Source organism: Falco cherrug, chromosome 1, assembly GCF_023634085.1.
Source record: "Falco cherrug isolate bFalChe1 chromosome 1, bFalChe1.pri, whole genome shotgun sequence".
NCBI lineage: Eukaryota > Metazoa > Chordata > Aves > Falconiformes > Falconidae > Falco > Falco cherrug.
Window position 1 is genome coordinate 106,319,715 of NC_073697.1, and position 277,102 is coordinate 106,596,816.

At 50.9% G+C, this 277,102-nt stretch overlaps 13 protein-coding genes, 1 long non-coding RNA gene and 1 other non-coding gene across 25 annotated transcripts in view; 6 read left to right on the top strand and 9 right to left on the bottom strand.

Moving 5' to 3' along the window:
* Positions 1 to 251: 251 nt before the first annotated feature.
* On the bottom strand, positions 252 to 29,219 carry SRRM3 (serine/arginine repetitive matrix 3). 2 transcript variants are annotated; one of them, XM_055700928.1, is made up of 15 exons: positions 29,108 to 29,219; positions 20,670 to 20,925; positions 17,446 to 17,547; positions 13,269 to 13,403; positions 13,069 to 13,149; positions 12,647 to 12,676; positions 12,183 to 12,251; positions 11,852 to 11,887; positions 11,049 to 11,099; positions 10,841 to 10,948; positions 10,003 to 10,174; positions 3,997 to 4,325; positions 2,827 to 3,054; positions 2,434 to 2,571; positions 252 to 590 (listed from the first exon to the last, which is right to left on the bottom strand). In XM_055700928.1, the coding sequence occupies exons 2-15, from the start codon at positions 20,891 to 20,893 to the stop codon at positions 374 to 376; spliced, it is 1,920 nt and encodes a 639-aa protein (XP_055556903.1). In that variant the 5' UTR covers positions 20,894 to 20,925; positions 29,108 to 29,219; the 3' UTR covers positions 252 to 373. The 2 variants fall into 2 exon arrangements, with proteins under 2 accessions (XP_055556903.1, XP_055556904.1); XM_055700929.1 differs by having other exon boundaries at positions 10,841 to 10,945; positions 29,108 to 29,218.
* Positions 29,220 to 38,325: 9,106 nt separating this feature from the next.
* Positions 38,326 to 47,354, bottom strand: MDH2 (malate dehydrogenase 2). Its single transcript, XM_055715365.1, has 9 exons — positions 47,211 to 47,354; positions 45,418 to 45,586; positions 44,558 to 44,641; positions 43,476 to 43,585; positions 42,832 to 42,957; positions 42,086 to 42,163; positions 40,230 to 40,329; positions 39,652 to 39,803; positions 38,326 to 38,636 (listed from the first exon to the last, which is right to left on the bottom strand). The coding sequence occupies exons 1-9, from the start codon at positions 47,271 to 47,273 to the stop codon at positions 38,505 to 38,507; spliced, it is 1,014 nt and encodes a 337-aa protein (XP_055571340.1). The 5' UTR covers positions 47,274 to 47,354; the 3' UTR covers positions 38,326 to 38,504.
* Positions 47,355 to 47,423: 69 nt separating this feature from the next.
* On the top strand, positions 47,424 to 58,630 carry STYXL1 (serine/threonine/tyrosine interacting like 1). 3 transcript variants are annotated; one of them, XM_055715398.1, is made up of 9 exons: positions 47,424 to 47,626; positions 48,691 to 48,752; positions 49,224 to 49,350; positions 49,678 to 49,734; positions 50,673 to 50,818; positions 52,196 to 52,344; positions 52,747 to 52,814; positions 53,387 to 53,481; positions 55,519 to 55,628. In XM_055715398.1, the coding sequence occupies exons 1-8, from the start codon at positions 47,524 to 47,526 to the stop codon at positions 53,479 to 53,481; spliced, it is 807 nt and encodes a 268-aa protein (XP_055571373.1). In that variant the 5' UTR covers positions 47,424 to 47,523; the 3' UTR covers positions 55,519 to 55,628. The 3 variants fall into 3 exon arrangements, with proteins under 3 accessions (XP_055571373.1, XP_055571353.1, XP_055571362.1); XM_055715378.1 differs by lacking the exon at positions 52,747 to 52,814 and adding an exon at positions 57,841 to 58,630 and having other exon boundaries at positions 47,432 to 47,626; XM_055715387.1 differs by lacking the exon at positions 52,747 to 52,814 and adding an exon at positions 57,841 to 58,630 and having other exon boundaries at positions 47,433 to 47,626; positions 52,199 to 52,344.
* Positions 58,631 to 58,917: 287 nt separating this feature from the next.
* TMEM120A (transmembrane protein 120A) lies at positions 58,918 to 67,585 on the top strand. Its single transcript, XM_055715357.1, has 12 exons — positions 58,918 to 59,074; positions 61,466 to 61,584; positions 62,101 to 62,217; positions 62,721 to 62,780; positions 63,512 to 63,607; positions 63,912 to 64,001; positions 64,414 to 64,479; positions 64,855 to 64,916; positions 65,175 to 65,267; positions 65,987 to 66,051; positions 66,663 to 66,731; positions 66,819 to 67,585. The coding sequence occupies exons 1-12, from the start codon at positions 59,000 to 59,002 to the stop codon at positions 66,930 to 66,932; spliced, it is 1,026 nt and encodes a 341-aa protein (XP_055571332.1). The 5' UTR covers positions 58,918 to 58,999; the 3' UTR covers positions 66,933 to 67,585.
* A 368-nt stretch (positions 67,586 to 67,953) lies between these two features.
* LOC102057066 (NADPH--cytochrome P450 reductase) lies at positions 67,954 to 99,293 on the bottom strand. Of its 6 annotated transcripts, none has more exons than XM_055715321.1 (17): positions 99,189 to 99,284; positions 96,794 to 96,929; positions 86,053 to 86,245; positions 78,640 to 78,688; positions 77,647 to 77,775; positions 76,875 to 77,024; positions 75,875 to 75,999; positions 74,840 to 74,929; positions 74,265 to 74,363; positions 73,497 to 73,613; positions 72,566 to 72,684; positions 71,230 to 71,411; positions 70,918 to 71,067; positions 70,110 to 70,377; positions 69,541 to 69,686; positions 69,184 to 69,269; positions 67,954 to 68,977 (listed from the first exon to the last, which is right to left on the bottom strand). In XM_055715321.1, the coding sequence occupies exons 3-17, from the start codon at positions 86,229 to 86,231 to the stop codon at positions 68,833 to 68,835; spliced, it is 2,034 nt and encodes a 677-aa protein (XP_055571296.1). In that variant the 5' UTR covers positions 86,232 to 86,245; positions 96,794 to 96,929; positions 99,189 to 99,284; the 3' UTR covers positions 67,954 to 68,832. The 6 variants fall into 6 exon arrangements, with proteins under 6 accessions (XP_055571296.1, XP_055571303.1, XP_055571291.1 ...); XM_055715328.1 differs by having other exon boundaries at positions 96,794 to 96,932; positions 99,189 to 99,207; XM_055715316.1 differs by lacking the exon at positions 96,794 to 96,929 and having other exon boundaries at positions 99,189 to 99,293.
* Positions 99,294 to 102,863: 3,570 nt separating this feature from the next.
* Positions 102,864 to 109,772, bottom strand: RHBDD2 (rhomboid domain containing 2). Its single transcript, XM_055698346.1, has 4 exons — positions 109,605 to 109,772; positions 108,102 to 108,496; positions 107,566 to 107,716; positions 102,864 to 105,360 (listed from the first exon to the last, which is right to left on the bottom strand). The coding sequence occupies exons 1-4, from the start codon at positions 109,739 to 109,741 to the stop codon at positions 104,928 to 104,930; spliced, it is 1,116 nt and encodes a 371-aa protein (XP_055554321.1). The 5' UTR covers positions 109,742 to 109,772; the 3' UTR covers positions 102,864 to 104,927.
* Positions 109,773 to 112,145: 2,373 nt separating this feature from the next.
* On the top strand, positions 112,146 to 134,656 carry TAF15 (TATA-box binding protein associated factor 15). Its single transcript, XM_055715406.1, has 16 exons — positions 112,146 to 112,295; positions 116,308 to 116,344; positions 117,468 to 117,516; positions 117,715 to 117,805; positions 117,884 to 118,001; positions 120,734 to 121,017; positions 121,860 to 121,974; positions 128,793 to 128,827; positions 129,430 to 129,462; positions 130,043 to 130,152; positions 130,698 to 130,827; positions 132,077 to 132,166; positions 133,520 to 133,604; positions 133,694 to 133,779; positions 133,884 to 133,986; positions 134,285 to 134,656. Exons 1-16 carry the CDS (start codon positions 112,286 to 112,288, stop codon positions 134,322 to 134,324), a joined length of 1,416 nt encoding a protein of 471 aa, XP_055571381.1. The 5' UTR covers positions 112,146 to 112,285; the 3' UTR covers positions 134,325 to 134,656.
* Positions 134,657 to 141,982: 7,326 nt separating this feature from the next.
* On the top strand, positions 141,983 to 160,558 carry MMP28 (matrix metallopeptidase 28). The gene is made up of 8 exons (XM_055700775.1): positions 141,983 to 142,154; positions 150,120 to 150,196; positions 150,859 to 151,022; positions 154,842 to 155,063; positions 155,717 to 155,962; positions 156,342 to 156,491; positions 157,020 to 157,187; positions 158,226 to 160,558. The coding sequence occupies exons 1-8, from the start codon at positions 142,053 to 142,055 to the stop codon at positions 158,618 to 158,620; spliced, it is 1,524 nt and encodes a 507-aa protein (XP_055556750.1). The 5' UTR covers positions 141,983 to 142,052; the 3' UTR covers positions 158,621 to 160,558.
* Positions 160,559 to 163,947: 3,389 nt separating this feature from the next.
* GAS2L2 (growth arrest specific 2 like 2) lies at positions 163,948 to 168,989 on the top strand. Its single transcript, XM_055700927.1, has 6 exons — positions 163,948 to 164,314; positions 164,987 to 165,225; positions 165,332 to 165,439; positions 166,013 to 166,109; positions 166,468 to 166,741; positions 166,908 to 168,989. Exons 1-6 carry the CDS (start codon positions 163,957 to 163,959, stop codon positions 168,091 to 168,093), a joined length of 2,262 nt encoding a protein of 753 aa, XP_055556902.1. The 5' UTR covers positions 163,948 to 163,956; the 3' UTR covers positions 168,094 to 168,989.
* A 1,245-nt stretch (positions 168,990 to 170,234) lies between these two features.
* On the bottom strand, positions 170,235 to 179,232 carry RASL10B (RAS like family 10 member B). Of its 2 annotated transcripts, none has more exons than XM_005439798.3 (4): positions 179,002 to 179,232; positions 175,453 to 175,785; positions 172,708 to 172,832; positions 170,235 to 172,318 (listed from the first exon to the last, which is right to left on the bottom strand). In XM_005439798.3, exons 2-4 carry the CDS (start codon positions 175,666 to 175,668, stop codon positions 172,048 to 172,050), a joined length of 612 nt encoding a protein of 203 aa, XP_005439855.1. In that variant the 5' UTR covers positions 175,669 to 175,785; positions 179,002 to 179,232; the 3' UTR covers positions 170,235 to 172,047. The 2 variants fall into 2 exon arrangements, with proteins under 2 accessions (XP_005439855.1, XP_055556901.1); XM_055700926.1 differs by lacking the exon at positions 179,002 to 179,232 and adding an exon at positions 177,960 to 178,624.
* Positions 179,233 to 183,234: 4,002 nt separating this feature from the next.
* On the bottom strand, positions 183,235 to 263,844 carry AP2B1 (adaptor related protein complex 2 subunit beta 1). Of its 2 annotated transcripts, XM_055715596.1 has the most exons (22): positions 263,709 to 263,844; positions 259,456 to 259,513; positions 256,859 to 256,964; positions 254,633 to 254,768; positions 252,642 to 252,887; positions 239,920 to 240,110; positions 237,542 to 237,763; positions 236,531 to 236,651; positions 234,243 to 234,338; positions 229,447 to 229,562; positions 228,173 to 228,338; positions 227,559 to 227,657; positions 224,368 to 224,627; positions 219,737 to 219,929; positions 208,936 to 208,977; positions 206,906 to 207,052; positions 205,494 to 205,639; positions 202,835 to 202,964; positions 194,067 to 194,151; positions 193,254 to 193,340; positions 184,815 to 184,969; positions 183,235 to 183,737 (listed from the first exon to the last, which is right to left on the bottom strand). In XM_055715596.1, the coding sequence occupies exons 2-22, from the start codon at positions 259,490 to 259,492 to the stop codon at positions 183,663 to 183,665; spliced, it is 2,856 nt and encodes a 951-aa protein (XP_055571571.1). In that variant the 5' UTR covers positions 259,493 to 259,513; positions 263,709 to 263,844; the 3' UTR covers positions 183,235 to 183,662. The 2 variants fall into 2 exon arrangements, with proteins under 2 accessions (XP_055571571.1, XP_055571579.1); XM_055715604.1 differs by lacking the exon at positions 208,936 to 208,977.
* A 53-nt stretch (positions 263,845 to 263,897) lies between these two features.
* Positions 263,898 to 267,564, top strand: PEX12 (peroxisomal biogenesis factor 12). The gene is made up of 3 exons (XM_005439928.4): positions 263,898 to 264,094; positions 264,422 to 264,966; positions 265,654 to 267,564. Exons 1-3 carry the CDS (start codon positions 263,969 to 263,971, stop codon positions 266,051 to 266,053), a joined length of 1,071 nt encoding a protein of 356 aa, XP_005439985.3. The 5' UTR covers positions 263,898 to 263,968; the 3' UTR covers positions 266,054 to 267,564.
* A 2,266-nt stretch (positions 267,565 to 269,830) lies between these two features.
* On the bottom strand, positions 269,831 to 270,930 carry LOC106631226 (uncharacterized). Its single transcript, XR_008733095.1, has 2 exons — positions 270,744 to 270,930; positions 269,831 to 270,303 (listed from the first exon to the last, which is right to left on the bottom strand). It is a non-coding gene; the product is annotated as an uncharacterized LOC106631226 (long non-coding RNA).
* Positions 269,836 to 269,933, bottom strand: LOC114016042 (Z30 small nucleolar RNA). The gene has a single exon (XR_003560307.1). It is a non-coding gene; the product is annotated as a Z30 small nucleolar RNA (small nucleolar RNA).
* Positions 270,931 to 273,248: 2,318 nt separating the features above from the next.
* Positions 273,249 to 277,102, bottom strand: part of UNC45B (unc-45 myosin chaperone B) — a 12,036-nt gene continuing 8,182 nt past the window's right edge. Inside the window, exons 12-19 of the mRNA XM_055715617.1 lie at positions 277,062 to 277,102; positions 276,741 to 276,868; positions 276,209 to 276,275; positions 275,722 to 275,835; positions 275,491 to 275,606; positions 275,016 to 275,133; positions 274,741 to 274,896; positions 273,249 to 273,830 (exon numbers count right to left, since the gene is read on the bottom strand). The exon at positions 277,062 to 277,102 is cut by the window's right edge and continues 100 nt beyond it. Of these exons, the coding sequence (XP_055571592.1) occupies positions 273,564 to 273,830; positions 274,741 to 274,896; positions 275,016 to 275,133; positions 275,491 to 275,606; positions 275,722 to 275,835; positions 276,209 to 276,275; positions 276,741 to 276,868; positions 277,062 to 277,102 (1,007 nt within the window). The 3' untranslated portion in view covers positions 273,249 to 273,563. The remainder of the gene's footprint in view (positions 273,831 to 274,740; positions 274,897 to 275,015; positions 275,134 to 275,490; positions 275,607 to 275,721; positions 275,836 to 276,208; positions 276,276 to 276,740; positions 276,869 to 277,061) is intronic.

A 277,102-nucleotide genomic window follows, 5' to 3' on the forward strand; every position in this document is an offset into this window, starting at 1 on the left:
GGGTGTTCCTCGGGGGTCCCCAGCCACCCCCGCCTGCTCACCTCAAGGTCTCTGCTGAGCTATTTGTTCCCTCGCTCTGTGCTCGCCCACCCCACCCCACCCCAGCGCTGGCAGAAATAAGAAGATATCCTTCCCCTCCCCCACCCCGACCCCCCTAACCCCCCGGGCAGAGGGGGGGATCACCCCCTCCCAGGGCGATGCAAGGACCCATTTGCGTTTTAGGCCCCTGCTTTCCCCTGCTGCCAGGTCCATCCTTAGCAGCCCCCGGCTCTTTTCCACCTCCCCGGTGGTCCCCATCTCTGGGGGCACAGGTGGCATTGGCGGGGGGTGCACAGCCGGGATGGTGAGGGGCTGCGGCCGGGTGCTGGGGGGCTCAGAAGCCGGCACTCTCCGAGCTGCTGTGGCTGTTGTAGCTGGGGCTGCGGCTGGGGCTGCGGGAGCGGCTGGGGGGGCTGCGAGTCCGGCTGCGGCTGCGGCTGGTGCTGTAGCTGTCGTAGCTGCGGCTGCGGCTGCGGCTGTAGGAGTAGGTGCTCAGTGAGCTGGAGGACGAGGGGCTGGGGCGGTAGTAGGGGATGGGACGCTTGCGAGCGCTGCAAATGGAAAAGGGAAACTGAGTCAGGCCCCCGGCAGCAGCTCGGGGAGGGGATCGGCACTGGGACCCCCGGCACGGCTGAGCATCCCTGCAGGGTGGTCAGGCTCAGACTGGCTGCGGGGTGTCAGGATGCGGCCATCCAGCATCACTCCCCCCTCCATCCCCTTCCTCCTCCCCAGCCCCCCCGGGGTGTTAGTCCTGGATTAGGCAGCGGCGAGGGCAGAAAGTGAGCAGGTTAATGTGGCCTTTGTGTTTCCCAGACACCAAAGACTGAAAGCTGCTGAAAAAGAGACGTTCAGGATTAGCGAGAGGCGAGCTGTGGCCCGCTGGCGCCTGAGGATGAGGAGGGACGTGGGGAACAGGGGGGCAATGGGGATGAGGGGACATGGGGGGACATGGGGGCCAGTGACATCTGGAGCCGGTAACAGGAGCCGGCCTCCTGCCCCCTTCTCCCGGCCCGGTGTTAGTGGGACCAAGGAGAGACCCGGAGGCGGCTGGGGGCCGAGGGCATCCTATGGTATGAGGAGACACAGAAGAGGAAGAGGAGGAGGAAGAGGAGGAGGAGGAAGCGGAGAGGTTACCCTGGGAGCCAGGCTGGCGGCGATGCTCTCCAAGAGGGACCTTGGGATGAAATGGAAAAGGAGAAGTTGGTATCACTGAGGCAGGACCACACGGTGCTGGACCCTGGGGTGGTGGGGAGTGACAGGGACCAGGAACAGGGCAGGAGGGCAAGGAAAAGCCCTGGGGCTTCTGGCTGGGCTAAAGGGCAGGTGAGGGGGGCTAGGGGTGTCCCCCTGGCTGCCCCCTCCCCACAGCATCCTCCCAGCCTCACAGGCTCTGCTCCTCCTGAACCACAAACAGAGCTGGGTCTGCCATCCCCATCCGTCCCAAGGATGGGTGACAGGACTGGGGGGATGGTCCCTGCAGGGACCGTGGGCTGTGTCCTCCGGCCAAGCCCTGCGGCCTTCCTGGGGACGCCCCAGCAAATCCCAGCTCGGGGATGGAGCAGGAGGGATGCAAAACCAGTGGTACCCAGGCTGAAAAACCTTCATCTGGACTGGGAGCAGCTTTCCCAGCCTGTGTCCTTTAAGGGCATCCATCAGGGAGGGCTGTGGGGAGCTCGAATCCACCAGCTGAGCAGTATTTCTCCTGTCCTCCCTCCTTACAACTTCAATCCAGCCCAGGCAAAATAAAAACCCTCCCACAGCGAGGCAGAGCTGATTTCTGAAAATCCAGCCCCTCCACCCCACGGTCCCGATCTCCCAGCTGATAGCAGGAGAGACAAATAGGTCAGGAACGAGGTAATCTCAGCTCGCCACCAGTACCGCCGCCAGCGCTGCATGTTAACGAGGTACTATATATGCACACAGTGTTTCGTCTGGCACTAAATATTGCCTGTCTTACAGCCTGGGCTCCTGAGTCAATAGGATCTCAAGGAGGAGAAACCAGCTTTTGGAGGGCAGGGGAGAGACACGCTTGAGGCCATAGGTCTTGCAGGAATATGCGCATGCAGATTAAGGTGAATTCCTATTTGCATGTCTCGAAATGGGGAGACATCAGAAAGGTGTAATATTGGAGGCAGCCTGCTTATCCATCTGGCTGGGCCAGCTGATTCACCCAGCTGGTCGTCCTCAGGGTTATCGATCCATCCAGAGAGCTGTTCACCCATTTGGCTGTCCATCCACCCCTCCATCCATTCATCCATCTATCTGTCCGTCTATCCATCCGTCTGCCCACCCACCCACCCACCCACACGTCCTTCGGGGCTGGCTGGTGGCAGAGCTCAGCCCTGGGCCATGCCAGAGGCTGTGGTAGAGGCTTCACCGTGTGCCCAGACCCACCTGGTGATCCTCCTGGGCTCCATGAAGCTGGGGGAGTCACGTCTCCTCTTCCTGATGGGGGAGTAGCTCCTGGAGCGGCGCCGGGCGCGGGTGGGATCGGGGTCACCGTGACGTGTTCGGGGCTCGTTGTCCTTCTCTCTACACCACGAGGAGGATGAGGGGCATCAGGGGTGTGGGCTGGGATCCAGGTGGGATGCAGGGACAGCCCACCCCCAGCAGCTCCCCACAGGGGTGACACCCCACCTGGGGCTGGCGCTTCCAGTGCCACCAGGGCCAGCAATGGCCTGTAGCCCCCTCACTGAGCCCCGGGCTGGCTGGGTCCACCCTGAGCCAGGGATGCTTTCTGAGCCCGTTGCTGGTACCCCCCATGCCCAAGTCTCCCCGGGGGCTGACCTGCTGGCAGGTTTTTTTGGTGAGGGTGAGCGGGAGCGGCTGCGTCCTGCTCTTTTCTCCCGGGAGCGGGAGCGGGATTTGGAGAGGGAGCCGCTGGAGCTCCAGGAGCTGCTGCGCTGGCCAGGGCTGGGCGATGGGCTCTTCCGCCGCTCCGAGGCGTGCCGGGAGTGCTTGGCTGATGACTCCGAGCTGCTGTTGGGCCGGCCCCGGTGGTGCCTCTCCTTCACCCTGCGAAGGCAGACCCCAGCCGCTACTCGTATCTCTCCCGCTGTGGCCTGCAGGCTGTCCCCATGGGAGCCGGGGACCCCCAGTTCCCATGGGGGAGCAGCGGGAGCACCTACATGGCCCCAGCTTTTGGCTGGGCTGCACCCCTGATTATAAAGCATGGGGTGCTGGCTTGCTTGGGATCCTGCACCCTGTGGGATGCTGTAATGCCATGCAGCCATCCAGCCACTGCCCTTTGTGCTGGAACAATCCCTTGTGGGTATGACCTTTCCTGTGATGTGCTGGCATTGACCCACTGTGGCTCTTCCCTGTCCCTATCCCCACCCTCATCCTCATCCTCATCCCCATCCCCATCCTCATCCCTATCCCCATCCCTGTCCTCATCCCCATCCTCATCCTCATCCCCGTTGCCACCCATCCTTGTCCCCATCCCCATCACCATCCTCATCCGCATCCTCATCCCCATCCCCATCGCCACCCATCCTTGTCCCCATCCCCACCCCATCCCCATCCTCATCCCCAACCTCATCCTCATCTCCATCCCCATCCCCACCCCATCCCCATCCTCATCCCCAACCTCATCCTCATCTCCATCCCCATCTCCATCCCTGTCCCCATCCCCATCCCTCCCTCAATCTCCATCCCCATCCCCATCCTCATCCCCATTCCCATCCCTGTCCCCATCCTCTTCTTCATCCCCATCCCCATCCCTGTCACCATTCTCATCCCAGTCCCCATCCCTATCTCCATCCTCATCCCTGTCCCCATTCCCATCCCTGTCCCCATCCCTTGAGCATCCCAGCCCTGCCCTGGTCCCCAGCTTGGCCCCCAGAGCTCTGCCCAGACAGAACCGGGATGCCCGCATGGGGCTGCACCCCAAATACCAGAGAGCAGCTCCCATGTCCCGGCAGGAATAGCATGACCCCATCCCAGAGCCCCCCTTACTTCTTGGCATGGGCGCCGTGGTTCCTGTCGGGGCCGAGCGGTGGGTCGTAGGGGTGGGAGCCTGCCGAGCCCTCTGAGTCGCTGCTGTAGCCGGCAGGGCTGAGCGGCGGCGGCGGGGGGTCCCGGGGGGCCGGTGGCCGTCCCTTGCTCTGGCCGCGGTGGCGGGGCGGCGGCGAGGCGCTGCGGGAGCGATGCCGGTGGCCATGCTTGGCTCGCTCCGGTGTGGGCGACCGGGGGCTACGGACACCGTGTCGTCCCCCCCGGGCATGGGGGGATGGCGGCTCCGTCCTGCCATGAGCCCGTGGAGAGGGGGACGCCGAGGCCGGCCTCTGCCAAGGGGGGAGAGAGAGAGAGAAGGGAGGAAAGGCAGGGAGGGGAGGAAGAAGAGAAGAAAGAAGGAGAAAGGGGATTTTAATGGGGGGTGCCGGGCTGGGGGCGCGGTTCACAACGTCAACGCACATCGCATAAGGCAGGCTACACAGACGCTACTCTGCACCTTCCTCTCGCCCTCAACAACGTGGGTCATGCAAACCTCCGCATGCAAAACGCCAAAAAAAATAATTCAAATAAAATTTTTTTAAAACCCAAAGGAAGGGGTGGGATGGGAGAAAAAAAAAAAGAAAATAAAAAAAAAGAAAATCCAAGAAACCCCCAAGTCGTCAGGGAGGGAGAGCTCGAAGGGAAAGAAATACCCCCCACCCCCCAAAAAACACCTGGAGCGGGGATAAAGCAAACCCTGGTGCCCACCCACCCCAACCAAGAAAGGGGAAGGGAAAAGGGGGGTAAAACCCAAACGAAGGGAGGAAAACGGGGGGAGAAAAGAAAAGATGAGAGAAGGGAAGGTGGGGAGGTGGGGTAGAGTAAATCAGACTGAGCCGAGGGGAAGGGGTCGAACCAAAGAGGGCTGGAGGTGATGGGGGGTCTGCTCACACAGAGGCATGCACATATATAGAGAGATATATGTTCAGATATGTGTCGTTTCTATATAGTACGGCTTTCAGCTTAAAACAAATCAAGAAACGAGGAGGACGGCACAGAGCGACAATGGAGGGCAAGGCAGGGGGGCGGGGGGCCAGGGGCAAGAAGGCAAAAAGAAACCAAAAAAAAAAAAAAAGAAAGAAGAAAAAAACCATCCAAATCAAATCAAATCAAATTAAAAGAACAAAGCAAAACTTCACAAATGTCCTCGTTACTGAGATAAACGAATGTCTCTGAGCTCTTCCTGGGACACGCATTGAGCTGTTAGCTGTGACTCTGCAGGGAACTGCTAAGTTCTCATCAGCACTCAACACAGACTTTGCTTTCTGCTTCCTTTTTTTTTTTTTTTTTCCATTATATGCTTTTTTTTTTTTTTAAGTCCCTCTTGGTTAACATCCACTTACCAAAAAAGTGGCATTTCCTCCTTTAGTAGGTAAGGTATGAAGAGAAGGGAAAAGCGGGGCAATATAAGTGCATCATTAGATTCACAAAAATGCAAGAGAGAAAGAAAGAGCGAGAGGAGAGACAGAGACAGAGCCAGAGAGAGGAGAAATAAAACAAACCAACTCACTTCTCCTACGGGAAGGGGGGGGAATCCTGGGCCACCACCGCGGCCAAGCCCCGTGCCGGGCTCTTGAGGGGTTTTGCCCAGCCCCAGGATCCAGCACGCAGCAATTCCCACATCTCTGAGCTCCCCCCGAGCGCAGCCGCTGCCTGGGGGGGGGGGGGGGGGGCGGGATTCCCCATCTTTGCAACACCACCAGACCAAAAAGATGGGTGGAAACAGCTCCTGCACTGCCGGCCCCAACCGAGGCGGCAAACCCCAGCATGGGGGGCTTTGGGGGTCTCCTCCTCCCCAGCTGCAGCCCGGCTTAGGGTCCCTGAGCATCCCTGGAGGGGTCAATCCTGCGCGGGGTGGTGCTGAGCGCAGTCAAGGGTATCTAACAGGGTTCAGGAGATTGGAGTATAGCCAGGATTGTGTCACCGTGCCCGGGGCTGAGCTGGGGACAGGGACCCCAATTCCCCACTGGTCCCTTGTCCCAGACATGCCTGGTCAGTCAATCCTTAAGGACAAGGTTCTCTCCACCCACCCTGCCATGTCCTAAATGCCGCTTTTCTCCCCCAAAATGCTGGGTGGAAGCCTGGGGACCACTGCAAAGATGCTGCAGAAGGGAGATGAGGCCACCACGTCCCCCAGCATCCTAGGGTTGGGGGGGTCACACAAGCCACTCCGTGTCCTGCATCACCTCCCTGTCCCCACGAATAAGCCAACACCTCCAGCCGCAGGCCAGCAAGCTGGAGCCAAAATGTGGGGATTTGGGGGGGGGCTGTTTGGTTTGCTTGGTTGGGTTTTTTTCAAAAATCTTGTTGCTGTTGCAAAGGCCCCACAAACCACAAACTGCCCCGCAAGCGAGGGGACACGGACCCCATCCAAAGGGGTGCAGCAGCCCTGGGAGTGGGGATTCGGCTGAGCCCATGCCCAGCCCCGCATCTGGGCAGGGAAAAATAAAAGCAGAGAAGATGAAGATGAAGAGAAGGATGAAGAGAGAAAGAGAGAAGGGGTTCCTCTTTCCCAGGGCGGCGTTTCGGTGCTGGCTGGCCACGCCGTGGGCTGGGGCTGCAGGGCGAGGGGTTCCCACCTGAACCCTGGAGTGGGAGTGGAGGGGGTCTCCTGCCCGGGCGTGCGGGAAGGCAACGAAGGTAAAAGCATCCCAAATAAATCCAAATCGGCAAAAGGGAAAACGCACACTGGGGCTTGTGGGGATGGGGTGGCCAGGGCTGGGACACTGTCCCCTGCCCTTGGGGACCTGTCTCTCTCCACGGAGCGAGATTTCAACCTTTCCCCATTTCAGCCCCCCGATATTTTCCCTGGGTTGGGGTGGTTTATTCCGTCATGGCCCGAGGAGGGGCTAAACCCACACATCTCCCCCAGTTTCTCATTTCTTGCCCCATCCATCCACCCCAAAACCCCCTGTGCCCAGGACGTGCTGCGGCTCCCACCCCTGGGCTCTGGCTGCTGCCCTTATTCCTCACTAATTATATTTGCCTTCGTTACCCAGCCCCTAAGGGGGGACTCAAATGGAGTAGCCGTGCTCGGCCCCTGGATGGAAACGAACACAAATTCGGAGGGCTGAAAGACACAGAAATGCATTCTACCGACAGCACGAGGAGACGGGGAAGAGAAAAGGGGGGAAGAAAGAAAAAAATGTTACGTGGACAGGGCGAAAAATATAAATAAAGAACGTAAGAGAAGAGCATGGCTTTGCAGCTAACTGGGGAAAACCATACAAATAATAATAATAAAAAAAATTATATATAGCCACCAAAAAGAGACAAAATGAAAGAGAGACAGAGAAGGAGAGCGAGAAAGAAAGAGAAAGTCAGAAAGAAAGAGAAAATAACATTAAATCAAGCTACGGTGCTTTTCAACAGGCTCATCTGCAGAAGTGAACGTGCAGAGGTGGACAAAATACCTACCTTTGCAATTGGCAGTGACAGGAATGCGATAATAAAAAAAGAAAACAATAATCTCCACATTTGGAGGGCAGAATGGGAAAAAGACAAGGACTCTTTAGTACGGCGATCCAGACCCCTCGGCTAATCCCGTTTGCTTTGCTTAGAATATTTGAAATTATTTTTTAAATTGGTCTCATTAGCTTTTTGGTTTGGTTTGTTTTGTTTTGTTTTGTTTTGTTTTGTTTTAGCGGGGTGGCCGCAGGGGGTTTGCTGGCTGGTGTCTGTAACCCGGCTGCGTTTCAGTCTTTAAAAGTCGCTATATCACATGGCAAAGTCCCAGATAACATGCAGGGAAGGCGACGGATGGAGGTGGGACATGGCAAGGGTTGTTGGGTTGTGTTGGCCCAAAGAAAACTGGAGAGAAAGAGGGGCCGGAGGGTGCGTGTGGGTGAGGAGGAGGAGGAGAGACCCGGGAGGAAGGCTGGGGAAGGCAGCAGGGATGGATGGAGACGGGACTGGGTATTTAAAAGGGAAGGCAACACCATGCAGCACCCCAGGGCAGCCCTTCCTCCGGCGGCTCTGGGGGTGCTGGGGGGGCACGGCTGAGTCCAGAGTTTTGGGGGGGTCTGCAGGAGGCTGGAGGAGGGAAGGTACCAAGGATGCTCAGCACCCGTCCTGCCAGGATACAGGATGTGGATGCCCAGGTGTGGGATGGCCGCAGGGTGCTTTGCTCGGGGCGGGGGTGGATAACCCAGCACCCAACAGCCTCATCCTGCAACTGTGGAGGAAAACCAGCCCCGTGGCAGCAGGATCTGGCCACCAGTAGCCAATTCAAGGAGGCAAAGGGCAATTTGCTCCACGATATTGAAGCCAGCCCGCTACCTTTGAGGTGAAGAGCTGCTCGGTTCTCTTCCCTTTTAAATTCCTTGTTCAAAATATAGAAAATGAAATACAATGTTCAGCGGTCGTAAATATTTAGAAAACACATCTGCTTTTTTTTTTTTCTTCTCCACATTAACACACACAAAAGCAAAAAGTTCTAGAACAACATGACGACGACAAGGGTGGGAGAAAAATAAGAGAGATATATATCGTTTGCATTTCTGTACATCACAAGGGAAAAGAAAAGAAACCATGAGAAAGGAAACTAAAACAAGGGGAGGGAAAAAAGCACGTTTCATTGCCCTTCCCTCCCCCTCGTCCCTGCTTCTGCTGAGCAAGAAATGGAAGTGTATATTACCGTTTGGGTTTTTTTCAAATGGGAGGCTAAAGAAAAACACAGATGGGATTAAAAAGAAAAAAAAAATAAAAAATAGAAACCAGAGAGAAAGAAGAGAGAGAGAGAGAGAGAAAGAGAGAGAAAGTTGTCGGAGAGAAGTCCCGCTGGTGCCGGGGAGCCAAGGGAGCTCGGCGGCCTGGGCGATGCTGGGTGCTGGGGGTGGTGGGCAGGGGGAGAGCGGGTGAGCCGGGCGCCTGGGTGGGCACCCAAACCCCCTCCATGCCCCAGCTGAAACCACAGGAAAGAAGAAAGCAGAGAGGTGCCCCAAGAGGTGGGCAAGGTGCTGGGTGCTGCTGGGGGGTGCTGGGCTGGGGCTGGGGAGGCCGCAGGGGACATGAACATGGGGTGGGGGGCTCCTGGCCCCATTTTCCAGGGTCCCCCTGGCCCCACAGGTGTTGGGGTGTCAGCGTTGGGTGCTGCCAGCCTGGGAGCATCCCTGCAGAACCTCACCTATGGGAATAAAGTGTCCCGGGGTGAGCGGGGACCTGTGTGCCCCCCATTAGTGGGGTCCCCCAGCACGCTGCCTTTGTGCAGCCCTGCCTCCAGCCCCCCACTAGCCAAAGCAAGCTCCTCACCAGCCCAGCACTGATTAAACTGGGGCTGGCCCCCCAGATCCTGCCGGGTTAGGGCTTTGCCCCACTCAGTGCAGAAGCAGCCCCCACAGGCTTCATCAGGACCCCCGGGGAGCTGAAGCAGAGCTGGGGGGCACTTGGCTCCAAAGTCACCTGGCACGGGGAGCCTGAGTTCCTAAAATCTGAGCACCCAGCACCAAACCCCCTCCAAATCCTACCCTGGCCTAACGCCCATCCCCAGATCGGATGCGGGGGTCCTCAGTGCTGGTGCTGGCGCCTTGGCTCTGGGGAGTGGTGGGGCTAGTGGGGAAATAAGAATTTTCCAGCTTTACCCATTCCTTGGCTCTCTGGGCTCAATCCCCTCCCAGGGAGGTGCTGAGCCTGGTGGTGACCCTGGCAGGTGACACTGGCCTGCCAAGCCATCGTCCCTGGGGGGTGACATCCACAGAGTGATGCGTGGCTTTGGGGAAGGGGTTGGCTGCCCCGATACCTGCCCTGAGGTGATGGGCTGGCTCCTCCAGGGAGACTGCGCACCCAGCGGAAGGTCGATGGGTGCCGGGTGGGTACATCCTGCACCCCGCAGCTCCCCCGCGTGCCCTGGGCTGGGCGAGGGGGGAGCCGAGTGAGCAGGGAAGGAAGGGAGAGGAGAGCTGGGGTGGGGGGTCCTGCGGAGGGAGGAGGGGAGGGAAGAGAACGGTGATCCAAGAAAAGCCTACGTACATCCGAGGGCTCCGGCAGCGGGGCACCGTGGCTGTGGCGGCCGTTCTGGGCGCTGCCCTTGTGCCCGTTCTGGTGTGGCGAGGCCGAGCGGCGGGGCGAGGGGGAGGATGGGCTGCGGCTGGAGCGGGCGCTGCTGCCCTTGGGGCCGTCCTGCCGGCGCTTGGGGCTCAGCCTGCGGGGCACCGCACCGTCAGCCGCTGGCATCCCTCCTGCCCCGAGCCCAGCGCGCCATCGCCCTTCGCCTGGCTCCGGCAGAGCTGCCGGCTGCGTGCTGGGGCTGAGATGGTGGGGCAGGCTTTGCCAAAGCAAGAAACAAGGTGAAAATCGGTGTTTTGTGTTTTTTCGAGTTCAAAATTGAAACCCCCATCTGGGCACCGTGGTCCCAACACACACCCCCCTCAAGGTGCTGCAGCACCATCCCACTCCCCTCCATCACACCAAGGGTCCCCATCCCGGGGACACCTCTGCCATCTGCCTCCTTGCCCTCCATCCCGAAGGGTGCCCATCCCAGGGACACCTCTGCCACCTGCCTCCCTGCCCTCCATCCCGAAGGGTCCCCATCACAGGGACACCTCTGCCACCTGCCTCCCTGCCCTCCATCCCAAAGGGTCCCCATCACAGGGACCTCTCTGCCACCTGCCTCCCTGCCCTCCATCCCAAAGGGTCCCCATCACAGGGACACCTCTGCCACCTGCCTCCCTGCCCTCCATCACATGAGGGTCCCCATCACAGGGACCTCTCTGCCACCTGCCTCCCTGCCCTCTACCCCAGAAGCGATCCCGTCACAGAGGCTGGGGGGGCTGCTGGTGATGGGGCAGGGGTCCCGGGCTGCCCCTACCTGCTGGGGGATTTGGAGCCGCTGTCGTCGGAGGAGAGCGAGGCGCTGTGGGAGCTGCAGGAGCTGCGCCGGTGTGAGCGCCAAGCTGAGGACTCGCTGCGGGACCTGCTGAGAGGGAGGCCGGGGGGCCAAGGGGCAGGCTGAGCCGCTGTGGGGGGTACACAGGGGGACACAGCACCCCGCTCTCCCCACTGTCCCGGCCCCTCACCTCTTGCGCTCTTTGTTTTTCTCCTTCCGTTTGTTCTTGGGGCTTCGGGACCTGCGGGAAGAACCAAAAGCTGCAGAGACAGGAGCGGGGGCAGCACCCAGAGGGGCTTCCCTGGCCCCCCCAGAGCCACCGAGGCTGCGGGAGGAGTGATGGAGGGGACCTGCCCGGTCTGGAGTTGGGCTCCACCAAGCTTCAAGCTGCAGTGGGGATCCCAGCTGGCTTTGGGGGACTGAGGGGGCCACATGCTGGTTGGCAAGGCTGGCTAGGAGGGGGTGGTAGTGGCAAGGGGGAACCAGCTCTGCTCAGCATCCACAGGGCTCAGGCCCGTTGTCACCCCCCTGCTTGCTTTGCCCTGTGCCAGCCCACTCTGAGCCCCTCTGCCCACCCAGGCACCCTTTGCCTGTTTTTTAATTTTTCACCCTAAAATAACGGTGCCTGCAGAGGGCATCGGGGTTTGCCCTGACCACAGCTGCCCTGCATCACCTCTTCTCCCCTGGGGGACATTCAGGGCCGTGTGGGACCCTGCAGTCACCCAGAGTGGCCCAGTGCCACCTCCAAGGGTGGGGGATGCTCAGCGGTGTCTGGATGTGGGGTGAGGGGGACACTCACCAGGCGAGGGACAGGTGGACAGACGGCGGGTGATGACAGCCCACGTTCACCCCACACCGCGCCCGATGGGTCCATCCCCATGGGCAAAGGGGATGGGGACAGCGGGAGGGCAGGGGAGGGGGAACCCCCGATGGGGGAAGCTGGCAGCCAGCGCTGGTGGCAGCAGGGTGGCTCCCAGCAGCCGTCACTCTCACCTGTGTCTTCTCTTCTTCCGTGACCCCGACTCAGACCTGAGGGATGAAGAGGAGGCAGAGATGAAGGAGACACACTGAGCCAGGCAGCATGGAGTGAAGGCTGGGTGGCCTCAGGGGATGGGGACAAGGACAGGGGGGTGGCCCTGTGGTGGGCTACTGGATGGGCCAGGTGATAGCTGCTGTGGGGTGATGGTCCCATGAAAAGCCATCAGTACTCATCCCTGTCCATGCCTTCATCCCGCCCCAGCCCAAGGGCCTGGGCAGCCACCGACCAGCCCCGCTTTCCCCAGCCAGCCCCGTCATCCCCAAGGTGACATAGTGTCCATCCTACCTGTCACGTCTGTGTTTCTTTCCAGTCTTCTTTTTCTTTTCCTTGCGGATGGGTGAAGAGCTGTCACAGCTGGGGGAGGGGGGGAAAGTGGGTGCCCTTGAGGGAGGATCAAGGGACTCCCCAGCCCTCATGGCCCAGAGGAGTCCCATCCCACTGCCCCCCGCTTGCCCTGGACCACCCACGGGATGCAGGAACATCACATGGAAGTTATTTCCTCAGGGTATTTGGGGTGGGGGATAGAGAAGGGCTTTTGGCAGGGCTCTGGCTGCTTTTAGTGCCGGAGCGCCTGAATCCCACTGTGTCCCATTGCCACCTTGTGGGCCCCGTAGCCTCCAGCAGGAGGCTGGCCCAGTTCCCACTGGGATTTCAGAGGGGGACAGTGGATGGTGGAGGCCAGCCCATGCCCAGTGGCCTTGCACACCCAGCAGGGACCCTGCAGCTCACCCAGCCCAGCGGGCACTCACCTGCGCTCCGAGCCAGGTTTCCTCTTTTTGCTGCCATGGGGAAGGCAGAGAAGAAAGGGACATTAGGGACAGCATCCTGCCCAGGTGGCCACCACTAACCAGGGAGGGACCAGCAGGTAAACAGAGCCAGACCCTTCAGGCAGTCAAATCCTGCCTGGTGCTGTGCCCTGTGGCAGCTGGCTCCTTCCCAGCATGGACCAGGCAAGGTGCCACCAGTGCATGCAGCTGGGTGGGCTCGCGGTGCGTCCCACAGTGCTGTGCCTGCGTGCACGTGCGTGTGCGTGTTGCACCATCGATGCATGAGGATGCATTGCACCTCCAACGTGGGGGGACTTGCTCCACCAGAGCCTGGGGAAGGGCTGTGCTGGCAGGAGAGATGCCCTCCAGGAGAGGGGACAGCACAGGGACAGCTGGGGACTCACCGGCTCCGGCGGTGACCCGATTTCTTTTTCTTTTTCTTCTTGGGTGGAGGAGAGGTGGAGCTGCTTGAGCGTCTTTTCAGCCTGCGGGAAAAAGCAGACAGTGTTGGGGGAAAAAGGGAGGGCCCCTTGGCCTCTGTGTCCCCCAACGGGGACCCCCTGCACACCCACTCCTCAAAATCCCACTGTGGGTCTGGCTGGACCTGTACTCGCGGTGGCTGCTGTCCTCACGGTAGCACTCAGCCGAGCAGTCGCACTGCAGCAGGCAGCCCTCGCCATAGTCGGGGTACTCCACCGTGTACTCCTCCCCATCCATCCCGTGGTGGTTTTCTATCACGCTGCCAAAGGAGGAAGCACAGGATTAATTAGGGGCTCCCCACTCCCTATCTCCCACTGGACAGGCTGGGAGGAAACCCAGAGCAGCCCCAGTGCAGCTACAGGAGCTGGGGGACATCCCCTCTGCCACAACACCCCCAGGGGACCTTGGTCACATCCCTAGAGGTCCACATGCAGCAAAGACCCATGGTGGTGGTGTTCTTGGGGTCTTCCTGGGGCTTTTGTCCCTGCAGGAATCCCTGCTGGGCTGGCACAGGGACACCGCGGGGCTCAGGCCACCATCCCCCTGCAGGGTCCGGCTTTGGCATCATTTGGAGCCCCTTTGGGCATTGCCCAAGTGCTGGAGCTGAGCAGGAGGCTGGGGTCAGTCCAGGTAGACGGCAGGGCCAGATTAGGGTGAGAGGAGCCAGCAGGAGGGTCAGGGGATTCGGGCGATTATCCGCCTGCTGGCGGGAGCTGCCCAGGATGATCCGGGCTTTGAGGCCAGCACCCCTGTGTGCCGCTGGCTTGGCACCCTAGCTTCAGGCAGGTGATGGGTGATGTGCCCCCTGGGTCAGGTGTGAGAGGGTGGGTGACCATCAGGCCTGGAGCCATCAGGGACTCCTCTCTCTCCTGAGTGACTTCGTCAGCATTAATTTTTTCCTGCTGCCATGGAAACCAGTGGGAGGTTGCCACTGACTACCGGGGCTGCAGGCAGGGCTTGACAGAGGTCTGGCAGCTGGACCAGGCAGGCAGGAGGGACCCAGGAGTTCCTGCCCAGGCTCTCCCTGCCACCCCCCACCTCCCCAGCCCTCCTCTGCCATCAGCCCCAGAAGCAGCATCAAATCCTGCTGGGAGTTTGCTCTTGGGGAATGTAGGACATCTTGCCCTGGAGGGATATGGCCATATAGGTGCTCTGGAGGGAACTGTAGCAGATGGGTCCACACCTGGAGGATGCCCAGCATCACACCAGCCCAGGCGCTTGCTTCCTAAGGGAAATTTGCCCTCAGAAACTGGATGTGGGCTCCTCCGCCCTTCCCAGCCCACAGCTGTGCAGCCAGGGATGCTGGTGGAGAAGCGCAGCCCCCATGGCACCAGTCCCTTGGCAGCCCAGCCAGCACCTCCGGCTGAATGAAGGGATGCTCCCAGCCTCAGATGGCAGATCCGAGAGTAGCACGTGTTGGCGTTCCTGGCCACAGGCAGGCTCTGGGCTGTTTAACCCAATTAAAAAAGGTTTGGACCAAAACTACAAGCGAGGCAGCCTCCTCCTGATCATGGACAATCGCTCAAGCGGGTCTCGGACTCCCTTCTGCACCGCAGCCATGGTTTTCTGGGTCCTCTCCAAGTGATTCCCGCTTTGGCCATGCCCCAAGGGCAGGAACGGCCTTTCAACCACCCACCCGAGCGTGGGAAGGGGAGTAAAGAGGAAAAGAGAGGAGAGAGAGGGGATAATTCCCTGTTGGACTGTCTGCTCCGTGAGCGGGCAGTGCTCCATGCCAGAGCCTGCTGCCAGCATCTCACCCATTAGCTGTGCTCAGTGGCTCAAGACGGGCTTGTGCTGCCCCAATTATCCCTCCCTGCCCGGCACACTCTCACGTTTGTTTTCAGTCCCACCAGCCTGTCCATCAAGCAGTTACTCCTTGGGGAGCGGGCTGTATCGCCAGGCTGTGCACACATAGAGACAGGAGCTGGAGGAGCGCAGAGAGCAAGCCAGGGACTCAGGTGGTCACGGCTCTGCTCAGTGCCTCAGTTTCCCCTGGGGAGTATTGCAGATGATGCTGAGCTTTTCGCATTTGCTTTGAAATGAGACCAGCTGGTTCAGACTCATAGTCCCAGCAGCCAAAAACCCAGCTGTAAAAGTCCAGAGAGGTGCTGGAGCAGGACCGGCCCATGAGGTGCTTTGTTGAGTTCTCTCCCAGCCACTGCAAGGGCTGGGGCTCTTTATTTGAAGTTTAACTCCCTTGTCCAGCCTCTTCAACCAGCATAGCCCTTTTGCACCCAGGACATCCTTTGGTAGTGACTTCAGCAGCTCAGGTCCCCACTGCCTGAAGAGCCACCTCCTTTGGACCTGGCTCATGCCAGCCTCCTCCAAGCGCCTCAGGCTCGGCTCTGCTCTCCTCCGAGCAATCCTTTGCTTTGAGACGGCTCCTTCCAGCTCAGCACTATTATTTATAGCCCCTGGGCTAATCTTTAATGATTACCCTTTGTTTCGCAAATGCAAGCCCTCAAAGGTGACAGCTAGGGCTGCCTGGACAACCTTAAGGCACCTTTGGCTTCCCTACGGGCTCGTTAAGGTGCCAGCCCTAACGAGCCTGCCCCCGAAAGATGCCCTGGAGATGACTCATGCCCCCATGGGCAAAGGCCACTTGTTAACAAGTCAGGTTTGATGCTCTATGACCTGCGCAGGTTGGTTTTCCCTGTGGCTTGTTTTTTTCCTGCCTGGAGGAGGACCCTTTGTGCTGCCCCAGGGCCATGCGCCCCATCCCAGGCTGTGCACAGCCGAGTGTCCCTCCTGGAGCGGTGTCCCTCCCTGCCTGGGTGCTGGCAGAGCAATGGGAGGAAGGCTCTCCCCTCCCCGCCACGGCTTCCCTGCCTCCCCCCTTGCCCTGATTTCCTGACCCTAATGAAGCATTAATATTCAGTGAACCTGCAGCATCTATTCCTGTCCCAAGTGACCTGGTTTCCAGGCTGATGGATGGTGCGCGCCGGGCCAGCCACGCTGCCTGGGCCATTAAGTATTGCACAGATAAATCATCATCGAGCCAGGATGGATCCTCACGAGGCTGGGGACAGTCCTGTGCAGGGCAGGAGGAGCAAGCACCACATTCCCAGCAGGAGCTAGGCTGCTTTGGATACCTAACCTGAGCCGCAAGCTCCCTGGGGCATAAGTAGCCCCCAGGGACCAGGCATCATAAGGAGTGATTAGGAGGCAGAGGCACAGGGCAGGAAATCCTTGGAGAAGCTCCATCCATGGGGCTCCTTGAGGTCACAGCAGCCTCACGGAGACACAGGCTCTGGTCTACCCAGACGAGAAGCAGGCTCAAGTCCTGCCTATCCAGCCTGCACTCCTTGCAACAGAAATTATTATTACTGTTATTAATAATTATTATTGCTAACACTAATATTTCTAGGGTTACAGAACAGCAACCAGCCTGCCGAACCATCACCAGCCTAGCTGAGTTGCCCCAGCTTCACACCTGGAGGCAGGCAGACTATCCTGTTATGGAATTAAGAGCAAGGACTGGAAACCAGTGCCCTTGCCTGGCTGGAGGCAGAGGCTGAGATTTCAGCCCTGGGGAGAGCAGAGAAGTGACCCAAAGAGGCAGGAGCAGGCAGCGGTGAGGCACAGCAAACCTGCAGCTTGGTCTCTGCCACTGCCTGGTGGGCTGAGCCAAGCATCAAGACCTTCTGCACTTTGGTTTCATCATCTGGGACAGCAGTATTGCAGTGCTGGCCTCTCTGTACAGCACCCTGAGGTCTCCAAAAGAACCAGTGCAGGAGAAACTCTAACCTCTCCAGAGGTAGGATACTGCCTCAGAGAGGCAATCCCTGCCTCCAGCCAACTGACCATCCATCCATCCATCCATCCATCCATCCATCCAACCATCCATCCATCCATCCATTCAACCACCCACCCATCCATCCATCCATCCATCCAACCCTATATACCCTCTCTATATCCATCCATCTATCCATCCATCCATCCAACCCTATATACCCTCTCTATATCCATCCATCTATCCAACCATCCATCTATCCCTATATCCATCCATCCATCCATCCATCCATCCATCCCTATATCATCCATCCATCCATCCAACCATCCATCCATCCCTATATCCATCCATCCATCCAAAACCAACCCTATATATCCTCTATATCCATCTATCCAACCCTATATACCCTCTCTATATCCATCCATCTACCCAACCATCCCTATAGATACCCTCTCCCTATCAATCCATCCACCCACCCACTGATACTTGAAGGCAATCTGGGATGTGCCTCTCTGGGATGAGAGGTGAGCAGGACACAGACAGGCCAACTCGGAGATGCCTCACTTACATTTGGCGCCCATGCTGATCCTCCCTGGTGAGCACACCTTCCTTCTCCATCAGCATTTGCCGAAAGGTCCCCACTTTCTGCCGGATCTCCTCTTCGGAGTACCTGGATGGGCAAAGATGCAGTCAGAGCTGCTGTGGCCGGAGCGTGGGCTCCCCAGGGACCTGCTGAGGACCCCATAACTTCTGGAGTGACATGTGGCCCAAGGGCCTGGTCAGAAGGAGAAGTGGCATGGTGACAGTCACCAGGGCTTGAAGGAGAGCTTGGTCCCCTACCACCACCCTCCATGTCCTCCTCTCTCCTGCCTGCCCCTCCCAGCAGTGCTTGGCAGAGGAAGGGATATCAGGGAAGGGGTAAAAGAAGAGGATGACCATGAGGTTGCCATTCCCTGCCATTGCCCCGGGTTTTGGCACTGCCAAACGCCCCCAGCAGTGCCAGCATCATAGCTGGTGACGCTGGGGTTTGAGCCTGGCACCTCCGTCCCACGGTGAGCCTCCCTCCCTCATCCCCATGCTGTGCCAGGGCCCCGGCAGCCAAGCCAGCTCTGCGCTAATGCCAAACGCTGACTCAGGCCACTGCAGGGTTATTAACGAGAGACACTAATCACTTTGTCCCTGGCATCTGAGAACAGCCGCAGCAAACCACAGCGCTCCAGCAGTCCCTGAGGTGTCCCCGAGGAGGGACAGGTGACAGCCCTGGGCAGGCAGTTTTGTGCCGCATCCCTCAGCTGCACAAGAGCACCCGAGCATCCCCCTCGACCAAAACATCCAAATGAAGGGATGTGGTGGAGGGACCTGCAGTGCTCTCAGCATTGTCCCTGGGGACAGGGCAAAGGGACAGGGACCCCATGTCACCACCATGCTGCCACCCTGAGAGGGAAGAGGTCAGGTGTGTCCCCCTGTCCTCACCCACATTGTCTATAGAGCCTGCTTGCATCCCATCCTCGCTGTCACACCCCATCAGCATCACCACTAAGGAGCCCAGAAAACTGGGTGTCACAGCCTGGCCAAGCCCTGCGGTCCCCAAGGCTGGCACCTCGCAGAGCCTGTGCTGGGGACAGTGATACCACTCAGAGTGGGTGCCCCTGGGTGCAGAGGGGCACGTGGCAGCACCCACCCCCACCCACTGTGGTGCCGATGAAGGGGAACAGGAAGGAGAGGGGAATTAATATTAACAAGCTCATTTGCCCTGAAAGGCTCTCATTAATTCCCCAGCTGGCCAGGACTCCCGCAGGAGGACACAGGAAGGCAACCCAGCTGCTTCGCCTCGCCTTGCACCCTGCCTGGGTGCAGGGGGCCCCAACACCAGGGCCAAACCCATCCCCCGATGCTGCTTTGCTCGGTACCCTCGGTGGCGGTGCACCCAGCACAAGGATGGAGCTGCCAGCCCCGGCCATCCACGGCCAGCCGCCAGCCGGCAGCAGCAGGAAGATGTCCGCCCGAGAAGATGAGCATTTGCTGCAGCATATTATGAACGCGGCTGATGTTCTCAGAGAGGGGACATGAGGCCAAACAAGAGGTGACAGATGGGCCACCGCGGCTGGGCTGTTAGCAAATCTGCAGGGGGCAAGGCCAGGCCGAGGAACCCCCCCGCCCTGCATCCAGGGATCCTGTGATGGAGGCAGGAGCACCTCACCAGGCCCTTTCCCTCCTCCACCCGTCGGCGCTGCTTATAACCCCATTGGAGGGATTTGGGGTTTTGCACTTAACACATAGAATGGATTTGAGAAAGACAGAAAAATTGCTGACACTTCTTTTCCAGACAAGAAATCCAGCCTGCAGGCTGGGAATAACGGCGCAGGCAGCCCAGAGCAAGCAGCAGCCAGATCCAGCGCAGGCAGGAGGAGCCATCCGCGTTTCAGGAAACAAGGGAGAGCTTAAATCCCCACAAAACCTCTTCTGCTGTCACACCTGCTCATCCTGGGGGCCCTGCCCTTGCCAATATCTCGCCCGAGGCCATGGCCAGGCTGCGGTCCCCGGCCCAGGCAGAAACCTCAGGGGTGCAAAGCGGTTCCCATATAACCCCCCCAGAGAGCCCCTGCGAGGAGGGAAACAGCAGGCGGAGGATTAACCAGGTTGACCAAGATTATTACTGTAATTATATTATCATTTCAGTGTATCACCGTCATCATCGTTATTAATAGCCTTAATAATAGCAGAGGCAATTACAGCAATAACAACAATACCGGTTGCAATATTGCTATTACCCATCGCAATAATGATACTACTAGTAGTAAGATCCCTAGTAGGGCGCGGGAACCCGACAGGAGTCTCTGGGCTCCCCAAAGCACCAGGTCAGCCTTATTTATTTCCATAACGACAAATTAGGCACAATCATTATTCCAGTCTGTGTGAGACAATTTAATTCTAGGTCACGCTTGCACTCTTAATGAAAGCCTTGGCGAAGCCTTCCCTCAATCCATTTTCCTTCTCCCCAGCTGATACCAGTCCCCGTCTACCCATGTGTGCTGAAGAATTTGCTCCATCCATCAGGTTTTAGTGAGCTGTCAGTGGGATCAGGCTGTTCCACGGCTGCCGGAGCTATGGGGTAGCTGGCAAGATGACCATGGATCTGGTGGGAATGGGGGTCTCCTTGCTGGCCCCCCAGCCCCTCCTGCCCACCCGGGCAGGGATGCTCTCCAGTCCCTCAGGTTTTTCCCCAGCCCTTTGCTTCCCAAGGGGAGAGCAGAGGCTGGGGAGCAGCTCACGGTGCCCAGCCAGGGTCACAGGATGGAGGGGCTCCTTCCACTCCAAAACCAGGGGGAGAGAAGGAAGGCAGGACAAACTGAAGCACCAGAACAGCCTCACCTGGGACTAAACCCCAGCTGTCCTTCATCTCCCGGGCATGCGGGGCACGGGCTGGGTGGCATTGATGGCTTGCATGACCATGAGCAACTCATTCCTCCTTCCTGTCTCGGCTTTCCCAGCACTATGAGCTGGGAGCCCAGCTTTCCAACCGGAGGGGCCAGGGCAAGCCTCCAACATGTGTGTGGATGCAGTCCTCTGTCTGTGTTTCTTGGAGGCATTTAGCTTTGCAAACCAACCCACCAGTCTACCCCAAAGCTGTCTGATTCATCCTAAAGTGGATTTACTTCCAACTGGGGACGTTTGCCACATCAAGGTGTTTTTTTAGAGAGGAAAAAGGGGGAGAACAAGGTGCAAACCGGTCAAAAGGATCCCAAGCCATGGGGTCCATCTCCATCCCAGCCCTGATGCCCCACTACTCACCCCTGCTCCTCCATCATCTCCTGCAGCTCCATGCACTTCAACTCCACCCGCCGCTTGCGCTCGTGGTCCAGGATTTCCCGGTGAGCCTTCTTCACCAAGCTGGGCTCCACCAGACGCACCTCCTCCTCGCCCTTGTGCCACGTACCTGAGGCGCTGGGCTGTGAGAAGCCATTGGAGGCTTCCTGAGGGGAAGGCACATCGGCCCCGTTGTTGTAGAGAGCCATGCTGGCATGGGCAGCCTCGCTGCTAGCAGCACCTGGGAGGGAGAGGAAGACTTGGGGGTCAGTCCCTGCCCTGGTTTCACTCTCACCGTGCGATGGTCACGGGAACCTGCCAGGACCTGCCGGGAAAATTTGTCTCAAGAGAGATGCAGGCACAGCAGGTTGATGGGGACGGTGACTGAGAGATCTGGGTCTTCTGCCAGCACCCTTCCTGCCCCTTGCCTCAGTTTCTCCATCTGCAAAGCGAGGCTGGGGCTCTTCCCATCACCAGGCCATGAGGGCTGGCTCATGGGAGAGAGAGGAGGATGTTCTGCACCAGCCTCTTACCAGGGAAAGCCTGGCAAAGCCTGCATCTGTGTCACCTGGAGCCATACGGTAGCAGTGGGACAGGTGGCCAGGCATCCCTCTGAACCCCACAGGCCCCGCTGCCAGCTGCTTCTTGTTTGGAACAGGGAAGGGCATCCATCCTCACACCCTCTGGGGACAGTCCCAGGCACTGTCCCCATCCAGCAAGGGGATGCCCTAAAGACCTCAGGTATCCCCCTTGCATCCCCCAGCTGCACTGGCCAGCGAGGATGCAGCCATGGGACATCCTGATGTCTGGCACAGTCCGGCAATGGCCTGGTGCTGGCCAGGAGAGGAGGTGAGGCTCCCCACCAGCTGCTGCCTGCCTGCCTTCTCCCTGCTCTTTCACCTTCACGTGTCCCTGCCTCCTTCTTCCGCCACCACAGTCAACGTGTCCTCACTTGGCTCCAAAAATAACCCCTTGGAAGAGGACAACTGCTCCCGAGCAGCACTGCTGCACTGAGGCTCTGGCTGATGCTCCCTGAGCCTGGGGGAGGAGATGCTCCCAAATCTCCTGAATCAACCCGACAGACACAACCCTGTCTCAGCAACCTCGGGCCATCGGCACATGGCTGAGCACCCATTCCTCAGTCTCGCTGTCCTGCGATGCCCCAGCTCCCCCACCCAAAGCACCGGCCCTCTTCCCAGCATGGGATGCTCCCACTGGAGATCCTCTGCCTCCATTACCAGCAGCAGCCAGGCTGCAGAGGCACCGCCTGGACTTTACTGGGGGCTGTTCCCACAAACGCTTCTCCTGGAAGGTCCTGCACAAAGAGAAATGGTCAAGGACAAAGGCAGAGCACCCTCCCTCACTCTCCAAGCTGGCTTTGGGCTCGGAGACACAGCTTTTGACAGCAGCTACTTCTCTGGGGTGTTTCTACCTGCTGCAGAGGCTCTTCAGAGAACATCATTGCCTACGTGGGAAGCAGCCAGCCCTTGCCTGTGATGCCCGTGGTGTCTGACACATGCCGTCCAAGGAGGATGGGGCCAAACACTGTCCTGGGAAAGGAGGGAACCCTCAGCCCAGCGTGGGTGTGAAGGCAGGATAGACAGATCACGGACTGATCCACACTGTTCTGAGCCCAGGGAGGGCTTGCTGTTCCCGCTGTGCTGTTCCAGTGGGATGCCAGGTTGTTCGGAGCTTTCCATGGCCATGCCAGGTGGGACAGAGCCAGGGTGGGAACACAGATTGCCCCTGAGAAGCTTCAAGGACATTTCTCTGCTGTCTGAGGAGAGGAAAAGCCTCAGAGCTCTCCCCAGGGTGGTGGGGGTCCCAGCCCAGCAGGAAGGCATCTCCCACCCTGCGGCATCCCCAGAGGACATCCCTGGCTTTCCCGCTGCCACTGGCTGCCCCACGCACTCATTTATCTCCTGACAAGCCTGCCCGGGGAGGATGGCAGCTGACTGCTTAATTACAAAGCTTTTTTTTCCCCCTCCATTTTTCCCCATTATTACCACACAGAGAGGAGCCAGCAGCCTTTATTGCCGCAGAGGCGTGGAGGAGCAGGCAGCAGGAGATGCTGCCAGAGAAGCTGGAGCCGGACAGGGCTCTGCACCCTCTGGATGCTTGGCCCTGTCAGAGAAACTGGAGTGTCCCTTCATCCCCTCTTGCCTGCAGCAGGCAGGGCAGCACCCACATTTCAAGCCCCATGACACCCCACAGCAAGGATCTACCCCCCCCAGCTCTCCCTGCCCAGGAGGGACCCCTGACCCCAGCCCCCTCCATGTCCCAGGGTGGCCCCAGGCCAGAGATGGGAGAGCTGCTGCAGAAAAACCTGGCCTGGGGGCTCCTCTTCCTCTTTCTCCCATCAAGGCGTGAAGCCAAAAACCGGGAAGGAAATTTGGGAATGGGGGAAGCTCCTTGCTGGGAAACCTTCCCCCACTGAGGCACTCAAGGAAAGAGAGGGGGAAGGAGAGGATGCTTTCCACAGCAGCCTCTGCTTTTTTTTCCCCAGCGGGAATTAATTTTATCCTGAGCCTGGCAGTGGGTGAATTCATTGCTGTGAAACCTTGAAAGCGTGTGGGATATACAGCCGGGCAGGTAGATGAAGGAGCATGTGAGATAAACCAGCAGCTGGATGGGTACCTGCGGGAAAGGGCTGCACAGTGGGGGAGGCATGCAGATCCCACCAGGAAACTTTCCCCATCTCCGTAAAAAGAATGCAGCTAGAGATATGATAAGGGGAAATTTTATCATTCTACAATTCTGTATCACTCCTGCACCAGGGGCCAGGTGGAGCCAGCCTGGGGATGGACACTGCGCTGCATCCCGGTGTCCCCTCAGCCGTGAGCCATAGCTACCCTGAGAGGTGACACCAGCCACCCTGCCTCAGCCACAGCACCGGCAGGAAAACAAAGGAAGAGAAAAACCACTCGCAACCCCCCTCCAGCTGTCAATAGCAAAGCCAGGCCACAGGCAAAAGCCCTGGGTGGAAAACAGAGCCAGTCCTACACCTCTGGTGACAATGGGGACAAGTCACCAGGGCAGAAGAAGCCCACATCCCCCAGGCTGGGCCTGTGCCCTCCCTGTCCCCAAAGGAGACCCCCCATTGACACCCTGCACCCGCAGGGGACGACAGCTCAGGTACACAGGGTGGCCGTCACCACCACAACCTCCATCCATCGGCCACCACGTGGGGACCACCCGACTCCACCAGCTCACGCTGGCACCAAACCTGTCTGTGAAGGCAGCACAGCCCTGCCCAAGTGGCAGCGGCTTCCCGCCTGGCTCAGCGCTACCCCCGATAATAAAGACGATGGTTAAATATTTCATTATCTGCAGTAATTACCCACAAATCATCAAGCTCTGGCAGCCTGCTGCCCGGCCGCCTTGCCGAGAGGGAGAGGAGGCGTCATGGGGCAAGCGCTGCGCCGTGTCCCCATGGACTCTTAAAGGCTGCAGGGTGCGGCTGGGGACAGCCGCTGGCATCCGTCCCCACCACCCAAATCCCCTGAGTGCCACCCAGGAGGGCTCAACCCCCTGGCACCACAGGCTGGAGCTGCTGGGGAATCTCCAGAGCAAATCTCTCTCTTCCCATTTTGCTGAGCCATTCGCCCACGTTTCAGGGTCCCGATCTCTCCCCCGGCACTCCCCATGCCACCCTGGGACCTGGGGAGGTCAAAACAGCTTTTCATCTTGCAGGTGCTTTCTGCTGCCTGGATTAGAGCTTTTGGAAATGTTCAGAGCTCATCCTCATCCTTCATCCTCATCTTCATTCTCATCCCCATCCTCCATATCCATCCTTCATCTGTATACGCACCCTCCTTCTCCAGCTTCCATACTCATCTCCATCCTCATCCCTGTCCTCCATCCTCCTCATCATCCTCCATCTCCATCCCACGCCTTACTCCAAGCACAGGGACCAGCCCAGCACACCGGTTCTCTCCCTCCCTTCCCAGCCACGCTGAGTGGCACCCATGGTGGGGAGGACCCAGCACCCGTGCTGCCAGCCCAGTGGAGGTGGGGACAGCCAGACGGCCAGACACACTGCGCTGTGCCCCTGACACACAGCCAGCATGGGGGTGCCAGGACCATCCTGCCACGCTTTGGAGCTACTGGTTTCCAGCCGAGCTCTAAACTGAGCTCCCTCCCTGTGGGCTGGGACCCCTGGGCATCTGGTGGGGTGGCCCCAGGATGTGGCCATCCCTGTGTCCCAGCCCTGGGGGCTGTCCAGCCTGGGCTTTGAAGGGAGACTCAGGGATTCAGGAGCTCCAGCCCGAAGCAAAAGAAGAAAACAAGGGAAATGAGCAAAAGAAAGTGTTATTTCACCAAACTGCTTTTGCCCTTTTATTTTCCAGCCCAGAAAAACAAATCCCTTCCCAGCTGATTCTGCCCAAATCCCCCCGCCCCCCCGGGTGCTGCTCTGCTCCCTGGCCATGCCCACGGCACCCCGGGCATGGGGCTGTGCTGGAGGCAGCTGCCCGTCACTCCTGGCCGCTGCCGTTGCAGGGCCCTGCCGCGCCGTAATGCGGATGAAACCGCTTTCCCAGTGGGAGCGGGGATGGCAGCGAGGTGTTGGCAATGCCTGGATGCTCTCCCGGCATCTCCCCCTCGGCAGGGAAAGGCAGCAGCGGTGCCTGGGCATCCTCCCCCTCCCCGCTTCGGTGCTAATTAAAGCCGCCTCTGGCCGGTGCTCGATTAATTCTCGCCACATCCAGCTGCACCAGCCAGGGTGATGGCGAGCGCCCGTGTGCCAGGGATGCAGGCACGGGATGCAGGCAGCGAGCCTGGGACGGCGGCTCCCTGGATCACTGGTGCACTGAGCGTGCCAGAGCTCAGTCCCAACACGCAGGGGACAACCCAGCCGAGGCGAGGACCCTCCAGCCCCATCAGAGAGGGTGACAGGAGCAGCCCCCATGGTTGCCCTGCCCTCTGTGGTCTCATCAGGGCACACCAGCACCTACCGAAGTCACCGCCTTGTGTCTGAAGCATTTACAGCCCCACGCTAGGCTGCTCCCTGGCCGTGCTGTGGGGACAGCTGGCAGAAGGGGGCTTCTTTTTGTCACTCACAAAATGCCAGAATATCACGGGAAGGCAGCCGGCCTCCTTTAAACACCTGGTCAGAATTACCAGGAGGAAAAGTCTGGGGTTGCTGCCATTAATTGGGCTGACCTTCTCCAGAGCTGCCTTCCGCTAGCCCCCGAGTGCCAAAAACCATGAGTCAGACCTCCCAGAATGAGAAAAAAGAAAGACAAATCTGGCTTTAAACGTAGCCGGTCTGGGGTTCGTTAGCTCTGCCTCCCAGCCCCAAGCCGGCAGAGATCCTGCCCGTCGGAAGGGATAGCAGGAGAGGGTTGGTTATAGCCATCCCAGCCCCTTCATCCTTATTTTCCCCAGCCAGAGCATCCTTTCCCTAACCAAAATTTGATGCCTCACAGACTTTAATGCAATTAATAAAGAATATATGGATGCTGGCTGGGGGGGGGGGGGGGGGTCACGAGCTGGGCGAGGGCTTGCTGCTGCTTGTGCATACCTACGTCTGTGCATATATATATAATTTTTTTTTTTAAAATAGATGAGGAGGCTGGTGGAGAAGCTAAACAGTTGCTAAGCAACCGGGCTTCTTCCTGACTTGGGGATGTAGGGATGGGGGAACCAGGGGTGGGGACCAGTCCTCCCCACTGGACGGGCACCACACAAGGGTGTGGGCAGAGGAGACCCATCAGCTCCCCTGGGAGATGTTCCAGAGAAAAGGGCCTGATGGAGGGCAAGGAGCCAGGCTTTGCTCCTGTCCCCAAAATGCTGCAGCTGAAGCTCCCCCAGCCTGAACCCCTTGGGCTGCGGGGGCAGGCTCTGTGAGCCCTGCTCTCAGCATGGGCTGGGGGAGAGCTGGTGGAAAGGGGGTCACACCACGATGGGGACCAGCCCCAGGGGACCCTGGGACTCCCACAGTGATCCCATTCCTGAGCCAGGGATGAGGGACAAGAGGAGAAACACATCCAAATGACAGCAGCAAACCCCTCTGTGCTGAGCGGAGAGGCAGCAGGTCCAGGTGATGGGTATCCCCTATAGGACCCTGCAGCCCTGTGTCCCCCCGGCCACATTCTACTCAGCCCCCTGGGGCCACCACAGCCACCAGCAGCTGCTCACTGGTGGCCAAGAGACCAGCAGGCAGCCCCAGCAGGCAGGGCTCAGGTGCTCGCTGCCCTGCCAGACCTTCTACAACCAGGAGGTGCTTAAATAATGGGTAAGGACAGAGTGGGGGAATACCCAGCCCCCCTGGTATTGCACTGCTGGGGCCATTTGCTTTGCTGGGCAAGGAGTCAGGAAGCAGAGGTAGCCCCATGGCCCATCACCACTTCGGAGGATGGGGGGAATAACAACAATAAAAGCAATTATTGAGCTCCCAGAGGAGCAGGGGGATGACTGTCACAACGGGGTCACCTTTCCTGATGGGGACACAATCCCAGAAAATGACCCCCAGGGCTGAGCACTGTGGCATGGGGGGGTGGGGGGGTGGGTCATGGCCAGTGCAGGGGGATCGTCCAGCCGGGGATCCCCCCCACCCCCACCCCCCCGACTGGCTGGGTGGTTGTGTAACGGGAGGAGCTATTCCAGGGTTTGAGCACATTATATAAGCCACAGGCCACCTGGCCGGGGAAAACGGGAGCTGGGAGACAGTCGGGAAGAGGAGGAGGAAGGGATTTGGGGATCAGGGCCCCCCACAGCCAGCAGGCCCCCAGCAGCCAGCACTAAACCCATGGGGTGACGACCCACACCCCACAGACACCCCCTGCCTAGAGATGTGGGGTGGGCACACTCTGCCCCCCCTCCAGCAACACCCAGGACCCACGGTCACACATCCACCCACAGCCAGATCTGGCCCCCAGGGCAGGAGACCCTCTGCCTGGGGGGAAAGCACCATTTCCTTGGCACCGGGGACAAAACCAGCCAAGTGCCCTGCACCCCTCCGCCTGCCTGGCAAAACCCCCGCTCACCATCCCCAGCAGCAACCAAGGACAGAAAGCTCCCCTAAAAGCTAAAAGCTGCCCAGCTTCTGGCTCCAAAAGCCCCTGCCTCTCCCTGCACGTGTTGCCAGGATGAGTCCCTGGGGCAGGGGGAGCCAGGTGGGAGGCAGGGGGTGGCATCGCACAAGGCCATGCTGGCAGAGGGGGATGGAGCAAGGATGTTGTGTGTTGGGACATAAGCACCACGCGCTCCTGTCCCCAAAATCTCCCCCAGTGGGAGATTTTGTCCCCTGCCAGGACAAACCCACATGCCAGGGCAGGGAGAGCAGACAGGACACGAGCACCTGCACCCTGTGAGATGGTCCTCAGCCTTTACCACCAACCTGAGACACCCCCAAATGCCAGCAGCCCCCACACGAGCCCCTGCAGCAGCAGAAGCGCAGGCAAGCCAAGAAACATCCACAGGCTGAAATTTCGGCTCCGGAGAGAATGAATGAACGCACTTCCCCCGAAAGCCACCTGCTCCCCCCGAGCTGGGCCCGACCCCTCGCCACCAGCCCCCCGCATGGCACAGCCTGGCCATCCCTGGGGCCAAACCTGGGAAGGAGAAGCAAAAACGCTCCCAAATGACGAGCCATTGAGCCGCCACTCAGCTCCCCGGCTGCCAAGCCTTGCCCCTCTCCTTCCCCCGCGCAACACCCGCAGGGTTTGAAATCTCACCAGCCAGACCCAGCGCTGCAGGGCCCCCTCCCCAGCACAGCCAGGGGGTCGGCACAGCAGAGAGAGGGGCTTCAGGGCCGTTATCCCGGCCTTGTCTCCCACTGGCACCCCACAACGTGCTGGAACCTCGGGGGGGCTCAGCACCATCCCGTCCTTCCCAGCCCGCGGTGCAGACAAAATCCCGGTGCCGGGGGGTCAGCGCTGCCGCCGGCCCGCCAGGCCCCCCTGCAGCACGGGGAGGGATGTGGGGTGCCCCCCGCCAGGCCCCCCTGCACCGCGGAGCCCTTGGCACATCCACGTCCCTTTGGGGTCCCCCTGCGCCCCAGGGGGGCATCGCACCCCCAGGCTCCTCGCCCCATCCCGTACCCCCAAAAGCATCAAACCCCAGGGACCTCCCCCACCGCCCGCCTGCCCGCGGGGTCCCCAGCCGCCCCAGCACCCACGGAACGCTGCACCCCTTGCCCAGCCCTTCCGCCCGCGCCCCTCCGGGGACCCCAACACCCGGCCCCCCGAGAGGCAGCGCGACCCCCCCATCCCATCCCCACCGGCTCCTCAGCCCCCCCCCGCCCCTATCCCTCGGGGGTCCCCAGCCCCCCGCACCTCTCAGCCCCCCGCCCCGTGCCGGTGGGGTCCCGCTGCTCCCCCGCCCCGCTCTCCCCTCCCGCCCCGGGCCCTACCCGCCCCCCCCCCCGGCCCGGTGCCGGCCCGCCAGCCAGGCCCGGGCCCGGCCGCGCCGCGCCTCACCTCACCCCGCCGCCCCGCCGGGCCCGGCCCGGCCCGGAGCCGCCGCCGCCGCCTGCGCCGCCCCGCTGGGCCCGGCCCCGCTCGGCCCGGCCCGGCCCGGCCCGGCCCCTCCCGGCTCCGGCTCCGGCTCTCGGCTCCCGGCGCGGCGAGCGCGGCCCCTCCTGAAGTGCTGGACAGCTCCGCGCCACAGAGCCGCCCGCCGCGCCAGCGCGCCGCCGCTACCGCACAGCGCCGCCTGCCGGACGGAGGGCGCGCAGCACCCGCGCACCCACCCGCACACCCCAGAGCTCCCCCCTTCCCCAGTCCCCCCTTCCCCACAGCACCCATCTTTCCCCAGAGACCTCGTCCTTCCCCAGACCACCCCTTCCCCATAGACCACATCCTTCCCCAGAGACCCCATCCTTCCCTAGACCATCCCTTCTCCAGACACCTCATCCTTTCCCAGGGACCCCATCCTTCCCCAGAGCACCCATCCTTCCCCAGACTCCCCTTCCCCAGACTCCCCTTCTTCCCCACAGACTCCGTCCTTCCCCAGAGCACCCATCCCACCCCAGAGACCCCGTCCTTCCCCAGAGATCTCATGCTTCCCCAGAGCATTCATCCCCAGAGACCCCATCCTTTCCCAGACCATCCCTTCCCAGATACCTCATCCCTTCCCAGAGACCCCATCCTTCCCCAGAGACCCTCTTCCCTAGAGCCCCATCCTTCACTACAGTCCCCCTTCCCCTGAGCCCCCCCATCCTTCCACAGAGCACTCCCCTTCCACAAACCCACCATCCTTCACCAGAGTGCCCCCTTCCCCTAAGCCCCCCATTCTTCCACAGAGCCTCTATCCTTCACCAGAGTGCCCCCTTCCACAGAGCCCCCCATCCTTCACCAGAGCCCCTCTTCCACAGAACCCCCCAACATCCCCCCAGGGCACAATAGCCACCTACACCCCCCCACTTATCATACAGCCCTCTGCCCTGCATCCCCCTGCACCTCACAACTCTCCCCAGTGCTCTCCCCCACCTTCGTCCCCACATCTTACCTCCCACCTGCACCCCCAAATCCCCCCAGAAGCCCACCCCACCCCACCACAGTCCCCAAAGCTGCACCCTGGGGTATAGCACCAAACACCAGCCACCGCAGCACCTGCCCCTGCCAAGCTGCTTGTGCCTGAGGGGTGCAATGGCCAGAACCCCCCCCCTCCCGTACCCCACCCTGTATGCCATCCCATCCCACCCCAAATCCCATCTCTTCCCATCCCATATCCCACCCTGAATCACATCCCATCTTGTAACCTGTCTTGTCCCAGCCTGTATCCCACCCTGTATCCTAGCCCATTCCATCTCAGCCCATCCCATCCCATGTCCCACCCTGTATCTCACTCCACCCTGTATCCTACCCCATTGCATATCCTCTGCTGTATCCCACCTCACCCCATATCCTATCCCATGCCCTACCCTCTTGCCCTGATGCCCCACCTCACCCCAGTGCCAGCCCAGCCCTGCCCACCCTCTCCCAGCTGCTGGCACTGACTGGGACCAACTGGGGCACCCCCACCCTGGTGGCTGCGGGTGGATTCAGGCTGGCAGGGGGGCCAGGGTGACATGGGACATGCCAGGTCCCCTCCGGAGATGTTGCCCAGCGCTGCAGCACAAGTGATGAGTCCGTAATTAATTCTCATTTCTTTCAGTGATGCTGAGCACTTGCCCTCCTTATGGGCCAGGAAGCGGTGAAACTTTGAGGGGGAGAAGCTCCCAGTACAAACCAGTGCCACCAGTCTGGTCCAATTAGCCTTGTAGTGAGCAGCAGTGTGGCAGGACCCAGCCAGAGGAGGAGGGCTCAGGGTGCAGCAAGGAGGGAGTGGGGTGGCTGCAAAAAGAGAAGGTGCCTTGAAAATCCCCCAAAAGGACCAAAAAGAGAGGCAGCCCCTGCAGCAGTGCTGAACCAGCCTTGTGCTGCTTGGGGCCACCCTCAGCCCCCCCAAATCTCCCTGTACTGTGGCATCCTGGTAGGGGACAGGGTACTCAGACCTCCCCCAAACCACCCTGAAACCTCCCACCATGCTCATGGCAAAGGACGGGGTACCCAAACCACCCCAAAACTGCCCAGTGTGGTCATGGCGAGGGTTTAGCTGCCCAACCCACCCTGAAACCACCCTGGCTGCTCTGCCAGGGCCCCAGGCAGGGACACCGCGTGCACCTGGCTGGGGATGCCTGTCCCCCAATGCCCCCCACCCTGTGCCTCAGTTTCCCCTGCACCGCACAGGCAGGGCACCCCCTGCAGATGAAGCCCCCTCCTTAATCTGGCTGCTCCTTCCCAAGCAGGGAGCTAAGGGCACCCGGGTGTCCCTCCATTGTGGATTTGGCCTCAGGGGAGGGGATCTGGGGAGGGAGCTTCAGCAGGGACAGCAATGGGGAGCCAGAGCTGGGGTCTAAGGGGAGCTCTTGGGGGTTAGCCCAGGCTGGAGAGCCCTGTCTGGGGGGGGATGTCCCCACAGCTGGGTGATGCTTTTCCCTCCCAAGATGCTCTGGGGAGAACTGGACCAGGGACCAAGCTGGTCCCAGCAGCACTGCTCACCAGCACCAGCCCAAATCCATCACCACAGCCAGAGCCACTGACCTCACCTACCTCCCCATCTCTGTGCACAGGGATCCCTGTGGGTCCAGGTGGCAGCAGGCCATGGGGAGGGGTCCAGCTGTGGGGGGACAGTGCTCACCTGCAAACAGGGTGGAGGGCACAAACATCCTCATCCCACGAGGATTAACCACTCTTTTGGGGTTGTCTCCTACCAGCTGCTCTGCAAAACCTGCATCCCACATCCGTTATCCACCACCCTCTCCCGTAGCTAAACTCATCGGTACGAGGGTAGGCAAACTCCCCATCTGCTGCATGAGGAGGGGCTGGCCCAGACCCCCCCAAACGCAGTGGGGACAGGGAGCGGGTACAGGTGCCCAGAGATCCTGCAACTCCCCAGCATCCCTCCCCTGACCCGCGCAGCCTGCCCAGAGGGGCATGAGTGGATCAAAGCAGCAGGTGGGTCAAAGCCATGGGTGGGAGCCTGGCTGAGGGTGGGCAGTTGCAAAGCCACAGCAGTGTGGGAGAGTGGGGACACCCACGAGCAGCCCGGGGGACATGGAACCTTCCCAGAGAGCTGTGCCATGCCAACGCCAGCTGTGCACCGCCTGCAGCCACCCATGGGGTGCAAGGTGTCGGTGTCCTCCCGTGCCAGGGCTGCCTGGGTGCTCACACATGCACACGCACGCACATGCACACAGACACACACTATTGCAGCCCCCACACGCTGTTCCCCCCCTGCTCCAGGGCAGCCTGCCCCAGCCCTACCTAAAACAGCCACAGGAGCTGGGAAGGGTCGTTTGGGGTGGGAGAGGGGCTGAGAATGGGCTGCAGCCTTGCCAGGCTGTTATTGTAGGGACTACATAAACAAGGGGCTTTGGCCACGTGTTGGACCAGTTCTATTAAACTCTAGCCAAGCAGCAGGGCTGCTTGTGGGAGCTGCAGTGCAGCCCCCTGAGCATCCCCAGGGCTGCTGCTGCCTCCCCCTGCTCCTGCCTTTGCCCCTGCCATGTGCCTTTGGGGCAAGAATAGATGCCACCTCCTAGGAGAAATCTCCTGTGTGGTCACAGCCTCTCCTGGTTTAATGCTGGAGGGAGAAAACAGCCCATGATGGGAAAATCCAGCATCCTCCGGGTGAGCCTGCGCCCTTTGCAGCACTGCTGTCTTTCCAACACCCACAGAGTCCACAGCACTGAATAATGCATCAGGCCCTGGGAAACAAAGAAGATGGGGGGGATGTGGCCAGGCTCCCCCGCGGCACCAAAAGCAGCTTGGGGAGACCCTGGCATGGGGGGGCCGCAGCCCCATGGGACTCCCTGGGTGCTGCCAGGAGCCAGGGCTTCGCAGCGGGGCCGCATGGGGCTTTGGCCAGTAGCCTGGGAGAATGGCAGTGGGAGATCTAGTGTAGCCCAGGGTGCAGGATCCCAGCCGGAGAGCTGGCACTGGCAGTAAATACAGCCAGAATCATGCCTAGAATGGAATGGAGAAAGGCAATAGGTATCCGGGTGAGAAAAAGGGAGAAAAGCGGCAAGAAAAAGCTGTCAGGCAGGCAGAGAGCTGGGGGGTGCAACCGGGAGAGCAGCACGAAGGGATGATCTGGTGGAGAACAAAAGGGGAGAGATGGCAGGACCCGGAGAATGGACGGTAATTGCAAGCAAACAGGCAGAGCCACCCGCAGCTGGGGGGACAGGAAGAAAATAATCACTTGAAAGAAAGCGAGGCTTCAGGAAGGAGGGGGGGGTGTGGGGGCTGTGGGGGTGGGAAAGGCGATAAATAATTAAAGGAGATCAAACGAGGCAGGCAGCAGAACAGGCCTAATTGCAAGGCTTCGTACTGAGGTTCAACATCTCCACCAGCCGCCTCCTGATGCAGAAGAAAGGGCGGCCGGGAGCGGCTGCGGCACAGGGAGCGTCCGTGCTGCCAGCACAGCACAGGCAGTAGCCCCTGATCAAAGCCCAGCGCTGACTTTCTTGATGCTCAGCAACCCCGCGTGAGGCAGCAAGGAAGCGGGGAGGAAGGAAATGCCTGCAAATAGGGGGAGCAAAGCAAAGGCACGAAGGGAAAGGGGCTGGGGGGCACCACTCTCCCCTGAGAGCCCAGGGTGTGACAGGGACCAGGCGTCTGAACAGCCCCGTGTGCGCCCAGGGTGACCTTGGCCCATTCGATCGTGGCCCAGCGGCTGGAGGCTCCCATTGATTTGGGCTCGACCCTGTGGCCACGTGGCCCTGCTTGCTGGTGGGGTGGGTTGGCTGGGTCTCCGGTTCCCCCAGGGCTCCCCTAAGCCTCCTAGCCCATGGCAGGGATTTTTCTTCCCTGGGGATTTGTCCAGCCACCCTCCGAAGCCCTGGGAAACATTTTGCATCCACGTTCTGCTGCAGAGAGGTGGGCACAGGGGTCTCCTCCCTTGGCTCATGCAGGAGCTGCCACTTGCTGCTTTCCTTTGGTACCTCCCGACTCAGAGAAACAAGTACGGGAGGAAAAAAATGAGCCACCGCTCCCCTTCCAGCCTGAAAAGGCCTTCAAGCAGTCATCCATTACCGGAGACAGCCTTTGCTTTTACAAACCCAAAGGGCAGCTCACCCAGAGCATCACCCAGCGCACGTAGAAGCAGAGACCCGCTACTGGCCACGACTCTCCTGCTGCATCTTTCCCCATGACCAGCTCCTGCAGCTACTATGACACCATCCGATCCATCCCAGAGTCCCCAGGGACCCCCTGCAGGCAGCAGGTGCCAGGGACAGGCAGAGCAGTGGCAGAGCGCAGCTCGAGCGTGCTAACCTCTCCTAACAGGCAATCAAATCCTCACCCCGGCAGGAGTCCCTGCATATTAATTGCACTGCGTTATCCAGCCATCTGTTCCCGCAGCCAGGAAAAGAGCAGTCCCTTTGGTCTCCTTTATTAACAGGTTTCCCTGCAAATGCAAACAAACCCTCCCGTCTCGGCGCCACGCTCCAGAGCTGCTTTGAGGCACCCACGAAGGAATCGAGAGCTCGTGGGCATTTTAGTAAATCAAGAGCAGCAAACGCAAAGGTGGTGATTTTATGCTGCCTGTGGCCAGGCAGGAGAGCCAGGGGAAGGGAAAGACTGCTGCAAAGCCAAACCCGCAGATCAGAGGGTTTCTGATCCTCCTGCCCACATTAAAGCCTCTCATTATTGCCCTGTGAGAGAGAGGGGAAGCTGAGCTGGCTGCAGGGGAGATCTGCCTGCGCCCCAGCTGTGCTCAACCCACCTCGGGGTGTACTTCCCCCTCTCCTCTCCCAGTCCACCACCTACCTCCCTGGGCAGGGGATGCTGCGTGCAAAGCACAGAGTCCAGCCCAGGCTGCTTCACCACAGGGGGGTTCTACCCCCTACCCCTTAAGTGCCTGGTGCACCGGAGTGGACCTGCCCCGGCGAAACCAGGTGGGACCTGGCTCTGGCAGCCGGTGAGGAGCTCGCTGTGGCCGCTGAGCAAAGCATGAAGCCTCCAAAAGGGGATCAGCCATACAAAGCCTGCCATGAACCACCAGCCCCAGTAAATTGAGGCTGAGCAGCAGTGACAGGGGGACAACCAGCATCTTTGCTAGGTACCTCCACATCCCCTCCAGTTTTGCTCCTTTCCCGGAGCTGGGAAGACAGCCAGCTTTGCCAAGGCAGATGCTGCACCCAACTGTCTTCCTGTTGTTGTTTCCTCTGCTTCTTCTCCTAAATATCACCGAAATGCCAGCAATCGTCCCCAGGCCCCAACAGGCCTGCTGCAGGCTTACTAGCCTTACCCAAAGGCAAGCTGCTGCTGCCATCTCCCGGCTCCCACCACCTGGAGCCCTCCCGGGGTGAGATGGGGCTCAGGGGTGACAGCTCTGTACCACATCCCAAAGCACCAGCTCTTAGAGCCAGGAAGGGAAGAGTCTTCCCAGGAATGAGGGACACCGGGCTGCCAGCCTGCACCTTGCTCCTGCAGTCATCCCACCTGAAGCCCTCCGGGACACCAGGGTCAATCAGGATGAAAGACTCAAGCCATAACATTCACCATTTGCTTTTCTCCTTGTTCTATCCTTTCCTGCACTTCATCACGTTGCCCCAGCAGCACAGGAGTGGCAGGTGGGATCAAGTGACCTGACATCTGGCCATCTGGAGTGTATTTATTACTCTTAATACACATCTACTCTGTATCTTGACATCTGGGCTCCAGCACGGAGCTGGTCTCTGCCTGAGGTGGCGACAGCTCTGTGCACATAAATGATGCTGCAATGGAAGATGTCAGATGCTCCAAGACCATCAAGAAAAAAGCCTGCCCAGTAAACAGGATGAAACCCAAGAGCTCTGAGCAGGGCTGGTTTTTCACCTCCTCCAGCCCCAGTCACTCACCTCCACAGGAGGTAAGAACCAAAGGCTGCCAGCTTGTGACTCAGCAAGGCGGCCACCCTGCGCCAGCTTACAGGACAGAGGATGAAGGTCGCGTGCCTCAGCATCAGGAAACAGCTTCCAGGGCGCAGCACTGGCTTATCTAGGTACACCCAGTTAATTCCTGCTTCTCCAGGAGGGGTACACCCTGGTTCCTTTCCTCCTCTGGGGAATCCGTTTAGAGAGAAGGGGTGGGATGTCCCTCTGCAAACCATCTTCAGTCTTCGTAGATTAAGTTACCCACCACAGCAGTGTTCAGCTGGGGGGACAGCACATTTGACCAAGCAGAGAAGAGCTCAACAGGTTCATTTCTCACCTTCACCCAACGCCCTTCTGGTCTCTGCCTTCACTGCAGAAACCCACAAGCGTGCCTCATTTTCCTTCCCAAAAGGAGAGCTGATTTCCAGGCACGGGGAATAGCTGCAACTCCAAGCACGAGGCATGGGATTTGGGGAGGGGGGACAGACCACAGACCCAAAAACTAAACAGTGCAGAAAGGGAAGGGACATTATTAACATTAAGGGGATTTTGAAGGAGACCCTGAAGAATCCACAAGTCAGCAGGTGCTGGGAAATAATCCTCCTCCACCAGCTCCACTTAACCCAGGCTGTCCCCGAGTCCCTGCTGGTATAAGAGAAGCTTTCTGCTTGTCCACGCAGCTCCCCAGGCTGCACTGGATTTGGACTGCTGACACAAGAAAAAGACAGAATAACCTAAGCCACACTATGAACCTCTGGTTCTGAAAAACCTCCAAGCCTCAGAAATCTGCTCTATCTGCTGTAATAAAACCAGCAGGACTAGAACAAGCGTATGTTATCTTCCTCTGGGTTGCAAGGCAAGGAAAGCTTCCCCTGCAGCCATTAGCTCAGCAGCTTTATGTCACAGCTCCCCAGGACCACCTGGACATACACGCTGGCGTGCAGACCACCAGCTCTGGCAGAGGGACACACTCTTTCTAAACAACCTGTGCTGCCTATTTCTAGATGCAAAGTTGCTGACAGGCTGCAAGACCCCTAACTCCAGCGACCTGCTTTAGAGCAGTCTGCCCCGCACCCTCCGCTTACTGCTTTGAACACATCATATTTACTAGGTCTGGCCAGTCACTCCTCCTCTCAGCATCCTCCGTTTCTGCCATCCTCCCTGGGCCCCTCCAACATGATCTTTGTTTCCTTAATCTTCAAGTCTATTAATAACACCTAATAATTATTTTGTTCCAAGCCTGCTGAGTAATGACTGCTGACACTTCTATTACATTACTATTCCTGTAAAGAAAGCAAGCTTTAATACACTGAATATCTGCGGAGAGGAGTGACAAGAACAGTGCTTGCCATCCTCTCTTCCTACATGTTCCACAGGGCAGGGAAAGAGCCAAGCACTTTATTCTCAACGTATCTTCAACAGTGCCACAACTATGCAACCTGGTTCAGAATGATGAACTAAAAAAATAAACGATGAAAAAAAATATGTTTAAAGTTCACATAGAAGAGAGTTCAAATACAAGAAGCAGGAGGAAGAAAAAACACAGTGACAAACAGCACCTACGATCTTTAGGTACCTTCCTTATGAGAAGCTTCTACACCGGGTTCTCTTGCTCAACCCAACACTCCCCGCAGATCCTCCGGAGGTGCTGGGCTTTGGCATTTCCTTCATCTAATCAAAATAAAATCTGCTCAGCTTAAGAATTCAACCCACATGGATTACAGAAATTCAAAGCGATAGTGCAAGAAGCGCACAGAGCACGGAGGAAGAGTGAATTAATAGCTTCCTTCATTAAAGCTTACCTTCAAAGAAGTCAGCAACAGAACTCGTCACATCACCATTTTCTCGCAGACATTTATTTTTATATTCACAAGAGGATGAATGTAAAAGAAATTTATGTAGATGCTAAATCAAGGCTTTTGTTCCTAACTAGAAAGAAGTCACTCTCTGCATTTTAATTATCTTCTTTAGAGCAGGACTGATGTTTCAACCACTGCGCTCTTGTACTAACTCTTTTGAAAAGAGATTACGTAAGAGATTAAATGCAACACAAGGTAACACCACCTCCTGCAAAAACCCCTCTTGGATCACTTCATCTTGATCTAATTTGATCATGGCTGGTTTCCCAGCTGCTGCACCGAACAAGTAGCCCAAGCCAAGACCCAAACAGCAGCAGAGCTGAGAGTAATCGGTTCGCCCACTTTTAAGAGGCGCTTTCAGCCCTACAGAAACAGACAACCGTTCAGAGACCTACGGCATCTACCTTCAAAAGACAAGCACATCAGGACAATTCCAGATGGTACACTGAAAAAATGAGGTCATTTTATTAATGATTAGACTCTGCGCTGGCAACAATCATTAAGCTAGTACAGACAGACTTCAATCAAAGCATGAGCTCTGAATCAGAAGTCATAAAGTGACATGATGCCTTAATAAATTAAGGAAGTTGTTAATTCCTCTCAGTCATCAACTCTTCACTTGAAGTTCTTCGCAAATTCCTCTCCTTTCTTAATAGAAGCCTTCAGCTCAGACATGGCCTCAGCAACCATCTTCTCTTCAAAGGGGGAGATCTTGCCAATACCTAGGTTCTTCTCAATTCCATTTTTCTGAGGGAAAGAGGATTTAAGGATTAACCATTCATTGAACGACCTGGAGAGTAACTTAACAGCTCTGATTAAGTATTATCCAGCTGAGATGGAGACCCTGCCTGGCACCTCTGTCATCTCTAGCCTGCTAACCCTGCGCTGTGCTTCCCAGCAAGGCTAAAGAGCCTCATTATTACCTGCAGCAACTTCTACAGCCTTCACAAACTTCTCATTCACTGTTCACAAGTGTGAAACCCGAAGCTAGCCCATCGGCTCCTTCAAGAGGAGATTGATATCAACTGCTTCTTCATGCCTCTCCCTATCTTCAAACCCACCATTTGGCAAGAGAATCTCTCCCCCGGCGTAAACCCTTGGCTTGCAATCTGAAACTGCTTCAGATTGCACTCCTAGGTTTTCAAGACCTCGTGCCTACATCTAAACTGCTCCCCCTTCATACCCCCTCTCCTTCCATTCCCTCACCAACCAGCACCTCAGACAGCATACACCACCCTTCGCACCCCAGCAGCTACAACAGGGCTGCAGCATCCTTGTTTTTCACTCCACCCGCAGGGGAAGGGTGACAAAAGGAACACTTCTTTCAAAGTTCAATAGAGGTCTTGAAAGCAATCTATTAATCCTAATCCATGCTACAGTTCCCGATGTGCCTCAATTTCTGAGGGATTTACTTGCAGCAGATCAAGCCGAGGGGACAGGATTGCCGACTCTGGTTAATCATATGAAAGCCCTTCATAAACAGGCACCGACTTGAGGCAAGCGTGATCTCTTAAGCCAAGCCTGAATCTCTGGTTACTCAGTGACCCACAGGCTAAGAGCAGATAAAAGCAGCAGCATCCCTGTCAAGCATGAGGTATATGCTGAAGTACCATACCCAAAAACATTCAAGAAGTCTAAGAGGTACGCTCAGCTGTTACCTTCAGTGATTCCTAGCATCAGACTAAATTGAAATCACCGAGTACAAACCACAAAACTAAATCAGTAGCTGCTGTTTATAAGCCCCATCATTTAAAGTACATACTCCCAGTAGCAGAGGCGTAGAGAAGTACGGGCTCTCGGTCTCTTCCGATCGAACAAAGGCACATTCAATAACCCCTTCCTTTCCATTCATCGCATCCACCAGAGAGAACACAAATCGAGCACCAGCATAGGCCATAGACAAGGTGGCAGATCCTGTAAAAGTTACATCACTTTTAGAACAGATCACGTTGAAATTTGGTACATACTTTAGCATCAAAGGCTTCCATACTGATACGTTTACAGAGCTGCAGTGTCATTGACTTCAAGCTCACAGCCAGTCGGATAAAGCAGCAGCTTCTGGCCAGATACATGCTATTTGGTTGACCATTTATAGGAAGAAACAGCTTAATTTGACAGAAAAGGATTCTTTTTAAAGCCAGACATGGCATGGGATCAGTTAACGTTTAGTCTTACCTACATACTGAGCTGCTTCTGGTATCACAGTTCAGGCAGCTGCTGGCATGGCAAAGCAGCTAGATTTGTAATCAGCAGTTCATAATTCTGCACTGCAGTTTAAGTAAGATTAAACTGAAGAGGACTGCACCCATTCAGCCAGCCAAACTGCAGTCAAGAACCAACCTGCTCCTGCTTTAGCTTTAACAACTTCAGTGCCAGCCTCCTGAATTCTCCCTGTAAGCTTCTCCAGTTGATCCTGAGGAAAGTCCACTTTTGGTGTGCACTAGATTAGAAAAAAGAAGTTACTATCAAATACCAGGACCTCTCCAGATTTAGCATAAAGCCACCCAGACGACGCTTTGTGAGCCATTACAGTTGTTACAGCTCTCAACTGGGAAAATCAGTTAACCCCAGCTCACAGATTGTGACACTGACCAGCTGCAAACATCCACCAAGGCTGCTGGCTACTGCGTGGACTGTAACAGGAGCATAGCTAGGCCTGGCTTGGCCAAGAACAAACTGCAGCTTGATAGCAAAACCAGGGCTTGCCATGGTTACACGCTACTGTGTAGTCTTCTGCACTAGCCGGATGCCCTCCAAGCACATAACAGGCCTTAGGCATTTCAAAGAGCCACCTTATAAATATCTGGGTCACTGTGGCATTATGGAAGTGGAGAGTATTATGAAGGACCCAGTCTGCCAGCAGTATTTAGGAAGTTACAGAACCTTCAGCTACAGCTACGCACATACATTAAGCACAGCTATGTGTGTCCTGACCGACTGCTTAACAAAAGCACCTTCTCAGCATTCAGCTGCTCCAAAGTCCTTGCTCTTATTCCCTAAGACCTTCAGAGAAGGACACTTTACTCCCCACTTAAAGGAAAGCCTTCTCCCCCTCCTTTCTCGCAGATCACTCCTCGGCCATATCTTAGCCATATCCCTCATGAGTCATAGAATCACTGAGGTTGGAAAAGACCTTTAAGATCATCAAGTCCAACCGTTAACCCAGGACTGCCAAGTCTATCACCAAACCATGTCGCTAAGCTCCGCTTCTACATGTTTTTTAAATGCCTCCAGGGACAGCGATTCCACCACGTCCCTAGGCAGCCTGTTCCAATGCTTGGCCACCCTTTCAGTGAAGAAATTTTTCCTAATATCCAACCTAAATTTCCCCTGGCACAACTTGAGGCCATTTCCTCTTGTCCCATCTCTTGTTATCTGGGAGAAGGGACCGACACCCACCTGTCTGCAACCTCCTTTCAAGTAGTTGTAGAGGGTGATATGGTCCCCCTGGGCCTCCTTTTCTCCAGGCTAAACATCCCCAGTTTCCCCAGCCGCTCCTCAAAGACTGGTGCTCCAGACCCTTCACCAGCTCGGTTGCCCATCTCTGGACACGCTCCAGCACCTCAATGTTTTTCTTGTAGCGAGGGGCCCAAAACCAAACATAGTATTCAAGGTGTGGCCTCACCAGTGCCGAGCACAGGGGGAAGCTGCAGCCTGCTTTAGAAGTGCATTTCATTCTGGCTTAGCCGCATGAAGGGAGCCTCTCCCTGACTACCAGCCATTACTGAAGCAGGCCGCCCCACACAGCTTGAGTTATGCCTCTTCATTTCAATGCTGCATGTTGAAGTGGTGTTTCTAGTCCACCACAGCAAAAATCAAATCCAATTTCCTGTTGAAGCAAGGTATTCATATCATGAAATACCTGCCATAGAAAAAAAAAAAAAAACAAACCACAAACAAACCCAAAAACACAGTGTTCAAGACATCTGAAAACCCACACCACACTACAAAGTTCCGATCCCAAACTCCTTTAGAGGAGAAAGGCTGGAACTATTTAAATCACCCAGAGGAGTTCAGATTTAGCTCATTGCCTTCCAGTACTCTGTACCTCATCTCAGGATGAAAGCAGCCACAAGAGCAGGGGAGACTGTCTCTGCTGTATCTTAGCACATTACACACCATCATAAAGGCATTCTACGTCAACTCTAAGGCACTGTTGAGTGTTATGGCCACAGACAGCAGTAACTATGACTTACCTGAGAGATCAGAGGGATGATAGTCTTCCCAGCATGGCCACCAACAACCGGAACACTTACTCGAGCTGGATCTAAGCCCTAAGAGAAACATGAAACTTTCCAGCTTCTGAAGCACATGGACAAGAAAAACATTTAAAAACAACACGCTTCATTTCCTGCCCTGGGTATCTGGCCAAATCTATAACCCAGTGCTCCACAGAGCAGGAGTTTCAGAGACAGCTATACTCCAGGGACAAAGCCAGATCTAAACAGTTAAACGCCAGGTTACTCTGATAACTTTAGCCAGTCACAAGGTATTATTAATGCAAGTTCAGATAAATAACAGCACAAGGACAAAATCCACCAGGGCTACTACGAGCAGTGGCCTGTTACACTTCCTGATACATTGCAGAACATCCTGTAATATGCAGCACAGACAGTTTGACTTGCAAATACATACTACAATTCAACCCTCTGCTTGCACCAGCAGGGTTGAAAGTGCCAACAGAACTAAGGCAAACATGTAGCTTGCTCACAGGGGACAGCTGTGAAAAGGAAAGGTCAGAGTCTCTTGAACCACATTTTGCAAGAAACCCTATCCCCAGGCTCCTCTAGAGAATGGAAACAGGGAATCGTTGCCTTCGCCTCTAGCTCCACAGAAACCTGAGCTCCTTTGGCGCTCTGCAGCGATTTTAAAAGCATTTTTGACAGATCTGATGACTGAAGCAGGCAGTATTCCTCCCCCAGCATCTGTTACTATGACCTACCTTTAGTTCAGCCACAAAAGTATTTGCTCTGACAATGTCCAGCGTTGTAACACCAAAGATTCTGTTTGGATTATACACACCATGCTTCTTGAAGACTTCTGAAGTTATTGGGATGGTTGAATTTACCTATAAGCAAGAACAGGCAAGCATTCATTAAAATCGGTATAATAATGAAGCCAATGCATGAACTGAACAGGCCAGTAAACAACACAAAGTATATTTATTTCCAGCTTCAAGTCAACTGCAGCCAATTACTTTAATTCCTAAACTGAAGAGCAATTTACAGTCAGGCTGGAATAAAACCCACACATTTTAAATAACCATTAAGATAATAAATTTGTTGATTCAAGTTACAAAGGTTCCTCCTCCCTTAGTGATTTCTATTCCAGCTAACACACCAGCATGTATTATAACCATAGTCACAGAGGTGTGTGATATTAAGCACTTACATCCAAGTTTTCTGACTTAAATATAGCCAAGAAAAATGGATTAGTAGAACCAGGCTTACAGTTCATTTCTGCGAATACACTGCAGATCTTAAAGATACTGGTCAAAACTAACAGGAACTGAGTTTACTCTGGTATTCTCAGCATTGATGTTGGTTTTTCCCCTCTACATTTTCAAGGTCTCCAGAAAATGCTTACCGGGTTAGAAATAATACAGATCATGGCTTCCGGACAGTGCTTTGCACAGGCCGTTGTCAAAGTAGCAACAATGCTAGCATTGGTGTTGAACAGGTCATCACGGGTCATACCTAAACCACATCAAGTAAAATATTTTAAGTTACCCAGAGTATACTCGTTAATGGGCAAGCAACCCAACCAAAACCAATATTCTGCTCTGGACAGATACACATCAGCTTCTGGTTTCATGTATCAAGAGAAAACACTCCAGTTGCAGTACTAAATTAACTCCTTTCACTAACAAATTATTATTGCCCTTCTAGATAGATCTGCCCTTTCCAGGAGCAACCAGCCCAGCTATCAGCTGTCAGAACGTTTTTTACCTAGGCAGCCTGACCATAGGGACCCACACCAGTATACCAGTGGTGCTCGGAGCAGCATAATTGTTCCTAAGACGAATTCTCTTCCCCCTCTGAAATATTCTCCACAGCTACAGTCTGAACACCAACTGCTGTGTTAACTACTGCTAGTTGTGTATAGTGCCACCTCATTTCTGATGCAGCAACTACTTTAACCATGAAAAATTAAGAATTAGGAAGAGCTAAGTATTGAAGTCTAGAATTTTTTACATTGCTAACAGAATACTGAAAAGCAGAGTAGAAATGGAGCACGTCACAGACATTCTAGGAAGGCTTAACAGCATTCATTCAAAGACACCCTGAGAAGTTATCATACAATTAATGCAAAACAAATGGATTAATTCTATTCTGCTGAGAAATGAAACAAAGAACTATTTTGCTTTTTTTACTAGAGCATTGCTCTGGGCAAGGAACACTAAGGGAGAGTCAGGATCACCTGCATGAAAAGTCTTTGCACCTCACCCCTACACTGGGCCTCCTCCAGAAATCAGTTCTTCCCATTTTACAAGTGACAATCTAAGAGGCTGAATGAGTTGCCTGATACTACAACAAGCTCTAGGTCAGTGTCATTAACATCCCAAGCCAACAATACCACGAAGCACCAGATACAGCTCCATTTGAGTAACGGTACTGCACAGACACGTTTCAATGAAGCTGTGGGGCTTTTTAACAAAAAGAACACACCTGGTTTTCTAGGGACTCCTGCAGGAATAACTACAACATTACAGCCCTTGAGACATTCTGGCAACTGCTCAGGTCCCAGGAAGCCTGAAATAGAAGACACACAGAAAACATGTTTTTGCCAGTTACGTATTTGACACTTCAAACTACAAAATTACACCCATAGGCACCAATTCCTTTTGTCATTTAGCTTTCGACTCAGACTTATGCAGAAAAGCAAAGAAATACCTTATGGATGGATCCTATTTTATATTTTATCCTTGTTTCAAAACCTACAGAACAAGAATGGTGAGAGTCTCACATTCACCTGTTTCAAAACCCAACAGTTTCTCCTGCTATGTGGATTGACTCTCCAAAAACCCTAGATTGGCACTACAGTCAGTACCCCCAAAGAACTGCAGATAGGCAAATTCAGGTAAAACGCAGCCTCTTGGTGATCTTCAGATAAAACAAAGTTCAGCAGATTTAAGTTTTGATTTGATCAAAACTTGACAGCTGTCCCTTTAAAAAAGCAGCACACAGAATTCAGGTAGACACCCAGACAGTGTTAAGTCTATTTGTAGTCAAACTTTCAAAGTCAATGCTCAGGCTTTTTTCCAAGACTGTTCTACTGAACACTTCCTGCCAGTTATTAGGAAATCCCCTTCAACAGTGCAACCACAGACCATTTTCATCTCCATACATATCAATCTAATCAGATCAATCTTAATTAGTCATACATCACTTGACAAAAAGCTACTTAAAACTGATACTAGGCTTCAGGATGATGTAAAGATTCCCTTTCACAAGCAATGAGCATCGCCAGGTGCCAGAGACACCCAAGAGGATCCCTTCAGAACACAATTTCCAGCAGCTCACAGTACCTTTAACATTTGCTCTTGTCTCAATGTGGCTGAGGTCAGCTGCAACGCCTGGAGTGTGAGCGATATCATAAAGGCTGAGCCTGCTCACCAGTGGGCTGTTCTTCAGGAGAAGGGAGAGAGGCTGGCCAATGCCTCCCGAGGCCCCCAGCACTGCTACCTTGGCATTGTTCTGAGGGAAAAAAGGAAAAAGAAGAAGAAAAGACACGTTATAGAGATGTGCTGGTAGTTAGTGCAGCAGTGACCTTGGGAATTTCACCACACTTTCTTTACTTTTAGCTCTATTTCTCAATTTTTTTATCAAGCACTATGCAAACTTGATTGCCTAAGCCCACAGAAAGCGATCATCACAACAGCCTCCCAAAGATCCTTCAGGTTTATTACTGTATTGTAAGTTAGAGGAAAATGTTATTTTGTGATCTGAAGCTCAAATAGAAATGTCTGCAGGACACTAATACCTGCTACCCTGGGGACCTAGGTCTGAGCTAAAGCAAAATCCGGTTTGCATTTTTTTTAGTTTTCATTGCCAGTATCAAAAAACATGCCTTCCCATTTGAAATCAATACATTTAATGGACTACAATAAACATAATAGCCATTGTACGTATGTGAAGAAAATGCGTATGCCTGAAATAAATTCAAAATAGTGCCTGCAGCTGACTCCAGACTGAGGCCTGAGAACATTAAGTGACTGTAATTTCCAGCTTTGATCAAAAGGGGCTGAGAAGCAAGCAAAATCAACTCTGTTGCCCTGGTGAACCAATTTAACATGCTCAGTGGAATTAAGCTATTTCTCTTGAAAATGCCCGTGCTCCTGTTTAGGCAAGTGTCACTAGGTGAGAGGAAAGCTAATCTCAGAGTCCAGAACAATCTTAAAATGCAATGTTTTGCCAAAGTGATGGAGAACCAGAGGCTACTGCAGAGATGTAATGAGGCAATACAATTACTGCTGATGAGGGCATTCTCTATCACACTGTCTTACCAGATAAAGCCATAATAGCCCCAAGTCCCCACATGAACAGCTTAATTATTATGCTATGACAACAAATAATCTACCCAGGAGCTAGATCAGCCTAACCTCAGCTCAGTTTTCTTGCTATTGCAAGAAACGTAATTTAGCATAAAATTCTCCAAGGGGACGCGAAGTCTACCATTCAAATCACTGCTATGCCCTGTATTTATGACTGAGTCTGATACCATGAGGTCAAAACCTCACTGCTAATAAATACAATTCCTATCAAAATAATTACAGAAGCCTGTCTTGTAGAGCATACCTTTGTAGATATAACTGTTCTCTCATATGCCACTGGGTGCTGTTTAGGTTAGAAGAGAGGCTGGTCTCTACATACCACACAGCAGCAGTCCTCTCCTGGTATCAAGAATCACACGCAATGGATTTCAGCATATTAAGGATTAGCGTTAAACCCCCAGGTGCCAGATTGAATTCTTAATGTATTTTGAAAGCAGGGATACATTTTTGTCAGAGGAAAGGAGCAACAAATTTGCGCATCACCTATTACATACCACCAGAAAGCCAGATTTGTCTAGGACCAACAAACCTGGCCAGCCAGGTCAGGCCTGGTCTGGAGGAAGGCAGGAGGAAGGCTGAAGCCCGCACCGGCCACCACGGCGCCTGGGCCCCCCCTCACAGCTGGCCCCCCCCCCTCACAGCTGGGCCCCCCCCCCCTCACAGCTCCCCGCCGCACGCCGCGGGGCCGAGGCCGCCCCCTCACAGCGGAGGGCCTGGGCTCGACCCCGGCCCCGAGGGGGTGCGGGCCCTGCGCCGGCGGGGTGTACCTGGGCGGTGGTGGCGAGGCCCCGGCGGAGGGCCGCGGCGGGACGGGCGAGGCGGGACAGCATGGCGCGGCAGCTCCGGTGACTCCAACGACCTCCACGGCGCGGCGCTTGCGCGGGACCGCCCGCCGCTCTCGCGAGACTTCTTGCGGCGGGGGGGGGGGGGGAAGTCTCGCGAGATCTGGGGATAACGTCACCCGCAGCGGCGTCGCTCCCTAGCAACCGGGCGGGCCGCGCGCTGCCGTCGCCAAGGTGACGGGGTGAGGCGGCTGAAACGACAGTCGGCGACAGTCACCCGGTCGCGTGTTGGTGCGAGATGGCGGGAATCGCTCTCTGCGAGCCCCACTGCCTCTACAACATCGTCAGCCAGAAGCGGCGGGTGTCCCGGCTGGCGGAGGCCAACTACCTGTGCCTGCTGGGTGAGCCCGTAGCGGGAGGCCTGCTGCCGGGCCTGGGCTTGCCTGCTGCCTGCTGCCTGCTGCCTGCTGCCAGGCCCGGGCCTGCCTGCTGCCGGGCCCGGGCCCTGCCTGCTGCTAGGCCCTGCCTGCTACCTGCCTCTGGCCCTCCCTGCTGCTAGGCCCTGCCTGCTTGCCTGGCTCTGGCCCTCCCTGCTGCTAGGCCCTGCTTTCTTGCCTGGCCCTGGCTCTGCCTGCTGCCTGGCCCTGGCCCTGCCTGCTGCCTGGCCCTGCCTGCTACCAGGCCCAGCCTACTACCTGGCTCTGGCCTTGCGTGCTGCCTGGCCCTGCCTGCAGCTAGGCACCATGCTCTGGCCTGGGCAGGCTTCCTGAGGAAATAGGGTTTGTGGTCTCTGGTGAATGGGGAAGAGCACACATTGCTTCTTGTAATTACTGGGGCCTTGCCACTGGGGCATTTTTCCCATCCTATTCTAGGTGCCATGACCCAGGACTGTCATCATGTCCACCTCTTCCTGCTCTGATCCATCCCAGGGATACACACTCTACCCTGCTGCTCCCAAAGGATTTATAGGTGGACAAGATTTCTTGATGATCGCACAAAGATTGCTGATAAGCATTTGCATCTTGCATAGTGCAAATACCCCCCAACAGGGTGCCTGATACTGCAATATTATTAAATGTTTTGGCAAGGGAGTCAGCCAGTTTGGGAGTGGGATTGGGGTCTCTCTGGTGCTCCTTTCTCTGTCTCTGGGGCAGCACAGAGGCAGAGGTGCTGGATACTGGGAGGTCAGAGAAGGCGCAGTGCATGGGGGCCAGGATACACCACAGGGCAGAGCAGAACAGAGCATGGGACTGGCGCTGTGAACACTGCAGTACCACACTTGGTAGTACTGTACGCAGGACTGAAGCTGCTGGCATCACTTGGTGTTACACACAGACTCATATCAGTAGTGGCATTCATTACATCTGCATCAGAAAGTCTCATCTGAAAAACCAGAATCTCTTTGTCTGGTTGATGTCAGTGCCTTTAAATAAGCCAGTTGCTCTGTCTTGGTTGGTTTTTTCAGATGCCCGTACTCAGCATGAATACAACGAGAGCCATATTATTACAGCACGCAGGATTGAACAGGTGAGGGGATTACTGTTTGTGTAAACAATCTCGGGATTTAGCGATTAGCAGGAAGCCAAAATTGGTCTATAACCCGCGGGAACTGTCTCAGCCTCTCCCCTGTCTGTGTCAGCCACATTCCATTTCTGCCACTGGGGGGATGTAAAAGCAAAGGTGGCTTCAGTAGCCCAAAGGACTGGCAAATAGGAGCTGTGTATCAGGAAAAATATTGCACAAGAACTAACATATTATAGCCTTGTCTCACAAAGGACAGTGCTGGCGTTTTTACCGCCGCAGCTGATGAAGCAATCCGGCGTAGTTTGCATCATTTCTGAATTCTAACTGCGTCTTTCAGTGTCAAGTGCAGACGTAGCCCCAAACCCATCCCATAGCTGTGCAATAGTGACTTGCAAGATGCTGGTGGTAGCGTTGATGCCACATGAAAAGGGTGGAGCTGTGCTTTTGATAGAATTCCTCTGCGATTTCTGATAGAGTCCCACGGGGGAGTATCTGGTACCGGATTCAGAGGAGCTGCGGTGTGTCAGATATTGCGTGGTGTATGACTGTGAGACCAGCTCTTTGGATTGCTGTGACTGTGAGGAAGAGGAGAAAGAAAAAGGTATATATGACCCATGGCAGTCAAGACCTCACTGCCAGATATTCATTCTTCCCCTTCCTCATTTAATTTTATGAGCTTATTGGGAGAGATGCAAATTTACCCAGTTGTATTTGAAAAATGAACATCTGTGCTACGCCTCTGGTTTTTCACTCTCTTGCATATGTTCTTAGGCTTCAAAAATCTACATATTATTTCAAAGTGTCCTGGCAGACTTGGTTTCCTATCTGTGAACTGATCCCTTTGAAGCTCCTTGTCTTCTGTGAGGAATGGGTTCTTTTTTTTCCCGCATTTCACTGAGATTTGGCTTGTCCAACAATTGCTTTGTAGGGAGCAGTCCTTCTTTGGAGACTGAAAACACTGACTCAAGTTCCGTATGTTCCCAGAGTGAGTACTTCCTTCTTTGAGGGTTATAAAAGGCTTTCACAATATCATATTTAAAAAGACTTAGCTTTAATGGGGGTGGTGATTTGATGGAGTTCACCAAGAAATGTGAAGAGCTGGAAACTTTTCCATGTAATTGTTCAGCGTTCCTTGAACCATGGAAATTTTTAGCTTTCACGCATCCTTTGGCAAGGAGTTCTGCTGTGTGCAGAACCACTTCAGTGTATTTGCTCAGCTTGTATTACCTTTATAAAGGCTACTATAGTTTTAGGAAAGATTTACATAATTTTATTAAAAAAATATCTGGGAATATAAGGGGAATGAATAAAGCCAGCACGTTTGTAAATGCTCCGTGATGAGACAGTAGCAAGGGAAGGTATGAAGAATCAGAAGTGAGTTTCTATTGTGCTGATCTGTTTCTAAAACAGACAGAGCTAGAGGCGAGCAGGCTGGATCCCTTGGCAGAAGGAGGGGGAGCAGCCACCTCAGGTAATTTACTTCACTGAGGGGAGTGTTTAAAACACTTGTGAAAATTTATTCAAGATACCTCCTTCTTTCCCCCTTTGCCTAAAGCAGACTAACTAAAAAAAGCCTCCATAAAATTAAGGTTATTAGATTTAAATTAATAATACTTCTCTATTATGGGAACTTGTTACAAGCATTTCCCAAAGAATAATTGGGGGAGGGGGGGGAACTTTATCTAGACCTACAAAAGAAACCAGGAGAGAAATAAAAGATCAGGACAAGAGGTGAAAAGCAGCATGCCCTGTTACTGACCTGCAGCAAGAGTTAAAAGAGTAAATAGCTTTTAACAAGGCTTTCTACAGACCATTAGATGAAATGAAAAGGAATTTGCTGTCGGTGTCAGTGGGACAAATGTAATCCCCAGTGCTGATGCAGGCACTCTAAACCTGCCCTGGCAAATCGCTTTTTCATCTCAGATGCTGAGGAAGGAAGTGCCATCCAGCATGCCAGAGCCTTAGAGCAGTTCACCCGCCATCCTGTGCTCATCCTGAGGGGAGGATACAAGCGTTTTTCAGCTTGCTATCATTTTCTGAGGACTCAGAAGATACTGTGGATGCCTCAGGTGAGATGAGACTACTTTGCAAGTAGAAGACATTAGCATTCATGTTCAACTGATGATGGCTAATGAATTCAAGTTAAATGGTGTTGTAAAGCTGATACCATAGTAATTTCAAACAAAGGAATTAAATGTAATTTGAGTTACTGTGCATGCCCTGAGCCTCACCGCTAATTCTTTTACAGCCACACTCGGCCTTTTTTTCCTCTTCTATTGCGTGAAAGAAAGCTCATGAAAACAACCTGGGAAGGTTTCTCCAATAACCCTGAAACTGGCCTACTGGAGAGTAGAGATAACTAAACAAACAATAGCAAATGACGAAAAGAAGCAGGTTCCTCTCTCACACGTGGTTATCTGGGATGGTACACAGTAAATGTTTTCAGACAGAAGTACAATTCCTATCAAGCGCTGTGTTCCGTGTCTATAAAGCTTTTCATCCGGAAGGGTCACAAAGCAAGTGCTGGCGCGTTTTTTCCACAGACCCATAAAAAACTAGAGCACTGGTATCCTAATTGTTTGGTTTCACATGCAAACGTTGATCTATTTAGCTCATGAGAAATAATTACCTTTTTTTGACATCTAGGACCTGAGGCAGGGCAGACTTAGAGGGTGCTGGACAGCAGAGAGCATGTCATTGCAACCTGTCTTTTGTTTCCATTGTTCCTATTCACTTCTGGTTCACATGAAATAGCCCACGACAAGGTGCTAACCTGTGGGATGCTACAGCACAGGAGAAACAATCAGATCACTTTGTGCTTCTTCATGAAGGGTGGCAAACTGCTGAACTTCCCCATCAAATTCAGTTGGACACAGAGTAGCTCCTTGCCTCTAAGTTTAAGCTGTTGTTCTCTGTTGCTTTAAATTGTTAGGCTGTTGCTTTGTTCTGCTGTAACGTTAGCCAAATCTCAGCCAGTAATGTAGAGGCACTGTCGGTTACCTGTATATTTTTATTTTCAACCTTCACGCTGCAGACACCGGAAGCAGCTGTGGATTTATGTTGTGCCACTTACATGGCACCTGCAGCCCAGCAAGTGACACATGATTTCATTTAGCCTTGCAAACAGTAACCGGAGAAAACATCAAATGAATCAGTTATGCTGCAGTCCCTCCAGACAATGAAAATAATACATGCCGCCTCCTGTTTAGTTAGGATTTGTTTCAAGTAATGCTACAATGATGGCAATGCTGTTAATTATTCTCAGTAAATCTAGCGAACTTCAATATACAGAAAGTCCAGGTGATTGAATGAATCATTACGCTAGAATGTGTCATGAGCTGTTGACTAAGTGTGTGTTAAATTCTTCACATGACTTTTGTTTAAGAACTTGCCAAGTTAACAGGAGTAAACATACACTCTAAACTGAGCCTATGGTTTCTCTCCAGCAGGAACTAGACAATTTCCAGCCATACCCTGTAGAAATACTGCCTGAAAAGTTATATATGGGCAATTTCAAGCAGGCCTGTGACCAACAAATTCAGAGAAATCTGAAGATCAAAGCACAAGTCAACATCTCTGAACAGCCTGCGACACTGTAAGTTAAATAGTTCAAGGTTTACCCTCACTGGTGTTTGTGTCTTTGAAAAAAGTGAGCTGGCACAGCACCAGAGCCCATGTGCAGAGTGCCTGTGAACTTCCAAGGAAACCTCTGTGTTTCACTGCGGATTTGGGTGCTATTCCATGCTCGTTTTTCCGATCTCTACTCCAGAGTTAGCACAGCAGCCATGCGGTCCTGCAGCCCTTGACCATGCCATGGGTGGATTGGGTGAGGGGAGGATTGAGATGCTTTTGGAATTTTGAGTTGATTGCATACCACCATCCTTTGGGAAGAGCCAAAATCTCTGAATAGCTTTCAGAGCAAAATCTTACAAACACATCAATGTAAAAGCTAAATCATGGATGGTTCACATTGTTGGTCTTCCTTCCTTACCTACAGCCATGACCATTCAGCTCAATCTGGAAATGCCATTGCACACAGTGAGAAATCCAGTGGCATTTCTCAAGGTAATGACCAAAACAAAGTAACAAATGCAGTTAGCTACCCCAGGACGTGTATCAGCAGACATTTCTCATGCCTTTGGCTCCAGAGGAAAACATCAAAGGTCTCTGCACCGTGGGTAATCTTCCAATGCCCTCTAAATGACATGCTTTCACATTTTGGAAATTCCTCACCAGTGTTTTGCTCCATTAGTTCTCTGACTGTGGAAGGAGGAGGGTGCCGTCATAGAAAACCACATGAAGTGAACTGGGGGGCTATGTCCACAAAACTGCTGACATGCACGCCATGAAGGCACCTTTGCTTTCAGTTCATCTGTCTTCATCTAGTTCTCAGATAAAGGAAGCTGTAGGTTAAGACAAGACCATCAGTGCTGATACCATGTGGAATGGAAAAATCAGTAATGAAACTGGTTCTGCATTACAAGCATCTCGGTGTCTTACCATAACAAATCCCTTATCATAATGTTAATGATGATGATGATGAAAAACTCACACATGCAACAGCAAACAAAGTTATCAGCTTGCCTCCAACAAACACATGCTTCTCTGGTCCATGTCACAGTGTGCTCTTTTTCCAGGTTTGCAGAAGGCGGCAAATACCTCCATATACCTGTTCCAGATTCGCTCGAAGCAGATCTTTTTTCTTCCTTTGCCACCATTTGTCATTTCATAGGTGAGTTGTTCCTGATCTGGAATTCCTGAGACCTTGCTCACTCTAGAATATTAGATGGGAGTGACTGCAATTCACGTGAACAGGAAGCTTAGACAGGAGGGTCGTATCTTTCAAAATCAGTATACTCCCAAGAAAGCCCACACCCTAATGGATACCACAGCTGTCTTACTAGCCAGCCTGTTGGACAGAGAGGAGATTTTACAGGGCATCTGACTCTGATGTTCCTACTTACCGTAAGGAATATCTCACTCTGATAATAGTGAGCTTTCTACACGATCTGAAAAGGCTTTGCTGCAGGATGTCTGCTAGGGCCTCATAGGATTCCCTCCTATTCCTTTGTTCTTAAATACAACCCTTTGACTCTTACCAGCCCAAATCTTCCACCACCAGAGCTTTATTTGAACAAGAGTGTGACACATTAGAGAACTCACCACAAGATGCTGCTAATCTTTGTGATTTGCAGTGCAGACCCACCGTAGGGCCTAGGAAGACTTTCAGGTTGGACAGCATAAACCTGCCTTCAGCTGATTACATCAGAGAGGACAAGAAAAAACATAGTCTTCAGCTCCGTGCCTGCAGCAGCATAGCAGACATAGCTCCCGCAGCTCCATCCTGTGATGGTGTCCAACTGTGTCGTTATCTTTTATTACACTTAGGAACTAACACCTGCCACAGACTAAGGCCCTGCTGAGTGTTGTACAAATGCAGAAGCGAAAGACCACCCTGTCCCCACAGACCTTATAATCCAAGTACAATATAAGAAATGACAACTGGACACAAAGAAAGAAAGAAAGAAGGAAACAATATTTGAGGAGATAATTTTGTAGTCCTGAACTGAATTTCATGATCTGCATGCATTGAAACTCAAATACTGAACTCCACTTACTGGCCTTTCATTTTGCCCCAGGTTTTTTTCCCAGTAGTATTTCAGAAGAAAGTTTCTTTCTCACCTCAGTTTGTGGAATTCTCCAAAATGAACTGTAAAAGTTTATTGGCTGTAGCAGTTGTGGAAGTGCATACTGTTTACTTGACAGTCTAGAGTAGATTACTTAAACTGGAATGGTTATGGGTGAACACTAGACTAAAGCTCTCCACGTACTTTGAGAGGAGTGTGGATATCCTCATGCCAGGTATGTATTTGAGTGAGGTTATTTCTGTTCAGGTCTTAGAACAGAACTAGTATCTCACGATAGAAATAAGTTAGAAAACGCTGTTTTAGTGCTTAAAAAAAAATCAAAACCCAACAAACCCCACAACCTCTCAACAACAGTAAAAGAAGGAGCTTTGCCCTATGAATTTGAGCGTTTGGTTGCTGATATTCTAAAAACATGTCATGCTGTCTGCTCTGGAGAGGGAGGGAAAGAATTCAAAAGGTTATTAATAAAATATGGAACCTTCTAGGCATAGATAACGGGCTTAATGTGGTTAGGAGCAACTGACAGCATCTTTGGGCTTAGCTTTTGTAGGGAACGAGTTTGCTCATCTTGGCAATTGTCACTGCCAAGTATCCATCATAAAACCATCATAAAATCAGCGCCCTAGCTGGCATGTACATGCTTTCTGCTGTTGATCCCCCCAGAGAGGTAAGGGATTTGAAGTCTTAAGTTCCCTCCAGTCTGAGAGCTGATTCCTCCAGCTTGAGTGGAGAACACGTAGACCTGAGTTCATCAGAAATTTCAATACCTTTAAACCTTTCTGGAGAGTTTGAGTAGATGATGTGATGCTGATTACAGCTGATTGGTCATGGTAGACCAGTTATCTGATGTAAAGGTGACACTGATCTGTAATAAAACATTGATTGCTCATTGTCATTTGGTTCTGGTCTTCATAGTCACGTTTTAACTCTGGATTTTTAAGAAAGGCAAATGCTTACAGAAATGGGAGCTGGCAGTGCCCATCTGCTGCTGTCAGGGTTCACGAGGGTTCCTGTCGCTCAGGCTGCTAGCTTGTCAGCTATCACTGAATTAGTGCTTGACTGTACAACTGGAAGCTTGATTTCCCAGACCACTAATTTGTGATTGGCATTTCTTTACTCAGATGCTCAGCTGGATCATGGAGCAGTGCTGGTGTTCTCCAGCCTGGGGATAAGCCGGAGCAGCACAGCAACCATGGCCTATCTTATGAATTCCTGCCAGTTTTCCCTGAAGGTATGTCACTGTCATATTTCCCAAAGATACTGGCTGGGTCTGCAGTTTATTTCTGTTCCTGAAACCTCATTACTATAGTAATGAAAAAGACATCTGGGCTTTCATACAGACTATCCACTTGATAATGTAACAGATTATATTATATGAGATTGCACCTTCTTTATACTGTTAAAGGAGGTGGCTTAGGTGAGATTTTGGATCAGTGAGTCCTTACTCTGGCACTCATGCCATTCTTGCATTTCCCTCCTTAACTACAGGGCTATAAAAATAAAGCTGTGGTTACAGGACTTAGTATTTCTGTTCTGCTGGATGTGAGAGAGTATTTGGAAGCTACTGAAGTAAATCCCATCCCTTAATACCATGGGGTTACAGGGAAATTTGGAACCCAGTGCTTGCAGGGCTCTGATTCACCACTGACTTCATCAGCAACACCGACTTCTTCCAAAATCCTATTTTATTTCCCCAGAAGCAATCCCCTCCCACAGGTACTACTGTAGAGATATCTGGAAAGGGATAATACTAGCCCAGGAGGGATGTACAGGTTAGATGGCCATACATGCTGTTCCATAGCTCTGAATAATGTGTGAAAAATAATGAATGACAGCTGAGAATGACCTGGCTGAGCAGTAGCCCGGTGGCCTCTCCCCTGGTGCCAGGCCCCTTTTTCCTTTGCATACAACACATGGGCATCATGCTGCTGTAGGCAGTGTCTCATGGTGCCTGCTTAACACAGAGCAGGCTAGCTCCCATGGGGACTGAAAGGATCCTCCTTAAAAATCTTGTCCTTGTTGGGAAAGTGTGTCTTCGTTTGAGAGCTTGAAAGGATTGATCCAAGCTTCACTGAAGCTGGGCTTGTATCTAATCATTTAATTGATTTTGTGCAAACATTTGCAACATAAGAGGAAATCTCTTACTGTCGCTGTGTGCCAATGGGTAATTTCAGGTTGAGCGTGCCAACAGGGCTGCAGATACTATTTTGTCTCTTCTACTAATGCTGGGTGTGATTGCTCCTGCACACTGATAATCATTCACTTGCACACTACATTACTGGAGGTGCTTGCAGTGGCAGTGCAAAAGTCAAAGGCTGATCCTTGCAGTTTCTCTCAGTTGGTCTCAACAGTTTGGTCTCAGCATTTTATGAAGTGCCCAAAAAAAAACCCAGGAGAAAAGGTTGACACAGCAGTGGTGTGCTGTGGCTGGCCTGGGTGGTGCTTGCCCACTGTTGGCTGGGCAAAGCTTTCCCAGAGGATTACCCTGGCAGACAAGTTTGTTTCTTGCAGACCAAAGCAATGCAACAGATTCCCATGTGATCCTTCAGCCAATCTAGGCAAAGATTTTTGAAAGCTTCCAAAGACGCGGATATTGCAAAAGAAAGGCAGATTTGGGATGGGAGCCCCCCTATCCTATTAGTAATCAATATGTGAGTAGATTTGTGGAGTTCAGGGAAACTACAGACACTCACGCTGTGGGCCCAGAGGAATAAATATTGGAAGATCAGCCTCGGAACATGCAGAATCACTGAGATTAGAAAAACAAACCCATGGAGCACTATCTTCTAACCTTTGGTCTCATTATGCTTAAGCAATCCTCCAAGTGTGGGGCGCAGTCTATTTTAAAAGCAGGACGATGAGCACGACTGGATAAACCTAAGGATGCAGCTGGAGTAAAGCACTGTAGTGCTAGCAGAGCTGCCCTGTGTGTAGCAGAGTTCCTAGCTGATTCCTTGAAACTACGAAATAATTAAGGTGGCCGTCGTTAATGCAGTGGGATAACTGGAGTGTCATAGCTGCTCTGCCATATCAGGTCACACCAATCCAGAGACACGATAACCTTTGTTGCGTACCTGTGAATAGCTGATCTTCACTGCTTTGCTTATCATCCATAGGAGAAATAGCATTTTAGGGTAGAAAATCCGGGACTGCATTGCTCCGTCAGTGTAAAATAACGCAAGATACCTGCCAGGTAGTGAAAGCAGCCTGAGCTGGCCTTGTATCCCTCAGAGCAGAGTGTAAAGGTGACAGTCTTCTCTGAGATTCACATCTGGATCCAGTCGGTCTCAGCTTTGGTAGCCAAGGTCTTATCTCCAGGTTCTTGCTGTCCAACACAGGGAGTAAATACAAAGCTGTGTCATCTACAAGTGTAGCTGCTTTGTGTAAATACCTGAGATTCAGTTCAAGTTCCTAACATTTATTTGCTTTCTTGCTGTTTACAGAGAGCTTGGGACTACGTTCTGCAATGCAAAACGAACATGAGACCACACCGGGGCTTTGTGAAACAGCTCTCAGACTGGGAGACCCAAATCTATGGGACCACCATCACAGACATCTCTGAACCAAATTACTGACAGGTAGCAAAGAGAACACCCAGCAGGGAGAGGGGCTTCCCTGTCCATACCACTGTGACGGTAGAAAGTTACTTGAACGCTGTTTGAAAAAAAGAACTTAGCGTAATGGACAGGTTTTCCTCTTTAGCTCCATGTTATTTCAGGTTAAGTTTTGGAGTCATTTGGGGAACTCATCTGTGCTGTAGAAGGTGGAAGTTTGAGGAAAGCAAGTCCTGCAGGATGTGACCCATTACACACTGCTTGTCTCTTTTGTAAGCAGAGGGGATCGTAACCACATTATTGAGCTTTTTACCCCAGGTACGGGGCAGTCATTAGGGTTATCTCTGAAAAGGTTCGTTGATCCATAGCCTGGGACAGTCAATTTAGAGTTTGACCGTGCCCGCTTCCAGCACAGCGAGGTGATGACAGTTTCCCCATTGCAAATGTCCCTCCACCCTGCATGTGCCTTTCTCAGCGACCTTCAGGCACGGCCACGGATCTAGCAAGACCTCGCCTGGCACTCACCACCTTCTGATACAACAAGCAGACCTCTTGGCGTGGCTGGGCATTTTGAAGCATCGATCCGTTACGTGACAGCTCAATTCAGTGCTGTCTGCTCTCTTACCACGCTGTGAACTCTTCGCATTGACGTCAGAAAATGAAATGTTACAGAAAATGCTCCCGGGCTTTCCTTGCCCTCTGTGCTAGGGATTGACTGGGGGGGGTGTTCATTTTCCATCGTCCCCTATGGGTCAGGGACGGGGCCAGCCAGCCCCCCACGTGCTGCTGGTGGCTTCCCACCGTGAACCGCCTGTGCTGGCGGTGGGCCGGCCCCTCCAGCTCCCAATTCCCGGGAAAAATCTGCCAGTTCTTCATTTATTTACCTATTCCTCCTTATTGCGCGCTGCTGTTTACGAGGCTCCAGGAGCGCGGCGATGCCCCGCCCCCGCCCCGCCCCCTGGGCGTGCCCGGAAGCGGCGGGGGGCGCGGCCGCCCAGCGCAGCCCAGCGCCGCGGGCCGGGGCCGCTCGCCCGCCGCCATCGCCGCCATGGCCTGCGGCGCCTCGGCCGCCGAGTGCCTGCGGGAGTGGGAGGAGCTGCAGGACGGCTACCAGCGCATCCAGGTACCGCACCCCGCCGGCTGCCCGCACCCCGCCGGCTGCCGGCCCCGGCACCGCCCGCTGCCCCCCGGAGACCCCGGCCCGGCGGGCGGTGGCCTCAGCCGGCGGGTGGGCGAGCACCGGTGGCGGCTGGGTGGCGTCTGCGGTGGTGTCAGGGCTCGCTTCGACCCCGGGGTACCGCGGGGCGGTTCGTTACCCTTTGCCGGGGCAACGGCGGGGCGAGGGACCCCCTCGTCCCGGGGTTACCGGCACCGCGGGGGAGGGCTCCTCCGTGGGGGTGGGGGGTGCCCCCACAGCATCCCTAACGGGTGCCGGCGTCTCCATCCTCGGATTGCGGTCCCTTGTTACCCCTGTGGCCCTGCCGCGACCCTCGGTCGTGAGTCCTTGTGCTTCTGGGAAAGGGTTTTGGAGCAGGGCAGGGGGTGCAGGGCTGGGCCGGGTCCCCACCACGGAGCCTTGCCCGGGCACCGGCCTTTGGCCAGAGCCGTGGCCTTCCAGGGCTGGCCGGTCTCCTTGTCCAGCCTGCCATGGACGTGGCGTCAAGACGCAAGATCTCCGGATTTTTAAAGGCCAGGAGCGGGGAGCGGCGCTGCCTGGCACGGCACGGCCGGGAAGAAGGTGCGCAGTTGCCGCTCCACGCTCCTTATGGCTCCTCTCGTCCTGGCTCTGGCAAGCCCAAAGCCGGCCTCGCAGGGGAGCAGAGGTAGCCAGGAATGGTCACACCACAGCCAGGCACCTGGAACAGATAGCCTGCCTCCCTCAAACCCGGGCACCCACCCTTGGGTGCCCCGGTACCCACCAGGGCTCTGTGCCAAGAAGGTGACTGGTATCAGAGCTGTTTCCACCTGCTTTGTGTAATCCCCAGGGTGCTTGTTGCCTGGGGAAGGAGTGGGCAGGGTTCAGCTCAGACAGGGGTCACCCAAGGAAAAGGTTGGTTAACCATCTTCTGCTGTGCTTCAGATCTGCAGCTGCACCAGTTCCCTTTCCCCCTCCTTCCCCCCTGGGAGCGGGGTGAAGCGGATGTTGTTTCGGGCACGTCGCAGCTGTGCCCAGATCTGGGGCAAGGGAGGCTTTGAGAAACCTCCTCTTGCTCCATAGGGGTTGCGTGGATGTCCTGGGTTGCCCGCTTTGAACCCTGCATGCAGCCGTGCTGTGGCAGCCCTTTCCTTTGGAAACCTTCTCCTGGGGTGGCTCCTGGTCCAGGCTGTCTCCAGACATTGTGCTGGGATGCTGGCACGACTAAGGGAGTTGTCACAAAAGCTGCTTTTTCTCAGTTGACTCCAGAGCAAGAGAAGGAGGTGACTCCAGATGGGAGCAGGAAAGCTTGATAGCCGAGCAGCAAATGTCTCGTGAGAGATCAGGAACATAAATCACTGCAGGGGGAGCCAGCACTATCTGGGATCCGTTCCCACCCTGCCACTGCTTGTCACCAGAGGGAGAACAAGTTGTTTCCCTCTCTGTTTCACCTTTCTCCTTGCAGCTTTGAGATCTGCTGATAAAGTGCTTGATAAGAGCTACAGAGGCTAAAACTTGTGCATCAAGGTCTAGTCCAAGGGTTGTTACGAGCAGCATTTAATTCCCTAGTGGAGGTGGCATTCAGGCTGCCCGTGGTCGAAGTGAGGCTGTTTTCCAGCTGACCTGGACAAGAAGCAGCATAGATCCAGCCATGCTCTCTCCTTTCCTTTCTAAATATAGCAAAGAATGGCATCTAGCCTTACCCAGGTGTGGTTGGGTTACCGCCGCACGAGGAGCCAGGCGCTTGGCTGCAGCCCTGCTGCCACTCTGTCCTTTGTCTGGCTCGTTGACGGGCTCCTTCCAGCTTCCTGGGGGTGCATGGGATGGAGCCCCAGAGCCATGAGTCAGGTGCTGCACGAACCTCCAGGCAGAGAGAGCCGCTTGTCCTGCCCCAGCAGCCAAAGCCACCACTGCTGGGTGGCTGCTGCCCTCAGCCGTAGCCCTGGCCCCAGCAGCATTTTTTTCCTCCCCCGAGTCTTTCCCATCCCCGGTGCAGCAGTCAATGGTTTCCCAACTATGGGAGCATCCCCAGAGCAGGATTGCTGGCTGGACTTGCACAGGCCGCAGCTGGAGCCGGGTCGGACACAAGCCACGTGCGAGGGCCGGAGCAGGCTGTACCATGCGGATGTGCCTGCACCTGTAGATAACTTCCTTGGGATTGGGGGTGGGCATCCCCAGCAGCTGCTCCTGCCCCCACAGGAGTCAGGATGGCTGCAGGCTGGCCCCAAACGTGCCTGGCCTCTACAACCACCTCTTGTCTTACCCAGCTGCTCTGCAGGTGAAGTTAAAGACGGCTTTTAACAGATGCCCCCACAGAAGGTCCGAGGACAGGGATGGCTGGGCAGGCAGCTGTAACGCATGCTGGTCTCTCTTTCCCAGGATAATCACAAGCTGTACAAGCAGAAACTTGAGGAGCTAACCAAGCTCCAGGACGGGATCTCCAGCTCCATCGCACGACAAAAGAAGCGACTGAAGGAGCTGTCGTTCTCCCTCAAAAAGTAAGTTGGCATCCTGGGACGGGGTGGGACAGGATGGGAAAGCAGCAAGGACGGGGCTGTTGAACTCAGCTCATGGCCCTGTGTCCAATTCAGACCTCGCTGCAGCTTCCCTGGTAGCAACGTGCTGTGGAGGTCTGGACTCACCCAGGCAGACCTTCCTTCCTCAGCTTCCCTTTTCTCTGCCCCGGTTTGTGCCTTGTTTGCAACTTGGGGCTTGCAAGGGCTTTGCAGGTAACTTGAACTGCCCTCTCCTGCACAAAGCTCGCTCTCTCCATCCTTCCTCGAGGGTGAGAAGATCACCTGGCCTCACTCACTCTCATTCCTGCTTCCTTTCCTTTAGCAACATCCCAGCTAGCCAGAGCAGCTTGCCCTGCCAATAGTCATGGACTTGCCTCTAGTCCATCTTCCCTGTCCTTGGGTTGTCCTTGTCTGAGACAGTCATGTATCAAGTGCCAGCACGTGCTGCTTGTGTTACAGAGGCTATCCTGATGCCAGCACCTGTGTTTCCCCCCCCAGATGCAAAGCCCACGTGAGTCCCGAACAGGAGGAGTCCATCCAGGAGACCCAGAGCCTAATAAAAGAGAGGCAGAATGTTTTCTTTGAGATGGAGGCCTATCTACCAAAGAAGAACGGGTAAGAGGCCTCTCGTCCCTGGGTGAAACACCAATTCCTCCCTCCACGTCCCTGTGGCTGGAATGCTGCAAGGCACAAAGCTGCTGTCACCCTGCTCCCAGCAGTGTCCCAGCTGGGCTGCTCCGCTTCGGCTCCCCGGAGGACACCTGGGCAGGAGCCAGCCTGAGCCTCTGCAGCGCTGCCCTCGTCCCCCTCACTCCTCTGCCTGCTCGTGGCCTTCACCTGCCCTTGAACGGCAGCCGTGCGCGGGGGTGAGCCCCGGCAAGCACCCCAGTGCCCACAGGAGGTGGGGGGTGTGCTCAGCCACCCGTCCCCCTGCCCTTGGGAGGAGATGCCAGAGTGTTTGTGCCAGTCACGCTGCTTGGCAGCTCCGAGTGGAAAACAGCTGGGGGTTCTCAGCCCCGCGGCCGCACGAGAGGGGACAGCTCTGCCTCACCCCCGCGGCAGCGCTGCCAGCTCCCGGGCAGGCACCCGTCCTAACTCCCCGTCTGCTCTCTCCCCAGGTTGTACCTGAGTCTGGTGCTCGGGAACGTGAACGTCACGCTGCTCAGCAAGCAGGCCAAGTACGGCTCTCGCGTCACTGCTGCCGTGTGCTTTGCCTGCCTTGGGATCCCCTTGTCACTGGGAAACAGCAGCTCCCGGGCTGAGCTGCCGCATGTGCAGCAGACACGTGGCTGGCTTGGCTCACCCGGTGCAGATTCCCGTCCCGGGCTGTCCCCTGCTTCCTTTCCTGGAATCAGCCGGGTCCTCGACTCCCCCTGACGCTTCTGCCACTGGGCTGGGACAGACCGTTAGCTCTGACACGCTCAATAGGATCCTTCACTGAACCCCTCTCCAGGTTTCCCCTGTGTTAAGGGCTTCCAGGAGAGTCAGACTTGTGCAGCTACTGGCAAGCCACCACCTCTCCCCTTGGGGAAACGCCAACGGCCAGTTTTGGCCCATGAGAGCCCCCCTCCATGCTGGGACACTAATGCCAGAGGTGCCCAGCCAGGAGCCCGTGTCCTCCTCCCCCTGTTCCCCAGGCCTCCCCTTGGAGAGCTGCACGGACCCCAGTCTGCCCAGCTTCCCAAGTTGTCCTGGCCACCCACCAGGCTGGCATGGTTTGGAGGGTCTGGAAGGTGCCTCACCCGTGTGAAAGCAGCCTGGTGTGCTCTCCTCTCAGAAATACGCAGGAGACAGGGCTTTTCCTGAGCATGCCCCAGAGGTTCCCAGCAGAACACTTTTGTCCGCCCAGGTGAGGACACAGACTTCCAGCAGCCACCTTGCTCCAAGCCTTCCTTATGCTTCCCTGCAGGTTTGCATATAAAGATGAGTACGAGAAGTTCAAGCTCTACCTCACCATCATCTTACTCATAGTCTCTTTCTCCTGTCGCTTCCTCCTCAACTCCAGGTGAGTCTGGCTTGGATGCTGGGCAGAGATCTCCTCCCAGGGCCCCGTGTCCTCCTCTCCCATCCTAAAAGCCCCAGAGCTGAACAGGAGACCCTGAAAAAGTATCTGGCCGCTGCCCTGGAAGTGGGGTGGCTCTTGTGGCTGCTGTGATCGCACAGTGGCCATGGTGGGTGGTGGAGAAGCGGGTCTCCCTGGCCGCAGGGTAGGTGGGCATCCCACAGGGTGGCTGCCTCTGTGCCCATGCCCCCAGCGTGTGGGTGCTGCCACTTCTGCCACCTTTACACCTTGCTTTGTTTGACACCAGGGTGACAGATGCTGTCTTTAACTTCCTCCTGGTGTGGTACTACTGCACCCTCACCATTCGGGAGAGCATCTTGATCAACAACGGATCCAAGTGAGTCCCTTGGGTTCCGGGAGGGGGACGTGTGGCGAGTTGGTCCTTCTCTGCAAGGCTGAGATGTTGGGACCCATTGCATAGCTCTGTGCTTCCCAAGGGAGCAGCTCCCTCCTACTTGGGGTGTGTAGCAAACCCCAGTAATGAGCTGTGTGAGCAGGGCGGGAGGAACTCCCCGTGCAGAGGCGTGCGGGAGGGTGGAGCAGCGGTTGAAAGAGACCCAGTCCCCAGGTGCTGCCTAAACTGGAGGCGCTGGGTCCTGCTCCGTGCACAGCTGTTTCATAACCTGCTCCTTGCCTTGCCCTGGGAGCTGGGGGGTGGCGCTGGGCTGGCTTCACTGTCCCGGGGTGCGTTTGGGTCCCGCTTCATGCTCCAGACCTGACACCACTGCTTCTCTGTGTCTGCCTTCCAGAATCAAAGGCTGGTGGGTTTTCCATCACTATGTCTCCACCTTCCTCTCAGGTGTCATGCTAACGTGGTAAGTGTGCATCCCCCCGGCCCGTGAGGAGCCGGCTAGGGCTGTGGCCAGCTCAGGTGAAGGGGCCTTTGCTGCCTTAACCCATGGCCATAGTCCTGCTCCGTGCACGTTGTGGTCCAACAGTTGACTCCACACGTTCCTTGCTGGGCCCAAGCGCCCTAAATGAAGCAGCCATCGGCACCTCTGTGTGGCAGGCAGGGTCCCTGGGCTGGGGCACATGAGGTGCTGTGACGCTGTGCCTGAGCTGGGGTGTCCCCCAGTTTCGGTGGGAGCCGGGGCGAGGCAGTGGTGCCCTTACCCTGGCTGTGGGGCAGGCAGGGGTGGCTGCGTCCCCTCTCGGCCCCACGTCCCCCAGCCAGCACCGTCTCTCCGCAGGCCAGACGGGCTCATGTACCAGATGTTCAGGAACCAGTTTCTTTCCTTCTCCATGTACCAGAGTAAGTGCTGCCATGTGGGCAGGGGGCTGGCCTGGGGTGCTGAGCATGCCTGCCTGGCCCTGCGACACACAGAGACCCAGCTGTGGCTGCTCACAGCTCCCCCCTCCCCTGGGTTTTCCCTGGGCCTCTCTCCTGCCTGCCACTGCCCTGGCGCCGGGGATGGTCTTTGTGTACAGGGTCAGCGCGGAGCCCGGCTGCTGCTGGGGCTGAGAGCTGGTGCCTGGGCACCTGCTGACCGCAGCCACGCTCTCCTTGCAGGCTTCGTGCAGTTCCTCCAGTACTACTATCAGAGTGGGTGCTTGTACCGGCTGCGAGCGCTGGGCGAGAGGCACAACATGGATCTGACTGTGGGTAAGCAGGGATTTTTCCTCACTGGTTGTCCCAGTTCAACTGGACCTGCTGTTGCCACAGGGCCTGTGGCTGCTAGCAGCCTCCCTCCCACCACCGGACTGGTGCTTGGCTAACTGGGAGCTGTGGTTTCCATTGAAGGTGATGGGTGACAGTTATTTTTGTTTTGAGGCTAGTTGGACTGCGGTTTACCAGGGGCAGAAATGGTAAAAGCTACAAGTAAAGCCAAAGCTGTGAGAGCAGCATCTCCTGGGGCTGGCAGCATCCTGTAGGCTGGATGTCATCCTCCTCCTCCTCTCCTGGGGCCACCAGCCCAGGGCTGGCTCCCTCAGGAGGTGAGGTAGCAGTGGCTGTGGCTCCTGGCATCCGAGCTTTCCCCAGGAACCACCTACAGATGTGAAACGTCCCTCCAGCAACCCACGTACTTGTGGGCTGCCACCTGCCTGGCCCCTGTGACACCGAGTGCTCAGGCTGAGGGACAGCAGCCACAGGGAGGGCAGCTCTACCGGAGCAGCTTCCTCCAGAGCCCCCGTTGGATTAGCACTAGGAATCCCTGCAAGTACAAGTGCCCACGGTGAGGCTGCGTTAGCCTGGCAGGACCTTCTCAGCCAGGCATGGGGTGGCCACTGAACCTCCCGGCCCATGGCCCCAGGAGCTGGGCTCCATCCGTTCCCCCGTGCAGCGTGTTCTGGGGTCCTCATGCAACCCTCCATCCTTTGCAGAGGGCTTCCAGTCCTGGATGTGGAGAGGCCTCACGTTCCTGCTTCCCTTCCTCTTCTTCGGGCAGGTGAGTGTGCACTGTTCCTTGCAGGGACCTCAAGAGGCCGGAGCCTCAGGGGGGAATGGATCGTGCCGTATCGCACTTGGCAGCCTGGACACCACACGGGTCCCCGCAGGCTGCTGCAGCCACGTGATACTGATGCCAGGGAAATACTTTCCACAAATACTGAGCTTTTTGTTTTCTTCCAAGGCACCCACCACCTCCGTGACTCAGCTGGTGAGGTGGGGAGGACCTGGGGAAGTTTTGCCAAGTTCTTAAGTGATGTGCAAAGTACAGCAGAGGGGCTGGTGCAGAGAGCCCTTCCAAAACCCCTCTGAGCTGCTGCGGCTGACGGGCCAGTTCTTCCTTGGTCAGTCAGGCTGCTGGCTGAAAGCAGCAGGCTGGTGTGAGGGTTCCTCCCGACCGCTGGGCTCTAGAGGGTGGCAAGGAAGGGGGAGATGTCCGAACTGGGGTCCTCTGCCCCCAAACTGGGATGGGGTCTCACTGCGCGCTGGGGCAGGCTGGCCTCACATGAGGTCTGCGGGGGGGTTGTGCCCAGAGGAAGCAGCTGGATGAGCATCTGCGTGGGCTTGAGTGTCTGAAAGCAGAAACTCCTCTAAATCTCCTCTCTCCTGCAGTTCTGGCAGCTCTACAACGCCATCACCCTCTTCCGCATGCTCCAGCACCCCGAGTGCAAGGAGTGGCAGGTAAGGGGGCTCCCAGGCAGCTGCCCTGGGGAGGGGGATGCCCCAGGCAATCCCTCCTGCTGACTTGTGCCTCTGTGGCTCCTGCAGGTCCTCATGTGCGGCCTCCCCTTCTTCATCCTTTTCCTGGGGAACTTCTTCACCACCCTCCGTGTGGTCCACCAGAAGTTTCAGAACAAGAACAAAGACACAAAGCGGAATTGAAGGGGGGCAGCGTGGGGGCCAGGACTGTTTCTCCCCACCAGCTCCAGCTCCCATCCCCTCGATGCCGTCCGGACTCTGGTGTCTGACCCCATCCCTTGGAAGCCTGGGCGTGGGACAGAGCTTGGCACCTGCTCACAAATGGACCGCGCGTTCACCACGGTGCTGGATCCGGGAACGTCCTGCCTGCCTTCCTCCTCCAGGAGAGCAGGGTACCCGAGAGAGCTGCTCCCTTCCCTCTGCCCTGAAGACATTTGCTGGGATGGTTCCCAGGGATCAAGCCCAGCTCCTCTGGCTGTGGGCAGGGGCAGTGCAGGGTGCCCAGCGTGGGCAAGGCAGGGTGCAGGACTGCCAGCTGCCTCTTACCCAGCTCCCTGGGGTGGTTGGGGCTCTCCCCCTTCTCACATCGCCTGCAGCCACTGCCCCGCACCCTCTCTGCTTCCAGAGGCAGCTGGAGGCTGTGCACAGTGCTGGCTCCCAGGCTCTGTGGGACCCCGCTCCTCTACCGTCGCACCGGTGGTGTGGGAGCACCCTGAGCCGGATCCAGGCTGCACGCCAGAGCTGTGCAAACAGCACGCTGGTCTCGCATCTCTGGAGGATGCACGTGTAAAAATAAAGGGAAGGTGCTGCCTCGGGTTGCCGGGGCGGTCTCTGAACAGCTTGCATACTCTGCTCTGGTCACCTCCCCGTGCCCCCACCCCAGCCCAGGGTGCAGCACTGTGAGCTGTGGCCACCCAACAAGCCCCGCAGGACATCAGCATCCCTACAGACTGGGGGAAGCCCTGTACTACCCCTGGGACCCCCTGGAGTGGTGGGAAGGAAAGAGCAGGTCTAGCACAGCTGTACCTTGGGCTGAAGCCCCCCAGTCCATCCCCACCGCCAGACCAGGGCTCAGCACCCCCAGGCAGGGGCTGGCCCCAGCTCCAGAGCGGCCACCCAGTCCCCAGGTTTCCTGCTGGTTATCAGCCATTGCTCCTGCCTCCCTCTTCCCTCTGGTGGAGCAGAGAGAGGGCAGGAAGCAAACTACAGAAACAGTATTTTTATTCCAAGGGCAAATGTATTTAAATAATTTACAGTCATTGGACAGCCTGAAAGTTGGTTTTGGTTGGTTTTTTTTTTTTTTCTTTTTTTCCCCATGATTTAAATCACAAAGATGTTAAAATAAAGACAGTATCTAAAAAATGACCATACACAGCATGAGGGAGGGGCTGAGCACAGGGGAGTTGCTGGACCCCAGGAAGGAAGCAGCCGCCCCCCCCCCCCCCCCCCAAAAAAAAGCATGTCTCTTCCAGAAGGGAGAGGAGCACCCCCCTCCCCGCTGTGTGCTGGAGGGGAGGGGGGAGCAGGGGTAAGGAGCAGGGGCCTGTGGGGTCTCTGTGCCCAAAGCTGGCCCGAGAGGGTGGGAGGGGGGCGAGGGCAGATCGCCGCCCCAGGCCATGCCCTCACACCAAACCCACAGCGCAGGGGGCTGCAAGCTCCTCCACCTCTGTCCTCCCCAGGGTGGTCTCCAGCCCCAGGGGATAAGGCAACACCTCGCGTTCAGGGAAGGACCCCAGAGCTCCCCCCGCACCGCCCGTCCCTCCTGCCCCATGTCAGCCATGTCCCTCACCTCAAGACGAACGCTGGTGCTGTGAGGTGCTCCCTGGGGTGCTGGGGGGACCACGGCTCCTGGACAGCAGCCTGAGCTACCCCCCTGCCCCTCTCAACCCCTGCCACCCCCGGGGTACACAGCCTGCCCCGAGGGGCTGCTGTGGGCCCGGAGGGGTTGGGAGTGACACTGGGGTAGCTGTGGGCTGCGGCCAACGCTGTCACCCACAGCAGCAGTGGGTCAGCAGGCACTTTGCACCTCCTGTGGGCCCACACCTGGGGACCTGTTCTATCCCCGGCCCCACCAACCCCGCTCTTAGCTCCAGACATCCAGAGAGTACCGGCCCTTCGTCATCAGTTTCTTTACATAGTCCACGGCCTGGGGCTGGCCCATGTTCCCGAACTCGGCCACGATCTCATAGAAGGTGTTCTGCACATCCCGGGCCATGTTGCGAGCATCGCTGGAAACAAGGGGACCATGAGCGAGGCAGTAACACAGCAAAGCAGCAGAGCCCTGGTGGCCTCTCAACACCCAAACGCGGACAGTTTGCTCACCCCAGCCCACCTGCCGCTCGCCCTCCCCCGGGACAAGGACAGCGTAACCCCCCCAGGGCTTGTAACACACAAGGTGAGGAACCGCATCACCCTTCCCGGCCACGGGACCTACCCGCACACGTAGATATGAGCATTCCCCTCATTAATCAGCTTCCAGATGTTTTCCTTGTTCTTCTTCAGTAAGTGCTGAACATAAACCTGGCAGGGAACAAGGTGGATGTGAGAAGAGAAGAGCCCAGCCGAGCCCCCAGCCCGTGGGCCATGGTGGGGGCGGGGAAGCCAAGCCTGTGCTCGTGGCTCCACAAGAGAGTGGAGCTGCTGGGTGCTCCTCAGATGCCACCAGCCCTCCCCAGCCGCCAGGCTCGAGGCTGGGAGGCTCCAGCCCTCAGGGCCTTTTCGTCCCTCGCTGCCACAGCCGGGGCATGATGAGGGGCAGCAGGGACGAGCAGCTGGGGGACCACAGCAGTACCTTCTCAGCCTGGTCCCTGGAAAAGGCCACGTTGAGTTGGGTGAGGACTCCCTCCTGATGGAAGCGGGCCAGCTCCTCGCGGTACAGGTAGTCCTCCCGCTCACGGCGGCAGCCGTAGTAAAGCACCGTCTCGCCCACCTCTTTGCCTGCGGGGTCACACAGCAGCCATCAGCTGCCCCCCCTGCAGCCCCCAACCCTGGCCTCCCCACCCCCCCTCATCCTGCCAGCCCGGGGGAGGCAGAGCTGCACCACTGCTTCTGTTCGTCAGGGGAAGCTCCAAGTACCCACGTGCTTTGGAATGAGTCTAAGTGACTTGACTGTGGTTATTTGGAGACACGGTGGCAGCGGTCAGAGAACTGACTCGGGTCTCTCCACCCCCCCCAAACATCCTCTGCGGCCAAGAGGAGGACAAAGCATCCTCACGCTGGGCAAAACCACTTTGCTGTTCACCCTGCTCCACCACCTCTGCTCTTCGCTAGAGCCATCAGCAGTGTGAGCAGCACAAGCTGCACCTCAGAGGCACCATCCTGCAGCAGCTCCAGTCCCCAGGGCTGGTTCTGGGCACTCACCTTGCTGCTTCAGCCAGGCCCGCTCCTGAATGAAGCCGATGAAGGGGGCTATGCCAGTTCCCGGTCCGATCATGATGACGGGCGTGCTGGGTTTGAAGGGCAGGCGGAACTGTGACTTCCTGACGTACATGGGCACCAGGGAGTTGCTCCCATTCTCGTTGGGCACCTTGTTCTTGAGCCAGTTGGTGGCCACCCCTTTGTTCAAGCGTCCCGTCTTGGTCTCGTACTCCACCGTCACGGCACAGATGTGGATGGCGTTGGGGTGAACCTGCAGGGAAGGGATGTCAGCACCAGGCCGAGAGGGAGCCCCAGCGACCCCACAGCTCAGTCCCTTGTGCTCAGGGATGGGGGGAAGTTTAACCTAATGTTAATGTTGGGACAACTCTTCCTCCCCCGACAGATCAAGGCTCCCAGTATGCCCCACATGGGTCTTCTGTCTTGTGCCTGACTCATCACAGGACCGCTGAGCTCCCTTCAGTATTGCCAACAACCTCACAGCTTCAGGCACAAAATGAGGAGTGAATTTTGACCACCCCCTAAAACGCCACCTTGCTTCCAAAGCCCTGGAAGCACGAAGAGGAGCAGGGCTGCGGGGAGGGTGGTGGTATTGGGGCGCAGCTGGCTGCGGCACAGGACCCCCTGCAGACCCTGTGGAGGCTGGAATAATCCCCTTTTCTCATGCACAGAGATAACAAAAGCTGCCCCTCTCACAGAAAGGGTCACCTGGGCAGGTTCCCCATGTCCAGGCCCCAGCTGAGAAGGGGCAGCAGTCCCTCACAGCCTCCGTCCCCGCTGGAAGTACACTCACCTTGGACGAGGAGGCAATGGAGTAGTAGCGGGCCTGCAGGCGGGGCAGGAGCTCGCACAAGTGATCAATGGGGGGGCGCAGCGAGGGCATGTCCTGCAGGATGGCAAGGATGTTCCTCCGGGCCTCCACCACCCAGCTGAGGTAGAGAGCCTGCGGGCAAAGAGGGCACACGTGTGACAACTTCCCTACACAGCTGGCTAACACTCCCTCAAGCTCTCCGCACACGGTGCCCACCAGTCCTGGATCCCTTTCAGGGATCCCCCAGCACCCAGTTCAACCCAGCGGCTTTGCTGGGAAGGCCACAGCTCCCACCTTCCCCTCGGCAGCAGACGATGCCATTTTGCGGAGGCGCTCCTGCTCGCCGGCGTCCGTGGCGTACTGTGCCAGCTCGTAGAGGACGTTGGTGCGGGGCGGGTTGGTGATGTCCAGGTAGTACATCAGGGCTGTACGGTAGGACGTGGGGCAGGGGAAGGGATGTTTCTTATTGGATTCCTCTGGGGAAGAGGAAAAAAAAAAATATTAAAAAATCAGCAACTGCATGCCGTTATGCCAGATTTCGTTCCAGCAGCTACATCAGTGTATGGGAGCTTGAGACAAGGCAGGGGAAGGGGCTTGAGGGAGGAGAGCAGCCCTGGGGCTGAATCAGCCTGTTGGCCAAAGCCCCAAGCCCACACTGAAGCAGCTCCAGCGCAGGGCTGCTCCCTTCCCAGGCAGCTCCCTCTCCCAGAAGCCCATTTTGTGTTGCACAGATGCTGCCTGAGAGCTTATTAGCAAAAAAAAAAACCCCCCTGCTTCCCAATGGGGCCCTCTGCCCCGAGATATCCATGCACACAAGCACCCTGCAGATTCCCAGACCAAGCAGAAGGGCTGCTCTCCATGGCTAATCTGGCTTCACATCTCCTTCAGAGCTGGCCTCAAAAGCGTCCTTAGTCTCCTTCAGCCACGGACAGCTGTGCTCAGACCCCCCTTGGGAAAGGTAAGCACCAGCAATCACAGCTGGAGCCATTCAGTTCGGCAAATTAAGAGGTCTGAAAGGGACAGGAATGACAGCATGAGGCCAGACAACACAGGACGTCACACTAGGGGGCTGCAGACTCCGGCAGTACGTTAAAGCCACTTGCATCTGATGCCCCAGGTCAGGCTGCACTGCTTCAGGGTTAAGACAGGCAGCAGCTGCCACCTTCCTCCTGCCAGAGGCCAGCTCTGCTGGGAACGCTGCCCCAGAAGAGCTCTTTGTATCAGCACAAGTGCTCCCTCCTGGCAGTTCGGTCCCCCAGCCTGTGCCTCCTCCAAGGGCTGAACAACAGCATCTCAGACACTAAGACCCCTGCTGAGCTCCGGGGCTGCTGCGGCAGAAGGATGCTCTGGCGAGCTGATGCTCCCTAATTAGGAGTGTGCTGTTACATAATTTGTTGTTGAATGGGCACACTAAGTACATTTCGCAACTGACCCACTTCAACTGGCTCTCAGCAAGCAGGCTCCATGCCACTGCTAAAACGGCATGGCATTTGGAGTGGCCACGGGACATCTCCGTTTGCCTGGAGGTACCCTATGGGACCCGAAGGTGATCCGACTCCTGCTCTGGTGGGAAGGACAGAGACCATAGCTGAAGGAGAACTGATGATGCTCAGGAGTGATTCATACTCACCATCCAAATTGTTCAGGGACATGATCGTGTCCAGATCCGTGCCCAGGATCTCACCGATCTGATTCACCAGAGAAGAGTCGTTGGCTGGATACACCGCCACATGGTCCCCAGACTCATACCTGGCACGAGAGCAAGAGGAGAGCAGATAAAACACCAGCACTGCTCCTTGTCCACCCCAAGCCTGAGCTGCTCAGTGGGCTGGTGCAAGGACAACACTGAGATCTGAGCTGCTACACAGTGCCTGCACAACCAGGGATGCCAAACAGCTGGCAGTAACAGCAGAACATTATTCCACAACGGTCCTTTAAGAACCAGTTGGTTTTTTTACAAGGGCCTTCCGAGATAATAGCAGTTTTGCCAAGACTTTGACAAAGCCAGACTTCCAGCAAGGAAAGATGGGACAACTCCCTGGCAGACAAGGAGCAAAGCTGCTCAAAACCTCTGCCGATTTTTGTTATATGTTAAACCACCTAGACTCATGGCTTTCTCACAAGCAGACATAGAGGAATGTGAGCCAGCAAGAAGGTTTTTAAGAACAGGGTTTTATTCCCCCCATGCTTGCACAACTAAGCCAGGCAAACCCAGGCACGAGTCATCCCCAGCTCTCCCCTCTCTCCAGTTTGTCTGCCCCCTCGTTTTTTGAATGCCTCCTAGAGAATTCTTGCAGCTGGGACTGCTCAGGTAGGATGGGTGCGTGCAGCCAGCTCTGGAGTGACCCAAAGCAGCCAGCTGGCATGGCCAGGCACAGCACAAGAGCTGGGAGAAAGTCCTGGTATGTGGTACAGAAGTCCAGAGGGGCAGTATTAAGTAATTATGAGAACAAGGTCCCCTTCTGAAGGGTGGGATGAGGCCAGTGCCACATCCTTGTTCTTTGCTCCTGATGCAGACTGCTCCTGTGAAAACAGAGAAGCAGTCTCCCATGGCAAGCTACCTGATTTTGGAATTAGAGATATCCAGCTCCAGGTGCATAAGGTGTCGCTCTCCACCCTCATTCAGCTTGCGGTTCTCTGTAACCTGGGCCAGGAAGGGGTTCTTGGCATCAAATGGTCTGGAAGGAAAGACAAGGACCCTCTGGGTTACTCTCCTGCAGGCTCACAGCTGTATCCAGGTGTGCTCCCTCTGTCTCCAGAGCCAGTTCCCAGGATTTGAGCAGAGGGCTGTCCTCTTTCTCTTTCAAAGCACACTACAGCAGGAACCAAATTATGATTATGCTGCTGCCACATTGGCACAGAAAACAAATCTCCTTCTAAGCAGAGCTCAGCAGTCAACAGCTTCTGTCCCATTAAGAATACATGACTCAAAAGTAGATCGGAGGGACTATCACATCCCAGCGAAATATTTCAGGTTGGAATTAATTTATACAGCTAATCATCCCACAGCAATACTGCAAGTGACCATCATGCATTAGCTACCCCACCCCGGGCAAGGAAAGGCTTTGAGTGACCTCAGGACAGCTGCTGCAAATGTACCCGCCAAAGGGCACACACAAACACAGCCATCTCCTCGCTGCTTCAGTAACCGGGGAATCTCAGAGAGTCCCAATGGGGACTGGAGCCCGTCTCTCTTGGGCAGAGGCCGGCCACATGGCTGCACTGCAGAAATGACACTGCCTGCATAGCCGGGGGCGTTAGAAACATCCAGGATCCATCAGCCAAAGCCTGGCCCACGTGTACCCTGCCCAGGGTGGTTCGGCACTTACGGCTTCTGGTTCTCATAGCTCTTGAGGCGGCCCATCTCACCGGTGTAGACTTTGTTCATGTTAACATCGGTGTGCACCACCAGCTCATACTGGCGGATGCTGGGGGAGGAGAGGGGAAAAAAAAAAAAAAAAAAAGATAAAGTCAAACTGGAAATCACACGGTACACCTGGAACCATCATCTGCTTTGCTGGACTTGCTGCAGTTCAAGAACAAATGCATCTTCCATCCATTTGCCCCTCTGGAGACACGAGGGATCAGGCAGACCGTGCAGGAAGCCCAAATGAAAAGGAAACCTCAGCTTCACGGGGAGCATCGCAACCCAGCAAAGCCACCCACGAAGGAACCAAACCCATCACATCCCCACTCAGAACAGAAATCCAGAGCTAGGTCCAAACCCGCACCAGGATGGGCTCAGTCCGAACAGCCCGGCTCACTGCTCTACTTCACACACGCCCTCCCAGGTCCGGAAGGGGAGGCAGCACACGGGACAGGGGACAGCAGCTCAGGGCTGATGGCACAGCCACCAGAGGTGGGCAGCCTCTCTGGCACCTAAAGAATTTGCTGCCGTACTCACCTGGACTCTTCTCCTGTAGCCTCCACCCCGAAGTGCTCACACACTGCTGGCCAGAACTGCTCCCTCCAGGTGATGAAGTCTTCTTCCAGGCTAACCAGGGCAACAGAAAGATTCAATAACCTGGCCCCAGCTGGGAACAAAGGGGCATTCCCTGAGGAGCCACCTGAGATCCCTACAGACTCCTCCCTTCACGGTGGGAAAAGGCATCTGCCTTTGGACCCAGGTGGTCTGGGTACCTCCACATCCCCACAGATCATGAGAGCATCTTCAGAGCACTAAGTGGGTGGGAGGGAACTGTTGCTATACCAGCCACTCCTTCCTTCACCAGGTCTGCCAAGGAAGGCTTTGTTATTCAGGCTCTGTCTTTAACCAACCCACTTGCCCCTTGCCCACTCCTGGCTTCAGGTCACCTTCCTAAAAGGCAGATTCCACCACGGCAATGCTTATTTTTCTGGGCTCAGAGCCTCCCACATACAGCACATCCCTCTCATCAGATCTTGCAGCCCTTTAGAAGCAAAGCCACAGGCCGATGTAATTTCCCACGTGCTAAACGTGCTACCCACAGGGTGCTCAGGTGAGCAAAGGTCCAAAAAAAACCCCATAAAAAACCAACCAAACATCGTCCAAGTCGGAAAATTGCTGCCTTCCACCATAAAACCAACAGTTCACAAGGAGACAGAGTTTGCCCCCTCCACAAGGATGGGTGGGTTTATCCATGCAGGTTAGGTTAACAACAGAGCTCCAGCAGCAGGAGTAAAGGCAGAGGAGGCTGCAAAACTTCCTCAAGTAATAACTATGGTCATTTAAAACTAACGTGGGATTTCCCAGACACAAGATCCCCTAGGATAGTCTTAGGTGTACAGGGATCCGATTGTGGGTGAGAGCAGACAGACACACACACTTGAAGACATGTCAGATCCCACAGCCAGCCTGTGGGGTTTATTTCTGTCCTAGTAGTAGAGCCAACTCCATGCCCAGTTCCTTTGCACAATGCTTTAGCCTGCTCTGACCAGCCCTTCAAGCCAAGCCACTTACTTGCCATCGTCATCTCCCAGCCCGAGTTCAAAGATGCGCTGGGCTCCAAGTTCCTCCAGCCTCTTGTCCACATACTTCCCCATGGCATTGAAGTGCTCATAAGTCTTGTTCCCCAGCCCGAAGACCTGGAAGGGAACACCAATGAGCATGGAGAAGCAGAGGCTGGACTTTTCCCATCCAGTTGGCACTCTCTGGCCAGTATCACCCAGCAAAGGATGCTGAAGACAGACAGCAAGACCTAGCCCAGCTCCTCACCAGCTCTTTGTGGACCTTGAGTAAGTATCTACCACTGGAGAACGCCTGGTCAGCAGGCACCACCAACTCCGCCGAGCCATCCCGGGCACATCACGAGGATGCACACACAAGAGCTGCCCACACCATCCCCTCCAGGGACCAGTAAAAGCCTGGGCTGCCTGCAGACCAGTTGCTGTCCCTTGCCTCCCACAAACCACTCGGCAAATGTTTGCTCACTGCTTTTATACAGAGCAGCTTAACATCTCCAGCAGTGGATTTTCTCCTCATTTGCAATTATTATGCTGCCTAAGGAATTTGGCCGGCGTTTAGGTGAGGTGGCTGTATCTCAGCCAATTATTCAGCTCAGCACAGGAAAAGAGCTATACGCTCCTCCAAGTGATTTAATTTGCGGGAGTAGATCTGGCCCAGGGCTGCTCAATTAGCTTCTGAACAGCAGCAGCCGCCTGTAACTCATTTACAGACCTCACATTCAATGCCTGCTGGGCTGTTTGTGGCAAGACATTACCAGCAAACCCTTGTGATTTAGAGAGTGGAGAGAGTACTCAGACATTCGCATTTAAAGCCCCCAGATATGCGTTTGCAAGTGTCCATGAAGCCCGGGGAGGAAGACAATAGGGACCACATCTGACACAGGCGCACAAGGCATAGGCATCACGTTGTGCCTTTACCCAAGCCCTGTGCAGGAACACTGGAGGGCTTGTGACTTTCCTGCTCAAATGCAGCAGACTGGAATTGAGGCACTTACTGCAAATCGGAGACCTGACAGGTCAGCATCAGCCTCCTGCAGCCAGTCATAGAAGTCTTGGGCGTTGTCTGTGGGGTCACCCTCGCCGTAAGTGGCCATGCAGAACACAGCTAAGGACTTGTCGATCTCAGAGAGGCGACTCAGGTCCGACTGCAACCAAAGGAAAGAATAAACCGTCAAGGATCCCACAACGTAGTTATAGAGCAAACCTGTTTCTACAATGCTGCTACCTCTGGTGGGCAGAACAGAGCACACGCAATGTCAAACAGCTGATTACAAAAGGGGTTGGGAAAGGCCAAACCCACCCGAAATGGCAGGGGAAATATAGCTAACCACCCTCACTGGACTGCAATTCAATGTTTCTACCCCACCTGAAAAGTGGTAAGATTTTCTGTACAAGGCTTTGAGGGACCAGGATCGTTGTTCACTCTGGAGAACACAATGCCAGTGCCTCTGTCCAAGACCACAGCAGTATGGGACCAATGCTGACTTCAGAAGGAATATGGAGCAAGCTTCATGCTGCCTGTGGATGACTCGCAACTCCCAAGACTCCAGACTACCCTCCTCTTTCAGTCATGTTGCAGTGTTTGCTCCATATCTGTAGAATGGCAAGGACCAAGCCTGTCTCTGCATCTTTCAAGCTGATCTTTTCTCCACTAACTGACGCTACTAAAAGGGCAACTGTTCCTTCTCCAGCATCTTTCTTTCTGGGTTTTTTTAGGGGACGTTAAAAGGATGTTATCTATCCTGCAGCCGTTCATGGATAAATTACCAAGTCATACTCCTCTGGATCCGCTGCCATGCCCCTGAGGCCATAGCGATGAGCATCTTTGGCGAGACGATTGGCAAACTCCTCTGCTGTACCTGTCTGGGAACCGTAGAAAACCACTATGTTTCGCCCCTGGGGAGAAAGAGAAATCCCTGTTAAATGGTGATTACTTCTTTGGTAAACGCACAGACAAAGCACATCTTGTCAGAGACAAAGGAAACGCCTCGGATCAGGAGCCCTGGCCTGCAACCTAAAGGCAACTAGGAGTCTGCACTTGTACGGGGCTCCACGCTGGATGCGTGGCAGAAAACTCGAGGCTAAGCTGTTAATAAGAACATGACTCTTGTCAGTCTCAAGAGGGGTGACTCAGGTCAGACAAAAACCCAAAGCAAGGAATAAAGCCTCAAGATTTATTCTCAACCTTAAGGCTGCATTGTGACTCCTGGGAACAGGGAACTCCCTGGATGAGAAAGCAAACTTGCCTAAGCTTTGGGAAAGTGCCTAAGCACTGCAGCTCCCACTCCGCCACCAGCCAGCTACTTTGAAGTAAACCAGAAAATATAGCCAGCCCTTGCTTCTTCCTCTGCTTCCTCTTGAGTTCAGTCCAGCAGAGTCAAAAGCTGCTAGTTCTGCGTACGACAATTCCCACTTCAGAGCGAGTCAGTTTGGGAATCAACCACGCAGATAAACAACTGCCAGCCAATGACTTTAAAGCCTCTGCCATTTCCCCCCCTGACTTTGATCTCATATTATTTTTTTCTTTTTGCACAAATTTTCACTTCAATTTTTTCTCTTAAGAACAACTCTGAGGCATAGACTGAAAGAGCTATTCCTGCCTGCCCACGCAGCCTTCCTCTTGATGCTCTTCGCAGCAGACGTGTCTGTATCCAAACCAGTCCCCCCTGCTGACAGCTAGACAGTCACCAGAGGAAACTGGGAAGGACGGGAGCTCCCCCACCTTCCCAGCACCCCGCACAGCCAAAGCGAGGAGCTTACCGTCTTCTTCATCTTCTCAATGAAGCTGCTGTCTCTCACTGGAGCTGCTCTGAAAGACAGGAGGAACCTCCTTTCAGATGAGCACGTTCGTTCTTTAAGGTCAGGAATAAGCAAGTGGGGGGGGGAAGTGGCTCCCAGATCTCAGGGAGGCTGCCCAAAGCGGTGAGAGTGCCCATCGACCACCCTTATCGACCCTGTGCCAGGGATGCCGGTCGCTCAGCTGCAGGGCTTCTCTGCACACCACCACAGAGCAGAGGGAAAAAGATCTACCTCCCTCAGTAAATCCTCCCCCAGGCAAAGCCCAGGCACTCAGCCCCAGGTGTCAGGAAACCTTTATCAACTGCTCTGAGAGGTTTCACAGCTGAGCACGTTACAAGGATCTCACAGAGCTACGATCCAAGAGCAGGTCTCAGGATAAATGGCAGGGGCCAAGCAGGGTGGGAGAGAAGGGAACTAAGAGCTCCCTGCTTCCCCCACCACAGCGGACAGGCAGAGGATCAGATTCCCCAGGGCAGATTCCCCAAGCCTGAAATCAGATGGGGCTAAAAACCAGCTCTTTTGACCTCAAAACAGCGTGCTAGACACAAGTCCCAGAGCTAGAGAGCCCTGCAGAGCAGACAGACGCAGCTGATCAGACCCACAGAGCCTCCAGCGAGACAACCGCTGCCTGCCGAGCTCCCACCGGGCTCCTTCCCACACCAGGGTTTCCATCTCCAGCACAAAAAGCGCTTGCATTATTGCACGGAGGATTTCTCTAGCTCAGAAGAGCAGCAAACCACAGCAGCGTCAGAACATCAAGGCGGAGATGCACGCTATAGCTATATAGGATAACAGCCAGAAGAGCTCTGCTATCCTAAGCACACCTAAGGCTTTTGGTGTCACTGCGTGAAAGCCACCCAGCCCTGGGGACCCTGGGAGCCTCACAAGCAGAGGCGGCTCTAGCTACAGTCAGATTAGGTGCTGGGGCTTCTGAAGGCAGGAGGACAAGTGCCAGGAGCTCACTCGCTGTCTTCCCCACTGGGGCTTTGGTAGCAGGGAGGAGGGACGTGGGACCCGTTCCCATTTCTCTTTCACAATGGAAGAATGCAAGGCTGGGTCTCCTGTGGGAAGACAGAAGCCTCCAGGCAACAAAAAAAAAAAAAAAAAAAAAAATGGTTTTGGCTCCAGCCCACATGAGAATGTGCAGAGCTCACTAACAGTTTCCTAAACTCTGCAGCCCAGAGGGAGGGATCTCTGTGGATGTGCTGGAGCCTTTGCAGAGCACACACGGAGAGCAGGGTGGGGGACATGCCGTAAAGCATGTTTTTAAGCACGCCTTTCTACCCAAAAGTATCAAGATGCTCCGTAACGGTGCCTGACAGCTCCAAGCACCAACAGTTTCATACAGCACGCAGGGAAGATGAGCAAACCCTACCCAAGGCAGCTGTGCTCCCAGGAGAGACTTGCTTCACACCCCTGACCTTGCTCTCTCAGCAGCTAACAGTCTCCCCATGTTGTCATTTGTCCCCTGTTGGGACCAGGGATATCGCAAGCATCTTAAGAGAGCCGCCCCAGGCTTGCCCACGCTACTGCCAGGACAGGGGCTCAGGAGAGCTGCCCCCCCAGCCTGCTCACAAGGCTCAGCTCTCACTTCGCTTTTGGCTCCCTGGTGAACCTCTTTGGTTTACTGCCCTCTGTAAATGAGATCCAATTAAAATAACTGTTGGGTCAAGCGCTAAACAAAACGCTTCTTTTAAAAGGAGGAAGAAAAAAAATTTAGATCCTTTCAGCAAGCTCCCTTTGGAAGAGAAAAGGGTGCAGCACATGGAGCTCATCCATTTTCAAAGGAGGCAACCCTGCACTGAAGTGTTGTGGCAGAGAACAGTCTGTGGCTCAGACACAGAAGAAATAATGAGTCTGGCTTTTGAAAAAAGGCTACACAACTCCCCAAAATTGCTTCATCAGGGTGGCTTGAGAATCCAAGCCGCAAAAATGCACAGATGTCAAAGACAGAAACGACACTCATTTTCACTGCTCCACCAAAAAAACTCAGAAAAGAAAGTGCGTTTTCAGCAACGACTGCTCTTACACCTTCAATAGCTCAGGGTAGCGACTAAGAGAGTTAGAAGAAGCGATGTCTGGAGGAAAGGGGATTAGCTCCCTTGTTGGAGTAAGTCTTTAGCTCATACAGATTGCCCACCCTTGGTAAGAGCCTGCAGCCCAAGCAACTCCCAGGGCTCTCTGTCACTTTGACTTCAGGAGAAAGGAGAGGGAAGGGATTTCCCAACAGCTCAGCAACAATGTCAAAGTCCCCATCTCAGCTGAACACCTCTCCTTCAGAAAGCTCCCATGCCCGTGGCTTTCCTTCCAAAAGTACAGGTACATCCAGGACTGAGAACGTAGCCTGGAGGCTGCAGAGAAACCGAGCGCCGCCGGCAGGATCTCCTCTGGAGCAGCCTGCCTCCAAGGAGAGCATCTCCCTTTCCTTCTCCTCCTGCCCCAGAAGGGAGAGGCGCCCCATTTCACCCAGCTTTGGGGCAGCAGGAGAGCCCCTCTGAGTCAGAGCAACCCCACCTGCCCACCGGGCAGATTAACTCACCTCGCCGCAGCCGCCTCTTCTGCGGGGGCCGAGTACACGCAGCCCATGGCCGGGGCAGGGAAGAGGCAGACAAAGAATTGCAGGGCAGCCGTGTCTGTCGGCGAGGGGAGGTGTGGGGGGGACGGATCTAACTTAGCTCTGGAGCAACACACACACTGCCCTTTCCATTCTGCTCCTCCTGGGCATTAAAGCCAAGCGTCAGCCTTTTGTTAAAGAGAAGGGAGCCAGCACAAAAGGTCCCGGCGCAGGTCATAGCAGGAATGGTCCTGTTCGCTCGGATCCTGGTGGCGGGGCTTTGGAAGTTACCAAGTGGATCCGCACAGTCCTGAGAAACTGCAACATCTGGCAGCAGTGGCAGAAAGGAATTAGGAGTGGAGAATGAAACCTCCCAGGATCCTCCGCAGCACACGTCCCTCTCCCATCCGTGATGGGACACAAAACCCTCCCCCAGCCTTGTTACCTTGGAAACTGTTTATATCACAGCTGCTTTTATATATATTCTTTTTTAAAAAACAAAAACAAAACAAAAAAACACAACAGTCAATGCTGTAGCTGAATGAAATGATTCCAGACACTGCGTGAGCAACGCTACGGGTAACTATGGCAGTGCCATTACGCAGGCAGCTCAAAGGAGTTTGTTCTCTTCAGGATCCTATTAAATTAAATTAGAGATGGTCTCTCTGTCTCTAACACACACGCAGGCAGCAAAGAGCTAATCAGCCTAAGGAGCTGGAGCAATTCCTGCCACAGGAAGCCCTACAAGCACCAGGGAACGGATTTCTCTATAGCTGAAGAACAGAGATAAGCCAATTTCTGCCCCAGACAATGTTAAAGACGGGGGGACAAGGGAGGGGGTGACACCCAGCATACCAATTGCCGTCTCGCCTGCATCTCCCCGGGGCAACATTCTGCACAACTCTGGAGCGGGTACATGAGAAAGGAAAGAAATCTGTGATTGAGCAACAGGCAGAGGAGGTACAGGTGAAGAATAAAAATAAATTAGTGCCTTCCCCAGCAACACCCCTGCGAGGAAGCGTGGTGGCCACGGCTGCATGGCAATCGAGAGCCATTCTCCCTAATGACATCTGCAGGGCAGGCTGCGGGAAGGCTGGTCTGGTGGTTTCAATTAAGTCTAAAAATGGTCAAAATGCAGGCGACCCTCAGTCGGCGGTATCCTGGCCTGCCCCACGCACGCATGTGTTACACAACACAGGTACAGGACATCTTGTACGTGGGCAACCTCTGCATGTGCTGGACTCTGCTCCTTCTCTGGGGGCTTCAGGCAGGAAACCAGCTCCACTTGGCTGTAAGGGTGAGGGGTCAGCAAGCGCCTGAACCATGTCTGAACCCAGAGATGCATCGTCAGGGCAAGATCGTGACGTTTCCCGAGCCATGCAGACTGGTGGAGCCACGTAGGGTGAACCCAGCCCAGGTGCCATCCAGAACAAGGTACCTGGACCATGCAACTGTTCTTCCACAACCACGGGCAGCTGCAGCAGCAGCATTTCCTTTGCAGACCCTGCTGTGCCGATGTGGTTTGATCAAGACGTGCTGCTCAGCAGCAGCTCCCGAAAACCCCAGGAGGGTCACCAAGGTGCTGGACGCTGCATTCAGGTCAGCGACGCTGCTTGCACTCTGCCACGTTGCAAGCAAACCCATTAAAGCAGCAGCCATCGTGATGTCTGAATTGCTGTTCAGCATTTCCCCCCTCCAGTCTTCCAAGGCTGAAGTTGGGGGCCAAAGTGACACAACAGAAATCATCACCCAACACCATCCGATAAAGCAGTTCAGGACAGTTTGGCAAGTCAAGGCAGAGCTGCGAAGAGCATACTGAAGAAAAAAAGTGATGCCTCTGAAGGTCAAGGCTCTCCACTTCAGCTGCAGACAGCCCTGCCGAGGGCTCTCTGCCTTTATGGGTCTGGGACAGCTTCCCTGCCTGCAGACAGGCTTGCCCACGGGCCACCTTGCTATATCCAGCTAGCCACAGGCAGTGGCTGACAGCACGATCCTGTATCTTACAGATTTGCTTGTTTATCACAAAGGAAATTCCACCCCAGACTCAAGGATGACAGGAGGGAAAGGAAATCCGAGGCTGAACAAGCTTGTTTTCCCCACCCATTTCCCTCCTGGTGCCAAGTATCCCAGAAAACAACAAAAGCTGCAGGAAGTTGCCGTCTCTGTCCCGGAGGATGGATGTGCCACCAACCACAGCCTTGGCTTATGGGTCCACACTGCATCCACACCGCACCACACATCCACAACGCCGGGTGCAGATCTCAGCTCCTGGACATCCTTAGAATTCATTGCTGACTTTGAAAACTGAAAATCTCACTGGCTACAGAAGAAAAACATCTGATGTTGTTAAGTGTTGGTAACAGCTACATCTTGGGAAGGATACAGGAAATCTTTTCCGGTACGGCACCTGAATTTTGTGGCAAGACCAGCTTGCCACAACGACCACAGCAGGGCTGCAACAGGGTCAGGCTAAACGTATGGGGAAAAATTCTCACTCTTCACCTGCCTGGCTGTCACTTTTCCAAAATGCAGTTGTGTCAGACAAGGTCTGGAGCAACCTTGTCCCTCTGCCCTGGTTATCAGTGACAGGAGGTGCTGCTCTACCACAGCTCTGGCAGGGAGCAGTTGCACAGTGCTCCTCGCCAGCAGTCTCCCACGCAGGTGGAGAAGGCAGCACAGACCCCACAGGCAGAATGTCTGTGAGTCAGCTCAAAGCCAAAACCTCCAGCCACGCTCAGAGGGAAGCGCACATGCTGAGGTCCTGCAGCAGGACACGGTGGGAACACACACCCGGGGGGAGTCTGAAAGCTTCTCCGCAGCGTGGCTTCTCCGCAAGGTCACGACAGCCTCTGGAAGAGCTGCACGTGATGGGTGGAAACAGTCACAAGGACAGCGAGCACGGGAGCTCTCTGAGTCAGTCTGTGCCATGTTGGGATCTAATTTCAGATTGATAGTGCCATTTCTCCAGCTGGCTTAGCTCTCAGCGCAGCGCAGCCGTTCTCGTTACGATTTCCAGACGCAACTGCAGGCACTGATACGCACAGCATCCTGCAGGCACAAGGGGGAAAGTATCCGACTGATCCAATAAAAAAAATTCCCAAGGTAAAGCCAAGGAGGCACAGAAAGCCAGGCTGTACCAGCCACATGTGCACCCGTCTGCACAAGGTACCACAGCCAGGGACACTTCTTCCTTTTGAAACTCTCCCAGCCAGGAAACGTACTTTCCACCCTCCCGCAACACCAGTGCATGCAGCCTGCCTGCGAGTTTGCTCTCAGCTGTGTGCTACTCCTCCCATTACCCAGGGATTTCACAACAGACCTGGCATCCCAGGCTTGCCTTCAAGCAGAGGGCTCTGCCACCAGAGGAGAGGGTCATGATCTGACCAAAGCAGCAATGATGAGGCTGAACCTGCTCCTTTTCAGTTATGACCTGAATTACACCACAAACACTGGATGACAAGCCCTGAAAACTGGAAGCAGCGTTACCCACAAAGGTAGAAATAACAGACCTACAACGGCTTGCTGCGTTTGATTTAGCTTTCACACACAGGGTAACAGAAGCATCAATTCCCTGCTGATATGCCTTGGCTTATCACCAAACATCCTCATCTGAGCAGCCTACAGACAGGTCCTGCCACAGCTTCTTTCCACAATGGGCTGTAACACTTGAAATGAAGGACTGAGACGTATCTCCTGCCAGAGCAGCACCCACTAAGTGCCACAGGGAGAGACCCACCTCACAGGACACCGTGCTGGTGCAACTGTATGCATTAAATCTGGAACCTACCGCAAGCAGCCAGACATTGCTTTCCCCATCCTCATGGCATGGCCTCAAGAACCATCCGCTCAGGACTGGGGGGCTCTACAGTGAATTTGCAGCCAGCATTAAATCCCAGAGGGCTGACCTTTGTTGTGTGGTTACCTTCTGCAAAGGAACGGAAAACACAGAGCTGGGCTAAGGCTGGCTTTCTCCCAAGGGCAAACCGTACCCACACAGGGATCAGATCCCAGGAGACTGAAGGGAAAGGTGCTGCACAACACCAATTCCCACCAGTTCTCTGCTGCAGTGGGTTTCAGACCTCTGTTTAGTGTTCTTACCAATGCCCCAGAGGAAACAAAGAATGAGCTAAAAAGTCCAGCAGAAAACTGACGTTAAGTTTGGTATGTGACAGAGATAAGGAACTAAATGCACACAGATCTCCACCAACAGGGCTCGCTCCTGGCCCTAAACCCTCTGCAGAAGACAGGGTGGAAGAAGGACTTCTCCCTCTCCAAACCTAGTCTGCTGCTGCTGCAGTAACCTGGCATCAAAGCCAAGCAAGTCTCACAAGAGCTGCCACGCAGCTCATGCCCAGGAACTACCTCCCAGCTCCCCAAAACTATTTCTTTTCTTCATAGCTAAAAGTAGGTAAGATTTGTGATAAGAAATCTGCTTAGAAGCAAGTCCACCTTTCCTCAGATTTATCTAAATATGACTTTTATCAGAAAACACATAGAACAGCCAAAGCAATCCTTAAGAGTTTTGAAGTACAGCCAGAGGCTTTTCTGCCTCGCTTGGGAAACTCCAAATTGCTGATTTGGGCCACACCGTGGGATAAGGCAGAACTGCAGCCTGGATCTTCCATGGGGATTTCTGCATTGTGAAGTGAACACACAGCTCACGAGAAACGTGAGGGGAGGGAAATGCACTTTGGGACCAAGTCCCCTCGCCTGCGGACCTCCTACAATCCAACTGAGCCTCCTGCAAAACCTCCAAGGACCTACCGTAAGCAAGACACAAAGCTACACTCACCCCGTGCTGCCTGAGAGTTGTTACTTACACTGATTGCATTTTGGGGAGGTCTGGGACTTCCTCTTTTTTCTTGCGGAAGAAGAACCAGTACGTAAAAAGCCCGGTGATGAGCGAGATGAGAAACACGTCCATCATGCTGAAGAGCGAGTCTTGCTGCGCAGGGCTGTTGGCAGGGGAGATGTTTTGTTCCATGGCAGCACCCCCCATGATGGTCAGAGGCACTGTAAGCAAAGAAAAATGAACACCAGCAGTCACACAGTGCCACAGAAGACCAAAGAGCATTAAGAGCCGTCCAGACTATGCTTTTTCACTATGCATTTAGTCTTACAAGCACAAGGCAGCCCAACAACTCTTTGGAAACAGAGGCTTTGCATCACAATAATGTGAGATCCTTTTGCATCCTGAGGTATCTCACTGGCCCACCAAGCTTTTCCATTCCCATTGCATCCACGCTGATCCATCATCAGCGGTGATTTCTGCTCTCCCTCTGCCAGCACTATTGGAGCAGCCCCACGTTCCAGCCAGGGAGCCCAACCTGGCTCCTACTAACAGCCCAGAGAAATTCACCAGGGACTCATGGCCAGCCTTTACTAAAGCCCTTACTCACCACACAGCCATTAGTGGGGAAAGACCTCACTCTCTCAATCACCCCACACATCTGGGGCTTTCTCCCTCCTTTCCACAGGATGATACAATGCCCCAGACCTACTGCTGTGCTTATAAACCACAGGGCAGGACTGTGGCATGGTACTTCCGTGAGCATCCCTCAGGTCGTTACAACACAAATGCTGAATGCTCTGATTTACTGCCCACCTCCACGTGCAGATTGGATTTACTATTCACCCCTTTTCAGGCCTCTAGCTTCCCAGTCCCCTCCGCTATCCTCCCTGGTTTAACTTCCACCTTCTTGAATTACTCCTTTCCACTTGCCAAGGCAGAGTTTAAGTGACTTGTGACTTGCCCACGGCCATACCCACAGTCCACGGTAGCTCAAGGATGAGCACCCAGTCTTCAAGCACCCGACTAGCCGTACGTCCCCTGTCCTTCCCCTGGGGAGCCACCCATCACTCCCTCCCTCCTGCTGCTCTGCCAAAGCTCCGAACTCCTCTGACCCTAGTCCACATCACAAGATTATCTTCCCAACACACAAGGACACGCTCCATCCAAGTAAACAGATAATTAACTGAAAACTTGATTTGTAAGGGCAAAGTGACTCTCTTCTTGTACTTGGGCATCCTGCCAAACCAAGAGGCCAGGAACATTTGAACTTGCACACAGAAAAGTGACTCAGAGCCGTGAGGGTGCCACCGGAGAGAAAGGACATGTCCCATGGCTGAGCTGTGAGGGGAGAGTTAATCTGTTCAGCAAACCTGTGCCTGCCAGAGAAAAGCCCCCAGACAGCTTTCCAGGGGGCTGGAAGAGAAGCTGCAAACTCCAGGCTGCACCTGGGCTGAGAAATAAAACTGACTAAAGTTTAAGGTTATGCTAACACATTCAGGAGCTGGGAAGAAAAGGGGAGGTGATGGTCAGGGAGCACTAACAAGGGTGACCAGGTAAGGTCTTCAGCAAAGAACTCCTTGTCGTTACCCCTACAAAGGAAAAGCACAGCTTGGGAGAACATGAAGTACTCTGCCAGAGACCACCAGCTACAAAAGGCAGCCCTGCAGAGCATAGGGAGAAGTCCACAGCCACCTGGCAGCAATCATGGGTGAGCTCCTGGGTACTTTTGCAACCCAGCAGGTTCTCAACCCCACAAAAAGTTTAATTCGGTGGAGAACTTGGCAAGTGACTGTACTGCAAAGCTTCCCACAAGGTTCCCCGAGATGACACTAAGTGAGGAGCTGGAAGAAAAACATGAGTGGTGTGACTGCAGGCAAGCAACCTGCCCATTCCTTTCCATCAGGCAGGTCACCCTGTCCTCACTCCTTGCAGACAGGCTTTCCATCACTAGATCTCAGAGCCAAGCAAGAGCTGGGTGTTATTTCTGTCTAACTGTAGACTAAACTGTTAGTTAAAGCTTCCACAACTGGAGCTTATTTGACAACAAGGCAAAGCTGCTGGCAGGGGCTCTCTCCTCCTCCTTACTGGGTTCCAGTAAATCACCGAGGAGGTGGTCTGGCAGCTGAGCCCAAGGGCAGGCACTGGTGGGAGGAAAAATGCTGCTGGTTTATTGTCTTCATTCCTGATGAAACCCCAGAAGTTTTAATTGCAAGCTCTTCCCCTCACAGCCAATGCACCTCATCTGTAGGAAGATCCCAGTCAGAAACTGCCAGGCAACCCATTCCCTCACGCAGTTTTGGTTCTCGTAGTCTTGCTCATCATTTGAATTGCTCGTTACGTGGCAGGGCAAAGAACCCGAGGGCTGCTGCGCAATGCTTCCCCTCACGCACAGCACAGCCCCAACTCTTCTGCAAAGAGATGGAGGCAGCAGTGCCCAAACACAGGCAATAGGTGGCCGGGATCAACACCTCCAACACTGCAAGGTGCTGGTTTGTTGGGTTTGTTTTTTGTTTTTTTTTCAGTGCCAGCTTCCATTGCCCAAATTACATGAAGGTAGCCAGGGAATGGTCACATCACTAAGTTTATCCTCAGCTTGTCTTTCACTCACTTTCCTTGACAAGCACTTTCCTATGGCACATAAGGCTATGACAAACCATGGGGAAGAAAAAAAACAAACGCCAAAATCCAAGGCTCATAGAGACCATGCTAAGCTGATTTTTGGGCAGGAGCTGCACCCTTTCCCATCCGAGCACCAAATCCAGCACTTGCAGCAGCTGAGCCCTAAGAAAGCCTCCTTGCACAGAGCACAGCAGCATCCCTTGTAACAAAGCGCACAGGGAGAGGAGTTTCAAAGCCAGGCACGTCTCTGGTGAGCGGCCACCAGCCTGGGGTGGAATGCGTACAAGCTGCATGCACCTGGCCCCACAGCAATTCCCCTCCCAGCTCCAGATAGCTCAGACAGGGATATCAGCCAGCTGCCCTTACACAAGGCAAGAGAATGAGTTCATGAGCTCATCAGCAAGGCGAGGGCCAGCAGAAATCCATCGCTGTGCCCAAAACAGCACAGCTTCTGGCCACACAGAGCGGAGGGGACAAGCAGCAGCCACGATGGGTTTTGCTTTTTCAAGCCTCCCGAGGCGGTCTGCTCTCGCAGGTAGCAATGCCTTGGAGAGAGGCACCCTCAGGAAGGAAGCTCCCAGGAACGCCGCGTGGACAGACACGGGGGAGGAAGCCATACCATCTCCTGGCCTTCACCACACTGCAGCTCTCCAGCACTTCAAAGGGGAACCTACAGCTGCTGCCAGACCACCCGCTCACTCCCCACAGCCAGAGGGAAGAGTTATTTCTGGAGGCTTACGCATCTGGTGCATGGACCAGAATCCTGGTTTGGTCTCCTCTCTTCATTCACAACTCTCCATAGCATAAAGGCTATATACTGACCTCTAATCCTGGAAGGAAACAGTCATTCTCTAGCAATGGAACCTACGACTCAAGAACTGCTTTAATTTTGATGTTGGGCTCTATCTGGTCCTGGACATTTAGACTCAAGTCCTATATCCTAGCTACAGGGCTTTCTTTTTGCTTTCCCTTCACCATCCCCACCCTCAGGAAAAGGTTTGCTTAGGTGTAGCAAGAGAAAGGCAAAGATGTGGAATTAGACCTCACGCTTCTTTACATAAAGGGCTGTCATAACTCAGAAACTTTATTTAACTCCACCTAGCACAGGAAGATTGTTCCTCAATCTCACTCTTTGGTCATAACTATTATTTCCCAGAAGTTTACAGCAATTCATTTTCAAATACATGTCCTGTCCTAACATCCAGTGAAAATAAACCTGACTCTTACTTGGAACTTAGTTATCCTGGAAATCCTGCGGTCTCTGGAAGGACACCAATAGAATCAGGCCAGACTTTTAAAGGGGAAAAGAAATTGGATGCAGAATTTCCCCCGACACCAGTTTCAAGGTTAGTTATTTTATCCCAAATGTTTATTATATCTTCAAATCAAGGTAAGACAGACTTCCATTTCCACACACACACCTTTTTTTCTTTTTAATCATGGCTCCAGTTCCTAGATCCTTGCTTATGCACACTGTATCTGGTGTAAAGCATTCAGTCTCAGCTGAGATGTGAGGCATCTACGTCACACAGAAAAGTCACAACAATTTGAAAGATTGCAATCAAGCAATGCTGTACTTTAGCACAGCTTTCCAGCCTCTGAATGCAGCTTCTAAACAGGTGAATTTATTTGATACATGGCAGCTCACAATCAGTCAGTCACCGGGGATCCTCGCTGCACATCTCCATGCTACCCAACAGATGCACTTCCTTCTTAGAGTAAAAAAAAGAAAAATTGTATTCCTAATTTTCATGCCCATCTTTGAAGCAAAGAACTGGGAGCTAGTACCAGGCATCCTCAAATCCCCCATGATTTCCATATAGCCTAAAAGTGCTATCAGGTCACACGGTTACAAATACTAAAATATAAATAAAAATAGTATTAGAACAGACATGACAGCACAGGGAGTGCCCTAAAAGCCATGTAGTCAGCACGAGACCCAAAAGATCTATTCCTCCCCCTCTCTTGCACACAGCTGACCGCATCAACAGATGATGCAGCAGATGCCCCTGAAAGCAGGCTGGAACACAACACCACGGTCATGAAATGTGGCTGGGAGGTCTCCCTTTCTGCAAATATAGGGATGTTTCTGCAAGTCACATTGTACTATCTTCTAGTATGACCAAAAAGCCTTGGCTCTGAAGCCAAGTTGGTGATTTGGGCAGGAATTTGGCTCTTTGTGAGCTTGAAGGAGGTGGATTTTTTTTGTGTAACGTCTGTGATGTGTTTCAAGTGTCTCAGGACAATTTGACTTCCCGGTCCCAGACCAGGACTGCAGCCTGCAACTCTTGCCCCAAAAACAAGTGACCAAGCTCTGTGCTTGACTCTCCTCTGGCCTGTGCCATCACAAGCATGCCGTGACCCACAGCATCAGCCCTGCTCACGTGAAAGGGAAAGGAGAAGGAAGGCTGCTGACCAAGCGCAGCTCGGGGCTGCTCACTGCTCCCACCTCCAGTAACCGATCCCCGGGCTCCAGCCGGCCAGCTGATCACAGCCAGTAGTACCAAGAAGCCCCCGTGTTCAACTGAAGACAGCAGAGAGGGCTCCCCACAATCCCTGCACACCCGTGTGGTGATAGGCACGAGTCCTGCTGTGCCCTACGTGCGCTGCGTGCCCTGGCACGGGGCAGCACAGAGGCTGCACCCCCATCTCCTGTGCCCCAGAGATTACTGAAACAGTTTTCCCAATGGGAACTGAGCAGCATCAGCACCCTTTGGACACCTGCAGATAAACTCGGGAGCTGCCAGCAGCAGCTCTATTTTGCAGTACGTGCAAAATAAATCTGTGACGACCAGAGTCAAAGGAGGAACTGAGTGACATAAATGCACACAGTGCCATTAGTCACCCTCTGCCCAGCACCCACACCAGTGCCAGGCACCATTCAAAGAGAGCTCAGCAGGGCGCAGGCAGCCAAGCCTTCCCCAGCCCGCAGCAAGGTCCAGGCTGTCTCAGCGGAATGCTAGCAGGGACGTCAGGTGGCTGAAGTCAAACCGTGCCCGCAGCAAGAGCTTGCCTTGTGCCTCGGCCGTACCCTCCCACTGCCAGCACAAGCCCTGCAGTGCCCAGCCCCTCTCCACTAACCGATCTCCACTAACAACACTCACCAAAGGACGGCTTTCCAGTTTCTTGTCAACAGGAATCCACACAAGTCACCACCGCATCTAAACGCGACGCACACTCAAAAAGCCACCGGTTCTTTCAGACTGGATCACTCCAGACTCCCAGTAAAAGCCCCACTGGGGAAGGGGACAGGACTGGTAGAGCTGACTTGGCAGAGCACTCTTCTTGCTCTCGGCAGCCACATGATGATGACCCTCATGCCACTGACTCAGCACATGCATTGCATTAGTGAACAAAGCGGAACCACAGCTGTCACGATTTCTAGTGCTGGAAGCCCTGCGTGGCTGGGGACGTCAGCGTTACCACGAGGTGTGCCAGAGCCGGAGTCCCTAGGTGCAGGTGGGTGCGCATGACTAGACCACCCTTCCCACCACATGCCTTGCCTGCCCTAGGCATCCCCCTTTCCTGTGCTGACCATTCTTGCACAGGACCACGGCACAGCACAAATCAGGGGCATGACTGGCTTCCAGAAGAAGCCTTCAAAAAGCCCGGTTTTAAAGCTGAGATCAATTATTTCCACTGGCATCATGGCACAGCCCCAGAAGACAGCTTCAGGATAGAGGGGAGACACACAACAGAGATGAGCAGCCAGAGCAAAGGGAAGCTCCTTCTCTTTGTACAGCACCAAGCTGCAGCCTGAGCTTTAGAAACAACAGCAAAATGGGAAGACTGAATAGAAGCTAACTTAACTGAAACACCTAGGAGGAACAAAAAAAAAAAAAAAAACCACAAAAAACCACTCAGCAACCTTCTCGCAGGACCCTATTCCCATGGCATCTGCAAAGCTGGTCGAGAGCTCACACAGACGGCAGCACCAGAAGGAAGCTGAAGCGAGCCCCTGTTGCTCCACACAGCAGTGGCAGTGCAGGAGAAGGAAAAGACTTGCTTACAAAGAGGAATGCAGTCTTGTGACCAGCAAAGGGTTTCCTTCTTTCACCCACTAAAGATACAAGACAGGAGGGTTACCAGCATGTGTCAGGAAGAGAAGCCCCACAGACAGAAGCCCACAAGGAAGGAGGAGAGGCAACTGCAGAAGGAAAGCAGGGCTGTGGTGGAGATGACATTTCTGCCCGGTCTCTTACGAATCCCACCGCAGAATCCCACCGCAGCGAGGGCTTTCTGATGTGCTAGTGTGTGGTATTAGGCCAGGAGACCCTTGGGGCAAAACCAGATGGCCTCTCATTCCTCTTTGGGTATGAATGCAACCGATTAGAATAAGAAATTCTGTTTACATCAGCCTGTGCCAGTCTCAGCAAGCCTCAAATTAGCTTTTTCCTTTCCTTTATAGTAAAAGGAGACCTGGCAAGAAAAGTGGTCCTTTCCAAAACAAAAGCAGACCATCAACACAGGCACTCAGATCCAGGTTATTTAACATTACCCCTTCAGCAGCCCTCGGATTAGCCTTTTCTCTGCACAGATTGCATTTCCCATCAACAAGAAGCTTTTGATCCAACCAGACACCAGACAAGTGGCCATGCCTGGGCTCCCTGCTCCGGGGGGGGGGGGGGGGGGGGGCTCATCCTGCAGGTGGGCTCCTGGGGAAGGAAAGTGTGGGGGGAAGCCTCATGGCTTCCTCGCCCCATCAGCCTTGTTTTAACCCCCCAAGTTGGTGCTTGCTGTGAAACAGGGCAGCGACTGCACCCAGCGAGGGCCAAAGGCGTGCTTTCCTCGCCAGGGCAACAGTGAGCAGTGATCCAGGACTGACTTCCACCAGTACCTGCAACAGCGAGGTTCAGCTTTCACTACACATGACAGCTCACCATGCCTAGCACTTCTGCATCACTTTCTTCCCACATATTTAAAAAACAAGTATTCCCACCACAACTTCCCATTAACCACCACCCCCAGCTCAATGAAGAAGGGTGGAAAGCAGCAGTCTCTCTTGAACACTAGAAAAGTTGCCTCTCCATGGGCCTCCAATGCTTCCACCAGCTCAGAAATCCCCACGTGAACACAGAACTCGGCTGCAGCAGCACCTCAAGCAGGGGTAAGAAACACAGAAGCTGTTTTTTTTGTGAAACAGAACAAATTACTCTTGCAAGGTCTCTTCTAACCAGGCCTTGACACACCAGCTCAGACATTGGCAGAACATCTATTTTAGGCACGAGGCAGATGCTGAGCATGCATCAGTCAGTCTGAAGCTTGAAATACTGCATATTTGAACTTTCACTGTCACACTTGGATTTTTTTCCTGGTCAGTGGGTCTTATTCAAGGCCAGCAGCGCAGTTGTAAAAGCAAGGAAGAGAACCGAGGAACAGTTTTACTGAAGCAGAAAGCAACTCTACCCTATGGATATACCAAGGGGGGGGGGGGGGGCAGGGGGAGCTGTGCAGGGAGCCCAGTACACTAAATCAAAAGGACTTAAGGAGTTATCCAACACAAAAATGAATTCAAACTTGCCGAGCTGTCTGAAAAGAAAGCAACCCAGAATAACTACATTTGCACATTTCCTTTCACCAGATAAAAGCCCATCTCTCAAACTTTAAACAAGGATGTGTGGCATCTCACCAGCTTAGGCACCCGAACACCTTCCTTCACGCAGATTAACCTGAGCCAGTACAGGAAAAAAAAAAGCACTTCAGGATTAACAGGATAAATAAAACCTGAGAACAATGGGTAAACCGAACCCCCTTGCTAACTAATACTGTTCCTCCCTGGGACTGGGAGGAACAAATTCAGAGCGTCGTTTGAATGGAGGAACAGGGGTCTCAACACCACCCATATGCAGGAGCCAGGACAAATCTGTATGGGTTGTAGACCACCCCATCGCTAATTATCACAGGCACTATGCAGTCACATCAACTGCTCAGAGGGCAATGCTGCAAAATCTTAGGAGCAACCCATTCAGGCATGCATTTTGCATGGTTCAGGTCCTGCTGAAAATGGGGTTTTTTTAACATCAAGAGGGGAATATGGTATTTTTTTCAGCAGCCTCTTCTGCAAGTGTTGTTCTGCAAGTGTTGCACCCAACGCTGCCACAGCTGAAAGTTCAGTTCCTCCAAACAGGCTGTTTGCTTACCCCCGCCTGCTTTTGTTGAGGGTTGGTGTGACAAGCTGTGATTTTGCCTGCAGCACTACAGGGAGGGGAGCCCTGCGGACAGGGTTGGTAGCCACGGATTTTGACCTCTTCCACAAGGAGGAGTTTGGAGAGAAAAACCCACTCACGGCTGTTCTCATTTGGGAGGTTTCCTTTGAAACCAACAGCTGGAAGAGCATCAGAGGGACACGATTAAATAGATCTTGCAAAGGTTTAAGAACTGTAAAGGCCTCCAGTCAAAATAGTGTTTGGGGGATTTTTTTAAGGAAAACCAAGCACTGTTTGGATGGAACCAGGACATTTTGTATTTATAAGGTAGCTTTCCTCTGAGGATGCAAGAGCTTTTCAGACATGACTTCAGCGTGTCTCCTATGTTGCTGTACAGGAAGGAGGTGTTACTGCATGATCCTTACATCCCGTGGGAACTCAGCCAGGGATCTGTCCTCCTGGTCCCAGATCCAGGTTTCACATCTGGCTGCCCTGTTAGGAGTGTGTGAAGTCACCCTACAAACCTCCCAGGCTGTTACAGGTAAGATTATCTGAGCTCTATTTCATGTTACCGAACGTTTGTGAAATACAGGCAACTACCCAGCCCAGCCCCCTGCAACCACACACAGTCACGTGCACCAGCACACCTCAGAAATCAATCCCATACCCAAAGCAGGTGTCCCCATGTCAAAAAGGGCCACGGGCCACAGGACAACAGACAAGTCAGGCAGGGAATAAGCAAGGTCACAGGCTGAAAGGCTGATCCCCAGTTGCAAAAACAGCACTCCCACCCCACTACGGTCAACATAAACAGAAGGTACTTGACACGGGATATTTTTTTTTTCCCCTTCAGAGCACAAGCTGCTCCTCTTACCTCCAGCAGTTATGCATACAGCCCTGTTTCACAACCAGGGCTTGCACAATCCTTGCAGGCTTTTTACCAGCTTGCTCCTCCAATGCTTGGAGTTAGCTAGAACAGAGAGATGCTAGCAATGACCCGTGAAAGCAAGTCAATAGATGCATTTCACAAGCAACCATGCAGCAAGATCCAGCATACTTGCCAGTGCCACAAAGACAGACCTACCAACTCCCTACAGAATTGCCCATGCACTGCTGAGCCAGATTTTCCAAGGAGAAAAATCCAACCCCATCTTTAACTCCAGCCTCCCCATCTCCTACTCCTTACAGGGAGAATGGAAAGTTAGTCAATAACTCTACCTCATTCCTCGCAAAAGAATAACTAGAGGCCCAGAAGTGGCTGATAACTAACCAAGAACACTACAATAATCTGCCACCGCAGATCAAACTTGGCCACTCTTGGGACTTGTGGCCCTAAAGAAGCCACTAGAGATACAAGCACTCCTCTTCCGCTCTTTCTGGATTCCATAAATGATCAGCAGCACACAATTGACTGGAATGTTTACTTCGGGAGAAGCAGCAAGAGATTACAAGCAGCCTGTAATTATTTGTTCTGATATATGAAACTTCAAACTCTATAAAAAACCAATCTTGGCAGAGGTGCACCTGTCACTGCAGGGCTTGTGACTCACTCTCAACAATAGTATAAAGTAATCTCACCACTCGGATCAAATGATCACATTGGGAAAGCAACTTATGCAAGTTCTACAGGTTGTGTTTTTAGAGGTAGGAGAGCCCATGTCACGAAACAGAACAAAGTTCAGTGTCAGCAAAGGTAACGGCTGGGTGGCTTTCTTTTATACCAGAGCAGAGGGATGGGGAGGAGATAGCAGGATCAAAGACGTGAGCAGGGAACCCTTTTCCCTAGTCCTCCAGGATCGAGAGAACATGGTATTTTGGCTGTGTTGCAACAGCCAAAGGAGAGAGTAAAGATCAAATGGAATTTCACTCCAGACACAGTTCCACATGCCGCTTTCAATGTGGGTGAACTGGGTAAAGAAACCATTGCTCCCAGCTCCCAGCCACCCTCCCCAAACCCAGCTGCCCCCACAGATGCTCCACAACCTGCGATGCTCAAGAGGTTACCTTGCACCTACAGTTCTGCAAACAAGCACTGATGGGGCCTGTGAGCTCCAGCACAAAGGGTGGCGAGCCACGGGGAGAGCCTCCCTCAAAACAAGACAAGGAGTTTTGGTCGTATGGCCCCGTCAAACTCCTCCAGCTGCTTTGGAAGAAACAAAATAAAAGTTGCTGAAGGCACTTACTTGCTCAACCATGGCTACCCAGAAGGCACCACCCGATAGATTATGGACTGAACAGGAGGCGCCTACAAAGCGATGACAAAGCAAGAGATTTTACTCCGTCACAATTAGATCAGGACTAATTAACAGAGGGTTAGTGGTGTGACACTCCTCCTTCCTGCCCACACTTCATCTTACTCTCCTTGTTAGAAGATGAAGAGAAAGTGTTCAGTTGCGTCAGTTGGGTTTTTTTGCCCTGTAGCACCAGTAACCTCCCTGTTTCTGTCCTGCTTTACAGAAAAGTGTTTTGCAAATACAGTTCTCGTGCACCATCGCATCCACGTGCAACACAGAGGACTCTCTCAACCCACACACTGTGCCATGCACAGCCCGTTTCAGGGCAATCAACCAGCACAAGATGCATCCAAAGGAAAACCAAGAGCTGTACTGGGACAACATCAGGTTTTCCAGGAGGGATCTGGTTCACCAGCCCTTCTGTGACAAAACACCAGTCTCCTCACCTGCAGCAGATTAATCTGCAAGTTTGCTTTGCATGTGCACAACAGAAATCAGGATTTCTCACAGAGCTACAAAAACATTGGAAGAAAGCACATTCCCCTTCATCTAGCAAAAGGGATGTGTGCATCAACGCACCCCACTAAGCGCAGCTCTGCCAGCTGGCAAAAAAAAAAATATTAAATCATGCAGCCGCTCACTACAGTCCACACAAAGGATAAAGCAGTATGGAAGAAAGGATGCCCCCACCAACACTAGCACTGGTTCACTTTCAGGATTTAAAAACAGAGACCTGATCCTTCCCTGTGCTTCTCAACTGGATATCATGTTTCTGCTTTTTAAAAAAGCTGTAGAAGTATAAACTCATTCCAGTTTTCCAGACTTGCTCAGATCAGGCAGAAAACCTCTGCAATCCTTCTGCTCTATATGCATTCCACTAAGCACTACTATTCCTTCTCACGCTCTGAGAGCTAACCCATGGTCTAAACACTGGCAGACCAAAGCACACCCCAAGGTGCACCAGCTGTGCTTACTCCTGCAAGTCAGTCAACTTCCTAAGAATCAATTCCACACCGATGACTAACTCCCAGCATCATGATCCAGGTATATTCACCCCCTCTCCAGCTTTAATATTCCAAGAGAGGGGGTTTTCCATTATTTCCTTCAACAGGGACATTCCCTAAGGCAATGATTTCACTTTGCAAAGCAATACCATCAGGAAAAGACAGGGGCAAACAGTCTTTCAACATCCCAGAGGTTTATAAAGAGCAAGAGGCAGAACAACAGCAAACCAGCCCAGCGTGCAGCAAAGGCATCAGTCAGATGCCGTGAAAAACGTTCTGCAGAGAAGTGCCAGAAAAAGAAGTTAATTGAAAGGTTTTAACCAGCAGCAGCCTGGGATGGGGTAAGCACAAGCAGCCCCTGAGTGCAGTGGAAGCGAGGCAGGGGGGGCAGCACCCTGGAGCACCCCCTTCCCCAGCTGCCCACCCTGCCTCACACCCCCTCCTCTGCCCCAAGGCAGGGGACCCTGCCGCCTGGGTGCTGGCTAGCCCCCTGCCCCACAGACCCAGGGAGCCAGGCATTAGAGGGGCACCCCCACCCCCCAAATAACAGGGGGCCCACCCATGCCAGCCCCCCATAAAGGGGACTCTAGTCACACCAGTCCCCCCAATAACAGGGGGCCCACCCATGCCAGCCCCCCATAAAGGGGACTCTAGTCACGCCAGCCCCCCAATAAGGAGGAGCCCACCCATGCCAGCCCCCCATACAGGAAACCCTAGACACACCAGTCTCCCCAGGAAACCCTAGCCACACCAGTTCCCCCAGTAAGGGGGGGGGGGCCAGCCCCCCCATGCAGGTGACCCTAGTCACACCAGTCCCCCCCAGTTAAAGAGGCCCACTCACGCCATCCCCCATACAAGAGACCCTAACCATCCCAATCTCCCCCACCACAGGACCCCAGTCACACCAGCCCCCCCCATAACAGAGGCCCAGTCACACCAGCCCCCCCCATAACAGAGGCCCAGTCACACCAGCCCCCCCCATAACGGGGGCCCACCATCCAGCCCCGCTCCGAGGGATGCCGGCCCTCTCCGCTCCGCCAGAAAGGGCCCCGCTGTCCCGGCCCGGCCGCCCCCGCCACAGGGGACCCGCCACAGGGGACCCACCCCGGGCCCCGCTGCCCCGACGGCCCCAGCCCAGGGAGCCCCGGCCCCGTCACCCACCGGCCCGGCCCGTTCGACCCCGGCAACGGCGCCCCGCAGCCCCGGCGCGGCCGGCACGTAGGGAGGACCGCACCACGCGGGCACAGGAGCGGGGGGAGAAACGCTCCGCCCCCGCCCGCCCGCCAATGGGCTGCGGGCGCGCCAGCCGGTAGGGATCCCCCCCTTCGCGGCGGCGCGGTTGGTACGGCCCCACGGCGGCAGGTGTAGGGGGGTCTTAAAGGGACAGGGAGCAGCGGGGAGGGAGAGGGGTCGGGGTTAGGGTCAGGGCGGGGTGCTGGGGTCAAAGGTCAAGGTGGGTGTCAGGGATCGGGCTCAGGGAGCTGTCAGGGGTCGGAACGCAGGGTAGGGTGGGGGTGCGGGGGCGGTTAGCATTAGGGTGCAGTGTGGTCAAGGGTAGGGGTCAGTGCTCAGAGGGCTAGGGGTCAGAGGTCACAGTGGGGCAGGGGTCAAGGTGTGGGGTCAGGGTTAGGGCCGGCATTGTAGCTGGGGGGGGGGGGTGGTGAGGATTGGGGCCAGCATTGGGTCAAGGTGGCATCTGGGTTTGGGGTCAGGACTGGGGTCAGGTTTGGGGTTATAGCAAGGGCAAGGCTGGGGTCAGTTTTGGGGTCAGGTTAGGGGTCACAGCAGGGTCAGGGTGCGAAGCAGCCTTAGGCACAGGCCCTGTCTGGGCCAGGCCCCCCAGGCCCCCCAGCTGCAGCTGTGCCCAGTGCCTGGGTGCCCTCAGCAGCACCGCAGGACCCCAGCCCCCTGCTGCCCGGAGCAGGGCCCACGGGGGTCCCTGTGCAGAGGCTGGCACCCATCGGTGGGTCACCACCAGCCCTCCTGGGGGGCTGAGGGGCTGCTCTGCCTGGCCAGCCTGCAGCCAGGGCAAGCAAATGCTCCTGATTTACCCACAGCAAGGGGGTTCGGATGCTTTGGGGTGCCTTTCTCTAAACACTCACCCTGCTGCCACCCCCGCGTTGCACAGGCAGCTCCAGAAACATCCCCAGTGATGCTGGTGGAGAGCGTTTCACACCCCGGCTCCCGGTGGCACGGAGGGAGCGGTGCCTTCCCCTCACCTTTCTTTCTGAACCTGGGTCATGACTCTGCTGAGCCCAGCTTGGCCACAGCTTGCCCTGACCCCACCGAGCAGCCCCACTGCCAGGGCCCAGCCCCCGGCATCGTGCTGGGGTCACCCAGGGGCTGGTTCCCTCCCTCGGCCTGAGCATATGCTGGCACAACCGAGGTCACAGTCCTGCCACTATCGCCGTATTGACGCTGGCTTCAGAGTCAATAAAACCCTTGGGGAAGGTGCAAAGTCTGCGCCAGCTGAGGGGCAGGCACCCAAGGGTCCAAGAGGGGGCACGGACCCCAGAAGCACCCACTGTGGGGCAGCAATGCCCAGGGCTGCGGGGACACCCCCTTTTACAACGGCATCTGAGCAAAGGGCTCAGGGGTGCGTGGCCACCCAGGCACCACTGTCACCCACATTGGCTCCGGGACCAGCCCTGCAGGGGCTCCCCAGGGTAGAGGCTCCTCAGGGTGACTCCAGTCCGTGACCATCCCCCGCAGGGTGAATGGCCACAGGTTAAACATTGCAGTGGCCGGGATGCACCCACACCAGCCCCAAGGGGACGGCAGAACAGAGCTGGCTGATGGCTTGGGGTCATCCTCAACCCATCAGGTGCCTGGAGCAGGGATAGGCATTGTGGCACAGCCCATCCCGTGCTGTTCCCGTTAGGGAAGGGGGTGGCATCTCATCACATGCAACCTGAACACCCCAGGGGGATGGGGAAGCAGAGCCTGGCCAGCCTGCAGGGTCCCATCCAGTCAGTGCTCTGTTTCTACACATCTCTCTCCCACCTGCCACCAGGCATGTTGGGCTCACCCCTGGCCAGTCTCCTCCATCCCCAGGGCCGAGCTTTTGGCCGTGGAGCCTCCACAGTGCCAGCAAACAATCTGGGACCCAGTGGGACCTGGAGGTGATGTTTGGCCGCACCCTGGCCCTGGTGCAGGTAACCCAGCCCCCAGCGCAGGGTACCCGGCTGCAAGCGCATGCTTTGCCACAAATGAGTGACAGGAAAGCAAAGAAACACAGACCTGGTTTTCTTCCAGCATCAATGCCTCCTGCCAGGTCTCCCCGTGCTGCAGGACCCTGTTGCTCCCAGATGGAGCAGTGATGCAGATTCAAGCCAGTTCTGCTTTCCTCACACACCCCCGACTCTTTTTCCCTTGCACCATGGGGGGTGCACAAGAGGGGACGGAGCTGGGTTCTCCCAAATCATCCTTCCCGTAGCACGACCGCTACCCCGAGCATGGGGGAACAGCCGGCTCAGCTCCCAGTGCTTGTCCCCAGACACTTGTCACTCTGCAGTGACCCCTGAGGATACGGGACAACCCAAGGGGCTTTCCTGTCTCGTTGCCTCCAGAGCAGATGCAATCCTGATGCTGAAAGAAGTGGCAGTTTTACTGGGAATGCGCCAGAGGCACAGAATAGCAAACCTTCAGGGGCAGCACGGTCCCCAGGAGCAAGCCATCCCAGCCTGAAGTGGGGGTTTATTGGTTAAGGATTTTTTTCTTTGTTATTTTTTCCCCTCCTACCCGCTTTAGGAACTTTAATTCTCTATCTCCCCTCCAAGGAAATGATCTGGTACTGCAACGGGTGATCAGTGATGTTGCTGTGAGCTTAGTTAGGCAAATGCCAAAGCCCAATGAGCTGGTGATTTTTACCTCACTCTCTTACAAATGTAATTCCTCTTTTCAGCCTTGGACACAACGTTTGCAAATGCCTCATCCCAACTTCTTCCCTCCCTCCCTCCCAGCAACTTCCCTTCCCTGGGCAAGGAGTTCCCAGTTTGCCACAAACCCTGGGGAACGGGAACTTGCTTGGACTCCACAGAAGGACCTCAGCTGGTTTATACAAAAGCATTTCACTGTGAAACAGCTGCCTACAGGAAAGGCAGGGAACAGATTTCACTAGGAAAAAAAAATCTTTGCAAACGCCTGTCTGAAGGCCACTGAAGACTGGTACAACACGCTGCAAGTGACAGGCAGGTGCCGAGGCAGTCATGCAGCTGGGATTGGAACAGCCCTGGCGACACGGTGGAAGCTGTAGAGGTCAGAGAGACCCACTGACCTGCCAAGGTCACCAATAAACTCACCAAAGAGTTGGGAGCAGAAGGAAAAAAAACCCAAACTGTGAGTTTGTACCCATCCTGCCACATCCCATCCCCAGGGCTCACCTGGAAAGCTGTGGCGGTTGCCTTGTCCCAGCGTGGAAAGGTTAGTGGCTGGTACCTGCTCCTTGCACAGGGGCATGTCCCTCACTGCCAAAACAGCCCCTCCTGGAAAGAGGTGGGCTGTCTGCCCCCCACACCAGGCAGGCTTGGGGCTGGTCTCGCTGCCAGCAGCCACACTACAATGACTCTTACAGCCCAGGGCTTCCTTTATCACTGTAAAGCCATGAAACTACTCACTGGAAACACGCCATCCCTTTAGAGGCTCTGCAGGGAGAGTAGTTCTCTTACTAGATCAACCGATAAATTCAGAAAGGAAAATAACCAGATTCCAGCCCCACAAGCATTTTCCAGTGTGCAGTACCACTCATCCCCGGTGCACATCCTTTGTCAACAACCTGCCCCACAGCTAGTGCCTAACCCACCATCCCAAGGAGCACACTCCAGCTTGAAAGCAAACCTGGAGACTTAGTACTTTGTCTTTCACGCTTAAAATTTGGAGGTATACAACATCTGCAATTGCTACTAGTCTTCATCACCATTCTGCACATTTCTGGAGAAAACAGTGAACAAATTCCTAGGTTTACAGGTGAGGCTCTCACAAGGAGGAAAATCAAGGCACAAATGAGAGTAGAGTATCAACATTTCAATGTCATCTCTTGCATTTCTTTCTTGGTATTAAAATCACACTTTTAAGTTTTTACTTTTTATAAACAAGCACCTTATTCTGTTCTTGCTCCACACTAACCACCTAACAACGCAATTGCTTTCAGCAGGAAAAAAAGGACCATGAAGTCAAGTCCTTTTGGGATCCCATGGAGGAGCAAAACACTCAGGGATGAGACAGAGCGGGCCACCAACTCCAGGCTGGTTTTCCCAAACTGCTGCATCCTCCCGCAGAAAGCCCCTGCCCAGGTGTGCCGACCTTTGCAAGCAGAGCTTCTTACCAATGTGCATCTGAGGTCCAAGTCCTCAGCATTCACTTTGGTCTTCCCCCAAAGCAAGCCCCTGCGAGGCCACACGTAACTGTGGCAGCCATCCCAGAAGGGCTGCTGGAGAAGGAAGTGGCTATAGGGCAACACGGGGCTTCTTCAGACACTGAAGAGGGAAAAAAAGAAAGAGGCAAGTACATGCTTTGGTGCATGCAGCTCTGAACGGTGCCTATGACCTCCACTCACTGATAGCATCAAAGAGCCCTGAGGATATCGCGGTTTCTGGGGGACAGGTTAGGCGCTGTAAGAACATCTCTGTGAGCAGTAAATGGCACTTTCTGCTTCATGTAGCACTACTTTTTTGGAGCACAACAAAACTCTAAGCAAAGAGTCAAAGGTGATAGTTGAGATCCTGGCTGATTTACAGACACAGAGACAGCAGATTCCTCCGGGGCATGGCACAGTAAAGCAGCTACACAGCTGGAAATAAAGCTCAAGTCCCAGCGACTTAACCAAACTCCTTTGTTACTGCCACAGGCACCAAACACTGCATCCTGCTCTAAATCCCTTGCTGAAAACTCCCCTCTCCCACACACCTTTCCACCAGCTCTGCAGACAACAGAGAGAGATTGTGCTAACATTGGTGGGTGAGACATCTAAAGCTGAGCAGTGCGAACACCCCCAATGGCATTGCTACATTCCAGTTATTTCTTCTAACCCACTGTTAAGGTCCCTCCCAGCTCCTTGGGTCTCTATACATTCGCTCCACAAATGGCCAAAATCCCTTACTGAAGCATCTCCCACTACTTCACATGCATCTGAGGTTGCCTTATCGACAAGCACTGGCAACACAGGCTGAGCTAGCACCGTGCTAGCAGAAAACGAAGGCAACATGTTGATGCATGCACAGACTACAGCTAAGAAGGACCTTCAGCGTTTTAGAGCTGCGTTTTGGCGGGCAGAAAAGGGTGTTCTGTATTCTGTCCTCTTGCCCCAGCCCTGGTTTAACAAGCCCCCTTCAAGGCACACTCTTAGTGGAGAGGTCACTAGTAGAAGATATCTGTCCTCCTCCACTCAAATATTAAGTTATAAACTAAGGCTTCCACAATTTCTGCCTATTTGGTGTCCTAGCTACATCACACCTGTAAACAAGATAGGAGCTAAGAGCCTCAGTGCAGCTGGGACATGTCCTTACTGCTGCACCCTAGTTAAACCCCAGATCAGTCCAGTGTTTTGATAATTAGGTTCCTAGCTTGAGTTGGGGAGCTGATGCGCTGTAACTCCAGTGACAGTGTGGAAAAAGGCAGCTGCTAAATACAGCAATGAAAAAAGACCCCAAAAAGACAAGAAGCACACAAGTGATACAGTCCCCATCCCCCAGCAATATCAAAAAGTAAAAAAATATATAAAAATTATAAATGAAATACAGTTAAAGCAGCCTGTAGCAGGGAACAGTGGAATGGCTTCACTGGAGCTACCAACCCATTCCTCTAGTCACCCCAGATACAACAAAGATGCCAGCAATGCACTGACGAGTAAGCGTCACGCAGTGATCCTGCCACAATGTGAGAGTCCTGCTGCTTTCTGGAGGATCAGTACACCTGCACTCTTGAAAATTCAGCTGAAACAGGAGGCGCTGTGGCTGCTGGATACCCTGATGCTTGCTGAATGCCAGCCAGGGGGCCCACGCCTGCAGGCGTCTGTGGATCAGTGGGGCACACATGCTGCGGGGGAGAGAACATGCCCAGCTGGCAGCACTGTCCGGGCGAGGTTCCAGCATGGGTCTGCACATAATGCTCTCCGAAGGCACCTCCGGCTTGGTGGGGGGAAGAAGTGAGGCTGTGTCCTGCACTATGGCCATGCTGAGATCCCTTGTGCCCCAGAACATGGCCATATCCTGGAGGGCAGATATGTTGAAACCCCTGGCTCTGCACATTGGGGTGCTGCATCTGGGAAGTAGGAAGAGTCGGAGGCGAAGAGCAGTAGTAGCTTTGAGTGGGGTAGGCGCCTGGTGTGGGGTTAATCCTGGGCAGGAAGAGAACAGAAGGTTACACTGTGTTCAGAACTGGCATCCTCTAATGAGGGCTGGAAGTGCCCTGGGGGTAGATTTCCTCCTGACCAGTGCTCAGAAAGGTCACTGCAATCCATCAGAGAGATTCACTACAGCAGGAGAAGCTCTTAATATAAGCAGCACTTGAGTAAAAATAGGTTTACTGGCCTCCCAGGACAGATGTTCCCACTCTTCCAACCCACACCAATTCCCCACCAACTGAACAAACGCGGTTCTTGGCCCCGGTCTCTTTGTGCAAGGAATACGCAAGCCAAGCGACAATGTGCTTTTTGATTTCCATACGCATCCTCCCTGCCTTCCCCTGAATGACACATCTGTTAAGTTATTCATCAGGAGAAGTCATAGCTGCCAAGTGTCATTTGTTAAGAAGCCATAAAGGCCTTTGGTGTAAGTAAGAGCCCAGGTTGTAGAGTGAAAAGGGAAAGGAGGGAAGTTACAAGTAAAATTAAACATGCAGAAGCAAGGTCTAGAAACAGCCTTTGCCAACAGAAGGCATGACTCATCCCACCGAAACACATCAAGAGAGAGGCAATCTGCCTAGAAGCCAAAGCCTCTGGGACTTCAGGAGTACTGCTCAGCCCACGCACAACCCTAAGATGAGCGCTGAGAACCAAGACAATATTCATGAAGACCATAACTGCCAGGTCCCCAGCAAGAATAAGAAACTGGCTCATGCTGGGGTTTTTGGGCTTGGATTTTTTCTTTTATTCAGGGTGTGGGTCTGTTGTTTGGTTTGATTTTTGTTTTGGTTTGGATTTTTTTTTATTTTATTTGTGGGCACAAACATGATACCAAAGCCTGGATGTTCTAGAAATGTCTCCTGTCCGGTAGCAAGTTGACGCCTTATGTTATGAAAATTTTATGAAAATTTGAAAAAAATAAATAAAGAAAACCCAAACCATCAAGAGCTCTTGGTTGGGAATAAGAATCAAAACAATAAAAATTAAGCCCCAGCAGCACATACAGAACTTGTGTGTAAGACACAGAGACATGCAAATTTAACTGCAGAAATGGAAACATCCTAGAAACACCTTCCCACACCCTGATTGATAGTCAAATGTTTATGTAAATACCTTTGAGCCAGAACAGTCTATTTACGTCACCTCACCTAAAGAAAGCAGGTTTAGACACAGAGCTGAGACGCTGTGTGCAACAGTCATCAGCAGAAGCATTAGACTGATGCAGACACAGGTTCAGCATGCAGCGAGACAGTCCCTACTCCCAAAAGCAGCACTTGCACAGAAGGGAGAGAGTAAAAGCACAAATGCTGCTGGATCTGCCTGGCCTCCCTGGCAAGCACTCACATGTTTGAGTGCCCTAATGGGTCTGGGGCACACTCCTGCTGCAGGCAAGGGTTTGTTTTATGGTTTCCTCATGGGTGAGGGCAGATGCAAACACTTGGGAATGCTTCCACTTCAAAGAACGCTTTACAGTGAGCTGATGGCTTAAACAATACATAGGGTTTAACCCTTAAGAGAAAATTATCCTTCCTCTGTGAAACTGAAATGAATAGGGAAAAATTTGACCTACATTCCCAAGCTTTTTAGAATACAAGTGAGTTCTCACGGCTTGTGATACACACAAACTTAAAACTATTCCTGAACGTCAGCCAAGGGCCCCAAGGCTTCTTTTTGGTAAAGCAATCTTGCCTTTACTGAAAACATGTATTGAAGGGTCTACATTGAACTTTGTGACATCTTTAATTTATAATGCTCTGCTCCTACATAGATTTGGACACAACTCACTTCACAGCATTCCTGGGAGGTGAGGTGGGGCAAAGAAAGATAAAGATCATGCCCCAGGGAGCCACACAGCCAGAAACAAATGCCCTAAGTCCTAATGTTAGAGCAGAATTGCACAAAACTAACTTTCATGTCAGCTAAGCTGTCATACTTCGCATGTGTACACACTGCCATTGCAGCAAATGAGAGGTCTTTCACCTCAATTTAGCTTTCACTGGAAGACCTGGTTGAGTTAATGTGTGATAAAGTATTAGTCACAGTAATGTCACTAGCGTAACATCAACGGGTCAGTATGTTCCCCCTGACACCCAGGATATGAAGCCACAAGCACAATATAGCTTTTACATGTGATGTAATGCCTTCACTTACACCTCAAAATTCCCCTACAAGATCTTTCACACGAACTCCTGTACTTACTTGCTGCTTTTGAAGACTCTTCTCTCTGCTAGGGACCCTGGGATATATTTCAGCCCTGGTATCCTCTTTAGTAGACTGAAAGGGAATACTTGGTCCAGCTTAGCACCCACTGACTCTGGAAAATCCAAGCAGACACAGTAGCCAAGACCATCTGAAGTCAGCAGCATGTTAAGGAGAACTGCAGTCAAAACACATTCATTTCATGCAGCCACACACAACCCCGCTCCAGTCAAATCATTTTCCCTGGAGAATTCTCCCAGTTCTAACCAGCACCACCTTTACAGACCACCACCCTCCTCAGCTCTGTGTTCTCTATGCACACTAAAGCCACAGGGTAAGTAGAAGTCTGAGGTAAAAAACAAACGCAGAACTGGTGTGATGAGGACCAGCAAAGCCAGTGAGAGTTTAAAGGAGAGCAAGGGCCCAGGAAACACCATAAAGCCACTGCATCTTGGCAATGACAACCACAGCATACCCTCCCCATTGCGGGCCAGCAATCCCACTCTGGTTCAGGGCTTTGCACTTGGAAAGGATACAGGCTTCCCCAGCTAGGAGCCCACACAGGTTACTCAAGAGAGAAGAGTGGGGTATAAACCATGCTACAGAGAGCATAACCCACGGCACCAGCACCACTGGAACTCTAACCCCCAAAAAGAGAGTCCTCTTCATCCGTGAGCGAGTGGTGGACACACCCAATGTAGCAAAAGCTACAGGCATGAATCCTTTGGCATCTTCTACCTCTGACACCCTCGAGGCAACAGTCTCGAGTAAGAGATACAGGAGGCCAGAGAGGACAGCAAATGCAATGGTGAGGAAGCAGTGCTTCACAGTGCCAACATTCTTCTCAAAGCTGCCAGCAAAATACCAGATGAGAACGGCACCACAGGTCAAGGATATCAGGTCTTCATAGACAAAGATGTAGGTAACTAACCTGTGAACTGAGCACACCAGCACATCAGAAAGGTGGAAGGCAGCAATGAATTTGTTTTAAACCACTACAGTGACCTGCTTGAGCACAGAAAGAGTAAGCCTACAGGATTAATTAATAGCTTTCATTTCTACCCTGGTGTAGGAGAGAAGGAACTTGAGGCCTCTAAAACTAGGCGTAAATAACCAGAGTTAAAACAAGCGCTATCCTGGGTATCGCAGACATATGGACTGACTTGCTGCTTCCTGGAAAGCTGCCTAGAAAAAGCAACAGTATCTGTAGTAAATCACAGTCTCATCAAAAGAGAAGGCAAGAGACGCAAAAATTAACTGTTATGGTAACTATGATTTTGCTTAAGAGAAACACTTCTTGAACTGCTAGAAAGCTGACTTTTCTCACAAAAAAATGCCTGGAGGTTCTCAGACCTCAGAGGTGCTCCCAGGCCCTCTGGTGAGCTGTTCTCCTGGGCACTTGGTGAGGCCTGAGGCAAAATGATCCACCTTCCTCCCACCACCCTCAGTCCTCAGCCAGAAAAATAGCAGTTGAGAGCACAACCCGGTGCAGCCTGACTGCCCCGCTTAGAGCATCTGCCTGCTAAAAGAAATCACTGCACAGGGCAAAAGCAGAAAAATGGGAATTAGAAGCGTGATAAAAATCGTTCTGGGAATACCAGAAGGACTGAGGAAAGCAAATCCCTCAAGCTCCCAGCAGTGTACACCCACTCTGCATGGTGTCGAGGGCTAGAGATGGGTGCCAAGGCAGGAGCAGCCTGGTAGAGGGGTGCTGAGGTGGACGCCCAGCAGGCTCAGCGCAAGCCGGGGGAAGTGCCAAGGGAGTGGGAGCAGAGCACACAGTGCGGGTCGCGGGGAAGGCCTGCAGAGGAGGGCCACGGACCAAGCAGCAGGCTCTGTGAGGGACTTGAGGAAGCGCCCAGACCTGGGGGCAGAGCAGGGGGTCCAAGGGGTTCAGGGCAGGCCAAGGGGGAGGCCGGGAGAGGCAGCCACCAAGGCTCGGTGAGGCCTGGGCTGCGGGACCGACGGCGGCACCAGGGGCCGGGGAGGCGGAAGGGCCGAGGAGGCCGCAGCTGCTCCCCCCGGCCGCGCCCGCTCACCTTCCCCCGCACGCAGAGCGGCAGGCCGCAGCGGGCCGGCGGGGCGGCCGGCAGGCGCTCCCCGCAGCAGCCCGGGCGCAGAGGCGCCGAGCGAGAGCAGCAGCGTGAGAGCGGTGGCAGCCGGCGGGCGCCCCCATCCCGCCGCCATGCTGCCGCGCGCAGCCCCACTTCCGGCCGCCGGCGGAAGGCCTGGACCGTTGCCGTGGCAACGCGAGGCGCTGCGGCGCCCCCGGTACCATGGAGACGGGCGGGCGGGGTTTGGGGGTTTATTCCGCTCCTTTTTAAATTTTTTTTTAAATTATTCTTATTGTTTCCCTTTCCAGAAGGGAAATCTATCCCCGGTGAGAGATGTGAGCTATTGCTGGGAGCCTGCCCCAGGCTGGGTTACCGCCGTCCCACCGCCATGCACAGCCTCCCCAGGGCACGGGAGGCCCTGCCGAGCTGTACCCCCCGTCCTCTCCCTGCTGCCATGTCACGGTGTTAGGCTGCTTGGAAGGGCCGAGAATTTCCCTTCAAGTGTGGCAGATGAAGGTGGGGAGGAGCACCCGTGCCAGAGCTGTGTCTGCCCACCCACGCTGGTGCAGATGGAGGGGTTGCCCGAAGACAGGCCTCCTCCATGTCAGTGTGTTACAAACCAGGCTAAACCGGCTGAAATGGCATCAACTGCTGTTTGTCTACGGTGTCATGCATGCACTGGCTGAACGAACCACTGCCTGAAGGGAAGTGGCAGATGGAGGAGTGCTCTGCTATGGAAACACCTTACCCTGAGAAACCCCTGTGTGAGGAAAGGGACATACAGATAAGCAGCGAGAAGCAGGGAGAAAAGAGGCTTTGCTCCAAGGGCAGTGGGATTTTGGGAGGCCCCCAGCAGCGAGTGGAACAGCAACATGGCAGAAAAGCTACCCTGCCACCAGCTCCTCCTCCAGACAAGACCCCAGTTGCTGGCCACTGGTTCACATCTAATGAGAGAACCATGAGGTCTCATCTGCACAGGAAGAACCAGAAGCAGCACACCTTCCCACACTCCCTCTGATTTTACAAAGTGGGGAAAGACTTTGAAGCAGCTGGGATCTCTTCCAGCTGAGGGGGCTGAGCACAGGGTTTAGGAGCTGACATCTTTTTCCCATCCCAGCTTCAAAGTTTTTGATTGGGACCAATGGGAGAGCACAGCACAGATCTATCAGAGGGCAAAGAGACATGTGAGCTTGTTTCTTTATGTCAATTCATGCCTTTTTACATTTATGAGGATCCTTCAACCCCTGAGGAATGTAAAGGCACTGAGAGGCTCTATGCACAGCAAAAGATACCCCTACCTTGCTTGCCCTGGCCTACAGAGCATTGTTTGGGATCCGCCCTAATCCTGACTGCGCATTGCAAAGGCAGCCTTTGTCAGAGGTCCCAGTTTGCTGCAGACATGGGAAGGCTAATGGTGCGGGAGAAGATGTTGCAGCTGGAAGAGTTGACATTTTTCAAGCAGAAATGGGAAGATGGGCAGAGAGCTCAATCCCTTTTTTTAAACTATTTTAGTCACTGTTTGTTTCACAGAAACTTATCTTAGGCTGTGACAGTAGGATTTGCCTCCCGCTCCTACGCCCAGGGGGGAAGGAAGCAGCCCAACTTATTTGCAAATCTGCTCAATCTGTTCAGTTGAAACCAGAGAATACTCTTCAGTGCTTTTTAAAATTAAAACAACAACAAACCACAGGGTAAAACCTTGCAGTACTTGCTGTTTCCCCAGCTGATGCATGTGCAGACTGTCACTAGATGGAAAGTGTGCAACTGTTAACTTTCGCCCTCCAACTCTCACAAGAAGGCATCTTGATCTTAAGCAAGAAATATGACTGCTAAAACCCAATCAATTGAAATAATCAATATTGGTTTTGCTGTCGTTTCGGTTCATTCGTCGTTAATCCTCCTTTCTGAGGCAATGTCTAGTTTCATAGAAGTGGCTCCTAAGAGCCCTTTTCTTAGAAAGCCATTCTCCAAGTCAATATTTGGCTTTTAAAGATAGTCAGAAACCCTGGCAATCCTGTTCTGCTATGGGTTGGTTTGTTTTTGGTTTTTTTTTTACTTTAGCACCCAGATTTTGGATGTTTTCTTAAACTCCATCTCAGCACCTCACTTCTTTTCCTGGCTGCGCACACCCCAAGTGTGGTGAGGACATTCCCCCTCCAGGCTGCTGTGAAGTTTGGCATGGTGAATTCTGTTTTGGAAAGCCTGAAACCCTCTCCACCCCAAACGGTGATGCACAAGGGGGGTGCTGACAGGGAACTGGGGACCCGCCCGCCTTTCCGCACTAGCGGCCCCCCCAGTTCCCTCTCAGCACCGTGACCGTGCTCTGTGTATTTATTAATTAAAATAATCTATTCCCCGCCTCCCTACACAGCCTTATCCAACCCAACCCGCCCTTACAGCGCCGAGCACCCGCCACACGCCCCCCTCCCTCTGGTACAATCCATCTTCCCCCCCTCCGACCGCGGTAACTTGGTACGGTCCTTCTCCTCCCCCCTCACTTCCCCAGGCGAGTGGTAGGCGCCGCGCACGCTGATTGGCTGCCGGGCCCCGCAGTCCGCGCGAGCTGCGGGTGCCTCAGTGTGCGCGCGGCTGGCGCGGCGCTCGGGTCTCTCGTTCTTTCTCTCTCTTCCCCGCTTCTTCCCTTAGCCCGGCCAGCGGCCGCCGCCATGGCTTCGGGTAGGTAATTCCAAACCCGGGAGGCTGAGGGAGGCGTCGGTGGAGGCTACCGCTTCCTATCGTCAAGCGCGGGTGGTGGGCGCGGGAAGGTGGGCGAGCGCCATGTGGCGCAGGGGGAAAAGGCCGCGGCCATGTTACGGGGGAGGCGCGGCCCTTCCCCCCCTCACGCCGCTCCCCCCCTCCCTTTTCTCTCCGGTTACCGGCCACTCCGCGCTCCCTGCCGGCGGAGAGGGGGAGGGGAGCCACGCCCCCACCGATGGGCCCCTGTGGGGCACGCCCCCTTTCTCTTGAGCCCACGCCCCCTCCCCGGGGAGTGCCGGGCCTCTCGGTCCCGCCCCTTTCGGGCGGGGGCGTGGTCAGCTAGGACACGCCCCGTGTGTCGCAGTGGGCTGGGGGGCGTGGGGGCAGAATCCCATCGGGGTCGCCCGCTTGGATCCTGCATGGGGTGTAGGCCCCCCCACTCCGTGTGTGGGTTCCCCCCTTTGAGTTGGTGGGAGACGTGGACCCCATTTTGGTTCGTGCTCCCCTTCTTGGGTCACGGTCGTTCCCCCGTGTGGGCCCTGCCTTTGGGTTGTGTGTGCCCCCCTGGTGTGAGGTGCGGACCCACCTTTCAGTCATGCTGCTCCCCAGCGCGTGGTGTGTGTGCTCCTCCTTTGGGTCAACACCCCTGTGGAATGCAAACACCCCCTCCCTTGGGCTGTACCCTCCCTGCCCCCAACATGGGACCCACCTTTGTGTCCCAGTATCTTCTGCATCTGCTCTGCATTGTGTTCTAGCAGCCCCCCTCCCCTGCCGAGGGCCCCAGCACAGTGGAGGGAGTAGCTTCGTAAGCCCCTGCTGTGGGCTAAGAAATGCACTGGCTGTAATTCTTTCCCAATGGAAGCCTTTAGGAGAGCATGGAGACAGTATGTTTGCTGTCCCAGGTGACTTAACGCTGCCCAGATTCTCCTGGGGCTTCTGGGAGCATGTTGTGTTGCTGCTTCTTCATCCTATTTGAGCTGAAAATGTTTTGGTCCCACCTGCACTGATGCCCTGGGAAGCTGTGGGGTAGGTGTTGTACCCCAGAATGGGAGATGGAATTCCAGGGCTCTAAGTGCTACGTGGAGCAAGCCATGTTTAGTTAGGGCTGAGCCATTTTAGTATTGTCTTATGTTACATGTATGAATGATAGAGAATAAAAACAAAATAAAGCAAGATATATTAAAGGAACCCCTTAATGCAAGGCATAGTTCTTTACTGTGAGAAGAAAACATGTACTGTTTCTTTGTACAGTACCAAAAGTACTGTAAAATGAGTTCAGACCATGAATTCTTCTAAATATTATTAATAAAGTTTGGCAGTAAAACTAAAACCACTTTTGTCCCAGACCTCAAGTAAGTACTAGTCAAGCACCTGTCTCCTCTGTTTTTAACTCTGTGGTGATGCTCAAACAGGAGATTGTTTTTCTGTTGAGAATATTACGGAAGCAATACTGCTTCTTTATATGAATTAACTTTGTATGAGATGTACGCAGCAGATTCTTCTATCTTAAGGGGAATACGCTTCCTGAGCAGTGCACGCAGTGACTAGTCTTCCATGCCACACTGCATCCACAGGAAATTTTTCCATAAGCTTTTTAAACATTTGGAAAAAATGTCTGCGTATCCAGGAATTTCCAGAATAGGCTCTCTGTCGTTTCCAAAAATATTTAGACTCTTCTCCCTATTAAGCCCACCAAGGTAAGTTGATCAGAAGTCTGTAGGCTAAGAGGTCCAATAAAGAATGTAGAAAAACGCGTAAGTAAAGGAAACTCAGTTCTGAGTCTGCATATTCATATTTTACAGACTCCTTATCTCATTGCTTTCAACTTTTTCCAAAATTTTGTGGTTTGGCAGAAGTTCGTAAGGGAGAAGCTAAAGACTTTAAAAGCAGTCCTTCAATTTATAGCTAATTACATCCTTACTCAAGAACTCTTTCTGATACAACCGTTGATATTCTTTGCTTTAATTAGCAGCATTAATGACTTAGAAACTTTGGAGTTAAACTGTAGTTTAAAAATGTGGTTACCTATTTAGTAGTAATCTTTGAGATCATTTCAATGAAAATAATGTAAAAATTTGACCTTTGTCTCATTAAAAACAATAAAGACGCTTGAGTTGAGCTTTTTATGTTTTTTTTAATTGCTTTTTATTATGAAAAGGCAATGGAATATTTATGTAGCGGTGCAAAAGGAGGAGAATGTTTCACATGAGTGGAACTGCTTTACGGGATGTGTGAAACAAAATATTTTATCTCATCTTAGCTTTTGCTAAAGATTGCTCTTGCAGAGTATGAAATTTGATGCTTTGTGTTGCTTTGAGGAGATACTTTACCATTAAAAATGCTGCTTTGTGTCTGAATAGCTTAGATGGTATGCTCATCTTGGAAGCATATACGCATGTGTTTAAGTATATGTGTAAGTACTGGCAGGATTGGATTTAAAACCAGATGAAGGAAATATAGTGAACAGACTTTCAGCAATTTGATGAGTGTTTTGATTGGAAAATGGTTATAGTTGTTCATAGTTTATGACATTTACCCTGCATGGTGATTAATTCTTGGTTTCATTTTTTTAGTCAGCTCTAGGTATAGAGGTGAGAGAGAGAGCGTGGGGGAAAGACTGAAATCAGGGATGAAAACAGGGAAGTTCCTGATAGTTTTTATTAGACCACAGCACCACAATATTTTTACAGATTCTTGACATGATTTGAAAGGAACAGAGAAATTGCAGGGCTGTTACTCAGAGTGACAGTACTGGTGAGGCTGGGAGAGAAAGGAAAGTGTTTGGGTTTTGACAAGAAGGTGGGAATTCAAAGCAAAAATGTCAAGAGGAATTGGGACTCGTGCGTAGAAGGTGAGATCGTCAGAGTCCATGCAGTTACGGAGTTGGTAGGGTGTAGAGCAGCTGGTGGTGTGTGGGTATCTCTGAAGAGCTGAAGCCTGCTGATGACAATCTGGATTCTGAAGGGCCTGAGGTTGGTGGAGCAACGCGCGTGTTGTGTTCTGTGGGTCTGCATCCCTTACCTGCAGCAGGCTGGGGAAGTTAAAGCGGTAGGAATGTGTTTTCCCCTGCATAGTAAGAGCTTTTAACATGTCAAAATTAGCAGTAGACAAGGAAATCCATCATTGCGCAATTAGCAAGATAAAATAAAAACTAAATCAGTAAAGACAAAGCCACCTTATTTAAGAACTGAATTCCAGCCAGCAGGTAGTGTTTTTCTTAACGTTGATAGCTTTTACAAATTAGGTGCTGTACTTTAAATAAAAGTCAAACTATTACAGTGAAATATTTTTCTTTCAACTTGAGGTCATACTTTGAAATCTGTATTCTTCCAATGTGTTTCAAGAATAAATTTCCTTGATAACTGATGGTTACATTAAATGGAAATAATATTCATAATACCTGCCTGGATGACTTGTGTAAATTAATTTATTCTTGCATGGTTTGAGCTATCTGTAATGTTCCTCCTTTTCCAGTATGAGAGAAGGGAAGTGTTGTGGTTCCTCCATCTGTGATTTTACATCTAATTCTGCCTTGTCTGTGCCCTTTTACGGGGCACAGCTTTCTTATGGCATCTTAAAAAGGGGTTCAGTAGGACTGACCTACTTAGCTTTGCCTGATTAATTAAGCTGCTGCATTCTGTTCATTGATGGTGGTGCTGTATTCGATAGCCATTAAAGGGGTTGTACAGTTCTGAATATTTGAAGAGGTGCCTTGAAAATGGAATGCAGGGCCTTCAAAAAAGGAAATTCAAAGTGGCTATACCTGTGTTGTGTCCCCTGTGCCCCGCATGTCTGTGCTCCGGTTCTCCCAGTCTTAGCATTTTCGGTATTGTTAATAAGGAGGAAGCTGTCTCATTCCACAGGGAAAATAGTTGTGTTATCCAGTGTACTTGAACCTTTCTCCCTTTCCCCAAATTTCTTCCTCTTGTAGTAAGCAGAGGAATAAATTGTGAATTGGAAGTTCTCAATATGACTCTACTTCTTTTTCTAGATTCTGGAAGCTACAGTCAGTCCGGGGGCCAGCAGAGGTATGTGTGGGTTTTCTTGCTGTTAGCGGTTGTATCTGCAAAATAAAAGGCCATTTAGTATTCCCAGCATGATGTTAGAATCTTTGGGCATGATAAGAGTGTTTATGTTGAGTTGTGGGTGCAGAAAGCTTGCTGCCCTGGGCCTTTATTAAACTATCTTACAAAACAGGAAAAAAAATTTATATTCCTGAAGAGAAGACAATAAGCAGGTTTAAATTGGAGTGACATCTTTTAAAATAGTAAGAACTTTTGAAATGTCGTGAATATAGAGAAATATTTTTCATGTGACTGCCTTAAGCTTGTTGCTAAGATTTTAGTCAAAGGTTATACAAAGGTAAAGATGACAGTCCATATAGATGTAAAATTTTATTTTTCCATTTTATTTTCCTGTTGGAGGGAAGATTTTATTAAAACCCTCTGATAACTGTTCATAATTGTGAAATTTAAGAGCCAGTTCATAAAATGCTGTGAGTTTTAGGGAGGGTGTTTTGTTAAATCAGTGAAATAAAAGTTTTTTTATGGATGTATGAAAATCACAGCTAGTACTGACTCTGCTGCTGAAAGTTATGAGGTTCTATGCATATAGCACTGCATGAGCTTGAGTTTATATCTGAGTCTGATGTGAGTTTCAGCACATGGCTCTTCTGTCAGTTCACGAAGTTTTAAAGTGGCAGAGTAACGAGTAAGTATAACCTAAAGCTGGTGCAGTATTTGATGGTGATGTTATTGTTGAATAGTCCAACAAATACCAAATTGACAGTAATAGATTAAAATTAACTTTGTAAAAATATGCTGAAAAACTTCAGATGCCTTGGTTTCACATGATAGCATTTTCTGTGATTCTGAAGAATCTGTCAAACTACAGTGAGCCCAACTTTCATGTACTTTAAATTATTACTTGAAACGACAGAACTTAAAATAAGCTTTTTCTGGCTTCTGACAGTCAGCTATAGTAACCATTAATTTATTGCTGCAGTTCTGATATGCCTGCAGCTGCAGTACTCGGATTAAACACCTATTCTGGATTGAAAAGAAACTTAAAATAACACAAAAAATACCTTTAACTTCCCAATCCATGTGGTGGGCATTGTAAGCATTTACTAAATGCATTTTTCTCTTACAGCTATTCTTCCTATGGCAATCAGAGCAGTCAAAATTATGGACAAACACAGGTAAGCTGGAAAAAAACGTTGTGTCTTTCAAAACGGATGTTCTTGAGTGAAAATAATTGTTCCTGGTTGACTGTATCTGGGCCAGGAGGAAGTCCATTCTCAGCTGCGCTTGACATTTGCAGTCATGTCTGGCGAAGGAAAGCTGCAATTACCTGCTGTGGAAGTTACACTTATTTGAGTACGTTTTTGAAATTACAGGGATATTCTGGTTATGGGCAGAGTGGAGACAGTTCCTCCTACGGACAGAACTATGGAAGCTATCATGGGAACTATGGACAAAATCAAACAGGTTTGGCTAGCTTGTTATATTCATTGGCAGTAATTAAAAGGTGAATATTTACTAAAAATTTTCTTCCTCAATTTCCAGGTTATGGACAAGATTCCCAGGGATACGATGATGAATCCAGTTATGAAAATCAGAATCAGAGCTCATACAACCAGCAATCTTATGGCAGTCAGGGGCAGCAGAAAGGGTCATCTAGAGGGTAAGGAAGCAGAGATTAACGGTATCTGTTTAAAGTACTGCCTAGTAGCTGTACGTTCTTAACTAATAGCTAAACAAATTTCCTGCTATCATTGCTAAAAAAGGACCAACGTAAGAAAATCCATGTTCTTCAGACATTTTTAATGCCTGAAAGAACAGGAGGTAAAGGAGGAATAATATTTCTTTATATGATAGATGCAGTTTTGAAGTCAGGCTGTGCGAGGAGATAAACTTTAGAAAGTCTTTGGATAGTGACTACAGTAATGAAGGGTGCACTTAGTAGAGAATATTTTGATGAGGGAAAAGATGTATTGAGTACTCCAATCACATTCTTTTGTATAAACTTACACTACTCTTTTATTAACTTCAAATAAGCTGTTAGCAAGGAAGTTCTTAGCTGTCCTTAGACTTGCAGACTTATCTGAGAGTGCCTTTATTTGGTGAAAGAAGAAGAAAGAACTGAGAAATGTCTTAAGAAATTTTTTTTTTTCCTAACTAAGTAGGGTTCTCAAAACATTGTATTTTTGTATCCTTATCAATAACTTAAATGCACGTATGCATACTGCACTCTGGTTTGGTACTTCATGCTGTTGCAAATGTATTTTACTTGTTAAGTGATCTACTCAAATTGGTTTCAGGAGGATTAATCATGCAACTTTGAAAGTATGTTGGAAAATGCAACCCAACTTCCCATAACAACTTAGAAGGCCACTTGGTGCTAGAATACCTTCATTATCTAGTTTACAAGCTTTGTGCGTACACCCCAAGGTTACTGCTGACATTAGATCTTCATCGAGGATCCTGTGACCTCTTCAAAATACACTGTCCTGTACTAAACATCTTTCTGTGTCCAAGGTCCAAATATTGTTGTATTTTTTTGCAAGCTGATAAAATATTCTGGATTTCAGCAAGCCTGTACTTGGTTTCTCTTTTCGTAGCCATTACTACAAAACATCTTAATATAAACAAGCAAAGTCTTTTATCTGTCAGCAGTAGGTGCCGTGACTCAGAGTGTCCTTTTCACATCCCTTATGAAGGCCAGTACATGGTTAAGTTTTGCTTTGCTTTGTTTTCTGAGCATTTTTAAGAGCTGTACAAAGGAACAGGACTAGGCAGTAATGTAGTTCTTAACTCTGTAGACATCCAGTGGGAAAAAAAAAATGCAGTAGAGCATAGATTGTCCAACAAGCTGGTTTTGATTTAGACAATGTAAAAAAAGACATTGGAGGGAAACTTCTCCATGTGTGATTGTAACGAGTAAGGGGAGACAGACATTAAATGATAGCAGCTTTGAAGAGGATGGCCACAAAATTGTAGCTCTTGCATCTTAGGGGGAGGCAGGAAGGAAAACGAGCAAACAGTGGATGTTCTCAATGATGCTGTCTTCATTGATGATGATGCAAAGGCTAAAGTGGAGCTTATTTTTTTTAAGTGAAGATATTAACAAAAAATCTTTGCAAGCTCTTTGTCTCTTGGATTAATTACCTTCAAGCTAAGGTCTAGGTTAGAACTGAGAGCGAGCAGATCAGATGGTATTTACACTATTGGGATATTTTGAGATTGGTTGGACCCAAGTGACTTTACATCTTAGAGTGCTTTGAAAAGCTGGTGGAAACTTTCTGTAGGCTCTTAGATTTGTTTGTTTTTCTGAGACATTTTGGCTAGCAAGTCAGACTGCCAAAGACTGGAGCCTGGCAAATGTTAGTGCCTCATCTTTTGAAAAACGGTGGAAGCAGGGAGGAGGAAGAGAAGAGAGAGGGTGGCAGAGGTCAGTGATTAATTTCAGTTACTGAAAATACAATACAGTTGAGTCACAGTTAAGTACCTGGGGGAAAACAAAGGTATGAGTAACAGCCAGTGTTTCCTGGATGCAATTTCTTTCTCATAAATCTGTATAATGTCTTGCTGTGAAAGAGTAACCCAACTGGAACTAGTCTCTGGTGTATCTAGATTTCCAAAATACTGTTGTTTCTACCTTGGATACTGATGTAGCCTAGGGAAATACAGCTTAGGTGAGATTTTCTTGTGGTTGTTACAAAGTTGTTATTAGCCAGAGAAGAGTTAAAACTCCCTCTTCAAATGTATCGCTACATTATGTTGGGAGTATCTTAGATGCCATATTGGTCGATGTTTCTGATGAAAGTGGGTGGGATAGTATATGTAGATGGCACTAAAGTGAGAAGAACTGCAAGTATGTTAGAGGACATCACAAGAGTTAGAAAAGTTCTTGGCCAGATGGTAGAACCCAGGAAAATATAGGTTGCAATTCAGTGGAAGGAAAAGTTTTGGGAATTTTTTTTTTTTGTAGGGGGCAAATATCAGCAGCACAATACAACACGAGCAGCAGGTATCTTCCCTGCAATTCTGTAGAGAAGGGTTTGCCATTTAGCAGGACACGGACTAGCCATCAGCTGATGTCATGCTCCTGGGGAGAAGGGGGAAGGCAGGCGTACTGAGATACGTAAAGGGAGTGATGCTCTTAAATCACATTTACAGTGGAAACTGAGGGTATCTTGAAAGCAATGGTAACTTACAGTTTTCTGCCTTGCTTTTATAGGAAGCCATATATATCCCAACAGAGATGAAACAGAGTATTTTCATATCTGTATAACAGAAATGATTGGGAGGTAACTGTGACTAGGAAATTTTAGCAATGTCGTGAATTTTCAGCCATTATTTTGCTCTCTATTTTGTGAACATTTGGCTATTAATACAAATTCTGTTTATTTTAAGTGGAAGAGGCTCTTATGAACAAAAATCAAACTATGGTCAGCACCAAAGCTCTTATGACCAGCAGTCAAGCTATGGACAAAACCAAGACTCTTATGACCAGCAGTCAAGCTCATATGACCAGCAGTCGGGCTATGGCCACCAGGGCTCATATGACCAGCAGTCGGGCTATGGCCACCAGAGCTCGTATGACCAAAAGTCAGGCTATAACCAGCACCAAAGCTCATATGGCCATTCTCAGCAATCCTACCAGTCTCAGAAGGGAAGCTATAGCCACAACAGCCAAGGTAAAATTCACAGGTTGAATTGAATATTGGCTAATAAGATTGAGCAGAAGCACTGTGAAATGGTTGGATTGTCTTTCACAGACAGTTGATTTGATGAATAGTTAAAGCTTTTTTTCCATGTTTATATTCTTGGGGAATGTTTTATTTGTTAAGACTTATCAAAACATTATGCCAAGATGAAAAAGTTTGGGGCCCCAAAACTGTTGCATTTGCGTTTGTTGGAGACAGCCTTGCAGAGTCCATGTCCCTGAATTCTGCAAATTCTGGATGGAATTTTCTTCGTAAGCTATTTTGAATACTCTTCCTGCATGAGGGCGACACATCTTGATCAGTCATGAAGAGCTTTTGCACTTCACATTCCAGCTTTACGCTGTGTAGGTGAATTCTGAGATAGAAGGGAATGAGAAGTTTAAGATCAACCCTTTTTTGCAGTAACTTCACACCAGTGGCACAACCCACTCTCTTTATCCTTGTTCTGTCTTCAGTGATGTCTCTTGCAAACTGGGAAGGCTATGTGGAAGTAGGATGAAAAGTGTATTTTAGATAATGTGTTTAATGTTTGGAAAATTGAGTGTAATTAAAGTACAGAGTGTTTACATTCTGAGATACCTCGTGGCCCTGGAAGCCAAGTGAGATAACTGGAACAAAATCAAACTTTGCTCACTGTCTTTGTGGCATAGATAATGTAAGAGAGATTTAGGAGTTGATGCTTTCCAGATTTAAATGGCAGGCTTGGGGGGAGGAGGGGGGACACATAAAAATTGTATGGTGGGAATTTTCACTGCACTGCAGTTTGAACTACAACTTCCTCATGTTTTATTTTGCTTTACTCGTTCCTCCAGATGATCGTCGTGAAAAGAGTAGGTATGGAGAAGATAATAGAGGATATGGCGGGTCACAGGGAGGAGGTAGAGGGGGATATGACATGGATGGAAGAGGTCATATGTCTGGATATAGGTAAGTGATCTCATTCCAGTGCCTGCAGTTCCTTACCCTGGTTTCTTATTATTTAGCTGTTTTAAATTTTTGTTTACTATATGTCTATTCCTAATGTGGTTCAGATTTAGATTTCCAATAATGGAAATTTTCTAAAATTAAACCTTTCTGCACTGCACAGAAATGCATTCTGCCTAGGAAAAGCTTTTAGGTTCAGTTAGATTGAGACCAAGCATTTGATTGCTGTGACACACAGCTGCATTTTATTTACACGAGTTGCAATACAAAATGTGCCTGAGCCCATCCCTTGAAATAAGATATTTTAAAACCTGTAAAAAATTGTTTTCAGTGACAAAGAAACCAACAGCCAGGGATTGAGAAAGTTTTAAAAATTCATAGTTAAGGTATTTAGCAGGGAAGTATTTTGACTTTACAGTGACAGATCATCACACTAAGGTTGGCTAATTATCTTTCTGCTTCCTAAATAATTTGGGAATAATTTAGTAATAACAGTACTTGTTCTTTACTGGTTTTTGCCATTTTAAACTTCTAGTAAAATACTGGTTTTATTATTGGTTCAGCTGTCAGTCTAAACACACTTATTTTAGGTAGATTTTAAATACTAACAATACTGTTACCCCTTCTGCCATTGCCTTAGGCCCTGTTCCTGTTAAGACAAATTATGCACGTATTGAATTTTGCAGGTGATTTCATGCATAGGTCTGAGAGATTGGGACTTTTGCTTTAAATCCTATTGAGTTAGGCCTGATGACATTATTTATTAATAAGCTATCACAGCTGGCTACCTTGGATATAGTTCTGTGAAATGGTTGGGGGTGTAGGGTGCTCATTGGTGCAGGGTAAGAACGTTGAAGCTTCCAGTGAGTTTTGAGGTGCTGCTTGTCAGCAGCGCTTGCCCTTTAACAGGCTGAACGTTCTGGGGTACTGCTAGAACTCCAGATGAAAAACTCTATAATTATACAATGCTGTTTGTTTGAACTGATTTAAATTAAATAAAATGATCTAACGATATGTTAATACTGTTATCTTTTAAAACATTTCTTTCTAAACTGTATTTAAAATTTGCCTGTTTCTAAGGTCATCCCAAATTATACCTTATGGCTTGCTGTTTTGATGACGTAGGTGGACCCTATCTCTCTTAATTAGGTGTGGTTAGTTATTTTATATTAGTTTGCTGGGGTTTTATATAATAGAAACCTAACTAGCAAAGTCACTTCTAAGTTAATTTTGAGTTAAAACTGAACAATTTTTTTTAAAACCAGCTTTGCTGTGTGGATGAGGGTTTTCCATATTCCTGTGGTAAAATCTGGGGTTTTAAAAACATTTGTTTATAGATGAGCCCTTTCCAATAAGAGGAATGAATGTGAGCTTCAAAAAACTGACTTTTGGTTGATCTTATCACTTTGAAACAAACTTCTGTCTTTGCAAGATAAAGCAAGATAAATTAATGTCTGTGAAAATAAAGCCTCTTCCCATATTTTTCCAAAATGTAAGAAAAATTCTGTTCTCACATCCATGTAGATAATAGTACTTCAGTGGACTCAAAAGCCAAGACAAGGAAAAAAGTGCAGGTGACTGGAGAAGTGGGAGAAAAGACAGCAAAGTGGGAAGGCATTGATTAGGAAGTCTGCTTTTATTAAGTGATGCAGTCTTTAATGCCGTTTGCAGTGAAATTTTTCTGGAACTACAGTGTCATGTATGTTTGTTCAGTCTGTTTGCATAATTGTGATGGAGGATGCTGCTTCTGACATACCTATTTTACCAAAGTCATGCTTATTAGAAAGGTGTAAAAAGATAAATTAAATAACAAACTGTATAGTCAAGGGGAAAATAACTTCTAGTAATGTAATAAATTGTGTTTAGTCCTGTAAAAATGTGGGGGTTTAGGGTAGTGTTTTGGGTTTATTTCCTTGGGTTTCTCTTTCTGTTATTATTTTCTTCCCTTCCCTAAAAGCAGCTTTTGTAGGAATGTCAAGTCTATCTCCAGTCACTAGTTACCATTTTGTTTTTTACTTCGATCACATTTTAATGTTTAACATTAAATGATGGAGATTCCATAGCCATCAGGAAATAATCTTACCTATGCAGATACTTGTACTGCTGTAATAATGTAGGCTTTGACTTTTATAGTGGTTAGAAAATGTGTAAATTATCAACACCCAAAAAAAATTGTTCCTTGACATTACAAAAAAAGTTAATAGCTAACTTGAGATCATAGCGAATGAATCTCTTGTGTTAGCTGGTAATAAAAATGTCGTCTCGACTGGCATTTGAATGCAGAGAGAACTTGTTGCAGCTTATTGTTTGTGGGCAAGAGCTTTACCAGTCATTAGTGTTCTTACAGCTGTATCCTAACCTACTCTGTAGTGCTGGGCCATCAGCGCATCCTCTTTACAAGCATCATCACTGACTCGCTGCTGTCCTTGCGATACAGTCACTTTGGCTGCAACATCAGTTCTGTCTCAAGATTCTCGGAGTTGCATTGGCCTGTGTAAACCTTATCCTGCACCTAAGACCTCTCGGAGCAGACTGCAAGTGCAAAAAATTATTCCGGAATACTTGGGGCAAAATCAAATGAGCTTTTTTTTTAATTTTGAGAGCTTTCATTTCTTTGAATAACCTATTACAAAAGTACTTCAAAACATAGTTGGTAATGCTCAGGGATAAATTGTTATTCTGAAAACCAGAATGACTTGAATACATACTGGAATGAATGCTTTCAGCACTCATTTTTCTTTTGTGCCTGTGCAAAGTCACGCAGCTCTGAGAAGAAAATATCTTTAGAAATTACGGTTCAGGTTCCCTAGCTGATGTTATTATGGTAGAGAACAATTATTTTTATATGCATCAGATGTTCATTTTTTAATCTTAGTAATTTAGGGTTTCAAATTTGTTCTTCAGATACATTTTTAATGGTCTTGAATTCCATCTTTTGGGATTTTAGTAGAATTTTTCCCTCCTTTCATATTGAAACCTCAAAAATTGATGATTTCACTAATTTGTGTGCTGGCTCAGAAGCAATTTTTTTTTTTTTTTTTTTTTTTTTATTTTAAGCCCATAGTGGAATAGTCTCATGTTTGAGCTCTTTTGATTAGAAAGCAGGTACACCAGGTCTTGAGAATCCAGAGTTTTACTCTTAAGTTACTCTTCCAAGTTTCCTTGTAGAATTAGTCCTTTTGTTAAGAGTCCTCATCTGAAAAAGAAGGAATTAATTGCTTAATATGATTGTGGAGCCATATTGTTTTGGTTAAACACGTGAATGGGAAATACCGTAGGAACACAAAGCAGGTTTGTTTTCTTTCACCTTGGGGAAGGCCATTCAGCAGTCGGGTGGGCATACCTGTGACACTGCCCTTCTTGTAGTGTCTGGAGATGAAGTGGGAGCAGTTTTGCCTTTGAATCTGCTTGTGCATTCTGTGTTGGTGGAACTATATAGGTGCAGTTTAGAAAAGGATTTACCATTGCGTTAGGATTTGTCATAAAAATCCTAACTTTGCTCAGCACAGGTGGTTACCCCCCGCCTTGTGCCGATTTGATGCTGATGTAAATCAAAGTTACCTCTGCAGCTTAATTGCTATTACAAGTGGGAATTAGCTCATTGTGATATAAAGGAACTACAGCTTGGTGCAAATGTGTTTTACAACAGTGCCACAGTTTGTGTTCAGAGTTAATATTTTAACTTGTAATATATATATGCTAGAGCTTAACCTTATATAGACTTTGGAAAAACATGAACAGAGGTGATAAATATAGGCAGAAAAAAGCGCCATCTGTCAGTGACTTTATCGGTGCACTAAGCATTCCTTTCTCGTTTGTAAAAATACATTCTTATGTATAACTCCCACACGCTTGGTGAGACAGATACATGTTGGAGGCTGAAATTTGGTTCCTGGATTCTTAGTGCTGCTTCTGCCAACGTTGGATAGCTTTTTAAAAATACCTTTCTTGTATCTGTAGTGGTGAGCTCTTCCTGTAGCTGTGGTTTAAATTAAAGCTGAAGTAAGCAATGTTCAGGTGGACTCCATTTACAGTCAAGTAGGTGATGTTTAAATATATGACTTGAGTATAGGAGAAAAGAACATCTGATGACGTTTCTTTCATAGCAGTAAGTTTTTGTCACTATGAATGGTGCCTCGGATCCATTCTGGCTGCTTGCAGTTCAGTCTCTATTTTATTGGTTTTGTGGGTGGCATTGCTGGATTTTAGGTACCTGTTCATGATTCTAACATAGGAAGCTAATACTCCAAACTCCATCTGGTCACCCATCTATTTGGTCTGCATGCAAGACTGGTAAAGGAGTAGAATGTGAAAACACTGTGGGAATTAATTCAGTTATTGAAATTGAGACTTGAATTTTGGGTGTCAGTGAGGGGTAGACCTGAGACTGTGGCATCAGCTGCTTGCAACCAGTTTTTGGTTTTGACTTGCTGCCGCATGTCTGCACGCCTCCTGGGGATCTTGGGTAGCTTTGCCCAGCAATCTCAGGAAGGTAATACATTGCAGCTTTATAAATCACGTATGAAATGTGACTTAAAAATGGAGGAATTCATCTATCGTCGACGTATCTGTCACTGAATTGATGCAGATTTTTGTTGGGTTGATCATGTGAGACTGGGCGGAAGGTAACATGCTGAAGTGTAGTTGGGCAGAAACACATTTCTACAGACATTCATTAAAAATCATGGATTGTACTTGCTAGTATGGGGCACAGAATTACTATATCACAGACTTAGGCATTTGACTATGACTTCCTTTACATTTTATATATCCAGCTCTATCACTTCTCAGAATTGTGGTGCGCACGATTTTTTTACCCCAGTATCTTAGCGAAGTCCTCACTCACTTTCTGTAAAATCCTAGCGGTGTTGATCACAAAATTACTTTTTGTATGTTTTTTGATTGTTGGGTTTTTCTGATTTGTCTTTGCTACTATATACTTTGAAATTGGAAAACATAGATGTTCTGGATAATGCTGTCCTGATGAATTGGGACCATTACCTAGGGTCAGGAAACTTCGATAATGTTTCCATGTCTGATGTATTCAATCTTATCCTAGAAGAGCAGGCATCCTGCTGGAAACTATTGTGTCATAATGAAGGGTGGTTTCTTTTTTTTTAGCTGAAGTGAATTGGAGGTGGCAGAAAGGTATTTACACTAAATCTTATGATCACCATTGCACTTGTGTCATCAGTCCTTGAAAATAGCCAGCCTTGAATAAAGACCAGCTCTGGTGCATGTAACATTCATTCATTTTACCTCTTTAATGAGCAGAATGTATTGCTTGTGAGTAAATGCCACTGCAATTTAGCATTTGGATTTTTTTTCTGTGGAGAAGCAGTTTAAAATCTGCAGCAAAAATTTATTCTAAGAAAAAGTCCCAGTAGAAGTGATAGTCTCTCATGACAAATATCTAATGCTCCTTATGCATACTGTGATGAAATGTCACTCTCCCTTCAAAGAATGTCTCTCAATCCAGTTTTGGTAATGCTTATTGAAACCTTATCTTGTTTTTTTGTTTGTCCCTCACTTATGGCAGATTTTCTCTCATAAATATTAAGGAAGTACCTTCCATTCATGACTTTGCATTTGCTGTAGCAGAAGACAGATATACAGAGTGCAGAAGAAGTTGCTCCCTGATTTAATTTCATTGCCTTTTTCTGGGGTGCTTCTGTCCCGTGTTTGGACTCTGATGTGTTGATAGATAGGTTGAACTAAATCCTGGAGTGACTTCTGGTTGTAAAGCGCATTGGTGAAGGGTCTACTCATGCACAACAGTTCCAGAGTCTGGAGGTAGCCCTCTCTATCAGGGTTTGAACTTACACTGCCTTTATCTTAGCTGCTGAGTGTGAAAGCTGTCAGGATTAGGTGAACCTGCTTAATTTTCAGGTGGCAGCTGCATCCCCCGCGCAGAGGGCAAGCAGGCAGTTGTACGTGGCAGTATGGGACACTCCTTGTGACATGTGGTTATTGACTGTCTAAAAAAATCCAGTGGTTGTGTTTTTCCTGAAGGCTTTGAACATTGATTATATTGTGTTCATAACATGGATGCAATTAAAAATGCTGATGTGAAAAATCCTACAAGTACGAACATTTACGTTGAAAAGAGCGAGGGTTTATTTTCATGCACATAATTGGCAGCGTAACATCCTGTTTAAAATCCCCTTCTAACCTTTGAAAGTTGATGTGTGTCATCTCTTAACTTGGTCTACATTTTGTGCCACAGGTTTCAGAATGAATGAAATAAAACTTCACGGCCTCTGCTTTTGAAGCTCACATACACACACCTTCTCTGTAATGTCAAGTGCTAATAGTACAGTAGGTCCCCACAGGCCCTTTCTCAGAGAATGGCTGATAATGCTAATTTGTCCCCAGTATATAAATGCTTAACAATGGAGGTTAATTAACTTCAGCTCTCCTTCCTTCTAGGAAAGTAGCAATTATTCCAAAGGAGCAATTAAATCTACAATTAAAGCCCATTAACCTTCATTAAAATAATGCTTCTATTTTAAAACCCAGTTTTTAGTAGCAGTCATTTTGGCTTATGGGATGGGAGAAAGTATTGAAATAACAACATGTGTATGGGTTAGTTTAAAATACTCTTCAGGGCTTCTCTTCTCCAGTGCAGCACCCTGTGAGATTATTCACTTTCATGTAATTTAATCTTTGAACGTGAATGAGTAGTGAGGAGAACGTAGAGATGGTGCTTTAGCTGCCAGACAGTAACTCTCAACTTGTGATCAGTTAACTGTAGATTGAGCCTTGGGCTCAGCACATAGAGACTTAAGGAAGAAATCATTTCTTCAATTTTTCCTCTGCAGTGGTGGTGACCGTGGTGGCTTCAAAAATTACGGTGGTAAGTGCCGAGTATCCAAAAATGTTTCAGTGGAAATTCTTTATAAATCTAAAAGCCACCAATATCTTGTTACTATCTAGTAGAAACGTTATAGAGTTTTGGTGAGGCTGGTGTGTTCATGAGTTTTTAATAGCCAAACTTTTAGCAATAAACTGGATTTCTACTTTGTCAAATTGCATGAAAGAATTTGTGGAGACAGTGACGTTCACCGGATATTTTTTTCTTTTCTGTTTTTAATTTTTATTACAAATACTACTTAGGTACTAGAGGTAAAAAAAAAAAAAAAAAAAAAGGAAATGGTAAACTGCTTGGTGATCTGACAACCAGCATTTTCAAGATAACACCAGCATAGCATCAGTGTGGCAACTGCCACATGCTGCAAGTTAAAGAACACGTTAACGTCCTACAGACATCTTCTGTTGAACGTTTTAATCTAAATATTCTCTAAATCTCTGTTAATGTTTTAGATCTTAGATGCCTTGCATACATACTTTAAATATTTTCTTGTCTCTAAAAAAGTCACTTGAAAATGTTTTGCTAAAAATAGTCTTTTTTTCTTTTTTTTTTCTTTTTTTTTTTTTAAAAAAAAACTTGTTTCATAGGTCAGAGGGATTATGGACCGAGATCAGATGCTGGTAAGAAGACAAGCAGTGGGTGGGAGTGTATTGTAGCTTTTAGGTCATGGCTTTTAAAATGCATTTTTTGAAAGATGGATGTGGCTGCAATTCCCATGGCTCAAAATAAATTTAGCTAAAGCTTGTCTTTCTTGAAAGAAATATTTTTTATTAAAGTGCATGCAAATTTGTGGATGTTTTTTTCATGCAGCAAATAAGAATTTGCTGATAAACTTTGAACCTGCTTGAGCAAAGCAACTGCTTTCACTGCTGTAACACTTCTGAGAAACTCGTGTTATTTAAAACATACGCTGCTTTGGTGGGTTTGGATGTCTGAGCTGCATGGACAAGTTGAGTGTGTGGTAGACGGCTGGTCAGCTGTTGAATGTATTCCATCTCTAATGTACCGCAGCATCTGAAGGTGCTGTGCATGCTTTTTTGAAGTTGATGGTGTTAATTTCAAAATTATGGTCTGTGCTCAACTTTTTGTTTTATGCAAGATGTCTTTGGGATTTACGGGTCTGCTCCTGGGCTTGAGCTTAAAATGTGCCTCCTGTTGTTACCACAAAACGCATGGTAAATGTAGCTTACTCTTCCATAGATTCAGAGTCTGACAACTCTGATAACAACACTATCTTTGTGCAAGGACTTGGAGAGGATGTTTCAACAGATCAAGTGGCAGACTATTTCAAACAAATTGGCATTATAAAGGTATGTGAAATGAGGAATCATTGGTAAGACGGAAGAGAACTTGCCGAGCTAGTGTATTGGAAGTGTACTGGTATCATTCAAGGCAGATGCTTGCTCTGACTCCCCAGCATTTGTAGATAATATTTTTATCTGGGTTCCCAGATGACAGATCATTTGTAATCTGGCAGCGCTAGCACCTTTTTTCTAGTGATATCTAGATTGCTTCATATCTCTTCTTTAGTCTTTATAACCCTTAACACTGACACTCTATCTGTTGTACCACCCTCATACTTCAGCAAGTATGCTTCTGTGTTCTATGGCTTTTTTTCTGTTTCTGCAATTCTAAATTAGGGCTTCTGCACCTGACCTCATTTTTTGTTAAAACTGGGCCCATCATTACCTCATGGAGTAGAGCCAGGCATTATCCTTCGGTCAAAAGCATCTGTTTCTGCAGGCTAGCTCTGAGAGAATCTTCTTTCTGATGATACTTAGCCGTTAACAGTTTATGCTTTGAATTGACTTTACCGGTATTTCCCCTATGCCAAGCGTACAACCTTTCTTTTCAGACCAACAAAAAGACTGGCAAACCTATGATAAATCTTTATACAGATAAGGATACTGGCAAACCAAAGGGAGAAGCAACGGTATCTTTTGATGACCCTCCTTCTGCTAAAGCAGCGATTGACTGGTTTGACGGTGGGTGCAAGTACCTGTTCTTTTGGTTATTTATGAATTTTAACAAGCAGTGGAAAAGGCAAATTAATAACCTTACGGGGAAGCCCATGCTGCTTTTTGTATGGCTTTTGTTTTTTGGTTTGTCTTTTTTCACACACACCCCCACACCATGGTATCTTGTATGTGTCTACTGGTTTTCTGTCATTTGACCAAAATGTCATTGAGACCAAAAATGTGTAATCAAACTGTGTTAGGGTTTGCTGCTGTACCTCGGTCATCCCTACACAAAGTGTAAGAGGTGGGGTTCATGTCTTGAACATAACTTCTTGTTCAGACCCATATTGCCGTAATCTGTGTTAGCAGCCAGAGGGATTTCCTACAGTGTTAGTATTGATATTATTGGTGTTGTAGTAACATTTTTAGGGTTTGGCAGTGGTTGTGGCAATCTTGTGCCAGGTGCTTTCTTCTTCACTGCGTATATACAAGGTTTATAAATCAGTGGGTTCAGTGGAGAAAGAAAGCAGATCCTAGAAATACATTGATCTAAAAGTTTTTGAACTTGCTGCAGCAAACAGTGATACTCTTGCAGCAGTAAACTTGAGCTGGAGCAGAAAGTGCCTGCTCCTGTGACCTTGTATATTTGCAGAACTTTGGTAATATTGGGCAGAAACAAAAGGACGCACTCTGCATCTGCTATGAAATGGTAGTGTGTAAAAAATCTGGCATGGCGTGCTATTTGGTTTGTATTTTGCTAATAAAATACAAGTGACTTGTTGAGGAGCAACATGCAAATATGACTCCATTAGGCACACATGCGGTCCTGTTTGTTCTGTGATGAACCTTGTAGCTATGAAGAACTGAGACTTTATACGTAAAAAGTTCATGTTTTTCACTTGAGAGTATTTGATTTTTTTGCTGGCTGTTGAATTGTACCAAAGCCTTGTTGCCTGGCTTGGGGGTAGAACAGAGTTCTAACATCTGAACTATTTATCCATTAGTGTGGCCAAAAATCTTTTAAATGTTTTTATGTGTCTAGTTTAATTGCAATTTTCAGATTGCATTTAAACTAAGAGAAATATCTGTGGGTTTATGGAGAACCGAGCAAACAGATCAGCATTTGCTATGTCACATTTGGACCAGTGCTTTCAAAAATAAGAGGCTTACTGCAGCCTCCCTGTGTCTTAAGAGCTTTTTGTTCAGTCTGTTCTTCTGAACTTGCTGGTGTGTTGTTGGGAGCTGTATAGATCTTTCTCTTACTCTTTTTCCACAGGAAAAGAATTCAATGGCAATGTTATCAAAGTCTCTTTTGCAACTAGGCGGCCTGAATTCATGAGAGGAGGTGGAGGTGGCGGACGTCGAGGTGGGACTAAAATCTGTAGAATCCTTGTTTTTGCGTAGTTAGATGTTTTTTAACAGTTACCAGTTTATAAAAGAGAAGTTGACTTTGAAGCAGTGATTCGTCAAAGTATATGGGCCTTTGGAATTCTGCCATGAAAGAGAGTAATAAGGATTGAACCAAGTTAAGTAAACTGAAATCTGTAATCTCCTTTGCACAGCACAGAATTTATGCTTTCCTTTTGAACTGGAAAGTTTCCAGATCGTGTCTGAGCATTGTGTTTAAAGAGGTAGCATAACAATGATGTTGAGGCTGTACAGGTTCCACATGGATAGGTGTGAATTCTCAGTATTTGTTTATTACCTCAAAGCCTCAAGATACTCTGATATTTCCAGATGGTATCAAGCAGGGTAAATTATTCAACAGCTACTGAGTTAGAGCAGCAGTTGGATGTCTGACTCCTTTAATTAAAAAGATGTTAAATGTCCCTGATTCTTTGCATAATACAGTTTTGTCCGTAATCTGCTGGATATTAATTACCGTTTTACAGGAAGCATGCTTTGTGCCGTGACTGTCAACAAATTCTAGTTCTTAAACCAGGCAGTTTTGTAGGCTGATAAAGTGTTTCTTCAAAAACTTTAAACTTCAATTGGTATAAAAGTTCTTAATCTTTGAAGTAGAAAGCAAGAACTGCATTGTCCCTGTGCTTGTCAGATGTATTCTGGCATTAATCCAGACATTATTTTTTTTTTTGTTAAATTTTTGTTCTGTGACATAAGTCTGGCCATATGTGATATCGTTAAATCTGTATGAAATTTTATTAATTGCACATACTGGGTTTATATTTATCCATTGGCAATTCAAGCAGATCAAGTTTCCTTTTACTGCTCAAAAAGAATTTCTAAAAAACATATGGTGGAGCAAATTTTTCTGGCCACCATGTGCTATCCTTGCTTCTTACTTTCCCCCATCTGCCCAAGTTATAAATCTGTCCGTACAAACATGTGTATTTCAGCTATGCAGATACATTAACTTCAAGATATCAAATGCTGTTGAGATTTGGCGGTGGCTGAACCTTCTGTTGTCATTTGCCCAAGTCTTCTAGCTAGCAGTTAATCAGCTAGGAAATGCTGAATTCTGTGGTGGTATGATTTTATTTATTTATTTTTTTTGTCATTGGCACTACCTGCTTCTTTCAGGGTTCCTAATACGGTTTCAGAGGCTTGCCTAGTGGGGATATATTTACATTAAACACTTCATCCTTCCACCTGAAAAGTCTGTCTGTCACTTGGGTTCTGAAGCTGGTGACACTCCTTTAATAATTGTTTCTCTTAAACACTTCCCCACCTTTTATTCTTATTCTAATTTTGTCTACAGGTTCACGAGGTGGATATGGAAGAGGTGGGGGCTTCCAGGGTAGAAGTGGGGAACCCAAAAATGGTGATTGGGTTTGTCCTAACCCGTAAGTGTCATCTTAATCGGGCAGTGGGGTTTCATGTATGCTCTCTGAGTTTCTTAGCAGCTTAGTCTGGGAATCCTTGTCTCTTCTAGGGCCTGTGGTAATATGAACTTCGCTCGCAGGAATTCCTGCAACCAGTGTGGTGAGCCCAGACCAGAAGATTCACGTCCATCAGGAGGTGTGTAAAAACACCTGCATCTCTTCTGAAGTGTTACAATTGTTAATGTCATTTGCAGCTTTTTGAAAAACCTGGCTGACGTATCGGTTTATGTTTTCCTCCAGATTTTCGTGGGAGAGGTGGCTATGGAGGAGAAAGAGGCTATCGAGGACGTGGTGGCAGAGGTGGAGATCGGGGAGGTGGCTATGGTGGTAAAATGGGAGGAAGGTAAGCAATTGCTTTGTCCTTGCTTGATTGTGGAGCATACGGACTGTGGAATTGATAGGAATTGTGGGAAAGGCGGTGTTTATCTGTGCACACACAACTGTGCTGTGAAAATATTAACTACTGATAGCTCGTTCCGGAGAAAATAAGTCAGTTTGCTTGTTGAGTGTGGTTTGTGAGCATTTTTGGATAAGGCTATGTAAACATAGAATACGCAGAAGTTGGCGTAGGGATGTTTGACTGAAGGGACTGTTTATTATTTGCTTAAGGGATTCCTTATAACTTCTTGTTTCTCTTTCAGAAACGATTTCAGAAATGATCAACGCAACAGACCATACTGAAGACCACTGTGAATGTTTTGTTTGTCTTCTTGATACGTTTGATAGTGAAATTGCCAGAGTTTTGCCTGCCGCTTCACCCATGGCCTCTTTGGATAGTGGGATTGAGTGAAACTAGATTTTTATTTTGGTGGGAGGGACTGGGGTGGTTTGGGAGGATTTTTTTTAAGCAAGACATTGAAATTTAATCTTGATTTCAACATTCTCCTCTTTTCTTCCCCCACCCGTACCTTTTCAACAGGCCCTAAGGAGGAAAAGGACAAACTGTAAAATATTGCCAAAAGATGAAGTGTTTTGTAATACAACAATAAATGCTGATTGTTTTATTTGTGAAATCTTGCTGTTTCACAATTACTTCAGTTGCGTGCATTTCCTTACATAGATCATACCACATGAAGACAGGAAATGAGTAGTAAATTAACTAAAAAGTTTGAAATTGCACTGCTGCTTTGACCCTAGCTATGTGCATTTGCTAAAACCTGCAGTTAAGTCAGTGGTAAGCCTACTTGCTATCTGTGCCCTCTGTCCCAGACTTGCAGACTTGTCCCCTGCTCCTTTCTTACTTCCTTCAGAGACCGAAGTCCTGTGTTGCCTGCACTTCTTGCTACACATGCTTTGGTGTGCCCAGCAACCTTCCTGAGGAGCAGGCAGATGGCAGTGTGTTCTCGTGCTGCCGAGGATCATATTGTGGCCAGGCCAGGCCAGCTCAAAAACCAAGGTGGGATGGCTTTAAAAAAAAAAGTAATTTGCTATAGATTGCTGTACCTTTTAATTGCTGCTTTTGACATGTGAGTGATGGTGAACAGGCGGTGTGTGCACCTGTTTAATCTTTGCGATAAGGTGCAGGTGAGGTTCAGTAGACACATTGTAAGTATTTGGGATTCAGCACTGCAGCCAAGGTTTGAAGGCTTGGGGTTAATTAGCGTTTGGGGTTGATTATCACTCCTTGGACTAGGTCACTGCACACTGCGGAGGTCAGTTGGGAATCCGTGAGAAGCCACAGTCAGCTTGTGTATGGTGCTACCTCTTTATCACAAGCTTTTAAGAGAGAACATCTGTTTTTCCAGTACTCCAGAGGGCAAAATACTATAAATGCAAGTTCTCAGGGTCTGTAGTTACAATCTTGATAAATGGGTGTACAGCTGCGCTATATCAATGGTCTCTCACAAAAAAAATGAACAGAAATAGCAGAAATAGCTTTTGTTAATGTTTGCATGCCAGCTCCCTAGCTTGGTGTACATGCGTGGTCATGGCAGGTTCAAATCAGCAACTACCCATAGCTTGTAAGTTTTTGGTTTGTTGTTATTACAACTACACTGTACCTTTTGAAGGTTTCTCCTGGAAGGCGTGGAAACTGGCACTGCACTGTCAAAAAAGGCATTTGTCGCAAATTGCAGACAGCTTGTTCCTCTTAAAACAGTGGAATTTGTGTATATGTGTATTAGTGACACTATAAAATTTAATGTATGGGTGAGGCTTTAAAAAGGCAACTTGTAGACAAGCAAACCAACAGATTCTGAATTTATTTAAGGTTTAATATGTGAGGCCTGATACTGCTAAGCTGATTCTGTCAAAAATGAGCCAGGCTGGAAGAGTCAGAGTGATTATTGTGTTTAAGCTAGTGTGACGATTTTTAGCAAAGCAGGCTAGAGGGTGCTCTTGCATGTGGCTGTGTGGCAGCTCGGAGGGAGTGGTGGCTGCTGGATGGGGTGACAGGAAAGCAGCGATAAACAGCTCAGAACAGAAGGGGATGTGTCACTGCCTGAGGTTTCTTCCCCCACACAGCTGCGCTGGCATGTCGCACTGTGAAATGCCTCCTTGGGCTGCACCTTGAGCCCCCAAAGCTGTGCAGGGCGAGTTAGGGGCGGCCGAGCTGAGCAAAGCCCGGCTGCGCCAAGGTGGGTGCGATGTCACCTCCCCTGGTCCCACGAGTTCCCTGGTGGGGCTCCCGCTTTTTCCCCCCTGGGGAAAGGAGTGGTGGTTGGGAAAGCTGGTACTTTCCATGTTGAGAGCAACAGTTCTTGTTCCCTTTAATGCTGACTCAACTTCCAACCCTGCTTTCTCCCCCAGGCTATAAGAGCATTATATCTTTAAACAGTCACTACCCAGCTGGATTACTAAGTACACCAGTATTCAAGTAAGCCAGGAAACTGCTGGAGCTGTCACCACCTTCATGGCTTTTCCAGCCTGGCAACGATGCCAAACGTTTGTTTTGGTTTATGTTCCATTCTGCGTTGGGGCAAAACAGAACCTGTGTCCTTACATGTTTAAGACATAAAGAAATCTTCTTCACCAGCTGTTTTTTGCAGAAAACTGGCAGACCAGACAGAGGCAAGGTGGTACTAGTTTGATGACGCGTGTGGTTTGTAGTTGCTTTTGGCACAGAGAGTGAAATTAATTTAGAGAGGCCTGGGAAGTGATGTTTTGTAAAAGATACAAGCCCAGGTGACAGTTTTAACTACATCATTGCCCTGCAACTGTTTCTTCTAAGTCCTTAAGCACTGCGGGTTCTCTCCACAGCTGCCTGAAGTTCTGCAGGATAAGGCTTAATGAGGTTAAAAGTGAAAAGTGTCAAGGTGAGAAAAAAATTTGCTAACTAGCATATTAAGTATTGAATTAATTTTAGCTCTTCCTGACATGGTAACACGTGCTGTTGACTTCTTGCGCTCTGGTTAAGCAGGCTGCCCATTTAAATACAGGGCCTGACAGCCATGCTAGGAATGTTACTGCATTTAGTTAGGTTAAACTTACTGCATTTAGTTAGATTAAACAGAGTAGGTTGCATATTGAAGTGAGCACTGCTGGTACTGTGACTTGCTGCTCCTGTTTCTAGGGTTTTACTGGTGCTACTATGCAAATAAAATGCTTTACTAATGGTCAGCACTCCTCATAAGAAGACTCGGGGTTTTACACGTACTAGAATTGCTGTGTTTTGTGTGTGTTATTTTTTAAGCAGGTGAGGAAGGTGGCTGTTGACAATCTTTCACTTTTAATGGACCAACAGCTGAATCAAAAATAAAAGGTGCATTACACAAAGTCTACTTCAGTAGGCACTCTGTGAGAGTTTGGTGGGACTTCATACACAAAATTGCAAACTAAGGAGAGAGAGGACTGCAGATATATTGGGAGGTGGAAAACCGAGAGAGACTGTCCCAGCAGAAGGAGCAGTTTGGGTTGTCTGAGCTGAGAACAGCTATCCTCTGCTTCCTGCGTGTCTCTATGATCTATCCTTCAATATGTTTTCTAAGTGGCTAGATTTTAGTTTTGGAAATGAGTCCTGCATGGAATGCTGGTGGTTTATTTATAAAAACACATCTAGCACTTGCCAAGCTCCACAATGACTTTATGGAGAAAAGGGTAACAGAGGGATGCTGGTGTAGAAGTGGCGTGTGATCCTTACAGGGCTGAAATGCGACGATAATAGCTAAACAAATTAAGAGACGGCTAAATAGTTTCCGTGCTGGCTCTATGCAGCCAAACCCACCTCACCCCAAGAAGTAATGCAACTTAATAAGTTGCTCAAATACCACAGTCCTAGAGGGAGATAGGGAAGTAGTGACTGAAGCCAACAGCTCGAGTCTTTGGGCTTTGAGGCCAGGATTCAGCCACTGGTGCTTTGCCTCATCTAGAAATGATCATTCCCATTTCCAAGGTAACAAAGAGCTCGCGTGACCTTGTCCCCATAGATGATGTTGCTAATGCCACTGTAATAAAACAGCTTTACAAGCAATTTCTACAATGCAGCTGTCAGAAAGTTGCAAAAGGGCTTAAAATCCCACTTTGCGTACTGCTGTGATGATGTGTGCTGGAACTCGGGACACCCTGATCCTAGAAAGAGAGATGCTTGGGTTTAGCCGTCCTCCAAGCAAACAAGCAGTGAGATTCAAACTGCTCCAGCAAACGCAGCACAACTCGAGCTGATGTATTTGTAGGAGGGTCTGTCAGCTGGGTGCAGCCTCTCGTGACCTCCGACCTCCCAGGAACGGCACAGAATAAGTAAAACCAAGGAAAGCACGTACGGATTTTGTTTTCTTTTTTTCCCTGAGTACCCTTTCTGGTAAATGTCTTTTTCTGGCTCTGTTTCCAACAGGATGCTGGGCTAGGCAGGCTTGCCTAACGCATTAAGGACGTGGGGAAGTCCTTTGATTTGTGAGGACTTGGTACACAGGGACAAAGTACCCAAGGAAACGGTGTCCAAGCAGAAAAGCTTTACCTTTGTGACAGCTAAAGCCAGGGGAATATAAGCTTCTTCTGCCTTTGTGGAGGAATTTGACTCTTGCAGGCTGGGGCTGCTGCCTGGGCAGGAGGGGAAGCCGTGACTGTGCCCGTCTGCTCTGAGCCGAGGTGGTCCCAGGTCTGGCCACCTTGCAGCAGTGGGATGTTTTCCAGCTTGCCCAACACTGCACCGGGTGAGCCCTCCTGCCGCTCCCCAGCTGCTGCAGCTGCTGTTGAACAGCAAACCTGTGAAGAACGGCTGTTCTCCAGAGGCAGGGTCTCAAGTGGATGAAATGGAACAACTTGAACGTGTCCTTAGTGCAAAGCATTAAAGATTTTTAACCAGCAGTTCTTGTGCATCGCATCCACCCTGGGCAGGAACCGCCACCGAGGAGTAATGGGTGTTGCTATTTGCTTATCAGTTGAAGTAAACATTAAAGCTCCTCCAAGAAAATTCACGTCACTAAAGTGCGTTTTCATAATAGTGGTTTATAAACTCCTTGTGGAGCTCTCTTCTGCTGGGTGCAGGCGGTGGTTCACCGGCCGTTCGACTGTTTGTGGTGCTCAGCTCCTCCGTGCTGCTCCTCTATCAACAGACCTGTGGCTGGGCTAACAGCGTTTCATTCTCCCTGGTCATTCCAAATGAATATGCTGATGGTATTAAATTAGGAACCCTCTGGATCCCCAAGTTCAAGCTCTGGAGGCATCTTAGGGAAGGGGTTTGAAATGGAGCGAGCTGGCTGCACTGAGACCTTCTGCATTAAATGTGAGGGAGATGGGATTTGGGCTAGAAAGCCCAGAAACGGGGAATGTTCAGGCAACCAGAGCTTGTATGGATCTGTTTATTGTGCTCTTCCAAGAAAGTTTTCTAGTAAAATTTTGTTTGCCACAGGCTTAACTTCTCAGTTTTCAGTTTTGGGGTAGAAGTTACAAGGATTCAAACTCTTCTGCCCCACTTCTGAGCTTTTACCTAATGCTGAAAGAGGCGGGAAGTTCACCTTCCCACAAGACAGCCTTTCTGTTCCTGATACCATTCCGATTGCAGCAGCTGGATAAACAGCTTTATACTCCGAGCCAAAAGTCTGCAGAGAACTATGATTTGGCATCTCCAAGGCTGGGCTGAATTCTTCTCCGTCTGAATGCCAAAGCCCCTGAGGACTAACGCAGCAGCCCGGGGAAATGCCAGCTCGGGAAGCTGGCTGCTCCAGGGCTGCAGGTGCCCTCCCAGGCGCTTCCCCACATCACAATGAGCAGAGGACGGAGTTTCCTGCTCCTGCTGGAGCCCAGCCAGTCACTTTCTCATCGTCCCTACTCTTAAGTGGAAGAGCAGATGGGTCAGTCGCTTCCTAGATACGAACCAAACACGGATACGTTTGCAGACGGAGCTGCTCCTGTTTGGAAAGGAAGTGTTGGGCTGACCCGGGTGAGGAGCTGCTGGCCCTGGGGTCTCTTGTAGCTGCACCAAGCGTTGCCCTTGCACCAGCCCCTCGCATGGGGCTGCCTGGAGAACACAGCACTTATGGGCCCAGCTGCAACCTTCAGCATTTCTTCCATCTCTGTTTTTATCCCTCGTGGCTTAGCAACTTCCTTCTTTTGCCACATTATGCTCATCCCTTTCTCTTTCCTTCAAATCCCACTTGCCTTCCCCATGTGCTAACCCCCGTCCAGCTGAAAAGCAACGTGTTGCAGGATCCCTGCGGATCTCTTCAAGCTGCATTCGACAGATGCTCCTGTAACTCCAGATTTTGGCGTGATTAAAAAGAAGAGGAAGAGGCCTGGGAGCTTTAAAATAGGTGTGTGGTTGAAGCTGGCATGAAAACAAAAGCAGCTCTATGTCACATCCTCTTTTGTTCCCCCAAAACCAAAGCAGAATCAAAACATCCTTTTGCTTTAGTCAAATTAAAACAAAATAGTCAAACAAAACAGTCAAACAAAATAGTGCAGCAAGTAAACAGAGCCGTAAACTTGTCACTGGGACCTGCAGCACTTGTCAGCTGCGTAGGAGTTGCAGGGGAGCTGCAATGCTGGCAGGGGTGCATTGTGGCGCCTTGGGGGGCGACCAGCCCTGCGATGGCTGTGGGTGCCCGAGTCCCAGCCTAGGAGGGAAATTTAAGCATAAAAAGTGCAAATTTACAACCCTGAGCAGGTGCTTGTCTCGTACAGGGTGCGAGCGTGCCTCTGATGTGCGCTGCGGCTCCTGCCAGGCCCCTGATGAGGGGCAGCTTTGCTTGGCCGGCCTGGTCGGACCCCCGTGCCCAAGCCCTCACGCCCTCTCCATCGGGGAGGTCCGGGGCACCCATGAGCACAGGTTTAGGAAAAGCTGGGCTCGCTGTCTCCTTTCTCCTCTCTCCCCCAGCTTCAAACTGGGCAAAGCCCGAGCCCGGCTGCCGCAGCCAGCGGGAGGTTTGCCCCAGCACCCTGACCCGTGCTCTGCTCCCCACTCAGCCCTGAGAGGCAGCACCCACAGCGGGACACATCCTGCCACGGCCGCTCGCGTGTCCACTCTGCAGGCGGTGGGGTGAGTCCGGGGTGCCCAGCGGGAGCGGGGCAGAGAGGCTGTGCAGGGGGGGCTGGGTGCTCTGCTGGAGGGAGGTGGGCGCAGGGGGTCCCTGGGGCTGGAGACCCCAGGGGGGATTTGCCCCAGTGTCCCTTGCCCTGAGCTGAGCTCTCCCCGTGGTCACGCACTGGGTGTAGGAGAGGGATGTGGAGGGAAGAGAGAGGGGGCTGGGAGATACGGTGGGGGTCCAGCTCCTCCTAGCAAGACAGGGAGGGAGGCGGGGTGTGAGTGGGTGTCTAGGGGGGGCTGACTGTGCCGGGGGGACTCACAGAGGGGTGCTTGCTGGGGGGGGGGCTTATTGTGTGGGGGGCTTGCTGTGCAGGGGGGCTTGCAGTGCATGGAGTGCTCACTGTGCGGGGGGGGGGGGGCTTGCTGTGCAAGGGGGCTTACTGTGTGCAGGGGGGGGCTCACTGGGGGGGGGTTGCTGTGTGTGTGACTCGCTGTGCGGGGGGAGCTCGCTCTATGCAGGGCTCGCTGTGCAGGGGGTCTCACTGTATGCGGGGTTGCTGTGTGGGGGTTCTCCCAGTGTGCGGGGGGGTCTCGCTGTGCACGGGTCTCCCTGTGTGCGGGACACTCGCTGTGCGCGGGGGGGTCTCGCTGTGCGCGGGGGGGTCTCACTGTGCGCGGGGGGGTCTCGCTGTGCGGGGAGGTCTCACAGTGCGCGGGGCACTGGCCGCGCGGGGTGTCTCGCTGTGCGGGGGGGGTCTCGCTGTGCGGGGGGGTCTCACAGTGCGCGGGGCACTGGCCGCGCGGGGTGTCTCGCTGTGCGGGGGGCGCCCCCGCCGCCCGCTGCTGCCGGCGGAGCCCAGCCCTCGGCCGGGGCCGGGGCGGGCCGGGGCCGCCCCCGGGGCCGGGGCGGGGAGAGGCGAGCCGGGGCCGGGGCCGCGGGGGCCGGTGCCGGCGGTGCGGGGCCGGGGCCGGGGCCGGGGCCGGTGCGAGCGGAGCGGCGCGCAGCCGGGATGGGGGCGCGGGCGGGCGGGGCGCTGCGGGCTGCCCTGGCGCTGGGGCTGCTGGCGGCCGCGCAGCCCGGCCCGGCCGCTCGCCACCGGCAGGAGGCGGAGGTAGGAGCGGCGGCGGGGGCGGGGGGGGCGCTGCCAGCGCCGGCGGGGGCTGTGCGCGTCCCCGACGGGCGCTGTGCGCGTCCCCGACGCGCGTTCGCACCGCAGGTGGATGTCCCTGGGTGCCCGCGGCGTGTGGGTGCCTGCTGTGTGTGTCCACACGTGTGCCATGGGTGCTCTGTGCACCCACGTACGTGTGCTGTGGGTGCCCGATGTGTGGGTGCCTAATGTGCGTGCATCCGTGTCATGTGTGTGCTGTGCGTGCCCGTGGCGTGTGCATCCACGTGGGCACCTCCATGTGTGTGTCTTGGGTGCCTGTTGTATGTGTCCACACGTGTGCTGTGGGTGCCTGCAGCACGTGAATCCATGTATGTGTGCTGTGGGTGCCTAATGTACGTGCATCCACGTCATGTGTGTGCTGTGGGTGCTCATGGTGTGTGCACCCATGTGGATGCCTCCATGTGTGTCATGGGTGCCTGCTGTGTGTGTCCACACATGTGCTGTGGGTGCCTGCAGCATGCGCATCCATGTATGTGTGCTGTGGGTGCCCAACGTGTGGGTGCCTAATGTGTGCTTATCCATGTCATGTGTGTGCCGTGGGTGCCCGTGGCATGTGCATCCATGTGTGTGTGCTGTGGGTGCCTCCATGTGTGTGCCTCCATGCATCTGTGCACCGTGGGTGCCTGCTGTGTGTGTCTACACGTGTGCCGTGGGTGCCTGTGGCATGTGCACCCATGTATGTGTGCTGTGGGTGCCTGATGTATGTGTCCACATCCGTACCGTGGGTGCCTGTGGTGTGTGCATCCCCACCCGTGCTATGGGTGCTTGCCATATGTACATCCGCACACGTGCCGTGTGTGCCCGCAGCGTGCACATGGCACAGGCGTGTGCTGGTGGGCGGCGAGGGTGAGCCCAGCGTGCCAGCCGCGGCTTTGGGCCTGTGTACGCTGGTGCTGCACTGGTGCCAGCAGTGCATGTGTGGCACAGGCGTGCGGCCGTGCCTGCTGGAGATGGGCCCATGCCATAGGATTGCATTTGGAACGCTGAGGTGTGTCCCCGCGTGTGCTGTATGGGGAGCTGGGTCCCCACGGGTGACATACACCTGCAAACCCAGCCTTCCCTATTGCTCTGGTGACAGAAGCCTTGCACTGGGAAATCTTCCCATCTCCTGGCACATCAGGAGGGGACAAAAGCCAGTCCTTCCCCTCCCCTGCCTCTCGCCAGGGCTGTCTGCATCCCCTCTGTTTGCATTTCTTCTGTTTGTCCCCCTATCAGTGTCACACCATGCCACCATCCATTCCTGTTGGCTTTGGGAGGATGAGGTACGAGATTTGGCTTGTGCACAAAGGTTCGTGTTGTTTTTTTTTTTTCTTGTTTAGGCATCGATCCAGTGTATGTTTGCACAGATGCTTGATTTTTAAATCCCAGCGAGTCCTGGTGGATTAATTGGAATTTTTTATATGCTCTAAGATGAAAAGTGCATGTAAATGCTCAGAGGCTTGTTTTAATGTGCAGGCTTTTTGTGCCGGGAGGTGCTGTTTCGCAGAGGTGAGTTACACGTGTGCTTGTCCCAGTGTGCACAAACCTCACCCCCTCAGGTCACCTGGAGAAAAGTAAATCCGCAAGGATCTTAGTGCTCAGAAAATCAGTGATTTAAGATTCACTTGAAAAAAACCCCCTCAGCTCACTGGGGGCGAGAGCTTTAAAAGGTCTAGCCTGCCTTTTGATTCCTCAGTGGTGATTTCTGTGAACTTTTCCCTTGAAGCCTCAGAGCAAATCCCAGGATCGTGGCAGATCCCAGGCGAGGGGTGCTGGGCAAGCAACTTGCTTGTCTCCCTGCCTCAGTTTCCCCAGTGTGACATACTGTGTTGGCCAGGGACTTTGGGACAATATATACGATGGAAACGTGTAGAGACTGGGCTAAGAAACTTTGTCTAAATAAACTGAGCAGTTAATTTTGCTTTTAAGAGGAAGCTGAAATTCTCACATAACATCAGATAATTCTAGTTACTTGTGGCTTTCAGACCGCTGCCAGGCTTTGCTTCTAAAGCTTTTTTTTATTGCTTTTAAAATAGCCAAAGTTAGCAACAACGGGTTCTGTAAACTTAGATGCAAAAGTCTGAGAAAATGTACAGTTGTGTTATTTTCCTGCCTTGTGCCCTTGTTTTCACTGCATTTATATCAACTGCAGCTCAAAAAAAAAGGAGAAGGAAAGTTTAGAAATTTAATTTGAAACATTTGTGTGTTAAATCATCTTGTTATCTGCAGGTTCCAGATAGGAGAAGGTCTGATGCTAGATAGCACGTAGTTGGCAGAGCTGCTTTCTGGCTGTGCTGTGCTCAGGACAGCGGTTGGGGGTGTGTGGCAATGCCTGATCCTGGGGGGACGGTGTAAATATGTGGCACGTGAGACCTCACCCGTGCTGAGGTGGAGAGCGTGGCAGAGTGCTGGTGGTGCCGAGGAGAGAGGACGATGAAGTCCCTGCAGTGATGCATGTGAGAAGCTCCAAGTCTGTTGCAATGGGAAGAAAAATTGGGTAGAAATTTGAGAAAAGTAGGGAATGGAAATGGAGAGCGAGACTAAGGGACCAAGACATTCTGATTTTCGATTTTTCCCCCTCTGCTATCCTGCCCTCCTCCCTCCCTCTCTTGCAGCAGCACATGGCCTCTAATTTTTTCCCCTCGGCAACCCAAGGGCTCACATTTAGCACAGGCTCTGAGCTCTGTCTGTGCTGGGAAATGCTCCAGTGTCCAGGTGAGCTCCTTTATGGATGGGCAGTCAGCTGGGATGCTGGATGCTGAGCGCAGCCTGGCTAGAGCGAGGGTCTCTGGGTACCACCCAGCATGTGCTGGGGCTCAGGGGTCAGCTGGGACCCCTGCTTGCTCCTGGGGCACCCCCACATTTGTCCTCTGATTGAAATAAGAGGAAAAAAAAACACTTTCTGGGAAACATTCTTGCTGTTTAGCCTCAGCACGGCAGTGGAAGAAGTGGGGGAGAGGAGGAGGAATTACTCAGGTGCTGTCACCCCTGCGAGGCACTGCCGGGCTCGGTGTGGCCAAGGGGGAGCGTGGAAAAGCGAGTGGTTCCAAGGCAGCTGGTGGTCCCCTAGTGTGATTAACAACCCCGTGAGTCACCGCGGCGTGACCAGCCCTGCTTTCTTCACAGCTCTCCCCCAAACAATCCCCACTTGTTAACAGTGAAGCTGGCAGCGGGCACGTCGCCTTCCCCCCTGCTGCTCCGCATCCCGACGGAGGGTGAAGACCAAGTTTCCTTTCTCTCCTTAAACATGAAAGCCCAGCCAGTCTGCGTGACCGGACTGGTTTGTCAGCTGCTCTGGTATTCGCAGGGGAAGGTTTGGCCAAGCCCAGTGTTTTTCCCAAGTGCTTTGGGTGGCATTTGGGTGGCGCTGGCACTGCCGGAGCTGTGGCTGGGTGGTGCAGCCCATCAATGCCCAGGGCATGGGGTGCCGGGGCGAAGCGGTGGGCTGGTTGCAAATGCAGGAGTGAATTGCCACGATGGTTGATGCAATATTCCTCTATTTAATGCACAAGTGAGCAGAGCGACCTGCAGGCAGACAGCACCGAGCCCAACATGTTTCATGGCCTTCATTTCCTTTCAAGTGATGCGGTAGTTATTGTTGCTGTCCCATAGCATCCCTCTGATCCAGGGAGGCAGGGGGCTAGCTCCCATTCAGCATCTTGAAGATCTGGGTTACTGAAACCAGAAGGGGTTTTAGTTAGACTTGCTGCAGTCCTGGCTTGCTGCCCCTGCTTCTCCAGAAGGTCAAGTGTAAAAACTAAAGGAACCTGAAAGACGCTGGGCACAGCTCCACATCTTCGATGGCAAGTAGATAATTTGCTGCTAAAGTAGCTTTTTGGGAGGGTTAGGTGGGAGAGGAGATTCCTTCAGGACAGGATTAGGCACAGCGGGGGAGCGTCACAGCAACCAGACTGGGCTCAGGGTTTTAATCAGCCTCCGTCATTAACATGCAGAATTAGCTGACATTTTGCTGCCTTTTCAGCGGGAGGATAACCAAGCCCTGTGGTTGCTAATCTCCCTTCTTGTGTGTCTATATATATAATATTTATATAGATACTTATACACACACTTAAACAAAAGAGACATAAGGACTCTGCCTAAGGGTTTGCAACTGCAGGCAGGGATGCAGCTTAGGAAAGTGGGAACAAATGAACGTTTTTCAATGCCTTAACGTCTTCTGAAGGCAGCTCCAAGGCAGGCAGCGACCCGGTGGGCAGGAGGAGCTGCTACTTCTTCTGCGGCTGTGCCAAAATGTGCTCACGGGCCAGCTCTCCTTGTGTCTGTGCCGTGGGGGGCAACTGGCTGGAAAGTGGGAGTAGCTTCCCCCATGTCCATCTTGGTGGTGAAATGACGTAGGATGGAACCTGGGGCTGCTGGACACCAGGGCTGGGGACCTGCCTGCACTGGCTCACCAGGCTGCTGTCATTTCATGATTAAAAACAAAAGACCTTGGAGATGCAGCTTGCAGTTGGCATCCTCTGTAACCACAGCACAAAATGCCTGCCCACCCTTCGGCAGGATGGGATTGCTTCCTTCCACGGCCAGGGGATCGGGGGGAGAGATGGAGTTTGTATCCAGGCGGAGAAGAAGGGACCACAGTTGATGGGAGCCCAGTGCGAGGTTTCTCTGATGCTTAACTGGTGGAAGGATGCCAAAGCTGGGAGTTTGGAGGGAAGGGCAGGCGGAACCAGAGCCTGCTGTCTGCGCTGTTGTTATCCCAGTTTCCAGGGAGGGAGGTCTAATTGTGTTTGCTATTGGCTCTCTTCCACTCGAGATGCCTGTGGTCGAGGGCAAGGTGTTTCCTTGGCTTTAGCTCTCAAGCAGAGATGATTTCCAAGGTTGTAACCAGCTCCACATCAGAGCCCTGAGATGGGAAGGGCCCCTCCATCTCCCCCAGACTATCCTCCCGCTGTCCCTGCTGCAGCCCCAAAGGCTTTTCTCCCCCAACACCAGCTCCTGGGCAGCTAGATCTTTCCTCTTCTCCCTCCTGCATGCAGAGGGGGAGCTGGGCATATTTCATATTAATGTTCAGCTCTTGGTTTCCTGCTGTTTTTCGTTTCCCATTGTATAGAAAAGAGCATTTCCCCATCTGGGGCAGGAGGGAGGGAGTTTTCCCAGCACGGCCAGGCTTTGCATTGTAGCCTCTGGAGAGGTTTAAGGGGTTGATGCCAGTGTCCACCCTGCTCTGCCAGAGCCTGGCTGCTCTCTGGGGGTCGTGCAGGGCATGGGCAGTGCTGGAGTGGGTCCTGAGTGCTGCTTTGGGCACAAGGCACCATGGCATGGGGCTCTTGGGTTCCCTGTCACCCTGAAAATTCTCTGGTGCAGGGAACTCGGTATGCTCTGCAGTCTGATAAATGCCTCGCAGGGTGGAGGATCAGCACATCCCTCTCCTGTAGCTCTGTGTTCCCAAGGCTACTGTTACCTGGAGCTCACAATAACCATCTCTAGAAAATGTAATAAGATTTCTCCTGGTGGTTTTGCAGCCTGAGAGCTGGTGTCTGTGTGCAAGAACCTCAACGTGACACGGACCAGAAACTACAGGGGAACTGCCGCTTTGGCTGGACTTGCAAAGCTGTATGGGATCCGGATGGGAATGATAAAGCCAGTGGCCTGCATACGTTTTGTTGCTGCTCAAGAGCAGCTGCTGAGGTGGTGGTTGCCATTCTGCCATGCACCCTGGCTTGTCCGGATGGAGTTTCAAGCCTTTGTGAGATCATGGTGCGGGAAAAAACATTTTCATGCTTTAAGGATGGGTTTGTGTTAGGTTACAGGAGAGAAAACGGCTTCAAGCTGAAACAGTTTAGAGGCTGAGTGAAAGGAAAATTGTGGTAGAAAAGGTTTAGACTGTGCCATGATTTGAGACCTAGGACTTTCCGTCTGGGTGCGTTGTAGCTCACATTTATCTGCGATGATGTAACCGCTGGGGATTATCACCCTGCGTCTATATATGTAGCTGGCGATATTCTTATTCTGGAGGAAAACATTATAAAAACACAACCACAGAGAAGGAGGGCCAGATACCTTCTCCTCCCCAGATTCCTCTCTCAGGGCTACCAAACCTCCCTGCCACTTCATCCCCATGTGGCTCCCCCATCCCCACGTGGCTCCCCCATCCCTGTATCCTCCTTCCCCGCAGGCACATCCCGAGTTGCTGCTGTATTTTGCCTCCTGGTACTCGTGTAAAGGGGGGAGTTACCCCCGTGTGGCTGTGCAGGTGGCATGTCCCGGCTATACGTGTGGCTGTGCAGATGGCATATCCAGGCTATACGGTCCATGCTCGGGCAGAGCTGGTGTGGCTTTGCCTGGTGAACAAGCCGATGCTCCTGCTTACTGGCACGGCACTTACTCACGCCCAGTTTATCCTGACTCACTGGGTGTGCGGTGTCTGGGTGACTCTGGCCACGCTCAGGCTTCTACTGCTACAAGATGCTGCTACCTCCAGCCGAGGCAGGCAGCTGGTAGATGTGTTCGGTGAGAAACACAGCCACATTTTTTGGCTGGGGCTGGGTGAAGAGAGTGTCCTGACATGAAGCCGTGCTGGTCCTCGCTGTGCTGCAGCTGGAGGGGGACCCTCTGGGTAGAAGGGGTGTAAAGCAGGAGGTCAAACTCAGTGGCTGGAGGAGATGAGTTGTGGGAGGGGGACAGGGAAGGCTTGCGAAGCGGTAAGCAACAGGCAGGGAGCATGTGGAAGGTGCCAGCCCTGCCTGCAGGGAGGTACTGGGTGCAGAGGGTGATGTGGGTGGGGGATGACGTGAAAATGACTCTTAACGGTGACAGGAGGAGGAGAGGGAGAGGCCCTGGCTCTCTCCAGGGCTGCCATATCCAGAAACTATTCCCTCTTCCCACCAGGCAACTGGGAGAGTGTGGCCGGCTCACTGTCGCCGTGCCCAGGGAGGGATGCTGCCACCAGCGCGGGGACATGGTGGGGGACCGAACTGCCACCAAAGGTGGGCACTCAGGAGTGGCATTGGGTGCAGGTTAACACCAGCCCCCCATCTTTTCCCCACCCCGAGATGAGCAGGGAGGGAAGTGGCTTTAAAAACACACGTTTTTGCAGCAGGCAGCAGCGTGCTGTCCTGGGGCAGCCCGTGGCATCCCTGATGCTCAGCCCACCTCTCCTCTGGGATGTGGGAAATGAAGCAGACGCTTTCACTTTTTATTCCTCATTACTTTAAGTCCTATTCTGTTGCTCTAACAGGATGCTGGGCGGCTTGTTTGTCTCCTGCAGACATCCCCGGCGGCGGGGAAGGCGGGTGTGGAGCATTCCTGCGACCGTGGCTATTAACTTCTCCGAAAGCTGGGGGCACAGGCTGAGCAGAGGGAAGCCGTTTATTTTCTTTAACGTGCAATTTTATGTGTTGGAGCAAGTTCAGAGCGACAGTCTCCGTCCATGTAAATGGCTGATAAGAAGAAGAATGGTTTGGCAGAGCAGATTGCCCCTGGAGTGTCTCCGCTTTGCGGCAGCACATCCTGTGTGGGGATGGGGGGAGGCTGCAGCCTGACCCCATCTCACCCCACCCTACTTGTGTCCACAGCGCTTTAGCCTTTATTTTAATCCTGGTGTTGAGCTGAGTTGATTGGAGCTGCGGGTTTGGTAGCCTGTGGCTGCAGACGACATGGCAGCGGGTTTTTTTTGATCTGTTGACAGCAATGTTTCCCCCTCTGCCTCCATCGTGTCATGGCCAGAAACCCAAGAGCCATCGAAAACGATGGGGAGGACACTCAGAGAAACCTCTATGAGTGCAGGAGGTGCAGCTGCTTGAGCTCCAGAAGTCTCAGGAAAAAAAATAACTGGCCATTTCTGCACAGCCCCAGCTTTGCAGCACCATTTCCCATCACATCTCCTTTTTCTCTGCCCCCTCCCAAGCCAACACGTGCAAATGCCTGCCCGTGCTCTGAGCTGTGCCTCTCCTCTGTCTCTTCTTGCAGCTTTTCCTGGAGAAATACGGCTACTTCGGCGAGCCAGGGACCGAACACAGCCCCACCGAGTTCATGGAGGCGGTGAGGTATGAGCCTTTTATTTAAAACTGCAACAGAAATGCAGCAACTCCAGCTGCGTGGATGCTGCCAGCTCTTGGAGGGTCCTTTTGCAGCCGGGAGGTCTTTCTGCAGCCAGGGGCTCCCTCTCACACGGTCTGATGATAAAGCACAACCAGTCCTTTTTGGAAGCACCAGTCCATACCCTGCTCCCGCAGCTGGATGCTGGCAGCTGGTGCCTCGCTGCGCTGCTTTATTTGCCTTTTATGGCCCGGTGCTCCCTTACAATAATATCTGCGTCGAGGCCGAGGTTGGGGGTGGCTGGGAGATGCGAGGGGGCCGAGCTGACAGCCCCTGCTCGGACATCGCCTGGCGGGATCACATTGGCTCTGGGAGCATCCCTGACCCTATGCAAAGTCAAATGTAAAGTCAAACAACTGGGGTTAAAAACTGGAAAAGGCATTTTTTAGGCTCCCCTGTCTGCTTTTGCCCTGCTAGGAGATGGCTCACTGGCCAGATGTGGTTGCAGAGCCAAATCCTGCTTGTTTTCCCACCTGAATGCATTCCGGTTGGGGGGCATGAAGCTCGCTGGGTGAAAACCCTGGCTCAGGTCAAACACCCAGCACTAACCTAACCATCCCCCCCCGGGGGGGTCCAGGTGTGGGTGCTGATGTCTCCCTTCCTTTCGCAGGGATTTCCAGCGGGTGACCCACCTCCCGCTCAGCGGGGTCCTGGATGCCCCCACGCTCCATCAGATGGCTCTGCCGCGGTGCGGCACGGGCGACAGGGAGAGCCGCGCTGCCTGGGCACACCGGGCATCTGCCGCCCGGCGCCGCAGGCGCACCACGCAGCACGGTGAGCACTGGCACTGGGGGGGTCCCGGTGGGCTTTGGGCTTCTGGGGTGCTGACAGTCCAACTCTTCCATCCTGTAATGGGACTCGTGGAGATGCTGCTGTGGAAGGGAGGGGCATCCCCACTGACACAGCATCCATCCCGGGACCCGCCTGGGCTTTGCACTGCTTTATTTTTAAACCTTTTTATTTTTAGTTGTTCTGTATGGCTTGATGTCAGTAATGATTAGAGAGATGCAACTCCACTGGTAGGGAAATTCAGCTCTCCGGGGTGGTTTTACTGTTGTTGAGGGAGCCAGGACATCTCCCAGGGAGCTATCAAGTCACCGTGGCCCCAGACACAGCTGTGGTGGCATGATCCGAAGGGCAGGGGCTGGCACACAGTGAAGTTATCTTCAGGCTCTGCTGGGCTTGAAGACTTCTAATGGGTGTTAGTCACCCAGCAGTTACCCCAAAACCTGTTGGTGCTGGGCTTCCTGGCCACAGGGAATTGTTTCACCCATGTTAAGGGGTTTAACTGTGCTCCGAGCAACCTCTCTTGCTCCTGTGTGTCCAGGATTGGGCCTCTTGTCTCTCATGAGCTGCCTCCTGGGCTTGCGGATGAGTAACTGGATTCCTAGAGAGCAAGAGGGCTGGGGCCAGCTGTGCTTAGGACATGGGAAAAATGAAGGCGAGATTAAGAAAGGGCTCTGTGCCTTGTCAGGCTGTCTCTACATCTGGCAGGGCTGGCGATGGATGGCCCCAGGAGACAGCCCCCTCATCCTCGTCCTGCCTCTGGCTTTCCTTCCAAAACCCTGACAGGCATCGCCCCTGCATCGCCCTCCCAGGCAGGGGGTCTGCCGTGCCCGGGACAGGAGGGCAATGTGGCAGAGCCGGGCAGGGCATACAGCAGGCGATGGGCAAGCAGCCTGCGCCCTGGGGCTCCTTTCTGGGAATCACAGTCCGTGGGTGGGTGGCAAGAGATGGGAAGGGCTCTGTGTGGCACCGGTTATTGCTCCGGTGTTCTGGTGCCAGCAGATCCCCCACGGCGGCAGGCTGGGGTGCAGCTGGCTGCAGCCCCAGCAGGCAGCAGGGATGGGAGCAACGCCGAATGGGTGCCCGCAGGCTGGAGGGGAGGCAGTGGGTGCCCACACAGCTGGCAGCACCAGCCAGGAAGGCTGGAGGCTCTGTACGAAGTTGGCTGTTTATCCTGCTTGAAGCAGGAAGCCGCTGCAGCTGAGCCAGCAAAGCGTGCTGCCATCCACCCCTCTCCCAGCAGGATCCTCACCGGGCACCCACTGTGTCCATCATCCCGCCAGCACGTGGGCAAACCCAGCCCGGGGTGAGCTTTGGCTCCCAGCTGGGTCAGCCCGGTGGTGGTGGCCAGCGGGGCTGAGGAGGGGGTCCGTCTGTGTGAGACGGGGTCCTGCGTGTCTGCCCCACTCTGCGCCTCCAAACAAAGCCCTCTGCAGGGGAAAAAACCCTAGGCTTTCTGCTCTCCGGGAAGCTCTGGGGACAGGTCCTGTTTGGAAATCGAGGTTTGCAGTGGAGGGTGCCGGGAAGAGGACTTTCTTCTAGCTGCCTTGCTGGGCTTTACCAGGCACTGGAGCTGGCTGGGAGCTCTGCTGACCAGCAGGTCCTCAGCCAGATGGCATGTCAGGCAGCCGGCATCCTGGATTCCCGTGGGGAGCTCCCTGCCTGTGATTGTCCTGGGCTCAATGGCTGCGTGTGGCACCCAGCCCTCCTCTCCCCAAGAGCCAGCCACATGAGCCTCACCCAGCCTTGCCTGCCAGTGCCATCCCTCCCTCTCCGGTGCGAGATGCTCTGGCCGGAGCCTTCTGCCCTGGTCTGCTGGTGCCATCCCTCCCTCTCCGGTGGGAGATGGTCTGTCCTTGCGGAGGGAAGGATAGGATGCCAGGGCTTTATCATAGGGCTGCAGCCATCCAGGCAGGTATTTAGCGTTTGCCACGCAGGGTTTGTCCTGGCTGGTGGAAAGCGCAGCCGTGTCCCTTTTTAGTTGGAGGCTGCCGTTGCGCTGATGAGCAGAAGGAACTGAATCTGCCCCCAGGATTAGGGACCAGCTGGCCCAGAGCCTTCCCTGCCATGGGCTGCTCGGAAACTGGGGGAAGGACACAGAGCTGGGATGGGATGTCCACCAGGCTTGGCAAGCAGCTTGGCTCAGACCCACAGCAGCAAGCCCCAGCGTGCTACCAGCTCTGTTCCCCCTGTTTCCCCGCACATCTGGAGCCGGTGCAGGTGATCGAGGTCTGTTGCTCCCACGCCTTGGCACTGGCTCTGACACCCTCATCTCCCCAGCATGGCCCCTTGGCTTCTTCCCCACTCCTGGATGCCCCTGGCTAGATGTAATTGCGGCACTCCAGGGTCCCTGCAGCTGCGAGGGGTGCTGGAGGAGGAGGAGGGGGCTGTGATGCTGTGCACCAGCTGCAGGAACACACAGCTTTGCGCTCCCGCTTGGTGGGAGGAGGGTGGGGAGCTTAGTGGGATCTCTCAGGCTTGTCCCCTTCATCACTGTCACCATCTTCCCTGTTGGCAGTGGGGCTTTGTTTCCCTTGAAAAAGCTTTTGAAGAAGCTATGGGCAGTGGGATTCTCAGTGCTGGTAAAATGATACTTTTAAATTGAACAGTGAGCGATGGTTTGTCCCCTCTGGGATATCCTTCCCTGGCTAGGCTTCCAGGCAACAACTTCTGCAGGTCGAAGAGGTCAGGATGCCTTTAAAAAGGGTGAAAAGACAGGCCTGCCACTGGGGAGCTGGCCTCTTCTTCCTTGCCTTGGCTTAGTATCTGCTGTGTCCAAATTACACGTACAGGGGGGAAAAGGGAAAGGATCCCTTATAAACCCAGGACAGGCTGGGACTCAGGGAGGGAGATCGGGGGAGACAGGGAGGAGCCCCCTCTCGCCAGGGGAGCTTTAGGTGCTGGGGAGCCGCAGCCCTGCACTCACGGCTGCCGTGGCCCCCTGGGTTTGGTGTCCCTGCAGCATCTGGGCATGTTGCAGAAGGTGCAGAGGCGCCGCAGGGCTTGGCTGCAGCTCCTCCTGGTAGAAGCAGGCACTTTCCCTCCCTGCCTGTGCTTGCTGGCCAGCTGGATGAAGCCCTGGCTGTCTCTGGGCCTGTGATGGAGATCAGCATCTGCTGCTATGGCACTCGGTACCATTCCTTCCTGGAGATGCATTTCAAACCCGACTGCTCTCTCCTTGAGGATCGGTTCTTTTTTCCCTGTGGCTGGTGCCCAGCTCTTGGCAGATCTGCCTTAACCGGGCTGCAATCCTGCATCCCCCATCCCTGCAGTGCTTCAGTGCCCCCAGGGTGCTGCCCAGAGCCTTTCCCACTCCTTTTGCCTTTAGGCCACTTGTTTTCAGAGGTGGCTTTGCTTTGTTTCCAAGTGAGCGGGTCCTTGGGCTGCATCTTCTTCTGGGCATGAAGCTGGCATCAGGCAGGAGACCTGCAGGTCAGGGACCCATGCTGGATTTGGCCCTGGAAAGCATGAGGCGAGCCAGAGGGTTCGAACTGGGTGCCCCAGCTTCTTCTCTCCTCAGACAGGTTTTGGCCCTCCCGGTAGGGTTTGATTGCAGCTCCAGCCTTGGGAAATAGTGGGATCTAGTGGTGGCACCTTCAGAGGGATTTCATGGGTCAGATCCTGCTGCTGGTGCAGGGTGCCGAGGCTGCTGGTGGGACAGGTGGGTTGACTTTCAGCTTCAACTTGGGAAAGCCATGACGTTTCCCAGCACCAGGAAGCTTTCTTCTACCCAGGCAGCCCCTGGTGGAAGGACAAGTCCAAGTCCCCATCGCCATGCTGAGCTTGCCTCTCTTGCCTCTCTTGCAGGTGGGAGGTGGTACAAGCGGCACCTGATGTACCGAGTGGTGAACTGGCCGTCCTACCTGCCACAGCACGAGGTGCGCCTGGCCGTGAAAGCTGCCTTCGAGCTCTGGAGCAACGTGTCCTCGCTGGTGTTCTGGGAGGCGCGGGATGGCCCGGCTGACATCCGCCTGACCTTCTTCCATGGGGACCACAATGATGGACTCAACAATGCCTTCGATGGACCAGGTGCTGGTCGCTTGCCCCTCGTAAGCTTCTCTTTTACAACGTGGGCTCTTCCCTGGCAGGGAGGAGGGCTGGGGCAGTGATGGGCTAGGGGGTGGTGGAGGCAAGGCTCTGCCCCAGCAGTCCCTCTAACCCAGTTTGCACCAGTTTGCTTTCTGATTTGGGGTCCTTACTCCCAACTTAGCAATGGAGGTCTGCTGGTGAGGCAGCTGAGATCTCCACTCATTTGGGATCATGCTGGTGGCCTTCAAGGAGCCCTCCTCACCCTGGTGGCATCCACCAGCCCTGAGCTTATTCCTTCCAGCTGAGCCTTTCTGCTTATCCGCTGTCAGATGAGCCCATGTTTTCTTGCTTCTTGAGCCTTTGCCTGGCATGGGTCACTGCGGTGGCTTCAGTCCCTGGCCCGAGCTCAGCAAGAAAACAAATGCATGAACCACAGTGCAACCCCGTGTGCTCAGGAGCAGGAGGCAGAACTGGTTTGGGTTGTACCTGCTGCAGGAAATGGTTGTGGGGAGCTGCTGTTCTTTCTCAGGAGGCCTCCCAAATTGCTAACGTTGATGCGTATTTAAGCAAACCAGAGCTGCATGTGGCCCCCTGCTCCTTGTGGCTGAGGTCTTCTCCTGTCCCGTGGTCCCTGATGGCTCTCATGTCCCCAGGAGGTGCCTTGGCTCATGCCTTCTTCCCCCGGCGTGGAGAAGCCCACTTCGACAGTGCCGAGCGCTGGTCCCTCCGCAGCGGCAAAGGGCGCAACCTCTTCATCGTGGTGGCCCACGAGGTCGGCCACACGTTGGGGCTGGAGCACTCCCCCGTGAAGAGTGCCCTGATGTCTCCCTACTACAAGAAGCTTAGCAAGGATTTTGTCCTCAGTTGGGATGACATCTTGGCTGTCCAGAACTTGTACGGTGAGCCTGGCTTCTCTGAGCATCCCTCAGTTCCTCCAGGGTTGTTCCCTCTCCTGCAAGGGGAGAGGTCTACGTGGAAGGGGCACGGTGGGGATGAGCCCCATCCCTTTGTGGCAGGGGAGGGAGGTGTGGTAGGGCATGTGGGATGGGTACCAGGTCCTGCAGGGCCGGGAAGGCTGGACTTGCTGCCTGCTTGTTTGCAACCAGGGAAACACTGGTGCATGTTTTCTGGGGGGGGGTATCAAAGCATCTTTGCCACCACCATATAGAGGGGGACAGGAATCAGAGAGTGGGACAAGGAGCGTTTGGAGCCCTGGGATGGCTCCACAGCCATTTCCCTGCCCCTTCTCCATGTCTTACCACCCCTTGCTCCATCCAGGGAAGCCCTCCAAGGGCTCGGCCATCCAGCTTCCGGGAAGGGTCTTCACTCACTTCCAGGACTGGAGCACAGACCTTTACAGCAGGGAGCGGCAGCAGAGGAGCCTCAGCACCTACTACTGCCACTCCTTCTTCGACGCCATAACCACTGGTGGGTGTTGGCAGGTGCAGCCCTCTCCCAAAACACACCCCCCTACCCCTTGCCCCAGCGCTGCAGCCTGTTTCTGCTCTGATAAACTCCGGTGGTGGGAAAGGGGGGTTTGGCTGGTCCACAGCCCCCATCCGTGCTCCTGGGACTGGTGGCATCATTGATGCACATCGCTGCCACAGAGCAGAGTGCATCTTGAGGACACAGGGACGGCTTGGTGAGTTAGGAGTGGGGAAAACATCCTAAAATTTGGGCCAGGGCGAGGCTTATTTGCTGCAGGAGCTCAACCGTGGAAGACAAGCCTTGAGCAGGAGCTGTGGTCAGCTCATATCCTCTCCAGGCTGGAGTGGAGGCAATGAATTACGAAAGCTGAGGGGTGGCTGGAAAGGCAGAAGGGAGCATCCAGATCCCCAGCATCCCCAAAGCACCGCAGAGCTGCACGGGGAGGAGCGGGCGACCAGGGAGCGGCGGCTGGGAGGTGGGATGAGGTTTCTCACCCAGGATCCCCTCACCCCTCCCTCTGCCTCGCAGATGCGGATCACAACCTCTACATCTTCAAGGGCAGCCACTACTGGGTGGTGCCAGCGAGCGGCAATGCCAGCCACCCCCAGCCCCTGCAGACACGCTGGTCTGGCCTCCCCGCCGGCATCGACGCCTGTGCCTGGTCCCAGCTCAGCGGCAAGTTTTACTTCTTCAAAGGTAGGTGAGGCAGGGGCAGGAGAGCTGCCCCCGGGGCTGCCGCTGCTCCTGCCTGCCCATCTGGCTGTCTGGGTCTGGCTGGACACCTTCTTCTGCCCAAGTCCCCTGTCCCCTCCCGCTGGTCCCCTCCCAGTGCAGAACTGGGGCACCACTGGGTGCTCCCTTCGTGCCTCAGTTTCCCCATTAGTCCATTCAGCAGCGTTCACCTCTGTTTAAAAACAAAACCAGATGCACCAAACCCTTTGGGATCTGGGGGAGAAAACGCTCCACAAAGACGCGTGGCCACAGGGGAGCTGAGTGCAGCATTTTCAGGGTACGCACGGTTCCCTGTGCCGTGCCGGCGGCCAAGCTGCCACGGGGAGCTGAGATGCCACCCCCAAGCTGCCCGTGCCGCAGCTGGCCGGGGAGAGGAAGGTCAAACCAGGCAGCCCGGCTGCCAAGGTCAGCCCCAGTTTTGAATGGAACCCAGTTGCTGGCTCTTCAGAAAGGGGGCTTTGTTGCTGGGGCTGGGTGACAGCCAAAAGCCCCTCTCCCTCGTCCGCTCCCTCCCTCCCTGGGGCTGGGTCAGGCTGCGGCTGGTGAGCAGAAAGGAGCTTTTGTCTGCCTGCTTTGTGGGGACAGGGTGGCTGCGGGGACAGCCGAGTGCTCGCCCCCCATAGCGATTTCTGCTGCTGTGGTCTGGCTTGTCCGGGTCCACATGGGGTCTGGGTCCGTCGGTCCCGCTCACTGTGCAGGAGCAGGGGGAAGGTTTGCAAGGCAGCAGCATGAGCCTAGTGGCTGTCACCTTGCTCTGTCCCTGCCAGTCCCTTTCAATGCCTTCAAGCCCTTGAACTACTGTGCCTCAGTTTCCCCCCCAAGCCCAGTCCATGGGGCAGCCCCGCAGTGGTGCTGGTTGGGTCACCAACGAGACGGATGTCAGGGATGCGTATCAAGCTGCAAGACTGGCCCTGTGGCTGACTCCTTCCACGTCTCCTGGAGCTGGTCCTGCGATGGACCCCGTGGGGGTGGGCTCTAACCCCTCTCCCCGGCTCTCCCCAGGTGGCCGATGCTGGTGCTACAGGGGCTCCACCCTGGAGGCAGGGTTCCCCCAGAAATGCAGCGCCCGTGGCCTCCCACGACACCCCGACACCGCGCTCTACTTCCAGCAGCTCCGGCGCCTGGTCCTCTTCAAAGGACCCAAGTACTTCGTGGCGGGCGAGGAGACCCTTGGCGTGGAGCCCTACTACCCTCGCAGCCTGCGGGACTGGCAGGGCTTGCCCCCCGGCACAGCCGGCGCTCTCACCCACCGTGACGGCTTCGTCTACTTCTTCAGGGATGACCAGTACTGGCAATTTGACCAGATCAAACTGCGAGTGGTGGCCACCGGCAAATGGGCCACCCAGCTACCCTGGATGGGCTGCTGGGATGCCAATGATGGGCAGATCCTCTTATGAGCGAGCGTGCCGGGACAAAACGGGGGTCTGACCCCCATCGTGCCTGACGCTGCCCAGATCCCTCTTTATTTGACTCTTGATTCCCACCTGGGGACGGTTTGGCAGGGACCAGCAGGTCGGGGCTGCCTGCTGGCGGCTGGAGCAGTGGGATGCTGGAGCGGTGCCCCGACGCAGCAGGGATGCAGCTGGGATGGGGCAGCCAGCAGCAGGTCCGCCACGGCCAGGCAGGCTGGAGGCTTCAGGAGACAATATTTTTAAAAAAAAAAGACCACGAAAAAAGGAATAAGCCATGGAGACTGCAAACACACCTGTTTCTGTTAACGTTCAGGATATTGTTACGCGTTCTTTTTTCAAAAAATGGGATTTGTTGATACTTCAGCTGCCATCTTCCTGCGATCAGGCAGAGAAGTGCCACACCATTGCTTGGTTTGGGGCTTGGGTGGTTTTAAATAAGAGACTGAGAATGTTTCCTGGTTAAAACAAAAGAGACATTTGAACAAAAATACGGGTTCGTGCTGAGCTTTGCTACTGCTGTGTGTGCAGAGCCCCAGCTCCTGCCTCGTCTCCTCCTGTGCTCCACGGATGGAGGGTGGGCACCTGGACCACGAGCCCATCCCTGCGGGTTCTTCGCTGGGCTGTGTCCGCATCCCAGCTCTCTGGTGGGGCACCCGCTGGAGACACCACACCGTGGGGTTCCTGGGGAGAAAGCAGAGCGTTTTGGTGTAGGAGCCTTTTTGGGGTGAAGGCAGCGAGAATTGCAGCTGAGGTGCTGGCCCTGGCACCATGCAGCGCGCAGGCAGCAGGCGCATTGCAGCTTGGCTTGGGTTTGGGATGGCTGGGTGGGTTCTCTGATGTCTGATAAGGGTTGTGCTCACCTGGCAGCCTTTCTTGTGTGCAGAGAAAGTGTCTGTGTCCCTCTGCTCTGTCTCTGCAAGAGGTGGGATCAATATATTTTTGAGTCCCGTGCCCCTCTGCCGCAGTTGCATGAGCAGGGTTGGCAGATTGGTGGGGGAGGAGGGGAAGAGGCGAGGGTGTGCAGGACAGACGGACATGTCCATGCATGCAGGCTCACGAGGACAGCTCGGCTGCATATTCCTCATTCCTTTCCCAAAGCGGACTCCCCACCTGGAAATGCCGCTGGCTCCTGTGCACTGAGTCACCGGTCACGTCTGCAAAGGGCCATCATCCCCACAGCCGGTGGGGGAGTGTTGGGTCCCCAGGGCTTGAATTCAGTGGCAGCAAATGCAACCAGGGCAACCAACTTACTTAAAATGTCCTTTGATGTGAGAGACTTGGGGGTTTTCAGCGTGCTGGGGTTGTACACAGGTCGGGGGCTGCTTTGCTGATGGTTCTCCCAGGACTCAGACCCCAGCACTGGGTGTTGGGTTGGTGGCTTTGGCACCGGGCTGTGGCCGGTCCTGCTGTGCCAGGGTGCCGTGTTGGGATGCCCTGTTGGGGTGCTGGGCAGGGTGCTGTGTTGGGATGCCAAGTTGGTGTGCCCTCCCGATGCCAGCAGCTCCAAGGACTCTTTTTCTTCAGCGCCGCATCCTCCACTTGCCATCGCCCACCCTAGATCTTCCCTGCAGAAGCAGCAGGAGCTGGGCTTGCCCAGGCAGGGTGTCAGGGTTGTTCTTCCCGAGGACTTTAGGTGCTGCCAGATGTCAGCTGAGATGTGGATTTGGCAGGACAGAGAGCTAACACAAGCAGTTCTGTTCATTCTCTGTGATGTTTGTGAGAGAATCCTTCCTGCGCAGACACAGACGTGGGCACTTCATCTGCTCATGGCTTAAATCTCAGGGGACCTTCAGTGTTGCCAGAGAGACGGGACCACACCATTTTTATTTGGAATTGAGTGATAAGAAAGCGACATCACTTGCAGGGAGTCCCAAGGGCTTGGAGACTTGATGGCAAATAAAATTTACCTCTGGATAAGCAGCACTGGGATTTCTGCTTCTTTGCACGTCACACTTTGGTATAATTTTTAAATTTTTAAAGCCAGTCTCCTGTTCCCTGAAAGGGCTTTGTTTAAGATGCATTTCTGTGTTTGGGGCTGGAGTGGGCATTGCTGTATTTGGCCTCAGCTTTTATGCTTGCTGGATCAAATGGAGGGAATGGATCCCACTGAAAGCTCACTGATGGGTGATGAAAACATGGAAACTCTTCCCTGCTTCATCCCAAATTACTGAGGATTTCTCCATACCTTGGGATGTGTTAATAGCTGGGTTTTTTCCAGGGTGAATTCATGCTGATGGGAGCCCTCCAGGTCTCCCCCGTCGCCCCAGTCCATCGTGATGTGTGTGATGGTGTGTCCTTACCTCCCGTGGACAGGCAGCACCCTGAAACTTTCCCTGCTGCTCCTGTTGGCTTTGCTTCATGTTGTGACATGCCAGGGCGTCCTGCCTGTGCTGCCTGTCAGGCAGGCAGCGTTCTGCCTGCAGGGAGGATTTGCTGGCCAGTGCAGGCAGTGTCAGTGTCTGCAGAGACGCTCCTGCCTCTGCCCTCGCTCACGTCTCCTGCCTGGAGCTGCATCTCTCCAGCTCCCTTGGCTGCCTCTGGGCATGGGATCTGCAGCGTGATGGCGAGACTGGTGTGATGGGTGTGATTGGGGGGGTTGGTGGGAAAGGCTGGCACTGGACAAGGTCTTGCTGTCAAGGTGTGCGCTCGGGGTGTTGGACAGGGTCAGAAGAGCAGCGTGGCTTCTCCATCTACTGCTTTTTGGGGACAGGAGGATTTATGGGTCTGCCTGGGGTACAGGGGTCCTGCGCACCTGCAGCTCTGCTGAGAAGCAGCAGGTCGTTATCCCCTTTTGTGTCTGCTTAGGAGAGAGCCAGGGATCCCTTCTGCCGTGGGGCTGGAGGCTGAGGATGGGACAACCTCAAATCCTCTCCCGGTTTTGGATTTTCTTTCTCCTCCCTTGCTGGCCGTGTGTTTCCTGGAGCTGCATGCAGTTGCGACGCCTTGGGGGTCACGGGTGATGCTGCCAGGGCTGGGGGTGAGCATGGTGTTGCTGGCAGAGATGGGGTGACTCTGCTGCATCACCTGCACCCCACAAACGTGGGAGAACCTGGGGGAAGTCGACTCACACCCTGAGCCGTGTGATCGGTCCCACTGGATGCTCTGGCTGAAAATCCTGCTTCACAAGGGTCCTTTTCTCCTGCTGTGCTCCCTGGCAGGGCATGCCAGGCACGGACTCCTCCAGCCAGCCTGCCGCACATTCCCCAGCCCGGGGGAATAGCTGGGATTCTTGCATTTCCTCCCCCAGAATGACACCGGCTGGACAGTGATCTATAGTGAGCATCAGCAGCTGGCTCCAGGAGGAGGGCAGGGTCCCCTGACACAGCAAGAAGCCCCCCATGCCCACAGAAGACTCTGTTTCAGTCCCAAGGTGCAAGCACGTCCCTGGTAGATTTGCTTTGTGCAGCAGTACCTGGGTGCTGGGGCAGCTCTGCAAGCCCTGGGTTAGGGAGGGAGCCTCCAACATTCCCAGCAGTGCCCACTCGACCATGTAGTTGTTTTCTTAAAGCCCCAGCTCCTGGAGTCACACCATCCCTGGAGGAGCTCAGCTTTTGCCAAAGACCTTGCTGTCAGGGGCAATTGGGAAGAAGTTTGCAAGGGAGCACAGTGCAGAGAAACCCCAAAGGTGGGCATGCAAATAACCCCCCTCGTGCTTATTTTATTTTTTTTTTTCAGAACAGGGTTTGAGGAAGAGGACTGGTGGAGTTGGACTGCGATTTGCAGGTAGAGCCACTGCATTTCCTTGGAGCTTGGGCTGAGCCCCGACACACCGCAGGGCTTCCCAGCTCCCACTGAGGGGTGGGACAAGCCCTGGAGCAAAGGGGGGTCCCAGAGAGCTGGGTCGTTGCGGGGACCTGCTCTGACCCCCAGCCTTTGGAGGTGACAAAGACCCACCTGTCCCCTGCAGCAGGATCAAGGGATGAGACTGGGTTCAAGTGTAGGGATTTATGCCCCGACATGAGCAACCACCAGCATTTTTACGAGGAGGTGAAATGATGAGTAAGTGAAGATGCTTGTGATCAGCATGGGGGTGTTTCCTTGGGAGTGCTGCCCCAGGGGCTGGAGTGGGAGAGGCTGGTGGAAGGGGAGCTGGGGGACAGAGCGTGGGGGTCTGGGACTCCCTGGGGCTGCTGGGCTCTCAGACCACCCCCTGGCTCCATATCTTGGTGGAAAGCACAGAGCAAGCCATGGCAGTGGTGTCTCTCGTGCTACCCTCTACCTCTTGCAGCTCTTTAGCCTCTTCCTCCTCGTCGTCCTCCTCCAGCTTTCTCTGCTGGGACACTTCCAGGTTGCACAGAAACGCTGCCGGACAGCTGAGCCAAGGAGTCTGGGAGTCTGACCACCATCAGGACCTGCCCTCTCCAAGGGATCTCTGCCCTGATCCCTACAGCTTTGGGAAGCCCTCACCTTGGGGTTTGGCTTTCCAGCTCCTGGTGCTGCTGTGCCCCAGGCTGTGCATAGGGAGGGCAGGAGGGATGCAGAGACACTGGTCTGAGCATCATCCCCGTAATGTGTTTAGAGGTCCTTACACTGGCCTTGCACGGAGCTCAGCCTCTCTCCATCCCTCTGGACACCCCACCCAGGGAGGAGGGAGCCCTGCTCAGGGTCACCCATGCTCGGGCTCCCCTGCTCGGGGGGGCTCCCTGCCACAGTGTGTTTGGGCTCGCACAGCACATGGCAGCATCTCAGCAGGGTGTCTGAGCCTGTAAAATGGGTGCAAAAATGTGACTACCTCAGGGCTGTCAGTTCAGGGGTACCGAGTCCTGGAGATGCATCTTGCAGGGTCATCAAGTCACCCCAGCTGTGGTCGAGGTGGGTGCAGGGGTGGCAGGGAGGGACAAGCCCCCCATCTTCTGTGGTTGTGAGCAACTTGGGATGCTGACAAGCTGCTGCCTAGCTCCCCAGAGCCATGGATCTCAGGGGAAAACCCACCCTGGGCTGGCTGGGGAAGAAGGAGCAGGGCTGCCAGCAGAGGAGCAGGTGCTGAAGGGTTAATGGGGAGTGTTTGCAGCCAGTCCCTTGTCACCAAGGAGAAGGGAACAGCACTTGGGAAAGAAACAAAACACCCACTGCTCTGGAGGGTAATTTCCTTTCCCCAGCTGCATCACAGCCCTCCGACCCCAGAAGGGCTACCAACACCGGGAGGACGTGTCACTGTCCCGGGGTGGCAGCGAGTGAGTGGCACCAGGTGAGTGTGGCTGTTGGGGAGGTGGGCTGGCGACATGGCCTGGGGCAGCTCCCCATGTCCTCATCACCCGTGACCCCATCATCCGTGTCCCCATCACCCCTTTCCCTTGATCTCCTCCCAGTCTTATGGCATAATGTGGGGGCCACCGGGCACGGCGGTGCGGAGCATCCGTCCCTACCGGTCCAGTGAGCAGTACCTCTATGCCATGAAGGAGGACTTGGCGGAGTGGCTGAAGGAGCTGTACGACCTAGACATCGAGGTGGGCACCTTTGTGGAGGTGCTGGAGACAGGGGCTGTGCTCTGCTCCCACGCCAACAACATCAAAGACGTGGCCGAGGAGTTTGCCCGTACCTGCCCCGGCGTGGCCTGCCACCTCCGCCTGCCCACCACTGGCGTTGCCTGCAACCTGGCGGCACAGCCGGGCACCTTCCAGGCCAGGGACAACATCTCCAACTTCATCCAGTGGTGCAGGAAGGAGATGGATATTAAAGGTAAGATGCAAACCTCCAGCTACCCCATGTCCCTATGTGAAATTCCCTTCCAGCAGCTCCTGGCACCACTGCGGTTGTTTTCCCATGTGTCCCCAAAGCCAGTGCCACCTCAGCAGCTGGCAGCACCATGCGCATGTGTCCCTGAGCTGGCATTTCTTGCCTAAGCTCTTCTGGGCTTGGCAGCAGCTTTGCGGGGTGCTGGCACGCCGCGGGTGTGTTTTCTTGAGTGCAAATATGCACTGGAGGGGTGGAAATGGAAAGGGGGTATGCCACAGCGCGGCCACGCCATGCACAGCATGATCCTGGCTGTAAGGCCATCAGGAGCGGTCCTGGCTCTGGGAAAAGGGTCTGTCACGCTGTCCCCACCATCAGTGGATGCCCAGGAAGAGCACGGGCATGGAGTGACCATGACCAGCGCACCCAGCCACAGGTTTTTGTGGCTTTGGGATGCCATGAAACAGCCGCGGTGCCTTTGCATATAGATGCCCAAGGGGAAGACTCTTCCTCTGTTAATTTATCCCGACCTTTGTTGGACCCGCCATACTCCCAGTGGGATGACCCCAGGGAATAACATCCCTTTGGGCGGGTTTTGACTCCGCCTGTGCCCCCCATCCCCTTTGTCCTCATCCCCACGCACCTGCCCTGGCTCAGCCTAGCCCTGCCCTGCCCCAGACGTCCTGATGTTCGAGACAGAGGACTTGGTGCTGAGGAAGAACGAGAAGAACTTTGTGCTGTGCCTGCTGGAGCTGGCACGCCGTGCTGCCCGCTTCGGCATGCGCGCCCCGACCCTCGTACAGATGGAGGAGGAGATCGAGGAAGAGCTCCGCCAGGAGCTGGACCTGCCACCCACAGAATCCCCTCTGCCCCGGACCCCCAGGAAACCACGGGACCTCCACAACCTTGACCAGATGGTATGGAGGGGCATGTAACGGGATGGGGATGGAGATGGGGATGGGGATGGACACCCCAGGACCTTTCCCAGGAGCCCTGGTGAGGACCCATTCCTGCTGCCCACAGGTCCAGCACCTGGTGAGTCGCTGTACCTGCCCCGTCCAGTTCCCCATGATCAAGATATCTGAAGGGAAATACCGTGTGGGTGACTCTGACACCCTCATCTTTGTCCGGGTGAGTCCGCTTCACCCTGTGCTTTTGGGGTGCAGGCACCAGGAATCCTGCTCTGGAGCCTCTTCCATAATCCATGGCCCAAATGGGGCCAATGTGGGGATTTTGGCCATTATCCCCAAAGCAGGGCAGCTTGGCTCTGTGGTACATGTTTGCATGGATGTAACCATCAATGTGTACGGGACCTGCCATCCCACCCCAAGCCAGAGCCAGGTCTTACCCAGCAACGGGAACACAGGGATGCTCTGCCCCTGCCTGGATCTGTCCATAAGCCTGACCTTCCCAAAGGGATCAGCATACGGCAGTGGAGAGGTGTTTTCCAAAAAGCTCCCCACTCTCCTCGTGGTGGTGAAATGTGCCTGTCAGGATAGCACTGGGACCTGAGACCCTCCCCACCTCAGTGGCGGTGAGCCAGGGATGAAGCCATCCTTTGGGACAGCTGGTGGCACTTTGGGCAAGCTCCCAGAGCCCGGCTGAGCGTGCCACCCCCCGGCTGCTTAAAAAGAGGTGGGGGGGGTCCTATGGGTGCATCGCATGCACCTCTCGGGGCCTCACAGCGCAGGGCATCCCGTGCAGATCCTGCGGGAGCACGTCATGGTGCGGGTCGGTGGCGGCTGGGACACGCTGGAGCACTACCTGGACAAGCACGACCCGTGCCGCTGCACCTCGCTCTGTGAGTCCCTGCGCCCCCAGACCCCTGGCTCTGCCCCATGGCTGGGGTGAGGGAGGGTCTGGCATGGGTGTCGCTGCTTCTGGGGCTGTTTGCAGGAGTGGGAGGTTTTGTTACCCCAGTGCCTCGTTGCTGGGCTGGGGAATGTCTGGGTTTGGGGACTCTCTTTGGTTTTGGTGGCCACTAGAGGTCACGGCAGACTTTTGGATGGAGCTGGACCCCCAAAGCCCCTTTGTAAGGGAGCACAAGTTCACACCAGCATCCCTGGGGGGGATGGATGCTGAGCAATGGCTGGGTGGGCTGCACCCGGCGGTGGGTGCAATGGACAAGGGTGCTGAGCCTCCCCCCATTTTCCCCACAGCTCACAAACAAGCCTGGAAAACCAGGAACCCCCAGCAGCAAGTGCAGCATGAGATCTGGCTGTGCCCAGCCTCGAAGGCAGCCCCCCGCGGCCAGCCCCCTCCTGCGCTGCTGGTCAGCCGCTCGCAGAGTCCCCTGCCCCCTGTCACCTGGGGACCCCGTGCCCCCCCCAGCCCCCGGCCCCCTGCCACCCCCTCACCGGAGGGTTCAGGTCGCCCACCGGGTGCCAGCCCTCGCCGGGAGCCAGCAGAGCCCCAGAGGGTCCCTTCGAGCAGGTAAGTGGTGCAGAGATGCTTCGTGCCCCAAACTGCCTGGTTTCAGAGCAGGTTTTCTCATATCCCTAGTTATTTTTCCCCCTCCTTTCTGGTGGTTCCCAGCTCCAGGCTGGATGGAGGAGGGATGCAGCAGCTCCCAGCCCCTCTCTGCTCTCTCTTCTTGCAGGGTGCCTTCGGGGAGGCAGCCGCCACCATCCAGGTCACCCATTCGACCCAGCTCTCCTGGCCACAGGGCGACGTGCCGGGCACCCACCCCTTCCCGGGTGACCCCCAGAATGCAGGACAGCGTGGGGGTCCCCAAGGCGTTGTGTGGGAGCACCCCAGGGAAACCCCCGCCGGCACTGGTACGAGGCAGGTCCGCAGCACCCACCACCCGGCTGACACCAGCATCTCCAAAAAGTGCCCAGCAAGGAGGCAAATCCTCTGTGGCAGCTGCCAGACCACAAGAAGGGGGGGTCCCTGCTGTGGTGACTGCCCGTGCCCCCAGCCCCAGCAAGAGCTGTGCCCCCTCCCCACACCGGGATGCCCGAGGAGACTCACAGAGCCAGAAAATCCTGCGGGAAAGGAACCGGGGAGCCCTCAGCCGGGGCCAACCGCCCTCACCCCAAAATTCCTCCAGCCAGCCTCTGAAACAGGACGGCAGCATTAAGCCCCCCACCAAAGCCAGCCCATCCACCTGCCGGCCCCCCACCCCTCCGGCCCATTTTGCAGATGGGTGTAAGGTCTGTGCTGCTGGGGGGGGTCCGCAGGGGACCCAGCAGTGCCACCCAGCCCAGAACCCAAGGGCTGGGGGTGCCGAGGGACCCGGGGCGCTGGCAGCCTGTGGCGGTGGCGGGGGCAGTGAGGGGCTCCGGGGGTGCTGTGGGCACGTGCAGCCCCCCGGCTATGGCAGGGTGGTACAGGAGCTCTCCCGCGGGTGGCAGCCCCTGCGCCCTGTGGGGTTGGGGAGCTGGGCCCCTAAAACGCCCCCACGAGCTGCCCCGCAGCCCACCCCCCTCCCGGATGGAGACGAGGTGGAGGGGCCAGGGGTGGTGGTCCAGACCCCCCGGGGATCCAGGACCAGCAATGTGCCCAAGCCCCGGCGGTGCCTGAAGAAACCCGAGCGTGTGCCCTCCATCTACAAGCTGAAGCTTCGACCCAAGGTGCATCCCCGGCGGGACCACAGGCCAGGCAAGCGCCCCTCGCGTATCCCCACCCCGCTGGGGCATCGCCCACTGCCCCCCCGGGGCCAGCATCACCCCTCAGGCCCCCCCCGGCCACCCCAGCCTGCTGGCACACATCCCAGGGCCAAGCCCTCGCCAGCTGACAGCAACGCCTGGCTGACCGAGGATGACGAGGAGGCATGGGTCTGACCCCCCCCCCCCCCCGAGTTTCGGTGGGGATGGACCCCTCGGTCACCCAAAGGTGGGGGCAGTGGTGAAGCCGGAGCGGTGGTGCCTGGGGTCAGTGTGGGCAGCATGATGGATTTGCTTCCAGGCAAGCTGGGGGGACCCCCATTGCTCTTCGGAGCTGCACCCCCTCCTTCCCCAGGTTGGGGTTTTTTTTTCAGACTTGGGAATTCTCCTCCTACACAGGCATCCTTGTACTCTTTTGTGTGGAAAAATCCAGCCCCAGATTGAGAGAACGGGGCACTTTCTGCAGGGAAGAGGGGTGTAGCTGGCCCCCACAGTGCCCCCCTAGAGCGGGGACACCCCACACTTGGCATCCAAGCGCGCAAACCATCTTGTACCTCAGTCTCCCCTGTCTGTACAATGGGACTAACGATCCTTATGTCTTACAGCACCAACAGGCTTAATGAGTGTTCGAGCTGCTCAGGTCGGGGGGGTCACAGGAGGTGACCCTGGCTGAATCCCGTGGGCTTCCTTCTGGGCGAAGGTGGGAGACCCACAGGGTGGGTGGTCACCTCGGCAGCGATGGTCAGGGTGGCAGCTGTCACCAAGGCTCACGGCAGCCGCGGCCCCGGCGGTGGTGTCTGTGCAATAGAGATATACCAAAGCTCTTCTGTTTCAGCCTATTTTCCGTGTGGGTGGGGAGGGAGAGAAGATAATCCTGGTGTGGGGGTCACGGCTGGGGAAGGGAATCCCCGCTGCCAGGCTGCTGCCTGTGTGCACAGCCAGCGCCCCTCCGGGAGCCCCACGGGGGCCAGAAGAACCCCATCTTCCAAGAGAGGATGAAGCCAGACCCACACCCCTGCAGAGTTGCAGCAAGGGCAAGCGCTGGGGCCTTGTGGATGCAAAACCTGCTTGCAAAAATAATCCTTTTGCAGGGGAGAAACCAGTTCCCCCAGCCTGGACCACTGCCTCCCACAGAAGGGCTGTGAGAGCGGCAGCAGGGCGCTGAGCACTCTGGCACCACGGGCAAAGAGCAGCAAGGCAGGAACAGAACCAAGGGGGACAGACCTGATTTTTAATTTGATTTCAAGGAAGGGGGTGCAGGGTATTACAGGCGGTGTAGACACCTTGGGAATCTCCAACAAGAAGTCCGGGGGAGGGGGGAGGAAAGTCCAGGCAACCAGGATGCTTACCGGGGCAGGAGGAGGAGGAGGAGAGGGAAGCATCCTTGCCGGGGCTGGACCAAACCCAGGCATCACCTCCTGCGGCACCACATGCATGGGGTCTGAAACCCAGCACTGCCCTGGGGACAGCGGTGGGGACACCCTCGGCCTCTCCCAGGCTCGGGAGCAGGTGATTTTTAGCAGGACCAGGGTGGCGTTGGGCGAGCGGTAACGCTTCATATGAAGGGCGTGAGTAGGGGGCAAGGCGCAGGTCACTTGTAGCTGCTGCTGTGCTCCTGGCTGCTCTGATCCCCATCAGCCTGGCCACACGCCGGACATCCCTGCCCTGCTTTCCCTGCCTGCACCCAGTGGGTGCCACCACCCTGTTTCCCTGCCTGCACCCAGTGGGTGCCACCACCTCCTGGGCTCCTGGGAAAGTAGCTCTTTGTAGCCCTCGTTTTCTCGGGAGCTGGGAAATGCTGTCAAAGCAGTGAGAGTTATTATTACTAATATAACTTTCTCTGTCTATAAAGTACAATAGAAGATAACAATTATATTTATAACTTTTTTTTTTTCCAAAATACTAAATAGATGCTATAAAAACCTGTAACTAATTGTGCTATAAACTGCAGGCTACAGGGTTATAACAAACAATGTATTGGCTTAATCGTTGATATGTGTACATCGGAGCACTTTATAAATGCTTTATTAGTAGCATTTACCGAGGAGTTTCCTTCTCAAACGATTTGGAGGGATAAAGCTAGCCAGAGACCGACAACGTGGACTTACATGTGTTAATAAATCCGGATGGGATGAGGCTGGGGGGTACACACGGGTGGGAAGCCCAGTGGGTTTGCCATGAAGGCAAGGGATGGTGATGAGTGCCACTGCCCTTCCCCGGCCAGGGCTCTTACAGCCACCTGAGATGGATCCATGTCCCCCCATCGCCTTTTCTCTTTTTTTCCTTTTATTTTTTTTTTTTTTTGAGCAAGGGGAATGGAGTTTGGTTCCCGAAGCGGCTGCTGGAGGGGGAAGGGAGGAGTGGGGTGACCCCAACCCTGCGGCACTGGGGCTGCGGGGCAGCACAGGGTCCCAGTGCAGGGATGGGGTGGTGGGATGCACGGTGCCGGAGCTCAGCTGGACCTACTCTAAATAAGAAGTGTTCCCAAGAGCACAGCAGTGCTTCTGGGAGATGGGAACCGGGAGATGAACCTGGCGGCGGGGGAAGAGATGGGGCCAGTGTCCTTTTGCTTTACTGCCCGGAGCAGCGCTCGATACCTGCATCTCCTGGTTACACCAGAAATCACTGAGATGGTTTTGTTGGAGGATGAACCAGCCTCAGATCCCACCTCAGAAGCCGAGGACGGCGTTTCCCCGAGCAGCTAAGAAAGAGGAACCACAACCCCCTCGGCCTCTTGCTCCCCCCTCGCCAACACACCGCCCCAACAGCATTTCCTAACAAGGGCTGCACTTTGGCCCCTGTACCGCAGGACAAGACGAAGGTGAGCTGCAAGTCTGGTGTAAAGACAAGATGAAAGATTTTTAAAAAAATAAAAAAATAACAAAAATATGTGGGGGCTCACTTTCCTATCAGGGATACAGAGAGAGAAAAAAAAAAAGGAATGCAACTCCAGCTCCCTATTGCTTTGGAGGCTGCCTTCCCACCGCTGCCGTCTCACATGGATGGAGTATCGTGGTGGGAAAGTCTCACGTGGATGGAGCATCGTGGTGGGAAAGGCCGGTGGGGGTCGGCCCTGCCTGGTGGCACCGCTGGCAGGATGTGATGGCATGGGGGGGCTGCCTGCCAGCCCGGGAGCTGCCGGGGGGTTGGCTCGAAGCCGTGCAAAGCCGGTCGCCCGCTGAGCCTGGGACACAAGGTAGCGGAGGGGTGACCTGCCTGGCAAGGAGCGTTTTGAGATTATTTGGTGTTTAACAGGCTGGTGGGGAGGAGAAGCCTTCCTTGGCTGAACCGGGGCAGAACGGGGACTCAGAGCCCTGGGGAAGCAGCACTCAGCACCCCAGGGGGATGTAGGGGGCAGGATGGGGGCTTTCCGGTGGGTTTTTTTTTCCCTTTCTTGCTTTCATCCAGAAATTCCACCTGGAAATCTGACCCAACCAAGCCAAAAGAGAGCCCGTGTCACCTGGGGACACCTCTGGCTGGAGGCTGCTCTGCCCTCTGAGGGGAGAAACCCCAGCTCCACAGGAGGAAAACGGGACTCCCATCTCCACCGTGCCCCAGGAATGGAGCCAGCCCCAGCGCATCGGGACACAGGCACTGGGCAATACCCTTCCAGGGGGCAGGCGATGGCAGGCAGCAGCAAGTGTTGCCCCTGCGATGCTGGGGCAGGAGCCAGCGAGGACGGACTCAAGAGCCAACCTCTGGGCACCACCTGAGGCATCTCCTCCCCCTCTCCAGTGCCACGCAGCATTTCAGGCACAGCAGAGATGCAGACCCCCCGGGACGGCTTTGGCCCGGAGCACCAGAGGCTCAGAGAGGGCTTGGGGGTTTAGCTGAGGTCCTCCCTCACCCTTCACCACCTCCAGGCAGCCCGGCCACCCACCCGCTCCAACCTGCCGGTGGCCACTGCATCACCCTGCCCAGCACCACCCAAGGTGCACTGTCCCCAAATGCCACCACAGGGTGCCAGTGCCGGTGGGGAAGAAACCCCCCCCAGGTGCCTCTGTCACAGTTCCCACCGTGGCATCACCCCACAGGGAGCGGTGACACCAGCGCTCGCCAGGGAGCCGTGGTCCCAGAGGATGGGTGGCCACAGGGGCATGGCCAGGGGGGTCCATGGGGGCAGGGGGGTGCTCACATGATGGTGCATCGGTTCCTGCGGAGGGCACCCTGGAAGCGGATGGTGGTGTGGACGTGCTTGCAGCGGGCACAGCCCACGCTCTTCAGGAGCTCGCTGAAGAGCAGCAGGATGTGCCAGTTGTACTTGGCCGAGCACTCGATGTAGCCACACTTCCATGTCTTCTTCACCAGGTTGGAGACGTTCCAGCGCGGGATCACCCGGCCCCGCTGCAGGTCCCGCTTGTTGCCCACTATGATGATGGGTGTCTCTGAAGTGCCGATGACTCTGGGGAGGGCGGGTGGTGAGGGAGGGCAGAGGGAGGACCCACCAGCCCGCAGACCCCGACCTGTCCCAAACCAGCTCTTGGCTTTGGCTTGCCGAGATGTGACTCCTCTTGCCCTGTCCCCTTGTCCCTCTTTCACTGCCAGTCCTGCCCCCGCCAGCCCCAGTTGCTTTCCCAGGGATGACTGTCCTCACCCAGAGGGGATACCTGGCCGGGGTCCTGCTCCTTCTCCTGCCCTCAGGTCCAGTTATGTTTTTGGGCTCCCAGCCCCGCAAACGGGCTTTGTCCCAGTCTGTAATATGTGATCTCCAATATCGAGATCAGGGGAGCGCTGGGAGAAGCCCTGCCAGGAGCCGCGGGGGGGATGCATCCTCTGGGAAGTGGTCCCTACCTGGTTTCCAGGATCTGCTGGCGGATGGTTTTGATGTACTCGAAGCTGTCAAAGCAACAGATGTCATAGACCAGGATGTAGGCATGGACGCTCCGGAGCCCCCTGCAACACACGTCCGCCCACTCCTGCAAGGTGCAGAGAGGGATCAATCCTGGCTCAGCCCTGTCGCCGTGCCCGGGGGGTGCCCCACACTGCTTCGGGGCTGGGCATGTCAAGGGGGCTGCTACACCAGCAGGTAGCAAGGGGGCTGCATGCTCTCCAGCCCCGACACCCAGCAGCACCCATCTCACCTCTGCTCTGCCCTGCTCCGTCCCTGCGATGGCTGCGCTTGCCCCCTGCAGCCCATCAGCCACCCCCTCCATCTCCAGAGAGCCCTTATCCCCCTCATTAATCCAGAGGAGAGATAATGGGATTTGTCAGCTCCCATTCCTCTCCTGAGCGAGGATTACAGCCTGTCTAATGCACAGCGGCCCAGAGGCGAGCTGGGAGCAGGGCTGAATGAGGCCCCCTGCCCTGGATTTAAAAGCTTCAACCTCCAGAGCTGCTAATTAGGTGTGTCAATTAGTGATGCACCCTGGCTTTTGGGTAGGGCAGGTGAGGAGGATGCTCAGCCCATCCCTGTCACTGTGGGGCTGGGCGTGATGGACCAAGGGTCAGAGGAGAAGGTGATGGCAGGGCTGTTTGGAGGGGACACAGGGACAGGAGAGGAGGGGCAGCTGCTCGGGAGCGGGGTCTGTGAGAGCGAGATCAGGAGCCAGGGCAGAAGCAAGCAGGGGCGGCCTCTCCACAGCCAAATTTTGGAGCTGTAAGAAATACATGTTATTAGGAAAGCTTTGGGTTTCCATGAATAACAGGACTTTTTATCCATGCTGTAGGAGTGAAAATCTGCCCCTTCCAGAGGCACTTCCCAGGCACTTTCCCAGCCCAGCAGCGGTACTGGGAATGGCAGCCTGCGCAGGCAGCACCGCAAACCCTCCTGAGTGCCACAGGAGAGAAGAAAGATGCACCAAGGAGGAAAGGCATCGCTTCTCCCTGAGCAAACCTCTTCAGTACCATGATTCATCCCTTTCTGAGTTTATCACTGGAACGAGGCAAAACAAGACCTAGGACCGAAGGGACCTGGGAAAAGGAAAGTTTTGGGGTACGGGTTGGTCTCCATCGCAGACTGCAGCAGGGAAAGGAGCTGGAAGCGAGCAGCATGACACAGCCCCTCTCCTGTCCACCGAGGGGAGGAGACGGCATGTAGCTCCTTGGTATCAGAGGCAGGTGGATGAAGTGGCAGTGCCTCAGGTTACTCTGAGTCCTGATAACACCTGGGAGATTAATAAATTACAGCTATTTCACCACGCTGGGGTGCAACTTGCTCCGGCGCCGTGCTGTCAGGACGGTTTTCCCCATGCAGGGCAGGTTTCCTGGGATGCTTAGGGCTGGAGGATGGTTGCACTGTGCATCCCGCCTGGCCCTGTGCGGGAGCAGGATGTCAGGGAGCCACCGGTGCTTGCTCCTCTCCCAGAACGCTGCCGCAGGGATGCTGCTCCAGGGCATGGAGCAGAGCCCAGCAATGCTTCCCAGCTGACAAAGCCATATCCCCCGCCATGGTCCTCTCCTTCCTCCTCGGAGCCATCCCGCTGACCACCCTCTCTCCCCTGGAAACCTCCATCTGTTCCCACCGGCTGCCTCCTCTTGAGCACAGCAAGGCAGGGAGTTAATCGACTATGTTGGCATCGGCTGTCTTGTCAATAAATTACCCTTTGCTATTTCAGGCTCTCTCGCGCACTGACCTTTTGTTCTCTGCACACACCAATTAATTTTTAAACCTCCTCCTCACCCCTAGAGTGCTCACTTCACCTCCTGTCCGATGGCACAGGGGAAGCTTGGAGCACTATGAGGCCTCTGCAACCCCATCCTCATGGGGCACGGGAGCAATATCATTATATTGATTAAAAATACAAGAGAGCCCAGCTCCTGCGGAGGTGCCCCCGCTGGTGGCATTGCCCCCCGACGTGGCTTCGGCCATGGTTGGGCACCTCCAGCTCCTTTCCCCACAACAGTGGCACAACTTGTACCATTGGGATGGGGCTACGGCACGAGCTTAAAATCCTTTTTCCCATTAAACCCCCCTAAGTGGTCAGCAGTGGTGACAACGCTTCCTGGCCCCACTTTTGGGGCTGTTTTGGGAGCATCTGAGAGTGCTGGGGGGTTGAGGAGGAGCTGGTGGGCTCAGCACCCCAGGGACAAGCCCAGGCAATGCTGGGGGGGCAACGACCACCCTGGGAGGGGATGAGCAGCCGTGCTCTGCCTGGCTTGGGCAGGGGGTGTGCCAGTGGGCTCCCCAGGAACCCCTGGGTTTCACCTGAATGCTCTGGCTACAGTCCACAAGCCCTTGGCTGGTACCATCTCTGACAGCCATGGAAGCGGATCCCAGTGCTCCAGGATCCACTGCCCAGCTGGACGGGGCTGTGGGCATTGCCAGAGCCATGGTCCTTGGAGTGGGATGCCACCCTGCCAGCATTTGCCATCATTTTAGGTGAAAAAGCTTTAGAAGACGGTTTGTCCCGGGCCCATTCAGCCAGTAGCCATGAGGATGTGATCCTTTTAGCAAGCAAACCCTGACGTGGAGGAAGATGCATCCCCCGAAGTGGAGGAACTGGGACACCCCAGGGTTGCACAGCAAAACCCTATGGAGGTCACCAGAGACCCCCCCAGCGTGGAGGTGCCATTGCACCGAGCCAGGTGCACCCCTACCTGCAGGGTGTTGACGGGGAAGGCAGTGATGGGGGGGAAGTCCATGATCTGCAGGTCGTGGACGTGGCCGTTCATGACGACGGCAGGCAGGTAGACGCGGCGGGCCGTGGTGGGCACGCAGACCTCGCTGAACTCGTTGTAGAGGAACTGCCGGACTATGGCACTCTTGCCCACACCCTGGGCTCCCAGCACGGCGATCTTGAACGTTGCCACCATGCCGCTGCGTGCCAGCCGCTGCCCTGGTGCTGCCCCTGCGGTGCCGAGGCTGCATATTCCCGCGCAGGGGGCCTCAGCCCCATTCAGGATGCATTTCCCCTCCGGGACAGCCCGTCACTGCAAGGCCAAGGAGAAGCTGGTCAGATCCTAGAGACACCCTAGCAGACTCCACTATTGCTTCAGGTAACGTTTTCCCATGCAAGAACCTATGGAAAAGGGTTATATCTGTCCTTGGGGGGCAGGAGCATCTCCCAGGGCTGGGCAATGTCTCCAGCAGGCCCTCGCACTGGGAGATCTCAGGGTCCACCCCCCACCAGAGGGTCCCACCCACCAGAGCAAAGGAGAGGCAGGATTTGAGCAAACTTTATCCCAGGAAGGTTCTCACAGGCACATTCAACCCTTTTGGTACCAGAGCAAGGAAACCACCGGGGAAGAGATTGTCTGTGGCTCAGGGTTTGCCCAGCCCTGGCAGCAGAGGGGTCCTGGGTTGTGCTGGGGGCTTGTCCCATAGCATCCGTGGGGACCATCACTGGCTGCTCCATCCCGGTGCTCCCCTGAGCAGGGGAATCCATCTTCCCTCCGCTTGGACAGCCAGAATTGCCTTTTGCTGGGATGGGGGAGAGATTGCTCTGCGCCTGCGAGCGACAGCTTTAACATTTAATTTCAGGCTTTGAGTGGTTTGGCAATTAACTTGATGGAGGCTAATTTCCCAGCCAGCTGACGGGGTGAGCCCACAAGCCGCTGGCACACGTGCTGAGGCTGGAGGGGCCCTGGGGCAGGGCCACACGTTGGGGGATACGGGGTAATAACCCACACACAAGGATGCCGGAGCCAAGTCTGAGGAACCCAAAGGTCCGTTGGCACTGGGTTCCCAACCAGGGGCTGGGATGGAAAGAGCAAGGGTGAGGGCCTGGGTCCCACTTGCACTCACTCCCATCACTAGGAAGCGGCTTGTGCTTTATCCACTTCGCAGATGCTTTTACCAATTTGTGATGCTCTGCTCTGGTGTGTTTTCCCTGAAAACCATCCCCAGAGCCCAGGGCAGCGGTCCCTGAGCTAGCCGAAAGCGGCAGGTTCAAATCATCCTGTCCTGCCTGTTTGAGGGGGGTTATTTGCCCCAGGGATAGCCCAGCCATGGAGGTTCCCGCTGCTGGGTGCCGGGAAGGCCAGGATCCCCACGGTCCCCCAAGCTGGACCGTGGCTCACACCATCCTCACTGTGGGGCTGGGGGCTGGCAGGGTCCGATCCTGCCCCAGGGCAGCAGAGTGGGCTTATGCCCGGGGCTGGGGACACCATGGCACTGCAGGGACCATCCTCTGGGGTGCTGACAGCCCTCAGGGACCCGCTCGCCCCAGCCCCGGCAGCGGGAGCATTTCTGTGCCACATGCAGGGAAATGGGGGATGCAGGAGCCCCCGTACCCAGCCTCGCCGGGGCCTTTGTCCACCAGCAGCAAGCACTGTCACCGCAAACCCCGGGGGCCACTGCTGCAGGGACAGCACTGCCCCCACAAACCCTTCCTCCTTGCAGAAGCGACCCCAGCTCCTCCGTGGGGCCGAGGGGTGATGGAGCAACACAGCTGGGGACCCAGCACCGCGCGGCTGCCCTGACTGGGGGAGCAGGCTGAGCCTTGCCCTGTCACCCCAAAGCCCCCGTCCCCCTCCAGCTAGCACAGGGGGGCCATGCCTGGGGAGAGCCAGCTCATGGGCCCCAGGAAGCGCGTTTGCACCCCGAAGCATCAGAGGCTGACCAGATGGCTCCCAGCCCCATGAGCATCTCAGGGCAGCGTGCCACCGAGGGAAACTGAGGCACAGCGGGGGGACCAGCAGTGGCCCCGCTTGGGGATGGCAGAGCGGGGGGGCGGTCGGCGGCCCCGGTGCTCAGCGCCAGGCCGAGCTCGGAGGTTGCAGGGCCGGCGGGAGGTTCCTACCGGGAAGGATGCTCCGGCCCCCGGCGCGACCTTGGGCACCCGCCGCCCCCCCGGGGGCAGCCGGGGGAGCCGAGCCCCGACCCCCCCGCACCCCGCAGCCCACCCCGACCCTCCTGGGGGATGCTCCGGCCGCGGCGGCCAGCGCGGCATCCCCGGCACCGGCCCGGGGGAGGGAGGGGGGCTGGCGGGGGGTGCCGGGGGGACACACGCACCCCCAGGCCGGCGCGGCAGGGGGTGAGGGTGGGGGAGCGGGAAGCAGCGGCGCTCAACTTTCGCTGGGGACCCCCCCCACCCCCCGGCCCTGGCCAGCGGCAACTTTGCCCCCCGTGCCCCCCCCGCCCCGCTCCCGGCGGGCCCCCCTACCTTGCAGCGGCGGCCCGGGCCGGCGGCGCCCCGGCGGGCGGCGGAGCCATGCGGCGAGCCCGGTGCGGGGCGGGCGGCCCCGCTGCAGAGCCCCGGCCCGGCCCGGCCCGGCCCCCGCCCGGCGCGGCGCTACCGAGGGGCCGGGCGGCGGCGGGGGGCGCCGGGCGGGGGGCGCTGGGTCGCAAAGCCCGGCCCGTGGCACGGGGGCAAGCGGCGGCCGGCGAGGGGGGGGATGCAGGGATGCCCGGGCGGGAGGCAGGCACTGCTCGGGCGGGGATGCAGGCGGTGGTGCCCGGGAGTGATGCAGAGATGCCCGGGAAGGCAAGGATGCTCTGCCCGGGCGGGGATGCAGGGATGCCTGGGGAGGGATGCAGGCAGTGCCCGGGGCGGGAAGGATGCTCTGCCCGGGCGGGGATGCAGGGATGCCCAGGGAAGGATGTAGGCAGTGCCCGCGGAGGGAAGGATGCTCTGCTCGGGCGGGGATGCAGGGATGCCTGGGGAGGGAAGGATGCTCTGCCCGAGCGGGGATGCAAGGATGCCCGGGAAGGGATGCAGGCAGTCCCCGGGGAGGGAAGGAGGCAGCGCTCGGGAAAGGAGGCAGGGAATGCCCAGACCGAGTCGCAGGAAGCCAGGAGGGACACAGGCTTCTCCCAGGGCTCCGGGGAGGCGCCGATGGGAAAGGACCCTCCCATGTCCCCCCTGCAGTGTGCTGGGTGCGACACTGTCACCCTTTCCCTCCCCGGTGCCCAGCAGCATCTGTGCCCTCGTGCCCCCATCCCGTGGGAGCCCCCTGAGGCCAGACTCCTTTGAGGGAGGAGGGTAGGACCCCTCCCAGGGAGCCTTTCCTCCCTCCGACACTTCTGCTCAGAATGATCTTGGGCACATCACTTCACCTCCTTACTGTGGGTCCAGCTGGCAGGGCTGGGGGTTTCTCTGTGCCCGCTGTCACCGGGGGGTACTTTCAGTCCAGGGTGGTCCCAGGCCCCACCAAGGGAGAGACATATCTCTTGCATTTTTGGGATACCCCACACCAAGCATTTACCTGTGTGTCGGATAGCGAGGAAGAAGCTGGTCACACCTCCGGGGAGCGTGGTCCAGGCCCCCACCGCACGCTGCCGATGGATTCCCCGCACCTCCCTGCTCCTCCAAGGAGACCTTGAACCCCGCTCCAGCTCACCGTGACACCAGCGAGCACTGGGGTGTCTCCATGGGTCTGGCTGCGATCATGCAGGCTTGGCTGAGCCTGAGCACCAGCCACAGCATCGCTGGGCTCCCCCCAGCCTCGTCAGCACCTTTGGCCGGGAAAAAAAATCATCTCCAGGGGCTCTTCTCCAGGGTGAGGAGGGGGTACAAGTGGAAACACATTGCAGTATCCTTCCTGGGGGAAAAGGGGATGGCAGACACAGCCCCACAGCTCGGGGCGGGGGATGGAGGCAAGGGCAGGTGGCAAAATGCCGAACAGCCTTTGTGCTACTCTGCACCAAGGCTGGGGCTGAGCTCAGCGCCAGGTGAAGGGAGTCAGAGCCCCTTTTCCGTCTCTCATGTTACACTCAGGCTTTCAGAGATTTGGGGCTTATTTCCCTGCAGAGCTGCCTGATGCTTGCAGCGGGGGAAATATTTACGTGTCTCTGGGGGTTATTACCAGCCCTAGATGCTGCTCTTCTTCACCGGTTCCTCAGCTCCCCTTCCCTGCAGCGCCATAAAGCAGCCCTGAGCCTGGGAATATTTCTGGGAGAGGGCAGGGATCGTGGCTGCACATGAACTCTCCTGCACAATTCAGGCTCCAGCCTCGGGGCTATTTTTAGCAGTTCCCTCCGAGATGCTCTTCACTCGCTGTTTTATTTGTGAAATTTAATATATGAGAGAGGGGGGAAGGGAGTGGGGCTGGATCCTGGCACGTCCCCACTGGCTGGGAGGCTTATCCCAGCCTCAGCAATAGGAGAGTGACACAAACCTAAAATCATCTGTCAAAGAGCTCCGTGCCCGGGCACGAAGGCAGCAGCAGGGGACAGGCGCAGCTGACGGCTTGGGGGGCTGCAGGTAGGCCCTGCTTCTGCCACAGCCTCCAAAATCCTTGGGTGAGCCCCTGCCTCTCCCCATACAGCATCATGGGCTTGGGGACCTGCTGTCACCTGATGCTGGCCCTCAGCACCTGCACTGGCATGGAGCAGGATACAGCGGCAGGGATTCTGGGGAGCCCACCCAGCGCAGCAGGGCTGGCCCCACCTCCAGCCAGAATAGCAAGGAGCAACCTGGGATGTCCCTGCCCCACAGCGTGGGCCTCAGGAGTGGGGAAGGCCGAGGGGACCACCCACCCCTGTGGCAGCTCCCAACCAGGATCACCCGTGTCCCCTGAGCTCCAGCACTGGAGGCTAACGATGCTAATGAAGCAAATCCCATTTGCAAGGTACAGCATGGCCCAGGGTTGGCCTGTGCCCGTTTATGGGGCATGAGCGTGCCTGCAAATCCAGAGCAGCAGGAAAGACCAATTTCTCCCCGAGGAGCCCCTAGCAGAACAGGGAGGGAGGGAAAAACCTCTTTCCCTTTGCCACAGGCTACGAAAGGGGACAGCGGCCAACATGGCAGAGCTTTGACCATCTCACAGCATCTTTTTTCCTGTTGGGCCAAATGCTGCCCCAAGCTCAGCCCCAGCACCACAGCCGGTGCAGATCCACCGTGGGGAATGGTGATCCCATCCCATGCCCAACAGCTAGGCGTGCAGCCCACCCCAGGCACACCAGGGACACAACAGCATCAGTGACCGCAAACCAGCCTGTCACTGTTGCTACTAGCCACATACACCAGCTTCTAACACAAACACATCCCAGTGCAGAGCACCACGGGCTGACACGGTACCTGCCAACCCAGGTCCCCAGAGGGTGGAAGCCACCTAAGCTCCAAGGCTGGCCAGGGGCTGGGGGAAGAGCTGCTCTGCTCAAGAACAGCACCTCCCAAACCTACTTCTTGCGTCGTTGCATTTCTGGCCACTTCAAGGGCTAACTTTGAAGCTGCCCAAGCTTGGCTCTGGCCCAGCACGGAGTTTTTGCAGCCCGCCTCATCCTGCCCAAGACAGGACCAGCGACAGCAAAGCCCTCTGGAAAATACCAGCCCCAGTCCACAGCAATCCCGATGCATCACAGACACTCACGACCTTATCATTTCTCTGCAGGGAAAGCAGGTCACATGACACGCAGCCCACCTGGGGCCCAGAAAGGCCTAAATGAGTACATCCATCTTCCACTCCTCATCAGAAGCTGTTCGTGACAGTGCCCCCTGCAAGCTTTCCCTGCTGCCCTTCGAGACGAGGAGAGCAGCAGTGGGTGGCAGAAGGACCAAGGATGCAACTTGCTACCTCCTCACCCTGCAAGCCCCTATTTTGGAGGGTCTCCACTGCAGAAGTGGCTAGTGAATGAAGAACAAAAGGCGCCCAGTGAGCAAACAGCCTCCTTCCCACCAAATCCAGCCTCAGCCCTGCCTGCTCCCATGGGCAGGGTCAAAAGCGGGGGAATCTGATTCTCTCCCCAGCCCACAGAGGCACACACAGCCACAGCAACGGGGAAATGAATTTATTGACACGGATGGCAGGTAAAGCCTGAAGAGCAACACAACTACGCGGCGAACACTCCAACGAGCGATGCAGCAGGAGAAGAGGGCGAAACGCCACTGACCGAGCCCCAGCTCTGCCCTGCAGCGCAGAGACACCCACACACCCAAAAAGCTGGGAAGAAATTTGGTAAAAGAAGGGGGTGCTCAGCAACCCCTCCCCATGTCGCAGTTATACCCTCCTCCCTGACCCAACGCAGCATCACCACACTTAGTGCCACTGGTGCTTCCTTAATTGCTCTATTAATGATTTTTGCAGTGCACCCGCAGGGCTTGGAGCAAATCACCTCCCAGCACACGTGGGCAGGGCTCAAGGGCTGGATTGCTCCAGCTCTGCTCCACTTTTTCCCCAGCCAGAGCACAGGGGTTCCTACACTGGGACATCACCTTCCTCAGGGTCCTACAGCTCCTGGGCCCTGCTAGAGTCTCTTCCAAGGGCATCGTGACCTTTTCCCAGCACTGGCTTCTTGGTTGCAGACAGTGCCAAAGCCCTGATGAACTATCTCCCACCGTAAAACATTTATTGATTTTTGAACGGGGCATCTAAAAAGACAACATGGGGGTTCTCACTGGGGAGACGGCGTCAAAGCATGCTGGGGAGGGTGAATCCATTCTGATTAGTGGCTTGGTTTAAGCAGGAGAAGCTATGGATGGCGCAAGGACATGCAAGAGGCTTTGCTTTCACTGCTGTTGCCGCAGCACTTCATGGTTGCAATGCAGTGAGTCCACAGCCACGGACTGGAAAGGGACACAGCCCTGGCCCTAAGGACAGAGCGGGAAAGAGGGGCCAGGGCCTGGGGCTGCTTGGGACAGGGGGTGAGGGCAGGAACCTGATGGGCCCTTGTTACCATGCACCTCTGGGCACAAACAGCCAAGCAGCAACCAGCAGAAACGCTTCCACAATCTGCTCCAGACCCAGCCCAGCCAGGACCTGAAGGCCCCAGGCAGGCAGGATGCAAACATTCCCAAACCGTCTCCCCTCATGCCACAGCCTGGGTTTTGAGGGACAGCAGGGGACCAGGGAGGGCCACTCCGCTCCCCGTGACACCCCAGGACACTGCCAGTAGCAGCCCCTCTTCCCTAGGGGCACAGCTGATGCCGGCAGCCCTGGCAGGGAAGCAGTTTAGATTTACCACCATGAGCCTGGGGGATGGCCAGGGGTTAGCGCAGTGCTGGGTGAAGGTGGCACAGCTCAGGGGACGGCCGAGAAGGCAGTTTGGCCAGAGCAGGCATGGAAAGAACAAGAAGAGGGGCTGTGGATGGGTGAGGATGCAGAGACCATACCTGGAGCTCTGGCAAGAGCCTTTTGCTCTAGGAGTGGGCTCATTCCCTTTGTTTCATCCACCGCTGTCCTGTTATCAAAAGCGGCCTCACTTCTCAAATCAGCAGCTAATGAGCCAGGGAGATGGCTGGAGTGAAAACACACCATCAAAAGCAGAGCTGAGTCTGCCAGCACAAGTGTAATAAAAAACTCCCTCTCTTTAGGGCTCCATCCTCCTCCACGGACCGAACTGATGGCTCTGCTCCTAGTCCCCCAAGGCCATGCTCACTCTGCTAGAGCCCAATGTCCCTGCAGGGCTCCCAATACTTCCTTGGAATCGCCTTCCCTTTAAGCCAATTACAATAGAAAAACTCAAAAAAAATGTATAAAAATATAAAATAAAGTGCAGTGTTACGTTTTCGACACTTTTGCCTTGTTTTAATGAGCCAACATGTGGTTTTCGCTTTTTTTTTTCCCAATGAGCAGTATTATACAAAATCGTAACTACGCCTAAAGCCATTTAGAAAACACTGAACATTGGCACAAAATGGAGAAGCCCACAAGAATTGACAACGAGTGAGGGGGACGTGGAAGTAGTCGAAGCAGTGGTTACAAACTCCATGGATGCTAAAAATATCAAAGGGGTTTGTTCCCTATCATCATTAGCACGTGGATACTAATTGCTACCTTGTTTAATCAGTGCCTTTGACTGAAATCCTAGACATGAATACAGCTGCTTCCAGTTAAGAGTGCTTTTCCCCACGCTAGTGGTGAAGGAGGGTCTGGGGACCCCTTTCTCCCCCCTCCTTCTGCAGGGTGAGGCACAGGCTGATCTCCTGTTAGTTTTTCAAGATGGCATCGTAGGCCTGGTAGATGTACTGGGACACTTCGGGAGCTCGGCATTTCAGGGAGAGCTGCAGAGAGGAGAGGAGAGGTTAGCGCTGGTGCAAAGGCAGGCAGGAGCTTTCTACCCTCTCCACGAAGGCAACTGGAAACGCCTGACCTACAGCATGGCTTGGACAGGTCACGGACATGGCTGATGACAGTCACCCAGAATATTTCTGCTGGGTACTGCACTCTTCATCACCAAACTGCCTTTTCAGAGCTTGCTACAAGCAGGAGGAGGTACATCAAAGCAAGCTCCCACTGTGGGGTTCTCAAATTCCTTAACAAAAGTAGGTGCCTTGCAAGCACGAAGGAAAGGGACATGCCCCAGATGCTGGGACAAGGGACTGACTTGCCCTCGTGTTGTAAAACCACAGCATAAACCTGGGATCTTTAATGATTTTTCTGCTCAATCCTAATGGACACAAATTTGGCTGTCACCTCTCTCTAAAGCGAGGATCAGGCTGAGACCAGGCTTGTGGCATCAACCCTTATGCAAACACTTTAAATCCCTTTCCAGCGTTCACTTTCACCCCGCAGGTCCCCAGACCATGGATTTTTCTTGAAACTCCTGGAACAGCTTCCAACAGGAGATAAATCCTCCACTACCGGGGCTGCTCAGACACGCAGGTCCGCAGAAGGGGAGCAAAGTCAAAGAGAATAGCTACAGGAGCCCATGATGCAGAACAGAGCGCACCTTCCCACCAGCCATAGCCTGATGCCAGCACAAGGCCAGAGAGCCTCTGACATCCAGACAGCCGGTCTCCGCTGCAGGAACGCGGCAGGGCATAAATTTCTCCTTGTTTATAAGAGGGGGAAGGGCATCCTGGCAATGTTTTCTCGCTAATGTCTCTTGGCTTTATCTCTGGGTAACCTTGGCAAGTAACTGCTCGTTGCTGAGCGGGCATTATCCCAGCTCACTGGTAACAGAGCAGCGTAATTCTGTTGTTTCTCACTTTTTTTTCTAGTTCAGTGGGCATTCCTAACCCCTCAGTCAAATTAACGGATCTCCCTCAAAACAAGCATATTAGGCAAAGTGGGGAATGCAAGGAGAGTTAGAAGGATCCCGACCTGCACCATGTGCCCTGCACAGCCTGACACCTCACCGTGTAGTTCGGGTTCCCCGGCTGAATGCGAAGCTCGGCCAAGATCCAGATGCCATTGGTGAGTTTCAGAGACTGGTAGAGCATGTCCTGGCCCTCCACGTTCCTCTTGGCAATGGTGTAGACGTTGTTGTTCTGCAGTTTGCTGGAGACTGTGTCTTCAGAGAGAGAAGACAAACACATCTGTTAATTCACATTCATCATCTGCAGAGACAGAAGAGCCCAGAGGAGCGTTCCCAAGATGCAAGTGCACAAGGAAACGCTGACTTCTGTCCCAGAGCTTTCCCTGGCGACAGGAGCAGACATGACACAAGGAAAAATACCCAATTTGCTTCATGGACCCACCCCATTCCTTTCAGGCTGTGATCCCTTCTGAAGTACCTGCCCATCTTGCAGGGCTTTCACTTACTGCTCCCTGCTCTGGGTTGTACAGGACTTATTGCCTTTACCATGGCGAAAGTCTGCAGCTCAGAGGGTAAGAGGACTCTGCTTTATCTACAACCCCCAACAAGCCCCAGGCAGGTTAACGGGTAGGCAGGTGAAAGATGAAGGTAGTGAAGAACACAGATCAGTGCCTGAGGCTCGTTTGGGTCCCTGGTTCTGAGGTCCCATCCCAACCATGACAGCTCCCGCCTGCTTCTCCCACCTCTCACGCACAGACACTACTGGCTAAACTAATGTCCTACAAACAAGTAAAAATACTTTCCTTTTTTTTTTTTTTAAAAAAAATAGCAATCACTTGAAAGGGTAAAAAGCCACCGATATCTGTCTGTAGACATCATAGGGCTGTGATACAGTTTTAACACACTGTACGACCTCAACACTTGCAGAAGATGTGCGATTTCACCTGGAGACCTGTACAGATATAACCATGACACGGGTTATTTCTAAAGGACCTTTCAAAGAAACAAGAACAGAGGCAAATAGGCAGAACACAAAGACCCACACCAGCAGCCTCTGGATGCCAAGGGGTTTCTCAGCACAGTACAGAGCAGAGCAAACCTCAGTCTGTGGATGCCAGTAAAAGGGGCACGTTCACACACTGGGTGGAAGGCTCAGGGAGGAGGACTGCACACCTGATAAGCATCAATGGCAAATCCCATTCCTGGCGCCCAACAGGAGAAATACAATTTGTTCAAGCTCTGCCAAGGGCGGGGTGGAACACCCTGTCTGCGCTGAGCCATCAGCAGCAGGTTGGACGCTTCTGACAGAAAGCAAGGGAGAGAAGTGGCCTTAAAGCAATTTGCACCCAAAGCCAAGAGACTGGTAACATGGTAGCCATTTCAAGGAGGGTGAGGAGCAGGGCAGCAGCAGAGAAGCAGCACAAAGCAACCATGCAGCTCTAATCCATCCCTGCAGCTCCAAACACCAGGATCTGCTGGCGTCAGTGCTAGATTTGAGAACGGATGCAAGCCTGTGCTGGTGCACAGGGATGAGAGAGGGGACAGCAGAGTCTGTTCACGCACCAGGGAATGGTAGAAGCAGGAAAGAAAGGGCCCCACAAATCCACACACGGATGCAGAGACTTGCACCCGCTGCCTCTCCCCGGGGCAGCGTTGATAGTCCGAGCAGCGGAGCAGCTCTAAGGGCAGCACAGACCCTTCGCCCGCTGCTGGGCTGAGCCCCTTTGCTTCCCAGGCTCCAGAGCGGCTGTGTGCAGGTCGAGGAGGGTTCAGGCATCCAGATACCCAGACACACTCAGATTTAGGTTTCCTCTCTTCCCCAGTTACTATGGAAACTGGCAGATATAAGTAACTAATGAGATCCTTCGCTTAAAAACCCTCATTCCCTCTGTCTCCTCCTCCCACCTCTACTCCTCCTCTCTACAACAAACTCACCCAGATTATAGGGAAACAGGCAATGCCGAGCAGTCCCCTGCTCGCAGGGAGCGTGGCTGGGAGAGACATCACCCACTAGGGATGGAGCCCAAACTCCCATCTCCTTGTGCCCCCCCGGCCAGCATGAGCAGCCTGTGGGGCTTTGCGAAGGCACGGTGTTCAACACAAGCAGTGGCTCATGGAGCGCATCCTTCTTCGCAAGGGACATTGATTTTGCTGGCTGTGGTCTGAAGCCCCTTTTGGACGTGTATCCTAGAAGTGGAACTGCTGGCAAGACTTGCTCCAGCAAGACCCCCTCCACTGGGGGATGCTGTCAGAGCAAAGGCATTCCCCGGGGAGCGTGGGTGCAGGGTCAGAAGCAAGGCTGCAGGTGGGAAGCTGTGATTCTGGCAGCTGGGGGGGCTGCTATCCCCTCACGGTGTGAGGGCAGAGGAGGGGAGCACTCCTGCTGCCCGGGGAGCTGTGCTTTGGGGCCACAGAGGGTAAGACGGGGCTGCAGAGCAGCTGCTCTTACGCCAAAGCCTGCAACTGTGCAATGGTACCTCTTGCAATTTCAACAGCCACTGCCTCTGCTGGGGGGCAGGATTTCCAAGCTGAACCTGCGTGTAGGGGGATACAGGGAGGGAAACAGGCAGGCAACTCCTAGGAACACCTGTTTTCTGCCCCCCTGCCTGACCTCAGTTACCCTCTAAAGAGTGCAAGAAACCAGACCAACACGCACCCTGTCTCAGCCTAACACCCAGAGCCATCGTGAGCAGGCTGGAGTGCTGATGCTTGGCTTGCCTGACTCCTCCTGGCCCCTCTCCTGGCCCAGATTTGGGGACTGTTGAAAGCCTACCCACTCTCCCACCCAGCAGCAGCTCCCATCCCTCCTGTGCTCCGGAATGTCAAGATTTTGGATTTTGGAGATCGAGCAGAGTTGCTAAGCAACAGTGCCAGGCTGTGTCTGGCTGAAGGCAGGACCGCTAATGCCATGTGACAGCACAGCCTTTTAAAAAAATTTTAAAAAATATTTTAAAAGTCACATATTTGCTGGTAGCAGAGAACTGAGCTCAGCTCTGAACGGAGCTGCTGGTTTCTGAGTGAGAGCTCAGCACGCACCGAAGCCCTGGTTAGTGCTCAGCACAGGCAGGAGGGCAGAGCTGTGCTGCCTGGGCGCAACGTCTCCCTGCACATGGGGTCTGGCGACTCTGCAAACCGGAGCCACACAAGTCCTTCTACAAGACGGCACGGTCTACATCTGACCTTACTAAGCAACTTTCCGCAGGGCTTTTTCTTTTGGCTCAGTGCTTATTCTCAAAACTCTCCTCAAGCACAATGTAAGGATACATCACCAAGGGCAGGGAAGCTGCTGACATCAGTTCATCTTTCAGGGTTGTTTCGGTTTTTTGTCTGTTTTCCCGGTTTTGGGGTTTTTTTTCTTTTTAAACAGAATTCTTTACCCTACCTCAGTCCAACAACTAAATAGGACTCATGGAAACACAGGCATGCAGGGAAGAACAGCCGGACAAGGTTTTCTGCCTTGCACTGAAGTAGCCTAATTCTTCAACAGCACTCTCCTTCTGGGTAAAGCAAAGGACATGATTAAATCTACCTGTCCAGCTTAAGACCTTCACTTCCAAACTCAACCAGCCAAGACGACAACAGGAGTTTCCACAAAGTTCATTAGCAACTCAGAATCAACATTGACTATACATAGTTTTTGAACTTGGGCCTTCGTGGCATTTTGCAACAAGCATTAGATATCAGGAAGTAAAATTTAAATGACTATATTTTATACTGTAGTAGCCAAAAACATCCCCATGCCATTGCTAGCAACACCTGAACGGCTCTGAGCACCCAGCCAAGAACTGCATTCAAATACCAAACACATCTGCAGATTCTGATCCAGTGGGAAGGCACTTTGGCCAATATTATGACAGTACATTCATTTCCATGACATGTCATATGCACGAGTTCTATAATTTATTAAATGATCAGGTTACCAGATTTGCACATACAGAAAAAAACACACCTGGGAAGCTTGCGTATGATTGTCCCTTGGGTTGTTCCAGCAAGAAAATCCAATTTCCCTTTGTTCCAGCATTAGCAATTTACTCAGGGGAGGAAAACCGAAGTGACCACTGCATACCAATAAAGCCACATTCAACTCCAAACACTACGGCTGCTGTTTCACACCAAACTGCAGACCAGTAATTCACAAGCAAAACCAAAGTTCCTAGAGCTGCTGAACAGCACAGCAACTAATTGCCTCCAGTTTAAAGGCATTCGATCTCTGCGTGCACATCAGCTTGTCTTCTTTCACTCTGTGGGTTTGGCTAAGCAGAACTTAAAAACAGAAAAACACTTAGCTACTCTGATTTGCATCTTAGCTTAACGTAGTGGTCCTTTAAAATTTAATCAAACTTCACATGTGGAAAAAACAGTGTAAACAAGGCAAACAGCTTTAGCAATTGCTCAGTTGCAAGGGAAACCTCAAGTCGGTATAGTTGCACCAACAGCACCCAGATCACTTGAGATATAACAGTCTAGGAATCTATTTTCATGCACTAGATTTTTATGTTTTCATTAAAGAAACCCAAACTCAGTCAAGCACTGGATTCATAAGAGATGAGAATGCTGGGGTATAACCATGACCTTGTGTTTTCCTTAGCAGTTTTATTTCTGACTATGGTTTTCTCTATGGAACAATCCTCACCCCTGCCTTAGAGGGAGATGCATGAAAACAGCTCTAATGAATTTAGGATGTGCAGCACACTGAGCACACCTTGGCCCCATGACACAACTCCAGAGAGACTCGCTCCCTCACAGCCACACAGCTCCAGCCCTGAAGGACAGCTTCAGGCCAGTGCCAGCTCTCACTGCTGGAAACCTGAACCCCACATCCCTCATCCAGAATTAAGCACTCATCTCTGAGTCACTGGGAACTGTGGGAATACCTTCGAAGGGTCCAGGACTTGCTTTTTTTTGGAAACAAAGATGCTGGAGACAGGGACGAGAGTGGCAGTGCTGACTGTTTTAAGGGTACCTGCTCCTCATCCCACAGCCTGGCACCTCATCCTAGGTTCAGCTTGCAGTGCTGTGGGCTACCTGCAGCAGCCAAGATTTTCTGGTTCTTCCATGCCCTATTATGGGGTGAGCTGCCAGGGACAGGAGATTTTTCTGCCATCTCCATCACAAAACATCAAAGCTCGAGTCAATCCTATTTGGCTTGTCTTGTGGGCACAAGATGGATCTTTTACCTACAAAAGCCTGGGCGCACAGATTCGCACAGAAGCATCTCCACTGATGGACTGCGTTTATCTCCTTTTTGTTTGAAGGAACAAAAGAAAAAACTTGGGGAAAAGCCTGCAGTATTCACAGGAGGTGCCATAAGGTGACTGTTGCATGGTGACAGCCAGCCAGCCCTGGATGTACAAGAAATGCGCAAGCTGCTTTCTTGACAGATAAAATCCCAGCCCCCTAAAAACCTCTGTTCCAAGCCCATTTCACTTTGGTTTAAAGCAAAAGAAATTCAATTTTCAGTTTCTTCACTGAAGAAAATCAGCATGCCCTGTTTAGCTGCTTGGTAGGGCCTCCTGCATCTTCACACGTAACTTCAGCCCCACTTCTCACCCGGCGCAGCAACAGCCCAGATCTGAGCGCTCAGGAAAGTGAAGCCTCTTTGCAGCTAGGAGCAGAAAAGCCAGGCACAGAGGGTGCAGGGACCACACTTCTGACCAGCCCTCTGCCCAGCAGCAGCCACGCACCATTGGGCACGCTCTGCTCCAGCTGTCCGACGCCTGCTGCAGCCGCGCAGCTCCGTTTAAGTGGCTGGTGGTGCTGCGATTAGGGTACATCAGCTGGGAGCAGAGGTATTTTTAGCTCACAGCTAAATTCACGTCACTGGGCCGGAATCGGTTAGAGCAAAGCATGAATGGTGTGGTGCGTCCCCAAGCCTCAACGGCAGCTCGCCACCAAGTGGGTGGGCTCACGCTAGGTGTGAATTACTTATCCGAGGGGATGCAAGAGGAAGGATAACAATTTTTGTGGCAGCTGCACACCTCTGGGGAGCTAGCAGTGCTTAGAAGCTTTTCGCCTGTGCTGAAGGGTCGCAAAAACCCAGCGTCTCCTAAGATTTAGTTAGGAGCGGTGGAAATCTGCAGACTTTGTTCTGCACAGCTCTGCCACGGCAGCTGTTGCATACCTTATTTTATGCAGTGATAGGAGAGCTGCACGCAGTGGTATTTCATTGGTGAACAATAGAACCACTGACAGCCCAAGTCACGAGCTTTATTCTGGTTAGGCATCTCCTACAAGAAAGTCTTTTGAATATGCACCATCAAGTTCCTAAAGATAATATACCCAGAGCTGCTATTCTTGGAAGAAAGGAGGTGTCTTAAAACAAGGCTTTTTTCACTAGATTTAAATGATCAAGATTGGAAATCCTGAGAAACTATTGCCCTACTGCGGCACATGGCTAGACACCCAGCCTTGCTCTGGTATAAACCAGTAGCAAGATGGATTCAGCTGTCACAGAGCTCACCCAGCTTATTTCTCCTCTGCCCTGGTGTGCATCACCAGCTACTTGCCATGCTGTGAGAAGTCTCCATCCCTGAGGAAGCCCAACTCTCCCACATGGTCTGGAGTATGGCTGACCCTTCTACAGGTAAAACTTGATGCTCTTAGGATGGTCTGTACTGGAGTAGGTTACTAGTTAGATGAATTCAAGGTGAGCAGCAGACTGAGTCAGGGTTGTATTGGTAGTTAAAATACAAGAGACTAAGATGAGCACGCAAGATTTCCCTAGTTTTCCCTTCTGCAAGCTATTGGCCTGCTCTGTGCCGAAGCCCAGGTGGTCAGGGAAGGAAACGGCCGATATAGTTGCAAGAGGGAGGAGGTGTCGGCAGCAGAAATACAAACGCAGAAGCTTCAAGCGGATGGAAGTGTTTGAAATCTGTTTATGAGACATGACCCACTTTCTCCCGTACATAAGCCAAAGAGCCTGACAGATCCTGCACGCCCCCGAGCATCCCGAGTGATGGACAGTGCCTGGGAGAGGCACTGTGTCCAGGGCTCTTGCTGAAGTGCTGAGACAAGCCTCTTCCCACCTGAGCCCTGGCAATGGCTGTGGATACCACTGCAGAGAAACCGCCCAGCATCCCCCATGCTCCCCCTGTGAGTTGTAATGTCTTCTCTACTGAGTACCACCAACTGCGGCAGGTCTGGGCAAGCAGCCGGGTCCTGAGCTGGTAAACCCTCCTGGAATAGGGAGTAATGCCCATCACTCCACATTTTCTAACATTTTCTTGCAGAGGGAGAAGGCAACACAGGCCAGGCTGCAACACTGCTGGTGCTCATCTTCCCAGCCACGCACCCCCAAACTCTCCCTCCCAGCTACACCCCCTGCTAGCCAGCACCACAGCACCCCAGCACCACACGTGAGGCGTTACCAGCATTTCTGATTTGAGACCCAAAGAGCCCTGGATGGCGCGGTTAGGGCACGGCCGGGGCAGGCAGCATTCCCGGCAGCAGCACTGCAGTGCAGGGGGAGAGGCTATGCCAAGCTCGGCCGGGAGCAAAGGGAGGACAAGGGGAGGCGCAGAGGTTGTTCTCACTTGAAACCCCACAGTGAAATCAAGTCATAAGGTCCAAGAGCTGCTATTTTTTTCCCTCTTGTGTGCTCCATCTTTTATATTCCAAAATAGTAATAATTATGAGCACAAAGAGAGACACGGTTTCTGTCTGCAATTGAAGCAAGAGGGTGTTCATTGTGTAATAGCAGACATGGGAGAATAAAAAAGGTTAGAGGCTTTGTAATCAATAGACACACTTTTTTTCCTCAGTGAAACATAGCAGCTTTTGGTAGAATCACTTGGCTCCTGTCCAGAACCTCTTGAACAGGAGCAAAGCTGCTATGCTGGCCCCATTCCACTTTTATACACTCCCTCATCCTTCAGCAGTAGTAAGGTCATACATACAAGTAGGATGCTCGCAGAGACAACTAGACAGCTAAACCACAGAGCTGAACGGGACAGAGTATGATCAAAATGCATCAGTATATTAGCTAACAGCAGCGGATCAAAACTCTCCTCAAATGATTTGGCCTCCATAGATGTCAAAACACTTTCTAGCGTGTGTAGGGTTACTCTTTCACAACAGAAAGAAGAAAGCAGGTGCTGAAAGGTGAAGTGACTGGCCCAGGTTTATGCAGGAGGTTAAAGTCAGGGCTGGAACACCTTGCCTGAAACACACAGTAGCAGGACAGGATTGCTGAACGGCCCCAGCACTGTATTCGGCCCTATTTAAAAGAGAGCAGCTTTGCAGGGAAGCAAAGCATAAAAAAAGAAAACAAAAATGCAAGGTCCAGAATAAGAGGAAGAAACAGACAGGTAAAATCTACGATCTGGGATTTTAAATGTGCTTTTATGGGGACCCAGCTAAAGTTTTTGACTGAAACAAGCCCTAGGATCCAAGGCGATTCTATTCATAAGCCAAGGCTGTTCTGTTCCAACGCCCATCTATCCACTAGCCATAGACAACGCTGTTAATAAGGTGATGTCTAGTGACCATACACCAAAACTGCTCTCAGCGTGGTAGAATTCAGCTAAATTAAGCTACTCACCAGCATTCAGGTGACAGTCTTTAATCTGGAACTGAAGCTCATTTTCATTTGGAATATCCTTCCATGTTGCAAGGAAGACCTGGCGCTCTAGAAACGAGAAAGACAATCAGCACTCCTGGATCCTCAAAGGACTGTACCATTAATTCATTGCAGAACATTACAAGACAGACACACAGAAGAGCTTTTGGTCATATTTTTCCCTGTCGTGGACAGATCCAGGATTTGCTCCTATAACACACTCAGCCTCACCATAAAAGCAGCAAAGCTTTGATGGATTTTTGGAACCCCCAAACCAGAGACAGCTTTTACCATATAAAGTGTTTACAAATCAAGAACAGGCAGGATTTGACAAGAAGGAATGAGATCCACGCATTTAGGATTATATTAGTGAAAGCTGCTTTTCAAGCAACTTCCCAGCCAATTCAAACAACAATTTAATAAAGGTGACCAGGAATACATGAATTACAGCAAAAGCTGTATGGGGGTAAATCCTAGACCCATTTGAGTGAATGAGACCCTCAAAAAAAGCCATCAAACCCCAAACCAAAACCAAACCCCCAAAAAATCAGCTTCAAAACAAACAGATCCATCCCTTTTCTGGCAGGGAGAATTAGAGCAGAGGACTTGGGTTCTGGTAACTACTGGAGCTGCAGGACAACGAGGACAGGCTACCAAACCAGATCAGCTGAGGCTGCTGAGATGCAGTGGCATGAAGGTCATGGCCAAGCACACGTGGATCACAGCTGTGGGACAACTGCACCCAGCAGCACAGTCTGGCTGAAGGAGGCTGACCACAGACCGAAAAGCACTCACCCATTTTGCCATCCTCTACGAAAAGCACGTTGAGAGGAATTAGGCAGCTGAAGTAAAAGACATCAATGTTGTTTTTCACAGCCACCTGTTACAGAAGAAACAGGGGGAGTTAAAGCATCTCTGTCAGCTGAAAGTCCAAAGGGATCCCAAGATTTCGCACAGTCTCATCGCTGGAGCGCTCTCTCCAAGCAGAGGCCAGCCCTGAATGTGAAACTACCGGGAAAGATGTTATCGAGCTTCTGGGTAATTTCAGGCAAGGATCAGTCCCACCCCTCTGTGCTCACTCCATTTTCACTAAAAGCTGCTCAGTCTTCTGTGAGCATCTCACCACTTCAGAGCCATCTGCACTGATGGGGTCACAGCCAGCATCCTTGCTTTTTTCTGCTCTTGTTCAGCCTCTCCCTCCCCTCGCTTCTTCTACCTCTGAGGTATGTTCATACCCCTTGGCTGCACACAGCTACTATCACGTCTGTCATACTGCACGTGAGCTTCTTTATCACCCACCTCTGCCATCTCTTGTAATTCCCCAGCTCCAGACCCCTGTGTACTCTTTATTTTCACCCCCATTTCTTTATTTTTTGCCTCCTTGATTAGTCCTGTCTCAGCCCAGACATTTTCCAGAAAGCCTGAAGCAGGTCTGCTGCCTGCACCTTCCTCGCAGCATCTCCCAACTCTCCTCCCTTTACCTTAGTGAAAGTTAGATAGTGAAAACGTGCTGGGGGCCAATCTCTGGAAGAAGAATGCCCTGCTACAGGGCAATCAGGGCTGGTAAAAAAAAAAAAAAATAAAAATCACTTGACAAAAGACTTAATTCTCAGTGTCATTAAACTCCACCAGCCAAGGAGATGCACTGGACTGCCTGCCTTTTATCACACATGCTTGCCACATTACCGACTAATCTCTGCTAACACAGAGAGCCATCTCCGTTTAGGTTTTCCCCAGGCTGAGCGTTTATGGTACAGCAGGAGCAAACTGGAGGTCTGAGAAAGTGCACTGTCATAATATAGCACACAGCAAGGTAGCTCTGGGCTTTATTTCTATGCCTCTCACGCGCTCCCCGCATCATCCCACATAGTGATAGCCTGTCACAGGAGCACAGTTCAGCAGGCACCTGCCATTGCTTGCAACAAAGGAAATTTAGCCTGTAAGAGAGACCCAGAATTGAGGTTATGTGAGGAGCCCTGAATTTCAGGAACCACTGGAGCTCCTAATTCCTTTGAAAAATCCTGGAAGGGGTTCTCCAATTTGTCACCCAGCTGAAACACAAACCAGATCATGCTAAAGGCCAAGCAAAGAAATAAATTTGCTGCTACAAAGATTTACACCAAGACAAACTCCACACACATGAATAATTACGTATATTAGTGTCCTACTGAGAAAAACCTGTTGTCCCATAGTGGCAGGTTTAGAAAGACATCCCCAAATGTTGGTAAAAACAGCTGCAGATAGAGCAGGGAGGGGAATAAACCAGAGAATTCAAACATAAGTCAGCTGGTTAGACATGCATGCAAGCCAGAGGACAAGCGGTAGGAGCAAGCTCCCAAATGAACTCTTCCAGCAATTGGGAATGTCCCAGAAGTGCAAAGAACAGCAGACAGGCAGATGTGACAGTTAGTAGAGTTTCTACTTTCAGCCATCACTAAAGGCAGCAGCTTATATATAATTCCCACAGTGCCAACCAGCTTAAGAAGGGATTAGTTTAAAGCCCACTAAAACCATGTAAATGATGGTGCAACCTAGAAAAAAAATATAAATGGAAACGGTCCTCTGTAATAGGGAGCTGTTACGTGCTTCAGTTGCTGGCATCATACTCATGAGCTGGAGCATCTAGTGTTTAAGCTAGAGGCACCAAAGCCAGAGGGGTAAAAGCAGATTGATGGATGGACTCAAGTGATTCACCTCTGAAAAACGTGACTAAACAGACTGGGTGAGTAGCCAAAAAACACACCTCTGAGCCTGGGAGGGGAGAGCTGGGGGAGGGACAGCAGGGCAGCCATTCCAGATGCTACGCTTAGATATAAGTCATGGAGATGAGCTAGAAGAGGGAAAATTTAGGCTGAATGTCTGGGAAAACTCGACAGTGAGAATTATTAAGCAGCACAAAATTCTCCTGAGGAAGACAGATGCTCCAGTGCTTAGAGTGTTTAAAATTGGCCTTGACAATGCTCTCAATAAGAGGAACTGTAGAAAAACAATAAAGTGTACCAGGGACTACACTGCGTGACCTAAGATCTTTTCCAGCTCCGATTCAATCATTAATTGCCTTGCCCTAGAACAACAGAGATTACTTGGCTTTTGTAGCTAATTGTTGTTGCCATACAACAGCAGTTTCTTACAAGGGGGGTGGAAAGCACTGCCTTCTCTCCAGTCACGGTTCTAGAGGCATACTCAAATTAATATGCTAACCCTGTCCCTGCAGTTACAAGGATGCTATAAAAAGGTATCTGCTGACCTGCTTCTCAACTCTGCAGAAACACACTGAGTAAGCTGCTTTGGCTATACTCTGGAGAGCTACCCAATTAAGATGCTCTGAAGTGCAATTTCTTCCCACCAAAGCAAAGCAAGTCACACATGGCCTTCCAAACTGCATCACTGGGTTAGTAATGACATCACGTGTCACCTTGCAAGTATCTGTAACGATGCAGAAACCAGCTGTTACAAATAACTTTTGCAAACAGGAAAGGAAAAAGCTACAGCCTCCTTAAACCTATAGCACCAGGACAAAACCAGTATGTTTTTCAAGACTAGCTTCCATCATCCAACACCACGCAGCTCCCCTGAACAGCCAGGCATGCACGGTTAGCACTGTGGTCCCCAAGATCTGGTCCATGAAAAGGCACCTGCAGATACCTGGATGGGGAGCTTGCACCAAGAAGCAGCTAAGAGGCCCTACCAGTTGTTAACAGCTTTCCAAGGTCACACTTCAACCTTTGTGCTGCCACATCGGGATCATCCAATGCCATCTGACAGGCTACAAAAGCAACTGCAGGCAGAAAGCAGATCCACAGCACTGCCTGTGAGAAACCAAGTAGCTAATAGGAACAACTTGCCAAAAAAAAATAAATTCCAGTGCTCCTCAGGTGGGAATGCCAGCCTGAGACAATCAACGACATTTAAAGCGATACTAGTAGCTGAGAAGTCTCTCCAGGTTTGACAAGCTTGAATGGAACCTCCACTTGCATTCAGTAAATCCTCCAGTCCAGACTAGCTTTGCCTGTGGCTCTGCAGCTTTAACCTGCAGACCTGGACATGAACCATTAAATCTTTAGCCAGACCTTCAGCTTCAGACCTTTGAGAGCTGAAACAGGATTTTAAATAAAAACAGCTCTCCATCTGTGATCTTTTTGAAAGGAGGAAAAAAAATATTACTACCTTGTGAATTTAGTCAAGCAGACTACAAAGCTTCTGGGGGATAGAAGTCAAAAGGTGCCAGATTTTCATGTGATGCTTCACTGCTGAAAAGGTGTGAGCCCACTAAAAGCTGGCACAGAGTTCCCCATCACTTATGTCTTGTTCATGATCTGACTAGAGGAAGCAGCACCTCTAGAAATAACTCTCGGAACATATTTGTTCACCTTGCAGCATGAGCACCCTTCTGTTGTCCTGTCTTGCAGTGCAACCCTCTGATAGCCAACACATGGTGTTTTGGGGAAGAGGTACCTCCTAAGAACAATGCTAAGTTATTTTCTTCAATAGTGTAGGTTTCTGGTGCTTTAAATCCCAGACTTGAGCATAAGAACCGACTTTCAAAGTCAAGTCTGAAGGCAACACAGATGCTTTCCATCAGCAGCAAGTACACAACATACCCACTTGGAATCCCATTAGCACCTACACTAAATTAAGGATTTACTTCAAGTTGGGTTTTGCTTTAGAGCCTGGTAACAGCCAAACTGCTGAGGCGAGAACAACTTTCCTCTACAGAGTCTTTTTTACCTCTACCAGCACAAGGTCACGGTTTGTTCTGTGACAGTCTGCTGCTCTGGCTGTCAGATGCCCCCAGGGAGTGCGAGCTATTTCACTTCATTTTGTTTGACAGGTAGGGTTCTCGGGATCCTACGGGCGCTCGACAGCCACTGCCAGCCAGATGCTCTACCTACAGGCACAAGCCCTGAGCCCAGGCAGTGGTGCTGTGCACAGACCGCGAGGCTGGGTGCTGCGCCCCTGGCTAGGGCTGTCATCTCCGGGCACGCCGCTTACGTCAACGGCCAGGGAACAGAGAGTTACTGGGAGGGCTATGCTCTCATGTGTGCCTGGCTGTACTTGAAGTTCAAAATGTACTCTTTTTTTTTTGTTGGTTTTTTCCCCCAAGTGTGCCGTACCATCATGTGGAGGACCTGCCCTGAATCGGCAAGCCAACAGCTTTCTGCAGTTGAGCTAGGAACTGGCCGCAGATGCCAAGCTGTGATCAGAGTCCTTAATTCAGGGAGCTCCCAGGAGGGTTCTCTGCTGGAATAAGACTCTCACACTAGTACAGACAGTTGAAAAATAACCGAGACAACAAACACAAGAAGGCACCTTCCACATCTAGCTACCTAAGGCTGTTCTGTGGTGGTTGGTCTGTTCATTTTGACCCAGCTCACACACAGGCAGATATTTTGCTATTTATCAAGCAGGCTCTGAAGAGAGAACAGCTGCTGGCTGGACTTGCTGCTCACACTGATTCTCAGCCTTGTTTTTATGGAGAATTGAATGTGTGAAATCTGTTTCCAAGTACCGAGAGCTCTGCATTTGTGACCTGAGATACATTAACACTCCTCAGGAACGAGAGCTCCAGCGGTTCTGCATTGCAAGCAAGACAGTGAAGAATAGAAGAGCGTAAGTCATGAGTTACAGCAGAACTGACTGTGGAAGGATAAGCACGATCTAGCGCATTAGCAAGACTGATCTTTTCTCAATGGAGAAGCTGCACCTTCATCTGCCTTCATAGAAATGTTTAGCCAAACTCATTGGAAGAAACAAAAATATTCTGCACCTCACACTGCTCAGCATTCAAGGGAAAGGTCTGTGCTTCCAAGTGTCACTTTTCAGGAGGTAATGCTGCTGGCAGACCCTTCTCCTTCAATACTCGCCAAATCATTTCACAGGCGTTTTGGAAAACCGAAGCAATGCTGCTTTCGGTTGCATGCTCAGTAGCTGCAACAAACAGCCCTGGCAGTCAACAGCAGGTAACACTGGTGAATGCAACACACTGATTGTCAATTTGGACTGTGGATCCCAAGAGGATGGCAATGCTCCAGGCTCAGACTTGCTACTGCTCCGGGAGTCCCTGCAGCTTGGTTTTGATTGTATCGTCTCTGGCGGGGGGTTACCATCTCACAGAAGAGATTATCATATTCAGGCCATGACGGGCCAGGCCTGAGCTCTGAAACTCTCACAGCAGCTGGCTCCACTTCACGTATTTCCAGGATTACCCTACCAGGATATACCAGCAATTCGCATTTACCCAAATGAATGAATCGAGTACTCTTTATTTTACAGCCCTTGAAAGGCCATTTGTGAGGGACAGTGGTTCTCTTTTGGAATAAGAAAACGCCCGGGATGAGAGCTTTTCTATTCTATTTTGACTTGAAGTATCCAGAAAGAGTTAATATCCCTCATCAATGCAAATCCCTATTTCAGAACCCACTTTCCCCTTTGAGAGCTGAAGGTCTCACACATGCGGTAGCAAAGATACCTCAACCACCCCATCTCTTCCACTAGCTACAATGCCAACAGCCTACATGCCATCAGATGGGTGTCACTGCTTTGGTTGTGGAAAGGCAACTCCAGGACCCAAGCAGGTCAACACAACTCCTAGAGCCATCTCCCTGGCTGGCAAACAAGCCATGGCTATCAAATATCCATGAAGCTCAACGTAACCTCTTGCATACCTTTGGGCAAGAGCTTGTTGAGGCTTACAAGTGTCATGCTCTGCAGAAGCAGCTCTGGGTAGACAGACCACAGCACCCACAAGTACCAGGTAGCCTCCAAAATGCTGTCAAGGTACTGCAAGAGTGTCACCCAGCAGAAGTTAGCAGGGCACAAATACTGAAGTCAGATTTTCTTTAGCAACAGGCATGCTCTGAAGGCATCTGACAACAGCTTTTTAGTCTGTAAGAAGATGAAGCAGAGAGCAGGGATTGGAGTCCATTCAGCCCTACAGTGCTGCATCCAGCAGCTTTATCCTTTGGCTTTATCTTTTGAATAAATCACTGCTTGACTGGGGTCAAGACCTGTTGACTCAGACAAGAAAATGATCATCACTACTCTGGGATGGTAGGGAGAAGCCTGGTATTCGTCATCACAAGATGCCAGGTGCCAGGTGACTGGCAAGCAGAAGACTCTTCAGTTATATTTTACCTAAGTAAGCCTCGGAAAATATTTCAGTCCTCCTCATCTTGTAAAAATGTCTTTTTGGTTAACTTGTCAAATACTTCAGTTTCTTTTCATGATTACAAATGTTAAGATTAAACCAGCTGTATTGGGCGAAAGATTAGAAATGGTAGTAAAAATAACCTGAACAAAACTTGAATTCATTACTTCTGAAATAATTGCCTAAGGAATGTACAACTAGTCTTTGAAGTTTCTAATTAACATGACAAAACGTTGAAAGCTATCAGTTTGGTTACTTCAGGACTTAGTTTTCTCATTACAAAAACAAAAAAACCCACCAGAATAGGAGATGAACATAAGGTCCTCGGGTTCAAACCAGCCCTGCATCTACTTCAGCGTTCCCCAGCTCAGAAAAAAAAAAAAATCACATTAAGCAAATTCAACTTGATGAGTGTTTTGGATCTTCAATGAATAGTGGAACATTTGTATTCTCTACTCTTATATTATGCTATAAATTGTTCCCTAAGTAGGTCACCAAAACGATTTCTGAATGTTTCAAGACAGATAATTTCTACATGAACTCACAAAACAAAACCAGAGCCTTAGCTGTCAGGGCAATGACAGATCTCCATCAAACCCACTGCTGTCAAAAAAGTAAGGGGAGCGCTCTTTTTAACTTGGCATCTGCTATCGTGATTCAACTCTTTGCAGAGAAATATACTATTACTCCATATGGCAGCTTCCCCAATTGTAAAAGGGCAGCCAACTTCTATGGCAATGAGAGAGCTAGCAAATTAGCAACTAAGTCTGGCACTAATGAATGCTCCGCTGTCTCAATAGAAGGTAGCTGGAGGTTTCCTCGCATGTTTTCTCTTTGCTTTGTTCTAGCAGAAGATGCTACAAGAAACAAACCATGCTCCGATCCCTTCGGAGATTTAACAACCCCAATACTTCACTTCCTTTCTGATCAAAGGGAGCAGCAGTTTCAGCATGCCTTGTTGAGAGAGTCCCCAGTGTTACGGAGACACATCAGGACTGTCACCTCCTAGAGATTTCCTAATTTCCTTCCGAGCAGGAGGCGGATTTTCCCACTTGCACATCCCACACGCTGACCCAAGCGCAGCCACGCGACCTCATCCTCACGACCTGGACACAGAGGGAATCCAGCTTCCCCATGAGCTGGAAGGGGCCTCTGTGGAAGACAAGCCCATGTAATTCATTCACTGCCCGCAAGCTCCCCCGTCGCATGACTGAGCTCAGAGCCCGAGTGTAGGACTGCTCGTTTGAGTGCCAGAGAAGCTATTTCAAGCTGTTTGCCCAAAGACTCATCAATAAGTCATAAGCCCCAGAATGGAAGTCAAAAGAAGGGAAAAAACAGTTGCTCAGGCAGAATAAATAGTAGCTTCCATTGCATTCTTTTAATCTAAAAAGAGAACGAGCTGCTTCAAAATATTCCCCTCTATGGGCTGCTAGGCTACAGGAACCCGCCCCAGTTCTGTCTCCTGGAGACAAGAGGCAAGGGAGACGTGCTACAGTGGAAGTTAACCACATCTTTGGGATGCTGGGAAAGTCATCCTGGAGGACCCAGCTACACAGAGCAGAGGCAGGAGTCACTTGCTGAGCGCTCTGCAGAGCGTCTGCACACGGCAGCAGCCAAGAGCCTCCTTCCAGGGAGAACTGTCCGCCCGAGGGGCCCTTCAAGATCAATGCCCCCGAGGCACGCCAGGACTGATGGAGACAGTCTCTGGTCCAAAGCAGGGGGGGAGTATCTCCCTGGCTCTGTCGTGCCTTTATCAGATTGGCAGCCCAATCTGATAAAACGCCTCTTCTAGGGAACGCTGTCCCCAACGCACATCAACAGCCTCATTAATGAAACATTAGCTGCTTACGTCATTTCTCCTCTGCCTTTCCTGGAGCACATCTTGTTTGCCTTGGATTAAGCTATCTGGGGCAGGGATATGTCAATGCCTTTGTAAAGCACCCTGGCAGTTAAGAGCACTAGAGAAATATTAATCACTCAGCAGTTGCCATCATTCCTGCAATTCCTTTAATTGCCTCAATTCTTGCTGACAGCCCTCGCTGCCTGCTCCGCCCCAGGCATGCACCTTCTCTGTTCAGACCAGCTCCAGTTCATAAACTCAAGCAAACCTCATGCCCAGCTTACAGAAGAGCGTTACTGGAGCAGACAAAAACCTTAATCTGAACAGATGCAAGAGGTGGGTTTGAGGTGTTTGAAAAGTCACAAAATTCAAGAAGTCTCTACATCAGTCCTCTGGGAGAGGCTAGAAAAAGGAATAGGAAGAAGTTTTGGCCTGACTCACGGTCCAATGGTCTGCCAGGTTACCCTACACACATGGTATTTTGTTTAAACAAACAGTCTCACCACATTGTATTGGGCCGAACTGTGCTGAGCACCCACTGATCTCCCCCCCCGGCCAGAATGAGATAATCCTTACCTGGAGGTTGTTCAGAGGCTCCATTTTCATGACTGGTCCCAGAGTGTTGAGGGGCAGGGAGACATCGATACTTTGGTTTGGCATCAGAGGTGTGTGAATGGCCAGTGGGGTGCTCGGGATGACCCCGAAGCTGGACAAGAGAAAAACAGAGGTGATGACAGCAGCACTGCATTGCCCACTCCCTATCCCCCTTTTGCCCAGTACAAGCTGGCGCATCTTCCTATTACTCCTGAGTTGCCCCTGCTGTTACTCCAGGGGAGGAACACAGCTCAAAACAGCAGACACTAAGTAGGACAAAGCACAGGGAAACTCAACGAGGTCGGTCTCGCCAATAACATGCACCATCCTGCCCAAGGGATGAGCATCTGGGAGCTCTTCCATTACCTGCACAGCACTGGTCTACGTGCTGAGCAGCAGCCTGCCCAGCAAGGAGCAGCACCTGGACTCAGACCGATGCCTCTCAGCATTCTCTCACATAGCTGCAGAGCACTGCGAGCACATCACACAAGGTATGGCTGTTCCATCCTTGGGAGCTATGGAAGAAGGAACTGGAACCAACACAGAACAAGTAGATAACCAAGGAGGAGTATGTGGTTTGTAACAGAGCACTGCAGAACAAATGAATCAACGCAGCCGGCTGTCTGCTCCCAAATGACAGCGTCTGGCTCTGTCGCTTGGTTTGAGCCTCGTTCAGCTGGGGATGTATACCACCATAGGAAAGCAAATGTTTACTTGCCCGTTCAGTCCAAGAGGCAAGTAATTTAATTCCACAGGCACCTCTGCTTAGTGGGGAGAAGAGGAAAAGCAGCTAATGTTTAACATAACACTTCTGTACTATGTACCAGTTTCTTCTCAAAAGCAGGTGGAAGGGCAGACGCCTAAGGTAGTTTTGGTGTCCACTTATGACTGCATTTCTCTTTAGCAGAATGAATATTAGCTCAGAGGTGACAAAGTATTTACAAAGACGTATAGGTGTGTATTTTTATTTTATGCACTAAAAAAATGATACTGCCTCTGCAGAGAGTCAGCCACCTGTGTATTGAGTATGTCACTCCTTTAGAAACCTGTAGATGCCCTGTTCTTTGTTCTCCTTAGTTTTCAGCTCTAGGGAGCCGAAATAAGAGTACACTCAGCAAGGGCCTAGCCAAGTCATTTGCCTTCTATAGCCATTTCACCTTGGGGGACATAAGCCCTAGCATTTTCCCTAAGACTCAGAGGGAAAACGAAGTTGCATTTTGCTACCAAGTGGTTGTGATATTACAGCACACTAGAGCTCTAGCGCTTTTTTTTTTTTTTGCCTTTTTTTTAATGCTTTATCTCAAGACTGCAGTGAATGTGATTAGTAGCAGCAGGAAAGGGGGAAAAAAACAACAGAAACTTCCCAACCACAAACCTTAATATGTAAACCTAAAGAGCCAGCCCACTGCAGCTCTTTCCAACGCACCAGCCACACTGGAAAGCAGTGACAGGAGAACAGTGTTTGCAGAAGAGTAAATAGTAGTAGATTGTACATGGAGCATGTGCTGATACGCTGCAGAAGGAGAAACTGCTGGTTTACTGTACAGTTTCAACTTCTTACATCCTTGAGAAGTACCATGTAGGTGTGGCTAGAACACAGCTTGATGTATGGAGGGGAAAAAAAAAAAAATCACAAGCAAACCAGCTTTTTTTAGGCCAATTTGCATGAAACATTTGCATGTAGCAGCTTAGCAAAACTCTCCAGAAAATATAGCAGTCCAGGGAGAACATTGACTAAGACTTACTTAGCATAATGTCTTTTGTAAGTAAATATTATTCGTCCCAAGAAATCCCAAATTTGCAAGGCTAACAGTGATATTAAAGAGATGGTTTCAGTGGATCTTTAGTATAGAGAACCCTTTTCTAGTGAAGGAATATTAAGGAATACAGCAAACATTTCAGTCACGAGATATTCTTTACGGTCTTGATAAGAACTACCTTGATTCTTGCTCAAGATAGCGTATAGCAAGCCACACAATAAGCATTTGTGGGAAGACACCATGGCTATACTGCCATGTCACGTCTTTTGGCTGAGATGGGTTTCTGAGAACAAGCTGTATGCTCTAAACGTTCAAGTGGCTGCTCCTTCTGACAAAATTGTTCTGCTGCCAATTACAGGGAAAACATGTGCCATAGGGTCTTAACTTGCAACTTCTTCATTGACAAATAGCTTTATTAATGAGACCTGTACCTCCAGACAGTCTGAGGGACAGCACAGCAATTAAGTCAGGAGGTAGAGGCATTATGAATTGATACTTGTGCAGCTCAAATGCTTGCCTGTTTATGCTCTTGCTTTCCTCAGGGCACTTACTGGCTATAAAACCACTAACCTGCCTAACAACTCATGAGACTGCTTTAGAACTCTGCAGAGATTAAATGGGGCAGATGCTGTTTCAGAGCTAAGAGAACAACAGGACCGTCTGCTGCCCGTTTCCTCACAGATTTATCAGTCTGTATTTTCAGCCCTTTCACACAACTGTGGTGTGACAAAGAGTTCAGGCCGTACCATCCAGCTGTTTCTGTGACTGCATTACATACCTACACAAGAGTCCTCCCTATATCTAGCAGTGTAGACACAGACTCCTTTCACAGGACCATGCAATCTTTTTAACATAGTGGACAAAGGATATTGATTTCTTACCTGTTCTTATTGAACTGAATGGCAAAGTCGGTCATGTGCTGCAAAGCTTTATTGGTAAAGTTCATCTCCATGTAGATGTGTCCCTGCCTGTGACTGAACGTGCCTGAGATCTCCAGTCCTTTAGCCTTCACTGCAGGCAACCAAACCTTGAACACAAGAGATGTCACTCAGCATGAGAAGCTTAGCCTGAACATAAACAGTTTTCCAAACAACAGAGAAGCCCCGAGTTCCAAAATCCCGCTACATTGGCACATCAAGCCCACAAATGCTAAAGAAGCACTACAAGGGTGATACAACATGGGGTGTTGAAAGGATCAAGCTCACCAACGAGAAATAAGCTTGCTGCTCCTAATCTGTATTTGTTCACAGCACTCACATAAGAATTCAAATATACTATAGCATTAGTGTGCACAAGAAACAGTGAAAGCTTGTGTCCATTGCACTAATGCAAAACTTACCGAGGCTACTGATGGACAGGCTTCTCCAAGGACTTGTTGGGCTATTAGAGGCAGGACAATACTAAAGTTTGAACCAAATAAAATCACAGGGCTGATACTATTAGCTGTTCAGGTTCTGGATTCCCAAACCATCCTTGTGGGGAAAAACCCAGACCCAAATTTGAGTAGTGCAAAATGAAGTTCTACAAAGCTCAAAATTACTAGGTTCTTTTGTACTTGGTCTTATATATGGTGCAATACTTGCAAGCAGCTAAGGACCAAAAGCCTTGAGCATGCTCTGCATCCTATGTTTCATAGGATGACTTCAGTTCATTCATCCATAGGCTATTAAGTGTGCTAATTTTTGTTTATTCGCTTTCAGGCCTGAAAGGCTATCCCTGAGCTCCCTGCGGCTGCTCCACAGCCTGTTACTAGGACCATGTTCCGCATCTCACAAACCCTCCAGACTAAGCACACTTCAGTCAGTGCATCTGTGATCTCTCTCACTAACAGAGCATTTATTTGCATTACACTGCAGCACGCTCATCCCAACCTCGTGACTATCTTCACTGTCATGTTGGATTCCTCCAAATAAACGAATCTTCCATGAAAGTTGTAGCAAATGGTACCCTGCCCTCAGCTTCCTGAGGAAATTTGCTAAGAAGTAGGTCTCCAGGAAAGCTGCTCTGACGAAATTGAAATTCTCATATCTTATATAAGCCATTCTTTAGAATAATATTGTTAAGTGCAAAATGAGAGAATTGCTAAAAAACCCCAGCAGTTTGTAACATGGTCTCCAACAAACTGTTACTCTGCCTGGGGAAAACCCAGGGCATCCCTAATGTAACAGAGTTGAACTAAGGTGCCCCAATAGCACCAGAGACCCACACAAAGGGGATACCAGAGAGCAATCTCAGACTTCTTGTAGCCTCAAGTAAGGCAATATACTGAGGATGATGCTTTTTCCTTACGTACAGACTTGGGAGCCACATATCCTCCAGGAGCCATGCCTATACCAGATGAGAGCTCGAAGAGGTCGTTGAGTCCACTGCTCACCACCGCTGGGGTGGGTGAAGGGGCAAAGGTGGCTGGCACAGAGGAGGGAATGTAGGTCTGCCCCACCTGGAGGGGTTAGAAAGGACAGGCACTGATTAACATCACATATGAAGAACACTACTTACTAAATAAAGCATGAACTTGGGCAATATTCTAAATATTTTAAAGCTGCTTGCAGCTTCCCCACTGAATTATCAATAGTGCTAAATAATGCATTTGAATTCCAAAGCTCTTGGCAACTAAACCCTACACTCGGCTGTCACCCTCAACCGTGCAATAGCTTTCACATCATTTTTTATGGCTCCAGTTATCTACTCCCACTATAGCAGCATCTTTCTTCTCCATCTCTCCTTCTCATGAAGACAGTATTTTTTTGTGGACCTACCCTATGTAAACCCAGGGGAAAAAAAAATGCTTCAAATTTTCCCCAACTACGACAATCTTCAGGAATCTGTGAGACCTTGCATTTCCAGAGATAGTAAGGGAGTCATGACTGTACTGTGTACTCTCACCCAAAGCCAGAGCTCTGCATTCTCAGCATTGTGGTCCAAAAGCAGAACACGAAGCAGAACTAGCTGCCTCTGCCAGAGGACAACCCTTCTGCAGGAAGGGCAATCCTTCCCTCTCAGGACTTAAATAAGGGCACCAAACCTGGAATATTAACGTTTAGGTGCCCAGCTCCAGATGGGACAGTCACACTCAAGTTAAGACTCCCAAGCTCTCTCCTGTGAACAGGAAGAATTACGTGCTTGAGAACAGGATTCACCAGTCAGCAGCCCAGAAAGGGGCAGAATAAGGCAGGCAGTAGGAAATACTGATGACAGGTCTGGGTCTGAAGCCTTGCTGCTGTTCTGTGTTCAGGAACCCACCTGAGATGTGGTGTTCCCATCAACCCTTTGGACAGGGAGGACCGGTGGTTTTACAGAACTGCTTGGTGGGTATGCTGGCCCAGAAGGCAGAGACCTGGCTTTGTAGGTATGATCTCTACAGAGTATCGCCCATGTCCTGGTGCGTACCGCCTGGGGGCTACAGATGTACTGTACCGCCAGCTCTCCTCTGCCCTCATGCTGAAGTTAGAAAGGAATGCAAGATCCGCAGGGAAAGAAGGAGAGAGAATGACTGCAGCCATAACAAGGGTCTCTGAAAAGCCCTCACTCCAGAACTGAGTATGCTTTCCTGACTGAATTACTGGCTACACAGTCCTGGGAAAAGGGACTGGAGCTTTCTCCAGGAGACTGCTTTTGGCTGTGGGTTGGAGGCACACTCCCTCCTGCCCACTGCATCTCCAGGTCATCTTGCATCCTTTTCCCATGCTTTCTTGGAAGAAACCGGTATGCATTTGAAGCCAAGCGTGCTTTGGAAGCAGCCTGAAAGTCTCCGATGTCCTGGCAAGCACTCTAGGCACTAGGACACTCTCAAAGCACCGGTACGGAGCAGTGCAACACTGGTGGCAAGCAGAGTTCAGTGACCACACGTAGTAGGAAGGCTCAGAGCATTTGATCCAGATGTCCAGAAAAAAAATCTTATGTGGCATTTGGGAGGAGAAAAGCACTGAGTTCAGACAAGCCCGTGGTGACACTGGGTTAGAGTTGCAACAGAACAGGCTTTGTGGGTAGAGAGGTAAGCATCCTTTCAGCTGCCAAAGCCGCTGCACAAGGACTAGGGTACTGCCAGTGTTAATGCTGGTGCTCAAACTAACAGCTCTGAGAAAGAAGAGCTCATCAGAGTCAACAGCTCTAGCCCTGGCTGCTCTTATGAAAACCTAGGTGTGACAGCTGAACTCAAAGCAATATAGGCGGGGATCTGTGTGTTTCAGTTGCTTTTGTCCATTTTCAAACATCTTCAGAGATTTAAAGCATCTTCCAGCACATAATGGGTGATGTTATGTTTAAAAACCCTGAGCTTTGAGCAGCTTTTTTAATTTGGGAAAAAAATGGAATGGCACTTACTGCCGGGCTTCCTCCAATGCCCCCGCCAAGGTCACTGCCAAGCTGAAAGAGAGAAGGAGAGAGAGGAGAGAAAGACCGAGTTCATTTAAGCCAAGTGTCAGATGGCCGGAGTGGAGCTCAGCTGACCGCAGTGCTGCGAGCACACCTTGCTCGCTTGCCGCGTACAGGACAGACAGAAACGCAATGATGGGAAAGCACAGGGAACAGAGGGGCTTTTTTGCTTTGATGTCAGCAAAGCTATTTGGAGAACCACCCCACACACCTACTGTGGCCAGGAGTGTTTTGCAGGTTAATAAGAACAAAACCTCACCCCCTCTTGTGCCTGTCATCTGCACCAAAACTCTATGCAATTCTTTGTGTTTCACGCATCAGTGCTTTCCCTTCAACCCACCACACTGGCTGCCAGCAGTCCTGAGCAGCTCCACAAAACCCAGTGGGGTAAGTGTGAAATGGAATAAAAATAAAACCGACAGGAAGCTCGCTTCCTGAAAGCTTTAGTTTTCTAGTGAACAGCTATGAACTATGGGAAAACACAATGCATTTTGGCTACATTCCTCCGACATCCAGCTCTTTTCAGTAACAAGGAAGAAAGAGAACAGGATACATGCCGGCTGTTGCAACAGCTCAGATAGCTGGGCTTTGTCTTCCCTTTGAAGATGCTCCTCTCCCTTAGACAGGAAAAAAAAAAAAAAAAATCCAGCTTCATCATCTAATGGGCCACTCAAAGTAAAGAGACCTTACAGTGCACTAGGATATTTCAGTAACCATCTCTGCCAAGCTATACAGTTATGGTTTGAGGCGACTGAAATAGCCACTGTGTACCACCCGCGCAACCCTCCATAAACACAAAATCCTCTCTGAAGCCCTTCTGCCAAACCACCCTGCAGCCCACCTAGAAACCAGCCTGCCACGAACCCCCTTCACAGAGCATCCAGACCACCTTCTCAGTGATAAAGCCCATTTTTTAAACATCCACACCATTCTATATGCTTGAGAGAATTCAGTGATCAGGACAGACTCTAAAAACGGCTACAAGTGCTGTTTGCGAGTACAATATCGTTCCTGTGAATATTTATAAAGCACTCAACAGATGACTGATAGCCAGGAGGAAACAAGCACAGATCTGCAGCAGGTATTCACTATAGACATCTCCAGGCTTAGCTGTATCCTAGGCTTTTGTTCAAGAGACTACAGTAGGTTTTTTGCCTAGTGCAGGGTTTTTTTTTTAGTTACATTCAGCCAAGGATCACACTCTGACAGTGTTCGCGGAGGATGAAGCAAGCGTAGGGGTGAGGTAGGAGCCAGCCCCATGCGGAAAAGGCTGGACTGGCAGACCAGAACAACACAGCTCGCCTCGGCGCACAGATAAAAGGATGAAATGCCTGGAGAAGAGCTGGCAAGTTGCAAGACAGTGACTTCTAGATGATAACTAACATTCAAAAAACCAAAAATTTGACAAATCCCTGGGCTACTCTGGATCGCCCCCCATCCCCTGGCATCTCTCTTTCCCCTAGTCCCCACAGGAGCCACCTGATGCAACCTTAGCTACCACAAGTAGGTGTTAGAGAAGCAAAAATCACAAGCAATTTGCCTTTTGTTAAGAAGCCTTAAGAGCTTTTTTCCTCTGGGAGATGCAGTTTATCCCTACTTGAGGTCATGGCAGGAATTTATAGGGACATCCATCTTCTGCCACAACCACCTCTTCATACAGCAACCCAGCCTCTTGCTGCCCACGGCAGCGCACTCCGCAAGTCCAGTTTTTGTTGGTTGACTTAAGAGATAACAGATAAAAGCGAGTGATTCCAAAGTCAAAAGAAGAATCAGTCACAGACCAAAGGAAGCCAGCCAGAGGATGCAAATCCAATTAATACTGAGCTTATAAAATAGAGCTTATTACACTGACGGGTCTCCCCCGCTGAAACAGCCTGGCAGAGCAGAGTTTTGTTCTACAGACTGCTCTTTAAGCCAAGCCATGTTTTAGATTAATATATCAGATCATTTACATCTTGTTACTGGCTCACTGAGGAGTAATAAATGCAACTATTACGCCTCATCCCTATTCAGTCTCGCACACAGATGAACTTCACACTTTATACTGACAGGCAGTGAAGTCCAGAGGAAAAGACAAAAGGTGAAGAATCCAGTTCATTTCCAAACATTATTGTATGCAGGAGAAAGACTGGCTTATCAAGCAGCAAGCACTTTACAAAGGATATTATGGCAATGACTGAATAATTCTGCATAATCAAGCCAGATGTTAACTATTTTACTATTTCGTACTACATGCATCATAAGAAGCTGCAGGCTAGGAATCCAACCTTGAAGAAACCCGTACGCTGATATCTGTGTATCTTCACTCACTGTGAAGGAGGGAAGGAATGACATACTGGGGTTCCTCAAGCTATCCACAAGTCTTACATTTTCCCTAGCTGTCAGGCCTTTGGGGGAAAGTACAAATTGGATTTATTGCTTGTCTTGAGTCGACATTCCAGCTCTCACCCCCTACAAGGCAGAGAAAAAAACCTCACTGGCTCAGAGAATTTACCATGAGCCTCCTTACATTTCCTAGGTCGCACCCAGCATCTCTGTGCTTTGTAGTAGAAAAGATCTCTTTCCAGTGCCCAGCAGCTCTGACCGGCTCCTCCTGAAGCCCTGCTTTACTCATAGGAGGAGACTGCACACAGCAGCCTGCCACTCTCTTGGCTCCTATGCCTGGAAACAAGCACTGCAGATGTGTACTACAAAGCCGCAGAGCAAGCTCCAAGGAGCCAGCAGCTTCACCAGGTCCCTGAAGGCAGAGCCGGCTCTACTTACATAGTGAAAAGAGATGTGACGACATATCTACTTCAACAGAAATTTAAGGGGGGGAAGTTAAATAAAGAACTAATCAGTTCCACATCAGATCCAGGGTGCACTACTCATTGCAGCAGCACAGAAATCCCTCCCTCCATTTTTCTTGCCTGTCCCCCTCCTGTAGCACCAATGCTTTCCCCACTCAGCCACTACAGGTCTAGTTTATTCAATCCTCCTGCAAGATGCCCAAGACCTAACTTAATACCGTCTCTTCCATCATTTTGAGTTTGGAAACAGCCATGTGTGTGAGTAAGAGGGAAGGAGGAAGACAGGGAACAGGAACCAATTACCCACGGAGTGTCCTCTCCCATCTGGAGTGACAGGCAGAGTGCAGAAGGAAAGAAGCAGATATTAGTCAGGCGTGAAGCGATGCTGAACCAATTCCCCAGGGCTGGCAGCTCTAGTTAACCATTTCCATTCATCTCATGGCCGGGCAGCTGCTCCTTTCAGAAGGACAACATGAACCTGCCCTACATGAGAGCAGGCAACAGCCCCGCGGAGGAGAGGATCACATTAACAGAGCTGTCAGCCCTGCTTAGGCTGAAATGGTCGCCTGATGAAACGAAGGTGGGGTGGACGAGGGCTACCACTTGATGGCCAAGAGAAACTTGGCCCAAAGTTGGCAGGTTTGGCTCTTGCCGAAGGGCACAAAGCCTCTGTCCATGATGAAGAGCTGCCAGCTTCAGGAGATGAGCAGGGCACAAACAGGGCGCCTTGGCCACCAAATGCACGAAGTTCTTCAAACAAGAATTCTCTTTCTTCCCTCCCAAGCCATTCTGCCACGACAGCACTCCAGCAGCTACGTGGGTTTAAAGAGGCTGGGCTTGAACCTGTATCAGCAACCACAGCACTAGCACCTCTTCCCAAACTGCATCGGCGTCTTTACTTCGTATTGGCTGGCTTGGCTGGTGCTGCAGCTGCTCTGCAGTTGATAGAGCATTTGCTCTATAATTTCAACTCAGTGTGAGCAGTTATGCTGACTTATGAAGTGCAGCAGTGCTGGAGTTACTGCATTAGGAGGGTTTATTTGCATCTTAACAGCAGCTCGTAATGAAGTGACTCTGCTGAAGCATTCATGTGATCCAGACGGGTTACAATCACTTCTGCAACATGACGTGAGGCATTTGGAGCTCCAAAAAATAACAGGGAGGGTGGAGCCAGGGACAGAAGCTGCACCACCACTGCTCACAACTACTTTGCCTTGTATCCTTAGGGTAGCCAGGGCTTTCAGAGCAGCTACACATTTCACGGAGCCATACATAATTCATGGGTTAACAGGGGACAACTGCTGCCTCCCTCCCTCCCTTGCACCCCAAACCACGAGTTAAGCATCACAGCTCAAGGAGCTAGATGAGAGCATGCACTCAGGAACACAGCAGCCAGGAACACAAGGCATTTCCCTAAAAAGAATCAGGCATGGGGGTGACTGAAATGCTGAGCACAGCTGCTAGCAGGCCACTTGATCTGGGCTAATCATGTTAGAGACATCTTAACTGCAGGACAGATCATGCATGGTCTGCATCTTCTGACCTCCTGACGGGCTGTAGATCTCTCGTTGCAGACTCCGCTGTGGCCCACACAGAGGCATTTTCAGCACCTTGTTTGCTGCCCGTTTCATGTGGCTGTTTTCATAGTGCCAAGCCAGGCCTGCAGAGCAGAAGGGCTACTGTCCAAACCAAGGGCAGCTGTGTCAAAGGTGGTGGAGGACGGGTCATGCTGCCAATACCACAGCCACCAGTTTTAGTAGCACTTACTGCTAATGTTTCACCTTGCTGAATGATTTCCATTAGCAAAGTAAGTACTAACCATTTTAATTTTCTAAAGTGTGAAAAAGCAGCTCTACAAAGCTCTAGCAGTCCTATCACTGTTACAGCAACAACAGCCTTAAATCAGACATGAATGAGCAACCCACCAGAAGAGCTCCTTTTCCATATCATCGCTGCTCCAGCAACGGATACGTGCCCTTTGTCAGAAATCCTAACAGATGTCCTTTGTAGCTCATCAAAGCAGAAGAGCCCAGATGAAAGGAGATGCTCAGCTCCTTGTCAGAGGCTGGAGCAGCACCCTGGGGAAGCATCACATCCATTGCATAAATGGATGCTGAGGCTGATCTAACGTAGACACTCTCATACCGTAGTTCCAGGAAAAGGTGAATGAAGTAACTTTCCTAAGATTATACACAGCAAGTCATTTGCAGAGCCAGGAGAGGAATCTGGCACGCAGGGTGGACTGGCAGTTGCTTCTGTGCTTCCTACTCTGAGTATATGAAGTAACTTTGTAGACATTTGGGTTTTTTATAAAACATTGGTGAGTCCCTAATCAACCTCAACAAGCCAGGGTATTGGCCACGGAGGCCAGACTTTGAATCCTCTACTTGGCAGTCAGTCAGACAGGGAGTGACACCAGCAGCCCCTGCTCCCCAGCCTTTTGGATCAGGCAGGCACTCAGGACTGCTGGAGCAGGCATTTCTCCCCAAGCTGTCAAGCCTACAGGCGCCTGGAGCCCAGGATATCCCACGGGAGAGAGTGAGCTAGTGCTCAGGTCCCAGCCCTCCACCACACTTAAGAGCAAGCACAGTGGTGGGACCAGCCCCGAATCATGCAGAACAGACCCCTGGGGTCAGATGCCCCTATACCCAACTTGATTACAGCTCCACCTTGAACAGCCCAAACCAGTCCCAGTATTACAGAAAACTGCAGATACCCAGTGTTTATCAAACAGCTTTACATTTCATGACATAAATCAGCGTGACCAGCTGCCAGCCTTGAATCAATAATATTCTTGTAGATGAATGCCTACAGTATTAAATAAAATCTTTACATAACAGACAATCCAAGCCTGTCCATTCCCACAGATTTACTGTTCTGCCCCCAGGTTTAAAGCCAGCCTCCCTGGCTCCCAGCCACAGTGCCCTGCTCCCGTTAAACGCACAGGCTCACAGTGAACTTGCACAATGTGCCAGGCAACACGGAGCTCTCATGCCCCATGGATTTTTAGAGCAAATGAACACGCAAAAAGGTTTCAAGGCAAAATGACCCTGGCTCAGTGCAGCACAGAGACATCCTACAAAGCCCTGTATCAACAGTAAACCAGGAGCTGGAGGGCTGCTATAATCTGCATGAAGTTTAGCCACTTAAGAGCCAGCTTTAAGGGGATAAAGCACCAAACTCCAGCTCTCAGCATGCACAGATCTGCATCCAGCAATCCGCTGTCCAAGCAAGTTTTGCTTCTCCCACGTTAGTGACTAGTCTCACTACGCTGTGGAGCTGGAGATCTCAAACAGCTTTGTAACAGTGGGCTTGGTCACCATTTCACAGAAAAGAAAGCAAAACAAAGAAGAAAAAGATCTGCCCAGGGTGGCAAATAGGGGCACAACCTACAGCAGACTCAGTGCTGGCTCTGTTCACTAGAGAACAGCTCCCCATAAATCATACAGCTATGGTTACAAACAAAGTGTATCTTGTTCTTGTACTAAAGGCTATTTTTCTCCCCCCCCCCGCCCCCTTTTTTTTTTTAATTGTTAACACATGCTCAGCATCTGTGCATGCACAATATGCATGTTACATTTAATTCCAACTACAGGACTCACTACAGAGATACAATAGGACTTACTCACTAAAGAAATTAACCTGTCAAGCAGCTGGAGTCTCACTGGTTAATATCTATATTATATATAAAAGCTGATAAATTCAAATGAACAATATTAATTTGGTGTTTATCCAGTTTTACACCATGCAGTCTCTATTTAAATGCGTGGAAGAAAAAAACCCCACAGTTTAAGAAATGGAGATGCAGAATGACATTTGCTGTGGAAGTTAATGCTGCTGTTGATCTTTGTGTTACTCCTGTTGGGACTTTCACTGCAGGAGCATCCCTCTGAAGACAGACACCCCTTCCAAAGAAAAGGAAGGATTACCAAATACACAAGAGCTGCAACAAGTATCAGAGGGGATCAACACATGACACTGAGTGAATGTGACAAACGGGCTGAGACTCTGCCAGCAGCCTCTTCCAGACCTTCAGCTGCCTTTGAGACGCTCACAGTACTGACGTAATCTCACCATCACAGCAATAGACCATGATTTCATGCATCGACTCAAGTATATCCCAAACCATTTTCTTCCACTGTAACAGAGAGGCTTATTTAGGCTTTTTTACGTATCAGACAGCTCCTTGGAAAACGGAACGGGGTTTGGGGTTGCCATACTTCGGCAGTAAAGCAACTTATGTCCCTGCTCAGGCCGAGAGATAATGCCAGAGGCACAATGCAGAGAACATGCCACATTCTAATATCTCATGTTCCCCTATGTCCCCTTAGCCTTAGGTCACCCGAGATCCAAAAGGGACCTGCTAATGAGGAGCAGAAAACAGGGATCAACACAAGAGGTGGTACAAACTCCAGCACTGAGCGCCATAAAAAACATTGCTCTAGACAAATTCCTGTTGTAAAAACGCATATTCAATCCTTCCTTCGATCAGACCCCAACCATGCTTAGCTCCAGTACTCTTAAGACAACAGGAGGGACGGGAAAGGACAGACCAAAGCAGCACGCTCAGAGGAAGGCAGCTGCCTCAGCCTCCACAACCAAACAGGGTTACGTTCTGGTAGCACAAGGGCTCAAAGTAAAGTAAACTCTGTCTGGTTTGAGGAGGAGAAAAGGACTGCTCACACCACGCCATGTTCATGGAAAAGTATGGGAGCCTCAGTCTTCCCAACAAAGCAGGGGAATAGATGCATTAAAGAAGACTTTAGGAGTAATGGAGAGGGGAAACTTCAAAGTGGAACGAATCAGACAGGATTATAACATAAACAAAGCAAGTATGAAAGGTATCCAGAGGAAAAGAGGAAGGGATTGCTACACCAACAGCCAGAATGCCCACTGATACACTGATAGGCAAAACACTGATGTTTTGCAAAGCACTTGAAGGGGGCACCTTGGGACGCATCTCACCCCCTCACCACATACAGAAGTTAGGCATGTGTGTACCTGCAGGGTGAGACTGTGGTTTTGGCACTGCACAAGTGTGTCTTGATATTAGCCTAAGATCCAAATGCCAGTCCCCCTGGCTAGCCATGCAGCCAAGAGGCACAGCCTAGCAATTTAGCTAATACCAGGTTAGGGTTAACTATGCTTGATACTTGTTAAACACATGCCCACAACAACAAACAAAGACACAGATCCCATTCACTCACACAGTAATTAGGCTTATTATCACAGAATCATTTTGGTTGGAAAAGACACTTCAGATCATCAACTACAACCCCAGCACTGCCAAGTCCACCATTAAACCATGTCCCTAAGCACCACATCTACACATCTTTTAAATAGCTCCTGGGATGGTGACTCAACCAATTCCCCAAGCAGCCTGTTCCAAGGCTTGACAACCCTTTCAGTGAAAAAATCTTTCCTAATATCTAATCTAAGCCTCTCCTGGTGCAACTTTAGATTGTTTCCTCTTGTCCTGTCACTTGTTACTTGGGAGAGGAGACCAGCACCTACTCTGCTACAGCCCCCTTTGCAGGTAGTTCCAGAGAGTGATCAGGTCTCCAGGATGACCCCCCCCCCAGCTCCCCCAGCCGCCCCCCATCAGCCTTGTGCCCCAGCCCCTTCCCCAGCCCCCTGCCCGGCTCTGGACACGCTCCAGCCCCCCAGTGTCTTTCTTGCAGTGAGGGACCCAAAACCGACCCCGGGATTCGAGGTGGGGGCTCACCAGCGTACAGGGGGATGGTCACTGCCCTGCTCCCGCTGGCCACACCGTTTCTGGCACAAGCCAGGATGCTCTCAGCCTCCTCGGCCACCTGGGCACACTGGGGGCTCATCTCCAGTGGCTGCCGCCCGACAGCCCCAGGCCCTTTCCCACCGGGCGGCTTCCCAGCCACGGTGCCCCCAGCCTGCGGGGGCTGCTGTGACCCCGGTGTGGGACCCAGCACTGAGCCTTGGTGAACCTCATTCAGTTGGCCTCTGCCATCAACCCAGCCTGTCCGGATCCCTCCGAAGAGCTTTTCTACCTTCACACAGATCAACACTCCTGCCCAACATGTCGTCCGCAATGTCTGCATCAGGGAAGGAAAAGCCAGAGAAATACAGAGATCTACCAGGAAACGATTCACTTATACATGCAAGGGATGAGGTGAAGACAGGACATTTGATGCAACAGCACTTCAGCAGAAAGCTTTGTGGAGGAAAACACTCCATCACTGTTCAGATTTTATTTTTGAAGTCCTCAACCCAGCTACTAACTCAGCTGAGAGTACTGGCCCATGCAGCCCAAGGCCAGCTACTCCCCATGATCACTCTGTTACGTCACACTTCACAACCCCATGGATTTACTTAAGGTTTCAGAAAAATATTAAGTAAAAGCCTAGCACCACATCAACAGCTCTACTGCCAAAGCAGGTCACTAAGCTAAGCCCATTAATACAAACTGTGAGACAACTGTTTCCCCAAAACCAAGTTTTAGTCCTCCTGCTGTGTCTGTTTATTTGTCTCCGACACTAATGAGAAACAAAGGGTTACTGTAAGTGGCCTGGAAGACAGTACAGACATAGGAATTTAACTCCTAACTATTGTGAGCCACCAAACATCAGCACCAGCGTCTGCAGTGCCTTAACACAATTAAAAATCCCAGTTCCTTAGTGGCACGCCATGCAATGCAGGGGAAAGGCTGCAAAGGTCACCGCTCTGGGCTCACTGTCTGCTTTCCCAGCAGCTCCAGCTTAAACCATTTCCCTAATCCCCTATCTCCCCAGGATAAAAGCAGTCTCCCTGCTAAATAAGCAAACTGCTGTTTAGATGGCACAGAGGCTAAAGCACATCTGATCTCTGTGAACACCAATACCATTAAGGGTTAGATCATTTCCAGTTCATTAGCTTATGAAGTGCCCAAAAAAATATCTTTGCCACATAAGGATTTGTTGCATTGGGGTTCCTCCAGCTGCCTCCTACTTCTATTATTCAGAGCTTGACTCAGAACTGAAAGCACACCTAAACCAGACATGCAGACAACCCAACCCAGCTCACTAAAAGCCAAACCTCAAACCAAAGCAAGACAAATCCACCACAGGACTGAAAACCACCCAGCTGTGTTCACTGGGGTAGTCTTACTCAGGTTACATCGTGCAAATATACGCAGACTGCTTCTTATCCCTGCAGGCAAGTCACTAGGTTGTTAGGGTTCTGCATGTGCCCACCCCATGGGAGCAACTCCCAGGCTGATTATTAAATTCACCACTTCTCAACGCTTGGCTGCCACCAGCGTAAGAGCGCAGCACCGAGCTCCTCTCCACTGCCGCGGTCTCCTTACTAAGTGATTCTCTCATTGCAGCTCATGCCCAGTTCACACCCCAGAGCAGATGCAATGTGTGATTATTCATACTCTGGAGCCTGACCTTGTTAGTACTAGAATACCTCCTTGTGAGCAGCTGTGGCACAGGAAAGACTACAGAGTGCTTCCCTCTTGACCTAACCGCAATCAAAATGTCACCGGTATTAAACCATGACATACTCTGGAGAATATACAAATGAGATGACACAGGGCTATGTACGGCCAGCAGCCCTGAGAGTTTCGCACCGAAATTCAGCCAGGTTGAGACCTGGGTGGAACAAACGCCTTCTTGAAAGGGAACCTGAATCAATTACAAAGCAGTGGAACACTTCACATCCTTCAAACAACTTTTTGGTTTTCTTCTACAGACAGAAAAAGCATGGAACAAATATATCCACTAACCATGGGGATCCTACGGCATGTAGCAACACTCATTTTATAGCAGGAAAAACCTGCTGAAAGTTGGTACAATAGCACTGGTTAAATCCTCTGGGAGTCTTAGGACTCAGCACTGGGAACTCAGTGATCCAAGTATTACGAGCACAAATGATCAAGGCTTCGCAAAGATAAGCACAGCTCCAATTATTTCACGTCAGCTGAAGCTAAGGAGGATGCCGCTTACCAAGCTATCCAGCCCTCCTCCCAGGAGGTCCACAGCACCCATCTGCATGGAGGACACCTGGGGAACATTCACTGGTGGTCCCAGGTCCAGATTGAGAAGGTCACCCAGGAGGTCGCCCTGTGATGGAATGACTTGTGGCTGCTCCAGGTTTGTGGTGGCCGTTGTGCCCACGGGGCTATCGCCTGCATCAGTGCTACGGGTGGGAGGGACAAGAAGCAGAAGAGAAAAAAAACATTAGTCACCTTCAATCTCCAGCTTCAGATTCCCAGCATGGGGAAACACGGCAAGAGGTGGCTTGCAAGCAGAAGCCAGTTAAAAGCTTATCCTAGCAGCTGATCTGACTGCTGGCAAATGGTTCTTCAACACAAGCTTTGAGCACAAAGACTTGCATGCGTTGTGCATGGTTTTCAGTTCAGAAAAGGGAATCTTCAAGGTGTGAAATGTGCCTACCTTGAGAACTGCAGACCCCTCTAAATCAGTGAGCCATGAGTACTACACGGACTACAGCATTGAAAATAATTATTTCCCAGCTCAGAAGAAACCTATAATGATGATTTTCAGCTCATTGGGCCTGGAGAACTATATGTAAACATGAGAGGGTGTGGGGGGATGGATATATATCCAGATTTCTTCAGAGACCTAACACTGATAAACACTTGAGCCCTCACTCTAACTAGTGCAAACTCAACTACTCCCCACAGATCTGGATTAACCACCTCCTACTGACCAGCACCAAGCTCCACAGCTCTTTTCTAATTAAAGACCTCAATTTGAAATTGATTCCCCTCCATCAATAATTTCCTTTTCTCGGAATTAGGAGGCATGCTAATTACTAGTCTAGAAATGCTCATTTTACAGCTTCCAAAATCTCGTATCATATGCAGTCTGGCTATCTTCCACATTCACTTGCCACTGAACTTTACAAGGAAAGGAGAAAAAAAAAACCAAAACCACCACAAACCACCTGACTGTAGCTCCTGGAGATCTCATTACAATGTATTTATTCTTTAAATCCAGAGACGCTAATATTTTAGATAACTTAAAATCTATTTTATATCCTGTTGCCAGCAGTAACTGACAAAATTATTTCCAGCTCCTATCACTGCATATGCAGCCAACAGGTAACTGCACACAAATGCCATGGGAATCAGCATCCTGACAAGGTGTTTAACACCGGGGCTCCTTTGTAAGGATTGCAGCTCCTGATTTTGAGTAGCCATGATTCTCTTCCTTATCCTAGTTCAGTTACCGAGGGGAAAGCTTTAGCAACCGAGTATAAGCTGCTCCCAACTTCGGTGCCAAGAGGAAAAGATGTAGCATAAGGACTGCAGAATGAGTTAGTTACCAGGCAGCAGCAGCAAAGGGTTGAAAGCTTCTTTGCATTAAAAGCTTTAGACCCTTAATAGTACTAATATTAGTTGTCTTATCTGCTTCTCCCTTCAGCAGGGAGACTTCTGAGTATGCTGAACAGCTAACTAAAACATTTCTGAAGAGCAAGTGGTTACCACCATCCATTCCCACCCCCAACCTGAGAACAGGGTGGAACAGCATGTATGAGCAGAGGCACATTACAAGCCGGTAGTGCACACACTTGGTTCGTTCCCAGTATATAATCCCTTTAACACTACACCTCTTCAACACTTACTCATCCTTCTTCTGATGGAGATAAAGCAATCCTTCAAGGTCTTGTGTAACTGCAGTTGCCCCAAAGCCCAACAAGGTATTAGGAAAGGACAAAGCTAAGTCAGTTTGTATTAGAAAGCGAAACACCATGCCTTCCATTTCCCGTATGGAATGGGGCTCTTTAAAGAGATTTGTATAAACAACTTTGCATTTACTTTGAAAGAAAAATAATGAGTAAAGAATATGTGGGTTATAAAGGGCAAAAAGACTTGATACAAGCTTTATCCCTTACAGTCTCGGGCAGTGAGTAGCAGCTGGGTTTGCCCATGTGAGTTGGAGATTTCGCCCTCCAACGAGTTCAGCCTCCAGTGGTTCCCAGATGTTGGGTGTCACAAGGGATGCACACCAGAACCAAAGATCTCCTGCATCTGTGTGGAGCTGGAGGCTCCCACCCAAGTCCAACCAGACCCCTCCCTCTCCCAGTAGCCCTGAAAACATCTCCCCAAGTTTCCCAGCTGCATTATAGCTGAGCAGGGGTGGCGGGAGCCACCACATGAGGAAACACTGCCAAGCAATCAGGAGATTTCTCCCCCACTTTTAGGATTCATCTGCAACTCTATGACACTTGGGCTCATTGAAGAGGCAGGAACATCTCACCATCTGTGAGCTGTTCAATGGGTCTTCCCATCAGCTGGGAGCTGAAAGGAACCTATCCTACACCGCTTTGAATAAAAATGAAGTGAATCTAAACGCAATGTAGTGTATCCTGCCAACCATAACTAACTCCTCTAGGTTTTTACCCAGGAAGGCACCACTCCTCTAGCTACTTTGGCCCATCTACTCAAGGCCACACTATCTTGACTCTCTCAAGCCATATTAATTGTGGACGTCTCCACAATTCCATGCTTCCACCTCTATCCCACTGTGCAATCTGAAGGAAAACCTCCATCTCTAGTGGACAGGTCAGCCACCAGAACAGTCATTACCAGAGTGCAGAAGTATGAAGATAATTTCAGATAACTAGCTGAGGAGGTTATCTTTCACTGGGCACCCTTAACTTGCCTTAAAGCAACAGATTTTCATGTATGATTTCATACACATTCAGTACTAGAAAGAGGCAAACCAATTTCTTAGTAATTAGTAAAATCATACTGGCTGCACAAATTGAGGCCCCCCACAAGTGTGCTCCTGCAGAGCTGCTCACTGTAATCCTCGTGGCCAAGTGGCAATTTGGTATGCTGTGGCATGGCCGGAGGAGGTCTTGGCATCAGCTGCAATGTTTTACTGTCCTTCTGCTAATAGTAAAGCAGAAAACCACAGTAACAGGGTCTCTTTATGAGGTGAGCTCACACCAGAGAGGCCTGGTGTGCCATTAAGTAACACCACTCATTTTTTTAATTTACCAAACGGGCTAGAGCACTGCATCAGTATGCAGCATGCTCTGCTGAGCACCCTTCAGACCTTCCCCCAACTCTGGTTTCCTCAGCTTGCCGCCACTGATTAAAGCCTGAAGGTTTTATGTTGAAATAACAGATAATTTAGTAGTAACCACCAGTAGGGCAGTGTACAATACTGCTATCGTCAGAAAAGGGTTGGTCAGCAGACTGAGCACGAGCTACAAGAGTCAAGCCACATACACAGTACATGCAAGAAGCTAGTAAAAAGATGACTCCTTGCAAAAGCTGAATTCCTTGAGTTGACTAAAACCCCCTAAAACATTGGATTCTGCAGTGACCTGAAATGGGAAGGGTGGTAACACCGAAGACCAAAGCTACCCCCACCCCAGCTCTCTTCGTTACCGAGGCAAATCTTTGACTAGGAGAGGTAACTGCGGGAAGTGGCCACTGCTTTTCTTGTTTGACTGGTAGATTTGTGCTTGCTGGTCCTGGGTCAATGCAGCCAGACTTGATTTCATAGGCAGGGAGAAAACAACTCTGCTTCCCAAAGCTAGTCATTACAGAAATAGCTTTAGTTGCTAAGAATAGTAGAGAAGCGGTGTCAGAAAATAGAAAAGGAGCAGCATCGCACACCGATTTATCAGTGCAACAGGAAAAAAAAAAGCAAAAAAAAAGCACTCTAAATGTCACTTTGGGAATATTATTAAGAGGTAAGCCTGGAATACTCTGCCTCCTGCTGTAAAGCACACTTACATTTGTAATTAATACCATCAGTGCAAATAGCACTGCTTACCTGAATGAGGAACCATGGGGACAGGCTCAACAGCAACACTGCTGCAGCCCAGGAGTACTGTACCGTCTGCTCTGGTGGATCTAACCCACTTCCAGGACTGGGATCAACCGGGAAGCATCAATGCTCCAGATGATAAGCCAAATCATTTTCTGCCCATCCCCCAAAGGTTAGACAGAACTGTATCAGCCTAGCTGCCTTCTTTTAAGTCCAGTTTTCAGTGATAGGCTTTAGATGGCTCTTACACTCCCCCCTTGCTTTATAGGCATCAAGTGAGAAACGTAGTTTTACCAGTCCTTCCCCATTTCAAATTCCAACAAAGGATCCCTGTACTTGTTTGTTCCAGGAAACTGGTATTATTCTACACAAGTGAGGCTTGTAAAACTGTGCATTACAGCTGCAGTGGCTGAAGCATAAGCTCTTACAAAATCAAAGTAGTGTGTCCTTCTGAAAAATGTTTGTTTTTACCACAGTTCTCCTCCTCCTGGAAGTATGCCCTTGTGCCAGTTAACATGAGCATTTGAATAAAAAAAGCAGAAGCTTTGGTTAACAGGGCTTATAGCCAGTGCCTTCTCAAAATACATTGTATCTTCTCCTCACAGAACTTTGATACTTCCTCTATCTTCTGAGCTAGGAACTCAGAAACTAAATACCCCATTAAATTCTACAATGAAATGGCCCCTTGAATGACCTGCAAGCCCCTACACAATCAATTAAAAAAAAAAAGCCACTAGAGCGTTATAGAAGATCTTTGCATCTCTTGGACTGTTTGCTAGAAACAACTGACCCTTCCCATTATCATCACAGTTGCCTCAACTTACCTTCCATGGTGAATTGGCAAGTGCTTGCGGTGGATGCCGTGGCTCCCCTCCACAAAAGCGTTGGGTGGTTTGTGGTACACAGAAGCCAGCGACCCAATGTGGCAGATCAACTCATCTAGCAGAGTTGGTTCAATCAGATCGGTCTCCTCAGAAATAAGTGGCTTTTCTGAGAGGACCACTTCTTTGGCAGTCACTGGATCGGTGGAAAGAAGGCGCCAGTAGATGTAGCCACGATCCCGCAGGTCTGGGTTGTCAGAATCCTGAGACAAAGCAATAGATCAATCACAGGTTTGAAGCAAACTAATGCCTGTCATCACTTAGTTTTTCTAGCAGTGATTCTGCTGGATTAAAAAACCCCAACTATCCAGCAGCAAAAGTCACCAATTCCAGAGCGATGTTACAAACTGCTTGCTGTGATGAACATCCCAAAATTAAAAATGAGAACCAAAGTATTAACGCCTAGCTTCCTGCTCAGCTGGTCACAGAGCAAAAAGCTCAGGATTTACATCCCCAATTGCCCTGACCCACAGAGCTATCAACTCCTTCCCAAACTCCCCTGCCACTTGACATAACTGTATTAGGAGAACTCCAAAGGAATGTAGACGGAATGAAAGAACATGAGTCTAAATGACTCTGTCACATACTAAAAGCAGACGTGCAATACTGCATATTGTAACAGAATGATCCCAGATTCCTGGAAATATATGACTTACCCAAGGGCACTGCTGAACAAAAAGATGCTGCAGAGCTACAGGATGGATCTTAATAAGCCATATTCTTCGTACCAAAAGAGATCTTATTTATCCTGCCTTTTAGTTATCTAATGAAGTACAGAAAGACGCTAATGATACACAGTTAGGATACTTCATCAGTTCTCCAGCTGTCAATAATACCCTTGTTTTACTGCAGATACTTCTGCCTCTGCATGAAGCGCTAATTATTTCTCTCCTTTTCAAACAGCTCTGCCCAGAGCAGCAAAGTGAATGGTGATAGTTTGCAGCTAATGTCCTAGGCAGAGGGAGGTGGTGTGGTTTTATGTTGTAGTGCAACATGTTTGAACTGTTCATGGAAACAAGAGCTGGGATTTTTAATCTCCACATCAGCACAATAACGTTTCAGGCGTTTTTTGCGCCTGTAAAATTCTGGCAACATATCACACACCTCATTAGCCTTCCTCTTTAGTATTTCTCTTCCTCTTTTGTGATCTCATTCACGCTGCTGCTGACCTGCTGTAACCTGCCTCTCTGCTGTCTGTCTCAAGACATTCTCAGGCACATTGCAAAACCTTTATCTGTAACGAGACTGAGCATGCTAAGCTCGTTTTGCTCCTAAAGGATCTAGCTACAATGTCTGGGTCAACCGATAGATTTCTCTGCAGTACTGTTTTTCAGATTGATGGTGGAGTCGTGGACTCTTTACACCCTTCACCCTTAACAACTCCTACAAGACTCTCCGCACCCTGCCTGCGGCAGGCAGCTCACCATCAGGCAGGGCTTCTGCAAGAGCAGACATGAAAGACCACGTGTCCCTATCTACTTGCAGACAAATACAGATTCAAGACTGACTGTTTCTTCTTACGGCAAATAAACAGACTTGAAAAACTTCAGTGAATCTCCTGGAACAAGAGGCTCAGATCTTTCCTTTCCACGTTTCTCCCAGTTCTCTGCTCTCCAGGGCCTGCATGCACACCTGTGGCGCATACCAATGAACCCATGGTTACCTACCCATGCCAGACAAACAACAGCAATGGAGATGTAGAGGCTCTGTGCCATCCATTAGGTTACAGGCTTGCCAGGACCTTGATCGCTGCTACACATCTGTGTCCCTCCCATCCCCAGCTGCTTCATTGCTATTTTTACCAGTGTTGGCTGGATTAAGCTGGCTCCTGCTACAATCACACCTGCAGTTTGCTGTGCAGACATACCCTAAGAGACACTCCAAGTGCAACAATGCCTAAGCTGGGGAAAGAAACACACGTGTAATTATTCTCCCACTCAAGTGAAAAACAGTATCTCTACCTAGAAATCAGACCTTGAGGCATATGGCTTTTCTGTGTTTTACAGCCAGTTATCCTACATTGACTTATTATTCATATAAAATACAAGAAGGCAGACTGAATCAACATTTGTGACAAACAGAAAAAAACCCAGACACCTATTATATTCCTAGGGTGCCTTTAAGTGCTTTGTGACTCAGCATAGTAGGGTTTAACACTTAGTACCTTTCTTCTGTTGGGTTAGACAAATGATATAGCACATGCCCTTGGCCCACCCCTCTCTAAAGATGAGCCAGAGCCTGCCTAACAGCAGGTTTTGAAGCAAGAAAAGCCAATTTCTTGCCACTGACCAGTGCAACACCTCCAAAGGGATGAATAAAAGTGCCATGACTTTTTGCAGCAAAGAGGACCAAAAGGCCAACTAATGATCGATTCCAGGTTTTCTGCTCAGAAGTAATTGCAGCCCATCCAGAACAGCTGGGAGACTATTTTCATCACTTGACACAGCAGGTCTGGAGCAGAGCTGCTCTTTTTGGGCTACACCATCACACATTTACCCAAGTCATTACAGCCAGGGAGTACAGGAGGACTAGCTGAGGTCTTACCCACTCCTGCCACCAGGACATCTCCACTTCTGTCCCCCAGCTCAAGCCCAGCCCCACCCTCAGTGATCTGAGCTCATAACTCAGACCTCATGCATAAAAAATCCGGGATCTTAAGCCACTGTTACAGCCTCCAGTAAAGCTGCCACACTGGTCAACAGCATCCAAGTATAGAGGAAAAAAACCCTGACTTCATTTCTCTTTTCATAGCACTGCTTAAGCTTTGCTTTTCACAGAATAAAGTCTTTGCCAGGCCCTTTTGCTCTGTCATAGCTCCAGATGTTTTAACAGCAAGCCACCTTCAAGGTGAAAGCATTTTGATTTCTTCATAACTCTATCCTGTCCCTAACTTCATTTGGTGGGTGAACAGGGAAGGAATTAGGATGAAGCAAGAGATAAGAAGGAGAGAACAGATGCCAGATGGCATGGTAACAGGCACAGAGCAGCTTTTAAATCGAGTCTCTTTGGGAGAGAGAGGGGAACATGCTCGAATCTTATCTACTGCAAAGCTGACTGGCCTGGCAGATGGGAGACACCTCAGCAGGCCAACACAGTGTCTGGAGGGCTCTGGTTCACTGGATAGCTTGGCTTACCTGCGTGGCCAGGCTGAGGACCTGCTGAACCAGCTCCTGTGTCTCAGAAGGCTTTTTTAAGAACAGCTTCACTATAGCAGTCAGTAGGGTGAGCTGCACCTGAGGGAAAGGGACACAGCAGAGATTATAGAGAATTCATCCACGCTTTAGCAATGTCTCCCAAATCTCAACATCCTTTACTGATATGAAGCTCAAGTCCTACGCTTTATAACAGTATTAAACTATTCTTTGCCAGTGAAACCCAGGACAATGAGACTCAGACTCCTGCCTGTTGTGAAACACTTTCACAAATAACTCCCTGATCAGCACATTGAGTCTGTCATACTGTTACGCATCTCATCACTATCCTTCTGTATGTTCTGGTCCCTCCTCGGGCTATTCCCCCAGAAGCAAGCAATATCTAGAAATCCCTCCTGTTCTGTCTTACCCTTCCAAGAAGACAAGTTTGGCAGATACAGACAATAGAGCAAGTCTACAGACTCCCAAGAGTTTTATTTTAGCCAAACATTAAAGTTTTCCTTGGGAGGTATTTTCTGACCACTGCAATATTTACTGCCCATCCCATACATACACTGCATGAAACACTATAGATAAGATGCACAACACAATTTTACCTGAGTACTTTCATCGTGGAAGCCCTCCAAAAAACTCTCCAGCAGCTCATCTGCATTGTCAATTCTTTCTGCGTATTCGCCCACTATCCAGATCATGGCAGCTCTGGCATCTGGTTCATCCAGGGAATCTAGGTTCTCGCACAGAGTGGCAATGATGCTTTCATACCTGATTCAGAGTACAGGTGAATTACTGGGGTGAATTCAACTGGTGTTACTCCATCTCTGCCCACATGATTCTGCAGAGAATCCTGCACTGAATTACAATGTCTTGCATTTCTATGCAACAAGCAGCATTTTCACTCAACTACAGAAGATACTCCTAGGAATTTTCTCTTTCCAAGCTGTGCACTAAGATCTCACAGGGTCCTCAAGAGCTTTGCAAGTTAAACTGCAAGACCACCCAGATGCAGAATTCAAGACAAAGCTGCCTCCCTCTCTGTTTTGCTTAAGGGAACACTTGATCCAACAGTTCAAAGAGATCCTGTATCAGATCCTGCAGCCTCACTGGTGTCTTCAGACTGGTAACGCTGAGCTAGATATTACACTTCCCCACAGGCTTTGCTGTAAAACAGACAATACACTCTAATCATTTAGCCTCCCCTATTCCCACACATGGGTATCCCTGTCATAAGCAGACTATCTTGTAACTGACAGCAGAAATTGCCAGAGAGGTCTGCAGATGTCCCATATTATTTTTTAGGTGATCATAAAGTCTCGGCTGAAAGACATTGCTTCTGTTCTGTAGTTGAAGAGACAAAATCTTATTGCAGAAACAGCTTAAAAGAAGCTCAGTATGCTCAAGCCAGAGAGAACACTCGATGGAGAAAGCCAGCAGCGTTTTGCTCAGCACAATCTGACTGGGATCTCAGACCATGAGAGCCATGAACTTTCATGGCCCTATATATTAGCCTTCTAGAGGAGACAAGCAAAACCCAAAGCCCGACACTGTAAACTTGGTCAAATTTTCCTCCTGGCGTTCCCTGTAAGAGCTGTACTAGCTTTTGACTAAGGCTTATACTCAGCATCAATACACAGCGGTGGGGAAAGAAAAGCTTTCAATTCAAACTAATAACGTGTCAGGCTGATATGTCATCTACAGCCACCATCCGAATCCTATCATACTAGGAGCTAGAATCAGAATGGTCACTGCTTTCCAGCCAAATGCTCACTTTTGCTTCCAAGCCCTGGTAAACTACGCTGGGTGAGTTTTACATTGCTTTATTCTGATGCTAGCAGGCAATGGCTTCCAAAAACCTTATGCTACTTTCACATACTTGTTGGGGTACTTGCGGAAGATGTCTCTGATGACAACGATGGCCTCCTGGACCACATAGTTAACCTTGGTCTGGATGAGGTCCAGCAGTGTGCTCACACAGCGCTCCGCAGATTGCTAGAGAAGAACAGAACAATATAATTACAAGCTGAAGAAACACTCCTTCCCAGCCCACAGCACATGCTGAGAAACATGCTGAGAAAAGGTCCAGAAGCAGGGGGGGGGGGGGGGGAAAAAAAAAAAAAAAGGGATGACAGCTACCAACTCAATATGCATGTCCAGAAAAAAACCTACAAGTTGACATACAAGTTGACAAGTGCTTGTGTATTACAGTGGATACACCAGCTGACTCCAGCTCCTGCAAAAAGTAACGGTTGAAGCAACTGTGCCAGTAGATAGCTGGATCACCACACGAGATCTTCAGAACATTGCCTGCATTACTTCTTACATGACCCTCTCGCTGGCTAGCAGTCAGAACAGGCCACTGAATGAGCTCTCTTGGACTTGCCCAAGCTGTGGCAACCAGAGCTGGGAGAACATTGATAGGGATTGCTGGAAAGCGTCTGGGGAAGCTAGAAGGCAGGAGAAAACCATGCTGACAATCACACTGCAAGAACAGCAGCAAAAAGCAGCTCACACCAGCAAGAGGTTGAGTATTTTTGGGGTAAGCTCACTAGCAACACATGAAGACACAGCTATAAATAGAATTCCAGCTGCTACTAATGCAGCTTTCATATTAATTAGTTCAAAATTCCCAGCCACAGGCACTGTAAGATAACAAGGACTGGACACTGGAATGCTTCAGGAACCAGAACTGGAGCTGGAAGCAAGTAATTCAGGGATGATATTCCCGAATAGCACAGTGAGGCAGGACAGCACAGGAGCAACCAACTCCAGCACTGGAAAGTCTCAAATAAGGACAGTGATTTGGCTATTAGCAGAGCACATATGAAGCCTCATTACACAGCTGGTGATTAATGTGAGAAGCAGACTGCTCACGACACTGCCTAGGCAGTCACCATCCGAACATTTATAAAGCATTCAGGATTGAGACAAACATTGTAGGGCACAAGCAATAGCAATGTAGGTGGATTTTTCAATTCAAGTGAGCTATCAGTCCCCTTCCCTTTCAGCGCACTTAAAGCTTGGGGAGGAGGAGGAGGAGGAATGAAATGGCATTAAGTCACAGGAATCAGTTTTTTGAGAATGGGCAAAAAAATCTTAAGGATAAACCTCAAGACTTGAAGAGCTGAATATAGAACAAGCAGAGACTAAAACCTCTCTGTGATTTCTTGCTCTTGTGACTCTGGCTGTGGTACCTTACAAAGTGCCAACGGTGGCAATGCTGGCATGGCAATCAGCCAAGAGAGAGGACACTATAAACCAGCAGCTGCTCTGTTTTTGCAAACTGGCACTGAAGGCTACACGATTCTCCCCCCAAATTCACACCAAACTGAAAAAAAATCCAACACAATTAGTATCAGAGTAAGGACAGGTATCATATAAAATTATGTGATTGGTATCATATTTTTTTACGATACCTCTCCCTCCTTACCACAGCTTTACAGGTACTATGCCACTACAGCAGCTATGAAATGGCAATCTGACAATGTCCTACTCTGATCTCTTCTGTTCAAGAAGAGAGAGATTTGAGGTCTGTGACCTGGAAGACACTTCCATTTCATGGAGACTGACCACAGACCTGGCTCCACACAGATCGCCACCGCTCACAGTGGGACCTCCACTCAAAGTCCTTGCAAGACAGATGCTTCAGAGCTTGCAATTTCATCCCTTACCAGTTTCTCAACAAGCATCACTATGTTTTAACAAGTCGCCTTAAGGGGCACTTGGGGTAAAGTTGACTTAGGACAGGTTTACTCTATAGAACCAACAGCATCAGTCACTGTTTGCAACAAGCTGTGCAGCCCTGTCAGAGTCTACAGCTAGCAACATTTTAAGAGCTCCAGCATTCAAGGAAAAGCAAATTAAGGTTTCTTTTTCTTTTCTTTAGATGCTTTGAAGCATGATTTTTCCCAGAAGAACAAAATACCCTCTTTGAAATATGCAGTATTGATTTTGAGCCCAGAAGTCCCTTGGAAAGTGACCAGTCACGTGGGCACATGCACAGCCGAGGAGTACCTCTAACAGAATTTTTCTCTACCAAAATACACGTCAGCTCACCCCATCCCTTGTAAACACATTGCTGTTTGAAGGTGGACATCCCTGGGGAATGCAGTGCTCTGCAAACTGATGAAAGATTGCCCCAACCAGCACAGCTCTCAAGTTGGAGTGAGAAAGGACAACCAACCAACATCAAAATTGCTTTGTTTTTCTGCAGAAACCAAATGAAAGTCTGCAAGATTACTGAAGTAGCACATACCATGCTCACAGCCATAAACCTCAACGATTTCTAAGAACCAGGCTGCTGACAGAATCTCCTGGAACAGAGACAATGCCCCTCTAATATGGCTCCTTCTGCTTCTCCTTTGCTCCAGAAGAATCACTGTTCTTACTGCATCCACTTTATTTCCTTTTCCCATGAGTGGTCCTTGGTTTTCTTACCATCAAAGCATCAGATGACTGCTTCACCTAGTGCTGTCAACGGAGCAAACTGATGCACAAGCCAGATACAAGTCTAGCTACACTGCACAGTCTGCTGTGGATATACTCAAGCTAACTCTGAGCCCAGCTAGTCTATCCACATGAAATGTCGTCGTTCTGACATCCCCAAAATCAATATGACTACTTAAGCCTGGGCAAAATCCATCAGCCTTGCTATCCCTTCCCAATAGACATTTACATTTCCAAAGCAAGCGCTACTTCTGCTGTGCACGGCTGTGCAGCGAAGCTAGTGCCACACCTGCTCCATGGCACACATCACAGCAGACAAATTTATTTACTGTCTTACTCTTCTAGGAGAGACAATTAGACAAAAAGTAGGATCCTGGAAGGCAGAGCTGAGGTTCCTCATGAATACCCATTCATCAACAGCTCCTGCTGGCTGTGCCCTATGTCAAAAAGCAGATTTCTAAGCCTTGGGAGCTTGGACACTGATGGCTGAGAGAATGCTCTTCCATTAGTCATAACTCACAGTGCAAACAGCCTCTAGTAAACACAGATGCACTGGGGACAGGGATTAACCTAGAGATGAGGACACCGTAATGACTTGTTCCGTATTTGTCCTCTTTAAAGCTGACTCTTGTCAGAGGAGTAAACAGACCTCATCTTTAGCTGCAGTGTCTTCAAAGGAGCGTTGCTAAAAATCAAGGTTAATGCTACCTATTGAGACGCAATTACACAGTTACAGGGTCACTGCAAATTTGCTGGGACATTCAATATGCAAAGGACTAATAATAATATGACCACCATGGTATCAGAGATGGGAAGAAAGAATGTGTGGGATGTGGGCAGGAACAGGTAAAAACTTCTAAAAACCCCTTGATACTGCAGGAACACACCACCTTTCATGTGAAACTAGGACAGATACATGGCCAAATCCTAGCGAGAAACTCCCTGCTGACAACTAAGGCGAACTCCCACTCCCCAGCACAAGCACCAGTACAAAAAGGACTGCCACAGCTTCTTTTGACTTCTCAGTAGCCCTCTTCCATCCTCAGGTGGATTTTCTACTGTCACTGCTGTGGCTCTGTCCAGACAACCTCCTGCCTGCACACAGCGTGGAAGAAGCATGCTTGGATTTTGAACTGCAGACATGAAATAGAGGCAGCAATCACTCTTGGGCCATGCTTAAAAGAAAGTCCATGGCAGTGATAAGTCTTTAAGAGCTGGAAGGAAGAGAAGGCTGCATGGACAGAAGTTGGTGTCCTCTTTACGCAGACTTACAGCAGTTTAGCTGAAGTAAGGGAAACCTGTGCACTGACACTATAGTCAGCTAGGAATGATCAGTTTTTTATTTAAATCTGCTGTCAGGCAATGCTCATGGGAACACTTTAGCAAAAGCTAAATGAGCTCAGCTGAAATTATGTGATATTTTGCACTTGGTTATCAGTTTACTGGAAAGTACCAACAGCACAGCATAAGTCTTCCCTCTCCTCGCAGGTTTTCTGAGCTCCTGTCAGGCATACCAGATTCATTTACAGGGAAATTAACAGAGACATCACTAAAAAGTACATTCTCTTACGAGTTATTTTGTTGGATGTTCAACTGGAGAGGATGTTTCAGACTGTTGTTTTGGATAACTGCAGAGATTCTTGGGGACTTACCTGCATAACCGTCTAGGCTAAAGAAAGCATGCTCCAGATGAAGCTACAATCTACACAGACCTTTAACACTAGATAAGCAGATAGTCACTCTGGGCAAATAGCACTTTAGTGCCCCAAATCTCTAATTCCATGCCAGTGTGTTCTATTCAGCTGAAACAGGGAGGGGGGACACCCAAAACATTTCATAATACTGAGTTCCTCTGCACAATCTCTTCTCCTTCCCCCTCCAAAAGGGCAGGCCACAGCTAATAAAGGAGGTCCTCATGGATAAGTGGTCATTGTTCCATTGAAGCCAGTGCAGGAAAATACTTCATTAAGAATGATTTAGCTGCCTTGCTCTGCCTGCAAGCTAAGGTTTAAGAGGAGCACACTACCCTCCTGTGATGTACTCAACTGGAGCTCACGAATCTTACTGTTCATGCTAGGGCTTTGCTCACGAGCATGATATATCCAGGTCACTTGATATCATCACAAGAGCAAAGCAACTTTATGTAAAACAGGAACAAGATGGCAAAGCCCATCACTGTTTTTGAAAAGAGAGAATCACAGAAAAACTCAAAACTCAGATACTTGCCTCAACCTTAATGGCACAGCGCCCAATTGCTCGGACAGCCTTGCGCACGAAGTCAACATCCACCTCAGTAGCGTATTCCTTGAGCTCTGCCAGGACCTGCAGAGAAAGCATCAACCTGAGTCCCTGGGGTCACACAGAGAGAACATCCCACTCTGACAAGCGATGCTACTTGAATTCCAGAACGCAAGCAGGATGTATTCTTCCACAGCTGGCCACACACATCCAAAGCTAACACCGCTCAACTCTGCGGTCAGTCTCTCTCTGAAAACCCACTGGCGTGGGTTAGGCAGCAAGACTTGGTTTACGCTGGCCAAAGCCAAAAGATGGCTCAGTCTAGTTATTTTCAAATTTCCCTGAACAAAAGCTGAGGGCAATATCAGCCCTGCCAAAGTTAAACGCTGCTATTCCTTCTTACATTGATAATGCAGTGAAGTATGTAGATTTTACATATGGTTTATTGTACTTATTGTTCTACATTCACCGCATGCAAAGCTCTCAGCAACAACCATTTTTGCACTCTCCTTTTCTGTGCAGAGATGAACCTCTGGATCCAAAAGGATACAGAGGAGATCTGCGGACACCCTGGAACCCCTATACAGAGATAAATAATAGTGTGAAGATACTTCCCTTCTGAAGAATAACATTAACTAATTTTGACACTTTTTTTTTTCGCTAATGGAAACTGAACAACAGCTTAAACCAGGACCTGCTGGGATCTTGCAGACCACCAAATAAAAAGCTACTTTGTCTTAAACAAATAATTTAGCTTAGAAAAAAGGATTTCAAAGAAAGACCCTACGCCATTTATATTCCCTCAAAATCCTATTCGTTTCAGTTTCTCATGTCAAACACGTTATCAGGAATTTCATTGCGATATCATAAATAGATTGCAAGGGAGAGGTGAACAGCACAAATTGAGACAGTTATTTGAAAAATCTCTAGTCAATGCAAATTGCTCAGAACAATGACAAGATAAAGAAGCCTTGAAGGGCCAGACTGCAGACAAATAAATCTGCAAGGAGTAGACAAGACATCTGTGTTTTGAAGTTTTATTATTTCCTTGAATGATCTATGTGGCACAGTACGTGGAGCACCCAGGTTCAGTAGCTTATTTCAAATTATTTTCAAGCTTATTTTCAAATACTGCCTGAGCCTGAGTGACTCTGATACCACCGGTCTGCTGCCTTGGTCCAGAACAGACAGGCACAGGGATGAAGAGTCCTGACAGGCTGCACAGGGAGGATGCCAGCAGAACCATGCTCTCCTTGGGTCTCGTTTCAGGGCATGTTTGTGGTGAAGCCTGCGTTGTTTTTAGGAATGCCTCTTTAGAACCAGGAAGAGATTCGTTCATTAGTCTGTAGATTCCCAGTCCCAGACTCTGCCCTCCAGACACCATTGCCTTTCATCCAAACAACCTGCATTATCTAAACATTATGTATTGAAATTCGTATGGAGCCTACCGAGATTAACTAGAAAATGCTGAATACACTCTCATGGAAACTGATCTTTAAAATGTTTTCCATGTCCCCAGCACAAAAGGGGCACAAACTGCCTTGCTCTGCTCCAGAGAACATCAGGGAGCGCTGGAGAGAGCTGCTTAAAAATGTCACATTAAATGAAATTGCTCTGTGACAATTAGGATAGGACAACAATAGCACTAACCAGAGGCAAAATGCAGAATGATTAAGTGTTAGGCCTTGTGGCCAGGGTCACATGGGAGAACACTTCCTTTAAGAACGGAATTCGGATTAAAACAACATCAAATCCAAGGAGAATCTACACTATAAAGCAGTCTCAATTCAGTTTAGCTCTGTGCTATTTCCACTCTGAAAGCAGGTGACACAAAATAAAGGTTATTTGTGCTCCAAGGAGTGCCTGGGCAATGGTTTAACAATTTAACTCATACACCTGAAATCCACACTTCAGTAATGTTTGGCCTTTCTCATTGCCTCCATTACAGGCACACCTCTCACCTGAAAAAAGCCTCTCATTCCAACCTCACCTCTAGCAGTGACTCAGTTGACAGAAGACATCAGCTCTCCTCCTGGCATTGTAATCTGTAAACCAAGATCTACCTAATGGTCACTATCCACTATTAACATTTAAATTATGGAGGAAACTCCAACACCTCCTCTTAAGTAGCTGCAAAGAGCACTATACCAGGGACAGTGATGCCTAAAAGCCAGGACAACAGTAGCAGTAGTTGCATACACCCTCATGCAAGGACCACGAGAAGGTTTTCCATCCCCAGGATACATACAGAACACATCACAAGTTCCTCAGCTGACCTGGGCAATGTTTGCTTGAGAAGCCAGGCGGATCATGATGTCCAGTTTCTCCAGTTTGACATAGATGGGGTCATTGTACTTCACAAAGAACACCTTGATTTCCTGCTTCAGGATTTCAGGCCTGGAGGGAACATAAGGTTGTTTCACTCAAGACTGGTAAAAACAGTGGGCTCTATCCTAACCAGAGGTATCTTTTGTTTAGAAACCTACCCAAACATTCACTAAGAAACAGAATGGTGTCACTTTGTGCCCAGGACATGCAAACAAACATATGAGAACAATTTGAAGAAAGTTAGAAGGATGGAAAAAAAATTTTTTAAGTAAAAAATGCAGAATTCAAGTCTAACTATGCCTACATCTCTATGTCCTTTATTTGAGCTGCTGAGCCAACCACTGCAGTCAGTCAGCGGATGACAGTATTTTTAGTGAAAGAATAATATCCTTATCTCAATGCAAAACCCACCTACAAACTCATTTTCTGCTTTCACTTGCAAGATGCCAGTGCTTGTAACGCTGCCCTGAACACAATCACCAAGTGCTATCCAACCTATCCCACCTTTCCAGTAAGGAACAACAGTCCTTAAACATGCATGTGGGTATAAACTGGTGAAAAAACCAACACACTGTACATCAATGTGTCACCAGCCAGGTTTTTCTATGCTGAAGAGAATTAGCATAGGCACACTGAGTTTCTACAGGTCACTATGACCTGCATAATTACACTCTCCTTCCTATTTGCAATCTGATTTATAGTCTAAAGAGAAGGCAGTTCTTACTGCTCTTAAAAAGGCAGTGAAGAGAGAGGCAGGTAAAGAAATACTGTATGATACTGTATCACAAGGATGCTGTAAAGAAAGTTAATTCAGGCTGCCGGGGTCATGAGGCTAATCTGTCCCTCAAGGGATCCGAGCCTGGATTAAACGAAGTTCTGTGCACATGGAAATATCTGAAGGTCTGAGATAACTAGATGCCCTCTGACAACCCAGGAATAACACCCCCCTGAGGCTTTACCTTTTCTGCACAATCAAGTTGATGTTCCTCAGGGCAACATACTGAACTTCGGGCTCTCCAGACAGCAGGGTCACCAGTGGAGGGGCAAGTTTCTTCAGCAGCATGTTGTAATAATCAGAGTCCTTGGGAAGAAGCTCCAGGAACTTCATCAAGACCTTCACTGCTGACAGCACCACTGCCGAGTTGGCGTGAGACAGCCGAGGGGTCACCCGTTCACAAATACTGGAGACAGAGGAGTAAGAAAGCGTTCACACCTATTTCAGAATGGCAAGTATTTCAGATCTTACCTGAATTTAATAGATAGTACGTGGCTGAAAGCAGCTTCTCAGACACCACTTTGACTTGGTTCTGTTCAGAAAGAACAGGCAAAGTCCTGCTTTCCTGAACGCAGCAGGAAGCAAACAAGAATGGACTTCTCTCACAGCTTCAACTTTCTCTCCTGCCTCAGTTAGCTCAGGAACCCTTCCAGCTCTCAGCATTACCATCCCAACACAAGTTCAGTTATTAGGGCTTTCTGCCTTTGCCTGGTGGTATTCTCATCTATCACTTACAAACACAACCTTACCAAGATGTTTAACACAACAGCTATCAGAAAAACACTTTAACCCCCATACAATCATCCAGAGTTGATATACACTTCTGGTTCGCTTGGGGGGGTTGCTACCATTTCAACCATTTGTTTCTGCAAAAAACCAATGCTTTCCGTTCTCTGAAGATAAAGGGAAAGGGTGACCTAAATACCTCCCAGGTCTTAGCTTCACCACTTGCCTCCATGGATCCTATAATCAACAGCATCCTAAACAACCCATTCCAAGCAGAAAGGAAGTTTGGGTTCATATGGTCTTTCTGACAGCATCTGTCAAGTTTCTTCCCACCCCCTCCTGCATACTGCTAACCCAGAACAATCTTATTCCCATCTGTGCCTCCTGAAGCTTCTTCCCCTGAAGAATTTGCTTTCAGCCACTCTAGAAGGGAAGCAGCATGGCTAAGTGAAGAGCAGCGGAGTCAGAACTGGGGGCAGTCCCCAGCTGCCTCTGCCCCAGGTCACCTGGCATGAATGATGAAGCCAAAGCTGCTTCACCTCTCCATACCTCGGTTTCTCCATGCACAGGGGTTACGATACCAGCCTTGCTGTAAAGGAGAACACTACATAAAACTAGGTGCTGTCATTTTATCTGAAATAAGGCAGACTCTGAGAGCCAAACTCCACACAAAGTAGTTACTGCCCACCCAGTTTTATACACCACTCTTCAGAGGAATGACAGATGAGGAACTGGGACATGTTCACAGTTGTTCAAACTAGTGGTCCCTTTCTGACAAAGCTAGGATAATACTGGCTTGACACCCTGGAGATCTCTGCAGGCTTCTAGCACTCATTAATAGCTGTTTCTGGCACAGAAACAGAACACAAGGGGAAGGGAGGCGGCAAAAAAAAACATCTGCAAGACTACTGGCAGGCTTGCGTGTTTTTTTTTTTTAAAAAAAAAAGTGGATTACTTGTTGCACCTTAAAAAACAGTCAATGAAGAAACCCATCAAATTTGAAAGGGTCTGCCCAGGATTTTGCACGTGGGCTTGCGTCCCTTCCTCCCCGTCTATCTCCCACCTCCACCCATCATCTACATGAAATATATCAAGTCTGAGAATTCCCTATTCCAAGTATTTCTTCTTGTTGGTTCCTTGTTCTCATGGGTACAGAATCTGACTTTCTGTGATTCTGGACACAGATGAGGAGGCGGCTTGAAACGCATCAATTAACACTCTACATACCTAAACCCTAAGGTCTTTGTATTTAGGTTTAGTCATTGCAGCTAAAGGTAAAAGCACAGGGCTGGATTTGTAGTGAAAAGAAAAATAATTTACCTTTCTTTTCAGTTCTATCATACTACAGACTAGTTTTTAGTTGGAAAATATATTCAAATCTCGGACCTGTAGTACTTTTGGAAGCTCCCAAACCTATAAGGGCTTCTTGCCTTTCAAAGTAGCAAAACTAGATTTGAAAGCTCTGCTTTAAAGCAGAAAATCCTCTAAACTGTGCCTCCATTGTTACAGGTTTGGTCTTGGGGTGATCGCTTCTTAGTCGTGCCAGTTCCTCTAAGAAGGAGCCTTTTAAATGGAAGCGGGGGAAAAAAAAAGCTAACACTAAACAGAGAAAGCGGCTCTTGGAAGGGAAGGGGCAGGTTTCCAGGTCAACCCAAACTACCAAAAGTTGTCTCCCTTTTAAACCTTTTACTTTAAGTCTTAGTTGTGCTGTTACAGACCTCAGACACCGCTGTTATCACAAGCCCTCTCCAGAGGTGTAACACTGCCAGGAGCCTGCAAGTACCCTGCTACTAAATAACCCCAAGCAGCCCGTGGAAAGAGCAGGAACCACTGTACCTCTGAGCTTCGCGATCATCCTTGGGATTGTAGTTGGACAGACAGTCCAGGATGAAGATCTGGCCCCACTCGGTGCACTCGTTTAAAGCTGTCAGCAGCTTGTTAATGTTCTGAGGGTTCAAATCCAGCAGGTTGCTGTTGGGATGCGATTCACTGATTTCTGACAAGGCAGCCACAGCGTTCGCTACCACCTGGGAAAAAGAGACAAGAAGAGGAGTTCTTTGCTAGCATGCCACCAGGGGCTTGGCAGGGATAAACTTGAGTTTAGTGTGGGTAACACGTGCGAAACAGACACGGAGATCCTGGCTTGCACTATCAACTGCTCAGCAGCAGCCTCCACTTCATTCATCCAAGCCTTCAGGGACCTGGTACAACCTCACAACCAACCTGGAAAGCCCAAGGCTTGACTCTAACCTTGCTCTTTGCCAAAATTTGAAGAATCTCTTGGGGAGAAAGTGAAGGAATAGCAGCACAGCTGGAGGGGGCTGCCGACACACAGAGGCAACGTGAAAAGCCAGCATGGTGCAACGAGCATTTTGCTAGAGAAATTACAACTTGGAAGTATTTTTGTTGAAGATAAACAAAAGTTAAAGTCACGTCTGGACAGAACAGGGACCTGGGACCAGGACCTCATAAGAGACTTTACTCTGGAGGGAGCTAGAGATGGCATCAGATGTCTCCCCATGGAACACGAATATCTCGCCTTCCTGCAGGCTCCAGATTGCTACCCTGGCTTGCTTCAAGTAGGCATCATTTCCCCCCCACCTCCAGGAGATGCTCAACAGATATAGTCAAGGTCTCAATATTGGTCTCCAATTGTCCTACTTATTCAGGAACGTACGCCTCTTGCCTAATTTCCCCTTGGCAGCCCCATGGCACATGGCTTAGCATGATCTAAGAAACAAGAAAACAGTCTCGCTCAGTAAGAGGAGATGTCAGGTGCCAGACAGCCTTCAGCGCTGCAGCAACACTGTCAGGTCACACAGTTTGAAAGCAAACACGCAATTTCCTTAAAATGGACAACTCCTGCTAAATTTTTAATAACCCATATTTCAATTTCAAATAATCTCCATAGCATCTATTTGTCTGCTTTACAAAGTCCCATTAAAGCAAGCACTCCAGCACAATTCATCACAGAAAATATTCTTGATACATTTAAGACTATGTAAGTTCTTTTCTTTTCTAAGCATGGATGAAAGGAAGCACAGAGAGGAGGTCCAGGGTCCAGCTTGTCAAGAGCAAGAAGTGGGAGTGCAAATTTCTAATTCTTAGTTCCATATTCAAGATTCCACAGTTATTCTAACAGATGCCATCTGAAGATTTTTTTTAAATACAAGAGTTGCAGAACATATAGACAAAAATAGAAAATATGCAGACGAGACAAAAGGCTTTTATTTGTTTAAGTAACTAGAAAAAAGATTTAAGCCAGAGTTTGGCACACAAACCTGATATACCCTATGAAAAGGCATTTTCAGGATATTTTATAACGTATATCATGTTCAGCCTAACTCACAATACATACCTGCTAAAAATGAAGGTTTATAGCATTGTTTTCTATGGGATTAAGGCAAAGAAACATCTTATCTCAAGTCGTCTGATTCTTTGCGTGACTAAAGATGCTTTTGATGCAGTACACTGAAAACAAGAACAGCACGACCAGAAAATTCTCTGCATTGTTCCCATCACTGCTTGTCATTAAACCAGTATATTTCAAAGTCATTGCACAAGCACAGTAATGTTGATTGTTTTGCATTTCACACCTAGAGGTCAGAGATAGGATTTTGATCCAAGATTTTATGAATTTCATTAGTTGAATGAGCCTTCTGTCACCAAAATCATTAGCAATCAGAACTGCTGTCTTCTTGTACTGTTTTAATGAGTAACTTACTAAGATACGCTGCTTATTCTTTCCATTATTTAATCTGCCTAAATCCTGAATGGTTAATGTGACACAGCATAAAACTGAAGTAAAAGACTGTTTTAATTTCATTGTATTTTGGAAGTTTACAAGCGAAGACAAATCATACAAGCAACTGAAAAGTTCAAAATCATTACAGAAAAAGTACTTATAAAATGAAATGAGGACTTTAAAGAAAACAATTTGAAGTAATAAAGACAGTTACAGAGTCAAAGCATCGCAGAAATGTACCTGTCGGTTTTACTAAGGAGCAGGGCTGAGCTCTGGCAAATGCACTCACGCTGCCAGGTACCACCTTTGTCGCTGTAATTAGGCCATGTGCATATATATCCTAAACCCTGGGGCAAGCACAAGTCACAGCTGCTGGCTTAAGTTTCTTTCCTTGCAGAGTAAGTGAAGTCTGTCACTGAGTTTGCCCCAGGAAAAAGATAAACGGGAATGCTGTTACCATGGGCTGCCTGGTACATCAACCCAGAGACCTGGCTGTGAATGACGTCTGGATTTTAAGATCTTTTGGGGCTCTTTTCAGGAACTAACATGGCAGCATAAACATAAGCACCCAAATCAAAGCTGCAGATGGGACACTAAGTGGCAACACACTAGATGTCAGATGTCCTTTAAAAGCATCCATGAGAGTGTGTCAGATGGCAAGATGCACTTAGGAGCATGGGCTGTGGTCCCCTTGGGTGTTACAAAAAAAAAAAAAAAAAGAAAAAAAAGACTGGAAGGGGCTGTGAAACACTTGGTGGCAGCTCAGTTCTGCCAGATGAGCTGGGACCCACAACCTTATAGTCCACAATTAAAGCTGGTCCTCACCTTCTACCTTAGCAGAACGCTGCTGCTGTCAACTTGGTGACAAAATGATGAATGAAGTAAAAGGGGATAAGAGAAGGGATAGGCAGTATCTTCAAACTTTAAGCAACATTTACTAAAAAAAAAACCACAAAAAAAAAAACCCCAAAACAACAACTTGCTGGCAATTCACACTGAACATATTGATATGTTATGGTATGCCAGCAAAAATAATTAGCATCTTCAAGGCTTTCTACACAGCCGCAGCACAGTTGAAATTAAAACGGATTTCAGGAACCACTCCAACATAAACACTGGTTCAAGCATGCATGCTCACCTCTCTTCATTGGCACTGCCATTGGCTTCATTACGAGACAGGAACATAGAGCAATACAAGCCGGCACTGCACAGTTTCATTCCAGAACACGATTCCTACTTAGCTGACAGCTCTCACTAAGTGTTGGCTCAGGCTACATGTAAACAAAGAGTGAAGCATTGTTCACAGTTTGGGATACTAACAGTTATCACTCAAGGTATGGAGAAAAAAAAAAATCCATTAAGAACCAGTCAACACCATTTCAATTATTACATCACCTGGTAATCTAGCATATACTTTGGCAGTCATGTAAGTGTCATTGGAAATACTTAGAAAGAGGTTTTGGCCAAAGAAAACCTACAACAAAGCTGAACCTTAAGCCTTTAACTTGGTTGATACTTCTTCCTTAACCGAGCAACACAAGACAGTGAAGTCCAACCACACTGAACAGCAACGACAAGTACACAGTGATAAAATACGTTACACAGCAGGTTGGGTTTTTTTCCCTTGAAAATAAATAGCAATGAGGATGTACCTGCTGGGGGACAAATTAAAAGTAAAGCTGAAACTTTAGGTATAGGACAAAGTCCTCCATGGAATTGGACAAGTTTCACAGCCAGTGCCATACCTTGGCTGAGGAAAACCAGCCGTAAGTTTCTTTGGCAAATGAAGTATTCTCTGCTTTGCAAAACATGCAGGTACATTTTGGTGAGAAACCAACTGGGAGTTGTATAACTTATTCCATAGATTGGAAGAAGGAAACTAAAAGGACCAGAAACTAATAGCTAGTATAGTCTTTAATTCTCTAAAAATCATGACCAAAAAAATAATCCCAAGGTCAACCCACTAGCCAAAGATATGTGAGCTCAAACAACTAATGAACAGGAAAAGCTTTTAAAAGCTTAAACTTACAAGTTAACTCCATGGCTAAATGCCTCACTTGACTCACAATTAAGAATCCTGTCCTTAAGCTGACAGCCTAAAAAACACCTAAAAAGTACAAATGCAGAGCAGACTGAAGAATTAATAATAATAATAATAGGTCCCTGGCTTGCTGATGTAAATCAGTTCACCCTGGGTACATTTCAACGTTATTCAAATGCAGTCACAGCAACCGCCAGTTAGAGTGCAGTTGATCCGAATGACAATAAACCTGCTTTTTGGCTGGAATTTCTCCAACAAATTTAGACTCTTGGAAAAGTGTCACTGGAATGAGGATAATTAAATCTCACAGGCTCTTATAAAAAAAAAAAAACAAACAAACACAAAACAACCTAAAACAAACCCTGCGTTTAAAACTACATTACAAATTTAACAAGAACCCAACATTTTTAAACCCACCTACAGACAAACCCTTGAGCAGCCAGAGACCAGATCCGATCTCACGGAGAGCTGCAGAGGTAGGAACACTGATCTGCCAGTTATTCCTTCCGGCAGTTCAACCCTTTATCTCAGGGCAAACAGTACAAAATACATTTAACAAGGAGGAAAGGGAGTGGGTGAAAACCTTAAGTGTCTATCAACCCACACGGAAAAGCTTTATGGGGGGGGGACGGGGGACAGGAGGGAAGCTAGACAGATCTAGAACACAAAACAGTCAAAGCAATCAGATTATTTTGCTAGCATCCCAGGCTAATTGGAAATTAAACCAAGTGTGTAATGGAGTTAATGAAATACAATGTTCTGCTGCTTAAAACAGGAACCTCTGGCTCACCATTCCATGAAAACGAGGAGAAAATGAAGGAAAGGAGGAAAAATTTACAGGCTCTGAAAAGATGCTGAGGAAAGGCAGCCTTCCCCACATAGCTGGAGGCTCCCACCCTCAAGAGAGCCAGGCACCACGTGATGTTTTCGAGAACGGAGAGGTGCTGACATTTTCCAAGAGCACTCTGAGCTTGCATGGTATGTTCGTGTCATTAAGCACAGACTCCCAGATGGGATATTAGGGGCATCCGCATGGATGCGTATTTCACAGGGCCACTCATTTTCATGGCCACACGATGCTGTGTGCCTGAAAGGTCCTTAACAAGTACTAACACAGCCAAGCTCTCTCTCTCCAGAGTACACAACCCCTACTTCTGTTCATATTATAATTACATCTTTCATCTACAAGCCCCCTTTACTTTGCTTCCCTACCAATGGTCTACGAACAATTAAAACTGTCCAATCAGGCAAGTCAGAGAGCTTATAGGAACCTCTCACTCCGTTAATGCATGCAATGTATATGGCTTTAAATTACAGCTCTGGGAGACTTAACACATGCCCAGTCTATATATAGCCTTTGAAAGTAACAGCTCCCCTGCTCAGCCTTAATTGTGACAGATTTCCAGGGCTCTGGGTAAGTCATTCATCTTCCACTAATTCCATTCCAGGAGGTTGTGCTTTAGTGCCTATAAGTCTGGAGCCACAGTGTACGTGATCACTTCCTGACCATGACCCAAAAACCACCTGGGTGGGAAAGACTGCCTACTTGCTTTTTGCAAATGGGATGAATTTTTCTGGAGGTGGCAACAAAAGGGAAGTCAAAGTGTTATGCTTCCTATGGCGTGCTTACCCTAACCAATTTTTGCACTGCCCTGCTCCTACTATGCACTGCATAAAAACGCCACTTTGTGGCAGACTAAAACACCACTCCTGCTCTCATTCCCTTGCAAAATCAGAATGTGTCCGTTGTAAGACAGGCAATGATACTTCCTCCAACTGTTGAACCTCTTGCAGTAGGTGGGCAAGAAGCTGTTCAGGGATGACTCCAACACAAAGGGTTTCTCCTTGGTACAGCCAAGCCCCCCCCCTCTGCTGCGGGAAACTAAGCTCTATAGGAAGCCACCAAGGGTCTGCAACCCCTATGCTTCTTCCAAAAAGCACCGTGGTCTGACCCCAGCCCCGATCAGGCACCTATCACACACCAGGAAGGATTCTTTTGCGGGGTTGTTTTATTTTTTTTTGTAAGGCCCTTGGCAATTTTCCTTGCAGAGGTTCTCACTGGCACCATCCAGTGGCAAACAGGGCCATGTCTGATCCAAGCAGCTTTTTAGAAGAAAGGCACCCAGCAAAGCACCAACAAAAATATTACGTAGCCCTAAAAAGGGGGGTGCAGAGTTACAAAAGATCATATCCACAGTGATTTTTTGACAAGTGGTGCTTGTCAATAGCTAGAAGTGTCTGTTCCGACTGAAAATGTATTATCTAGACACATGTCAACAAAATTCCCCAACACCCTGATTGACATTAGAGATCCTGGAACGATCCATTCGCCAAGACTAATGCTTTGGAAATTAGACACATGCTGGTAGCAGTAATTGGAAGGAGAGAGGTCTCTGAGGGATGAATTTGTCAATTAAGCTCTATAAATGAGAGGTCTTGGAGGACAAACTCTGCAGACTCATGGAAATTCAAGCATTATCATACAAACTCATTGCATCTCTCTGCCAGAGGGCAAGTATTCAAAAGGCAGAGAAAAGCACAGCTTCTGCAGAAAATGGTCAAGACCAGCATCCCTCATCCACAAGCCTCTGAAAATCAACCAACCAACCAAACTCAGGTCCCACATACAGGCATGAAAGTCCCTCAGACCTGTTTAGGATGACAATCTGGAGAAAAAACTTAACTACTCAGTAAGTCAGACTCCAACCTTCCTCTGGAGAAGTGGCTGCAGGATGCTCAGCCCAAGGCCAAAACTGTGTTTCCAGAGGCAGAGCGAGCAGGGTTGGAGTGGCTAACCAGAAGCTGTGCCGTCAATTACAGACAGCAGCTCTCCCATCTCCCCCAGTTTCAATCTTTGCAGTCTGACACCCAAACTGGCTTCTGAACTCCCCTAGCAATCTCCCATGTTGCCTCTTTCAAGCATCCCACCACATACATTAACACAGCCAGTTTTATACAGGCTCCTCTGCAACCTCTACCTATTTAATTTCCAGCTTGCTACTGTTAAGCTGTCTGTTTATTTTGCAAAAAGCGTAGCTCTTCCTCCTAGGCAGCCCCATGTAACAGCAGGAACATCCATTAAAGAGCCCCAAAGCAAAGCCACTACTCTTCAACAGCCCCTAAGCAATGGTCCCATTCACTGTAACGTACCCAAATTCCACCTCCTGACGCCTACAAATACCATCATGTGTCTCCCAGAAGGAAATATTATCTCCACCTGCAGCACAAACAGATTAAAAAACTCAAACCATGCACAGGACAGAGAGACATGGTCAGGGGGGCTTCAAGATACAGCATTCTGCAGCACTGAGGTTGGAAAGAAGAGGGAGGTTTTGGGCAGTGGGGCAGTCAGGCTGTCTTGGAGGCAGCCCAGGCTGACAACATGCTGCAGAGGCACAGCTCACAGCTCCTAGCCAAGATGGCCAAGGGCCTGAAAAAATTAAAAAGAGGCGAAACACCCTGTTTGGAACATTTCGTGTTGCTCACAGCTCATCTGTAGATGATGTTGATCATAAAATCTTAACTGCAAGACTCAGCTCCATACTAGGATGTGAATTTTCAAGTCCTCACAACCTTCATGAGCAGGAATCATCAACCCATCCAGCAGTGGCGGTTCACTCCTTGCACTAGATAAAATGCCAGCTGCAGCGGGCAAAACACAGCTGTGAGAAGTCCAAATTTCCCCATGAGGAACAAGTGCTTTCCTGTGCCCATGAAGGTGGTGTTGTATAAGAGAAGTCCCATGTCTCAAAGTGCCTCCCACAAAGTCCTTTTAGGACTCAGAGGACCGCTAAGTTTCTCAGCAAGGGGTTCATTTTTCAGTTTTATTACACAGAGAGGGATAAAACTCCTGCAAAGTACGCAGGGGAAGACAGCCCAGGAGGCAAAAGCTGCTTCTGTTTCTAAACAAGCTTATTCTTCAGGACACAATCTCAGAAAGACATACTGCTTGCCAGCTAGTCGGAAAAAGAACAAAAAGAGGACCTTCTTCCTCCATAAGGTCACCCAAGAAGCCCAAACATACGCTCGGAAATTCTGGCTGGCAGAGACGGCTTGCAGTCACAGCAGGAGAGAGACAAGAGAGCACTGTGATTTATATCAATAGTTTTTCAGTCTAGTCTTTGATAGAAACTCACGCTGGTTAGAGGGAATTCCGATTAGATCAAGATGGACCTCACCACCTCTGTCAGATCTCAATAGATTCCCTTCTTTAGTGCAGGTTAATGCTAAAGGCAAAAAAAACCCAGGCATAACAGAGTTTAATTATGTTCCACACACTTGGTGTACTTACTTACCAGCTTATGTGATCTCAGTTTATTCTGTGTTCATTTACAACAGTGTTTCTCTCAGTAAACTGTGATGTGTAGATGGTGTAAAACATATTATTGGACAACATGTACATGTTATGTCTATACAGCCCACAAAACCACAAGAGTAGAACAGCCACACCTGTGAAAGCATTGATCCAGCATATCATGGTGATGAAGCAGAATACAAGGAAGAAATGCTACAAGAAGGAAATAAAAAGCCAACAGCCCCTAGAAAAGAACTGGGAGAAGGCGACATCCATCTGACTTAAGCCATGTGGATAACAGATAGGTTGACAAGAAAACTACTCCATGGGTTAAAAGTTACCCTAGAAGGTTGAGGATTGAAAATATTTGGAGAGAAAGCTTGTTCCAATCATTATTAAAAGACCAGTAAGGCTCAAGATGGATTTCCTCTTATGTTTTTCTGCTGATATTTACATTCCTGAAGAAAACCAAGTGCGGTGATTAAAAGCCAGGAGGGAGCTAGTTACAAAAGAAGGTGTCTTAACGAGCATCAGCTTTGGTTCCGCTTGAAACTGCTGCCATCTCCTGGTCCTGCTCTTCACTCGCAATGCTCCAACAACAAACAGTCATTAGGTCCGATTCACAAGTGTCAGAACAAGACATTATCAGGAAAAACCAAAAAATTTTGTCCAAGGCTTCAGAGAGTCTCTGGCCATCAGTAGGTAAGTAACAGACGTACCTTTCTCACCCCACTATTACCTACTGCTGTTGCTGGGTGTGAACAGCATTCTGCAGCAATCTGCCTTTCTGCGCATGAGCAGGAGGACACAAAAATGCTGGGATATCGCACTGAAATTGTATTTTGTTAGAATGTGAGGATTATGGAAGGACATGCTTTCCGAGTTGCACTATACTGAAGTTACCAGCAAGAGCAGCCCCAAGGACTAAGTCAGTCCAGCAGCACAGTGACAGCTCAAAGCAGCCAGGCCCTAGTTTTATATTCACCCATACCTGGTTCTGCTGAGCTTCATGCAAGGAAATACCCAGCAAAAAAGGAGAAGGGTTTGCTTTAAGCAACTCTGGGAAGAAATGAGGGTTCCCTTTATGGAGGGAAACCCTTCAACTGGATCCCAAGTGACAAAGGGCAGCCACAAGCTCTTTAGGCCCATCTGTAAAAAGAGATTAAAGGCTCCATCCACAATCAAACTTCTACAGTGTAACCACCCAATAACTGAACCATGCCCTTATATGCATTTATTGGCCCATTGCCTGCAAGAGGTAAGACATCTCAGACAATTCAGCTGAAATGTAGTAAGCCACCAACCCACCTGGTACCTTGCCATGGGTATCCATATATGCAATTAGAGGATTGTATTAATTCATCCAGGAGAAACTGCAAGGCTACCACAAAGATTTTGCAGCAGCAGCTAGTGAACTACCAGACTCGAGTGTCAGTCCTTCAATCACATCTACAGCCAGCTCATCTGCAAGGGTGCAACCCTACACTTGGTCAAAAGATCACTGTATTTGAACCAAGGCCAGATCCCGACAACAAAAAGCCCAGACAAAGGGGAAAAGCACCCTGGCTGTGCACCTGCAGCACCTCAAAACAGGTCTTCAAAGCAATGCTGTGAACATCCCCTATACTCTGCCTGATTCCACGATAACAAACTATTAGTCCAAAAATATAAAAAACCACCCCAAACGTTTCTGAAAAAGGTCACCTCCAGCTTAGACACCATTATGATGAGGGTGATTTGAGCCAATAGAAACATGCACCCTGATCTCTGCACAATTACAAAGCAATTAGCAAGCCACAGATGGAGTTGTTACTCTATCCAGCACTCAGCTAGCATGCTTAGTCCTTGCTCATGTGCTAGAGGCAGCTAATGACAAAACTGTAATAAAACCCTTCTTGAAGACTATTTTTCAACAGGAATTTTTTAGCTCCTGCTCAAAATCCTCATTTCTCAGAAGGAGGAACAAGTGTGGATTTCCCATCTACAAAATTCTGCTTCATTAAGTGTCTAATGTTGCCTATTTCCACAAGTCATCAAAATAGGGGAAACATTTATAATATAAATATGAATGAGTTTAGATAACAGGTTGCAATGACTGAGATGCACCGTTTACAGAGGAACAGGCCATAAGAATAAATCTATCTGCACTGTTCTTTTCAGCAGTCTTTCTTTTGATGGCCAATACAGATACATACATTTTACTTAAAAGAGAGCTTCCAGGCAGGGCTGTCTTCCACCTGATGACAGAGAAATACTTTAATAAATACCAACTTGCACACAAATATAACTTATTTGGCAAACACAACTCCTGGCCATCAGGAACCCCCACTGGAGTTTCACATGGGGAAAGCAGCAATGAGCTGCATGGTTTGACTAGGAAGATGATTTTTTGACTGAATCAATGTGCACACAGGCATGAATTTCAAAGGGGACCAAAGCATTAAGCTTAACTAAAAGAAATGTCTGTATCTACTAAAAATTGTAACCAGATTAAATACTGTATTAAGTCAGCAGCTATGAGCCCCAAACCTGATAAAATCTCTGCCCACGCACCCTTAAAAAGCAGGAATATAATGCCCTGTCTACAGTAAAACCTGGGAAACCAGTACACTGAACACCAGCCATACGATCCTCTCAAAGCCTGCAAACCTGAAAACGCCACAGGCCTCTCCTCTCCATCACTACCAGTCCTCCAAATTCCCTTCTCCTGCTGTGAATCCTCAGCTTCAGGAAGAGCAGGTGAAGTACCACATGAGGCAGGTACTGTGATCCTGCACAGCTTCAGTAGCTGTAGAGCTGCAATCAATTGCAGCAGCTGCAAAGACTTCGCTGTCCCAGCCCATCCTCACTACCACCAAGAAGCTCATTAGTTGTACTGATGTTTTATTAGGAATCCCTATGCTACTTTTGGTGGTTTGTTTGCCAAATAGAGCATACGCTGCCCTTTGGTATCTTTCCTCTTCTCTCCATTCAAGTTAATGTACTTTTGAAATAGATATCGATGCTCTCCTAACAGCCAATGGTTCGTTTACCAAACCAGTTAGTTCCATGGAGATCAACAAGCAGAAAGGGCAAGTAAAACCTTATTAATTTCTCCTAAAGTACCACATCTTTTCAGCCTGAGTTCCTCACCTCATATCCATGTGGCTGTAATCAGCAGAAGAAAATTAAGAGCTGGAACCAAGACTAGGAGAAGAGTAGGTTATATCCCTGTCCAAGCACACTCCATCGCTGCCTGTGAGCTAGCAAATGCCAGGGGCCAGCATTTCAGTGGAACTAAAGCTACCCAGTCGAGTATTTCCAGAGGCTGCAAGGCACATTCTCCACATTAAATTAAAAAAATAGGTGTTCCCTTATACGCCTCAAGACTGCCTAGACAGAGAGAGCACATCTTCAAGTAGTCATCAATATTCATGCAGAAACCTGGCATAAAAAAAAATAAAAATCAGGGAGGCATACAAAAGAACAGCTTGTAAAAGAGTCAGGTACCAAAGGCAACAGGCACCACTGCTCAGACTTGTGCCTGTGAAAGTCATGCACTTTTAATTTTACTGTTTCTACAAAGCTGTAAGAAAAGCAATCAGCACCTATCACTCCCCTACTAAGGAGTACAGTATCTTACTGCCTGCACTTGATTTATCCAAATCTGTCTAAAGATAGTAACTGAATTTATGTAGTTTGATTCATGCACCATACAAAGAGCTGTTACACCTGTCCTAATACGGTGAAGCTGCGTCTTTAAGCACAGTCAAGTCAAATCAGGTCTGTGCTCTACAAAAGCAGCAAGCACATCCTTAAACTCACCAGTTAAACAGAGCTGCAGAACTTTTCTTCCCAGCTAGGAGTTACAACGATATCAGTGTGCTCAATATGCTCACTGGATTCCAGTAGATCACAGGAAAAAATAATGAATGAAAGGATTACGCAGTGGGGCACCTCAATCCATTGGCCACCATCTTTTAGTTTCAAAATAATAGTGGAAGATGCCTGGCATGGAAACAGACTCTTCACCAACCGTGACAAAATATTCATTAAGTAGGCCATTTAGCCCTGTGAAGGTCTTGATCTCCACCTCTGCTCCAATGACTCACTTAACTGTTAAAAACATAAGCATTGATTTTCTCCATTTATTACAGGCCAGGGGGTTCATCTGTGTTAGTGATTGAATTCATCCAACCCCTACTCCAAGAAGGGCCAAAGCCTGCAGGAAAGCAACAAGTACAAGCTGTCACTAAGGTAGCAGCATCAAGTCTTTCTTGCTCTTCTGACTCACCTGATCATGAAGTTGAACTTTTGCCACAGCACTCAAGACAGGCAAAACAGGCAAAAACCCAAACAGACCCAAGAACAGAAGGTACCTCCTGTTTTCTGAGGCAACGTTCATCACAGTGCATCAGTTGCAATTAAAAAGCCTTCACATTTCTGATTATCTGCCCATTACAAACTCAAACAATGCACTTGAAGGACATAGACATTACCATGGGATTGGAGTCTGCAATCAGGTCACGTAGAGAATCCAGGAATCCTTGGTCCTCCACCATCTGGGCATTGATGTCATGCAGCTTCGCCACACAGACAGCTGCAGTCTTTCGTACGTAAGGGTCTTCATCCTTCAGACACTTGCGAAGAGGCTCACACAAATACTCTGTGATCTTGTCCACCCTGATGCATCCCATTGTACGGACAGCCAGAGCACGGATGAGAGGGTTTGGGTCCTCACAGTCCTGCAACGGGACAAAATACACAGTAAACAAGTCTGCACCACTAGCCACCGATACCTTCCCTGCAGCCAGAATCAGGCTGTTCTTATTTAAAACAAAAAGCATTATTTCTGATTACACGCTAAAAAAAGGCATTTTTTTCAGATCAGGGGCAAAAGGGGGAACTTATTCACAGAAACATTCTACACTATCTTGAAATATTTTCAGGCTATAATAGCTCATAAATTGTGATCTCGGCATCTCTTGTGTCTCCCAGGCAAAGCTTCTTTCAACATAATTTAGCAGCTACAGCCAAGCTAGAGAGGCAGCTCGCACCACCCAAAAGCTAGCCACAGGCAACTTTCAGACAAAGTAACAGACAAAGTAATATACTGGTTTCCAGCCTTGCTGGTTTAAAGGAGCAAGAGAATGCAATGGGAAAACTCAACAACTAAACACAACGGAACAGTCATCAAGGTCTAATTCTCAAAGGCCATCAGTTCTAGACACGAGTATCCCTTAAGTTTGCAACACATGAAACACTAAGCAAAGGCTAGTCTAGAGGTGCTTTTCTGATAAGGAAAAAGAAAAAGCAGGAGGGAATATAACTTCATACTGCCAAGACTATATAATTTCACATACGTCCAATCCATCTACATGTCCGAGCAACGCTTCTCCAAAAACCAAACTATAAAAGGATGTCTGCAGAATGACCTGCAAAAGTATAAGGTACATTTACCTTTCACTGTTTACATTTCCTATAGCTGAAAAAACACCTGAATGCATGACTTTTAAAGCATACAAGAGAAGTGACACATCTTACTAGGGCATTCAACAACTTGAACTGCAAACTGTGCACGAAGTGCTGAGCTAGTGCAGACTAGTGTCAACACTTTCTCTTTACTAATGTTTGTGCCTCAGCCTGCCAAAAGGGACATCAGACATTTCCTTGCAGGGAAAAGTATGAAGCTGGAAAACATCAAGTTTGTTAGTCCATTCTAACAGAATTACACCTCACAGATATGACAGACAACAATATTCTTTCCAGGGAGGAAGGCAGGGCCACGTTCTCTGGCCAGAAGAGCAGACCTGCTCTCAGCCTAGGTCTTCTCATCTCTTTCAGCCTCAGGCACTACAACAGAAACTTAAAACATGATCAGATTCCCCAGTGTCTCAGATTTTATAATACTCTAGGAGGAGTCTCAAACTCTTTCTAAGCACTGGGATTTAACTTGTATAACATGGAACTGAAATAACATTTCCTAGCTAAGAAGAGGCAACCTACAACAGAATTAAAGGCAAGACAGCAATCAGGCTGTTATTTTTCCAGTGAACTGTCTTTCCATTTCACCAAAGATAAAGGTTTTCCACACAGAGCACAGCCGAAACATTCAAACAAGAAGTAGATACTCATATATCGGAGATACTACAAAGGCTGGAAGATGAACAATATAAAATCTATTATCCAATAGCGGCAGCTGGTCTTTAATAACAATTAGCAAAACAATAGAAGCAGCTTTCCCTGTAGCAAGCTCTCTCAATCCACCTACAGAAGTGGTTATGTCATCCCCGCTGCAGTAACTAGCAGCGGCAAGCGACAGCAAGGACCCAGACCTATTGGACACAGCATGCTCCTCTACAAGCACCCCCAGCTCAGAGACTTAAGTACAAAACCAAAGAAACAGCTCACAAAGGCTAACGGATAAATGAGACGTGGTGACAGCCACTGTGCTGGACTATTTTTCTGATGAGCCATGGAAGCACATTACCTTCACAAAGCTGTTGACAGCCATGATGGCCATATCTGGTTGACTTTTGGCGTAGTTCATCAGGTACAAGTAAACCAGCTTCTTCAGCTCTAGGTTGTCGGTCTGCATGCAGTTCACAACATCAGGAAAGAGTGAGCTGGACAGACAACAGTAAGAATAGAATCATAGAATCACAAAGTCATAGAATCGTTTAGGTTGGGAAAGACCTTTAAGATCATCCAGTCCAACTGTTAACCAAGCACTGCCAAGTCCACCATTAAACCATGTCCCTAAGCACCACATCTACACGTCTTTTAAATAGCTCCTGGGATGGTGACTCAACCACGTCCCCAGGCAGCCTGTTCCAAAGCTTGACAACCCTTTTGGTTAAGAAGTTTTTCCTAATATCTAATCTAAGCCTCTCCTGGTACAACTTCAGATTATTTCCTCTTGTCCTGTCACTTGTTACTTGGGAGAAGAGACCAGCACCCACCTCGCTACAGCCCCCTTGCAGGTAGTTGTAGAGAGTGATCAGGTCCCCCCTGAGCCTCCCCCTCTCCATGCTGAGCACCCCCAGTGCCCCCAGCCACCACTCATCAGACTGGTGCCCCAGCCCCCTGCCCGGCTCTGGACACGCTCCAGCCCCCCAATGTCTTTCTTGCAGTGAGGGACCCAAAACCGACCCCAGGATTCGAGGTGGGGGCTCACCAGCGTACAGGGGGATGGTCACTGCCCTGCTCCCGCTGGCCACACCGTTTCTGGCACAAGCCAGGATGCTCTCAGCCTCCTCGGCCACCTGGGCACATTGGGGGCTCATCTCCAGCGGCTGCCAACTGACAGCCCCAGGCCCTTTCCCACCGGGCGGCTTTCCAGGCACTCTTTCCCAAGCCTGTAGCACTGCACGAGGCTGTTGTGACCGAAGTGTAAGACCTGGCACTGAGCCATATGAATCTCATGCAGTTGGCCTTGGCCATCAATCCAGCCTGTCTGGATCCCTTTGAAGAGCCTTTCTACCCTCTTGCAGATCAACACTCCCACCCAGGAGAAAAAAAAGCAGTGAGATTGCATGGTATGCAAAGCAGATAGTAACAAGGTGAAGAAAAAGTGGAACTCCAGTTTTCCTGGCTAAGTACCCTGCTGTCTAATGAGAGGTCAATTTCACTCCTGAAACAGTTGGCAATGGCTTTTATAATAATCATTTAATCTCTTCTGGTAAAAACTCATGCAATTTCCTAAAGGTGTTTTAATTGAGGATTTCACCAAGCAAGTAAATTCTACCATGCCAGGCCTGGAAATGAACCCAGAAGAAAAAAAAAAAAAAAAAAAAAAAAAAAAAGTTGCTTAAAAATGTTTTGGTAATGTAGGGCACTTACAAAGAAGCTGCCAAATTTCTGACTAGTAAACTCTAGAGCTATTAGGAGCTTAAATGCCAACAAGCTGAGTTTCACTCAAACATCAAGCAGCAATATGTAAACAGCACTGCAGAAGAACACAGGAAGTTAGACAAAGATATCTGCGGCTCTCAGGTATGCTGTAGCGATCTAAAGGTGAAGGGCAAGTGCTGTTGGCCAAGATTATTTTTAATTCCTTCCAGTTTATCTGTTCCTTTGTTCTACCATGTAGCCGTGATGTTAAATTTGCAAGCTCATATTAATTTCTGGAGCAACAGACCACACTGCCATGAACCCAGGAGTATTGCGACTTTATGGTAGATTCCAGTAACAGGAGAAGCTGGAAGGAAGAAAGCATTCACTCGAGCAAGTTTTTCTGGTTGCCTCAAAGACAGAAAAAGTATGTGGGACAGTGTTCCAGAAGGTAAACACCTGTGTCTTTTAGTCACTATGAGGCAAAGGTTCAATTTAAAAATCACGTATTTTAAAACGTAGCTTAAATTTATGCTATGACAAGTAAGGCTAAGAAAAACATTTGGTATTACCTTTCTAACACTAATACCCAGGCTAGCAAGTAGTGAGAAATCATCATCTAGAGTGACATACAAAATGGTTGAATTCTGGATGGGTTCTTAAATAAAAAAGGCTACTGGCACCTAGCTAAACCAGCACTGAAACAGTTGTTTCTTTTGCTTTCAGTAACAGGAAGGAGCCTGAGAAACCTGTGACTCAAGCACAGCACAGGCAAGGACAGAGCCAGCCTCACCACCCAGCCACACCAAGGTGTGTGCCACCACACCCAACCAAGCCCTAGGACACCCAGAGCTGCTACAGGTGCAAGAAAAGTTGCTTTTACCTGACATCCTTCCCCACGGTCATGGCTGCAATAACTTTCTTTACTGCTTCTTTCCTCTTCTCTTTCTTTTCATTATTGAGTTCAGCCTTCAGTTCAAAAATCTCTCCTGGCACAAGACAAAACAGGTTGAGTCTCTTGGGAGAATAAAAGGGTGTCGCTTTAGGGACAGTACAAGAGTGACTTTTTACTTGCCCAGCCCTGTTGTTCCCATAAAAGCAGTACAGCAGCATGTGGAAGCCGTCAGACCTTATGGAGAGCATGGTTCAATGAGAAGCAAAGCTGCAACATTCCAGAGAACGTTATGGGCTATACCTTGCTAATGAATAAGCTGTTAACAAGAATCATGCTGCATGTTGCAGCTCTCCCACTTCTAGAACATTAAATCACATCACTGTAGCATCTGTTTCTCAGAGGCAACTATTATATAACTAGGATGAAAAGATACTTGGAGCTGCCAGATTCGTGCCTGCAAGAAAAAACTAACTAAGCTAGGAATTTTGCCCAGACTTTTTAAACTTTCGCTCATCACTGCCTGGCTCCTGCAAATGCAATGAGAAAACAGCAGACTGTAGTACAGCCCAAATGCCACGATACACAGCAGTAGAAACAGGAAAGCATAAATTTAGTCCAGTGGAATAAATTCCTTCCAAGACAGAAAGATGGAGCTACTATTAACAAAAGCAGCGTGTAACACTGCTGTCACCTCAATTCCAAGGCTGTCAAAGCAGCCTGTTCCATGACACTAGATATTACCAGATAATTCTAGATATTACTGCTTGGAAAGTCAGTTCAGGTTTGATCACAAAAGTGGCAAAGCAAGTTTGCAAAATAAAGCAACATGTGCAAAAGACTGTTTATCAGGCTTGTTCCAGACAGCAAGCGGTGTGAGGATAATGCTCCTGACTGACAGACAGCCTTCCCCCAGGAACAACAGGGAGCAGTATTCCCACTGGAAGCAACAGGCTAAGGGCACATCACAAATATCAAAACATCTCTGACAAAATACATTCTAGCCCTTAACCTTTGATTCCTACACACCACTTTGGCAGATCAGCAGCATCCATTACTAAAGAGCCTGACACAAAGACCAACAAGTACTTCAAAAAAGAAGTTACTGTTCTGAAGAACACAGTGCAGTGACCACTCATCACACGTCCTGCCTAAGAAAGAGATGCTCACATTACTCACAGAGAGACCATGCCACGGTGCAGGGCTGAGCCAGCAGCAGCGTGCTCGCTCGAGCTGAGACAGTGCAGGCTGGCCTCTTGCAGCCACCCCAGAAAAATTTGCCTTTAGGACTGAACTTACTGACAGAGCTCCTTAGAAAGATGTGAACTGCATTTGCTGACTTTAGGAGCTCACTCTGAAGCTTCATGAGACGTGGAATCATAGAATTTTCGTTGGAAAAGACCTTTAAAATCATCCAGTCCAACTGCAACCCCAGCACTGCCAAGTCCACCATTAAACCATGTCCCTAAGCACCACATCTACACATCTTTTAAATAGCTCCTGGGATGGTGACTCAACCAATTCCCCAAGCAGCCTGTTCCAAGGCTTGACAACCCTTTCAGTGAAGAAGTTTTTCCTAATATCCAGTCTAAGCTTCCCCTCGTGCAACTTGAGGCTGTTTCCTCTTGTCTATCACTTGTTACTTGGGAGAAGAGACTGGCACCCACTTTGCTACAGCCCCCTTGCAGGTAGTTACAGAAAACGATCAGGTCTCCCCTGAGCCTCCCTTTTCTCCAGGCTAAACACCCCCAGTTCCCTCACCCAACATAAACAGGAATTTAAATAGATCAACACTCTATTTTTTTATTAGCAAGCATTAATCAGAAACATCCAGCCCCTCTGAAAAGGAGAAGTTAATATGAACCATTTTCCACATCTACTGGAGAAGGATGAGCAACACCAGGCTTAAATTGCAGTCAGCATCAGGGTTTTGTTTAAGAACAGGGTAGAAATTAAAATCTGCCTGGGACAGTTTCAGCAGAACAAGTTCTGCTCTGCAGCACGTGAATGGGTAAAACGTCCCTAGAGATCCTTCCCAGTCTTCCCATTTTTAAGGGCACCAGTTTGTCCTGAGGTGAGGTGACCACCACACCTACCGTCAAGCCAAGGGCAAGTCAAACAGAGCACTGCAGCTTTGGAGGAAACAGCAATAGGAAACCCCATTATCTTTGCAACAGCTTGATATAGAGATAATACACTTATACTTTAAATATTATATGTCTTTCAGTCAACTTAATCCTGTGATGCCCAATGGAACAACCATCCTCAGTCCTGAACTTGTTAGCCCATAAGAAAAACTTTTCTCAATTGCAATCTCAAAAATCTGCAGTCAAATCCCAATGTATTGTTCTCTGATCCTTGAAAAAGGAGCAATTTGGGTCATTTTGTGCATCGTATAACCATGTAATACATCCGTTTTGTCTTTTGTCACCATGTGACCTACTTTGGAAGTTTCTCCCCGGATGATTAAGATGTGAAACAGGGACAGAGCTAACAGAAAAGCACAAGTTCTTCTGCATGCAGTTAAAAAAGCTATGTAAAAATAGCCACCCACCACCTCCAATCCACTGCACCAGCTTAACACTAACCTTTTTTATTGGTTGTGAAGTATTTGGAGTCCGTCATGGTTCCAGTTCCTTAAAACACCTGAGAAAAATAATAAAAAAAGAGCAAGTAGTCACACAGCATTCAGAGCTGAAAACACCCAGTCTGCAAGGCAGGAACTCGGAGGAAGGATGGTTGGTGAGTGCACAACGTAAGGGAAGAAGCAAATGCTTTATAACCACAGGCACAAGTTTCACAATCTTCATTCTGCACCTGCTGCTGGTATTACTTGGCAAACCCAGGGAATTAAAGGGCTCAGATGAACAATGATAGTGAAAACACAACAGCCCGAGGCAGACAGGCTGGGAAAAAGCAGTGGTGCTCAGCCCAGCTTTTTAAACATTTGGTCTCCAAAGGGAAAAGGCAGTTTTTTAACTCTTTCCGAACAGCAGATCTTGGCATGTTCCGCAGCTGCCTTTCCCCTGGGTACACAATGTCTTTTTCCAAAAAAAGAACTGCACATCTTACATCTCGACTGGAAGCAAGAAGTCCATGTTTCAGACAAAGGAAACTGTCGACTCCCCCTAATGATACCTTCCTGTGCTGCATCTTGATGGAAAGAACAATTATCCCTCCTTGCAATACCCACCCTGAGGCCCTTTCACTTCTTTCCCTTCTTTTGCTCCCAGGAGATGCAAAGCAGTTTGTTTCTGTTGTTGTTGTTTTGTTTGGTTGTTGTTGTTGTTGTTTTTTAAAGAAAAGCCATCACTTTTCCAGTTCTTTCAAGCTTGAAATTGAAATCTTTCTCTGCCAAGATCTGACATCCCACCTCTAACACACACACAAGCTTATTATTTCAGTGTTGCACTGCATTTTTGTGTACAGGACAGAAAAACGCTGCTGGGCCAGCAAGTACATAGAGCTGTGAGAATGGTCTCAACAGCACTTTTTCTGCTCCATGGAACCAAATTATTAATACTTCAGAATACAGGGATTGCCCAAACATATGTGGATATCCATCATTTTATTCTTACAATTGCCAGCTCTGTGACAAACGTGACTGAAACAATTTTCAAGTACTGGCTGAAAACCAACGATTGGAGTGGGCAGTTTCACTGTTATTGATGAAACAGTCTGCATCACTGCTAAGAATGTATGACCCTAAAACAATCCCCAAAAAGGGTTTTCCCACATCTGCTCCTTTTCCTATTTTTTTGCCCAATTCCCCTTCTCTTGTATATATTTCCATAACCTGAAATGCTGCCAGCAAAGCAGCAAGTCATTTGTTCCCTAAATACTGCCCATCTTGCCTAAACCTTGAAGGTCTTGCTGGCTCAGCAAAAAAAGAGATGAGCTTAGCTTTGAACTCCAAGACACCGTCCGGTAGTGCAACCAGCTTTGCTGTTCCTTAACACTTTTCCTTCCTCATCCCTTAACCAACCCCAACACCACTACCATTCTTATTTCCCCTATCCGCATTGATCAATTTAGATCAATTTGACTTAGAAGTCAAATCCCCACCAGCAGCAGCTGAGGGGCAGTGCCACAATTCCTACCACATTCCATGTGCTCTACAGCGCGGCGATGCAGAGCAGCTGTAATCTTGTCCAACTGCCAAGCAACCAGATGAGAAACAACCTGTTGCTTCCTCCAGTTTCTCTGAGCTCCTGGCTGCCCTGTGCCTGTGTGGTTACGGCCTCATCCCAATTACTGGGTTTGGTTTGATTACTATCCCTTTCTGCTTCTGCCAAGCTGGAGAGCAAACTATGCCTGGGGACAGCTCTGGAAGCATGTTGCTCCTGCAGGAGAGGTTTGCCTGCCTTCCAAAACAGACAGTGGGTTGGGGAGAGCCGCACAAGCCACAACACTGCAATCTTTCCAGAAAAAAAAAAAGCATTTTTTTAAAAATCATAGCATCCTGAAAGCAGCAGCTGTTGTGGGTCTTGTTTTATAATTAAAAACAGAGCCCATGTTGAGCTGCAATGTTATTGCTGACAGTCTTTCGGATTTGAGCCCAGCTTAAAAGATGACTTCAATGTTTTCCTCTACAAGAGCATTTGGCATGATGCCATGCAAAAGGCATTGAACACTGCCTTGCCATTTTTTTGCATTATACATGGATTTTCCAACCTGGGTCATACCAGCTGAGCTACTCCAATATGTTTTAACAGTGACCAGAGCAGCAGATTATACAGAAAACAGAGGAGAAAAAACCCCACGCCACTCATATCACCCCAGTTGCGTAAAGCCTCACAGAGGAAGAAACCTTGCTGAATTTCAGAGATGATTTTTAAACCGAAAAGAGGACATTTCACTGGTTTTCTAACCAGATCAAATACTGGGAGACATGAAGAATCCTAGAAACAGACTCAGACAAGGCTAAGCACAGCACATGTCTTTACAACCTGTTTTGATAGACATAAGACTTGGGTCAAAAAGCAAACTACCATATTCCATGTCCAACACAGGAGAAAGCTCTTTTTCTCATGAGCACACAGATTTTTGCTTCATGTATGTCAGAGCTTGCTTTGCTCATTGTTCAGAGACGGCCTGCTAGCAGTACTGTTATCTCATCCACTAAGCAAACTCAGCATGATTTACAGCAAGTCCCAGATGAAGGCCGAAAACAAAATAGCCCAGGAATACAAATAGCAATGTTTTAAATAACCCAAGAAAATCCCAGCTTCTTGTACACAGAACTAGTTTGAAGAGAGCCAAGATAAATTATGGCAACATCATGAACAGCCTTGTATTTTTAGGAGAAAATCTACATCAGATTTCCCCTCCTCGCTATTGTTCTGTGTCTAGCACTTGTTAAGGTGGAAACAGGTAAGAAGTCTTCAAGCTGACAGCAAAAGGTTCCTCTTCCAAACCCAGCAAACAAGAAGAGATGAAATAGAGGAATTTCTGCAGAAGCTTTGGCAATATTTAATGCTGTAAGCATTGACTTGACATTTAAATGTAGACTGAATCAAAAATATGATTAAATTAAAAGGCTAAGGAACCATCGTAACAACAAAGGTAAGCCTTCGCAGCCCAGAACCACACAGAAAACTGGATCTGGTGTCTGACCAACATCTGCTTTGCCCCACACGACTCCAACGACAGCCTGACCAGCTCCCCACCACCAATTTCACACAGCTGTGAACAGGAAGGAGGCAGGTTTAAGGCCTCAGTATCCATCCAAGCTCACTAGCATCAGAACAATCCAGTCTTGCACTCCTAAATCTCTGAAGTGCTCCCCAGTTTAACCTGGCTTACACTCCTGCTGGTGCCACCACTTCTTATCTGCACCCATTTTGCCTGAAAAGCCTCTGGAGTAGCCCAAGCACTGCTCAGGGCTGCCAGAGCATCAGGAAACCAAACAGAAGAATTGAACGGGCAAAGGGAAAGCAGCACCTCAGCTGCAGAAGCCTGCAGCCCTGACGGTGTGTGCTAGGGGCAGGTAATTTATTGCCACCTTGGGGAGCAAACCCCACTTCGGTGCTCCCCACCCCCTCCCCAAACTCCCTGTCTGTGCTTCCTCCTCACCCCTCGGACCCCCATCCCAGCTCCACACGCCTCCAGCTTCAGCCCGCAGCTGGACTCACAGCCCCTCCACCACCCGCAGCACCCACCCACGCTCCTCCCAGGCATCCCCGGCCCCCTCAGCACCCTGGCCACCACCTTCCCCCCTCAGCACCAGCCCTCAGACCTCTCCCAGTAGCTCCCAAGTTCCAGGAGCATCCCCCAACCCCAGCTCCCCTCCTCAGCGTTCCCAGCCCCAGAAGCCCCCCCAGTGCCTGCCCAGTCCCCCTCTGCACCCCAGCACTCATCCCTGCCTAGTCCCACCAGTATCCCAGTAGCTTTTTCTGCCCATTCCCATCCCACCTCGCCCTCCCAGTCCCACCAAGCCCCAGCCCTGCCCACCCCCAGCACCCGCCCCCCAACCAGCGCCTCCTCCCAGGGCCCAGTGCCCCCAGGGCCCAGCCCCCGCCTCCAGCGCCCACACCCCTCACCCTCACCCCTCCCAGGACCTCTGCACCCACCCGCCCAGTCTCCCCAGTGCCCCGCTCCACCCTACCCCACTACCCCTCCCACGGACCCCCCACCAGCGACCCTCCCCCACTCTATCCCGTTCCCCCTCCTCAGTCCCCCACTCAGGCCTCACCAGTGCCCCTCGCCTCCTCCCAGTACTCCCTCCCAACGACGCCCAGCCCCTCCCAGCTCCCCAGCGGTGCCCCTCCCCACCAGACCCCAGCGCCCCACCAGTGCCACATCCCCCTCACCCCGCGACCCCTCCCCCGGCCCCACTCACGGCGGCGGGACGGACACACCGCTGTGGGGGCGGCGGCGGAACCGGAAGCGGAACGGAGGGGCCAGGAGGACTCGCGAGGAGCGAGAATAAACCCTCCCCCCGCCTAGAGCGGCCGCGCCCCTGCCACCATAGAGGGGCGCAGGAGGAGACAGAGCGCCGTTCCGCGCCGCGCTTCCGGGGAGGGGGTGGTGCTCCGCTGCGCCTAGGCGGGTGCCCTGCGGCGCGGGGGTGCCCCCTGGCGGCGGGGCGCAGGCGGCGCCATGGCGGAGCTGGGCGCCCACCTCACGGCCGCCTCGGCCGGTGACGACCGGCCCTCCATCTTCGAGGCGGTGGCCCAGGACAGCCTGATGGCCGCCGTGAAACCCGCCCTGCAGCACCTGGTGAAGGTACGGGCGAGGGTAGGCCGCAGGCCCGGGGGAGGGGGGGCTGGCGGCCTCCTCCCTGCAGGCCGCGGGGCACCGGGCCGTGGCCTGAGGGTGAACAGTCTGTGAGGTATCTGCTGTGGAGAAGGGCCCTGGAGGGGCTGCGCAGCTCTGCCCTGAGCTCTGCCCCGCGCTCTGCCCCGCCAGGGTTTACCTTCGGCTGCACTCCCAAGCTAGCATAACAGTTTTTACCCACCCAGCTTGCGTTAGGGACTGGAGCCATGATTTGTAGCTGCTTTAATTTAGCGCATCGCTCCACTTTCACCTTCCCTTTTGTGTCCCTCTCGGTAGGTGCTTGCTGAAGCTAATCCTGGCCGATACGGCTTCCTCTGGCGCTGGTTTGATGAGATCTACGTCGTTGTGGATTTGCTGCTCCAGCAGCACTATCTGGCCAGGTGCAGCGCCTCCTTTTCCGAAAACTTCTATAGCTTAAAGAGGATACCAATAGCAGGTCACAGACAGCAGCCTCTGGCCTCTGCTGGCCTGCCAAAGAAGCAGCACTGGAAGTCTCTCCTCTTGCTGGTTCTTGTTCCTTACCTAAAAGGAAAGCTAGAGAAACTGGTGTCCAGCCTGAGGGAAGAGGATGAGTACTCCATCCACCCTCCATCGTCATCCTGGAAGCGCTTTTACACAGCCTTTCTAGCTGCCTACCCCTTTGTAAACATGACCTGGGAGGGTTGGTTTCTTATCCAGCAGTTGTGCTATATCCTTGGGAAAGCTCAGCATCATTCACCCATGCTGCGTCTGGCTGGTGTTCGCCTGGTCAGACTGACTGCAGAGGATATCCAGGCCCTGGAGAAGAAGCTGGCCGGAGCCCCTTCAAGTCAAACACACAGGTATGTCAGAACATGGCTTAGCTGCTGCTCTCTAGGGGGGTTCTGTGGGTATGTTAATGTAGAGGTCATGCTGCAAGTAAAACCATCTTGTTCTCCAGAAACTCTTCAAGGTGAGGTTCACCTCTGGCACAGTGTGCTCAAAAAGGGTATATTGCCACTGTAAATAAGGAAACAAGCAGCAGGGATTAGCTTCACGAGATTTTGTGGTAATGAAATGCGTGGGGGTCTTTTTTTGCACTCCGGCCTTTATCCTGTTCAATCTTCACCTGCACTTTTCTAACAAGGAAAGTAAACTGCAACAATATTGCTAAAAGGACTGAAACTTTGTTTCAAAACCTCTTTGATCTTTCTGAGCAGCAGCTGGCCTTGCCCATGCTTAGTGTCCTGTAAAATGGTGATCCATGAGTGAAACACTCTGTGGTCCAGGTCCCCTCAATCCAAACTCTTCCAGTTTAGAATTCTGAACAAAACAGGACTTAGCTTTCTTAAAAAAAAAAAAAAAAAAAAAAAATCTGAGAGAAACATCCTAGCAAATGCCTCATTACAAACATGGGATACATTAACCAACTTAGCATCAAGAGGCTGTATAAAGCAGTGACTTACTCCCCTAGTCCTTTTTGCCGTGTTTTGCAGGTGGACAAATGTGCAGTAGTAACAATTTCTCCATACCTTCTCTCTCTGCTACAGCATCAAAATACAAGTGCAGTCAGCAGTGAGGAAAGCCTTGGGTGGCTTTGCCTTCTCCCTGTCCACTGGGCTGTCCATCGGTGTGTTCTTCCTCCAGTTCCTGGACTGGTGGTACTCCTCAGAAAACCAAGAGACAATCAAATCTCTGACAGCACTCCCAACTCCTCCACCCCCTGTGCACCTCAACAACGGGGCCAGCTCAGCTCTCCTACCCAAACTGAAGACTGTGTGCCCTCTGTGCCGCAAAATTCGCGTTAATGCCACGGCCCTGTCCACGTCTGGCTTTGTATTTTGCTACCGCTGTGTGTACAGTTACGTGAAGACTCACCAGCGCTGCCCCATCACGGGCTACGCCACAGAGCTGCAGCACCTTGTCAAACTGTACTCTCCTGAGGGCTGAAAGGCCTGCCCCAGGCATTCAGGGACACATCTCTGAGGCTGGTGACTGGGTAGCAGTGAGCCTAAATTCGCCCCTTCTTATGTCCCATAGAACATAATCGATCACTGCAGCTCATCGGTGAGCTCTAAAGCTCCTTTGAACTTTGTGGTACATCAGAGTTTTGCTGCCTCTGTGAATTCCGGTAAGACTCTCCCCTTTGTTTATTAGCTGTTCAAACATCCTGTGACAGTTTCAGAGGGATCAGACAGGCACAAGCTGTCAGCTAGCACAGAAATGCCTTCAAAGACCAATAAAAAGGGAAGAAACATTGGTTTGGATAAGAATGCAGACGTGAGGATCAAAGACCATTGCTGGTAAAAGTCCTGCTCAAGGGCATAAGCCAGAAAATTTAAAGAGGTAGGGAAAATTTTCTAAGCGTTATTCCTCCCTTACCAGCTTCCCAGGTGCTCGCACTGCCCGGGCAAGCTCTGGCACTAATGCTTGTCAGAGACAGGCTTAAACCTGTGCTCTGACTGTGCTGTTCTTCAGTCTCCCTGCGTTTTCAGGGTACTCACCTTTGAACTGAGAACGTCACACCCCTAATTCCCTTCAACCATTCTAAATTAAGACTTTTGACTATTTAGAGGAGCAAGAGGTGATGTGTACAAACAAGAGTACTAGAGGGGCTTTACATTTTCCACATGAGGGAGAAAAATGCCAAACCAGATTAAAGCAGCAACTGTGCCAAACTATGAGAGCTGGGTTTTGTTAAAAAAAGTCTTTGTATCTGTTGTTATTTGCTTCCATAAAGCAAAATTCTTTCTTGATTGAGAAATTAACTTAATTATTTTCTGGTTATTGGAGAAACAGTTAGCCCCTCTAGGGGCTCTATTGACCTGAGGGAGACTAGACTAAAGCTGCTTTCATCTTTGCAGAGGATAGTGGATATGAGATTAGTATTTTGTAGGCTTAGAATCTTTAATGTCTGTGTTGAAGTACTATATTGCAGTTATTTCAGTCCCAAACACGTAGCACATCAGTATCATAACAAAGCATCCTTTCCTTGAACAGAGGAGGAAAGAAAGCATGCATGACATGATGGCAGGTTCTTGCTTGACACCTGATTTTTCATGATACAAGTTTTTTTCTTGACTTGGCTCTAGGGAGCAGCAGACATCACAGTGACATTGCTTATAGAATACAAAGAGTAAAGTTTGTTGCACCAAGTGCAAGGTCTTTCCAGATGAAGAGATATGTTCTAACATTTAATCCACTGAACCAGTCATCTCATTTTTCCCCCGCTTTAGCTCTGCTTCAGAAGATAAAAATCTCTAATATCCTCCCTCACCTGTAAGCAAGACAGCAAGGTTATTGAATAATGTGGAAAAAATACCATAATTTGCATCCTCCCAGAGATGCTCTAGGAAACGCCTACTGAGATTCCCCAACACTTATTATCCCTATACTATTTCCTGATCTTTCTACCTGTGCCGCTATGGAATAGTAATAAAAAAGATCTCATTTCTCCTTTCTCCAGTAGTTACAGGATCCATAAAGACATCTCTCTTCCTTTAGAAAGCCAGTAAGAGCACACACATCTTACTGGAAAAGAAACCACATCAAGGCGTGAGGTTTTCTGAGATTTCAGATCACTTTTAACATAGCTGGCTTTGGGCTGGATGTTAATTCGCATCACTTGCTACATCACTTTTGCTTCACCCACAGAGATCATCATCTCTGTGAAGAACCAGCATCTGAAGATGCTCTGCTGCTGCTGCACAGTCTTACAATAACCTGTCTGATTAGACAGCTTGGGGCCAGTTGTCCTGTGGCCTCGAGGGCAACCACTCATTTAAATAAGGGCTGAAGGATCTGATGATTCATTTCAGGAAAGGTTTATTTTCCTTTTATCCTTCCTATGCTTTCCAAATTACCTGTCTGCTGCTCTGTGAGAAGCTGGGCAGATCTGGGCCAGAAGACTGACCGGTGCTGACTCACCCAGCAGCACTGCAGAGCTCCTGGGCAAGTTCTGCACCACCCTCCCCTCTAATACGAATGAGGGGAAACGGCCTCAAGTGCACCAGGAGCAATTTAGATTGGATATTAGGAAAAATTTCTTCATGGAAAGGGATGTCAAGCATTGGAACAGCCTGCCCAGGGAAGCAGTTGAGTCACTGTCCCAGGAGGTAGTTAAAAGTCATGTAGATGTGGCACTTAGGACATGGTTTAGTGGTCAGCTTGGCAGTTGTGTTGCACTTGGACTCAATGATCTTAAAGGTCTTTTCCAACCTGAACGATTCTAACTCAGAAGGATTCACTGACTGCTGAAAGGCACAACCAAGTTGCCTGCACGCTCGCTGCTGCAGGGCCTCTACACCTCCTTCTCCTAGGGTTAATCTCTCTTCCCCTCCCCAGAACAGCCTCCACTCCCCTCCCCACACCAGCTGCACAACACCCTGTCCCTGTCAGGCCAACTCCACAGCAGCTCCGAGACCTGCACAGAACCACTCACATCTAAGCCTCACAGTTCTGAACAGCTGTTAATTACTCTTTTGGATGTTAAATTGCTCTTTAAGGCCTATCAGACTAACAGGCATTAAGCCCACAGAGGTGACAGGCTCCACAGTTACCTGGAAGATTTTATTAGTGTTCCTGCAGACTGATGCACATACCAGCTTGGAGAACTGACTGCTTCTTCTAACCCTCCTGTCCCGAGTAGCCAAATACATACCTGTTTATCAGGTTTATTGCTCCAGAACAGCTACAAAACCAATTTGGGTTATACTACATGCCCCTGTATCTGCTTTTTAACTGTGATAGTATACTTGAAGCCATGATGGTCTAAAGGTAGACAAGAAATTATTTTTCAGGGAACACCAACTTTATTAAACCAACCTTTGGACTTACATACTAATTTGTGACTTCTACACAGTCATGTATCATATATGCATTGAGGATGCTTTGATCTTTTGCTTAAGACAATTACTTCAACATTAACAGCAGCACTGGAGTTGCCGGATACATTACTGTCAGAGCTTGATGTTGCAAGTCTTTTAAAAAAATGTTTAGTGAATCAAAGCCACCTTCACAACTCATCTAGACACTTAAAAAATTAATGCATTAGCAACCCAGTTGCTTTCCTTGCTTCCTTAACAGAAACAATGTGGCTTCTCCCATTAAGAAAAAAACCCCACCATAACTATACTTGTAGGTACATATTCCCCATAGAAGCTTCCTTCTCCACAGGAAGAGAGAAATGAACCAAGACCTGGAAGAGAATGAAAACTGGATTAGAGAAAAGCTCCATATCTTTTCCTGTACTTGCTTGATTAGCCCAGCCTTTTTCCTCCTCATCCCTGAAAGGGCTGCGCTTCATCCAGAGCAGAGCACTAGAGCCAGCCCTGACACCACAACTCGCTTCCAAAAATACTCCTGCGTCTGTGCTGGCAATCCTAGATAAGAATACAGGTGTCTACAGGACAGGCAGCTCAAACTCCATTTTACAGAGTGCATTGCATTTGCACATGTAGAAGATACAGGTGCAGAGGATCTAGAGTTTCATAAGCCATGTTACATGTAGAAGAAACAAGAGACCTCTCTCACTGCAAGCTCAATACTAAACCCAGTATTGCAGCAAGATACAAAAATCCAAACAAGTATTTGCACTACTCACTTTTCAAATCACAGTTTTGTTTTTCTGCCAGTAAAAAATTGATCAAACTTCTATTTTTTTTCAGTATTTTTCGGGTGCATCAAAAAGTTTCAAAAAGAAACAAAGCTGTTTAGAGGAGCTTTGCCTAAATAAGCTCAGAGAGAAGATTACGTGATCACGCCCTGGTCAAAGCAAAGACACAAAGTCTCAGCAATACCAGTTCAGAAAATACTTCGCTCATCATTGCTTTGGGCAAATTTATTTCCATTCAATAAGGATCTTGCTCTCAAGTCAGGAACTAGAACAGGAAAGAGGTTTTTTCCTGGAGGAGGAATAAACAAACACACATATCCTTCCCCACCTCCAACAAAACAGATTCACTTGGGTTCTGGGTTAATTCTTTTCAGGATCACATGGCTTTCTACAGGACAGTTTGCAGTAAGCTAACACTGACCCTCGGGAGGTGAGATGGGAGTGGCTGTTACAAGACTGAAAAACTGAGGCCCGAGTTGTTATTTCAGCCTTCCCATACCCACCTCTGTCACACAGCAGCACGGAGGAGCTGGTACTTTGCACCATCAGTAGGGCTGTAGTCTCTTCACAGAGGTCATGTGTTCAGCTGTGTGCATGACAAAGCCATGTTGGCAGAGTAACACAGGCAAAAGCTCTCCACATCCCCATCCCAGACACCATTAGCTAAGCCAGCCAAACCCCTCATTTTCCTCCTGACATGCCTACACACAATGCCACCCCACAAGGCATGAGACTCTGAATAGGCATTAATTAAAGCTCTGGCTGATCTGCAAGCATGCGACAGAGAAAAGGAGCTGGTTTAAGGTTAATGCTCATCCACTAATTTAGGGTTGGGTTTTTTTCTCCTTATCACCTCCTCCAGTTACAGATAATAAAAGGATGAAGCACATTTAGCAGGGGAACAAGGGAAGGGAGGAGGGCAGCATGCCCAATAGAAGAGCTGGAACTAAGAAAGATGGGTCACGAGCTGGCATTCCAAGGTCAGGGCAGTACCTGGCAAAACCAAGAGGAAAAAAACTGTCGTACCTATAAATGTTGCTGAAGCCAGTGGCTCACCAAGGGTCCAGAGGCCTGTTTTGATCCAACCTTTCCCTCATGCCACCCAGCTGCACCCTATTTCTCATCTCCTTCCCTGCATTCTCCCCCAAGGCCCCTTGCAGCATGTCAGTCCCAGTTCCTCTGCCCCTGCCCACGCAACCCCCCCTCAGCCCCCCGTGCCCTAACCCAGTCCCGCTCAGCCCCCTGCATCCCCCTACCCCCAGGTAGCCTCCCCCCATCCTGCCCACCCACACACCCCTTACAGCCCCAGACGCCCAACCTCGGCCGGACTCACCCGCCTCAGCCCCTCTGGCCCCGTTCCCCCCACACCCGAGCCCTCAGCTGCCCTACCCCAGCCCCCTCAGCCCCCCCTCACCGCCCATGCCCCTCAGCTTGCTCCGCTCCCACCCCATCCCACCGCGCTCCCGCTCGCGCAGGCCCAGCCACCCCGAGGAGGAGCCGCTCGCCTTTGTCCCACCTCCGGTGGCCAACAGCCAATGGCAGCGCGTGGTACTGCCAGGTAGGCGGCGTGCGAGCCAATAGGAAGGCGCGTTAGCGGCGCTCCGGTCGGTGCGAGCGCTTCCCGCCCTGAGGCGACCTGAGGTGGCGGGAGCTCCGGCCCCGGTTCCAGGCGAGCGCGGCCGTTCCCCGGCGGCTTTCGGTTTCTCTCTCGTTCCCTCAGCGACGGGATTTGCTGGGCCGAGGCAGAGGGCGGTGGTAGTCACTGCCACGAAAACTCAAAGTCCTGAGGGCCCGGCTGTCCCGGCTACATATTGTGGCCCAACGGCACGACTAAGGGGCAGCGGGATGAGTATGGCATCACCGTGAAAACAATTTAAGGGAAAACAAACGAGAGAAAAAAAAAAAAAAGAAAAAAAAAGGAAGAAATAAGACCAAAAAAATATTCAGGAGAAATAAAAATATTTCAACAGTTGAGCTGAAGGTGCCTTGGAAGGAGAATTATCATAATTTAATATACAAGTTAAAATACAATGCTTTCTGAAGGCCAGCTGAGTAGCTGTATCCTGCCGTTTTAAAGCAGTAATTTGGTTCCTCCTGATGGGCAGCAGTTTGCAAGAAATGCCTGTGTTAACCCACCTGCCTGTTGGGGAAGATGTATTTCCCATGATTTTCCTGGGGACGGGGTTTCTGACGTTGCTGGAGGCTTTCCTCTGCAGGACCAAGAGGAGGGTCCCAGCCGGACAACTGGCATAGTGACTACATAGGGAAACTCAAGAGTTCAAGAAATGGAAGCTTTTTAATCCACCCGCACGCCCGTGCATTTCATTCTGACTGCACAGCCCACAGCAGAGAAATATGCAAGTCTTCAGTAACTGGTGGTGGGAACTGTGAAAAATTCAGCTGGGAAAAAGCTGCTTTGTAATGACTAAAAAGCAGCCCTGCACACTGGAATGCAGTCTGAAGGGGGACAAAGAGAAAGGAGAAGGGGCAAAGCAAGGAAGAGGGTGTTATACCAGCTCCTGCCAAGGGGGTTGAGCAGCAGGCTTCTTTTACACTGTCTGGAATCAAAAGCTAAGTATTTTCAGGAAGCTGTAATCCTGCCCACAAACAGAATATATTTGTTTGCAGGACAGGAAGGAGACACATTTCTGCAGCCTAGCGCTAGCTTGCTCTTTTTCCACACTGCCATTTCTCTTACCTCCCCTCAAAAAAATGGACAACTTTATTGAGCAGATACCTCCATAATCAAGGTACAGGGAAAGACTGTCCCCCTGCTTCTTTCCATAACCTCCAGACCTCAACACTTAATCATGCCACACCTGTCACATGAGGCTCACTGACATTTTGTATGATCAGAAATTTTAATGCACTTGAATTCACATTTAAATAATTGCTGAGTAAGATTATATATATATGCTTAGATTTTCTTCCCCCCTGGGGTCTAAAGCAAGGGCCTGTAATTTTTTGTGTTGTCCGCAGCACACAAAGAATCCATACTTGAATGTAAACATTTATATACTAAAATCTAATGTGATGGCCCTGTGTTTGCTTCTCATTCTGCTTGGTCCATAAACGAATATATTCAGCACTCCCTGCCGAGCCAAATGCTGTGCTTTGGTAACTCGTTAGTGCCACCTCCTCGTAGAGCCTTTCATGGTGACTTGGCCTGTTCATTTCAGCAGCACTGGACAGTTTGTAAGTGGTGAAAACTCAGCCCGGGTTACTCCAGCTTCCTGGATGTGATGCAAGGTGGCAGTGGGAGTTGCCTTTGATTCTCTATTTGCTTGATAAAAGCAGAACAGGAATTCCACATGGAACAAAGTAGTAAATTTATTAAGAGCTCATCCACCATCCTAACACTTTGGCACACCACTTAAGGCTGTTTAAAAATACCATAAATGAACAAAAATTAAGAAGCACACAGCTAAATCCCAACCTGTTTTCTGACTACAGAATAGAAGGCATTTAACCCTTCCTGCCTGTTTCACTGTTGACTGAGCTGAAATCTGTGGATTTCACCAGCAAGTTCCCTTCCAACAGCCCCTGGCACATTTCCAACACAATGGACTCTTTTACAACTGGGCCTTGAAGCTTTCAGCATTATCAGCTGAATGAGGGTTGAGAAAGGGTTTATGCCATCTGGGGATTACTCAGATGGACACTTTCCAAATTTCCCAGGCCATCGTCCCCCCTTTCCTTATAGAGTTTCTGGTCCTCCAAAGTTGTCCCTAAACTATTCCATGCCTTGACAACGGCACTAGATTTTCCTCATAGCTCTCACTTTTCCACATTTCTTGGTAGCACTTTTTCCCCACATTCAGCCTTTTTTTGGTGCTTTTCATTTCCTCATGCCCGAGAGAGAGGTTTGATCAGCCCATAATCCATGCACTTTGTGAGGCAATCACGTGCTACATTAATGATGTGCTGCTTCTTGGGGTCATCTTCTTGCTTGCCGACATACGTCAGGATCTCCAGGAGCTCAGTCTTCACCATCTTCATCGCTAGCTCTTTGTCAGCACTGATTAAGTTGAAAGCGATGACCAGCCCTCGGTGCTGTACTTCCATGTTATCATGCAAGCAGAGCCTCTGCAGGATTTCAAGCCACTGGGTGGTCTTCAAGGGAGAAAAAGATCATTAATGTTGATCTGAAGAATACTTCAACCAAAAACGTGAGTTTGGCATGGCATTTCTCAGCAAAAGGAAGTGCAGGGACTCATGTCTTCAGTACTCCTGTCATGTATGGCTATTTGAGTCTTTAACTAAGGAAACCTGACTCCAAATTTTGAAACTTTTTTTTTTTTTTTACACTGAAGTCAGAAGCTTTCATGGCACTAGCACCACATGAAACAACTTTCATGTTTAGGCTGCTTTATAATAATCTCTGTGCAAAGAATATGCTCAGAGTGTTGACGCAGCTGACATGACCAAAAGCAGACCACCCACTCCCCCAGTTGATCTTGCTGAGCCCCTCCTTTGGCTGGAGGAATCATTTTTATTCTAACAAGCCCCAGTGTCCAACACAACAGGTTTCATGAGTTCTCAACCACAGCTCTTCACAGATACTCAGTTACGCAGGGTCTCCCACCTCAGGACCTACAGATCTGTGCAGGAAACAGAGGTGGTTTGGGGTCTGTAAAGCTCGGTAGGTATCTATCAAGCCCTTCTCACTTCTGAGTGAAACAAGGTTTGTATTTCAGGTCATTTCTCAAAAGCTTTAGGGGCCTATAGTATAATATTCTGCATTCCTAACCTTGCTTGACAGTTAGCATCCTGGACTTAGCTTGAGGAATGGCCATGCAGAAATGTTTCAGCTCTGAGGTGAAGTCTAGTTTACTTTGTGCAGGGACAGGCTAGAGGCATGCACACCCAGGTCTCAACTTCATAGAGTTCCTCACTATCAAACTGGTAGACTACATCTTCCTTTTGAGAGGCATTTTCATGATGGAGCCATGTCCCTTCAAGGGTATGTCTACATAATCTTAGACGTATAAGACGTATATAAACATAAGACTTATGATCTTACCACTTCAGTCATCTTGGAGCAGAGTTTTTTTTGTGCTGCTGTAAGCATGGCCAGGGCTCCTGATGCCGCAACCTGGAGTTTCTCATCATCCTCACCACACAGTAACACTACCAACTTCAGCCGGTCATTTCCATCAGCCACAAACCGCTCTTGAACCTAAAAAAAAAAAAACAAACACCTCCATGATACCCAGAGATAACACATTGAGGAACACCTCATCCCAGGGGCTCATGAACCGGCATGTGCACTCAAGTTTGAGATGCCCAGTGAGTTACCTCCTTGTTGACCACCAGGTTGCACATGCACTCTGTGGCTGCCTGTCGTATTTGGTCGTGATTCTCAAACATATAGTTTTCAATATCTGGCAGAGCCCTCTCTTTGACTATCTTCATCCTGTGTGGAAGAGCAGTCAATTAAAATGGGACATGTCATGGGACAAGCAATAACCAACAGACGCAATATTAACTGCAGACAGGGAAGGACTTGAAACAAATCAGTGTCATGAACTCCAGTGCTGTGGACATCTGGTTCATTCCCTGTCTAATGTAGATTAGGTTCACATCTTTCCTCTTTCTAGAAGAAAACGTGCCACTCTCCTCTTCCTAGCTATCTTATTAATCTTTTAGTTCTGAGATCTTTTGTAGCTCTGCCAAACATTGCTCAAACTGACCAGTCTCCATAGTCCCACTAGAAAAGTGTTGAACATCCACTCCTGGGGAAGAAAGAAGGTCAAAAAGCAGTTAAACTCACCGAAGTTTATCACTTCTTCCTGAAAAGTTAGTGAGACCTAACAGAGCTTCGTAATTCTGGAGGCCGTCTCTCTCCGTGTTCAGCAGGCTGACAAGGGGTCTCACCACCTCGTATACCTAAAAAGAGAAGGCATGTCACCGCTTTCCCAGCTCTCAGATCCTGGCAATTTTCATTTGCTAAAGGAATTATGTTTGGGTTGGGTTGTTTTGGGTTTTTTTTTTCCAAGCTTACCCTCTCCCCTGGGAATGCTATGTCTGGATTGGAGATAGCAGCAATTTTTGCCAGAGCATGAGAAGCCTTTATCTTGCCAACTTCTGTGCCTTCCACAGCCAGAGGTATCAGGGCCTAGTAACACATAGGAAAGCATTCAGTGCTTCTGAGGAGATTTACAGGATTGCCTTAATATACTAAAATAAGTTAAAAATATCCTAAGGATGTGTCTGTTGACGAAATGGGTCTGGACTGTAGCCCACAGTGATGCTTTGCTTTTATTCTCAAGTAGGCACTACGCCAGAGCCTGTAGCTCACACACAGTTGTTCCAAGGTTGTCTCCTCTTTGGGGGGTTGCAGAGACAGCACTGGAGTATCAGTGTGGGCCCCAGGGGCTACCAAGGCAGCTCACGCTTTTCTGTCACCTTCCCTCACTGCAGACACATCGCAGGCTCCCAGCAGACGTTAACTGCCCATCAGGTTGGGCTGCAAACATAAAAGTAATCACCTTTCCACCACCTTGAGCAACAATGGTCCCACGGTCCTTGGGGTCTTCACACAAGGCAAGAAACACCCTGCGGAAGCACAGCATCACTTAGTGAAACAGCCACGTGGGAAAGCAATAGCCAGCATCCCTCATGGAACTAAGGTTTTGCAGGGCTGCCTGATCCACCAGGTAAATTACAGATGTTTAACCCAGTGCCCATGGCACTCTCAGAGGAAGAAACTAATGGCACAGTAAGAAGTTTCCAGACCTGTAAGATGAAGTCTATTCCAGCCAAACCCAGTAGAGGACTAGAAATTTGAAATGCATCCTGGCAAGGCAGCCCTGCAAGCTAGTTTCAAGGTCAGAACATGGATTTTTATGACATTGCTTAAGAAAGAAACTTTGGGTTTAAATCTTTTCTCCATCTCCCTTTCATCCCTCCCCCACAGGGGGAATGCACCACCCCACAAAGCAGGGGGCCAGCCCAGGCACCCATCTCAGTGGCACAGGGGCTGGCCAGCACTCCCAGCTCCCACAACAGCAATGGAAACACCTGGCGATGAGCTCCTTGCTCTGGTCCGTCAGGATGGCACTGTCCGCCTTCACCATGCAGGCCAAGGCAGAGACTACACCGGCTTTCAGCAACCGCTTCACCCGCTTCACCACAAAATCCTTCTTGTCCTGAGGGGGGACATTAGAAAGGGATTAGCCCCTTGACAGCTGTCACCCTGCTCACTACAGCTGAGCCTGGTGGGACAGCGAAGCCATTTCATCCTTGGAGACAGGAGAGCTGAGGTCTGTGACAACGAATGCACTAAAGAAAGTCTTCAGATGTGAGCATCTCCTCCCAGCTCCCCAGCCATGGACAGCCTACCTTCGGATGCTCCTCAGGCACGTGCTGCTTGGAGAATTTTG

What these genes read in the sequence shown, in the direction of transcription:
- STYXL1 (XM_055715378.1), top strand. Translation starts at nt 47,524, where the DNA reads ATGGCGGGAATCGCTCTCTGCGAGCCCCACTGCCTCTACAACATCGTC. An exon ending in AAGTTCCGTATGTTCCCAGA is followed by an intron (nt 49,735 to 50,672) that starts GTGAGTACTTCC and finishes TTTTCATCTCAG; the next exon opens with ATGCTGAGGAAGGAAGTGCC. An exon ending in CCTGCCAGTTTTCCCTGAAG is followed by an intron (nt 55,629 to 57,840) that starts GTATGTCACTGT and finishes TGCTGTTTACAG; the next exon opens with AGAGCTTGGGACTACGTTCT.
- PEX12 (XM_005439928.4), top strand. Translation starts at nt 263,969, where the DNA reads ATGGCGGAGCTGGGCGCCCACCTCACGGCCGCCTCGGCCGGTGACGAC. An exon ending in CCCTGCAGCACCTGGTGAAG is followed by an intron (nt 264,095 to 264,421) that starts GTACGGGCGAGG and finishes CCCTCTCGGTAG; the next exon opens with GTGCTTGCTGAAGCTAATCC. An exon ending in CCTTCAAGTCAAACACACAG is followed by an intron (nt 264,967 to 265,653) that starts GTATGTCAGAAC and finishes TCTCTGCTACAG; the next exon opens with CATCAAAATACAAGTGCAGT.
- TMEM120A (XM_055715357.1), top strand. Translation starts at nt 59,000, where the DNA reads ATGGCCTGCGGCGCCTCGGCCGCCGAGTGCCTGCGGGAGTGGGAGGAG. An exon ending in CTGCTCAGCAAGCAGGCCAA is followed by an intron (nt 62,781 to 63,511) that starts GTACGGCTCTCG and finishes GCTTCCCTGCAG; the next exon opens with GTTTGCATATAAAGATGAGT. An exon ending in CGCTTCCTCCTCAACTCCAG is followed by an intron (nt 63,608 to 63,911) that starts GTGAGTCTGGCT and finishes GTTTGACACCAG; the next exon opens with GGTGACAGATGCTGTCTTTA.
- TAF15 (XM_055715406.1), top strand. An exon ending in GATTGGGTTTGTCCTAACCC is followed by an intron (nt 133,605 to 133,693) that starts GTAAGTGTCATC and finishes TGTCTCTTCTAG; the next exon opens with GGCCTGTGGTAATATGAACT. An exon ending in GGTGGTAAAATGGGAGGAAG is followed by an intron (nt 133,987 to 134,284) that starts GTAAGCAATTGC and finishes TTTCTCTTTCAG; the next exon opens with AAACGATTTCAGAAATGATC.
- AP2B1 (XM_055715596.1), bottom strand. Translation starts at nt 259,492, where the DNA reads ATGACGGACTCCAAATACTTCACAACCAATAAAAAAG. An exon ending in TTGCCAATTCACCATGGAAG is followed by an intron (nt 219,930 to 224,367) that starts GTAAGTTGAGGC and finishes TCCCACCCGTAG; the next exon opens with CACTGATGCAGGCGATAGCC. An exon ending in AGACTGTCACCTGAATGCTG is followed by an intron (nt 184,970 to 193,253) that starts GTGAGTAGCTTA and finishes CTCTCTCTGAAG; the next exon opens with ACACAGTCTCCAGCAAACTG.
- RHBDD2 (XM_055698346.1), bottom strand. Translation starts at nt 109,741, where the DNA reads ATGGGGGCGCCCGCCGGCTGCCACCGCTCTCACGCTGCTGCTCTCGCT. An exon ending in CGCTCTGCGTGCGGGGGAAG is followed by an intron (nt 108,497 to 109,604) that starts GTGAGCGGGCGC and finishes CTCAGTTCACAG; the next exon opens with GTTAGTTACCTACATCTTTG. An exon ending in AGAGTCTTCAAAAGCAGCAA is followed by an intron (nt 105,361 to 107,565) that starts GTAAGTACAGGA and finishes CTTCCTGCCCAG; the next exon opens with GATTAACCCCACACCAGGCG.
- MDH2 (XM_055715365.1), bottom strand. Translation starts at nt 47,273, where the DNA reads ATGCTGTCCCGCCTCGCCCGTCCCGCCGCGGCCCTCCGCCGGGGCCTC. An exon ending in GCCTCGCCACCACCGCCCAG is followed by an intron (nt 45,587 to 47,210) that starts GTACACCCCGCC and finishes TTTTTCCCTCAG; the next exon opens with AACAATGCCAAGGTAGCAGT. An exon ending in CTTTTGTGGCTGAACTAAAG is followed by an intron (nt 42,164 to 42,831) that starts GTAGGTCATAGT and finishes TGTTTCTCTTAG; the next exon opens with GGCTTAGATCCAGCTCGAGT.
- GAS2L2 (XM_055700927.1), top strand. Translation starts at nt 163,957, where the DNA reads ATGTGGGGGCCACCGGGCACGGCGGTGCGGAGCATCCGTCCCTACCGG. An exon ending in TCCACAACCTTGACCAGATG is followed by an intron (nt 165,226 to 165,331) that starts GTATGGAGGGGC and finishes TGCTGCCCACAG; the next exon opens with GTCCAGCACCTGGTGAGTCG. An exon ending in GTGCCGCTGCACCTCGCTCT is followed by an intron (nt 166,110 to 166,467) that starts GTGAGTCCCTGC and finishes TTTTCCCCACAG; the next exon opens with CTCACAAACAAGCCTGGAAA.
- SRRM3 (XM_055700928.1), bottom strand. Translation starts at nt 20,893, where the DNA reads ATGGCTCTCTACAACAACGGGGCCGATGTGCCTTCCCCTCAGGAAGCC. An exon ending in GAGATGATGGAGGAGCAGGG is followed by an intron (nt 17,548 to 20,669) that starts GTGAGTAGTGGG and finishes TTGCCCATCCAG; the next exon opens with GTACTCCGAAGAGGAGATCC. An exon ending in AAACCTGGCTCGGAGCGCAG is followed by an intron (nt 12,252 to 12,646) that starts GTGAGTGCCCGC and finishes CCCCTCCCCCAG; the next exon opens with CTGTGACAGCTCTTCACCCA.
- LOC102057066 (XM_055715307.1), bottom strand. Translation starts at nt 82,978, where the DNA reads ATGATTTCTGTTGTGTCACTTTGGCCCCCAACTTCAGCCTTGGAAGAC. An exon ending in AGCTATGAGAACCAGAAGCC is followed by an intron (nt 73,614 to 74,264) that starts GTAAGTGCCGAA and finishes CTTTCCTTCCAG; the next exon opens with ACCATTTGATGCCAAGAACC. An exon ending in CCATTGCCTCCTCGTCCAAG is followed by an intron (nt 70,378 to 70,917) that starts GTGAGTGTACTT and finishes CCTTCCCTGCAG; the next exon opens with GTTCACCCCAACGCCATCCA.
- RASL10B (XM_005439798.3), bottom strand. Translation starts at nt 175,668, where the DNA reads ATGGTGGCAACGTTCAAGATCGCCGTGCTGGGAGCCCAGGGTGTGGGC. An exon ending in TCCCCGTCAACACCCTGCAG is followed by an intron (nt 172,833 to 175,452) that starts GTAGGGGTGCAC and finishes TGCACCTTGCAG; the next exon opens with GAGTGGGCGGACGTGTGTTG. An exon ending in CAGCAGATCCTGGAAACCAG is followed by an intron (nt 172,319 to 172,707) that starts GTAGGGACCACT and finishes CGCCCTCCCCAG; the next exon opens with AGTCATCGGCACTTCAGAGA.
- MMP28 (XM_055700775.1), top strand. Translation starts at nt 142,053, where the DNA reads ATGGGGGCGCGGGCGGGCGGGGCGCTGCGGGCTGCCCTGGCGCTGGGG. An exon ending in GCCACCGGCAGGAGGCGGAG is followed by an intron (nt 142,155 to 150,119) that starts GTAGGAGCGGCG and finishes CTCTTCTTGCAG; the next exon opens with CTTTTCCTGGAGAAATACGG. An exon ending in CTTCGACGCCATAACCACTG is followed by an intron (nt 156,492 to 157,019) that starts GTGGGTGTTGGC and finishes TCTGCCTCGCAG; the next exon opens with ATGCGGATCACAACCTCTAC.